General features: G+C 39.6%; 1 protein-coding gene and 1 pseudogene across 1 annotated transcript; one reads left to right on the top strand and one right to left on the bottom strand.

The window, feature by feature from the left end:
• LOC117425571 (uncharacterized) overlaps window positions 1-5,011 on the bottom strand; it is a 6,601-nt pseudogene extending 1,590 nt beyond the window's left edge.
• Window positions 5,012-31,412: 26,401 nt separating this feature from the next.
• On the top strand, window positions 31,413-184,468 carry LOC117432354 (ephrin type-A receptor 8). The gene is made up of 17 exons (XM_058993450.1): window positions 31,413-31,565; window positions 63,338-63,402; window positions 98,663-99,326; window positions 135,266-135,421; window positions 136,713-137,072; window positions 145,866-145,990; window positions 151,171-151,333; window positions 156,727-156,823; window positions 162,499-162,566; window positions 166,545-166,670; window positions 167,253-167,438; window positions 170,212-170,273; window positions 172,241-172,450; window positions 174,446-174,595; window positions 176,301-176,491; window positions 178,118-178,273; window positions 180,137-184,468. Exons 1-17 carry the CDS (start codon window positions 31,481-31,483, stop codon window positions 180,249-180,251), a joined length of 2,979 nt encoding a protein of 992 aa, XP_058849433.1. The 5' UTR covers window positions 31,413-31,480; the 3' UTR covers window positions 180,252-184,468.
• The last annotated feature ends 90,384 nt before the right edge of the window (window positions 184,469-274,852 follow it).

The following is a 274,852-nucleotide window of genomic DNA, read 5'->3' as shown; positions in this document are numbered from 1 at the left end:
ACAAGCTTTTCCAATCCCTTCAGAATCCACCTACTTCCTGGGACAGATGTTGTTGTCACGGTCAGGTCGTCCATGAAGGCTCTGATAGGAGGTTGTCGCACACCAGACTTGGTCAACGGGCCTCTGCATTCCACCTCAGCTGACTTCACCAGCATGTTCATGGCAAGGGCGAACAGGATCACTGAAATGGTGCAGCCAGTGATGATTCCCTTCTCAAGCATGTGCCATTCTGATGTTATGGACCCTGAGGTGACTCTCAAACTCAAACTGTTGTAGTAGTCCAGTATGAGATCCCTGATCTTACCTGGGACATGGTGCCGATCCAAAGCCACTCCAACCAGTTTGTGGGGTATGGAGCCATAGGCATTCGTGAGGTCCAACCACAGCACAACAAGGTCTCCTCTGTTCTCCCGGGCTTCCCTGATTAGCTGCGTGACCACGCCTGTGTGCTCCAGGCACCCTGGCACCTTCGGGATCCCTCCTTTCTGGACTGATGTGTCAATGTAGAAATTCTTCAGGAGGTAGTCTGTCAGATGCCTGGCCACAACGCTGAAGAATATCTTTCCTTCAACACTGAGCAGCAAGATGGTTCTGAACTGGTCGATGTCCTTCGAGTTCTCTTCCTTTGGAATCCATACACCTTCTGCACATCTCCACTGTTGAGCGACTTTGCCCCTCCTCCAGATCACCTTCAAGATTCTCCAGAGCCGATGTAGTAGCTTCGGGCAGCGTTTGTAGACCTTGTAGGGCACACCACTCGGTCCAGGGGCTGAGCTTGCTCTTGCCCTCTTGACAACCTCCTGTGCCTCCTTTCAACTGGGCTCCTTCTTGTCGAACTCCGTGGTTGGTACTGGTGGAACTATCAAGGCCTTGCAGTGCTCCAGCTCTTGCTCTCTGGCCGTGTCGCTATAAGTGCTACGGAGATGGTTGTCGATCTCATCTTTGGAGCAGGTAAGGTGGCCACTTCGCTTCGGCCCTAGCAGCTGTTTGGTGAATCCAAATGGATTTGGTAAAAAGGCAGCCCGCTTCCTGGCCCTCTCTTTCCTGCGCCTTCTATGCCACTCAGCTCTCCGCAAGGTTATGAGCTTCTTCCTGATGATGTTGCGTAGCTCTAACAGGGCTCCTCTCTCTTCCTCACTCGCCTCCTTAAACTGTCGTCTCACGGTCCTCAACTCCTGCCTTATCTGGTGGATCTTTGCCGCTCTCTTGCTCATATTGTATGGGGCCTTGTCACAAAGACGGCCAGAGTGGGTGGCGTCAGACCAGAAAAGGAACACAGAGACGGTGATGTGATGAGCTGAGTGCAATGGCTGCACTCAGCGTTTATTAACAAATAAAAGGTTTGAACAATGGAATACAAAACAGGACACGGCACTTGACGCCAAAAGAAACATATAAACAAAATGGACTAAACAGTGAACAGACAAACGGACAAACACGGTGAGCAGATAACACTAATTACTTTACTTTACTTTTCTCCTTCTCTCTCTCCCGTTCTCCACTCACCGAACACCAACCCCGACTGAGTGAAACTGTGCATCTATATATACTGTTGTGCTGGGATTCAATTACTAATTAATTACTCACTTGAATCCCAGCACGTGAATTCATTACGTGCAACCCCGTGCCACACATTATACACATTTTATCTGCACGTGAAGTGATGTGCCATCCTCGTGCCTAAATATAATTATACACTTTACACACACGTGAAACACAGACCCGTTTATATCCCGTGTACCAATCTATACACCAACATTAACACACACACGCACGCAACATACAACACAGATCACACAAATGCACACAGGGGCGGGGCACTTTGCCACATATACCCCCCCTTGTGCGCAGCACACATGGCCTCAACGGCCACCTCCCCCCTTAAAAACCCAGCAGTCCAGAACAAAGTCTCGGGCTGGGAAGGGAGGCTTCAGTGGGCCCTTGGCTGGCAATGCTGTCAGCACCCCTGCCGGTAGTGGCACGGCTGACCGCCTGTTGGTCCCATCCTGCAGCGAAAAAGCTGCGGGGGCAGGTGGTCCCCCGACCTCCCCCTTCTTCGTAGCCGGCAGCTCCCTCCTGTGGGGCTCCGGCCACAAGAACTCCTGCAGCGAAACTGCTGCTGGGGAAAGTGGTCTCCAGACCTCCTCCCCCTTCTTCGTGGCCGGCAGCTCCCCTTTCTGGGGCTCCGGCCACCGTACTCCCTGCGGAGGTACGGGCAGCAGAGGCAGCTCCTGCTCCTCTGCTCCGGGCGGTGGCGGAGGCAGAGGCAGCTCCAGCTCCTCTGCTCCTGGCGGTGGTGGAGGCAGAGGCAGCTTCAGCTCCTCTGCTCCTGGCGGTGGTGGAGGCAGAGGCAGCTCCTGCTCCTCTGCTCCTGGAGGTGGTGGAGGCAGAGGCAGCTCCTGCTCCTCTGCTCCTGGAGGTGGTGGAGGCAGAGGCAGCTCCTGCTCCTCTGCTCCTGGAAGTGGTGGAGGCAGAGGCAGCTCCTGCTCCTCTGCTCCTGGCGGTGGTGGAGGCAGAGGCAGCTCCTGCTCCTCTGCTCCTAGTGGAGGAAGCGGTGGAGGTGGCGGAGGCAGAGGCAGCTCCTGCTCCTCTGCTCCTGGTGGTGGTGGAGGCAGAGGCAGCTCTTGCTCCTCTGCTCCTAGTGGAGGAAGCGGTGGAGGTGGCGGAGGCAGAGGCAGCTCCTCTGCTCCTGGCGGCGCTGGCTCCCTCCGCTGTGGCGGCTGGGCTGGTGCGCGCCGTGCTGCCTTCAGCAGCATGAATAGAGGCTGCTGGGGGACACCAGCCTCCTGCCCCTCTCCCCCCCAAAAATTTCCAGGGGGTTGGGCCTGTAACTCCTCCCCTTCCGGCTCTTGGGACTGAACCAGCAGGCATTTTCCCTCTGCTGGTGGCTTGGGTCCCAGAGCTGTGGAAGCCCCGACTTGCCTCCCTTTGGGCTGTGGACGCACCGACTCCTCCCTTTTGGGCTGTGGACGCACCGACTCCTCCCTTTTGGGCTGTGGACGCACCGTCTCCTCCCTTTTGGGCTGTGGACGCACCGACTCCCCCCTCTTGGGCTGTGGACGTTCGGGCTCCCCCCACTCAGGCGTAGGACGTTCGGGCTCCTCCCACTCAGGCGTAGGACGTTCGGGCTCCTCCCACTCAGGCGTAGGACGTTCGAGCTCCTCCCACTCAGGCGTAGGACGTTCAGGCTCCTCCCACTCAGGCGTAGGACGTTCAGGCTCCTTCCGCTTGGGCACTGGCGAGCTGGCATAGGGGCATCCTGACCAGTCATGTCCCCCTTCCTCACATCGCCCGCACCAGCTCGGTGGCACCTCGGAGCAGTCCCTCCAGCGGTGATCCACCTCTCCGCACCAGGTGCACCAGGGGAACAGGTTCTCTGGCTCCTCTGGCCGCTGTTGCAGTTGTGGTTGGGGCGGTGGGAGCAGCAGTCTACCCTCCCCTGCTGGTCGTGGAGACTGAGGCGACCCCTGCTCCTCCCTCTCCTGATGGACAGGGCAGTGGGCCACGAAGTGCTCACCTCTGCAGATGGGGCATCGTTGGGGTAGCTGTCCGAGGGGGTACCAGGGGCAGTTGGTGCTGGAATGCCCAGGCTCAGCACAGCAGTAACACCCGGGCTGCTGTTCCTCCAGCTGGTGTTGTGGTTGCTGTTGCTGCTGCAGCTTTCCTTTCCCCCTTCTCTTCTTACTCCTCCTCCCCACCTTCCTCTCCTGGGCCGGTTCCTCCTCCTCCTCACCTTGGAAGGGGCAGATCGCCACCGTGTGTCCGTAGACTCCACAGGCCATGCACCAGCCTTGGTCCTCGAGGCCCCCGAGGAGGTCCTCCAGGTCCCGGCAGCCGTCTCTCCAGCCTTCCATTTTCACTTTTTTTTTTTTTTTTTGAAACCAGTCCTGTGGTTTTTTTTTTTTTTTTTTTTTTTTTTTTTTTTTTTTTTTTTTTTTTTTTTTTTTTTTTTTTTTTTTTTAACACAAAACCCCCTCTCCTGGTCTGACGCTTGGAGGCGCTGTTATCCCACTTCTGACACCACGTGTCACAAAGACGGCCAGAGTGGGTGGCGTCAGACCAGAAAAGGAACACAGAGACGGTGATGTGATGAGCTGAGTGCAATGGCTGCACTCAGCGTTTATTAACAAATAAAAGGTTTGAACAATGGAATACAAAACAGGACACGGCACTTGACGCCAAAAGAAACATATAAACAAAATGGACTAAACAGTGAACAGACAAACGGACAAACACGGTGAGCAGATAACACTAATTACTTTACTTTACTTTTCTCCTTCTCTCTCTCCCGTTCTCCACTCACCGAACACCAACCCCGACTGAGTGAAACTGTGCATCTATATATACTGTTGTGCTGGGATTCAATTACTAATTAATTACTCACTTGAATCCCAGCACGTGAATTCATTACGTGCAACCCCGTGCCACACATTATACACATTTTATCTGCACGTGAAGTGATGTGCCATCCTCGTGCCTAAATATAATTATACACTTTACACACACGTGAAACACAGACCCGTTTATATCCCGTGTACCAATCTATACACCAACATTAACACACACACGCACGCAACATACAACACAGATCACACAAATGCACACAGGGGCGGGGCACTTTGCCACAGGCCTTCACTGTTTTCTTCTCCTCTGTGCCAAACCTCTCTGCAGCCAGGCTAACAATGATTGTCGTCATTGTCTGGAGACGTCTGTCTGCTTCACCTTTGGCTGTTACTTCAAGGACTGTGTCAGCATCTTCATCGAACTGGAACCACTCTTTCTCCTTGTTGGCTAGAGGCCACTTGACCCACCGCTGTTCCGATGCTCTGCGTGAGGTTGGAGCTTGCTTCACTTGGAGGTTCCGGGCACTGTGGGGTGACTCCGGGCCTGGCTCCTCCTGCGTCTCACCAGGAATGATTCCTGTGCGCTGTGTCGCATGCACCACCTGCACGCATTTCATCCTGGCCTGGTGGATCTTCAGGCCACGCGGGTTCTTGCAGACCTTACCACAAACACATTCCGTACTCGTAGTCGTTATTCCATTGCAAAGTGTCAGTATCCTTTGGCAACCCTGCTTGCATCAGCCAGTGCCTAAAATTCGATGAGGTTTATAAGGTCCTGTACAATGTGTGTGTGTGTGTGTCTATATGTGAAGGACTTTTTGATTCTGTTTCTTCAGCTTTATTCTTTTAGTTATTAATCTGCTGGGATTTTATTTGAACAGTCTTGTGAATGTTAGACATGAGCTTGTGTTGGGCTGCCACCCTGCCCTGACGTGCAATACTGGCTCTGACATGTACAGAGCCAGGCAGCACAATCTAAGCAGACGCAGCAAGTCACAACTTGAGACGTGTTGAAGAGCTTTGCCAAGAAGATGCATGTCAGCAGCATGCTGTCTGAATTTGCCAGTGTTTGTGTTTTTAAAATTAAATGTTGCTGATTTGCGAATGTAGTGCTCTTTCAGGGAGAGGGACCATGGCACTATCTTTGCAAGTGCACTTCAATCCTTATTTGAAATCCCTGGCAATTCAACCTGGACCTGTCAAGCAGAGCCTGCCAGTAGTAGAGTTGTGTGGACCTTCATTTCATCTGTAACTTTCTGCTGGGCCAAACATATGATCTTATGCCATACCCCTTAGATCACCAGGAACCCATTCAGTTTCTCAACCTCTCAACCCTGGGATTAGTCCAATTGGTCTTTGCTGGCCACAAAGTCCTTTTCTATTTTAATATAACTCAATATGATTGTGGGACAGACATTGCAGTTTTAAGGCTTGGCTGGGATTCTCAAAGGCTGGAACTGCTCTACCATCAAGGGGCTAGCCAAACTACATTTTCAGAAGTAATCTCGTCTTCTGTATAGATTTCATAGAGATTTATAATGCTTTAGCCTTCCATATGATGGACACCCACAGTAACCTGAGAATATCCTTCAGATAGAAATCGTATTACCCTCTGATGGGATTGTATATGCATGGAGAGCGGAATACAGTTTTTTTTACCTCACATGTTGTTCTGTAGAATATAGGAAGGAACTTTATTTCACTTTGCATGTCACATTTTTACATAAGGTGGATAAAGATCACGGTGACATACCTTTTCATGATACTGAGACTTAATTTCTATAAAAGGCCTTACTAGAGGTTTCTAGATGCGAGACGACCACTCCTCTTCTTCCCTCATTGGACTATCACCGTTGCTTAAAAGCTGGCACTTAGCTCCTTCCGTCCGTGGTGACATTTCAGACACTCCTCCCCCTCCCTCTTTAGCAGCACCATCTCCTATCCAAGGCCTTGGTTGACATAATGACTATCATTCCCTAAATACATATGCTAACACGTTTTCATTCTGCCACCTTGCTTATTGAATGTACTGCTGTGGCAGGGGATGTATGTGAGGTGTAGAACAAATGAACCCACCACAGTCTTGTAAGGTCTCAGGGTTGTTTTATTTTGGATTCTTTTGTAAAAGTACCAAATAACAAAAACTGTGTGCAATTATTTTTTTGTTAGTAATGCACTGCATAAATAACAACAATTTCTTCTTCCAATTTGCCGTGTTTTCCATTCCAGAAAGGTTGTATTAACTGTAACAAGCCTCCTTGCTTCTTGAAACTTGAAAAAGGCTTGTAGAATCCAAACCGTTCTCTTTAATGTATGCCATCTCCAAGCTGTGATATTGGCATTATAGCAAAAACAAACTGCCATGCTGTAAATACACAATTAGAGATATCGGTATCAAAAAGTCAACCAACATGGACAGAGTCCTCCATGTATCCCCATATTCTGGACACGCAACAATTAATGGATTATTGATCAGCATGACTTTTAGTTTTTCGAGCCTCAAACATTGATTAATCACCCTGGTGCCCTGCCTGTAGCCAGCTACCCAGTAACACATGCTTTACTTGCACAGTGCTAGACTAAGGGCCTCATTCACTAAACAGTGGTAATGTGTTTTGCACGCAGTAAGCCCCTTTATTGCGTACTTTCTACACCTGCTGTATTCACTAACCAGTGACAGGCAACCAAGAGCGTAGAAAAAGTACCGCGTTCGAGTCATTTAAATATAATGAATAATGTTAATGTGTGGAAATGTATGCATATCATGTCACAAAATACTGCAAGGGAGGTATTTGATATGCAAACCATATTCACTTAAGGGTGCTAACTTTACTAAGTGCCTCAGCGTGTGTTAAAAGTAACACTTATTGTCACAGAACCAGCAGAAGAGCTGCACAGGAGAGATCATATAATCGTGCAGAGCAAATCCTCCGGTACTTTTTTCTATAGGCAGAACCTTGACTTAAGAATTAACTTTAAATAATTAAAGAATCTTTACCGATGTGTTATGAAAATGGTTAAATGGCACACAACCAGTGCGGCAAATGAAACCCAATAATGCCCCGCTCCCTTTGAATACGCAAGGAACTTCAATGCCTTTGCTTAGCAACGGGCTTAACAGCCACGAGTCTGTTCCCAGGGGAGACCAGATTTCGCTTGACACCGCACCGGCATGATCACCCCGCCCCCCCCCATTGTTCCCGTACTTCCAGATTCAGCACTACACCACTGCTCATGTGAAGTATAATTATGTACTGTTTTTGCCGCGCCCTTCAATTTGCTGCCCTAGACGTCCGCCTGTTCTGCCTATATCGTTACGCCGGCCCTGCGTTGCATGCAGATGGTGGGATTCTGTTTTGCTCAGCTTGTAATGTGTCTTTGGATGATCTAAGAAAAGGTACCATTGACAAGCATCTTGACAGCGCAGTACACAAAAACAAGAAAATCAAACTTGAAGTTCAGGCTAAACAATTACTGAATGAGCCGGTCACAATCACAGGATTGTTTAAAAAGAGCACGGAAAGTGAAGAAACATGTAACGTCAACACGTTTGAGTTAGTGAAAGCCTTTGTGCAGGGAGCATACCGATACAACAGCTGGTCAATGAAATATTATGAATTTTTTAAAATGAAAAATATCCCGAATTGTGGAGCCGTACCTAACAGTGACACAATCAGACGAAAGTATCTGTATGCAGCACACAAAGAATATTTAAATGTAAAAATGAACGATTCTGAGTCTGTTTGCATTGTATGCGACAAGGACACTGATGAGTTTAACATTTTGGGATTAAAAGATGCAAAATAGTCTATGGGAATTACACAGTCATTGTAATTAATGTGTCAGCATTCGTTTTAAAAGTTTACAAAACTTAAAAATGCTGCTGAATATGTCATTCAAGATTGTTTTTAAAAAATCGTTTTGTCTGCATGTTACTTTTTTTTGGAGCCAACAGAGTCCATTTTAAATGACTGTTGTTTCCAGCAAAAGTTTGTTTCATTTTTAAAGATGGTTTCAATAGCGACTTGAGTTCCAATGTTACAATGTACTCGTACATCCTCAGACAGCCTGGGATATATGAAGATTACGAGGCAGGTGTATATGCAACACTTTCAGCTATGTTTATATATTTATATAGTCACCAGTTACTTGTGATATTTAAGTAGGCTATGCTTAAAATAGCTTTAAAATATACAAAAGAAACTATAAATGTCCAATAAATGAATGTACACAGAGTGCGAGTTGAGGTGCAGTCATAAATACAAGCAATCAAATGGCACCTAATGTTTAAAAAGTGACGTTTCACTAAACACCCTTTGAAATGTAAATAGTGAACTTTTAATTGACTGAGTGCTGTGCTGACTTTTGATTAAAATTACAAAATAAATCAGAGGGAGATCAAGTTGAACAAACAGATATTTATTTGATTTGCAGTTAAACATAAATGTTCCATTAACAATTACTTTCTCTGCTTTGAGTGTCTCACGGGACGCTGTGATTTGGGACAAGACCCTCACCCTTCTCCTACGGAGTGCATTTATTTTGTTCTTAACGTTTCATTGTAGTTAATGTTCTCTGATTCAGCAACAAAAAGCCTTTCATAATTCCCCACCACTTCTTCTGCTAATACATTTAGCTCCTGGTCTGTAAACTTTAGATTCCTCACTCTGTCCTCCTTGGTCGCTGCCATTGTGACAAACTCAGAACCGTACTTACCTTTTCTTTCGAGCACCCTTATATATATATATATATATATATATATATATATATATATATATATATATATATACTATAATACAGTGTGTGTAAACCTCATGCATAATTCTGCGTGTTGAATTCTGCATGCTGAATTCTGTGCGTTGTGACAACTTGCAAATGAATCATTTAGCGTGCTTTATTTATGCATATAATTAGCTTAGTGAATAGAGCTACCGCTGGTTCATTTTTGCGCACGGTGTGGTTTCCCCTTGCCACGCGGTAATTCTGGTCATTTACCAACGTTTAGTGAATGAGGCCCTAAAGCTCTTGCGGTTGTATCAATAAGAAATGTAAGAATCTAAAGAAAACAATTGACATCTTGCTTTTTAATAATATAATTTATAGTTTTAATAGTTTTCTCAGTGCCTACATTTCACTATGCACATATTCACTTGTATGGCTTTTGTGAATATTATTTTTTTGCTTCTTGATTTTGAAAAACGGTTCCCAATGCTATGACTATTGTAGACTTACCTGTCTTGATTTTGACGAGGGGATTGGTTGCTGATTGCACCTGTACTATATTTTGATACTCCCATTAACTTGTACTGAAGAATGTAAAGTCATTGGTGCCTCCACCAGTTACAATGGGTATTGGCCATATTAAGGTATTTTCCATACGATATTGTCACAGACACTGGACGCCAGGACAGCTCGCAGACCTGTCAGCTCTCCCTTATTTACAGGACTCTCCTTTTTTTGGACACTTCTCCCAGACCACAACCGCTCTGCCACAGGCACATACATAGTGAAAAATAAGTGTTTCTATTACAATTTCAGCATCAACATGGCTTTAGAAATTCAGATTCATTGATAATATGTCTTTATATACAGCAATAGTTGATCCGCCACATGGTGCAGTGTAATGAATAACATTGCAATACCACGTTGTTGTGTATTTTGGCTTTTTACATTTTTTTATGATGGATTTATTGAATTTAGACAGGAGGGGGGGGGGGGGGCGGTGTTGTTATAAAGTAGGTGCAATAGCTCTTCCTTTGATGATGAGGCCAGTGTGTAGTGCCAAACTCAGCCTTCAGGTTTGTGGTGTAATGAAAGCATCTCATGGTTGTTTTTCTGTTTTGATATTTTTCCTTTTTATAAGCAATTAGAAGGAGCACCATATCACAGTCTATCATTCTACCCAATAATGAAGTGGAATAGTATGCCTTTGTCTTATGTAGGTATTCATTTAGGCTCCCTTATTTTGGCTTCTCTGCTGTATTTATAACCCCCTCCTACTACTGTTACTGACAGACACAATTTTAACCCAATCACTGCCCACCATCCCCTATGCTTGGCCCCACGTGCTCAGCCTAGTGGCAATAACACAACCCAATACCAGAAATAAACAATAACTTAGCAGGGGAAGCCTCACATTTATTAATGTGCCAGTGCGCTCACAGGATTGTTGATGTATTCCTACACCAACCAAGCCTGACAACTGTTTCCCCTGTCGAGATCTAGCTACAGCCACACTGCTCATACACACGACTGCAGTCACTACAGGAGATACCCTCCCCCACAAACGTTACATATTATTATTTCTCTAAAATGTACTGCTGACGTTGTGTGTCACTGTCCCAGGGGTGGCTGTGCCCTCCAAAGACCATAAACACAGGCTTTAGAATAATAACTTCTTTGTTGTTAAGACCTTCATGGTGACACCACAGGAAACTATCACCATTATCATAGATTGGGTGTAATTCTGGCAGGTCAAGGTGACCCTTCAGCAATGTGTGTATCTAGTCACTTAAATAACTTTTAAGATGTGTTTGTCTTATGGAAACAACGTGTAATAGCACCAGAGCTAGTGAAGTGTTTATTTTTCAAATGAAGTAAATCTAGACTGGACAGGTTATAGGTATTCTACAGATTGCACAGAAAAGTGGTATGCTTTACTTTACTTTTCTGATTCATGACCAAAATGTCACTTCTCTAGTTATTAAAAAACACATTTCCAAGATACATTGAGTCATTTAGTGATATCTGGATGCATCTGAAGGTGATTAACAATTGACTGTTTGACAAGGAAACAGCTTTTGCGATATCTTCACATGAATACATTTTTTGGATATCAATTCTTATTTTAAAAGTCCATCACCATCAGTACCCGATCTTCCAGCAGGTTCCTCTTTATTTGACCATTTTGAGAGTATTGCCAGTGAGCAGTAAAAAGAAAACACCAACTGATGCCTTCTTGCAGATTGGTATTTTCCTGTCTCCCACTGATACCACTATACATGTTGTATTTAATTGGCATCTTTGCCTATTGAATTGAATGGAAAGGTGAGGGCTGGATGCAAACTGCTAACCTCACGGTTCAAAGAAGACATTGCTGGTAGCGTCACGTGGGACATATGGCCAGCGTAATACAATGTACAAAAAAACTATCAAATAAAAGGTGCCATGACATCGGCTCACGCTACTCCGCTAACAAATGAAGGTCCCGTTTCCACGTCTGTCTGCTATACTTGGTGGGATCTTCATTTTCTGAACCCAGTCATTTAGCAGCGTAGACGGACTGATGGTGCAGCAGTAGCCCGCTGACCCCTATGGTTTACAGCAGCCCCGATCTGTATAATCGGGAGCCTTTTATTCCTGGCGCTCTGCTGCACCACACCCACCTGCTGATTAGGAGCTTGCAGCTGGTAAACACACACCTGCAACTAAACACAGCAGGCAGGCTGCTACACACAGAGCATCAGGTTCCCCATGAAAACCAATCTCACTATTATTTCTACAATCACAACTCTCGTATAATTATTATTATTTATTTCTTAGCAGACGCCCTTAGCCAGGGCGACTTACAATTGTTACAAGATTTTTACAAGTATTTACAATAAACAATCACAGAAGCCCCCTCCTTATGTGCATGGCCCCAGCCCTGCTACAGTGCCTAAGAACTGCTGTTTGGGACCGCATACCTACTTCACAACTTGATTATAGCGAGTTTGCTACAGTATTTCAGAGCAAAGCTCTGAAAAGTGAAGCAGCGCAAAAGTAGCTCACGAGCAAAACAACTTAAAATTGACCAGTAAGAGATTACTTATTATAATACCACATCGAATTACTCCTGTTAAATAAGTCTTGCTCTGTAAAAACTTGTGTGATTCTGTCATTGCCCATGCTCAAGGTGTGTAGTATTATGGATATTTCTCTCCACATATCATTGTGAAATAATGCAGGTTATCCAGCAGAATTATTTGGAATACGAGTGTAGTGATGGCTTTCTGCATGAGGTATTAATTATGTTATTAATTATAAGTTTTACATTTTGTGTATATATATCTTTTATAGTTAAGTTGTTTTAATATGCTTTTATATTAAGTTTCTATACAGTATTGTGTAAGTTTCGAGTTCTTTAATTTCCCATCGGCAAAACCAGCTACGTGCAGTTTTGCATAGCCTAACACGACTCAACGTCACAGACAGATGTCTGAGCTAAATGTCAAAAGGCAGGAGATTAGCAGAGATAGTGTGAGATGGGGGAGGGGAACTGAAAGACAAGATGGATGCGCCCTGCTAGGTACAATGTACTATGCAACCCCCCCCCCCCTTTTCCCCCGCAGCGAGAATGTGCAATAAGAATGGAAACCCCAATCATTGGACAGAAGTAAGACAAATGGGAGTGGAGTCAACAATTGCTTACAAAGGTATAAATATCAAACATTGTAAAGTTTTGTCAGTCTTTTCATCTCTTTCGAATTGACTCCATGGATATCCGTGCTTTCTAATACAAACATATGTACTGAACTGTACTGAGGCCTTGTCCAAAGTCAGTTTAAATCTCATGCTTATATGATTGTATTGGAGGTATACCTTTCTTGTATATAAAGTGTTTTTTAATCAAAAACCATTTGTCAGCTTGTTTTTTTCACTACACCAGTATGTCTTGCATGTGAACATACTGAGTGAGAATTAATAAAATTGAAATAATCAACGAATACAATAATACAAATTGAATAATATAATATATAAACTCGTTACGTCTGGGAAAGTTTGAAACTAATTTGAAACTGCACAGTTATTGTAGTGCAGGAATAATAACTCCTCTTAAAACAGCAGACTAGTAAATACAGTGTATACACATGCCCATTTTATTTATTTTCAGTATAATAAAATGAAAGTAGACAATCATTATAATTTTTGTAAAGCTACTGGGTGCTATAAAGAGTCAATGGCCCAGTTTATATCTAGTGTTAAATTCACGTGACGTGAAAATGCACATGTACGTTTTGGGGAAAAACATTTTTTAGGTGTCCTCGTGAGAACGTCTGATTCTCTTGGGTACATGTTTCTAAGCATGGAAACCGTACTTTCATGGACGTGTCTGTAAAACAGCACGACAATGTTTGTTTGGCCCCCGATATGGCTCATTTAAATATCAGCCTCGGCCTTTCACCTCATTTGCATGGTGAGAAAGGGGGGTGTTCCTGGGGAAATGAAAGGCTTTGCAAGGGAACACTGGCCGGGGCAGGGGCATCTTGATTTGCCCAACCTAGATGTCTTGAGTGAAAAAAACACAAGGAAATCGCTTTAATGATAAATAGAATGGCATCATCAACTCCTCATTTAGCTAAAAAGGGATTTCAGCCCAATTTAAAGGATAAGACCAGATCCTACAGGTGGCACCATTTATCTTTAGCTACAGAAGGATTTTAATATGCATACATTAGAATGAATTCTACTATCCTACTATGAGTGAAATGTTTGGGTGCTTTCTTTGTAATTATTTCTACAAGGCGTTATGCTAACATCTTGATTAACTGGAATGTGTTAATAAATGTATGCACTGGATTTAACAATGCTATATTGACCTCACTGTGACTGAAGCATAACAAATGGGTAGTGCGCTTGTTAATACGCTTCTTACTTTAAAAAAGAAAATAGGCACAAGGACATTTGACGCAAAGTCAAGGGCTCATAGAGTAGCACTTTTAAACAGTAGTATTAATGTGGTTCAAATGTTAATGAAAGCAGTACCAGCAGTAGCTGGAAATTAGGACACACGTTTAGCGGGTCTGGGCACAGCGTCTCGTGTTGAAAGGCAGCCGCTGACACACCTGAGCCAGGAAGCAAGGGCCCATGAGATGGCTTTCGGAAACAACTCTTTGTTATTAGAAAATAATCATCTATTTGACCACTGTGTGTAGAACCAGGGTCTTGGTTTTAAGAATCAAAGAATAGGCAATAGTTTTGGGGATTCTTTATCCTGATAAAGTATAATAGCTGAGCTGCTTGTTTGACAAACCTATGTTTTTTGTTTTGCATTTCAAAATACATTTTTCATACATTGCACTTGTGTACTTGCTCACATGTTACATTACCATTGTTGGGATCACCTTGTGCATGTGCATTAAAGGAACCCCTCACTAGGGCTACCAGTGCTGGTACCCTAGTGGTGGCCACCTGCAACTGCAATCTGTGTTGCATAAATCAAAAAATAAATAGTGATCTGGGCAGCTGCAAAATGAAAGGGTTACTGCAGACAAATATATGGAAGCTGCTTTGATAAAGAGTTGATAAAAAACCAAACCGTTCATAACTGACTTGCAATCCTAGTCCGTTTGTATGTCACTCTAAAGAACCGCTTATCCAATTGACATGAAACTTGGTATTAATATTATTTAGTGCAGTTACTGAGATATAGGGGGTGTCGTCTGTCTGTTCATCCATACGTATGTATGTCACACTTACACACTTACAGATATCTGGAGAGACGACTGACCTACTGACCTAGATAGTATTGAAAGACAAGAAAAAACACCAATCCTTAAAAAAACAGCTGGGTGAATGCCAAACCAAACCGTACTGTATTTAATTAATTAAAAAAGGTCTTAAAAAGAGGCTTTAAGTTAAAGTTTGGTGAATAGGTCCAAAACTATACTTCATCATTACATTTTGGACACAGTAAAAGCTTCAGGCCAGGAGGAGTCACACTTCTAACAGATAGCTTAGCATGCTGGTTTGTATTGAGTCCATTCATGTCATTAGGCAGCCGCTATACAAACAAACAAACCCTGGCATTCATTATTCATAAAATATTTCCTGCATTTGGAATCAGTTAAGCGAAGACTCTGCTCCTTTCAAACTGCTGCGTATTTACTATTTGTTATGATAAAATCCTCGTCCACTAGGCAGCATGAAAATATATTCATATAAAAAAATAACCAGGAAGCTGCACATTTTTTATTACAGATTTCATGTTGCCCTTTCTGGAGCCCCAGTTACGAATGGGAGGATGGAAATTGAAAATTAATTATGCTGTTCAAGATAATATAGACAAGAACTTTTGACCAGCACACTATCAGCCTATGAAACAGTTCCACGGTATCTCTTTTGAACCTGGTAATGCAACTCTACAGGTACTGGGTATAGCAGTATTGCACAGTTCTATGCACTATAAATTTGTGTGATCCGCATTGAGGTTCATATAAATTATGAGAGAGAATAGTCCAGTTACAATGAGTAACAGGGTTGGCAGGCAGCAGACTTGCCTGTTTGATACTCCTGGTGTTTTTTTGTTTGTTTGTTTTAAAAATGGGTTTGCAATACTATGCATAAACCAAACACATTACAGTGTGTTGACTAAAGTCAAACATAGTGTCCAAAAAATGCTTTAATGCTAATGTGTTTGTATCAATTAATTGGTTTTACACCAGTGCTAGCAGGGCATATACAGAGTTTTTAGAAAATATTTGTTGAACAATAGCATTTTAGATTGGATATGATTGAAAATGACAATAAACACATAACAAGTTACCTTTTCCTGATGATTTATTTAAAGTTTCAAACCTTGTGCAGGTGTGATAAACTGTTGCTAGGCAATAAGCATGTCTGCTTATTATTATTATTATTATTATTATTATTATTATTATTATTATTATTATTATTATTATTTATCCAGGGCGACTTACAGTCGTAAACAAAAATTATGGGATACTTGCTCTGGGAGCACATCAATTGTTGACAGTGAAATCACCATTAAAATGTAATTCAATTAAAAATATTGTCTTCTATTACTGAGGCATCAGAATTGCACATTTTTTTTCAAAACATTTGCGGTCTGTATTTGCACTCCCAATCTATGATATGAGGGCCGCATTCTAACCTATGGACCTCTTATTTGAATCACTCATTATGTACTATGTTGGTGTAACCCTCATACAATAAAACTATGGCAGTGTTTACATGCAAGTTTTAATCGCGCTACTATAGTGCATTCATGACGTGTCACACGCAAATGACACTTGATTGTGCTCGTTCCAAAAGTGCACGGCAAAAAAAGCATGTGACGGTAAAGTGTGCGCTAATTGGCCTAATTAGTCCCATAGCAACAAACTCCGCAGTCGTGCAAAATACTTAACGATAGACATTCATGAAATAACACGATACCTCCTCTTCCCCTATGTAAAAGAACGCTCTTCTCTGGGATACGGTCTTTCTGTCCTCCTCTGTAGCGTAAATAAGATTTTCCTTATCCCAGTCTTACTAATACAAATCAGTTAAATATCCATCCATCCATTATTATCAATCCGCTTCTCCTGATGAGGGTCGTGGCTAAACTATATATAAATTGCATATATAGATGTTGATTTATACCTTAATTTATTCATTTCAGTGTATTATGAATGATTGTGACAAGCAGGCTCTAGTGGTTACGTCAGACCAGAAAGGAGTAAGCAGACAGACGGTGGATGAAATGGTGAAGGCGCATGCTTGCGCCGGTTCTCTGCTGGATTCCTCCCTCTCCTTCACTCCTTCGACTTCTGTCTCTCTCCGTCCCCTCCTACCCACAAAGCTGGCCGTCAACTGGACCTCACCTTCTCCAGGGCCTGCTGCCCCTCCACCCTCTCTGTCACCCCCCTGGACCTCTCTGATCACTATTTCATCTCTTTTTCTCTGTCTCTCCCCCCTCTCCCTGCTCCTCCTACCCCCACTATCACCTCTCGCCGTAACCTCCGCTCTCTCTCCCCCTCTGTCCTTGCCTCCACTGCTCTCTCTCACCTCCCTCCTATCGACTCCTTTTCACAACTCTCCGTAGACTCTGCTGCCTCCACCCTCTTCTCCTCACTCACCTCCTCCCTCGACTCCCTCTGTCCCCTCACCTCCCGACCTGCTCACCCCTCCCCTCCCCATCCCTGGCTCTCCTCTGCGCTCCGCTCGGCAAGAATCACACTGCGATCTGCTGAAAAGAAATGGAAGAGAACCAAACTCCCTGCTGCCCTAAACATTTACCGCACTCTCCTCTCCTCCTTCTCCTCTACTCTCTCCTCTGCTAAATGTGCTTATTTCCAATCTGTAATCCAAGCCTCCACTAACAACCCACGTAAACTATTCTCTACCTTCTCCTCCCTCCTAAACCTTCCCCCCCTCCTCCTCCCTCCTCTATCTCCCCTGATGACTTTGCCTCCTTCTTCTCTTCTAAAATCTCAGATATCCGCAAACTCTTTAACACCTCTCCCTCCCCCGCACCCTCTCCTGCTCCAACCCCTACACCCACTACATCCCCTACTTACTCGCCCTCCTTCTCCACCTTCTTGCCCATCTCAGACTGACCTCTCCTCCCTGCTCCAGGGTCACAAACCCACCACGTGTGCCTTGGACCCCCTCCCCACTCACCTCTTTCAAGCTGCTGTTCCTGCTCTACTCCCCTTCATCTCCTCCCTCCTCAACACCTCTCTACTTTCTGGTATCTTTCCCTCTGCCTTCAAAAAAGCCTCTCACTCCCCTCCTCAAAAAACCTACCCTCGACCCCACCTCCCTCCAGAGCTACCGTACTGTCTCCCTCCTACCCTTCCTCTCCAAAACCCTCGAGCGGACTGTACACCGCCAGCTCTCTGCTTTCCTGTCCAACCACTCTCTGCTTGACCCTCTCCAATCTGGCTTCCGCTCTGCTCACTCCACTGAAACTGCCTTCCTGTCTGTCACCAACTCACTTAAGTGTGCCCGAGCTGCCTCTCTCTCCTCTGTCCTAATTCTCCTCGAGCTCTCTGCTGCCTTTGACACTGTTGATCACTCTATTCTACTATCATCTCTTGCTGACCTGGGGATCTCTGGCACTGCTCTGGCCTGGTTCTCCTCCTACCTCTCCAACCACACTTACCAGGTAACCTGGCGTGGAGCAACCTCCACACCTCACCCTCTCTTAACTGGAGTCCCCCAAGGGTCAGTCTTGGGTCCTCTCCTGTTCTCTCTCTACACCCGCTCCCTGGGCCCCCTCATCGCATCCTATGGTTTCTCATACCATTTCTATGCTGATGATGCTCAGATTTTCATCTCCTTCCCCACCTCTGACTCCACCATCTCCTCCCGTATCTCTACCTGTCTGTCTGCTATTTCCTCCTGGATGCACTCGCATCACCTCAAACTCAACCTCTCTAAATCTGACCTCCTTTTCTTTCCCTCCTCCTCCCCCTCCTCTGATCTCTCTATCTCTGTTCCTCTGGAATCTACCACACTCTCTCCCTCTTCCTCAGCTAAGAACCTTGGAGTCACCCTGGACCCCTGCCTCTCCTATTCCCAGCACATCTCCACTCTGGCACGCACTTGCCGATTCTTCCTGAGCAACATCCGAAGAATCCGACCCTTCCTCACCAACTATGCTACCCAGCTCCTGGTCCAGGCCCTGGTACTCTCCCGCCTAGACTACTGCAACTCCCTCCTGGCTGGCCTCCCTGCGTCCGCCACCCGTCCGCTCCAGCTCATCCAGAACTCTGCTGCCCGTCTGGTGTTCTCTCTGCCTCACTTCGCCCACGCTACTCCACTACTCTGCTCGCTCCACTGGCTCCCGATCACCACTCGCATCCAGTTCAAGACTCTTGTACTAGCCTACAGATGCCTTGACCAGACTGCACCCAGCTACCTCCACACCCTCATCTCTCCCTACACCCCCACTCGACCTCTCCGCTCCGCCTGCACTAGAAGACTAGCTCTACCTCCGCTACGCTCCCCTGCCTCCAGAGCCCGCTCCTTCTCCACCCTTGCTCCGCAGTGGTGGAATGACCTTCCTACAGATGTCAGGACTGCCCAGTCCCTGACCACATTCCGGCGCCTCCTTAAGACTCACCTCTTCAAACAGCACCTGTAGAACTCCTCTGTTTGTATCCTGGGCCACTATCACCCTTCATGTAAATGTGCTTTATTTTGCTCTTATCTGCCCCCTATTTTACTGCATTTATTCCTGTACTTCAGAATACTGTAATCTGCCAAGTGTTTAACCTGTAGTACTTTGTATTTAATCACATCCTGATGTAACTATCACTATTTAATCATATCCTGATGTAACTATCACTATTATCTGCTGTATTATTGAATTTTGGTTTGTCACACTTGTACTTTGCTTGAACAAAAGTTATTGTATTTCTTGCTCTTATTGTATTACTTGTATTGTAACACTTGAAATGTATTTGCTTACGATTGTAAGTCGCCCTGGATAAGGGCGTCTGCTAAGAAATAAATAATAATAATAATAATAATAATAATAATCATGAGCCGGTATTCAGACAACGACTCGTGCTGCTTCATACGGCCTTGGCTGGGCATTGCCTTCACAAGCACCGCTTGCAGTCTCAGGGTTGCGTAGCGGTCGTTCCTGCAGAGCGGACCCTCTCCTCCCAAGTATACGCCGCTCCCCTCTGGCATGGCATTGCAGTCGCCTCGAACCATCTCCCATGAATGCTTTTGAACTGACGGACACTCGATCAAGACCCGCCCCCCTGCTGATTGGGGTCCAGCACAGCCAATCACTTGCTGCCCTTCCCCTCAATCAAGCCTAGCAGGCAGCAAGTCTCAATCGAGCGCCCGTCTGTAAACAATAATTCAATTAAACAAATCAACTCCAAAATGACACACAATAAACCCATTTCCCCATACAAATTATACCAACACTAAATACACACGTGCAGGGCAATCGCCCTGACTACAGCATACAATAACATATCGCATATACACACCACCGTCCCAGTGTCAATTAAAAGTGCTTGATATCCCCAACCACAGCAGCTTGCATTTTCAAAACAACTTTAATTTAAAGAAGACCAGTTGTGAATTGTTTCACAGCTTCTGTTTTACATGTGAATCCTAATAATAATTTGTGAAAAAACAAATGGTTGGGGATATCAAGCCATTTTACGCATGTCAGGCTAAGTGTGTGCGCATATGCGATATGTTTTGTTTTTACATATTATTCTTAGGATTCACATGTAAAACAAAAGCTGTGAAGCAATTCACAACTGTTCTTCTTTAAATTAAAGTTGGTTTGAATGCTGTAGCTGCTGATCCAGGAGTATCGTCTGATGCACATGGAGTACAGAAGGATGTACCGTCTGATTGCACGCACCGCTGCCAGGCAGGATCGGCAATACAGCCACCTCTTGGAAAGGCTGGACCACGCTGATCAACAGCACAAAGAGGTGGTTGCTTTGCATGCCAAATTTCTGCGCATAATAACAAGAGAACTGCAGGTGCCTACCCCAGCTCCCGCTGAGGTGGGCACCCGTTCTGCTGTGCGCAGTCCTGCTGAATCAGCGGTCCGAGAACTTTGTACAGAACAATACCCACTCGCTTCTGCAGGGGCACAGGTGTATGGACATGTATTGGTGACTGCTCCATGTCCACCCGTACAAGTTCCACCAGTTGGTCAAACGTAGGTCGGATGGCCCGAAATGTTTCAATCCATTGTTCATCAGAGAAAGACTCGTGAAGCACAACCTCCTCCCACCAAACAGAGGGACGATGATGCGCCTGCATTCGTCTTTCCTGACGATGCACAAATAGAGGTCTGTACATAGGAACGAAGTGGATGAGGGTGTCTGCTGGAAAGAAAGCTCTAGATGCACGATTCCTTTCCTGCAAACCCATTGCATGGGACTGAAGGAGTTCTTCCCATACAAGACTTAATCTAGCCTGTGTTTGTCTGCGTCTTCTCCATCCATCCATTTTTGTCGCAACTACGTTGCAAGTAGGCCTATGATTTTATATACCCTTATAACTAACTAGCAAATACACACAAATTATGTATTTATTATATTAACAGCGTTTGTGTTTCCACATTTTCTGCATAATTAATTTTAATATTTCAACAAAGTACCTGTGTTTGAAACCAACACATCATGAGTTGTTTTTAATATATTTGTTTCACATTAATGCATATTTGTGATTATTGAACACATAAACCTTTTGTTTAGCACATTAACAGTTACGCAGTTGGCTAAGACTAATATATATGGGTGTGTGAAAGGACATCAGTAGCCTAAGAAGCATAAGAAAAGCAGTAATGGGAACTGGTGAGTGCTGTCGGTTTTTGTACACATGCTACTTCTACCATTTCTAGAACAACAAATTCTAAACAATAATAGTAATGAATATTATTATTTTCTTCTTCTTGGCAGCATGAACCGTTTTAACTGCAAGCCCTTTGCATTCTAGACAGATGGGGGGTAACCTTCTCTTCATCTCTGCCTAGCGCGTAAAGCCTCATGTAAACCCCTATGCATTAAATCAACCCTCCAATTATTCTATTATTAATGAGGTTGTTTGCATTTGGATGACTAAATTCTCTCTCTAAAATAAACTCTCATGTAAACGTGGAAGCAGAACTGTCATGACCATAAAAGCGCAAGAGATCTGCATTTCAGTTTTTGCTTGTAAACTGCACCTATGACTCTTGATAGAACATTATATCAGAACTCCCGAGTTCAGATCTGGAATCCTCTTATCTGTTGAGCTTTATATTAGCCTGGTTGTTACGTTTAACCCTCTTATTACCACACCCCCAGCAAAGCTGATGTATATACTGTAGTCTTAAGAGGAGGGCTATAGTGGAAAATTATTGCCACGAGGGAAGACTATTGTTACCGACAGGAGGCTATAATGTCCGAAACCACAGTGCTTGGAATCCTGTCCTGTGATTGGTTAAAACCTCATCATAGATTTAAATAGATTTAATTATTGCCCTCACATCCTTACACCACCGGGCAATAGTCTCAGTCTGTCATGTGATTGGTTCACAGCACTGTCAGTCCCGGCCCTTTTCAAAGGAACACCTCTCACCTCCACTCTTAAACAACAAGATAAAATGGCTGAATGAAAAAACTGCTGAACGGCGATTCTGTGACAGAAAATGAATTACAAAACATACTACAAAAGAAAGAAAAAAACTTGCAGTATGAACATCAAAAACATTTTCTGTTATTTATTTATGTTATTTACTTATTTACTTATGCCGCATCAGCTATATTTAAACAAAAAAAATATTTGGCGAATCACACACATACAACCTATTTTGCTCCAGAAATTTTAGCAACCTGTTGCACTGGTAGTAGTATATTACTTCATTATATATACGGCACTAAGATATTCGTGCCAAAAATGTTTATGTTTTTTTTTTTTCATACATGAAAAACACATAATAAAAGGCTTGCAAATATTTATGGCTTTACAGTATATAAAGTCATATTTACTATCCAACCTTGCCTCACTTATTATTTTGACTGACTCATATATGAAATATGTACTGCAGACTCAGCTAATAGTGGTAAATTAAATGCCCCTCGGGAAGACTATTGTTACCTCCTGCGGCTTCGGACATTATAGCCCCCTGTCGGTGACAACAGTCTTCCCTTGGGTCAATAATTTTCCACCACTATAGACCTCCTCTCCAGCTGCACTCACTCTGGTTTGTTTGCCCCTTTAAATGACAGACCCAACACAGAACTTGAAGTTAATAATACAAAACAAAATAAACAAACCAAAACCTAACTCCCTCTCAGAGTACTAACTGAACAATGATGCAGGTCCCTGACTAGCTCGCAGGATGTTTACCTGACATAAAAACAAAACAGTTTCACACAGCACTATAACAAAACAGGTTTACACAATACCTTTTTATAAGATTAATGACACACAGTCGGGCTCTCCACACAGCCACTATTATTTAATCCATTTAAGTACCAACTTAATTTATTTAAGTTTTGCGGTTATCAAAATTAGAGTAAGTAATCATACAATATAGTTAGAAACATTTTAATAACAGCTAGATGGCAGTTAAAAATGCTTTATGGTTTAAGGTCAATATTAGGCAGCAGTGCAGTGTAGTAAAAGGTCAAATGTATGCCATAAGTTTGCATACTATGTTTACTTGTTATTCGTTAGTTGTTGCACATCCTGTGTCTGTGTTGCTGTAATGGACCGCAGTGCTGTGGGTCATGTTCTTGTGACAACTTGTTTGAACACCATCTCAGTTGTGGTCCTGTTTACTTAGTGAATATCCTGTGGCACAGTTTACTAAATAAGATGCAAAGCTAACCACAGGCAAAGCAACACCTGAAGAATCTGCTTTTCTGTTTTACAACAGTGTCATAAACACTGGAATCCGATAACTTACAGTAGAGAAACCAGTCCTTGCAGAGCACAGGCTAGTGCAGGTTTGAAATCAATGTTGGAAACTGCATAGTGGTGAGTTATTGACAGCATTTTGTCTCATATGATACCAGTGTCCATATTGTTTGTTAAGTATAATAGTGTCTGAATGATCATATCCTTTCACTGTAGTTACAACCTAGCCTCGGTTTTCTACCCAGTGTGTTTTTGGCAATGACGTTCACTCAGACCACTCTTTCGTGGGGTATACTGGATCAAAGTCTTTAAAATCTTCAAAGTCATCAGCAAAGTTAACCCAAGCCAAGCCCTGAAGTGCAACATCGAAGCCAAGACCACAGTTGGAAATGAAGTGGAGACAGAATTAAGACTGTGGGTAGGGAATACCAGTTGATGCTGAATCATTAGGATCTTTTAAGACTCAACAAAACTTTGAGATCTACCAGCTACTTGGAAGTGGGTGAGCATTAACGTGCTTAATGGTCTCCTCTTGTTTTAAAATGTTCTTATTTTCGTATGTCCTTTCCATCTCACTGAATTGTAGCAGTGTATAAATCTAACACCTATGGCCCAATTGAAAATCTATTAGGCCAAAAACTCTGACATCACAAGGCTATGGCTAACAAGAAAAACATTTTCATTGGTCCTTATCTCCTATGTATTTAATAGATGTATTCCTAGTCATGCTGTTGAGGCAGCATCACTTCCTTTAAGATCCTTTAAGACTTGAGATCAATCAGTGTATAGGAAATGGACATGCTTGGCTGGGCCGAATGGCCTCCTCTCATTCATCATTTTTCTTATATTCTTCATATAATGTAATCCAAGCAAAGACCTCTTTTTTTCAATTTTCAAATCTGCTGTGGGTCAGTTTGATGCATCCACCCATGATCTGTTCCTAAACCAGAAGCAGGACTTGCTGGAAATCAAGCTGGGTTGACCATCTGATCAGGTGTGTATCCCAGGCGATGAGGTCACACTGTGTTCAGAATTGGACACGTCATCCTGCACTAAATACCCAGCCTCTTTAAATCCTATACATTTTCATCTGAAATAATCTGAATGTTTACAGATAGAAAGGCCACAGCATAACTAAAGTCTTAATGCCATTTCAACAGAATAATTAAACAAGAAAATGTTGATAATAACCATATGACCTTTCCTTCTTGTTACACACAGTAATTAACAGCCTTGTTAATTGTGTGTGTACAAGCAGAAGAGCACTGCGTCCTTTGTAGTAGGCAATTAAACCGTGTTTCTGAAACATATTTGTTTTGTGTGTTTACATAAAAAAGCTGAATACATTTTTAGACAATTCTCAATATCTCTTTTCTCCTCCAACTCCAACTAAAAAAAATAATTGTTTCAGTGACAACAGCTGCGTATAGCATAGCTGCTTCTAACTGCATGTTAACTTAGAAGTGGTCTCATGGGCTTTCTTCTGAGAATTTACTAAAGTATTTTCACAGTAGCAGCACAGGCAATTTAACATTATGATTGAATGTACTGTGGGTTGTGAATCATTGATCAAAAGTACACAGCTAATTCAATGTCAAGCATACCAGACACGATGCTCATTGCATTAAAGGAGTGATAATGAAGCCTTTAAGATCACATTCTGAGCAACACATGTGCCTCACACCTTTGGTCTGGCTGTATTTAATGGCACACAGGGGACATCAGTGTTATCATAATCCTCCTCAACGAGATAGTCGAAACATTTGCCATTGAAGTTATTTGACTTCTAGTCGAAATGTTTGTCATTAAATCTCATTAGCACAACAACAACCTCCTGTATCCTGCTGAAAACTCTTACCTCTCATTAGCACAACATCCTCATGTATCCTGCTGAAAAACTCTTACCTCTCAGTAGCACATCCTCATGTATCCTGCTGAAAATATTTTCCTAATGAGAGCAAAGTGTTTTTAAAACCCTGGTTGCTTAACCTTCAGTTGGATTAGACATTTCTATTTTTTGCATACAGCATTACAAGTTACTGATGTTAGATACTCTAATTATTTTTGATGTAGATGCTCTTTATTAATCAGTGTTGAAGCTCTCCAAGAAGGTGTTGGAACAGTAACAAATTGCCTAAAGTGCAGCTAAGTACCACAATGCATCTCAAAACTTATGTGGATCCGATGATCCATAAAACATAAAGATCTGTGCACAGTTCATGAATCGCTCACATGGGCTGGTGTACTGTTCAGAGGGAGTCTTCCCAGGCTTGGCCCTCCAGGGTCCAGTAGCTTTGTAAGCCACAAGACGATTGGCTTGACAATGGGAATTCGTCTGAGTTGAGTTTGAACTCTAGCTGGTTGCATCTCCAGTCTGTCTCCCGGTGGTTACAAGACGGGTGACATGAGTTAAATTAAGGGGGAAAAATGAGTTATAAAAAAATAAAATAATATATTCGCGCACAATAAAATAGCTCTCTCGTTGCATTTGGACTGGCAATGCATGTGTTTCTGTGATGATATTGAAGTGTGCAACCCCCTATGGTGCTTTAGCAATGACTCAGTCCAGGACCTGTTCAACCTCCCTGGGTGGCCCAGTTGAGGGATCTCCCTTGCTGGCATAGTGAGGCAGCAGTGCTGGCTGGGGTCATGCTTGGGTTGCCCCCAGCAGTAAGGATTGTTTCATTAGGCATGGTCCTGGGGATTGATTTGTCCCATGGGGTGCTCAAGGGGTTAAGTGTTTGGGGGCATGTTTAGATATAGGAGGATCTGAGTTAGGGGTTTGTGTCGCAAACAGCTTTATGGTTGACCACTGTATGTGTATAAGGATAATTAGAAAAAAAAGTTTTTCTTACCATACAGATTTTGTCCTGACCTAGGATTATGCTTCAGTAAATTTTGACCTATAATCTAGTATATACAGTAGTTTTGTTTAATAAATATTTAAAGTATAATATTGAAAAGCCTATATGATTACTTGTATACATATATGTATTTTGTCTATACATTATAACAGGCATGTCTGGGGTTGAATGTTCTTATAAAGCCAAGGTACCTATACTGCACATGGAACTGGTTTCATTAAAGCAGTCATTGACACAATTTCAGCATGAAATCAATTCTCTTTTATGTAAAGGAATAACATGTTACATAATACATCACTGTATCACAGTGGTTGACTTAAAGTTGGATTCAGTATTAATTAAAACTTCTGCAAAAAAAGTGACATCCTGCAAAACAACCGACCTTGGTTCATAAAATCAAGGGCCCTACTGTATGAAATTTGACTGGGTAATCATTGTGTACTTTGACATAAGGTCCAGATCTAAAGTACAGACTTTCACTGTAGATTACTTTGGGAAATAGCAGTGAGATTGTTATTGATTTTAAGTCATAACCATACGTTGTAAAAGGCACTGTGTTGCCTCAGATTACCTTTAGGAAAGAATGTTGTTCCAGGGAGCTGCACAACTCCTGCACGGCACATTATTATTCCAAAATGTGGGGTGCATGCAAGTTGCAGTGGATTTGTAGTTCGATTGTAGACCTTAAAATGTCCTTAAAAAGTGTGTTTGCTTTAAAGTGGTTGTAACTAACAACATAAATCCATCAATCTTACCTGTTTTACACTTCCAACAGCTACGCTGATCTCAATTTTTTGAAAGAAACACCTGTTATACCACACAGACATTTTAAAATATGATATCTGGTATCACATTAGGTTAAGGAAAAATGTCATGAAATCCGTTAAATTTGCACTTCCTGGGTCATTTCACCTCAGCAGTGTCTTCTGGGTCACCACTTAGCCTATGGTTCCTTGGCACATTTCTTGATGTCATGGTAAAAAGGGCAGGCCAATACATATCATTTCCTAAGGATACATGCATAACTGATGTTGGCTGAGGCTTTTCCAAACAGCTCTGTTTCATGCTGAGTGACCTCAGCCGTAAGGACTCTCAGCTCCTTCTCAGAAAACTCTTCTTTTCCGTGTGTCACGAGGACTTTGCTGCCCTTCCTCTGACATATTTTTTTTTGGTTTGTATTTTCGTGCTCCACAAATGTCATACAACGCCTACTGCTCTCTGTACTCCTAACTCTGTTACCTCTGGGCTGCAAGTGCAGCTAATAAATAGACAGATATGCTCATTGAGGCCCTCATTATCATAATTGTGCGTGTTGAGTAATTTGCATTGCTCTTAAGCTTACATAGGGCGCATTGCAAAATAATTGCCTGGCCACAATGCAATTTGAATTTTGCATCCACAATTATTTGCACTACACCTACACTTGCAATGAGCAGTGGGGTCTGGGAAGTGGTCATTTAACACAGTGTGTGTTTATGCAGGGCTGGCCCTAGACACAGGTTTTCACTGTGTTTGAAACAGAGCCCTGCAGTAAATGTCTTTAGGTCAGTCTAGTTGACATCTGATCCCCCCAAGGGAGTCCTAGCCCCGTGTAAATAATGCTTCAACAAAGTCAATAGACTGCTATGAATGAGATTACAGATAACCACAGGTAGAAGCAAAATGTTTTATAATAATATACTGGGTTGTACTGCTCATATTAATATGAAGAATATTATATAATACTTTTTGCTTTCCACAGTTACCTAAGAGGAGCAGCAGCCAAAGAGATTATAAATCCTACATCATGCAGAAAAGAAGCAGGCAGTGTAGCCTAGTGGCTAGAGCTGAGGAGAGAGAGACAGAGATGTGCTGAGCTTAGCTGTAGTTACTGATGGAGGAAAGGCATGTAACCTCCTCTCTTTGCTTGCATGCAACTTCACAACTGTGTACCGATTCTTAACCACACTAATGAAAAAATAAATAAAAACTGTTAAAAAATAAAAATTCTCAACCAAAAACTTTGTGGGTCATAGTTAATTCCTTGAGCTGTGGAAACTCTCTGTGTCTTCTTAGTGGCTAGGGATGTATGGAGGGTGTGGGAGAGGAGAGGCAGATTATGAGATGCACTACTCTGGGTAGTTCAGACAGTCATCTACCTAGGAGTCTCCTCAGACTGCCAATGCTTATTCTTTTAATGTTGTGTAATCCTTTCAACTCCATCTGCTCTGTGTTATAGAAATATATGGAGCCAGCAATGTTGAAAGGTTACAGAATCACATGGTATTTTGCAATTTAGAATTGTCTGGGCTATCACTTCAGCTCAAAAGCTTGTTACAGACAACCACAGGGAAGAATGAATGCATCTCAATGCGACAGCAACTGAACTCCGACACAGGTCAACCACCACTGTAAATTTCATAGGTTTCGTAACGTTTTCGCAACATTCATTATAACATAGAGCCAATTTCAAATTGCCCTTTATCTGGGGAAAAAGAACATTATGAAAATGCATGCAATTAAATTGCATTTCCGTGAGGGATTCCAGGGTTAGAGTGCAATTATTTCCTGTGTTCACATTCTATTTTATTCCCTTGTTCTTGGCTATTCCTTGCTGTTTTCTCCTACTTTTACTATCAAGCCATTGTTTGGAAACCACTGTCATTGATCCAAATAAAATTTAGTACAATGATGCAAAAAACACATTAAAGCTACCCATCCAAAAATATTCATTAAAAACCACTGAAAGCAAGACTATACCATGCACATAAATCAGCTTTTCTTGACTGTGTTTTTTGTTTTATTTTTTCAGCATATGTGCAGCAGTAGAGGACTGAAGGCTACAGCTGTAGTGCTTGATTGTGACTAGATCTGTGACCAATTACACTATCTAGAATGCAACAATATGACATATTGAAAGACATTCAGTAAACATATAGGCTCTTTAAAACCCCCAAATATTCCTATACATGATTATGTACAGTATATTATTATTATTATTATTATTATTATTATTATTATTATTATTATTATTATTATTATTATTATTATTTATTTCTTAGCAGACGCCCTTATCCAGGGCGACTTACAATTGTTACAAGATATTGCATTATTTTTTACATACAATTACCCATTTATACAGTTCGGTTTTTACTGGAATTACCCACACTCAGTGAATGGGGCTCGCATGTTTAAAAGAAAGCTACAGGTCAGTGATGGAGATGGATTTGTCCCTGTGCTGTAATATAATAAGACATCATAAAGCACTTCCAATCACTATACTATATCTCTTGAAATATATGTAAACTGATAATGTATTATACAAATAGCTTACTTTTCATGTGTGCTTATAGTTTTCCTTGACATTAAAGATGCACCCATAGACGTTTTCTAAGCATCATTGACTAGTGACATGTTGACATGTCAACATAACATGTCAAATCACTGAAAAATAGACACTGCCTTCTATGCCTTCAAAATGCTGTATATTACCTGAAGTTCGAGCTCACAGGCTCGCACTTCACTTAATATACAGCTTGCCTCAGTGTACTGATGCCCACCCCACCAGCCCCTCAGTCATCTATTCTTCATTCAATTCAGGACCAATCTTTACTGATTGACAGACCTGTATCCAAAAATGAAGCTGAACCCTGTTCTCTTGCTTCTTAGTGCACCACTAACTCCAGCAACTAATAGAACATGACTTGGTGTCTGTCCATACTGACTGGGCAGCAGTGTGGAGTAGTGGTTAGGGCTCTGAACTCTTAACCGGAGGGTCGTGGGTTCAATCCCCGGTAGGGGACACTGCTGCTGTACCCTTGAGCAAGGTACTTTACCTAGATTTCCAGTAAAAACCCAACTCTATAAATGGGTAATTGTATGTAAAAAAATAATGTGATATCTTGCAACAATTGTAAGTCGCCCTGGATAAGGGTGTCTGCTAAGAAATAAATAAATAATATAGCCAACAATACCGATACAAACAGTTTAATACTCAAGCTGTTTGATGGAAAACAAGAACAGCAGGAAAATAGCAGAACTTGTCACCACGTAGTTCATTTTTTCATTCTACAAATCCCCCTATATCTAGAATAAGCAAGGCATTTCCAAGCGTTCCTCTCTTATTACTCCCCCACCCTGCTCCAAAACTCCTACAATAGAGCCAGCTGTGCTCCCAGCAGGGTAATGATGTGCTTTCAGAGCAGCCGGCCCCAGTGAGGGGGCTGTTCTACCCTGCAGCGGGACACCTTGCCCCTGCAGGGAGAAGCAGACTGCACCCGGCTGCACACGGATGAGAACGCAGCGATCACACACAGTCATAAGATGCAAAATCCATTTCTCTAAAACATGCAGTATTCTATTTTTAATCAAAATTACATAACTCTGGATATCAGTATACATGCTTTCCTATTTCATATAAAATACTTGCCTGCTGTAATATAATGTAGCTATACATGTATATACACAATATGCACAGCTTTTGAACACTATTGCATAATATCTGGGTGGACCAAAAGCAGCCTGAACTGTTTCAATGCATATGCATTATAGTGTTACTGTACAGTATATTATATCAATTATATTTATGATGTGCACATATTCCACTGTGTTAAATTCCCACAGTAATTGTGTATTTACTGTTTAGTTTATTTTAATAGTATTTATAAGTATGATTTATTTATTGACCTTTATTTTTGTGCTCATTGATTTTAAACACTGCTTCAGGAAGCTTGTAAAAATGTTTTGTCAAATTGCTTTAGATCAAGCAAATCAATACATAATTATTTGTCTGTTGTGTTAGTGGTTTCTGCAGTACTGAGCGTGAGTTTTATTGCTTCAGATAGATGATCTACAGAATATGTTCTAAATCTTAGATCCTAACAAGAAATGTTCCTAAATGCAAACGCTAGTACCCTGGCAGGCTTTAGCAGCCTCTGGAATGAATAGTGTTAAAGGAATATTTGGTCGGAAACACTGTGTTTGGTTTGTGGAAGTGCAAAGTCTTTGTTCTAATTGGTGGTTACATTGTGACAGGCAGCCTGTCCACTCCCCTGTGCCGTGTGTGTGTGTGTGTGTGTTTGTGTGTGTCTAAGTGCAGTCAGTTTAAAGTCTATTGAATGTGCTTAGAGTTTGTCTTCCAGCAGGCTCTGTTTGTACACAGAGAGATAGCCCAGTGCACAGGGTGTCTTTTAAACAATGGCTTGGGGATTAGGGCTGTATGCTTTCTTCCTGTGGACTAGCACCTTTAAAGCTGCATGCACTGAAGCTACAAACAATGAAGGTAAGCCAATATATACAGCGTGGATTAGGACTAATGTGTCACTTTGTACAGGATTTCAGTAGAATTAGGTTAAAACTGAATGGCAAACTGCACAGCGTAGTGCTTGCTGCTTTTGAAACTGTCCGCATACTGTAGTGTATGTGTTTCAAATGCTGGACGTACTGTATAGTACTCAGTAAAGACTAGCAAAGTTCCCTGCAAATGTTAACTACACAGCTGTAGCTGAGCATATGGAAATACATGTTGGGGACAGCAGAATTTAAAGGGATTTAGCAGATCTTGTACCCTTCAAGGCTATGTATAGTGATTAAGAGATAACTTCTTGTTGTGCACACTTTATTTTTTGGAGCATTTTAGCCAGTGCTCTAAATTTTAGTTTGTTTAATAAACTGTTTTTGTATTTTGTATTTTGATCGCCTAGCGATTCAAATCCTGTCTACAGTTTTAGTGGAAGACAGTGCCAAAGTTTTGGTTTATTGCTCCTTTTTATGAGCAAAATACACATACCAGTAAATAATGAAGTAAGCTTGTAGCATAATGACTTTTCTCTTTTTGTATGTATCTGTCACAGGACATTTCAAATAGATTTTTTGTAGCACACCTGTCTAATACTGAATAATGTCACTTGGACTTGAGTGAGCAGCCAGGTATTTTCATTTCAAAGGGAGTCGTGATTTGTAGTAAAATAAGGCTGGGTACCTGGGTACATCTATTGGAGATGACAACAGTAAGTAAGGAGCCATTGCAAGTTTCTTCAGCTTTTATCATTATTAATACTGTTTATTAATACAATGATATGAATGCATAGGGACACAGTGTGCACACTCAAGAGTGTTGCATCCTTCATATCCCCATGTTGGGATTTTAAACAGAGCAAAGCCTAGACACTGGTGTGATTTGGTTAGCGCTGGCCAATCCATGGACAGGGTTAGCTAATCAAGAGAAAACAACTTTCCCTTTAATGTGGAATACCTTTTACTGCACATGCTGCTTCTGTGATTTTTTGATAATAATAAAATAAGCATTTATAATTTCCATGACAGTAAACATCCCACCGCTGCAATGTGGAATGTAACAAACGCGATCGTTGCTGTGAAAAAGCGAGATTTATGAAACAAAAACCTTTTTTAAAAAATAAATAAACTTCATAATTACTAGAAGTACTTTTTTTATTTTATTAAGCATTTTAATAGAATAGATTATAAATAGGGGTTCTTGTTTTAAAGTCGATTTTAAATACGGGTTCTTGTTTAGAGTCGATTGTAAATAGGGGCTCTTGTTTAGAGTAGATTGTAAATAGGGGTTCTTGTTTAGAGTAGATTGTAAATAGGGGTTCTTGTTTAGAGTAGATTGTAAATAGGGGTTCTTGTTTAGAGTAGATTGTAAATAGGGGTTCTTGTTTAGAGTCGATTGTAAATAGGGGTTCTTGTTTAGAGTCGATTGTAAATAGGGGTTCTTGTTTAGAGTAGATTGTAAATAGGGGCTCTTGTTTAGAGTCGATTGTAAATAGGGGCTCTTGTTTGGAGTAGGTTGTAAATAGGGTTCTTGTTTAGAGTAGATTGTAAATAGGGGTTCTTGTTTAGAGTAGATTGTAAATAGGGGTTCTTGTTTAGAGTCGATTGTAAATAGGGGTTCTTGTTTAGAGTCGATTGTAAATAGGGGTTCTTGTTTAGAGTAGATTGTAAATAGGGGTTCTTGTTTAGAGTTAAGCCCCATTTAAAGTCACATTTCTATCCCCTCAAATGGAAGTTTAAAAATGCTGTTCCAATTTAAATAAATCATGTGAATTTACCTGTCAGATTATTTTATTAATATGGTGTAGCTATTATAATTGGGAATACTTTCTTCATCAATTATCTTTTTTGTAATACGTGTATTAAATGGAGTACTTTAAGATGCTTCTGATGTTTTTCATTAAAGAGAATCCAATTTGTCCCCCCCCCCACTATTCTGACCAGAATTAAAGCCTATTAAACCCATTTCTAAAATTCAAAATCAAACCTTTTTTATTAAAAGTGAATCCAAAACTTAATACAACCAGAACATCCTAATGATCAATAAATGATATATGCATACATGGATATCAATATTTTTAAACTTGTGGTTGATATTTATTGAATAGAAGTTTTACTAACTAATTGGGGGAACTGCTAACCCTGTCTCTGTAGTTATACAAATAGCTTCTCATGGGCATTTCTGATGAGAGAACTGAAAAAGTATGAGAGTCCCCTGTACATATTAACATCCCAAACTACAAGATCACAGCACATACACATTTATATCAAATTACAGTCCCCAATGCTGTGAAAAATACTCAATCGTGGGTGAAAAAAATAATAATATCAATCATTGTCTGTACAGATACAAATGACATTTACCTTTTATATTAGGACCCCGCCCCAAAATAAAATTAAAACGAGTCTTTAACAATCATGTTATTTTAATTAAGTAATAGAAGTATTGAATGGTATTTCTGGCTGTCTGTTTAATTAAATATATTAATCTACCCATCTTTCCAAATACTGTATAGATTAAGTAATTAAATGTGTATGTCCCTTGAAGTGATTATTATTATTATTATTATTATTATTATTATTATTATTATTATTATTTATTTCTTAACACATATCGCAGTTAAACTAATGCAAGCACTTTTGAAATCTATTACTGCATTTGGCTTTGCTAATATTGTGACATAGCCTGACAGCCTACCTCTCTGATTTGTCAAAATAAAACATGAAAAAAATTCTAGCAAAGCGTTTTTCTCCCCTGGGAGATCAAAAATAATTAAAGTACATAATTGCATAATATTTCTGGAGTTTATATAGAGGTATCACCGCAGTGGCAAGAGAGTCTGGGTTCACGCGGTAATTAGGCTTGACCAAGCAGAGTTCAAGGAGGGTTACTAGCAATTTCCTTGGCACAGATGTTCAGTGTAAACCCAAGATGCTTCTATTTTAATATAAATTCAGCCTGTAGGGCATTGTGCTGAGAGTCAAGCAGTTTCTTTCTAAACGTGTGCCTGTAACAACTCACACAGAGAATATGCATATACAACACAGACCATTCATACAGTATGACCCTCACACAGAGAATATGCATATACAACACAGACCATTCATACAGTATGACCCTCACACAGAGAATATGCATATACAACACAGACCATTCATACAGTATGACCCTCACACAGAGAATATGCATATACAACACAGACCATTCATACAGTATGACCCTCACACAGAGAATATGCATATACAACACAGACCATTCATACAGTATGACCCTCACACAGAGAATATGCATATACAACACAGACCATTCATACAGTATGACCCTCACACAGAGAATATGCATACACAACACAGACCATTCATACAGTATGACCCTCACACAGAGAATATGCATATACAACACAGACCATTCATACAGTATGACCCTCACACAGAGAATATGCATATACAACACAGACCATTCATACAGTATGACCCTCACACAGAGAATATGCATACACAACACAGACCATTCATACAGTATGACCCTGTCACAAAGACGGCCGGAGTGGGTGGCGTCAGACCAGATGCAGGAAATAAAACAACAGAGAGGTGTGGTTTGGTGGAGCTGAGCGAATGGTTTCGCTCAGCATTTAATAAACAGAACAGAAAATAAAAGGTTTGAACACAAAACAGGACACGGCACTTACGCCAAAATAAACAGATAAACAAAACGGACTAAACAGTGAACAGACAAACGAACAAACACGGTGAGTGAAAACAACTATCAATTTACTTTACTTTACTTTATTTTACTTTCTCCTTCTCTCTCTCCCATTCTCCACTCACCGAACACCCAACCCTGAGTGAAAGAAACGTGCATCTATATATACTGTTGAGCTGGGATTCAATTACTAATTAATTATTCACTTGAATCCCAGCACGTGAATTAATTCTGTGCAACCCCGTGCTCACATATTACATTTAACCAGCACGTGAAGTGATTTGTGCCCTCCTCGTGCCTAAATATAAATCTACATTTTTAAATACACGTGAAACACAGACCTGTTTATATCCCGTGTACCAATGACTATACACCAACATTAACACACGCACGCAACATACAACACATAATATGCACACAGGGGCGGGGCACATTGCCACAGACCCTCACACAGAGAATATGCATATACAACACAGACCATTCATACAGTATGACCCTCACACAGAGAATATGCATATACAACACAGACCATTCATACAGTATGACCCTCACACAGAGAATATGCATATACAACACAGACCATTCATACAGTATGACCCTCACACAGAGAATATGCATATACAACACAGACCATTCATACAGTATGACCCTCACACAGAGAATATGCATATACAACACAGACCATTCATACAGTATGATCAAGATGTTCCGATAATGGAAATAAATTGCAATTTATATGCATCCTGATTTAAAAGTTGGAAAACCCATAGACTGCATATCAAGCTCTTAGATGTGTATTAAAAGGGGTAAGGGTGGAATGAAATTGCATTTATGGGTTTATTTAACACAGGTCTTTTGCTTAATCTTCATGAATTGAAACTAATGTCCACCCACTGATGCCAGGCACTAAGCACAATGTAACAAACATGATTTCTCTATAAATCAATGGCACAGTGAAATAATAAACTGAGAACACAAATATAAAACCACATGGAAGCTAAAATAATGCTTTTATAGGGCTAATAGGATTTTGCACATAAAGAAGACCTGGAGTATATATTAGTCTGCAATATGATAAAGATATCCTTCATGAACCTTGCATCAGAAATGACAGCTGGGAAGGAAATACAAAATAGTGCTTTCATGAAGCTCCATGTATTAATTGCTCAACCCAGCTCTTATTTTATGCACCACTAACCTAAATAAATATCTTGATTGTTAACTGTAATAGGGCTGAGCAGGGGTTGTCAAGTCCATTACCTGGTAAAGGCACAATCACATTGTGTGCAGGTTGAGATATACAAGGCATGATCACGTTGGGTGCAGGTTGAGATATACAAGGCATAATCACGTTTGGTGCAGGTTGAGATATACAAGGCATGATCACGTTGTGTGCAGGTTGAGATATACAAGGGATGATCACGTTGGGTGCAGGTTGAGATATACAAGGCATGATCACGTTGGGTGCAGGTTGAGATATACAAGGCATGATCACGTTGGGTGCAGGTTGAGATATACAAGGCATGATCACGTTGGGTGCAGGTTGAGATATACAAGGCATGATCACGTTGCGCGCAGGTTGAGATATACAAGGCATGATCACGTTGGGTGCAGGTTGAGATATACAAGGCATGATCACGTTGTGTGTAGGTTGAGATATACAAGGGATGATCACGTTGGGTGCAGGTTGAGATATACAAGGCTTGATCACGTTGTGTGCAGGTTGAGATATACAAGGGATGATCACGTTGGGTGCAGGTTGAGATATACAAGGCATGATCACGTTGTGTGCAGGTTGAGATATACAAGGCATGATCACGTTGGGTGCAGGTTGAGATATACAAGGCATGATCACGTTGGGTGCAGGTTGAGATATACAAGGCTTGATCACGTTGTGTGCAGGTTGAGATATACAACGCATGACCACGTTTTGCGCAGGTTGTTATACTGTCCAGTTGCCTGCTGAGCTCAAAGCCAGAATCTGCAGTGCACACTCAATAAAAAAAGGTTGGGCATTTAGTAGAAAAGGGAACCAATCTAAAGATCTTCTATATTTATACATTTTATCCGGTTCCTATACGCTGATTGATCTCAGAACCTAGTCAAGTTGGGTCTTAAAGGATCCCTCAATAACACTACTAAGTAACTGTGGCAGTGTGCCCCACCCATTTGTGTTATGTGTTATGTGTTGCATGTAGTGTTTTAATGTTGGTGTATAGGTATTGGTGCATGGGAAATAAATGGGTCTGTGTAGCACGAGTGATTTAAAATATATAGTTGTATTTAAGCACGGGCATGCATAATCACTTCACGTGCAGATAAAGTATGTGAGCACGGGATTGCACAAATTAGTTCACGAGCTGGTATTCAAGTGAATAATTAATTGGTAATTGAATCCTGGCACAACAGTATATATAGATGCAAGTTTTACTCACTTGGGGTTGGGTGTTCGGTGAATAGAGAACGGGAGAGAGAAGAAGAGTAAAATAAAGTAAAAGAATAATTAATAACAATTGCTATTTCGTGCTGGAAGGACCAGCACGATACTTGTTTGTTTTGACTCACCGTGTTTGTTTGTCTGTTAGCCCACTGTTTGTTTAAGTGTTAGTCCGTTTTGGCCTCAAGTGCCGTGTGTTGTTTTTGTTTAAATATTTTATTTGTTTATTTATTAAAAACACTGAGCGCCGCAGCGTCTCAGTTTCAACTGGCAGTACTGCGTGTCTGTGTGTTCCTTTCTGGCCTGACGTCACCCCTACAGCCAGCCTGTTCACAGTGCCCCATTTCATTCCTTCACCACTGTGTGAAGAAGTGTTGTCTTTCCTCTGTCCTAAGTCTGTCTCAACTTAATTTTCAACTGTGTCCACTGGTCCTGGTTTCTGTAAAATATTGGTTCAGGTTAACTATGTCAACAATGAAGACTTCAATCATGTCACTCCCCCCCCGTCCCGCCCCCCTGATTTTTCAACAGAGGAGTAAGGGAATTCAGAATGGACATCCTCATTCCGAGTTTTGGACGTTTTTTTTTTTTTATTTAATTTGCACCTTTAATTTGTAGATTTGTTTAAAAGACAAACAAAACAAATTTGGTGATCATAGCTAAGCCATAGCGAATATTAGTCCACATTACAAAATGACCAAATGACTAATTGCATGAGAGATTCCCAGGATTGAGTGGCTGAGTGTTTCAGGTGAGGACTGAGCTGTAAGGGGGAGCATGGCACCTGTTTGAACTGAGTGCTCTGCAGTCTATCAGCTTTTACGAATAATATATTTCTGAACACTTACCACCTACTCCCAGGAGTCAAAGTAAAAGAAATTATTATACATACCATGATGATCGGCAGTGCAGTTATATTGTGAAATGTCTGATACAATGGTCAGATCAACACCAATATAGAGAGATGTTGAAATAGACCCCAATACCCAAGATTTGGATGGTTAGGAACTTAAAAAATGTACAGCTTAAACACTACATCATTCATGGAAAACAGCAATCAAGTATTACTGTGGAAAGCAGGCAGGGGTGAAAAGGGCTTTGAAACAGTACTTTACACGTAACTGTTTTTTATGATGTTTGGAAATGTGTTTTTTTTCTTATTACAATGTTATGACATTTTAGTTTTAGACTTTTGATCGTTCTATTTCTACAAACTAGCTTTTTATCTTAGTGTTTATCAAATTCTGTAGTAGACTGTTTTTAATGTAATGGTTTAATTGTTAATTTTTTTGTGTATGTGAAGCGCTTTGGCATTCTTGTGATGAAAGGCGCTATAGAAATGTGAACTGTTATTATTATTTATTTATTTATTTATTTCTTAGCAGATGCCCTTATCTAGGGTGACTTACAATTGTTACAAAATATCATAGTACAAAGTATTACATTACAGAATATCATATTACAGATAAGAGCAGTTATGAAGTACAGTAAAATCAGTAGCAAATAAGATCAAATTCAAATAAGCAGAAATAAAGAATATAGTAAATAATTACATTTAAGTGCAAGTTCGACTAAGAGCAGTTAACTTAGAGTAAAAATATTTGCTTATACGAGTAAAGTCCAGTAAGAGCACGTAGTAAGTATGATTAATGGATGAGAATGATTTCAAATAAGAGCAATAACCAGAAAATAATGTGACTATGGATACCTGTAAGAGTAGAATCAAATACAAGATACAGGAAGTAGTTATAGTTAAGAGCAGTAGCAGAATACGACAAGGTATGGAGCAGTTCAGTGCAAGTACAAGCTGATGCAAGTACTGGTACAATTGGGTGCCATATAGTCCAGCATAGTCGAGAGTTGTGAGGTTTACAGATGCTGTCTGAACAGGTTTGTCTTGAGGACGCTGTCAGGGACTGAGCAGTCCTGATATCCGTGGGTCCCACCATTGAGGGGCAAGTGTGGAGGAGGAGCGGGCTCTGGAAGCGGGAGAGCGGAGGGAGGGTACAGCTAATCTGCCACTGGTGGAGGAGCGGAGGGGGTGAGAGGGGGTGTAGAGAGAAATTATACTCTGGAGATTAGCAGGAGCAGAAAGATCAAGACAGCAATAGGCCAGTACAAGAGTTTTGGATGCGAGCAGCGATAGGGAACCAGTGAAGAGAGCAGAGCAGCGCTGTAGCGTGGGAGAAACGAGGAAGGGAAAACACAAGGCGAGCAGCAGAGTTTTGGATAGCAGAGGCAGGGAGGCTGGCCAGGAGGGAGTTGCAGTAGTCAAGGCGGGACAGTACCAGGGCCTGAACTAGGAGCTGTGTACAGTAGTTGGAGAGGAAGGGGCGAATTCCTCGTATGTTGCTGAGGAAGAAGCAACAGGAGCGTACCAGCGTAGAGATATGCTGAGAGTAGGAGAGGGAGGGGTCAAGGGTGACACCAAGGTTCTTGGTGGATGAGGAGGGAGAGAGGGTTGTGGATTCAAGAAGAATAGGGGGAAGAAAAAGAAGTCTGATTTGGAGAGGTTGAGTTTGAGATGATGCGAGTGCAAAATAAACAAAGGTCTTGAATGAAGAGGCTTGAGGTTATATTTTGTTCTGGATCACTTACATGTACGCTGCTTGAAATGGATGCTGCTGTTTAAAGAGAGTTTCAAGATGCTAAAGTCCTATTAGCTTTTAGAGGGCATGTACCTGTGGGATAATAACTGCTGGGAGTTTCACAATGTGAGGGTTCGAATTTCAAAGACCTAATGATCCACAGCCCCTAAAACCAACGTTTTCATTCTGAAAAGAATACCGGTGAGCACTGGTTAGTGTACAGTGTCTGTGACGTGGTCTCAAGTTCTGCTTTCATGGTCTAATCTGAAAGACACAGAACAGACAATACTTCAAGCAAAGTGGTAATGGAACAGACATCTACATGTACACTACTTCACATCTACACTAATACAGGGCAGCAGCGGCCTTGAGTGAGGGTTACAGTACTGGATGTCTGAATGTTTTAACTGGGAGTGATAACATTTTAAATATATTAAATACGTACATGTGTAATGGAGTTTTAAAATAAATGATTACCCAGAATATTAAAATAACAGACTGTCCAATGGTGGCTCTTTTGATTCAGAAGTGGAGTTTCCCATTAAAAGACTACAAGGACAATCGGCAGTCTGTGGCAGAAGCAAGTACAGACAATGAGTGCAATCATACTGAAGCTGTGTCTTTGTGTAGGCTGGTTAAACCTTATCTATTTTTAAAAGGTCTTTGCTGCATTTCAGTCATCTACAGTATTTCATTTTAGTAAACTAAAATTATTGCATGTTAAGTCTTTCTTTTTTCTCCCATGTTAGTAATGTATATATACTGTGTATGTATATATATATATATATATATATATATATATATATATATATAGTACGGATCTTTAAGAACTTCCTGGTCATTGGTATATCTCTTTAACCCTTTCATACATGGCAGCTTCATATGGGGACATATACAGAAACTCTCTTCTAGACTTTATATGGGAATGTATGGAAGATGCAAATGCATGATAATCTCATATGACGATGCCATTTTTTCCCCATATAAAGTATTGAAAAAAAAGTGAAACGTGCATGAAGGATCAGACAGCGCTGTATTAAATTGATTTTAATTTGGAATATTTTTATAATGTCATGTATCTGGGTTTTTTTTTTTTTTTTTTGTCAGCTGCTACATGCCCAAGTGAGCGAGGTGACTGGTGAAAAGGTCTTTTAATAAATCAAAACATGGCTTGAGAGCAGCAGCAGACACTTGGAGATTCAGAGTGTCTCCAGTGTCCCCAGTGGCCCTTCCCCTGTCTTCTACAGGAGACAGCGGGCTCTGAACTCGGATTAGCTGAAGGGAAGTCATTAACCTCATCAGCAGGAAAGGTGGCCTTTCTTTCACTGTGTGTGTGTGTGTGTGTGTGCGTGATTGAGATCGGGGAACTTACTGAATAAGTCTGTAGCTCCTGAGTTAAGAGCCCATCCCAGCTGATATATCTATGAATTTTAAATGAGCATGTTTTGAGCAACTGGTTCCTAAAAGCAGTAAGAGCCAGCTGATTCTTAAATGCATCGTTTCACCTACTTAATCTCCAGCTATACCTTTAACCCAAACTAAAATAAAAAGCCATGCGGGGCAAACAACTCCACTACCTACACCACATACTGTGCATATACAGAAATGCAGACGCACACACATGCACACGCATACAAGGAACCATTTTAAAATACTAAACCTGTATACCATTTGCAAATGCTTTCTGATGACAGGCTGTGACAGGATTTGCTAGTACATGGATGGCATTGTTAAGCCACAATGTAAAGGTGATGTATTCCAGTAATCTGAGGATTGAGGATTCAAACATGGGAGCTCTGGTAATGCAACCCCTAAAGTCCCTTGGTAGTTTTGAAGAAATAATGTTTTTTTATTTGGCAGCACGGTTACAATGATCGACTCGACAAAAACATTGTATTTATAAACATAGTGTGTAAATAAATCATTCTTGTAATTAAACAGTATTAACATCAGACATATGCTGCTGAACATTCTAGGCTTGATTAATGAGTTAATGAAACATGAATTATTCCGAACCATCAGCCAATCAGCTTGCAGACAGTGGAAGCCCGCTGTGATGTCAGCGCATCGGCTGTGATTCAAACCCACTTTTTTTTTTTTAACTTTCAGCTTTGTGAACCTGTCAGTTTCCATCTCTTGTTGAAGTGCACCATAAAAAAGCAAAAAAAAAAAAAAGCAACTGTTCTAATAGCGATAGTTCCACCTCGATGAAGGTGAATGATCTTGGCTTCCGCGAGCACCCTCTCTACCAGCTTGAAACAGATTGTTTCTTAAAAAAAGCTAAATGTTTAAGAAAGCAAAACAGTGAAATGGGAAAAAATTCTGGAGATTTCAATGATAAAATAACAATACAGGCAACAGGTTTTAATTGGTTGTAATTCTGGGTATTGCCTTGGTCGTTGAGTTGTTGACCTTGTTGACCTTCTAACAGATGGTAATCCCATTTGAACAGAGTTCTAATGCTTAATGAGATTGGTTCTTAAAATAACAGATGTTTACATCAGTCAGAATAATCTTTCTTCTCATGGTTTTTATTAGTTGCCTTTTTGACGTGGTCTGTCTGTCTTGTCTTTTCAGCCACTGCTATCTCTTTGTTGTTTTTTTTTTACTGTATTTCTTGCCTTTCAATAAATCTCTTGAGTCACCAGTACCCTATTCTTTCACTGTGTATGAGTTCATCTATTTATACCACAACCATTTTAATTAAATGTTCAGCTTTTTGAATTTATACAGCTTCCTCTTACTCTCTCTTGTGGCTTTGGAAACCGACAGCAAATCTAAGTTTGTTTGTTGTTTATGTAAATTTTTCACAGTGCCAAGTCCATAAAAGGGGTTTATTTTAGAAACTTAATACACTCTTGATACAAAAATCTACAACATGATTCATTTAAAGCTTGACAATCATGGGGTTTCCATGCAAGTTTTTTTTTTTTTTTTTAACTCAAGACATTTACAAGAGAAATGTCTCGTGTAAAATGCTTTTTGGGGTTTCTGTTCGCTCAGTTTATTTTACTCGAGTAAACCGGGCTTTTCATCCAACGTCATGCAAATGAATTAGAAAGGTGGGGATTGATATGTAAATTAGCTATGCATAAAGTACTTGTGCTGTTTTTGAAGATTACTAGTGAAATTTTGTGAAAATGTGGTTTCCATGCGCAGAGAACTGGTACACGAGTCAATCTAAACTGCGGTTGGTTAATAATGTGTTTTACTGCTCTTGCCCAAATTGTTTTTCAAATGTCATTAATGGGGTGTCATGTCGTTAGTAGTGACTACTGTTTCAACTCATTTATCTTACGACTCATTAATTAAAAATAAACTCGGAGGTATAAAATGAAACTAACCAACAGGTATTGCAGATCACCATGGCTGAAAACCGGCGGAGGCCATGTGTAAAAAAAAAGCGTTAATATTTTAACATTTCTTTATTTCCAGATTTGACTTAAATCTTGTATTAAAATATTTAGCAACTTTTCAACATTTAAATGCTAAATCTTTATTTTAAAAATAAACATTTAGCTCAATATTTAACTAAATCTTAAATCTCTTAACAAGATTTAACATTAAGCTAAATATTTAATTAAATCTTAAATCTCTTAACTAGATTTAACATTTAGCTAAATATTTTACTGGCCAGCTAAATCTCTAAAAAAATTTTAACATTTAGCTAAATATTTAACTAAATCTTAAGTGAGTTTGTATGCAAATGAGATCCACCCACTTTGTGCTTTCATGCGATTTGATTGGCTATTGTAATGCTAATCAAGAAATATGCAAATTTCAGCATTAGAAGAGTCAATCAAATAACGTCTACCTTACATAATTATTGTCGCTGTGTACTTACAATATCTTTATTATTTATTATTATTTATTATTAATTTCTTAGCGGACGCCCTTATCCAGAGCGACTTACAATTGTTACAAGATATCACATTATTTTTACATACAATTACCCATTTATACAGTTGGGTTTTTACTGGAGCAATCTAGGTAAAGTACCTTGCTCAAGGGTACAGCAGCAGTGTCCTTCACTGGGATTGAACCCACGACCCTCCAGTCAAGAGTCCAGAGCCCTAACCACTACTCCACACTGCTGCCCTAATATCTTATTTTTATGTCTACAGTAATATATTGCTGATCTATGACACATTGTTTGTACTATAACATGGTGTATACAGAGGATAAACAATGAAGTTCCATTGAATACAGATAATATACAACAAAGTTTTTTAATGTAAGCGCCATCTTTAAGCAATATCACCTGTTAATACGTTTCACTGAACACTTAAATTATTTAAAGAGGGCACAGTAACAAATGGATGAAAATGCAAAGTTACCTTCAAATGAAAAATGTCACAAGTGGGCCTAAATAAGATTCGATAAACATGGAAATAAGAATGTGGGGATAAACACATTATTGGCAGATCCAATAACTTTAAAAACAACTTCCAAAGTAAATATTTCATTTTTGATCAAAATGCTCATAGACCCTTTCACTTCTATTCACTACACAGATCTCATAGGTGCCGTTTTAAAAAAAACACATTTTAGCAAACATGTCATTTAATTTCAAGATACATGTCTAAAAATGGGGGGAGGAGGGCGTAAGTAGTGCACTATCCTTTCACTCTCCTTTCACCTTTAAAAACCTTGCTTAGATCAAAAGTGAAATGATGATGTTTCTTCACCACAAGGTACTCCATCCAGGACAGTCTTGAGACATGCTTCGGGGGCACAGTGCAGAAGCTTCCATTATCACTGCTTTCACTATGCCCCTCTGTGGAGGCTCAGGCCTCAGTGCTGCCCACCAATCTGGCTCCTTCGAAGAATATACTACAATACCCTTTGATCTACAGTGATATATAGCACTGTCAGTCAAGGCCTTGCCACTGAAAACAAATAACTCACAGAGTGTGTTCCAGCATCAAATATTTAAAACATTGAAATGGCCTATGGTACCTTATGAATGTTTCCCTTTCGTGCCTTCATACAATTCGTTACTGTAAGTGTAAACCACAGGGAACTGTGTGCAACCCCTGCCTCTCCACTTTTACTCAACACTCATAAATCATATAAATGTAATATACCCCTAACATCAAAATGTGTAAAATAAACAGTATAAGACTTCCCTTTTGAAAAATAAATACATTTATAATGTATAGCAATAAAAATGTGTAAAACCTACTGTAAAAAATATGTATAAATATATATATATATATCTATATATATATATATATATATATATATATATATATATATATATATATATATATATATATATATATTTAGCTCAAAGAGACACCCATGTATAATGTATTGCAGAACAACACAACATTTGCTTTGTTTCAAAAAGCTTTAAATATATATTTTGAAGATATTTTCTCTCAGTACTTTTATTTAGAACATATGATAGTATTATGTGCAGGAACAGCAGACAGAGTTGTAGAGACCTCTTTTACCAGCCTTTCAGGGGAGAACTGCCACATCATTGGCGGAGAATGCTGAGTGTAGATTGAACAAATTAGGAAACAATGGGACAATACATGTATAGAGAGTACGTGAGGCTAGCAGAGTTGAAAGCACATGCTCATGTGATTTGAATTAGGAATGGAATGAGTCCATTCAGATTCTGAGTTAGGATTCTCAGACAAGCTCAAAGTAAGGCCAAAGCCAGGTAAAGACAGATACAATTTATCACCTGGTAAAAGCACGGCTGTGTGATATGCAGGGTAAGTCGTACAGTCAGGGGAGCGCAGGTTCATGTCCTGGCTGGGGATTCCGGAAGGAGTGTCGCTATGGCTCTGGCGTTCCCGCGGGATGAGGCAAGACCAGCAGGGGCTGTTTCTCATCACGCCCTACAGTGAGCCCTACCAGCCAGGCTCCCAGTAAGCTTAGACGGACACCTGCAGGGCTGGCTTTTGTCCTCCAGAAGCCAGTAGCTCACAGAAATCTACTCTCGAGTTCCTGGATGTAAAATATAAAATTGTCTTGGTCGTGGGTCGGAGGACGCCCACTGAAACTTCAGTTGTCCTGAGCTGTGTGGGGAATAGCTGCACTGGAGAGAAAACATTACTGGACATTCTAAAATGGGACTCTGAATTAAATAAATAAATACAAATTATAATAACTCTGCTCAACAGAACCAATAATGATTCAGAACAACATAACCCAGAACCACTCAGAGAATAACTGCAAACATCATTAAACATGTAAATACACAAATGAAAATGTTATTTGAAGCTCTTTAATCAAGGTGCTGCCTCTGTATTTTTGGCTTAGACTACAACAGAAACAATGTCTGCTGTTACGCTGATCATGGAATGAACACCAAATCCGATGTTGGAAACCCGGGTGTCAAATTAGACTCTGATGTTACCAGGAAGCTCATGTTCAAAATATAGCTCAGGTTTCCTTCTCTCAGTTACAAAGCACACTTGGGATTCCTTGTTCACGCTTTATCCACCTCATTAACTGACCACTGCTGGTTTGCTAGATTGCCTGGTAATTTCCTGTCATCATGAAATCTCAGAATATCTCACAATCTCTGGTTTGCCTCCACTGGTTGTGTGCAAGAATTTGACTGTATAATTCTCCACGCTCTCCTCTTTTTTCAAGTTTGCCTTTTCTCCTTGCCTACTTGACCTCCTGTAGCTAGAGCCATTCACATCTTTGCAAGGTAATGTCTAATACGTGCAGAATAAGGCGGCACACATTTCTCTTTATGGGACCATTAAGAGACTTTACCAATTGAGGGTGGAGTCCATGTCACCCAGTGTTTTAAGTGAATCAACACTCATTGCAACAATTAAGACATTGATCATGTCAAATATTTGTCATTGGATTATTATATTACTTTTAGTGTTTCTTAGGTCATAAATATCAGCCAGATATACCTTTTAGGGCAAAATTATTGTTTTAATTCCGATTTCCCCAGTTGCTAAACTGGCGTTAGCAACAGTGAGGCCAATAGGTGCATCCAATAATACCACCAGTTTTCTATGTCAATGGACCTGAGTCATGTAACTGTGTCTCTGGTAAAACAAGCTAACTAGCTGCATGGAGTTTCTTGACAGAGCTCAGCAGCTACGCAGACTAAAACAATTCCTTAATGGACTGTGTAATACCTGATCTCTGTTTCCAAGAGCAGTTCATCATAGCTCTTCAGATCTTTTATTCAGTTAAAGAACAGATGTTTTGTTGCAGTGTTAGAGAGCCAGAATGACTCATGTAAGCAGGGGTGTTTTTGTGTGGGATTGTGAGACCAGAAACCCCCACTGGAACATGGTAAAGCCCACTATGAAGGACAAAGGTCTACAAGATGAGAGTTTTGCCTCAAAATGATGACCAAAAATGAACTATTTACTATGGATGATGATTTGCCTTTATTGGAACTACCATAAGGTTAATTTGCAGAAATGTTGTCTATTGACAGGGCAGCAGTGTGGAGTAGTGGTTAGGGCTCTGGACTCTTGAGTTCATGGGTTCAGTCCCCAGTGGGGGACACTGCTGTTGTACAATTGAGCAAGGTACTTTACCTAGATTGCTCCAGTAAAAACCCAAATGTATAAATGGGTAATTGTATGTGAAATAATGTATACTGTGATATCTTGTAACAATTGGAAGTTGCTCTGGATAAAGGTGTCCGCTAAGAAATAAATAATAATAATATTGACACATAATTTTTCCCATGTGTATTGAGTCCCACAATATTTAACAATTTTGCTCATTTAAAGTATTTTTTTTCCTACAGTGCCTTCTTTAAACAATATCATCTCTTAATATGTATCACATCTCATAATAAATACAGAAGAATAAAGTTGGCAATCATTATTACAAAGGACTGATGCAAAGTAGGAAAAATTACCTTAAATTAGATTGCAGAAATGGACCTCCATGAGATTCAATACACATGGATAAATGTTTGTGGCAATAGACCAGTTCATTTCTGCAAATATACTATATGGTTAGGTACATTTTTTTAAATTTTTGGCCGTAACTTGAAGCAATATTTTCCATCTTCTAGATGCTTATTCTTTAGCAACACTTGTATCTGGCAGTACCAAACCCAGCCTTAGGTGAGGCAGCCCAGAATGCGTGCTAATCAGGGTCTTTGAAAACAAAAGATGATCTTTCAGTATTAAGTAGTTTATAACTTAATAGTACTTTAATGATACATTTGTCATAATATATTTAAAAAGAAATCTTTTTAATACCATAAGATTGAGAGGAATGGAGCTGTGGGGTTTTGTGAATCCCAGCAACTGAATCTGAGCAACAGCAGTACATCCATCAGCACAGACTTCATGACTTCTTACACTGCCCTCAAGTAGCAGCATAAACACCTTAAACATATAAACACAACACATGCAGGTCATGGGCCTTTTCTGATGATTTGAGGACTTTAAACCCCTGTGCTAATTGGGTCTGATTTTGTCATGTGATTTAGGTCATCAGATCACTGCCTCTGATGTCCTCAGTGTGTATTATTGCATGGCTAATAATAACTTCAGATGCCTTCCGTCTCCCTCACACCACGTGAAAACCTCCCGAGGATTCAGACTCTTCCACGCTCTGCCCAGATCAGCTTTATTCCTCCTGGGCACAATTTGTCTTCCTGCAAAGTTGATTTGTTTCGGCTTTAGTTTGTCATTTGATTAGAAGTTGCTGACGTTTTTATTTGTTAATTTTATACTTATTTTTGGACATTCTAAATTGGGGAGAAAAATCTGAGGTAAAATAACTGTTTATCTGCATAATGTTTGACCACATTTTCAGAAATTAATATGCATTTCCAAATGTAATCAGCATTTCAGATATGAACAAAAATCAATTTTATCTTTAAAAAACATTGTGAAATTCAGAAGGCTGTGTACATGTCTATTCCTACTAAGGGAGATCTTTGAGCGTGTATTCTCTGGCTAGAACACTTTGTTTTTACTACTGTAATTAATTGTCAATTATGGACCTTATTCACAAAACTCAGAAGAGCGTTTATAAATTCTCTCTAAAGTTCAACAGTGCTTTGAAAAATGAGAATAAACAACTGTAAACGCCGTTTAAAACGGTTGACAGATGTTTTGTGAACAGCAAGCTTGATTGAATTAATCAAAATTAAAAACCATCTTTGACAAATCGTTCTAAAAACATGTAGCAGAGCATTTGTTTTTACAACTGACAGCTTATGACATCTGTGTTACAGTTTTTAAATGTAAACAGAAGGCCAGATTTTTGTCCCTGAAACAAACAAACATCAATGTGATACAACGGAATAGCAGCAATTTAACAGATCCGATAACCAATTAAAGTTAGCCTACAGCTAATTCTGTAGTATGTTTTGCTTAAGTGCATTTCTAAACCATCTGAAGCCTTGGTTATGTAGAAAGGAATGCTTCTATTGCCTGTTGGGGGTTTCTTTTATTTTGATGAATTATGTGGGCATTCCTGAAGGTTAAAAGTGTCCCTCGTTATTTCCCTCTCCTATTCCAATGGATGATATTGTGTCTGTGCCACCAGAGAAATAAAGCTTCCCCTTTTAACTCAGTGGCAGTAGCTCTGATATTGCAGTGTTTAGCTGTGCAGCACACAGTGTCCCGGGTCAAATAATGATTAGATCAATCTGCACCACAGTGGACTGTATGAGTGGGCAGGGCTGGCATTATACAAGGTAATGCTGCACATTGGGAAGGTCCTGGGAAATCTGTTTGATTCACACTCACTAAAACCAGTCCAAAGATGAATCATTCTGGGAGGTGGTGTATAGCTCTAGGACAGGGGTGCACAATTATATTTTGTGAGGGGCCAGATACAGAGAAAGCCAGCTTGCCAAGAGGTAAAGAATATTACCAAGACATTGTAAATGATTCCCATGTATTGCTGTGCAAAGTGGTTTGCAGTGAACTGGTGTAGAGGTGATGTGATTACAAAACAAAGACAGACAACAAAGTTCACGATCCAAACATGTTTATTTTTATAATCCTGGTCTGGCGACCGCAAAGAATAATCCCAGGCAATACACAGCAATGTGTATTGCACTGTTCCAAAGGAAGGGTTTACAGTCCCGAAATAATAATAATCACAAGTCCAGAGTGAGTGCTAACGTGCAAGTGGTGAAATACAATTTATTTGTGTACAGTTGTGAAGTGTTGTCTGGGTTGGTGCTGGCCTTAAGCGACAGCTTCCGGTATGTAACAGCTTTAACTTAATTTCAAAAACACAAACCGCCTCAAACAAATCAGAAATAAGATGTTGACTACCTTGTACCTTCAGGCTTAAGTCATTAAGATAACCTGTAATAGCAGTTAAAAATGCAAGATCAGCAATCCAGTCACTGTCTTCCATAACGGAGGTGTCCTGTCCCTTCTTTGGCAGAAATGTTTTTATTTCATTTCTCAGCGCAAAGAACCGCTTAAGACGTTGCCATGGCTAAGCCATCTGATGTCACGGTAAATGGCACTTATATTTTCCAAAAATGACTGAAATGCACAATGATTTAAAGCACGTGCACGAATGAAGTTAACTGTCGACACACCAAAGTCTTTAAATGTCAAATATTTTGCACATAAGGCCTCCTGGTGTGTTATGTAATGGTACTGCTTTAACAGCTCAGCTCTTTCACCCTGTACTCGCACCTGTCATAGCCGGTGCACCATCAGCAGTCACCCCCACCAGCTTACACCAGGGCAAACATAATTGTTCTACTGCTATTTTAAAAGCATTATAAACATCAGAGCCAGTGGTTCTGCCGTGCAGTGATGCAAGGGATGCCAGCTGCTGGCGGACTTCAAATGTTCTCGTTACTCCATGAAGGAAAATTAAAAGGTGCTTTCATCAACAGCAGCTGAGAAGTACACAAAATCATTACATTCGCATTCTAGCTGATCATAGCTATTGTCAGACATGTCTACTGTACATCGTTGCATAGTCATTCTAGAAAGGCATCTTTTTTTATCTTTGCAAACGGCAGCACATATTTCCATCAGACATTCTTTTACAAAATCTCCATCTGTGAAGGGGTGTCCTGATTTTGCAGTGAGCTGAGAAACCTTGAAACTTGCTATCGTAGCAGATTCAGATTCCTTGTGTTTATGTTCAAAAACACCTTGCTGGGCTAATAACTGCATTCTGAGATTTTCAATTTTTTTTAGCTCTCAATTCTCCCAGCAAGTCTTTGTATTTTCCACGTTTTGTCTCATAATGACAACAGAAATTGTATTCTTTAGGGACGGCAATACATTCAAGGCAGACAAGGCAAGTGTAGACACCCAGCCTTGATTCAACAAAAAATATTTTTCTGTCCAGTCTGGATTAAAATGTCGGTGCACATGACCATTCTTTCTCAGTATCTGGCTTTGACAGAGTCATATTTGTGAATTCACTCACAAATTATATATTGTCCAAAACAAATCCTTTCTTCTTTCAGATCAGCTCAGTTTTTTTTTTTTTTTACTTGTGTTTTGCTTTTTGTTTTTGTCTGGAAGAAAACAATTGCCACCACTGAACCCATAAACACCTCACATTCACTTCCCGGTTCTGAGACTCTCGCTGTGACGTACCCAAAGAACGTCAGTATGAACGAGGCGCACATTTTGGTACATAGAATCGATGTAGATGTTTGAACACTAGAGGGCATTGTATCTCGTGTTTTGTATTATGAGAGAGAACCTGGCTGCGCTGAGCAGTTACAGACAAGTGTAATGTATGCTGCAGGGTGGTTTTAATACATTATTTTAAAATGATTACGGGCCGGATTAAAGGAGGCAGCACGCTGTATCTGGCCCGCGGGCTGTATGTTTTGCACCCCTACCCTAGGATATGAGTACAGCTATGGGAACTGGCTTTCCACACTGCTCAGACTGACAGGCACTTACTACAGACTGGCCAATGGTTTTTAACAGTGGGTGTGTCATGGGGTGTTCTCCCCTACAAATGTTTAGTTATTAACATTCTAATTAAACCTGTTCACATTACCAGAAAACCTGTTAAAATGAAAAGCATTTCTGGACAGCTTTATACATGAAGTAACGAAATATATAACACAGAATAAATTATGGAATATGTATTTGCATTGGTATATGGGTTATAAATATTTTAAAACCTGAAAGTTACAACCAAATAATGTAATAAACTTTTTTTATATTGCTATGGTGCAGCAAATTTAATTAAAGGCCTGCCTCTTTCTAGAGATGAGTTGACAGCCCCTCTCCTTCCCTCATTGGTTTGTTCTAATTGTTTCAAAGCTTGCATTTACCTCCATCCTTCTGTCGTCAAGTCCTTTGGAGGTCAAGGGCTCCCCAGCCTTGGTTTACCTGTGGCAGCTGTTGGAGGTCCTTTCAGGTTGAAAAGCGAGATCCTGGGCCAGGCGTCCCTTAATAAATATCCTTATGGTTAATCATGCTGTCGTTTGGCTTAAGTAGCATCATTTGCAATACTAGACAGTTTAATTCAGAGGGCTTCTAATACAATGGGAGGGGCTGGCTGTGAGTTTCAAACAACAATGATAACAAAAAAATACAAATCTGTTGCTAATTATATATGAAGCATAGCCAGCTTGGGACAGGTGCAGAGCTGTTGGCTGGCATGCCCGTATTGCCTCACTTATATGGTTCATATGCATCCTGACATGGCTCTCATATCTTAACCAGACCATGGAAAATCGTTGTTGGTCATTACGATATGAAAATGACCACCGACCATGATGATGGTGAATAATTTGGTATGAACGTAGCAACTGGATGAAAGTGAGATTTATTTGGAAATAAATGGAATTTAAGATATAGGTTTTTTTTTCTATTATACTGTTATTGGATATTAATGCGTCTTGAAATTGGGAACTTGATCAAAATCAGACCTTGTTCTTTGTTGATTTGTGATAATAGCCTAATACATAAAATAGTCGATATATTGAAACATGAAGCAGCCTTCCTGTCTGTCTGATATGTCCAGCGTCATGTAGCTCAGTAGAATGTAGTATCATAAGGAATAACGTTGTGTGGCAAAGTGGGTGGTGAGGGGTAGCTGTGTAGCAGTGATGCGGTGCAGGAGTAATGGGCAGACAACGGTAGTCCAGTGGAAAATAGGCTTTTTATTGCCAGCACTGGTCTAGTGCTCAAAAAGAATAAGCCCGGCAATACACAACGATGTGTAAAGCTCGGGCTGACAAACACAGGATACAGTCCTGAACAAGAAACAAAAACAACACGGTCACCCGTCTCGGGTGCGTGCAGTCGTGATTGTGGTGGGTGAATACACGGGATGTTGTGACAGTACGTGCTGAGGTGATCCGGCTTGTGCTCGCGCCGTGTGACAGCTCCGGATAGGTTTTTTAGCTGTCTGGTGATTCGGACAAAAGAAACAGACAGTTAGTTTTCAGAAAAATACAGCACACAAACCCACACACACAACTCTTTTAGAGTAGTACAGCTCTTTTACGTCCTTCTCGGACCTTGGTTTAACCCAAACGAAGGAAAAGAACAGCGTTACCCTGGCCCCTATATGTAATCCCGCATGATATCTAGGTAAACGGTTGCAGCTGCCTTTTTACTTGCAGCTGCCCCTCGTTTACCTGTCAAATCAATACGGTCTTACAACAGAGTCTCGCTTCCTTCCAGGCTGACCCACTTTCCGGTCCCGGAAACGAACTGTCAGGCCAGCCCTTCCAGATACTTCTCCTCCCGTTCTTTAGCGCCCTCACAGGTCGGGAGGAAGATTTATCACCAGAACTCATTGTATTTCTGTCACACGTTGTCACAGGAAATTCATAGACCATGAAAAACATAGATAACTCCTATACTGCGCATGTACGGATTTTTAAAATTACAGGGAGGGTTTGTTTGAAATTCAGTGAAGATTACAGGACCGGAATGCGCTTTTTGTTTGAAAATGTGACAGTTGTCACCTTATCTATCTACAGTAGGTGTAAAGTAAATTCCTGTTTACTTTATTTGTATCTTCAGGAGATCAATCAAATATGTATATATTTTTAAATTCTTTAACAAATGGCTGTAAATGTGTTTTTAACAAAAAATAAGTATACATAATTTAAAACACTACATTTTTTGTTAGAATTTATAATAACTTTTTGCTTCAAAAATGTTGTTCCCGGTGTACTTTATGTAGGCTCCCTTAGACTAAGTTACCACAGTAAATGTGCAGTTTTCCAATAGTTATCCTGGGCGTTTACAGTGTTTTAATACGCCGTACCATACCTCACCACTTCAATATGCAGCATTAAGTCTGCAATGCATTTCTCGATGGTAATCGTTTGTAAGAGCTGTACTAACTGTGATTAGGGTTCAGGTAATAATAATTCAGCAGGGGTGAGTAGCCCTGCAGATGAAACGAGATTTTATTTATTTTGCATCCATGTTTAAAAAATACAGGTCTATTATACTAATTAATTTAACAGTATGTCAAATTAAAATGTGCTATTATAAAAACTGTAGCATTCATTAGCTAAATATTTTTCAAGCAGAATGTAGCTTTTAATAAAGATTCGGACAACATTTTAAAAATGTAAAACAGTTAGCTATATTTTACAACTTTATGGTAACAAATTTAAAATAGACGGCGATCACAGATTATGATTAAAGTTCACAGACAGAAAATGCCAACCCTCCCTTTAATTCCAGAAATTCGCGCATGCGCACTAAATGTGGTATCTGCTTTTTTCACAGTCTACCGGTTTCCTGTCACAACATTCCCTTTCAATTCAAAGACGACCACCAGACATTAAGTATGGGATATGCCTGCCTATTGGTAGGTATTTACTGAGCTTTTTATATCAGAGCTGCCGATAGGCTCCTTCCTGGGGTGACATCCTTGGTTCCGCCTACCGACGGGTTAAACCCATCAGCCAAGGAAGCCATTTCTCTTTTTGCCTCTCAAGACGGTATGGTAAGACCTCTGTGTTTAGCAACTGAGCATAAAATAAAAAGCTTTTCTGACTTGACTGCAGTTCCCCTGCATTCATGCTGAAAACTGAAAGCTGGCTTGCCGCTTTGCCTTTGTTGTGCTGTGTAAATTAGCTGCAGTGCAGTTTAAAAAAACTAAAACAAAACAAACACTGGGGCTGCGTTCTAACCTGCCCCACTGTAGAGTAGACCTCATCGGCTACCTCGGCCCGCCCACCCCCCCCCCCCCCAAAAAAAAGTGTGTTCTCTCCCTGTTATTTGCCAACTCGCCCCCCGCGGCTTTAGCCTGTGTGTCTCCCTGGTATATGCTACGCGCTGACCAGGTGTGTGAGTACACGTGGTCAGGGTAGGCACCACTGCTTGAGCTGCCCCCCAGTGCTTCAATACCTCGGTGCACGCTCAGCCCTTGGTACTTCGGTGCCTCGGTGTGCATAGTGCTCTGTGCACACAGTGCCTGGTGCTCACGGTGCTCAGTGCACTCAGTGCGTGTAGCGCCCGCCATGCTCAGTGTTTATATCGTTCAGGGCGGTACACACAGTGCACATAGCGATGAAAAGTAGGTCCTGGTTCCATGCTTGCACATGCTGTAGGGCGAACATACCTCAGGAGGACAGGCATACCCTGTGTGCGCATTGCTTGGGTGTCCAGCACGCCACCTTGCCCTCGGGGATGAGACTCCGTCCTCTGTGGCTGAGCCGTCGGCGGCCCTTGGAGCTCCAAATCCCCCGCTCCTCTGGTTATCCCAGAACCCTTTACAGGGCATTCCCTCGTAGCCGCTCTCCATCTCCGCAAGTGAGACGGGTTCAGCTTTCAAAGCAAGTGAGGGACATAATGGGCCTCAGCATCACATTCTTCGGTCCACATGAACCAGTCTGTGGAACTGGAGTCTTTCCATCCAACTCCGTTTTCTTCGGAGGAGTATAGGAGATTTAACTTCCTCTGCCCTGTGCGGGCATTGAGGTGTTATGTGGATAGGACAAGAGCTCTGCGTCATACTGACCAGCTCTTTGGTATACAGACCCTAGGACAGCCCCTCTCGAAGCAGCGACTGTCGCACTGGATTGTGGATACAGTCTCCACTGAGTATGATAGTGCCGGCTCGCCCCCACCTGGGAGGGTAGCCGCGCATTCTACCAGCGTGTTGGCTACATCTTGGGCCCTCTTCAGAGGGGCCTCGCTGTCCGATATCTGTACTGCGGCTAGCTGGGCTACGCCGAATACTTTCTCCAGGTTCTATCGCCTTAACGCGATAGATCCTTCCTTGCCTTCATTAGACACGAGGGTCCTTGAGGTTGCACGCTCGCCACCGCTAACCTTGGGTTATGCGGTTCTGATGCATCCCTCAGTTGCTGGCGTTCCTTCTCCCTCACGACTGCTCTGGTATACTATTCCATACTTAATGTCTAGTGGTGGTCTTCGAATTGAAAGGGAACGTTAGGTTACTTACTGTAACCCTGGTTCCCTGAAAGAGAAGACGACCACCAGCCAGCGAGGTCGCATCCGTCGCCCTCACGGGTTCGATGCAAAAAAGAGAAATAGCTTCCGTGGGCGGACAGGTTTAATATAAAGAGCTCAGTAAATACCTACCAATAGGCAGGCATATCCCATACTTAATGTCTGGTGGTCGTCTTCTCTTTCAGGGAACCAGGGTTATGGTAAGTAAACTAAATTTTTATTATATAAAACTACAAAGTGTTCCTGGAGTATTTTAGACTGTTGTGTCAATGTATTAGCAGTCTTTATATGTGTGTGGCCAGCTGCAGATGGTTTAGTTAGCCTTTTACCCAAACTACTCTGCCTCGAGGAAAGAACATAATACCTGACCCATTGTCCTTCCCTGTTTAATGGGACTAAATTATTGAACTGATTGTTATCTAACATTTTACAGTTGGTTTATTATCCCCACAGGGGATTAAATCAAATATGTTATATTTAAATTAGAAGCACTTTTTATAAATGCTTAACCTAACTAATTGGGTGTTCAGATGTTCTGTAAAAACCTCAAAATCTAAAAGAAATCCAGGCTCTACCACTGCTCTCAGTGTGCCCCTTTCCACAAGTAAACAGGGACCCCTCCCTGTGTATTGAAACAGACAACACTGGAACACACGTGTGCAAAGCACATCAAACCAGAAGCAGGTATTATTGCTCATTTAAATGAAGGATCTGCTGTGTGAAGACAAACACTCACACTAACACCTGCTCAATCTGTCACAGCATCTGTAGATAATTGAGATGTGAGGGCACAGGTTTTCCAGGATAATGTTCCATAATTTGTTCTTCTGAATAATACCTGCATTACCTAATAAAATAAATACAAATAAAAAATCCATCCATCCATCCATTATCATTAACCGCTTACTCCTTTACAGGGTCCCGGTGACAAATAAAAAATACTCAAGATATTTTTTAGAATAATAAATCAATGATCCTTCTTTATAAAAATTAAGTTGGGACCAACGGTTAAGAGGCACTGCTTGTAACGAAAATACAGTGGGACTAAAAAGTGTTTCATGCATAATCTACTTACGAAAAGGAGTATTCATATTATTAGTGAGGTGAATGTGCCTGCCTCTCACTGCCAAATGCGTCTATCCTTGGTGTAAACATTGCGAGCAAACTCAGAGATCATTTTCCACTTCCAGCTGAGATCTGTACTTTACGATACGATACGATATGATACAGATTTACTCTGGGCATGCCAGGGCACTTCACAATTTAACTTTTAAAAGATATATAATGATCTTGTGATTATAATCAGTTCTACACTCAATCTTCAAGATTTGGTTGCGCTGGCTTCTCAGATATCTATTGTGATTGGATTCCTTAGGCAAAATAACCAAAATGAAAATTAAAAACTAAAACTAAAATTATATATAAATCGACACCACATAGCTCAAACAGACAAGCAGAGGCAGCTATACTGCCGCTAACAATGTGTCTGTAGACCGCTAACTGTGTCTTCATAGCAGCCATAGCAGAGAATATGTCTCACAAATATATGTGGATTGTCTTCACAAAGACAATCTAGCACTGTAGCTCTTTGTGCAGCTCAAAAACTCTTTCCAAGACTCTGCCACATGAATTCATGGACCTAGACTTATTACTACTTCATATAAAACAGCATGCAGTTTGAGTTACATTTTCGGCCTGAAGCCGCGGGATATATTCCAAAGTGTTTGTCGTGTTTTGTTTAAACCTTTTGTTTTGGCCACCATGCCTTGTTTGTTTGTTCTTTGTGTTTTATAATTAAATGTGCGCTAGTGCGTTAAACTTGCAGTTTCTGACATTATTATTATTTTTTTTGTTGAGTTTTGCAGGTATCTGATCTGTTTGATAACATTTTGCAAACAACAGATTCAATAAAACCAAACTTTATATAACATTGTCTTCTCTTTCTTATTAGTGGAGTCCGCACTGTACCCTGTATGTGGACATTCAGCCAAACAATGGCAAGAACATGTTTCATTGCTTGCAGTGACAATTCCGGAATGTGGTCAGATATTTAGGGAACATTGCTCAACCTATAAAAACATATTAAATATATATATATATATAGTGGCAAAGAGGGGTATTCTTTGCCACATTTCAGGATCTTTTCCATCTTTTCTTCTTGTGTAAATGATCTCAAAGAACAGATGTATTCAAAACGGGCCTGTATATTTATTAGTTTACAAAATAAACAAACAAAATCCTAACTCCACCCAGGAATACTGACTAAACTTTTCTCCAAGTTCTAAACTTATACAACCAGATGGCTCAGCCATTTTAAAGGTAACATGAAAGTATTATCATACCGTTCAGGGTCTGCACACAGGTCTCTCCCAAAGCCTTAACCTTAACCTTAACACAGACAGAAACCAAACATTTCAGCGCTGCTTATCTACTCCTGCCTTAATTAGAAGCAGGTACCGCTAATTAAATTAATAAAACAATTAACACACCATTAAAACTCCACAAAACACACATTCCCCAGTGTGCAGGGCCGCTGCCCTGTCAAAAAACAAACAAACAAAAAAAAAACCTATATATAAATAAAACTACTAATATGTTATCACTCATGTATGTCATTGGTTTTGGACTGCTAACCAATCTGGCATTCAGCATATTATAACATGATAATGTATTCTAACCAGTGGATTATTATGGTGATTAGCTGGTGTCAGCAGTACTCTGGAATGAGGAATGTCTTATTGGTTACTGTGCTGGATTATAGATTTAAATAGTTTTGGTCTTTTGCAAAATGCTGAAAGTCTATCGAAGAACAATCACATAAAGTCTCTGTTAAACAAAGTCTACTGTCTAATAACACTGAGTGAGCAATTCCAAAGTATAATGGATGCTGTACATCATGCCCAGGCCTGCGGAGTGCATTGCTGTTTGATAGGTTGGCTAGCCTGAAATCGCTGTGAAGCTTTTTGAAGCTGAAATCAGAGGCAATTAAACCTCAATGGGTAGAGCTCCTCTCCCTGACCCCGTCTCTGCACACTTTATTAAAAAATGGACACGGCTTCATATTGTAAATTACACAGATTGCCTGGCTATTGCAATGAATTTACATCAAATTACAATCCATTCATATTTTGACATGCAATATATAATGTGTAAGAGCTTGGCTGTGAGGAAACAGTTGTATACATCCTGTATTAGACCTACAAACAAGCACATGGCTTTTCTTCGCTATATTATTACCCTCACTTTTTTTGGCAATGTATCATTTTAAACAAACTATTTAGAGAAAAGGTCAAATTACAACCTGCTATATTCAATCACTTTTCTTTTAGAATTATTTAAATCTGGTTTAAAATAAATAATAATAGTAATGGATAATAGGGAGTACAATACAAATCAAAGATTTACAAGAAAAACAAGCAAGCATTACAGAAATGGAATTTGAATGCAGGATAATAACTAGTTCAATATGTATTTTATTTCAGACTGAATGAAGCTCTATGTTGTTTCTAAACTCCTCATTATTCAACTGTGTTTGTGGAGTTGCTTACCCTTTTATGAGAAGTTGTACATGTGTTGGATTGAACACAAATGCATGACCATACTGCCTTATAACAAGAACACAAGTGCACGACCACACTGCCTTATAACAAGAACACAAGTGCACGACCATACTGCCTTATAACAAGAACACAAGTGCATGACCATACTGCCTTATAACAAGAACACAAGTGCATGACCATACTGCCTTATAACAAGAACACAAGTGCATGACCATACTGCATTTAACAAGAACACAAGTGCATGACCATACAGCCTTATAACAAGAACACAAGTGCATGACCATACTGCCTTATAACAAGAACACAAGTGCATGACCATACAGCCTTATAACAAGAACACAAGTGCATGACCATACTGCCTTATAACAAGAACACAAGTGCATGACCATACTGCCTTATAACAAGAACACAAGTGCACGACCATACTGCCTTATAACAAGAACACAAGTGCATGACCATACTGCCTTATAACAAGAACACAAGTGCACGACCATACTGCCTTATAACAAGAACACAAGTGCATGACCATACTGCCTTATAACAAGAACACAAGTGCACGACCATACTGCCTTATAACAAGAACACAAGTGCATGACCATACTGCATTTAACAAGAACACAAGTGCATGACCATACAGCCTTATAACAAGAACACAAGTGCATGACCATACTGCCTTATAACAAGAACACAAGTGCATGACCATACTGCCTTATAACAAGAACACAAGTGCATGACCATACTGCCTTATAACAAGAACACAAGTGCATGACCATACTGCATTTAACAAGAACACAAGTGCACGACCACACTGCCTTTAACAAGAACACAAGCCCACGACCATACTGCCTTATGACAAGAACACAAGTGCACGACCATACTGCCTTATAACAAGAACACAAGTGCACGACCATACTGCCTTTAACAAGAACACAAGCCCACGACCATACTGCCTTATAACAAGAACACAAGTGCACGACCATACTGCCTTATAACAAGAACACAAGTGCATGACCATACTGCATTTAACAAGAACACAAGTGCACGACCACACTGCCTTTAACAAGAACACAAGCCCACGACCATACTGCCTTATGACAAGAACACAAGTGCACGACCATACTGCCTTATAACAAGAACACAAGTGCACGACCATACTGCCTTTAACAAGAACACAAGCCCACGACCATACTGCCTTATGACAAGAACACAAGTGCACGACCATACTGCCTTATAACAAGAACACAAGTGCACGACCACACTGCCTTATAACAAGAACACAAGTGCACGACCACACTGCCTTTAACAAGAACACAAGCGCACGACCATACTGCCTTATAACAAGAACACAAGCGCACGACCATACTGCCTTATAACAAGAACACAAGCACACAACCATACTGCCTTAAAACAAGAACACAAGCACACAACCATACTGCCTTTAACAAGAACACAAGTGCACGACCACACTGCTTTATAACAAGAACACAAGTGCACAACCATACTGCCTTATAACAAGAACACAAGTGCAAACTGCCTTATAACATGGGAGCACTGTATATGGCATTGCCCTGCACTCTCAAGTATGATTTATATTTTCAAAAATAAGCTGTCATAATCAGTTTCTCTGTAAATGATCTTATTGCTTTGATAGAAAGATGATTGCTCTTGCCGGCTCTTATTAGTACTGGAGGATTTTCTTTGCATCAACAGCAGTTTTGAGGTTTTTGATTCAGTCCGCAACTTTATTTTAATGACTTATTTCCCAGGTGCAGATAATAGTCTTTATGATATTAATATACTGTAAGTCAATTTTCTCCCTTTAACATTATTACCAAATTAAATCAATATCTTTTTATTATTAGGTTAAGTATATTATTTTCCAAAACAACACAAGAATTACATTTTAATCGTGGCCTTGCTATCTTTATAGCAGCTTATAAAAAGTACCTAATAACAAAAACTATAAGAACTAAGTGCAATTATTTAATGCCAACACGAACATGTAAAACCTTCCTGACAGGTCAGGTTTATTGTGTGATTTGTTACTGTTGCTGTAAGGATGGATAGTGGTGTTATAATTCAAATGTTATCCAAGTGCTGGTCTTTACAGTCATGTGTTTATAAAGTTACATTATTTTATTTTCTGTTTAGCACATAGAGTACCGGTTAACACATATAAATTAGCTATTTTACAGGGTTCAAAAATTGTTTTTTTCAACGAAGGACAAGGGTCCTATAAGATGATAATTTTGCCTTCAAGTAATGACCAAAAATGAAATATTTACTATGAAAGTTGTTCCCCTTTAATTGAACTGCCATAGGGTATATTTGCAGAAATGAACTTGTCTGTTGCAACATTCATATCTTCCCCATGTGTATCGAATCCTATGTTTATGGCCTACTTGTGCAATTCTGCTCATTGTAACGTGCTTTCCCTACTCCACGTCCATTTTAAGTGTCAGCTCCTCTTTGAAACAATATTGTCTTTTAACATTTATCACAAAGTAGGAACAATGGCCTTGAAATGGGCAAAGTCTCACTAGATTCGATACACATGGAAAGAAATAGTGTGAGTGGCACTTGTAGGCAAAATCCCCATCTTATAGACCAGGGCTGGACAACCCTGCTCCTGGAGAGCCGCAGGGTCTTCTGGTTTCCATTCCACCTGAGTTCTCCATTACTTCATTGAGCTGATTTTCTTAATTGGTCAGCACTAACATGTGTCCAGGTCTTTAGCCTTTGATGATTTAAAGATACCCAGAAAACCTGCAGGATTGTGGCTCTCCAGGACCAGTTCTTGCCACCCCTGCTCTAGACCCTTGTACTTGTACGCAAGCACACACAGTAACTGCAGTCCCTGCAGTGTTTTAGAGGCTTGGAATTCCCTGTGACGCATCCATGACTTCATTCCCAAGAAGTGCTCTTTGTGGAGCGTGTCTGCTTGGTTTTTCATATTTCTTACGCTCACATGGTTCAGATCCTTTGCATGCTGTTATTTTAAGTGACCACACCATGTGCAATGTACTATAAGTTAAAATGTATTTACATACAGTGTAGCTCTGGGATGTACGATTTTGTATGTTCAACGTGTGTTTCTGTTTTGCAGTGAATCTCTTAGATACATCGTCGATCCAGGGGGAGTGGGGCTGGCTGTCATATCCTGCACATGGGGTAAGTACTGGACACCTGTTCAAGGTTTAGAGATTCTGAAAAGCAGCTGTGTCTTAACACTTTGGAACAGGCCTGCTGGTCCATACTAAAGCAACATGGAGGAGAGGTTGACAATCTTTTTGTTTAATAGTTTACCAAAACTTACACGAAGTGCCAATACCTCCTTTCCATTCATCAAGACAGGGTCTGATATTGGAAATACCTATTAAACATTTAGATTGTTACAATTCAATGCATTAACCTGCAGGATTAACCTGTCGTGCAGCACTTTGTTGAAGCAGTTTCAAAATCAAGAAAATGTTTTAAACAGATAGCTTTTAAACTGATATTTTTATACACCACTGATGCTTCAGTTAGTTAGTGGGTCCCCCCCCATGGCACTTTCTGTCTTTCTACCTGTCTGTCTGGTATTGAGGCAATATGAGATTGGTTATCCTCTCTAGTTCATGATAATATATTCATATCAGCATCTCCATGTTGAAAATACGCTCAAAGAAAAAAAAAGATGAAAAGCGACACAGATGGGTGTGGTGCTCAACAGAGGGACCTAAGTCCTGTATGTGCGGAGACTGTAGGAGCTACAGGTATGCAGCAATGCCATCCACTTCAATCAGGGAGACTGCTGGATGGCCAAGTCATGGCGCTTGATCAATATGTGGTAAAACACTGGAGTAGTTGCAGCACTTATTTTGCTTTGGCTTTGGTTTCTGGATCACAGAGATAAAGACTTTAGAAATGCAGCTAGTTTATAAATGTACCTAAGGTTTGCAGTTTACCAAGCTTTTGGAGTGTAGTGTACAAAGAGACTAACATTCCGAGTTCTAATACATAGTATTGCTTATTTTAGGAACTGGAATGTTTAGCTCCGAGTTATCTGCAGTTCAGAACTAATTAATCATTGCTATTATATTCCAAGACTTTAGAAAATGACCTTGAAGTGTGTTCTGTTGGGAGAAACACTGCGCCCCCCCCCCCCCCCCCCCCATGTAGCCCAATACTGGTGCAGTTTAATCTGATTAAAACTTCAAATAGATTCACAGTGATTTCCAACTAGCCACTCCATCAAAAGGCAGGTCAGTGTACAAACCCATTTACACTGCGTGACATTAATTACACTGTCATTACAGAAGTGCTTTCATTTCTAAAATGCTATGCATGACCATTGTTCTGATGTCCAGTTTTAATTTGTGTCTGGAGATAATGTTGGTAGTGGTAATGACATTAAGTGTACTTTTTCATCGTTAAAATAGACCGGTCCTATCAGGCATTTAATCTTCTACAAGTGATAGTTAATTTAGTCTGCTGAGCAATTAAAAAGGCTTATTGGGTAATAAGAAGCCTAGGCTCCTCAGTGATTCCCATGTATTGTGGCAGGAATTTAAGCATGTGAAAGGTAAAGAGCTAAAGGCCCTCACATACGCACAGGCACACACAGAAAAATACCAGTGAGGGACAGAGGGCCATCCCCAACTAGTTTTTCAAACATTGATATACATATTTAGTTATAAATGGCAACCGCAGACGTGTGGTATACAACACTACGCACCTTGAGGAGGGCAGAGGCTTCGTTTGTAGATATTCCAGTGCTTTCAGTGCATTGTGATCCATGCTACAATCTTACTGTATACCATGCATGTGGATAAGTAACTCAGAGAGTTCCCGATCCGGACTACACTGACATAAAATACAGTGCAATTGTTCAAGCACCCCTGAAACAAAATACCTTATGTAATGTGTAGACATCAGCATGCTGGAAAGTCTTGGGTCGTTTTTCAGTGCTGATGATAGCTGGTCTATAAGGCACAAAGTACTGTATTTTCAAGCAGGCTTCTGTGTTCTCAAAATACCTGTTACATACAGTGTATAGTATACAGTCTAATATGTACATGATTAACAAAGCACTCACACACACACACAAGTATTATAACATACTGGCACAATTTCACATAGAAATCCACAACCTATTACAATTTCCACTCATTACACAGCAATTACATGACAAATTGCACAGCATGACTGATTTTAAAAAGCAAGAAATAATCATCATTTCTCATTAGGAGGAAGAGAATCCCAGGGCTGCTGCTGGAATAACATGCCATATTTATCAAAGCTCTTTACCAAGCAACCTTTGCCATTTAGAGAAAGGAAAAATACACAAGTAATGTTCAGAACAATATCTTTAAAATAGCCTCTCTGTTGCCATTGTTACTGGTGCTCATTATACCAATAGCCTATGGAATGCATCTTGTTTTGTTTCTCTGGTGTTCCCAGTTTTAGATCAGGATCCACCCGCTTTGTCTAGTGGCAAATGAAATCTCAAATTCTCTTGCAGTTGCAATATAGTTGCTAGGCTCTGTTTTACTCCTCAGATCTAATAAACGCAGATCTGCTAAAGGCTTCTAAACTCATACATACTTTCTTATTCTGCTCTAACTATCCGGAGATCCCATCCAGTGACTGTGAAATGCACACAATCAATGTGCATCTTACAGTAATTGTAGCTGCAAAATAATTCCATCAATCTTGCCCATTGTGTACTTCCATTAGCTACATAGGTCTCAATTGTGCAATTAACACATGTTATAGCAAATATATGTTTTCATTATAAAACAGACATCTAAAATGCGTTCTCAGTTTGCTTGCCTTGCCTCCTTTAAAGTTTGTTACTGCTTTACCTCCTGGACCATTTCACACCAGCAGTGTCGTTATTGGTTGAAAGCATGTCAGTCAATAGGGGAAGCAACTGATTGGTTGTTGACAGGAAAGAAGTCAGACAAGGGTTGGAGGCATGTTTACCCTCCAGGTGAAATGACCAGGGAGTGCAATATTCTGTTTCAAAACTGCACATTTAAGATCTAAATAACAAAATGTACTGAACTTTTTTTAGCTACAGTTACTTTAATATACTGTACCACACTGTAGGAGCTAAACTTGGAACACTCTGTGACACTCCATTTGGCCAACAGATGACAGACTGATGTAGAATTGAAAACAATGCAAAAAAACAATGTTGCGTGAATTATGAATCGACATAGTGTATATGGTATACGTTTTCTTTTTGTGAAAAAATACAAATAAAACAAAAATAACAAGAAGCAAAATGCAAAGGGGCGCCCGGAGTGCAGGATGCGCCCTATAGCTTGGAGATCGCCGGTTCGAATCTAAGCTATGCCACTGCCGACCGTGGACAGGAGTTCCCAGGGGGCGGTGCACAATTGGCCAAGCGCTACCCGGGCAGTGTAGGGGTTAGGTTGGCTGGGGAGTCCTTGGCTCACTGCACACCAACGACCCCTGTGGCTGACTGGGTGCCTGCAGTCCAGCCTGTACGCAATTCAGAACTGCGTGGTCCTCCGACGTGTAAGTTCTGAAGATGGCTGCACGGCGGGCTTACAGAGCAAAAAAAAAAGTGGACGGCTGACGGAGCACGCGAGTGCAAGTGCAAGTGCGAGTCTCTCTCCTGAGTTAGTGCGGGGGTTGCACCGGTGAGCCAGGTTATATAATAATTGGACATTCCAAAATTGGGGAAAAAATTGGAAACTAAATACAAATAATTGTTAAAAAAAAAAAAGAAGCAACATGCAAGTTGACGCAGCTGTTTGCCATAGCTACTGTGGTCTTAATGTGGCATAGTGATTTATAGCAACTAAAAAAAAAAAAATCTGATATTTAAAAATAAATCAACATCTGCTGACTACTAACCTGCAGGATATAACGCATTCAGTTAATATATATGGGATGACATGGAATTTAAAGGTCAGTAATTACAGAGTGCATGCTTTCATGCAAAGCACAACGCTTTTCCACATTTTCTAGGTTAATGCTTATTCTTTCCTTCCTAAAATAGATTATAATTGATAGTAAACGTTATGTCTGTAAACTCCAGGAGTTTATAGCCTTATTATTTCTAGATGTGGCACGACCCCTATAAGATAATAAGACTGCACGCTGTGCCGTGTGTAAATTACAAACACAAAAGGCTCACGACTACACCTCAGAACAGCTGTACAAACCAACCAGCAAAAAATCAGAAGATCAAAATGAAGGGCACATTCCAAATGACTTAGATTTATGAGGAGGAAGAAAAATGATTCAAATTTAAGATCTGATGCAACAATGCAGAAATTCATAACATTGTTTAAATCGAATTATTACAAATGAAGTACAGACTTGTATGCATATAAAGCTGCATAGAGTGGACCTTGATGCTACAGATATATTTTGTCTGTCTCCTTCATCCAGTTAGCAAGTAGCTACAATATATTTTTATTTAAGTTATATGTTAAATAGCCTTCACTATCCTGTGGTCCATGGTTTCATTTCTCCATTTAGTAGCTTATTTATATATTTGTGGAGGTGGGCATGCAAGTTCGGGGGTGCCAGTGCTACCGATGTGTGTTGAGCTTTGATTCTGCATTCCATGTGCAGGTTACATTTGAGTGTAGACTCATCTGAGGAGTATTCCAATTCTGCGCATTCACGCTTAGCTCTTGTGCATTTCTGCTATATTGGTAATGAATGCGCAGGTGGTTTTGCGAGGCACAAACACATATGCGAATTGAGCAAAAAACTGCTATTTTCCAACTTCTCACAACTGTTTTGTGCTGTGTTGGAAAATATACATTTTTGTGCAAAAGCACTATTTTTTGCGAGGCTCAAATTTTGCACATCGCTTCGAATATCTGGGCCTATATTTTGAAGTTCTACAAGGACAGGAAAATCTGGAGTTTCACTTATAAAATGTAATAAAGCACAGTGAAAGCATGATAAAGCATAGGTAAGCACGGTGAAGCCCAGAGAGGTACGGTAAAGCATATTAAAAAGCACGGGAAAACTGGAAATATATTGTGTTAAACCTTTAATAAAGGGAGGGCCATTGCTTGTATGTGTGTGTAACAGGGGGGATGTTACCTGCGTGGGATGTCACCGAATAATAATGAGTAAGACACAGAGCAGTGGGTGTTTACATGGCACAAAGGCGTGCAGATTTAATAACAACACAGGCCCGACACTAGGGTAATCCTAGCGCCGGGTTTAATAAAGAAAAGAAAACAAACCTAAAAAATAAAAGTTTACCACACACGCTAAGCGCTAGCCCCACTAAAAGAGACATCTCGCTCCAGGAGCCTACTACACTACGAAACCCTATCTATACTGGTTGGGATCTACATCCCCAACTAACCTACTGCTGTTGTTCCCAAAGTCCTGGCCTCCCCATGACTCCGGGGGTCGGTTGTACTAACGAGATCAAAAAACAGGATTCGATCCGCGCTCACTGGAGCCGGATCTTGAAAAGGCGTTGTACTAAAAGGATCAGGATCAGGCTCCACTGATCCGATTTTTTGATCCGATTTTTAAGCAGCGCTTGTGGTAACTAAGGAGGTAACTATACAGTGACGGTGTTTTTTGCGTGTGAGCAGACTAAACAAAATCTCGAGAAGGTGGACTTCCCATGAGGAGGAGGCGTTAGCTGTAGCATATAGGGAAAAAGAAGAAATTATAACTGGTAGAATTAATCAAAATATAACCACTTACGTAAAACACAAAACATGGGGGGAAATATTGACAGCTGTCGATAGGTAAATGTCTAATTTTATATTTATTTATTTATTTCTTATTTCTTAGCAGACGCCCTTATCCAGGGCGACTTACAATTGTTACAAGATATCACATTATACATTATTTCATATTATATAGATATCACATTATTTTTACATACAATTACCCATTTATACAATTGGGTTTTTACTGGAGCAATCTAGGTAAAGTACCTTGCTCAAGGGTACAACAGCAGTGTCCCCCACTGGGGATTGAACCCACAACCCTCTGGTCAAGAGTCCAGAGCCCTAACCACTACTCCACACTGCTGCCCATATATGGAGTATATATGCAGTATATATGGAGTATATAAATGTATTGGGTAACGTTATTATATAAAATTAGTATATAAATACTGGGATATATAAAAAATGAACGAATTAACCAAAGCATAAATAGCGAATTTCACTCATATTTTATTTCACGATTTTATATACCAGATAGAAAGGGAGACAAAACCGAACCAGGTAACTACAGACCAATAAGCCTGACTTCTATTATATGTAAACTTATGGAAACTATAATAAGATCTAAAATGGAAAATTACCTATATGGTAACAATATCCTGGGAGACAGTCAGCATGGTTTTAGGAAAAGGGAGATCGTGTCTAACTAACCTGCTTGACTTTTTTGAGGATGCAACATTGACAATGGATAATTGGAAAGCATACGACATGGTTTATTTAGATTTCCAGAAAGCTTTTGACAAAGTCCCGCATAAAAGATTAATTCTCAAACTGAACGCAAAAGGGATTCAAGGAAGTGCATGCACATGGATTAGGGAGTGGTTAACAGGTAGAAAACAGAAAGTACTGATTAGAGGAGAAACCTCAAAATGGAGCGAGGTAACCAGTGGTGTACCACAGGGATCAGTATTAAGTCCCCTGCTATTCCTAATCTACATTAATGATTTAGATTCTCGTATATTAAGCAAACTTGTTAAATTTGCAGACGACACAAAAATAGGAGGAGTGGCAAACACTGTTGCAGCAGCAAAGGTCATTCAAAATGATCTAGACAGCATTCAGAACTGGGCAGGCACATGGAAAATGACATTTAATAGAGAAAAGTGTAAAGTATTGCATGCAGGCAATAAAAATGTGCTTTATAAATATCATATGGGAGATACTGAAATTGAAGAAGGGAACTATGAAAAAGACCTAGGAGTTTATGTTGACTCAGAAATGTCTTCATCTAGACAATGTGGAGAAGCTATAAAAAAGGCCAACAAGATGCTCGGATATATCAAAGTGTTGAATTTAAATCAAGGGACGTAATGTTAAAACTTTACAATGCATTAGTAAGACCTCACCTAGAATATTGTGTTCAGTTCTGGTCACCTCGTTACAAAAAGGATATTGCTGCTCTAGAAAGAGTGCAAAGAAGAGCAACCAGAATTATCCCGGGTTTAAAAAGCATGTCGTATGCAGACAGGCTAAAAGAATTGAATCTATTCAGTCTTGAACAAAGAAGACTACGCGGCGATCTGATTCAAACTTTCAAAATCCTAAAAGGTATTGACAATGTCGACCTAGGGGACTTTTTTGACCTGAAAAAAGAAACAAGGACCAGGGGTCACAAATGGAGATTAGATAAAGGGGCATTCAGAACAGAAGATAGGAGGCACTTTTTTACACAGAGAATTGTGAGGGTCTGGAACCAACTCCCCAGTAATGTTGTTGAAGCTGACACCCTGGGATCCTTCAAGAAACTGCTTGATGAGATTCTTGGATCAATAAGCTACTAACAACCAAACGAGCAAGATGGGCTGAATGGCCTCCTCTCGTTTGTAAACTTTCTTATGTTCTTAAAACATTATTCTTTATTTTTTCAATTTAATAGCCTCGGACAAAACAGGACTCTTGGGGAAATCAAAACTAAATTAAAAAAATCTTAAAACAGCGATGTAAGTATTATTTTTTACTCAATAATATATTGTTTGTTGTTTAGCATTTTAGAGTAATTATAATAGACTAAATACTTTTTTGTAGCAAAAGAGAAATTAGCTTCAGCTCGCCAGACAGGGGGAGGTCCTCCTCAGCCAGAAAGCCATGGGAATACAGTACTTAAAGTAATTCACCATCGTTAATAATCACTTAATTTAATGTGGATGTATTTTTTAAATTATTGTGCTTTTTTTTTTTTTTAGCACAGGACTACGTCTTCATTGTCACTGATGGTAAAGCTAACTATTTTGAATGTGTTTGTAATGAGATAATAGTATATAACAATGTATTGAACAACCTTTTTTTCCCATAAGAACCAAATATATTACATGACAACCGTACTGTTAATATATAAATATATTTTATTTCATAGATACACAACAGACTGAACAAATTACTCTGAAAGAGAGGATAATAAAGAAGAAGACAATAGAGGATGACATTTTAATATTAACAAAAAGGAAATTAGAACTTGAAATTGAAAAATTAGAACTATAAATAAAAAGCTGAAAGAAAATTAATTATGTGCATATAATACAATGTAATTATTGAAATAAATAAATAAATACGAATGTTATTGAATTCTGCAATGCAGATGTTGTTAATAAATAAATACATTTGGAAAGATAACTGTTAATTCACCAGTGAACTTCACCAATAAGAATTTAACTGTTTATTCTGTTTTTAAGAAAAATAATTCTCCACAATATAATTCCTCATAATTTGTCCTGCTTGTAAATGATCATTTATTTCATTGATTTCTTCATTTGCATGTGCATTATCTTCCGGAGGAATTAGTTCGTTGGCCTCGATACATATATTGTGCAGCACCGCACACACTAACTAGCACCACATTCGCAGTTCTGTCTGGGGCCAGCCTAATCTCCCCATGCAGACAACCAAAATACCAATTGTTTGTTCAATTTTCACCCTGCTTCTGCTGTAGGCTTTGTTGTACCTATTAAAAAGCACATAAGTCCTTTACACTGTATTCCGCCAAACATACAGACGTGCTCAAATTTGTTGGTACCCCTCCACAAAAAACAAAGAATGCACAATTTTCTCTGAAATAACTTGAAACTGACAAAAGTAATTGGCATCCACCATTGTTTATTCCATATTTAATAGAAATCAGACTTTGCTTTTCATTTTTTATTCAACATAATATTGTAAATAATAAAACAAATGAAAATGGCATGGACAAAAATGATGGGACCGCTAACCTAATATTTTGTTGCACAACCTTTAGAGGCAATCACTGCAATCAAACGTTTTCTGTAGCTCTCAATGACACTTCTGCACCTGTTAACAGGTAGTTTGGCCCACTCTTCCTGAGCAAACTGCTCCAGCTGTCTCAGGTTTGATGGCTGCCTTCTCCAGACTGCAAGTTTCAGCTCTTTCCATAGATGTTCGATAGGATTCAGATCAGGACTCATAGAAGGCCACTTCAGAATAGTCCAATGTTTTGTTCTTATCCATTCTTGGGTGCTTTTAGCTGTGTGTTTTGGGTCATTATCCTGTTGGAGGACCCATGACCTGCGACTGAGACAGAGCTTTCTGACACTGGGCAGTACGTTTCGCTCCAGAATGCCTTGATAGTCTTGAGATTTCATTGTGCCCTGCACAGATTCAAGGCACCCTGTGCCAGGCGCAGCAAAGCAGCCCCAAAACATAACCGAGCCTCCTCCATGTTTCACTGTAGGTATGGTGTTCTTTTCTTTGAAAGCTTCATTTTTTCGTCTGTGAACATAGAGCTGATGTGACTTGCCAAAAAGCTCCAGTTTTGACTCATCTGTCCAAAGGACATTCTCCCAGAAGGATTGTGGCTTGTCAATATGCATTTTAGCAAATTCCAGTCTGGCTTTTTAATGTTTTTCTTTCAAAAGTGGAGTCCTCCTGGGTCTTCTTCCATGGAGCCCACTTTCGCTCAAAATGCGACGGATGGTGCGATCAGAAACTGACGTACTTTCACCTTGGAGTTCAGCTTGTATCTCTTTGGCAGTTATCCTTGGTTCTTTTTCTACCATTCGCACTATCCTTCTGTTCAATCTGGGGTCGATTTTCCTCTTGCGGCCGCGCCCAGGGAGGTTGGCTACAGTTCCATGGACCTTAAACTTCTTAATAATATTTGCAACTGTTGTCACAGGAACATCAAGCTGCTTGGAGATGGTCTTGTAGCCTTTACCTTTACCATGCTTGTCTATTATTTTCTTTCTGATCTCCTCAGACAACTCTCTCCTTTGCTTTCTCTGGTCCATGTTCAGTGTGGTGCACACAATGATACCAAACAGCACAGTGACTACTTTTCTCCATTTAAATAGGCTGAATGACTGATTACAAGATTGGAGACATGTGTGATACTAATTAAAGAAACTAATTAGTTTGAAATATCACTATAATCCAATTATTTATGATCTTTTCTAAGGGGTACCAACAAATGTGTCCAGGCCATTTTAGAATATCTTTGTAGAATAAGCAATAATTCATCTCTTTTCACAGCTTCTTTGCTTTATTCTATGACATACCAAAGGCATGCAAGTATACATGATAAAATAGCTTTTAATTTCATCACTTTTCAGGAGGAATGAAGCATTGTTTCAATGAGCTGTAAGGGTACCAACAAATCTGAGCACGTCTGTATATGAGGGTCACTTTTTATTGTTTTAATGTAATGTATGTATCTTTTAAAACCTACACTTTTACTATACGATATGTAGGTTAATTGAATTAAACTACAGTGTTAAACTACAGTTTTAAATGTAAGGTGTTGACCCACCTCTCCTGTGCAGGTGTTTGGGGGTGAAGGTAAGGGGTTAACAGGTCTCGCCTTAAGCCATACCCACCGTCACCCAAAAGAGGTCTAATGTTCCCTTCTAAGTAAGTAAAATCAAAGAGATTTAATAATCACATTTATTTAACGGCGTCACTGTTTTATATACTATACTATATACCGTATATGTTTTATATATTATACTACTTAATTAATATGTTTTCCTATTATGAACAACGTAAGATGTAGTCATGAAAAGATGTTCACGTAAACTGGCTCATCCCTTACAGGTTAATAATACGGATATGGGTGCCGTCAACAGCTCCGATGACACCCGGAAAGCCTAATGAAAGAGAAATCTGATGAAATCTGTACTGTCCTGTATTGCTTACGAGTTTATTATTTAAACAATCTTTTGTGCACTCCATTTCTCAATTGCATACTTTATTATTATTATTATTATTATTATTATTATTATTATCATTATTAAAACCACAAATATACAGATAACATACTAAGGGCTGGTTTCACAGACCCCCGGTAGTACTACTCCTAGACTAGCCTATGTAATTTAACATTAGATAGTCCAAGATTAGTGCTAATCAGGGTCTGTGAAACCAGTGGTTAATGTTTAAGTGTTAATTGCTGCACAGTCTACACTCGTATTTGTCTGTCATGACTGTTCATTCTGCTCTGGTTTTAAAGTTATCCTGCCTGCATGCTATCACCATGGTTACCGGACAGGTCCAACCCAGGGCCAAATAGGCTCTGGTCCAACCCAACGCCCCCGGTTACAACCTATCACCAGCCCTCATCCTAAATGAGAGGCCTACAATAGCCCAATGAGAAGTTAGCATAAGCAGACGAAAAAGAGCTGGGAAGTACTGTACTTATACCAATACACAGTATTATGTAGCATGTGTATGAGTGTTCACATTATATTATATTGAGTGGTCAAGTTATTAAATGGCTATATTATTTATTTGATCATTTATTTAAATAAAGTTTCTCATACGAGCTTTTTTGAAAAAATCCTCTTTTGTATGGTTCAAGTTTGCTGAAGGAAAGTGGATGAATTGATTCATCTTTGATATAATGGCAGTGGAGACGGAGTGTATCGCTCGACTGGCGGTTGATTTATCAACCCCAATTATGTCTCCGACTATTTGTTGATAGCTGCCCGTTGCGAAAAACATCAACGTTAAACAGACTTTTAACAGTGTTGGTAAGGCATGGCTGTGCTCCGTCGTCGGCCCAACTATCGGATCAACCATGGTTGTTAATTTAATTATGGTACCCGGTGTTAATCTGTACCATCTTCTTACCTCTTTCTCGTCAAAAACCTCAAGATGGTTTTGCCTATCTTTAAAAATCCGACCTATACGTGTCTGATGGTTTCGAATAAAACAAATTACATTTAGTTCCTCCATTTTGCAAAAGTGGGATCAAGTTCTGATCCTGCTCAAAAGCAAGTTCAGGTTTGAGCTCAGATTTGAGCTCAGATTGAGAACTGATCCGTTAAGTGCAACACAACTAGGATCAAGATCAAGATCTGAGCCCGGATCCCTTTAGTACAACCGGCCCCGGGTCTTTCCGACGGTACTGGCTGGGCAGCGCATTAATAGGCATCGTCTTGCAGTTGAAGGGTTGCGCAGTAGTTATCCTGCGGCGTGGAAGCGCTCCTCCTCAATGTAAACTCAGTGCCTGTCTGTGTAGCCATGGCTGTGCAGTAGCCTTGAGCTGTGGCGCAGATGCTTTTTGAGCTGTGTGCAGGATCCCTGAGCACGCCCCCTAGCCAATCAGGACTTCCAAAGCAGCGCAGCACTGGATGAGTCTCCCGGCTCAATTGATTGCCTAGCAACTCGTTCCCTGTTGCACGTCGCAGCTGCTTCCATAAAGGCATCCGCGCAAGAACCAGCGACAGGGTCCTCTCTGTCACAGTGTGTTATCAGGTAATACTCTAATAATAATACCCTATCCGGCTGCTAGGGAGGTGACTGTTCTCATTGTCCTGACTCAGTTCACTTCTGAGGAGTTTAAGATTAGTTAATTACATTCATTTTTTTTATTTTGTATTAATATTTAATACATATATTTTTTTTAAATCACATTCTCTTGTCCTTTTTGTTTGAGCAACTCTTTCTTTTCCATCGAGAGCTATATTTCTATATTGTCTATTCAATCTTTCCTTTAATAAAGCCGCAGACCTTCTATGTTATTTTTTTTTTGCTTTGACAGCACTTCCCAGGCTGCTGATCCTATCTAAATTTAACCAGTCTCTAATTATGATGTGTACATATATACTGCCACTTGGGGCCTTATCTTGAAAGCGTGACATCATTTTGGTTTTGCTTTATTAAGACACATCAAAAACTAAATAAAGATACTGGGCTTTAGATGCTGCAAATATCTTTCCTATCTTCTGCTGGCTCAATCATTAATATGAAAGAAATGGATATAGTTTTTTCTCCTTGGGCGTAAACTGCTGACAATATACTTAATAAATTGCTGAAATAATGACATGTGGCAGGAGGTGCTGCTGGTGTTGATTGACTTTAGTTTGTAATGAGGAGACAGGAACAGGTATTTAAAATAAGTGTTTTTTAATGACACGCTTCAAAAGCTCTCAAATTCTGCCCTGGGTCATGTTGCCTGATCTAACTGCACTTCAGAATTGACTTCAGAAAGGACAGGGTGAGCTGGTGGCAACAGGGCATCGCCATTCCTGTACTTGCATCTCAGTAGAGACTAATTAGAATTACGTTTTTGATACTGGGGTTATTTTTGCTCATTAAGGAGCTGATTTCAACAACAATGTGCTGGCAATGCACTCTTCGTAAGGCCAGGTTCAATGCCAGCAATGTCAACCAAGGAGGATGCAGGCTTAGACTTTCTTTCTTTCCACAGTCCAAAACCAAAGCCACCTTTGAACAGTGTTTTCCATCTCTAGTCCTACACCAGCGCTAACAGTTTAGGTTTTGTGTAGTATGATAAAAGTTCTGAGGGCTCTTATGCTGTTATGTTCTACAACAAGGATACACTGAATAGCTGAATGAAAAAGTAGCCTGCTGTTCTGAGAAAAGCAGACTTTTCTTATCCCCGCAGGGGATGAAATCCCTGTCAACAGGCGTATAGTAGAGCCCACTTATCCAGTTATTAAATTTGGTGTTAACATTTAGCGAAGTTATAGGGAGTGTATGGTTGTGGGGATAACTGTCTGTACATCCATCCCTCTGTGTGCCACTGTTATGTAGAACACTACACACTTTGCTTGAACAAAGTCTTTTAATTAAATCACTGCTCGATAGAACACTACAGCAAACGCGCTGTCTCGGACAACATCATTCAGAAACACACACTGACTGACTGTCGCGTAAACCTGTCGTGAAGTAACGTAAAGCATGTGCAGCTAGTCCATACAAACACAACAGTCACGATTGCATTTTTAGGTGTGTCTTGAGAACACATTCAATTTTTCCACGTACTGTAAATCAATCATTTTAATATATTTTACCATGAGCTCTTAAATACCACTTATCCAACTGTTATTGAACTATTTGTTGACATTCCTTATTCTATACTGTTCTGTAAATACGGTTGATGTTTGTTATGGTCATCATTTTTCTTCAATGTAGAATATCCGAATATGTTCCCTGACCACAGTAATCCCCAAAACAGGAGAACAGAAGGTCAGTGGTTGTCCTCCGAACCCACGACCAAGCCAATAGCCTCTTTACACCCGGGAACCCTACAGCGGATGTCAGCAAGCGATTGGGCCCTAGAAGACAAAGGCCTGCTTTGAGCTCATGGAGTGCCAGACCAGTAGGGGCTGCTGTAGCACAGTGAGGAGAAACAGACCCTGACCATTGTACCTCCATAACACTTCCAGCAACCCTGCACTCCCCTGGCATTACAACTGGCCTTGCACACCACACGTCTCTTTGCTGCACTTTGTTATTTTCTGTTATAATTGTATTTTTTACTAATGGTTTTATTCTGAGGGCGTAATTAATAAAGCTTCAAAAACAGATGCACATTGTGACACATGTTACAGAGAATGAATGATTTTTGGAACCACAAAAAAACTCTTGAGTTGTGCAGGTGCTTTTTCGCTTTTTCACTTGCCCTTTGTGTGTCGCCTTGATTGATACAAAAACTCACAGGGATCATGCTGAAAAACTGTTCTGACAAACTGATGACACACACTGGCTCCCCTGCACTGGCGGTTTGCCAGAAAGAGCTGGCTCTTGATATAGCAGCAATTAAATGGAACAGCAAGACAATCTAAACACTGAACAAGCCTTGATGTGATACTGGATGGATTCTAATCCACTCAAACCACACACTCTATATAATAAAATCAACTTATATTAAAGTATACCTATGAAAAAAATAACTACATCATATCTATGGTGCTCTTCCATCAGCTAGATCTCAGATGTGCAATTTCAACAGATGTTATAGCACACATGTATTTCCATTTTAAAACATGAGATCTGACACTGAATCAAGTTCTCAGTTACCATGCCTTATTCACAGAAAATCTGCTACACTTGCACTTCCTAGATCACCTCAGCAGTGTCTTCTGGGTCAAATACTGTCTTTAACCCAGTGTAGTAGCAGATATCATTTTTTAATAAAAATTAATGATTCTTTCAAAACTGCACATTTGATATGTACTGGTATAAGAATGCACAGCATGTCATTATTGGAATGAGCTACACTCACTTTGTAATTAGAGTTTAAACATCCAAATGAGTAGAGAAGCTGCCCTACCTGACAGGAGTTTGTAGCCTTGGCATTAGCACTGGGCTGATACTCATCCCTGTTCGAACCAACCATTACCTGGTGTTCGTCCAAGGCAGGCTTGGGTTCCTTTAACAATGATGTGTCCTTGAGTCAGCATTGACACAGTAGGTGAGTTCCGGTATGCCTGTGATTGCAGAGATACAATGAGCTGTGCCTATAGCAGCAGTGCACTGATAGATGTGATTTATCTGGCTGACAATCACGAGTCCTGATTTAAAACATGTGAGATCACAAGTCCTGGTTTAAAACATGCCAGATCACTGAGTCCTGGTTTAAAACATGCCAGATCTTTTAAAACATGCCAGATCACTGAGTCCTGGTTTAAAACATGCCAGATCTTTTAAAACATGCCAGATCACTGAGTCCTGATTTAAAACATGCCAGATGACAGAGTCCTGATTTAAAACATGCCAGATCACTGAGTCCTGATTTAAAACATGTCAGATCTTTTAAAACATACCCGATCACTGAGTCCTGATTTAAAACATGCCAGATCACTGAGTCCTGATTTAAAACATGCCAGATCACAGAGACCTGAATTTTGATTTTGATAGGATTTTTGGCCATGCTTTATTTTACGGAGAACTTTTTTAGTTTATTAATAATTAACTACCTGCTTACAAACACATTAATACATGTTGGTGTTTTTTTTGGTAATGGTTAGTAATATATTACAAGCTTGTTTTAAAACTAATAAAAAAGCAAGCTGAAAAAGTCAAATATCAGCATGCCACTCAGGTATCCAATTGAGCTTCAGAAAGGGTCCACAAAATAAAGCTTAAAATAAAGCATGACATTTATATATATTCATACAGGATTTGTAAGGGTATGGCTCTGAATAATTGTGAACATATCAACAGTTCTCTTATTACAGGTATGAACGGACAAGCTCATCTTGTGTGAAGCCCACTAAGCTTTGAAACGATCCACTATGAATACTGAACCTGCAGAAATCTTATTTAATTAAAGAAGGGCTTTAGCAAAGCACACCTCATGTAGAGGGACACTAAAACCCATTTCAATGATTTTCTAACTGTTTGATGTGAAATACTGAACATGCTAATTGCACTGTTTGTCTCCAAAATCATTTTACAATTTTACACCAGAGGAGTCATTAGCATAGAGTGTGAAATCTTTAACCCCACAATACATTCAAATGTGGCTCCATAAACAATGAATCTAAAACACACTTGTAAACGCCTGCCTTATTGTAAAATCTTTCCATGAATCATACACGTTTCGCGCTTCCATTAACTACAAATGTGCAGTTTTGAGAGAAAAACGTGTTACACAAACGTGCATTTTCATTTTAAAGCATGATATCTGGTACTACCTTATGTTAAAGAAATTCAAAGTTGCCATGCTCAGAAGATCTGATGCACTTGCATTTCCTAGGTCATGTCACCCCAGCAGTGTCTTTTGGATGAAAGCATGTTACTGGCTGCAAAGCATGTCAGTCAGCTGGTTGCTTAACAGGAAAGAAGCCTTTGAAGGGGTGTGAAGAGTTTTTACCTTTCAACTGAAATGACCAAGGAAGTGCAACACTCTCTGAAAGCATGTTCTGCAAACAGATGTATTAAAATACATGTTTACTATCACATGTGTCTCTATCTAAACCTGTTATTCCTGTAATACAGTGTTGTTCATGATGAATAGAGAGCACTGCGAGCCCATCAAATATGATTATCCCTAAAAAGATACTTAGCTGCAGTAAGTTAACAAGACATGAACTGGCTTTGCATCTTCATCTCAAGCCCCGCGCGGTACATCTCAGGAGAGGCGATTGCAAGGCCACTAATACTGTTCAATACACCGTCCTAATTCTCTTTAATGGAGAATTCACAAAGGACAGACTTTTGAAGTTTTCCTTCATTCGTCTCCTTATCGGTCTTGTGAAGTAGCTCCTGTATTGTATTCTTCATTATTGAGCCCATAGGAGTAACTATGGAGGAATCAAACAGAAAATAGCGATGTTTTAAATGCAGTGAAGATGCATAAAAACAGCTGTGATTGATTCCTTTGACAAGGTGATGAATGGGTGTGGTCTGGAATATTTTAATAATAAGGACGCGACTGTGTGATCTGTGTTCAGGGAGTAATTGCATTTAGCAATCATTGCACAAGCAATGATACAGTATATAGGGGGTGTATGGAGTCCACAAGCAATGATACAGTATTTATAGGGTTGCATGGGATCATTCCCTCAGCAATGATACAGTATATAGGGGGTGTATGGAGTCCACAAGCAATGATACAGTATATAGCGGGTGTATGGGATCATTCCTCTAGTATTACTCCTCTATTCCTTCAGGGAGGCTGGGGTGGGAATCCTCAGTATATTCTTTTGAATGGGATGATCATTCTGCTGCCTTGCGCATTGTGTCTGAAACTGACTTGCAGCAGGGAGATGCAGCTTGTATATGTCACAGAAAATATGCTGGAAACCATTTGTATTACATTATTTTCTATTTTCAACAGACTATGCTTTGACATGGATTATTTTAGAACCCTGTTTATGGCCTCTTCACAAGTGTCTTTTTAGATAGAACCTTGAACTCAGTTTGCAGCCTGTCTGTTGTTTCCTATCATTACCAGTGATAATGGAAGGGCTACGGACTGTCCGGATAAGCCAGACACAGGCAGATCAGTAACTGGCATGTCTTGACTGAATTAGATTGGAAATTACAGTCCAAATCAAAACAACAATAGAAATCTGAGATTATTTCAGCCACTTTGAAGTTGTTTAAAATGTATTTTTTTGTTGTTGTTGGCTTATTTTTAAACCACTTGAACTTTCCAGCGTATACAGGAAACACTAGTGCAGTATATCTATGTGGTGGAAAACATCAGTGTCTTATGGACTCGTGTCTGTAACCTGCATCCAAGCCATAGAGCTTACCCACAGAGCCGTAAATAATAAAAAAAAATGCTAACAGTTGCTGGATATGCCATATTGCTTGACACAACACTTATTGCCTCTGTATGGAGAAGCCGTTTTGCGCGTCATTTCTGCCTGCCAGATATGATTAATTTCTTTGTGTTTTTTGCAAGTAAACAGTCAGGAAACAGATGTTGAGTAATTATGTGGTCAATTAATTTCGCAAATGACTTGAACCCTTTGCAGAGCTTGCTTTGCTTTGCAGACGCGTGGCAGGTAAAGCTGGTGAGTGGTTTTATTTTTCTCTGTTGAGCTGGTGAATTGTGACAGCTTGTTTATTGATTTGCCACGAGGTCGGCATTAGAGACAACTCCAGCTTCAGGCTGAGAAATCACTCAGAATCTTTCCAAGTGTCCTGCCAGGGCAGCTCAGTTCAATTTGTCACATCGCGTCAGATCGTGCCAATGAAACATTTGCATGCTTTGGAAATCTTGTGCCCCACGGAGACCTGTGAAACTCTTTTATAGCCTTTTCATTCACAGTGATAGCAGAGTGACACCCAAGTGTCAGGGATGTGAACAGAATGCAATGGACAGAGGGTGCACACAAAGGAAGAGGTATAGTGTGAAACTCCCTTCAAATCCAGTCTTGGAAGAACCTGTGTCCATCTGAGATTCCAGAAAACTCTAGTGTGTGGGGTAGAAAATCAATACAGTACTTGTAATATAAAAATCCAATTGAAAGTTAGTATTTAAAAACATGATCACGGTTTTGCCTTCATTACCATTGGGAGTGCCAGAGTGAATGCAACACCCCCTTTGGAATCCCCAGTAAACAAGGGTGACTTTGCACAGCCAGAACGCAAACCTGACTGCATGACCCTGCACACCTCGCAGAGATGCTTTTACTAGGTGTGCCACTGGGTGATCCCCTAATTTTACAATGAATCTTAAAATTGGACTTTCCGTTCAATACTTTTTTCACTAGGTGTGTACTGATGGAAGCCAGTAAAGGAGAAACATGTTTGATCTTAGGTGTCATATCATTTTATATACAGACGTGCTCAAATTTGTTGGTACCCCTCCACAAAAAACGAAGAATGCACAATTTTCTCTGAAATAACTTGAAACTGACAAAAGTAATTGGCATCCACCATTGTTTATTCCATATTTAATAGAAATCAGACTTTGCTTTTGATTTTTTATTCAACATAATATTGTAAATAATAAAACAAATGAAAATGGCATGGACAAAAATGATGGGACCGCTAACCTAATATTTTGTTGCACAACCTTTAGAGGCAATCACTGCAATCAAACGTTTTCTGTAGCTCTCAATGAGACTTCTGCATCTGTTAACAGGTAGGTTGGCCCACTCTTCCTGAGCAAACTGCTCCAGCTGTCTCAGGTTTGATGGGTGCCTTCTCCAGACTGCAAGTTTCAGCTCTTTCCATAGATGTTCGATAGGATTCAGATCAGGACTCATGGAAGGCCACTTCAGAATAGTCCAATGTTTTGTTCTTATCCATTCTTGGGTGCTTTTAGCTGTGTGTTTTGGGTCATTATCCTGTTGGAGGACCCATGACCTGCGACTGAGACAGAGCTTTCTGACACTGGGCAGTACGTTTCGCTCCAGAATGCCTTGATAGTCTTGAGATTTCATTGTGCCCTGCACAGATTCAAGGCACCCTGTGCCAGGCGCAGCAAAGCAGCCCCAAAACATAACCGAGCCTCCTCCATGTTTCTCTGTAGGTATGGTGTTCTTTTCTTTGAAAGCTTAATTTTTTCGTCTGTGAACATAGAGCTGATGTGACTTGCCAAAAAGCTCCAGTTTTGACTCATCTGTCCAAAGGACATTCTCCCAGAAGGATTATGGCTTGTCAATATGCATTTTAGCAAATTCCAGTCTGGCTTTTTTATGTTTTTCTGTCAAAAGTGGAGTCCTCCTGGGTCTTCTTCCATGGAGCCCACTTTCGCTCAAAAAGCGACAGATGGTGCGATCAGAAACTGACGTACCTTCACCTTGGAGTTCAGCTTGTATCTCTTTGGCAGTTATCCTTGGTTCTTTTTCTACCATTCGCGCTATCCTTCTGTTCAATCTGGGGTCGATTTTCCTCTTGCGGCCGCGCCCAAGGAGGTTGGCTACAGTTCCATGGACCTTAAACTTCTTAATAATATTTGCAACTGTTGTCACAGCAACATCAAGCTGCTTGGAGATGGTCTTGTAGCCTTTACCTTTACCATGCTTGTCTATTATTTTCTTTCTGATCTCCTCAGACAACTCTCTCCTTTGCTTTCTCTGGTCCATGTTCAGTGTGGTGCACACAATGATACCAAACAGCACAGTGACTACTTTTCTCCATTTAAATAGGCTGAATGACTGATTACAAGATTGGAGACATGTGTGATACTAATTAAAGAAACTAATTAGTTTGAAATATCACTATAATCCAATTATTTATTATCTTTTCTAAGAGGTACCAACAAATGTGTCCAGGCCATTTTAGAATATCTTTGTAGAATAAGCAATAATTCATCTCTTTTCACAGCTTCTTTGCTTTATTCTATGACATACCAAAGGCATGCAAGTATACATGACAAAATAGCTTTTAATTTAATCACTTTTCAGGAGGAATGAAGCATTATTTCAATGAGCTGTAAGGGTACCAACAAATTTGAGCACGTCTGTATGTTAAAAAACATTCCCAGTCTGATAGCTTTAGGTTTTGCGTGTGCTTAATATCTTTTAAGCAGTTTTATTTTATGGTCAAACCCCAAATCACAAACCTCCATGACCAATTCTTCACTTATTTAATGGTCTTTCCAAACGCATTTCTCACTTTCTAAATGTTTCTGGCACAGGGAGTATAATTCCAAACCCAGGCATTAAGCAACACAGCGATAGAACAAATATGGAACATAATAATATTGCAACGTAGAGGGGTGGAAATTGGAAAACTGCGCTAAGCTCTGAAAACAGTGATATGAAGCTTGTTTTAGCCATCAAAGATATTGAGTTGATTTGGTTTCTGTGTGTCTAATGGAAAGTACAGTTTATTCTCTCCATGTAAGGTTTTTACTCAATAATAGAGAGCATAAGTATTGTATAAATGAACTACTGCACAATTTATGGGGGGGGGGGGGGGGGGCGCTGACACTTAATAAAAACCCAGGGAAAGATTAATATTACCAAATTAACCCTTGAACCCAATTTGACCTGCCCTTAGCAGGACAAGCCAGTAGCCACTGGGAGGGGGCCAGACCAAGAATATTATTTATAAATTTGAACTTCACCCCAACATGTTTGATGCCAGGATCTTTGAAATAGAGGATGGTGGCTTGTTTGGTCAACAAAATGGAGAAGAGACAAGAATACAATTGCAAGATATTTTATTACACAGCCAGTTAGTCACATACAAACAGTTATTAATCATTAATATAACTTACAATCAGATTAACTGCAGTTATAAAAATCTAAATGCAAAAGTTTGGGGCTTCCAACAGGCAAGACATACACGGCAGCACACAGCCAATACCAGCATTGAAAGAAATAATCACATTAGTCAAAGCTCATGGGGGGACCAAGTTCACAGGCACAAAAATAATAATAATAATTCTCACTGCATATAATTAGTAACTACCTTAGTAAATACACCAATAAATAATCTTACATATTGTATACTAATACATATATGTAAGGCTTTTAATTTTTGTATAATTAACAGCACTGAAATAATCTAATCTATACAATTGGAAAGACTTAATAAATAACCTATACTGCATTGTTTGTTTTCTCAATGTAAAACACGGTGTATTATAATATCCTCCAAAGTGACTGGCCTAAATGACAGCTAGCATGCTGTGGCATAGATTCCACAAGATGCCACAAGCCATCCTGGGGTCTGTTCAAATAATCTAACAGTTGCAGATCTACATTCTGTTGCTGTAAAATCCTTGGTGTAGTTTTGTCTTTAATAGTAATTAAGAGGGTCAGGTTTGATCAGTAAATATGCAGGCGGTTCAGTTTGTAGATCTGCCAGTGATAATTGAACAGACCCCTCTGGGATAGTGGGTGCTCTTCACAATATGTTGTACACTTGAAGGGTTGATCAGTCATGACTAGTCTTTCCTGGTGGTTTTCTCTGTGGCCGTTGTAGGAATACCCGGGAAACTGCCTTGATAAAGCAGTGACTGCATCAGGGAGCACGATCGTGACTCTTGTGAAGTCATGGAGATCCTTCGGCTAACCCCATTATTGTTGCTGAATAGTTGACACATGATCACAGACATTTGCGTGCAGGGAATTTTCAAATTTGACTTACATTGTCTATTTTTTTGGCCAGTCAGTATAGCCCATGCTTACCTACACAAACACACACCTATACACGTGTTGCTAGGTACAGAACACACCGTGCACAATGATGAGATAAGCCTGGCAAAGCCTGGTAAAAGTTGGGCAAAGGATGAGACACATCCGACATAGCCTAGGAGAGGCCCAGCATAGCTTGCAACACATCTTACTCGGGTCAGATATATGTAAATCATACATCATCTGATACTCTCAATAACCTGTGCTGCATGTTTTGTATTGTTGGATTATTTTACCTTCCATACTAATGGGTTGTAGCCCTCTTTATAGTCCACAGTTGGTACTAGTGCTATGACATCATCATTTTAAACAGTTAGAGTGTGCACTCTAACTGATAGAGTAGCTGTATAAGGTGATCTCATGAAAGACCTTATTAAACAGACACCAAGAAAGTATACTGTATATTGGTGTAAAACTGAAAGTGACTGTGGAATATTACAGCTTAAAGTACAATCTTATCCAGCCCTTAGCTTCACTCATTAAAGCTGAATCTTGAAGTTGTTTAAATTACAGTTTTTATACACCTTTAAATCATCCTCACAACATTAATAGGCTGCTTTATTGAGTGCAAAACATTGAAGATGTTATAGAACTGAAAAAAGTGCATCTAGCAATGTAGGGAATGTAATAAATCATCTGGGAGCGCAGCAACTTCTCCACTAATTTACTGTTTTTGTTATTATAACAGGCCCTTCTCAGGAAAGCAGAATGGCAAAGACATTTGCATTTATTGGTTATTTGTGATCTAACATTCATATTAAAGGGGCCTTTGTTGGCCTCCTAAACCATGTTTTTCTCCCTTTGTAAGAACTTTTCATTGTACTGCATCTTAATCTTGGATTTATTTTATTTGTAGACATTTCATAGTTTGTGTGTCTTTTTCCTCAATCCCTGAACCACACTGGGCTCAGGCTGTCCTCAGCATGACTATAAATAGCTGGGAGTCAAACTAGCTAGCGTATACACGGATGACCCATTCTGGCTAACAAGAAGTAATTAGAACATGCACGGTTTAATTATCTTGATAGCTCACAAACCATTCTAAAGAGCATGTAGGTATTTATCTAGCGGAGGAACTACTACATTTAATTTCATTTTAATTAATTACATTCACCATCATTTTCTAGGTCTTTATAAATCCAGAAACGTGCAGCTATTTTGCTTCCCATTTGCAGGACAGTACAGCACGTAATTACTGTATTAATACATAAGAAGATTTATGAACGATTTATGAACGAGAGGAGATGCATTCCAAACCCTCAGCACTCTCTAAGTGTGTTTACACTCACAGCCTGAGCCGCCTTGGATTTAAAGATTCTTATCATTTGGGGCCCCTGTTTACACTTGTGCCGGGCTCTAAGCTGTTTCTGGACCGGTATGCTTGCACATAGGCTATGTGGATTTTAAAATATATATATAAATATTTTAACTAAAGAAAATGTTGATATTTAAAAAAACAGCCATATCCATTCAGCACTTGCCGACGTTTACCATTAGCCCACAGCGGTGAAACACTGTTGTTCAGTAAATGGCAGAGATGGGCAGTTCTTTACATTTTGTAATTGAGAGGTATCTTTACAAGCTTGTTATAATCAAGCTTTCCATTTGCTTCCCCACCATCTAGTTGCTGACAGCGATGATTTGCCATGTTTCCACCCTGTTCTTTATGTTGGATAAATGCTTATGTATTTCCTGGGATGCTAGAAACATGTTGCTCACTCCTCTAAGCTTTACTGTATGTCATCTGCAGATTTTCCAAGCTTGCTAATTATCCCCTGATCTAAGTCATCAATGTAAATAAGAAACACCAGGGGTCCAAGTACTGATCCGGGCAGCACCACACTGTGTAATGATTATTTTGGCATACGTGTATATAATCCAAGCAATGATTACAATAGAATTAAACAGTATTTCACATGTCATAACGAGTCCATATGTTTCCTGTAATTTTGAAAAGCATTCCCCACACCCAGTATATGAATTCTGTCAGTAGATACAGAATATTCTCCTTTCTTTCAAATAAACCTCCTCCCACCCTCTTTGTTCCCTTCCTGGAGTGAGCAGATTCCAGATGGAAAGGGAGCCATGCTGGTAGGAGAACTGGCACATTATCATTCACTAAATCAAATCATTCCATAAATAGAATGGAAATTAATACATGTGATTGGAGATTACGAAAACTCTGCACAATTTAAATGAAGAACATTTTATTTATTGATACATTTCTGATTTCTGGCCATGCCAATATGGCAATTGGACACCTGGTTAATTATGTATGTGAGATAAGGTAAAACTGAAAGAAACAAAGTTAAGTCTACGAACGTGTTGGCTTGTGCATTCTGCAGTGTGCTGATTAAACTGTATGTGGGGTATTATTATAGCAGTGAAGCATGACAGAACCCCTCTGTGAGAGCTATGTGTGAACAGAACCCTTCATTGTGATCAGTGTGATTATAGTGAGGGAGCAGGAGTGGGGTAGAGGTGTGAAAGAAAAAGAAACAAAATAGATGGACATGGAAGGACATTAGATTAGGTAAGGAAGATCTTTTGCTAAAGTCTTGTGATTTTGTAAATTCCTTAAGGATGATCTGCCAATTTACAAAACTTAATTTAAAATAAGAACTGTCCTATATTCTGAACCAGATTCCCTGAAGAAATGCATGCTGTGCGAGTTTCAGCAATACAGTACACAGAATGGCACTTTTCATAGTTCATGCTCTGTAAATATAGTACCAGTACAATAAAGGCTCCAGTGTTGTGTTAGAATTTTTCTACAGAAAACAACAGAGCCCATTATAAGTTACAATCATATTTACATTTCTTTGTTGTTTTTTCTTCTCCAAAGATAAATGTTTGTATTCCTTATTCCAGATCATAAACAATAAAAAATCATAACCTGAGTAAGCATGTAAGAATATCGTGCAAATTGGTTTGCATTAACTCGAGTCTACTGTGCTTTTATTTTCCAGGTGACAATTATTATTATTATTATTATTATTATTATTATTATTATTATTATTATTATTATTATTATTATTATTTCTTTCTTTCTTTCTTTCTTTCTTTCTTTCTTTCTTTCTTTCTTTCTTTCTTTCTTTCTTAGCAGACGCCCTTACCTAGGGCGACTTACAGTTGTATACAAAAAATACATATCAAGAATTACAGTACAATTAAGAGCAAGATACAAAATACAATGACTTGAGTCCTAATAAAAGCAAAAAACAAAACACAGTACAATTTGATATAGGGGCAGTTCAAGCGCAGGTAACAGTGTTGATAGTTACATCAGGGTTAGATATGAGTGCAAGTGAAATACAAACTACTACAGATTGGGTAAAGTGCAGGATTAAATACAGTAAAATAGAGAGTAGATAAGTGCAAGTTAAAGTGCATTAAGGGCAGAGTGCTATATTGTCCAGAGGAATGGAGATAGAGAGATCAGAGGAGGGGGAAGATGAGGAGGGAAAGAAAAGGAGGTCAGATTTAGAGAGGTTGAGTTTGAGGTGATGCGAGTGCATCCAGGAGGAAATAGCAGACAGACAGGTAGAGATACGGGAGGGGATGGTGAGGTCAGAGGGGGGGAAGGAGAGGAAGATCTGAGCATCATCAGCATAGAAATGGTATGAGAAACCATAGGATGCGATGAGGGGGCCCAGGGAGCGGGTGTAGAGAGAGAACAGGAGAGAGAGGGTGAGGTCTAGAGGTTGAGCCGCGCCAGGTTACCTGGTAGGTGCAGTCGGAGAGGTAGGAGGAGAACCAGGCCAGAGCAGTGCCAGAGATTCCCAGGTCAGCGAGATAGGATAGGAGAATAGAGTGATCGACAGTGTCAAAGGCAGCAGAGAGAACAAGGAGAATTAGGACAGAGGAGAGAGAGGCAGCACAGAGTTTAGCGAGTTAGTGACAGACAGGAGAGCAGTTTCAGTGGCGTGAGCAGAGGGGAAACCAGATTGGAGAGGGTCAAGCAGAGAGTGGTTAGACAGGAAAGCAGAGAGCTGGCGGTGTACTGCCCGCTCGAGGGTTTTAGAGAGGAAGGGTAAGAGGGAGACAAGATGGTAGTTCTGGAGGGAGGTGGGGTCGAGGGTAGGTTTTTTGAGGAGGGAGGTGACAGAAGCTTTGTGTCTTGAATTGAAACCTGCTGGTAAGAAGCAGGTCAAGCAAGGGGCAGCACAAACATCATTTCTAAAAGAAGTGACGCACTTTGGAATACAAATAAAAACAGCATCTTTCTTGAATTAGTAACACCAAGAAACTGCTTCAACACAACAAGTGTATGAAGACATGTTATTGCCAGGAGCTAGATTCCTTGCTTTTTCTGGAATTAAATAATCTTAAAAATACATCGTTTGATAGCAGGGAGACAGAGTTCTGTATTTTAGCACAGTGCTGGAAAGAAGCCTAGATTTGATAGAAGAATAAAGAACACACACTCCCCATTTCTAAACTATGGAAATACCCAATACATCCTCATTAGTACACTTTCATTGTTCAAGGACATATTTAATTTGCCTGATAAAGATTTAAGGTAGAGGTCATGTCTTGTAATAGTCTCTGAGATCACAATTATTAAAATCTGCTTTAAAAAACGTCCCTGGGGTCTTCATCCTAGCTGGAGACCTCAGTGCTGGGAGAGAAGTCAGGGCAATACAGTGGAGGGAAGGCCTTGAGATCTAAACACTTTCTCTTTCAATTAGGGGAGTTTTAACTAATTAATTCAGAAGAGGCAGACTCTTTGGAGCATGTATAGCGTTTTTAAACAAACAGACAGAAGCATTTTAATGAAATCATTAAAGATATGTGAAGATTAACTAAGAAATTGATTGCGAGTGCTTGTCAGTATTGATTGCAGACTGCTAGATGTTCACTGAAAGTTGTTTGTTTTTTTCCTCTCGTGAGTGTTAAAAATAAAGCAAATATTAAATCAGTAACATGACTGGTGAATGTCAGCAGCCTGATACCCACAAATGGAAATTCCTTAAAGAACAAGGGTGATACAATTAGAATTGCTGACCTCATTTGCACAGCGCTGAAACCAGAATCCAGAATCCTAGTGTTGGAGGTCTAGTCTTGCATCTCTCTGCAGACCTCTGTAGATCTGTACTGAAAAGTGCTCTTGACCTCTGCCTGCAGGACATTAGCAGAGGGATCATGCACATAAAACAATTGTATTTATATGTAAACCTGCTACTGCCACTGAGGTAGTGGAGGAGAATGACACAAGCACTCTGTTGTCTGAAATGATGTATGTTTTCGTTGCGTAAAACACAACGCAGTCGTGTTTTCTAACTTGATATTTATCCTACTATGCTGGTGAAATTCTGTTAAAAATTTGATTCATCTATGTTTGAAAATTGTCATTTATGTAGGAATTTATCAAATAAGCAGCAATGTAATTGGGCAATAAAGAATAACCCCTAGTATAAAGCTACTTTTACAGTCATGACAGTTTATCTTAATTAAATATACTGATGCACATATTTTCTCCATGTTACATATCTTTTTTTTTTTGTACAACATAAAAACACCACAACAAAAAAGGGAGGGGGTATGTTGAGTGGTACACAGCCATATTTAAACAATTGTCCTCAAGCACAAAAATCCAAAAGATGCTGGAGATGTTTCTGCAGATCCACACAGGCAGTGCCTCCACCAAAGGAGAAGCAGAAAGGCAGAACAACCCTTTAAAATGTGCAGTTGGTGATTGGTGGTACAGTTGAGAATATTCACACACCTCATACAGCCTATTGGTCAGTAATGTGACCTAGTGAGAGGCTGAGGAATGCATTTCTGATTCTCATTGGCTCACTGTGCTGTCAATCAGCCAAGCAGCAACAGCTCCCTGTAGTGTTCAACCTTCCATATACTTTTCAACTCAAGGGGGCGTCAGTTTTCCTGAATTTCTTACCCTAAACCTGAAACTAAAGTTGAACCTGATTCCAAATTCTACAAATGCTCACATCTCCAGACATCGTTTGTCTACAGAAAAGAGCTTACAAATCAGCAAACACTGTTTCAAATGGCATCCAAATATCATTTTCAAAGTACCATTACTAGATGCAAATTTCAAACTGGTATCATTTTTGTACACTGGTGAAAAGCATTTGGTTTGAAATACTGCTGCAATGTTGTGCTCATGTGCACAGTTAGGCACCTCATTGACACTTATTCTAGGCAGCCCGCTGTGTTGTAATCTGTTTCAGACAAGCGCCTTACACCTGAAATTTGCATTGAGAAACTGGGACTTGTCAAAGTGAAAAGAGCTGGCAGATGGAAGATTGACCCACCACAACATATGGTTAATGAATCCAGGGGCTCCCAGCCCAATGCCATGTGTGCTCAAGTCACAGTGCCACCACTACATAATGGAGTAGTAGTGAGGATTGCACATGACTGAGCTAAATAAATAAGGCTAAGTAGGTTAGCCTCTTACCACAGTATTATACATGACTGTAGAGACACCAAGCCTAAGCTTAGTTAAAATTCCTAATTTTACAAGCCTTTGAATATGTCAGTTCAACAGCAAAGGTGAGTGATTATTATCCCCTCTCTAAATTCACAGTTTTCAGTTGTGGCAACTCTCGTGATAAATACAGTGTATATTGGTGAGATCTGGCTTGAATCTGGATAAATCTCTGGGCTAGTTATATGGCAGCACGTTTAAGAACTGCTGTGTGTAATGGCTTAGCATCTCAGTTCATTTTATTGAATGGAAAGACAAGGGCTGGACACAATGCTAACTTCATGGTTCTTAGATGAATGTCTTACCATTCAACTAAAAAACGAGCACTGTAGTCGAGAGGCATGTATGTGTCTTAAGCTGATGCTAACAATATAATGTGATCTTTTGAATTTGATATAGCTGATCTAAGCTGAAAGTTACCTGTTTAGTTTAGTCTCTTTCTATTTTCTGAGTTTTACATTTATATGAAAGGCAGAGGCAGTGACTTGAGTTTGCACAGATGATCCTGTTATTCTCTTTTTGTGGCTGAATATGTTTATTTTAAATCTAGTTATTTTTACCTTTAGCGTTGTTACGGCCCATATGGTTTGTTGTCCTGTTGTTTTTTCATGCCTGTTCTTGACAGATGCTTGTTTTTGCTGTCAGTCGATTCTGCAAGGATTGAAAATAGAATTTAGACCTGCTGAGATGCTAATAGCATCATATAGAAAAAATGGAGGATATGTTCAGTGTTTACTACATTCTTTTACTCAACAATAACAACATTAGAATCAGACAACGTTGGGGTTTCCTGAGCACACTGAAGATTTTTCTTCCTTAGGGGGAAATAGGGACCATATTTTCAAAGTGTTTCCTCCATTCTCTAATTAATTCCTATTTTTTAAAGGAGAAAAAATCATCTTAAAGTTATAATATGAGAAACAAACATTGCTTCAGAGATCTTGGATTATTTTTAGTTCTAGTTTTGTAAAATTAACAGGCGGTTTACCTCCTTAAAATAAAATATAGCCCTATGAGTTGAAGACAGGTTGAAACTTTTTAAAAATGTGTTCCAGTCTCTTGTAACCTGCTTGTATTTGTTATGGGTACACCACAGTAAATCTGCTTTGTTTTAGCAGTTTGTAAAGAGTGACAGTGCTAAGCCTTATTGGCCCCTGGAATGGGACAGTCACTATATGATCCCCATACTTCCAAGGGTATGCTTTTCAGCAGTTAAAGAAAAACCCCATTTACTAGACTTACTAGTTACGTGAACAGTAGATCAAGGGTTCATAGGTACAATAAAGGGTGGATTAGTACATTGGGGGGTGAAGTCAGCTCACATGTTTACCTTTTATTTTGTAACTTGTTTACCTTATTTTGTACCAGATCTTTGTATCGTTTTTTTATGCTTTTATTTTACAACAAATCACATTTATAAGTAAAGAGGCAGCACAGTTCTCATTATAATGAATATGAACATTATTTCATTTTTAACAGAAATATTGACAGTAAAATAAACTAAAGGGAATAATACATTTAAGGATTTTCAACAACAAAAGAAACAACCTAAGTACTGTATTATGTCCATCATGCTTTCTGATTAGTTCTAATGTTATACAATGAAGAATAAAAAGCCTTCAAATCTAAATAAAAACCAGTCAATGTTAGGCTTAAATTTAAGGAATTTTGCTCTCATTTTCTAGTAAACAGAACAGATCAACAATCCATTTAATTATTTTTTCTAATTGGCTGTTTTTGCACATGCAGATGTTTTGCTCAGATATATTTAATGTTCCACAACAATTAATATTTAACACTAAATGAATTCTAATGAACAGGCACCGTTTTTGACTGAATCAGTTATAAGGTTTATTTTACTAGGTTTAACTAAATTCAATAATAAGAAACTACACATGTCATTAATACATCATCATACTGTGTGGTTAATCATGAAAGCTTCATGCAAAAACGTTTAAGAATATTGAGAGAATCAAACCACATTGCATATAGATATTTGGTAACAGAAGCAGGTTAGTGTGGTGACTAATAAACAGGTAATTATTCCTGTCGTATGTTATTGTGGTGCTAGCTGTCACTTCATCATCGCAGTGTGTGTTGGCATTATCTGTTGGCACTTTTCTCCCACTTGTGAAAGGAAAGACATCTCAATTAATCATTAAGTCTTTTTATCTAACATCATTTTAATTACACAGCAGCACTAAAACTCATTTTGCGAGCCGCTGTTTTACCAGTGTGTCTGGGGCAGACTGAATCCAGCTTACTGAGATGAAAGGCAGGCTGCAGGGAAGCTCGTGGAGAATCATCCCACAGGGATCAGCAGATGAAGCAGAATGAGGTCTTACAAAGTGCAACTCGCCTCAAACAAGTTTGTATTAATTGAAGAAAGAATTCACAGAGTTAATTGCTCAGCACTCAGTGCTGGGTTTCAGCACTCTCTTATCAAACCTCTTTAATGAGAACAAAAGCAGGGCAGCTGTTTTGGTCTATCTAAGACTGCTCAGCCTGTACATCAACAATCACTGTATTAAAGAGTATTATTATTATTATTTGTTTATTTAGCAGACGCCTTTATCCAGCTTTATCCAAGGTGACTGGGGTGTGTGAACTATGCATCAGCTGCAGAGTCACTTACAACAGCACCTCACCCAAAAGACGGAGCACAAGGAGGTTAAGTGACTTGCTCAAGGTCACACAGTGAGTGAGTCAGTGAGTGAGCTGGGATTTGAACCGGGGACCTCCTGGTTACAAGCCCTTTTCTTTAACTGCCGTTTTCAGGATGTCACTTTCACCCCTTTATCAGTTTTGAGGATGTCATTAATTACTGCATTCTGAACTGTGCTTTATTTGCCGTTCCATTATTGAGTAATAACATACAGTAATGGCTAACCTCCATAGAAAACAATGGGTTGTATAATATTCTATATAGTATACTATGGTGTTATTGATAGGGTAGTGCTTGTTATACAAGAGAATTTTAAAGTACATTTTCTTACTTGTTTATAATATTTGGAAATTGTGTGCCTGCTGAACCCCTGATAATTTACTTGCTGTTTGGGCCGCATGGCATTTCAATCACAGGTATTCTAAATACAGTTTCCCTGATAAAGTAACAACTGAAACTCAAAGCCCAGTGTCTGCTGTGCCCAAAGAGCTGACTTCCATTCACAGAGCACACATACTTTTTATGTTATACAACTTAGTCAATTCCCTGAGACGGCTGTTTACTCAGAATAAGTAGCAGCGCTTGGTTACCGAGGAGATATTAACACCTGATCAGCATTAGTAAACAAGATCTGGTCAAGTGGAATCATTCCAGGTGAGGCTGCTCAATTCCTTCAATTCTTCATTATGGATATTAAAGTTTACAGCTCCTTTAGTCTGTGGGCTTGTTAGAAAGGTGTTGTGAATTCAGTGGCGGCTGGCCCAGCATAGTACAAAGGTGGTGGGTCTGAAACTTTAGTAACAAAACTGACATGTGCTGTGATCGATCTGAACCAGGGCACATGAGCTGTTTCTAATTAAATTGTGATACGTGTTTCATCCAGGGCTGCAGTATAACTACATGGCTATAATTACACGCTTAGCAATACAATTGCATGGCTGAGGGTAGAGGTCGGCACGGGTACCCAGAAACCCGGGTACCCGTCAGGTTTTAAATTACCCAACCCTACCCGGGTCTCTTTTTACTACCCGGGTATCGATTTATTAATTAGAGAACTTAAAGAAAATGTAGAAAATATGACAATGCAGTTGTAAGCGCGAGTCTCTGGCCGGCATAATAAAGACAATGTTGAAATAAGCTTTGCATTCAGCCTTTTCTTAACTGACAGGATATCAGTGTTTTACAGAAAAGATCAATGTTTTACAGTTATTGCGCAGATATAGAGGAGGCTGTGTGGTCCAGCGGTTAAAGAAAAGGGCTTGTAACCAGGAGGTCCCTGGTTCAAATCCCACCTCAGTCACTGACTCATTGTGTGACCCTGAGCAAGTCACTTAACCTCCTTGTGCTCCGTCTTTCAGGTGAGACGTAATTGTAAGTGACTCTGCAGCTGATGCACAGTTCACACACCCTAGTCTCTGTAAGTCGCCTTGGTTAAAGACGTCTGCTAAATAAACAATTAATAATATAGTTTCTTACCAAAAAGATCAAATAAGTAGCCTTTATATAAAAATAAATAAGCAAATAAATAACATAAAAATAAAATAATGTGGACCACATTAAGTAAGTGTGCTTCCTCCTTTCAAACAAATATTTCCTTGGCAGAGTTTGCAAATTCCGTTTTCTCCTGCTTGGTAAAGAAATTCCACCCAATGCTTTGCTTGGATGCCATTGTTATGAATTCATAAGACAGAATTTAGTGATCAGGAACGGCACTTTACTCTCAATACCAAACAGACGCACATGTCCCACTAACTCTTTTGCGACTGCCGTCAAAACCCAGCTGGCTCAATTTACAGTAGCTATTGCGACAGTCCATAACGTAATAGCAGTGCTGTACTACTGCATTAGTTTAAAACTGAACATAACAGCCATGTTAACAACAAACAACAGCTGAATATAGCCAATATATGTCGCAAAGAATTAATAACTGTATTTAAACGGATATGTTTATTATTATTATTATTATTATTATTATTATTATTATTATTATTATTATTATTATTATTATTTCGATGTTTCCAGTACTGAAACAGGTTACAAAAGTCTACAGATCTGAAGGGCCTAAATGTATGTGTACTATATAGTATTTAAATATGTATTATGCACTTAAAACAATAATATATGTTATTTTATTTTTTTATCATTACCCGTATAAGATGGTTCCAGATTTTCTACCCGTGCCGACCTCTAGTTGAGGGTATTTATACATGGTTTATGTTGGGTTTGTGTTGTTGCTGTGCCCCAATGGGAAGAAATGATCTTGTATAAATTGTAAGACAACACAACGTCCCCATTGAGATCAGTGATACAGGACTGGAGACCGTTTCCAAAGAAGCAATGCATGTTGGCACTTCAGTGTAGCAATCCTCAAAAACCCTCACTGAATACCTGTATTGAATACCTGGTTGACATGTACATGAGAATACATATTCCTTTTTGTGTCTCTGTTTGAATACAAGAGAACAGCGCATGTGGAACTGGAGGACTATCCCAACACACCCCATGTGCACCTTGTTCATGGAGTTGAGATACAGTAATTGGGAGTCAGATACATTCTGGTTGTATTAACTCATTTCAAGTGCTGCTGAGTCTTTTATCCAGCTGTTGAAGTGCCAAAGGGTACACACTGTGCGATCTGATGGGGGGGGTGTATCATGTTCCATTTATTGTGGTTACACTCTGTGTAGTTATCAATGAGGTTATGTGCAACAATGCAAATACTTGTCATGAGTGCATTTTAACATTATTTTAGCTGTAAGCGTAGGTAGTTTTTGTTATTGCCTTTTTACACCATATCCATAAAAATAATAATAACTGCATTTATCCTGCATGATGGCAGATTTGGCAAATGTGTGATTCCTAAAGATTTTTTAGCAGTTGATTCGGTTTAAATAAATAACTTAGTGAGTATCTTAACAGTTAAAATTGTGTACTACAGATGTATCAAGCCTTGCAATGATGTTTTGTTGTTTGTCTATTTTATCCCCCCCACTGGAAATCTGGCAAATCGCACCCTGGGTACAGATGACAAAGGCAGTTCATACATCATGCACAGATCCAGACTGTACATTACACATGTTGTCAAGTGAAACTGAACTTTTTCAGCCACCCTGAGATGCCATTACCTCATATTATATCATTTGTTTTAGATAACAACACAAAAAGAAAAAAAAAAACAATTCTAGTTCAGTTCATATGTAATTCCACTCAGAACATTGAAGTTCTTGTTGCTGCCCGTGCATGTTGTGATGGATCTCCTCCTAGCGGCTGATAAGTGAATAATACTGACATCAGCATAAGACACCTACAGTGCTTACCTCTCGATTTACAGAGCTTGCACTTTGAACTATAGGGTTTGCAGATCCACCCCTTTCCTTTCCATTCAATCAATGGGACGTGTAAAATGCTTAAAATGGTCAGTGGAACTTAGAAAGATACTCCAAATCTAATTATCTGTATACTGGGGTACCATGTAGAATAACGGTATGCAAAAGGCATTGGTATAGCAAGCTACATGAAACACATTCCAAACTATCAACAGAAACAAAATGTGTGCATTACTTTTGAGAAGTGTACAAAGTGGGTCTCCATTTTTGCTGTTACACAACTTATCCAACAGAGAACACGACTGCAGTCATTTCTATTAGAAGACATAGAGCCTATATGTAGAGCAGATTGTTTTAAAATGTCTATTTATTATAATAAGACGTAAATCCCTGAATCTGGAGTTTCAATAGATTGTGATACGGTTTGTTTTCTCTTCTGTCTCCAGTGGGATGCAATTAATGAAATGGACGAGTACTTCAGCCCCATCCACACTTACCAAGTGTGCAACGTCATGACTCCCAACCAGAACAACTGGCTCCGAACCAACTGGATCCAGCGAGATGGAGCCCGACGCATTTACATTGAGATCAGATTCACCCTGCGAGACTGCAATAGCATGCCAGGAGTCCTGGGCACCTGCAAGGAGACTTTCAACCTCTACTATTATGAAACTGACCGGGACATCGGCACCAACATTTGGGACAATCAGTTCATTAAAATAGACACTATTGCGGCAGATGAAAGCTTCACTAGCGTGGATCTGGGGGTGCGGCGGTTGAGGTTAAACACAGAAGTCCGGGGCGTGGGTCCGTTGGGCAAGCGGGGTTTTTACTTAGCATTCCAGGATATCGGGGCCTGCATTGCCATCGTGTCGGTGAGGGTTTATTACAAGAGGTGCTCGGCCATGGTGCGGAACCTGGCCATGTTCACCGACGTGGTGACGGGAGCCGACTCCTCCTCCTTGGTGGAGGTGAGGGGGCAGTGTGTGGATCATGCTGAGGAGAGAGACACTCCCAAGATGTACTGCAGCGCCGAGGGGGAGTGGCTGGTCCCGATCGGGAGGTGCAGCTGCAGTGCAGGCTTTGAGGAGCACAGAGATTCCTGCGTGGGTAAGGTGCAAAGAGTTTATATATTGCAAGAAGGGGGGATTTAGTGGCTGTATGTTCTATAAGATTTAGTGGAATCATTTGGGATCCTTCAAGACCCAACTTGACAAGATTGAGAACTAGGTTCCAATCATGCACTGATCGACTGAATGGCCTCCTCTCCTACGTACATTTTCTTGTCTTCTGTTCTTTTTTATGCAATCATCAAACTGCTTTGCATCAGTGTTAAAATGGCAGAAGTACAGAAAATACACACTCCTCTGCACTCTTGAAGCATTAACAAAAGCAGCAGGAATAGGACTCTAAGAATAGAGTGAGAACCATTCAGTTTCAGAGTTTTTACTGCACTGTATCCCTCGTCAAACTAAAACCAAAGACAGAAAGTAAAAACAACAGGTTTTATACAAACATGGAAAGATCTCCTAAATCCACTCAGCGTTTTAAGCTTTTCAAAATTGCGGAAGTGTGCAGTACCCACGTGACAAGCAGATTGCCTGATTTACCCATTATAATTACATTCGAGTCAAATCAGTAGTAGATTGTTGCTGTGGCTACAACCGTGTTTTAATCCTACAAACCTGTTTTTTCCAATACTAGCAATAGCTGTATTATAAGTATAAACCATGAATTATTAACCTGAATGAGGGTGTTCTGGTTGCAGGAAATAAGGTAAGTGATTTAGTTCTGAATGTTTGCAAGGTTTTCCCTTGTCAGTGGAATATTAAATGATTATACCCACTGGCTATTAAAAGCCTCATCAGATTGACATTGTGATTTAATACTTAGTCTCCGTACCCTGTAGAGTGCATCAGATAAGCCAGTCTGTCAAATTCTGACAAATCATTAATCTGGCAGATTTGATAGTTGTCAATCAGGACAACTGACAGCTGGAGGTGGAAATAACACATTCAAATCAGATGGAAAAAATACACATATTAAACATATGGCTGTAAATATACTGTATGTGGAAAGCACCTGACATGGCATGGAGACATGGCAGAAGGTGCTAAACTATCTGGGTTTGCCTTGACTTATAGGGCTCCCTGTGTGTCTCATAGCACAGGCCAGAGTGCACACATACAGTCTGTTTTAATGGCACTATTAAATAATGAACTGATTAATGCCTGCTTTGAGATTAAACTAATGAATTGGAATTCAGGATACAGGTGGAACAAAACCAGGAGGGCTCCAGACCTCAAGCACAGGACCACTGGACCAGTGCTCTGATCACTGTGCTGCAGTAACCTGCATAATAAAGTGGCGTCTTTGATTCCTGACAACATAGAAATATTGTAGGGAAAAGCACTTCCCTTAGAACTGTTGAAGCAACCTACATATGCAGACTAAAAGTAAAGTAACATTTATTTATTATGACTGCTTGACGCAAACTCACCGGCTATACTTGTATTTTCCGAGTAGAATTTGTGGAAAAAAAGTGATTCTGCAATGGTGACAACCAAAACTAGTGTCACATAAAATAGCCTTCCAGTTTTGGGGTAAAATGAAGAGCTAACACTCCACCCAGTCGTTCTGCATTGACACTAGTTGGGTCATTTTTTGGGACACCACTGCCCTTTAGTTTGTCGTTATCTACTCAGGGGTGGAATACCTTACATTTCGGGTTAGGGGTAAAATGGTCAATAAATGCCCCGTCAGTAGTCAATCATTATTCTTAGAAAATATACAGTACTGTATCAATTTACCAATATATTTAGCAACTAAACACTTTGGGGTGGAATGGGCAGCAAATGCACCACCTCCCAGCACCAGAAACCAGAATATGTTTTTATTTTTGGCAGTACAGACCATATTTTCCTTTGATGGTCAAATACCACATGTCATATAATGCAAATTCAGAGTTTAACATTACTTCCACTGATGGTAAGTTTCCTCGCTGTCTACAGGAAAAGCCAGATGAAAGAATGTCTCTGCTTGTGACTATGTTGGTGTGACTGTTTAATTGTTTTTCAATGCAATGTCTCACATCAGATGTTTCAGTGATAAACAGATTGATTAAACAGCGTTTCAGATTAATGCATTGGTAGGCTAGTCTGAAACAACACATTTTGGGGTTCTGGATTGGTTTAACCTGGGGAAGATTTCACACTCCCTGCATAGAGACAGGCCTGTGCTCAGTTCAGCTTGTTACATGAAGCAAGTTTGATTATTCCAGGGAGACTGGGGAAAATATAAGGTAAAGTCCACAGTAGTCTTTGTACAACATAAACTTGTATAAGTACATCCATTTGTGGTAGATTTCTACTGTAGATCTGGTGACAGAGTGAATAGGTGACATCATAGACTTAATTAACAGAGATGTAAGAACACTCCAAGATGCAAGACGGGGAATAAACAACTCAAGTTCTTAGAGACCTTTAATAATAGGGAAGCAGGGTGGAGTAGTGGTTAGGGCTCTGGACTCTTGACCGGAGGGTCGTGGGTTCTATCCCAGGTGGGGGACACTGCTCCTGTACCCTTGAGCAAGGTACTTTACCTAGATTGCTCCAGTAAAAACCCAGCTGTATAAATGGGTAATTGTATGTAAAAAATAATGTAATTGCATGTAAGAATAATGTATCTTGTAACCATTTTAAGTCGCCATGGATAAGGGTGTCTGTTAAGAAATAAATAATAAGAAGAATAGCAAGAGTCAAGAACTTCAGTTGTCTGATTGTAGGTTATCTCCTTTCAGAAAATAGGAGTTCACTAAAGACTGCTTTTAAAACACAGTCCTGATATTACAATCAAAGGTCTTATCTGAGAAAAGAAACCACTTTCAAAAAGAGACTGCTTCAAAATGCTCATACAGTCTCTCTTAAAATCAAATTATCTCGACATGAGCAAGCTCTGGGTGCTTTAATTCAATTCAAAGAGGCACAGCTTTGATATGTGTTGCAGATTCACGCTTTATTAAAAGGGTTAGACAGTTTGGCACATAATCTAACCTCCCAGTCAATTGAGAGGGCACAATCGCTATTAAAAATGACATTTGAAACCTGCATTTACCTTGGGTACCTCTCAGCTGAAAAATATAAATCGTCCTGACAAGTTTAATAAAAAAATGATATTACAAGAAATAAAAGTAACTTTTTTTTCAAATGTATTTTTCACTGGTAGTGGTTGCTTTTAGGTTATGTGGACAACGTCAATGAATCAGTCAAGCAAGTAGTCCGTGAAGCTCTGTTGCTTTGTTGTTCAAACAAGTTGTGAAGGCTTTCTCAGTGATAAACCATAATGTATATGTTTTTGAAGAAATCGTTCATGCAAAAAAAAAAAAAAACTTTAATAATTTTTTATTTTTATTTTTATTTATTTTTTACCAAAAGTGGATAGGTATTTGGAGTGTAGATCTGCATAGCTCTCTGTTACAATGATGTCACAAAGTGGGTGAAGATGCAACACTATTATAAACAAAACATGGCCAAAAGATGTTTTCTAGTTATGGATTTATTATTAAGAAAGCACTAATGATGTAAAAAATCTAGTATTCTATTAATGCTTAATTATCTTTGTAAATGCAGATGATTTGTGCAGTTTAGAGCTATTGATATTAAGTAAACATGTATACAGTTTGATTTGTAATCCATATACTGTTACCAGGGAAAAAAGTTTGCCTACATTCTCTATTATTATTATTATTTGTTTATTTAGCAGACGCCTTTATCCAAGGTGACTTACAGAGACTAAGGTGTGTGAACTATGCATCAGCTGCAGAGTCACTTACAATTACGTCTCACCCGAAAGACGGAGCACAAGGAGGTTAAGTGACTTGCTCAGGATCACACAATGAGTCAGTGGCTGAGGTGGGATTTAAACCGGGGACCTCCTGGTTACAAGCCCTTTTCTTTAACCACTGGACCACACAGAATTCTCTGATTCAATACAGGTAAAAGCGAGGTAACCACCTTTTCATTCCATGTAGTCAACACGGTATCAATGCTGAGATGGAATTGGTAATAGAACTTGATCACTTTGCTTTTACTGTGTTTGAGTTTGCGTGTGATGAGATACTGGAAGGAAAGCATCAACAGCATTGTGTGTGGATTTACACATCCTCATTCCTCACCCATCAGGAGAGATTTATTACCATAGCTGTGGTGTCAGAATGGAAAATTAGCCGCTTTAATTGTCACCCCGACACTAGCAGGGTTTCAGCTGTGGGCATGGGCGTCATTTTTCATTTTCCACCTTCAGACGGGAGATATAAATCACTCAATAGAAAATGTGTTTTTTATATATAGAAAAAAAGTCTCTTAAATCTAATCTGTAGTTTATTCTATAAATTAATGTCCTTTTGTGTGTCCTTCATTTTTATGTGCAAGCAACACAATAGTATACTGCTGTTAACATATGATAGAGAATGCATCTCCTGTGAACAAGATGCTAATCTGAAATATATGTAAAATGGCTTTTCATTGTATTAGAATAAAATGGCTTTTTTTCTCTTGGAGTTATGTTTTCTGAGAGAAAATGTTATATTTGAAATCCAAGCCAGGTGCAGACAGTCCCTCAAATTAATAAATGATTAGTTTTGTGCGTAATCCTAAAGAGAAAAGATTATCTAAAGGATTATGAACCATATTTTTAAAGCATTTACTCCAGTGTAATTAATTCCTATTTTTTGAAAGATAAAAATTCAACACCAGTGTACAAAACTGAGAAACAAACAACTTGAGAGTGTCATGTTAATGCATGATAAACATGAACATCTCAGGTTGAACACAATTACTATAATGAATCATCTCCCTCTCAATTAAGATCTTAGAATGTTCATTCTTGGCTTTGCATATAGAAGCATTTTGCTGGGTCTTACAAGTGTTTATAATGCACAACCGAGCTTAGAAATGTTCTTATTGGTGATGCAAAATGCAGATCACTAAATATAATACACACTATAAATTTCCTTGCATAATATGAATGAGGAGTCCAGTCCGGGTGGCAGGAATTAACAAGTCCAGATGCCCTAATGTCTGCATAAGAAACGCATAAGAAACACCAACCTTCCTTTAAGATTTTCTTTGACATACATTAGTTGCTTAAATGATTTCCACTATCTTAATAGAAATGTACTGTTTATATTATATTACTGTTTGCAAAACTAACCTGAAACTTGCTAACCCTTGGGTGCTCGTAGAAGGTGGGTACCCTAGCGGGTATAAGAAGTACTGAGCGCACAAGGTCATGCTAGGTTCAAACCCAGCTCATCCACTGCTTCTCTGTTTAACTGTAAACTGGTCATTTTACCTCCTTTTAAACTCTAAAGTAAATATTACAGTGCGACCCCGTTGATCATTGATTAGTTAAACGGTACTGTAGGTCTGGGCCTCCGAAGGCTTTACTCACAGGCATGGCAGCCTGGTCTCCTAGCTAAGTTTCATAAGCCCCCAAGAAATCTAGTAGCCTCACAAGATCTCAGCTCTGCAGATGCAGAAGGGGGATTTGACATGCTTCACATGTTTCCTTTAATAATGCTTCCCAATAATAAGTATAGATACCCCAGACTAAGCTCTGTAAAGAGTTTCTGTTGCAGTGAGATCAAATGAATCGGACAATAGGTGGCTTAGTGAAGAATGGGATTTAGCGCTTTTCACCTCCAGTTTGCCAACTGGTATAAACTGCTAGTGACAAAAAAGTCGTTCCAAACTAATTTCAAATAGGGGTGTGGGTGGAAATGTGAAAGGACGGGGACCAAGGAGGACCACTATAGGCTGCCTGGTTTCATTTTTTTTGGCTTTGGAAATCTGTCTTTTCATTATCTAGGGATTGTAGTGTGCTAATTAAAGTATGTACTCCTAGATAAAATACTTCACCTATGTATCGTTTCAATCGTTTCCTAAAGTTAACTTCCTAGTCTATCGTGTACCCACACTACCCATATGAGAGATGGATTTTTTTAAAGCATTTACTGATTCCAGGTATAGAAAACATCTTCAGCAGAATAGTGGTGACATTGGGATTTACATGTTCCACATAATTAGATGTACCTGTAAAGCCAGTATGTCATTTTAAGTCCAGATATGTCAAAGTCTTATGCATTGAGCGTGAGACTCACTCATTAGCATACTATCTCATGCTCACACGCATTTCTAAGATTATTTCACACATTTTGAGTAAATGTTAGCGGTGTTAATTAATTGCAGTTAAATCCGTGATTAACAACAAAGTTGAATAAGACGTTAATGTTTGTAACTCGGGTCAATGTCAGATCCGGTTTGCCTGTATAAGGTACCCGTAGCCCTTTTTGAGTAAATATATAAAGATTTAAAATATTTTTTCTCAGGGGCTGCAAGAGACAACAGTAATCTGGGGCCTCAGGCACGGGACTTACAGCATGGAAAGCCTCTTTCCAAGCCTGTGTACTGTGGTAACCATGGAGACTACAGGCATTCTATACATGCGCAAGAGGAGAGAGGAGGCTACGCAGGTTTTTTTTGTGTGTGTGTGTGTGAACACTTGACCCTCAAAAAAAAGTAGGAGCTTGCCCAACTTGATCTTAAGTTAGCGGGTAATATGAGCATAATATACAAACTAAATAATATTTGTACTGTAAAGTGTTTTTCAAAACAATGATCACTATGACAAAGTGATATGCAAAATAAACATATTGCTGTATTGATAAAAACAGTTTTCATTTTTGTTAGGTTTATATAAAAACTGTTTATTTTTGAATATTTCTCTTGTTCTTCCCACTGACCATGTGCCTAAACCAGGGGTTATTAACTGTGGTCCTCAGGGATCTCCAATCATCCAGGTTTTTGTTCCAACCAGCAAATAATTGTTTTTATTAAAATCCACTGCTTTGCATTGCATATATAATTCTCACATGCCCTAGACATTAGTATGAATTAGGACATTTAAGTGTTTCATATGCAATATTAAGCAGTGTACATTTTAAAATAAACTATTAAGTGCTGGTTGGATTAAAAACCTGGACTACTGGATGTCTCCAAGGAACAAAGATGAGAGTCCCTGTCTTAAGCAATGATCTAACACCACACCTGGAAGGTCTCACTCTTTGACCTTGAATCTCACTCTTTGGGGCTGTAAATCTCACTTTTAAGGAAAGCCAACCCTTGGCATCGCTGATGTTCAAACAGTGCTTATTTACATACTGTACAGGTCACAAAAAGTTTCACAATACAGAATAGGTGCTGTTTCAACGTAGACAACTGCCTGTGCCCCCTCCTAAACACAGCACATTGAGGCCTGTACCACCCCTTAAACACAGTACATTGAGGCCTGTACCACCCCCTAAACACAGCACACTGAGGCCTATACCACCCTCTAAACACAGCACACTGAGGCCTGTACCACCCCCTAAACACAGCACACTGAGGCCTATACCACCCCTAAACACAGCACACTGAGGCCTGTACCACCCCCTAAACACAGCACACTGAGGCCTGTACCACCCCCTAAACACAGCACACTGAGGCCTGTACCACCCCCTAAACACAGCACACTGAGGCCTGTACCACCCCCTAAACACAGCACACTGAGGCCTGTACCACCCCCTAAACACAGCACACTGAGGCCTGTACCCTCTAAACACAGCACACTGAGGCCTGTACCACCCCCTAAACACAGCACATTGAGGCCTGTACCCCCTAAACACAGCACACTGAGGCCTGTACCACCCCCTAAACACAGCACATTGAGGCCTGTACCCCCTAAACTCAGCACACTGAGGCCTGTACCACCCCCTAAACACAGCACATTGAGGTCTGTGCTACCTAAACTCAGCACACTGAGGCCTGTACCACCCCCTAAACAGCACATTGAGGTCTGTACTACCTAAACTCAGCACACTGAGGCCTGTACCACCCCCTAAACACAGCACATTGAGGCCTATACCCCCTAAACACAGCACATTGAGGCATGTACCCCCTAAACTCAGCACACTGAGGCCTGTACCACCTAAACTCAGCACACTGAGGCCTGTACCACCCTGGCGTGGAGTCCCACAGCAGGAACACTACTCTCTCTAGCGTGGAGTCCCACAGCAGGAACACTGCTCTCCCTAGCGTGGCATCCCACAGCAGGAACACTGCTCTCCCTAGAGTGGAGTCCTGCAGCAGGCACTGCTCTCCCTGGCTTGGTCCTGCAGCAGGCACTGCACTCCCTAGCATGGAGTCCTACAGCAGGAACACTGCTCTCCCTAGCGTGGAGTCCCACAGCAGGAACACTGCTCTCCCTACCGTGGAGTCCTGCAGCAGGCACTGCTCTCCCTGGCTTGGTCCTGCAGCAGGCACTGCTCTCCCTAGCATGGAGTCCTGCAGCAGGAACACTGCTCTCCCTAGCGTGGAGTCCTACAGCAGGAACACTGCTCTCCCTAGCGTGGAGTCCTGCAGCAGGAACACTGCTCTCCCTAGCATGGAGTCCCGCAGCAGGAACACTGCTCTCCCTAGCGTGGAGTCCCACAGCAGGAACACTGCTCTCCCTAGCGTGGAGTCCCACAGCAGGAACACTGCTCTCCCTACCGTGGAGTCCTGCAGCAGGCACTGCTCTCCCTGGCTTGGTCCTGCAGCAGGCACTGCTCTCCCTAGCATGGAGTCCTGCAGCGGGAACACTGCTCTCCCTACCGTGGAATCCTGCAGCAGGAACACTGCTCTCCCTACCGTGGAATCCTGCAGCAGGAACACTGCTCTCCCTAGCATGGAGTCCTGCAGCAGGCACTGCTCTCCCTAGCGTGGAGTCCTGCAGCAGGCACTGCTCTCCCTAGCGTGGAGTCCTGCAGCAGGAACACTGCTCTCCCTAGCTGTCTTCCTCACATGAAGGCAGATTGCAAATCCAGTTGTTTTTATCTAAATCTTATCTCTTTGTATCATAGTGTCACTTCCTGTTGCTTTCAAGGGACCTTCAGCCGATTGGTTTCTCCAAACCTACTCATCCTCCCCCTTTTAGTGTCTCAAGAACAAAACTGTCTTCACCCACTTTCTTTCCTCAAGCGTCACTGTCAGCAGATAGGAAAATGATCTCTGCCGATCCGCAGGCGCAATTTCCCACAAACACACACAGCTTGTTCCACGCAGCATCTGACTCAAACACATATGAGAATCAGTCTTGAGTCCCCCCCTGTCATACATATATAAATCACTTTTGGCATCAGTAGGCACACAAACACAAACTTACCTGGCAACTTGTCTGCAAACTAAATACACATATTTCAGGACCACACAGCCAGTGTGCAGGTAGAAAAGGACCATGCTGTAAAATCAAGTAATACCATTCTGGCAGCAGTAGATATAAGGGTATGGGATCCCTGTGGTCAGTTCCCTCTGTATCAGATTAAAGCTCAGTTGCTGTAGAGCACAGATACAGTAATGGTTAGAGCCCGGCACGCTATTCAGCATGTAATCTGTCTCCATTTTTTCTGACAGATTGCCACTGAGGTACACTAAAGTTGACTCTTTTCTTAATTAATAATTTAGTGCCATTTTATTGTCAAGGGTACAATATAAAGATGACAGGCCCTGTTAAGAGAATAAGACAGAATACCAGTTGTGTTCAAAACAAAGCGTTCTGCATTCAGAGAAGGGACGTCCCTGTGACACTAAGAATTGGCAGCTGTGGTTTGTGTCTGACAAACATTGACAGCTAGTTTGCATAATATGAGCTACATTCTATTGGCAGACTGTACACTGGGAGAATACAGAGTTTAGGTAAAGCAAATATCTTTACTGTGAGTTGTGAAAAGCAGCATAAGATAATAAAAAAGAAGAAAGGTATTAAATGTTGACATTTTGGTCCATCAACCTTTTATAGATCCTCAGAACATTCTTAGCCAACAGATTGCTCCTTAAATTGAATGTAGAAGAGTTGTGTGCCTCGTTCTTGTGCTGGACCCCACAGATCAAACTCAACTAATGCCATAACTTCTTCGTTAAAAAGTCTGTATATAAAATGTACACGCTAATCTCTCTTTAATAAAATATCTCTGTACACTCTTTGTGGGCTGCTCCTGATGTGCTGGATTCCTACACAGATCCCCACAAACTGCAACAACAAGTATTGTCAGGGTAATGACTAACCTCTAATAGAATGGTTTATAAACATTAAGTAGAATGGTCTGTTTCATGGGCACAATGAGGCAGTGAAACGGTTCATTTTTACTGGAACTTTATTGAGAGAATCCTAGAATACAGCTATATCTCAAAGTGTGTGATCCGTAGCAGTGCTATGGCCCTTGTTAAATCAGCAAGACAGTGAAATGTTAATATTTACTGGACAACAACCGGTAATGGAACTTAACTGAGGAAACCGTGGTATACAGTGCGGACTAAATATTAAGACAAGAACTCAGTGTACTGACTCTATAAAACAGCATCACGTGACCTCAATATGGCAGCCAGATTAGGTCAAAGGTCAATGATAATGTCGCCAACCAATTTAGAATGCATCCTAAATAAAAGTTATGGTAGTGTGTATCTGAAAGATAGAGCCTTAAGGCAAGCCTTAGATCTTTCGCAGTTACAAAAATAAACCTTTAATCAAATTTCTAGCTTGTTTTTATTTGAGGCATCACAGGCATTGCATACAAAAACAATACAGGTGAAAACCTTTTTCTAAATTATTATTTGTGATAATAAACTAAACAGAGGCATTAAGATTTAATAATTATTCTTAATTATTTAACTGTGCAGACACACCTTTTAAAGTGCTGTACAAATCACCCTTTACTCCTAGATACTGTAGCTCTCTCTAGTTAAAAGTATAAGAAGCTTCATTTGTCTTCAAAAAATGTATCCTCATTTGTTGCAGTGTAAAGCTGTTCTCTTGAAGCAGCAGGTAAGGTAGTTAAAAAGATTAACAGTGGAATTGTCATGTGTTGCTAATCTCGGTTGCTGTTGCTTGTTTACTGTTTTCCACAGTAACACATACTGTTATAGGTTTTCATGGTTGCCTCTGCACAGCCGGGCAGGGCCTGTGGTTGCTTTTGTAGAGTAACATGTACTTCAAAGATTATTCAGTTGTGGCTTTGAAGTTTGAAAAGATGCAAATACCTGCAGATAATGAAATTATTTAGAATTACATTTGGGGCCAAGTGAAAAGAAGATTTAAAGTGATAGGCACTTCTGTTTCTTAAGATAGGCTAGTTGGAACCGGATCATTTGAGTAAAGCTCTGATTTCCGTGAATAAAGAATAGAATATGTTAATCACTGCAGTCTATACCAGTCATCCCCTTTTTAAACCGTGGGCTTTGGTTGAATAAAGAACAATACGTCTGAGCTCACAGAAGGAATCTCAACGTCCAGATTGCTCATCTATTTCTGTAGCTATGTCTCTTTCCTGGAAAGGGTGCTCGTATTAATGTCATTAGGATTCTGAGGTTACAAAGGGTTGTATCAGATGTTCCCAGAAGCGCAATCACAGAGCTTCACTACACAAATGCACCCATTGCTGCAGTCAGGCTACAGTCAGGCACGAAGAGCTTCTCTCACAGCTTTAGCAATCCCTGACCGGAACACCCCCTGCTATTCAGCCCTGAGCCTCTCTCAGGCAGACAGTATTTAGCATTCATTTTGAAAGTTAACATTAATGCTTTGCATTATAAAATCTCTTTTCCCATATGTGTTGCCTGGAGAGGTAAAGCTTAGAGTTTCTGTCAGAGTAAGCTGATAAAAAGGGACCATTAGAGAGTTGCTGGAAATGGCCTCAGCACGAGCTCCGGTAACTGATGAAATTATAATTATCTATTTTTTTTTTATCTTTTGTTTTTTTACATGACACACCATCTGGATTCATAGCATCACCAGGTGTCGGCTTTGTTCATGAAATCCTTGTTCTACAACCAGTTCCACAGGACTTCACACAAACCAAAGGGGGATAGCTTGGGCTTCATGCACAGGGGCCTGCTGATTCAAAATCATCAGGGAGATAATGCACAAGTTCATATTCAATAGGGCTGGGTGGCTCATACCAAATTTTTGTCAACTAATTTGTGGGGCGGATTAACGTACTATGTTACACCTGAATGCATTCAGCAGCTCACATATTCAGTTTGATTCAGATGCGCTGATGAGGTAATTGCTGTGTTTGTAATCAATTTTCATGAATGTTATATTTGAATGAATATATATATTTTTGTCTAAAATTATTAGTTCAGTAGCTAAGAGAACACCCCTTGGGAAGCAAGCGATGCGTTCTCTTAGCCGGAGGCTACCTGACTGTCTGACTTGTGTGATTCAGATTTTTTTCAGGAGCTCGAACTATACAATGTTTTGTTCCTCCTCTTTGAACACCAACCCCAAACACAAAAACAGGCACGCTTACATACACATGGCCATCTCCAAATTAACAATAAATTAATCAATTCGGAGACGCCCACATTCTGTGTTTACAGGGATGGGGCTTTAACCCCACCCACGCTGCCAAACAATAACAAAACATTGTATTGGTTTTTTTAAATAAACCCTAATACATTTATTTTCAAATCATAGAACTACAACAATACAATTCCCTTTTTAAATAAACCCACAAACCATTCTTTTAAATCCATAATACATTTCAAACCACAATACATCCCAAAATAACACTTTAATCAGCAGGCTTTGCCCAGCCCCACTGATTCCCTGCAGGGCTCTTCTGCCCTGACACACGCCGTCATATCATTGTCTCGTTTTGTATTTCCACGAGGGCACCTCATCACTACTGCAAACTGAGAAATGCGCCGCTGTTTCTCTTGCTACAAAAAGTTGGAAATTGTTCGAGCTCCTGAAAAAAACGTGTGTGAGAGAGACGGGAGAAAAACGAAAACAAAAGTTACAGTAAGACGAAAACAGAAAGAAAGCAATTGCTACACGTGCTGGGCAGACCAGCACGGTATTTGATTGGGTGTCAGAATATTTTGTGTTCCAGACTTTGTTTTGTTCAACCTTTTTATTTTGCTCTGTGAGTGTTGTTTTTGTTGAATTGTTTTATTTTTTAATAGAAACGCGCCCCAGCACTTTAACCCCCAGGTACCTGCCTGTGTGCCTCTGTGTCAGCTTCCTGGTCTGGGGACGTCATCACTACTCAGCCGTCCTGTCACACGGCGGTTCTGGAAAGATTTAATGAACCAATCAGTGTGCCTCAAGACCCTCGCGATGACATGTCACATTTAAAAAGATTGTATAAACCATTTGAATTTAAGATTGATGATGATGATTTATCAGGTTACAAAACCGTAATGTATCAGCTGTGAATTAATCGCTAACAGTGCTAAAAAGTTGTTCCTTTAGGCACAGCATTTACAATGGGAAACATCAGTTTCACCACAAGGTGTTCTCATAGATGAAGTGTTCTCTTAGGAGGTGTTCCTACGTGGGGACTACTGTAGTGGTTTTGGATTCTCTTCCAATATAAATAAATGCTAAATAATAAAAACAATATTGCCAATCTAGTAGCCTGCCCTCAACTCCACCCACAATGAAGCTAAAATGTATCCCAGAACTCAATGGAACTGTGGGCAACAACCCCTCTCAGGAAGCCATTGGTCCAAGTGCCCTATACAGTAATGTTGGGAATGCACATACACTCCATCACAGAAGGGAATGTGTTTTTCCAATTCTCTGGCTTTAGCTGTTGCAGCTGGAAATGAGAAAGCAGTGACTGAGTGCCTTGAAGAGCCCCACTGGCAATCCTTTCAGCCGGAACGCAGCATTCACTATGCTGGTATTTCAAAACGAATGCTTTGCTTCCCGCATTGTGTTTGTTGATGATGCTGTAATAGGAATTTAATTGAAAAAAGGCAGCAATAATAAAGTGAATTGAGTAGCTTTATTGAAGTTCCACTGATCCTGCCGCTGATTTCAAAATGCGTCAGGTTTCAGGGTGTGTGCCTCACCTACCACAGAAATAGCATTACTGGGTCCTTGTGGACTGTCTCAGATTCGTTCACACAGAGCAATGCACACAAACTAGATACAGTGTACCGTACATTTGAAAATAGTAGTTAGTTATTAGTATTTACATGCCATGTCCATTTCTTATATAAGCTCTCTTTCTTTATGTTTTATTGGAATTTAAATTTTAGAGGACTCCCATCTCCTGTGCTCACTACTGGCACAGAATGAAAGGGTTCTAACTATGAAGTAATCCCATAAAGTATCTGGTACCATACAAGGTATCTGGTACCATACAAGGTATCTGGTACCATACAAGGTATCTGGTACCATGCAACTCTTTGTTTGCAGGACTTACTTTCAGGTCGTCACACTTAAACTTTCTTTGTTATTTCATGTCAGCAGTGTCTTCAAGTAAAAACACGTCACTGGCTGCAAGCCATGACTCCAGTTAGGGGAAGCGGTTGGTTAATGACAGTAAAGACAGATCGCTGATAGTGAGGCATGAAGACATAGTAATCTAGTATGCTACCAGATATCATTTTTTATGATGGAAATTCATTGTAATGAATAACATGTGATCCTTTCAAAATTGCACTTGTAAAACTTGATTAGAGAATGGAAGATTTGTGGAATGTATCATTTTTCTACAGTATAACCCCTTTAAATCTCCAAATAAAAAAGCAATACATTTCATAAAAGAGGATGATTAGCTGTAGGGAATGAAGAAAGCCCACCTCAAAGCCTTTATCTAGCAGGCATTAGAAGATTCTGTCTGTGAAGTGTGCTGCAGGGGGAACTTTTTATTAGCTATTAAAAACTAGATTACAAAAAATCAGTTATTTAATAACTAGGCTCCACCTTTCGGTATTATTTAGCCCAGAAAGTTAAAAACTCTGCTTACTGCTTGTTTGCTTAAATTGCAGTACTTTAAATGTACAGCTATGGCCAAAAATTTTACATCACCCTATAGAACGAACTCATTTTGCTTCAGAAAGTCAAATGAAACCTGCTGAATAATGTTACGTTAACATATTGAATAACAGCTGTAGGTCTCACTTGTGGTGAGTTCACTTTGTATTGCTTTTAGTTTCCTTGTGTTCCTTTTTTAATGTAAACTGCAGCTTGGATACCATACTGTCCAGCTCTCTTCTTCTTCAAACCAAGAGAGAGGCTTATTGAATCCTTTACAAATAAGAGATAGTCATAGTTCTCAGCCCAGAGCCAAGCATTGTTTGGTTGTTTTTACCACTAAGGGTCTATTTTAGTCATCTAACCAGCTCTCTAAACTTCATATTAATCCTGCTGGTGACCACACATCACTGCACACAAACAATGAGGGAAGAAAACAATGGAATGGAATCAAAAGGAAAAGTGTTTTTTTTTTCAGATTTGGGGAGTAAACAAAATAGATTTTTTAGATATTTTAACCCACATTATTAAACCCAGAGTTATACACGTTTTGACACCCTGTAATGTGGAGATTGCCGCAAAAAAGGTTTTCTATTGCATATGAATTTCTTCAGTCAAAAAAAAAAAAAGGTTTTGTATAACATGTCATGTGATGCCAGGACTGACAGTGCAAGTGGCCAGCAAGGGCTCTGTTCTGTTTTCAAGCTTTGCTTTAAGCAGGGCCGGCCTGCTTGCCTTGCAGTTAGTCTGCCTCTGCCACTGCCCCTGCCCTTTCCCTGTCACTTGCTATCCTTCCGCACTCAAATAATCAGAGGGGAGTTGAGAAGCTCCAGCGAATTCAGAAGCACCTTGTCATAGTTATCAGACAGATCTAGAAGTGCAGAAAATAAATAGAAATCATAGAATCACCCCCTGCATTCTATATGAGCAGATTAGTGAATGCTCTACATGAAACCCTATAGAAATAAAGCATTTGGCTTCAGAAACAGGTATTGTAAGCATTTGAATATCTTCTCGAGTCACACATATCATAGGCAGCTAACTCCCCTGTAACTGCACTTTCCCTCCCATGCTTTTCCCATGGTTATACTATGCATTTATCATAGTCTACCTCGGTTTGACACATTTTTCAATATGCTTTACTATGCTTCCCAGGGCTTTACAATGCACTCCAATGGTTTACCATGCTTTTACTATGCTTTATTACACTTTGCTATACTTTTAGTATAGGAAACTTTTTTTATAAGGGCTCATTATTGTCTGTCAATCAAAATAAAGGAGTGAACCACGTCAAGTCTGCCTCCGTCTCCATACACATTTTCATGATGGATTGGCACAGTTACACAGCTTAAAAGCAGGCTTTTTCAGGGGCTTCACAGAATACCATAATAAATCACCAACCTTTTAGAGTACGTATTTAATGAATTTAACCTTGGTTTCATTAAAATGTGTTCATACAGGCTTAAAATAACTCCATATCTTTTTGACTAGCAGTTCATATAAAGATTAAAGTACAGGTAAAGCTCAAGTCTGTTTAGGCAGTATTAATCTGATATCCACCAGGGCAATACACTAAACCTTTTAAATCTGGAAGCACGCAGTGGAGACCACCAGTGACTGGGGATATGATAAAGGAATGCATTTTATCTGCCTGACGAGAACGCTCCTGTCTGTTCTGATCATCTTATCGGTCATGCTTATCTTCAGCTCTTTACCAGGTGCAGCAGAGTTGTATAATGCTAGTCAATGCAGGGCGCTGATAAGCCCAAGGTTTGAAATGGGATTCATTGCAATACATTCTCAAAGAAAACACTGACACACAGTGCAGAAACCAAACAACTAGCTCCCACCTTGGAAAAGGCAATGTTTTAAAATATCATGCTATTCTACTTAGCCCCTATACTAATTTAAATAGATGCTGTTTTTTTTTGGTGCTGGGACATAGATTGTGTGTTGCTTCCACTTGATATAAACACATGTTCTAGCAAACATGTATTACAAGAGGCTAAAGAACGTTCTCATGCCTTTAGTGTCTTCAGATCAAAGCATGGCTTGCAACAGAGATTTATTTAACCACGTTTAGTACCTATGTTACAAATGGAAATCAACATCAGGCAAGATTTCTGAAATGATTTTCTGCATTCTGGATCCCAGCACCACATGATTTACAATGAGGAGAAAGTTGTAGAGCAGAGTTTTGGGTGTCGTTGATTTACTTTTCCTGTAGAACAATCATGTTGTGGTTGCTTGTTCCCAGTGTTTCCACAATTTCTATTTTATTCACTTTAGTTATATACGACTACTAAGTCAAGACAAACTAGTTGGGGCATTTACAAATCGTGTTAAAAAAAGCAATAATTTCCCACCATTTCCTGCTCTGTCGCTCCAGTTCAGTTCCAGTTCATACCTGAGAAGTTAAAACCCCTCATAATAATGGCATCCCCATACTTGCATGCATCTCTAATGTTATTGTAATAAAAAAAGTGTCACTGATATCCAGTTGTGGAGGTCTAAAGCAAGTGTCAGTCCTTTTTTTATCTGTTACCTTGACCCAGATTGACTTGCATTGGCTGGAGATGCCAATGCAAGTCAATTCAGCTTCAGGCAGGTTTCAGGTATTGCAGACTAGCTTTAGCCAAAGACTTCTGGTCATTGAGATATGAAATAAGAACTTTACACTTTAAGGTTGACTGGCAGAGCTTTTAAATAAGACACACATATAGAAACTATTGGTAAGCGCTCAGCAATGACTTTGTAGTGGTCTATATTAATAGCACCTTGCTCTTCTAGAAATACTTCTTTTATTAAATTCAGTAAAACTTCCATTTTCAAAATGCAGAAGCTCAGGGCTAATGTAGTTATTAAGAATAAAACTTTGATATTCTGTGTTGCATAATACATGTCGTGTGCTGCATTATACATTTCACGGATTGCAAGCACTGAATGGGAAATCATTACTTTATTGCATTCCTGTGATTTCTACTTCTCTGGCTATAAACTGAAGAACCTTTTTTTATTTAAATGAACAAATCTTCCTGCGTTACAAACGGTGAGGAATCGTTACTGTTTGAATGCAGATGACGGAGGACAGGACACACCCAAGCACGCCCCCAAGACATCACTGCAATAGGGTTCATGTGAATCTCCTGTGCTAACACACAATACAGGTAGAATAAATGGGATGTACACAATTAAATAATTCTCTCACTCATGTTTCATTCATGGTATTTGATTTCCCATTCTTACATTCAGAGATGGCAAGGCTGGATAATCACACAAAGTGATTCTTTTTTTTTTTGGAGGGTTTATCAATGCTGAGTGTGCACAGTGTGTGACAAAACCAGGACAGGGACGGAAATAAGACTTCTTATTGCATAGCAGTTTCACCTATTCCAGGTCATCTTAAATTCATAGTGAAACCAGGAGTGGATCAAACTGGTATGTAATGAGAGTCTTGTTTCCATCCCTGCAGGAGGGCAGTTATAAACTGAGCTGCTTAGTACCATTAACCCATAAACAGATACTGTATCAGTATTCAATAGTATTAAACTGTCTATTGACGGATCTTACAATACCCCTCCCTTCTCAAGACTTTATTCCAAATATACTGTCTGCTTCCTTAAACTACAACAGCATATTATAACTTTTGAAGTTCAGTGGCTGTTTCACTTTTCCTGCACGTACGATAAGGAACATAAAATATAATTTTTATAGTATTTGAGAGAGTGAGATAACATGCAAATAAGTAAGTTTCACGCAGAGTGCATGAGACTTGACATGTCTATACCGTGCTTTGTTTTTCATCACATCCTTGACACTTACTATTAACAGTTTGAAAAGGGCATACAATAACATCTTCATTTATTTAGATATTTACCTCGCGCTGTTTTAACCTTTCATTTTAATTAGACCGCTTAATTTTAGGCAAAGAATACATGTTTTTGCATTTGGAAGCAGTGGCGCGGAACGTTTTTAGTGGGGGTGCTGAAAGCTTTATTACAAGCTAGCTTCTTTGACGTGCTGATCTAGGCTTGCACACACTGTACTTCATTTAAGAAATAATATCAATGTTCAATTCTGTGAAAACATGGGAGGGAATCTAATGGAGAGTGGTATTGCTTATTTATTTGTTTGCATTAATAAATAAAAATGACTTGATCCCTAAGTAGAGATTGTGGTAAGCAATACAAATGTTAACTATGAAGGCTAATCACATCTTTAAATTAAAGCAGCACAACGCTCAATTGTATACAAAACAATGTTGCCCTTCCAGTTTGGGTACACTTCCAATAAATTAAACTGCAGATATATACAAACAATTCTCTCTAGTTAAATGAATCATAACTATCAACAAACGTAAGCCTTTTCCACATATCCCACTGTATCATATGATTTGAAGCATGCAGCTCAACCTTCAGTGAATGTACAAAAGCGGGACAGCAACAAAGTCGGCTTTCTAATAAACTGGAATAATGTATCTATAAACAAAACTATGTAGCCCATACAAGAAAAATGCTACCACTTGAAATCGGTAAGTGTTTCAGACAGAGGCAGAGAGAGACAGGAATTAATAGAAATAATTTTAATATGCATGTTTTTTTTTTTTGGCCTATAGTTTCGGAACAGTGCGCACATATAAATAAATGTTTCGGATGCTTGTAGCCTATGTGAAATGTATATAGGAGGCTGTGTGGTCCAATGGTTAAAGAAAAGGGCTTGTAACTAGGAGGTCCCCAGTTCATATCCCACCTCAGCCACTGATTCATTGTGTGACCCTGAGCAAGTCACTTAACCTCCTTGTGCTCCGTCTTTTAGGTGAGATGTAATTGTAAGTGACTCTGCAGCTGATGCATAGTTCACACACCCTAGTCTCTGTAAGTCGCCTTGAATAAAGGTGTCTGCTAAATAAACAAATAATGATAAGCTTTCTACATATATATGTTTTTATTTTTGTATTTAGTAGATAAGGTAAAACTTTTTGGTTTTTGGTGCATCTAAATAACTAACCATTACTTGAACCAGATGTAATTTTGATAGGAATGAGTGAAAGCAGCAGCTCTACGATCACACTTTTAATTTTAAATATTGCACAGTTAACGACCTGAATCTTCTTTACGTATTGCTTCCTGGTGTATTTGTAATTGTTAATGTGGAAAGCGATATTGCTTCTGTCTGCCAGAGTAATAAACAGTAATGATCATTTGTATATGCACACACACATTTTTACTGGTAAATGTCAGTACATTTCCCAGTACAGTCGACTCTGCATAATTGCATAGGATAGGGACCGTTGTGATGCTATGCACATAACTGGAGTATGCAGATAACAGAAGTAAGGGAATACAATCGGATACAATGACAATAGGTCTATACGTACGTGTACCGTACATTAAATACATTTAATGATAATTTACATTTACTACAAACAATCTGTTAGATTACACTGTTGTACTGTCCTACAATTTTACAGATTTTCTTTACAGTGCACATACAAAAATAATAAGAAACAGAATAATAAAAAAATAAAATATACAGTATATGTTTGCATTTGCGTTTTGACTCGTTTTTTTCCCAGCTGTTTTGGGACTGGTTTCAATTCTGCTTTGAACCGGAACCATATTCTTGGCGGATTATACCACTTAAATGCTCATTACTTATTTATTTTGAACTGCAGAAAATAATACATGAAATGTGATCTGCCAGCGGGTGAAACAGAGGATCACTTTAGAAAATAGGATATTTTATAACGGATTAACAAGTGGATTAATTCCGCAGATTTTGCCTTTTCCACCGAAAATGAAACCCAGGCCCTTTCCAAAATCGGGCCCTATGTCTTTTTGTCCTGCTAAATAAACATCATGCAAATACCGCTGAAGGAAACATTTTCTTAATTAATTAATGAGGAAAAGTTACATAATCTTGTTTTAAAAAATAACAAAACACGATGAATGACTTTGATTTTAAGGAAACATTTGAAACACTTTTTTGACAGCAGATGTACACATGTGTGTTCCCTTACAAACAACACACCTTAATTATTTTAATATGTGCTGTGCTTATCCACAGAAAGCAGCAGTATATTTAACCTATGACATTTATTTGCTATTGTAGCAATTTGTAGTAATTTCCGTTTCATTTGTTTTTGAGTCTGTTGTCTTCATGGTTAGGCTAAACAAATTATTTTAAATAAAATAATAGCAGCAGCCTAAATAAAGCTGCTGCTGCTGTTAGCTTTTTATGATAATATTATTAAAATGTTATTAAAAATGTATTAAGGTCACAGAATTGTAGAACGTTATTATTGATGTATTTATTTATTGTTTCAGATACAGTCGCTAACAGTACAGCACAAGGGTACATGCTTTTATAGAGTATAATTCAACAGCAACCAAACAGGGCCATGCAGATACCACTGTACATGCAGATACCACTGTACATGCAGATACCACTGGACATGCAGATACCACTGGACATGCAGATACCACTGGACATGCAGATACCACTGGACATGCAGATACCACTGTATTAGTTTAAAATGTTTGATAATGTAATTAAAAATGCCCACAAGGATTTTTTTCAGGTACATTACATTTCTTGATTAGTTTATCAGCAAGAGGGCAACAAAATGACAAGATTAAATGCAGTGCACCCAATTAGAACTCATTGTCTGCACTTCCCTCTTAATAATCTTCACAAAAGTATAGGGCCTTTCATCTGTGAAGAGCTGGTGTCTCACAAGGACGGCATCCTCGACACAGCTATAAAAGGACATCTTTGCTTAGAGGGTAACTTTTGGTTGGCTTCTTCTTTTACATAGTGTAACATATACGAGCCCAGAGCTGCCTGTTGATGTACTTCAGAGTTTAAAAAGGTGAACATAAGAACATTGAAATTGACGAATGAGAGGAGGCCATTCGACCCAACTAAGCTTGCCCAGTGCCTAGTAGCTAATTGTTCTCAGAACTCTGTCAAGTTGGGTCAAAGGATCCAAGTGATTTTGCCTCAACAGCCTGGCTGGGTAGCCCATTCCATACTCTCACCACTCTGTGTGAAGAAGAGTCTCCTAAAAATGACCCCAGAATCAAGGAAGCCGAAAGGTATTCACATTCCTGCCACATTATTGATTGTCAGCACATTGACTGGAGCAGAGGCCCGGTACCCTATTCTTCCCTAGCAATCCTCATGATGGTGCTCTAAAAAACACCCTCACCAGCCTGGTACCGGTAAAAATCCTTTCCTGGCGTCCTTTTGACTGACATCACAGAGCGACCCCCACAAGAAACCAAATAAAATGAAACAAACCACAGGGATTCAGTTTAGCAGGTACCCCCTACCCTGATTCTCTGTCCAACACCCTAAGCTGCTTGCAGATTATTCTGGAAACTAGAGCCCCTTTCACACTGGCACTCCTACCCAGGTCCGGACCCGGGTCCTGGCTACCCGGGTCACAATCCTGCGTAGTGTGAAACCATGTACCTGGGTCGTACCCGGGTTAACCCAGGTCCCAGCAACCCACCTCAGAATGTGGGTTGACACGCTTTGACCCGGGTTGAGCGAGACAAAATGCTTGACGGCCATTCGTGAGCCGATGCAATAACAAACAGCCATGCCTGCGTGAAGGTTTCGATTTTTCTGTTTGGCCATATTGTTGTTGATTGAGACACAGCATGAGCCAGATTGCAGCAGGGATGTAGAAACATTTTCTCAAATCAGCATTTGGGCAGATGGTTCAATCCAGAGATGCTTGGATGAAAGCATCAGTAACAAGCTGCTTCCGGGGCATTGATACGCGTTTTGTTTACTTGCGTCTGTCACCAGGTCAACCCTGCTTTATCAAAAGCAGTGTGAAATCGCATACCCAACCCACATGACACCAGATCCTGACCCGGGTAGGCTCTGACCTGGGTAGAGCATGCCAGTGAGAAAGGGGCTTAGTTCCCATTCACTGGGTGTGGCTAACCACCCCTCAACTTCACCATGGTGTTCTATCTACCCCCATACAATCATTACAATATTCCAGTGGAGTGGCACATGTTCTTTTGTTTGAATGATATGTTGTAGTTTTATAACTGCATCTAAGTTTTGTAATTCCCAAAAAAGCAGCAAAAATGACATGATTAAATTGAAATTGGTGAAGTGCTCTGGTGATAAAGTAGAGAATTAGCCGAAGGCTCAAAGAAGTTAAAGAGGCGCTGTGCGTGCAGAAAGCTGGTGGAAGTAATGTTTTGCCAGTCATGGTTTATTAAACATAATCAGAGCAATTCAGCTAGCTGGAGCTTTGTCAGTGAAGCAAAAAAATAACCCTTGTGCCATCGAAATTGTTAACAGTGTTACCAGCGCTCAGGAAAACTGGTGCTGTTTCTAAATGGAGCCGTCACTGAAATTATTTCAGTTTATACAGTATTACGGATTTAGATTTTAAACCAGAACATGAGATTTCACAAAACACTTGATCCCTTACTAAGGCCAGACAGTGGTATGTTGGTACTTTATGCATTCCTGTGCGTCTCTGGGCAGTATCTGTTTGTGCATGTGCATAATGAAAAGGGTGTTTGAATACCAGATCCTGGAGAAATATCCAAGGTGGTAGTTTCACTCTTTGCACAGTGATGCAAAACTGCTAATTTGAGCTATAATCTGACAGTTGTTTATTACAGCTTTAAAGACTAATATCGTAGCGACCCGGTCAGTTCAGGCGGGCAGGATTTTTGTTTTGTCTCATTTGTTTGTCTTGTTTTGTCTGGTCCTGTGCCTTCACGTTATGTGTATTGTTCCGGGGAGGGACCATAGCACTAGTTTCAGTAGTGTGGATGTGTGTGTGTGAGCACCCCAAACCCCCCCCCCTCTGGGGAGGCTGGAAGGAGGGCTCTGGTTGGCTGGTTCTTACAAGGAAGCGGGTGCAGCGAGGGATATTTAGGGGGTGGTTCGCGCTGTGTGAGGTGTGACAAGGAGACAGCTGGAGCCTGTGTGTGTGTGTGGGTGTGTTAGAGCGAGCGAAAGAGAGCGCAAATTTGTTTTAGACTATGTGCATATTGACAAAAATGCATTATCTAAAGTAACGGGTTTAACACAATTATTATTATATATATATTTTTGTACAGCAGTTTTGCACTTTCTGTAGGCCTACAAAAAAAAAACTAAAGAAACATGTTCTCAGTGTTTACCGTTTTGGAACTAGTCATCCCAAAAATGCATAGTGCTTCAGCATTGCCAACTACTGCCTCCTGAAAGCTGTCCCTACAGGCTTATCCAAAATAGCAATGCGTCCTTTCTCTGTTTGAAACGCTGCCTGTCAGGCTGAGAGTTAAATGAGCGTGGTGACATGGTAAAGGCATGACCGCGTGGGGTGCAGAGTGAGTCATACAGTCGGGAGCGCAGGTTCGCATCCTGGCTCTGCGCAGTCGCCAGTCTTTGCTGGGGATTCCACAGGGAGCATCGAATTGGCTCTGGGGTTAGGGAAACAAAATGGACTGTTTCTCCTCATTGCGCTACAGCGGACAATACTGGCCAGGGGAGCTCAAGCTGACACCTGCAGGGCAGGATTGGTCCTTGTGGCAATGTGCCCCGCCCCTGTGTGCATTTGTGTGTTATATGTTGTATGTTGCTTGTGTTAATGTTGGTGTATTGTAGTTGGTACACAAGATATAATGTGGGTAATGAGCACGAGTGTTTAAAATGTATAATTGTATTTAGGCACAGGGATTGCACTTCACTTCACGTGCATTTAAAGTATGTAATAAGTGAGCACGGGGTTGCACAGAATTAGTTCACGTGCTGGGATTCAAGTGAATAATTAATTAGTAATTGAATCCCGACACAACAGTATATATAGATGCACGTTTTACTCACTCGTGGGTTGTGTGTTCGGTGAGTGGAGAACGGGTGTGGAGAGAAAGGAGAATAATATAAAATAACAATTGCTATTGCGTGCTGGTAGGACCAGCACGATACTTGTTTGTTTATTTTTACTCACCGTGTTTGTTTGTCTGTTCATCCACAGTTTCAGTGTCTATTCGTTTTGTTTGTCTGTTTATTTTGGCCGCAAGTGCCGTATTCTGTTTTTGTTCAGCATTTTATTTTCTGTGTTATTAAAACACTGAGCGCAACAGCGTCTAAGTTTCAACTCCAGTACTGTCTGTCTGTGTGATTCTTTCTGGTCTGACGTCATTCCTGCATGTAGCCTGTCACAGTCCTATAGCAGCCAGGAGCTTCCCGACATCCACTCTGGAGTTCCTGGGTCTATAGAGACAACTGGCTTGGTTGCGGGATCAGGGGACGCCCACTGACCATCAATTATCCTGTGCTGTTGTGGGGAATTGCTACGGTGAGGTAGGGTAATTGGACATTCTAAATTGGGAGGGAAATATCTGTGGTAAAATAATTGGGCACACTAACTGTAAAAATAAAGTGGCTCCCCAGTGTCTGAAATCCAGCACCTTCATGAGCATGACAATTCTCAAAAAATAAAATGGAATAAAGAGAGAGGGCAGAAGGGGATAGTTCATTCATATACCATACTTCAGCATGCAGCCAAATGAGCTGTCATGTAAATGCTGTCATTCGATGAATTAAAGTAATAATCATCATAATAATTAACTGGGTTTCCAGTTTTTCTGTGGCACTTGGGGAATAGCCATAAATATCTGTATGGATTTCTAACACCGTTTGTTTTTATGCAAATTGAAAAGATGCCTTCATTTTACCAGAGCAAACCTGTCATTCATTCTCAGCTATTTTAAGTGTTCTCTAACAGCCTCCAGCTGTACTTCTTCAGCAGCCTCTGTGCATTGTCTATTACAGAGTCACCTACAGTAAGAATAACGCCCAGGCAGTGCGGAAACTTAGAATATGTAAAGTAACTTAAAATGGGTGAAGACTGCCAGATAGGCTATATATATATATATATATATATATATATATATATATATATATGGCAGTGTAACAGGGGTAGTGTTACCTGCCTGGGTCGTCAATGAGTCAATGAGTAAGACACAGAGCATTGGTGTTGACACACCGCACAGGCACGTAGAGTTAATAAATAAAAGTGGACGCTCTCCTCCTCGATGAAACACGGAGGCATCAGCACAGCACACGTCTGTGGCCTAACAGCAGCTGGAGCTGTGGCGCAGCTGCTTTTTGAACGTGGTGCGGCTCCCAGCCAACCAGGGACTCCCGATCAGCCAAGCCCTGGCTCAAGCCTCACTGCTCAATTGGTTGCCTGGCAATGCGTCTCCCGACAGGGGGGTGAGAGCCTCGGCGTTAGGGCTGTGACATCTGGTTCATCAGCGGGAGCGTAACAGGAGTCTGGGCGAATAACTGTGCCTGGCGATGCTGCGACCTGGGACCCAGGCCCAGCGATGGGAGGTCCGGACACCAAGGTCAGGTGTCTGGGAGCACGGGTCGAGGGCTCTCACCTACAGGACGCCTTGGGATGGTGGTTAGGACTGTGGTGGAGGCAGTCTTCTCCTCACTGGCTGTCGGGATGGTAGCTCCTCTTTTAACCCATGGGACGGCAACTCCTCCTACTCTAGGACGCAGTTCCTCCTCTGGTTCTCCGGACGGCAGCTACTCTTGCTATGGTCTTTGGGGATGGCAGCTCCTGCCTCTCTGGATACCAGTGCAGGCTCCACACACGCGGTCTAGCCAAGGCAAGACTGGGGCTGCAGATACGCGCGCGTCCTTCACAACAAATATATATATATAAACACAATATATACAATTTATTTACAAAAAACCCCAAAACACAACACTAAATTATTATAATAATTATAAATAATTATTAACAGGAAAGACGGAGACCACGAGACAACGTGATGCCGAAGCAAAGCGTGAAGGAATATATAATGTAATATAAATTATATACACAATTATATAAACCGAATACAAAATAATAATGAATACAACTGAAATAAACTCGGAGAAGGGGCAAAAAAACAGCTTCTCAAGCCTAAGCTTAGTGAGTACAATCAGTCGACAAGATCTAATACCTACCGCTACCAATGCTGAAGACAAAAAAGGAAGAGATTCTCCGTGCGCTGCGTGTAGTAAGCTCCCAGGGGGGCAGGCTTACACGGCAGCTTGCGCGGAGGCCTATCGGCAGCTTTGCTATAAAGCTCAGCCAATCGCTATTGCCTGACGGCAATATCCCATACCTTGATGGTTATTTTCGACTTGAAAGGGAACATGCTGCTTTTATGCAGTTGTACCGAGACTCGATTGCTAGTCAATCATTCAATTGGAATCTCGGTACAACTGCACGTGAATTAATTAAAGTGCACTTTCCCGTGTTCACATACTAATACTTTAAATGCACGTGATGTGATGTGCCATCCTCGTGCCTAAATACAATTATACATTTTAAATACTCGTGCTGCACACACCCATTTATATCCCGTATACCAACTACTATACACCAACATTTAACACACCACACGCAACATATAACAGAAAATACACACAGGGGCGGGCACTTCGTCACAGGAGTGTATACAGGCTATTGTATACTTGCATGATATTGTTTCACTTTCTAGTGTCACTTTCTTGAGCATTACATAAAGCCTGCTTATCTGAATGTTTCACTCATAAAATGTATTAAGCAACCGATCTCTCATCTTTAACATGATTGCATTTTGACAATATAAATGCAGAAGAAGGGCATTGTGCAGCAGTAAGGTTCGTAGTAGCTGGTTACAGAAGGGCATTGTGCAGCAGTAAGGTTCGTAGTAGCTGGTTACAGAAGAAGGGCATTATGCAGCAGTAAGGTTCGTAGTAGCTGGTTACAGAAGAAGGGCATTGTGCAGCAGTAAGGTTCGTAGTAGCTGGTTACAGAAGAAGGGCATTGTGCAGCAGTAAGGTTCGTAGTAGCTGGTTACAGAAGGGCATTGTGCAGCAGTAAGGTTCGTAGTAGAGGGTTACAGAAGAAGGGCATTGTGCAGCAGTAAGGTTCGTAGTAGCTGGTTACAGAAGAAGGGCATTGTGCAGCAGTAAGGTTCGTAGTAGCTGGTTACAGAAGAAGGGCATTGTGCAGCAGTAAGGTTCGTAGTAGCTGGTTACAGAAGAAGGGCATTGTGCAGCAGTAAGGTTCGTAGTAGCTGGTTACAGAAGAAGGGCATTGTGCAGCAGTAAGGTTCGTAGTAGCTGGTTACAGAAGAAGGGCATTGTGCAGCAGTAAGGTTCGTAGTGGCTGGTTACAGAAGGGCATTGTGCAGTAGTAAGGTTCGTAGTAGAGGGTTACAGAAAAAGGGCATTGTGCAGCAGTAAGGTTCGTAGTAGCTGGTTACAGAAGAAGGGCATTGTGCAACAGTAAGGTTCGTAGTAGCTGGTTACAGAAGAAGGGCATTGTGCAGCAGTAAGGTTCGTAGTAGCTGGTTACAGAAGAAGGGCATTGTGCAGCAGTAAGGTTCGTAGTAGCTGGTTACAGAAGAAGGGCATTGTGCAGCAGTAAGGTTCGTAGTAGAGGGTTACAGAAGAAGGGCATTGTGCAGCAGTAAGGTTCGTAGTAGCGGGTTACAGAAGAAGGGCATTGTGCAGCAGTAAGGTTCGTAGTAGCTGGTTACAGAAGAAGGGCATTGTGCAACAGTAAGGTTCGTAGTAGCTGGTTACAGAAGAAGGGCATTGTGCAACAGTAAGGTTCGTAGTAGCTGGTTACAGAAGAAGGGCATTGTGCAGCAGTAAGGTTCATAGTAGCTGGTTACAGAAGAAGGGCATTGTGCAGCAGTAAGGTTCGTAGTAGCTGGTTACAGAAGAAGGGCATTGTGCAGCAGTAAGGTTCGTAGTAGCTGGTTACAGAAGAAGGGCATTGTGCAGCAGTAAGGTTCGTAGTAGCTGGTTACAGAAGAAGGGCATTGTGCAGCAGTAAGGTTCGTAGTAGCTGGTTACAGAAGAAGGGCATTGTGCAGCAGTAAGGTTCGTAGTAGAGGGTTACAGAAGAAGGGCATTGTGCAGCAGTAAGGTTCGTAGTAGCTGGTTACAGAAGGGCATTGTGCAGCAGTAAGGTTCGTAGTAGAGGGTTACAGAAGAAGGGCATTGTTCAAGAATGCACCTGCTATCACGTATCCGGACCTTCCTTCATTGATCGCCCCGGGGCCACACTGCCATGAGTTCCCCGTACCCACTCCTCCGGAGAGAGAGCAGCCGTCTTTAGAAGAGAGCAGCAAGTCAGAGAGCGAGGAAGACGTTGTAGATCCAGATGACAATTTCAGAGGTGGAGCTGAGGAGAGAAACCCATACTACCCCAACCAAAAAGACCTCAACGACTTGATTAGAGATCTTGGTCTCACCAAGTCCAATGCCGAGCTTTTGACGTCTAGGCTCAAGCAGTGGAACTTGTTGGATGAAAGTGTGCAAGTCGCAGATCAGAGGAAGCGTCACCAACCTTTTTCCAGCTTCTTCATCCGTCAAGATGGGCTCTGCTTCTGCCACAATGTGACCAGTCTGTTCGAGGCAATCGGAATCGCCTGTAACCAGAATGAGTGGCGCCTCTTCATTGACAGCTCATCCAAGAGCCTCAAAGCCGTGCTGCTCCATAATGGTAACAAGTACCCGTCTCTTCCCCTGGCTCACTCGGTGCACCTCAAAGAGGATTACAACAGCATCAAGACCTTGCTGGACGCCTTGAAGTATGATGAGTACGGCTGGGAGGTCATAGGAGACTTCAAAATGGTGGCATTCCTGATGGGTCTCCAAATGTAGTCTCCCATCAGAACATGATGGGAGACTACATTTGGGGGCTGATTCGTGAAAGTGATTTACAGTATAATCATAAATCTCGAAAAACTACTCACTTCTAAATCTTTTGTAGTCATTTTTGTATTACTTTAGTATAAATACATGTTAATTTGGATTCATATGTTGTTTTTTGCTGACTTTATGTGAATGAAAAGACACAAATTTTCTCATTGGAAATAGGTAAATTTCAAAATATCACTGTCCTGGTCACAAAAGCAAAGTTTGTGGGGAATAATAGCCATTTTCTATACTTTTGAGGCATAAGCAATTAGGAAATAACACTTACTACCCAGGAACAAAAATTGTGTTACATAGTGTTATCAAATTCCATTTAAAAATCACTTGCTACTAAAGCTGTCATTACTATACCGAGTTTGATGCAATGACGCTGATGTGTGGTGATCACTGTACTCCTAAAACAGCACACAATGATGACGCACTTCAGATCAAGCAGCTTCATGCCTGTTTGGAAAATATTTGCTCTGCAAACAGCAGGGTGTCTTTAAACTGCCTTTTAAAGTGTTCATTAACGGCAGTTTAGCAGCAGGTCAATACCTTCATTTTAAAATCACTGTACCATTCAGCTGCATTCTAGACCTATCATCAGAGTCTACCTGACTGTTAAAAATATTGAAGAAAAGTAAACGTACTAGTGAACCATACAAGATGTTTTCAAATAAATTTATAAGAGAAAGAAAACATAATTTGCATGGCTATAATATAAGATCACTTACATTTTTTTATTAAACGTTACTGTTGTATCACCAAAACAGAAGAGTTGAGAGGAGTTTGCATAATAACGAGTTTTATTTGGAATAAAATATACTTAACACATTTTGAACAGCTTTACCGCATTTCAATTCTCAGCATAAAATGTCTCCCATTCCTTTTCTACATGCAACATTCTGAGGGTTCCAGAACATTCTGACTAATATAGTTGCAGCATGTGGTACCCTTACAGTATTACAAAAAGGAGTAATAACCTCAGCTTCTTTAACATTAGCAGAATTTAGTAATATATACCACAGTTACAAATGGGCTGCAGTTCAAATGTAAGCCTAAAGAGCAGGGTTTGGTGCACTTAGAGGTAGGCTAGAAATAGGAACATTAATTTAAACACACAGCAGTTAAGCATGGTGAATTGGGGAGCCATACATTAACAATACAGGCATGTGGATAGGGATGCGAACCCTCTCTGATTTTTAAATGAATCTAACTAAATGCAAGCATGTCTGCCTTTTGTTCAATCAGTGGGAAAGAAAGATAAGATACAATAGAATTAGGAGGAATAACTCTCCATCTGTCCCACAGACGTGGAGTGCTGTAAAAGCTGTAGGACTACATGTACAATAACTGGCTGATTTGATGAAAATAGTATAAAATATTAGAACATGAAAACAACTTTATTGCTAGCATTCAACACAACAGAGAGCAGGGTAAAGGAAAGCATATCTTTAGTGAAAAGCGTATTCATTCTTTGTGTGTAAGGGGATTCTATGACAATGTTATTATTATTATTATTATTATTATTATTATTATTATTATTTATTTATTATCAGATGCCCTTATCCGGGGCGACTTACAATTGTTACAAGGTATCACTTTATTTTTTACATACAATTACCCATTTATACAGTTGTTGTTTTTTATTATTTTTTTTTACTAGAGCAATTCAGGTAAAGTACCTTGCCCAAGGGTACAGCAGCAGTGTCCCCCACCTGGGATTGAACCCACAACCCTCTGGTCAAAAGTCCAGAGCCCTAACCACTACTCCACAATGCTGCCCCGCAGTACAGCAGCCTGTCTTGCTTGACTGAGGCATTATTTAGAAAAATAGATTTGTCCCAGAATGTGGTTAACCTTAGCACACACTGACATGATATTTAAATTATCTAACCTGTTTTGAATGTGTTACATAGCAAAGTGGTTTCATATGCAGTGCAAGTGATTACAGGGACACACTGAGTGGTCACCATACACTGATGGTCTTTAATACAGGCGTACTGATTGTAGATTGATGTGATCACTACAAGAGTGAATGTCACTACAGACCAATCTCTTAAAATCCCAGGGCACTAGTACCGGAGCTTAGACGAGAAGAGTTTCTGTCATTAGAACACCCCCTTGTACACTTGCTCCACATACCCAGAGGGACGATAAGAAGGAGGAATAGCAGTTAACCCTGACCCTGACCCTGACCCTAACTCTATCCAAGATCCAGCCGGGGCTATAAAACTGAGCAGAGAGAACATAGTAAAGCGGCCTCTCGGATTTCTGCCACCAAATAACTTGACCTCATTTTTGATCCAGTATGAAAACGAGTAACTTAAAACTCTGTGGCACGTGATTAAGTGGCCCATTTCTAGCTATGATTTCTGTGACAGACAGATCCATCATTTCCACAATCCTCCTTGCTTATTAACAGATGTAGCTTTGTCCCGTGGGGGTGTTGGGTCAAAGATGAATGAATGAAGGTGCAGGTGGTCTGCCAATAGGACCCCTGTCTTGATTTCTACTTTCTCAAGTTCTCATTGATGAGAGGAACAAGAGTGTAATGTGAAGCAATAAAAGAGTCTAGTATGTTTGTGGCAGAGACAGTACTTAGACCTCTGTGTAGCAGATCCAGTTGCTGTATGAGAAAGCATGCATACAAATGCAGTGAAATGCACACCTGCTACAGCTGTTAATGCAAAGTTAGAGCCATCAGTAACACCAATAAACTAGATCACTCCTTAGCAAGTTTCATCACAACTGGACAAGCAGTTCTCTAGATAGCTTTGAAAATGTAAGGGAGAGATACAGACATACAGCCTTCTGGGGGAGAATAATTGCTCAGAACATTTTCCTTCGCTATAGTGTAACGGTGGATTAACATTTCTCTGAAGGACCGTTTAGTGTATTTTTGTTGCTAAAAAAAGAAATAAAGGTTAGGGTCCTGCCCTGTGAAATGTTTTTTGTTTGGTTTAAAAATAACATTTGGTGGGGTTTGTAAGTAAAATGTGTTTAATTGGTATAATTTAAAAGGATTTGCAACAACAAAGTGCGTGCTAGATATGGCAGGGCAGGGAGGTTAGACTTCCTCCCTGCCTAATTGAAATATAATGTGCAGCAAGTAGCCGGGTGTCAATTGTAACTGATTATCAATTGACCCTGGCCACATGCCTTTAAAGGGGCTGGAAAGTCAGTCCTTTGTTCTGTGCTGTTCTGAGCTGTGTTTACAAGCTGAAAGCCTTATTACTGTGAGGTAACCACGGTGAGTGAACCAAGACCGAGGACTACCAGGAACCTTGGCATACTTTAGAAAGGGATTCATTTAGGGGATTTTAATCCCACAAAAGTATATTTAGTTTGTGCAGGGAGAAGTTTCCTGGAGCAGGACCTCCCTTTTAGTGGGAGCAGCGCTCGACCACTGTTAGGTCAACTTTTGTTTCTTAGTTGTTTTTGTACAGTGTTTTGTTTTGCCTTTTTGTATTCTATATTTATGTACATCTGTGTATATATATATATATCCTTACACACAAGGTCTACCATTGCTGGTACACTAGTGGAGGTCACCAACCACTGCAACTGCCTGTTTGTAAATAAAACCTGGACGCCTGAGCTGCGTTTCAACATCAAACCCTCTCTCGTCTCTCAGCAGATACCCACGCAGTAACAGGACACCCCTGTTACAGGTCCTCATTCCAGTAACTGAGATGCTTACACGCTGATCGTGCCAGTCCTTCCAGCTGTCTGTCTATCTGCCTGTCACATTCTACATTCTAATCAATCAATCCCTTATTAACCAGGTATTCACTCCTAGCCTGCTATAGACGTTTCAGATTGAATTTGGCTATAATCTGATCAAATTGATTTGATATAAATATCACCCTGTGTATGTGTGGGCACTGGTTCTAGTGTTTAATGCCAGGAGAGTAATTGACAGTAGAAATTAAGTTCTGCTCATTTCTACCCCCCTGTCATAATCAAAGTTAACTGTGGCAGGCTCTCACGTAAGGCCAGTTGCGTAAGGCCAGGAGCAAGCATGATCTGGATGCATCTGGATGCTGATGAAATTATCTTTCTCCTGGCAAATGCTCCTGATTAAAAGTTGAGAAATCTCTTCCCTACATGATATATGATACAGTGTAAATACAAATATCGAGACAATCAGCAAAGGTAAAATAATGTGTTTTCTTTTTTTGTTAAATCACAATTCAGTTCATTCATGCTTAGCCCATGACGACATAACATTGTACTATGCTTAACGTATAATGGCATTGCTTTTTAAAGTTGTACATTTCCCTTTGTTTGCCTGAAATAATCATTGACGTCCACTAAACAAACCTACAGAGGTCAGCCGTGTAGTCCACGGCTGACCTCTATAGAAAACAATGGGAGAGCAGGGCCATCACTAATTCACAGTTAAGTATGCCACTATTTTTTGTCGTGTAACTAGGGAAGACTTTAAACTGTTTGTTGTCTGAAACTTCTTTTGGAGTTTGCATTAATTTTGCAGTCGACATATTAGGTACTGCTAATATTAGAACATAGAAAGGTAGCACCTCCTGTTCGGAACTGACAGCCTGATGTGTGCAGTTCCATTGCCTGTCTCTCTCAAGGGGGTCACTGAACCTGAATCTGACAGGTACACCAATTCAGCTTTTTCTGTTCTATAACTGGCACTTTTGCATGCAAACAGAATTTGCATTGCTCAACAGCTTTTTTTTTTTTTCTCCTCTGTGATATTTTCATTTATTTATTTATTTTCCGGTGCAGCTCAGACATGGAGATGCCTGAACTAAAGGTCAAGAGAGTTTGGGATGCAAATGAGAAATAAAATTCAATGTAATGCAGATTTCTGTTGAACACAAGAGCAGTGTGCTGACAGGGCATTGTCAGTCTACACAGTGTATGCATGGCGATACATCACTTTTTTAAAAACAACATGTTCAAGTATGAAAAGTAACAAGTATGTCAGTAACAGCCCTGCCACGACTGTCAATTCAAAATTAGAGCCATCAGTATGATGAAACATGTGATGACCATGGTGTGTTTTAACAGTATGTACAGGATAACAGTTGTTTACTGAATAATTTACTGAAACATTGTGGTATTTAAGACTGGGATGGCATTAGGTGAGGAAATTAGGTGTTTAGTATCAAAGTATACTGAAATGTTTTAGTGTGTGGAATAACTTCTTGTGTTTCCAAGATGCAGTGCATGTAAACATGTGAGTGTGCCATGCAGACGGACGGACTTAAAGGTAGAAAGACACCTAAATACAGTATACTTTATCCCCACAGTCTATTCCCAATAACTAAATAATGAATGTGGCAGGGCTGCAGCTCTGCATATGTAACTAGTGTGTTTTTGTATTGTGTTTGTTTTTCTTTCACTGTTTCGTAAATAGTTTAAAAACATTTAAAAAGGAGCCATACACTGCTCAGAAACACAGGACCCCAGCAGTGCGTCTCAGTGCTGGGGGTGCTGCTCAAAGACACAGGGCTCCAGCGTCTCAGCATCTCTGGATGCTGCTCAGAGATACAGGGCTCCAGTGTCTCAGTACTGGGGATGCTGCTCAGAGACACAGGGCTCCATCGTCTCAGGATGCTGCTCAGAGATACAGGGCTCCAGTGTCTCAGTGCTGGAGATGCTGCTCAGAGGTACAGGGCTCCAGTGTCTCAGTGCTGGGGATGCTGCTCAGAGACACAGGGCTTCAGTGTCTCAGTGCTGGGGATGCTGCTCAGAGACACAGGGCTCCAGTGTCTCAGTGCTGGAGATGCTGCTCAGAGACACAGGGCTCCAGTGTCTCAGTGCTGGAGATGCTGCTCAGAGATACAGGGCTCTAGTGTCTCAGTGCTGGAGATGCTGCTCAAAGACACAGGGCTCCAGCATCTTAGCATCTCTGGATGCTGCTCACACCTGCCATATTCAGCAAGGTCAAACTAGGCTAAATCTGTTCTCCAAGTTAGGCAGTGGTCACCATATTCTCTTTCATATATTGCTTTAAACATTTATCATCTAATAAAACCATGAAAATATCAGTTTTATGTACAATAACAGCCACCGTCGTACCATTTGTTATTTTCTATTTTTTTTAAAAGACAAAACAGCTCTAAATTTCATTTAATAACCACTCACATAAATTGTGTTCAGACATGTGATGTATGATACTGCTGTGCCATTAAATGTATATATTTAAACAGGGAATGCACAAGTTATTTATCAAGGGAACGATGACAAAGTGTTATAGCTTAGACAAAACACTAAATGGCCTAGTCCCTGAGGTGAAAGTCAAGTAGCAAAGGTTTTGTGCCTTCATCAGTGTAGAGCATTGTAAACACAGGCACGCTTCTCTTATGTGCCCACCACAATGTTGCTACTAAACTCATGTATGATGTTAAAAGGCAAGCCCGTCCAAATGCTAATCTGTCAAGCACAATGGTATCTTGTATCTACTGTACTAACCTTTATTTTATTTGGCTTTCTAATTTCAGCATGTGAGCCTGGCTTTTACAAGCCCTCTGCCAGAGACCAGCTCTGTGGTAAATGTCCCCTTCACAGCCACTCTGAAATGAGGGCAGCGTTTTTTTGTCAGTGTGACACCAACTACTACCGTGCAGCACCAGACCCACCGGCCGCACCGTGCACCAGTGAGTATGAAGGAGGTTTCGACAGGAATGGAGGGAGGGATGCGAGGATATCACAAGCAGCTAACAGGGTTTCTGAAAGCAAGATCAAAAGAAACATACTGGGCACCTAGACAGGTTTTCTCTTCAGCTTGTTTGTTCTCTGGTATTATACAGTATCTGTACTCTAAAATTAAACATGCTCATTAGCGATAGGAGCCAGTTCGGTTAAAGTGTGTAGTTATGTAGTGGTAAACTGGTGAGTCAGACACAAATGAATGACTCAGATACCTCTGGCAGTAGAACCGTGTTAGCATTCTACAGTACAAAACAGGTTTAAACATTATGAGGAGATCTGTTTCTTGAAGCATCGGATTCTGCCCCCTTATGGTGGTACAACACACACAGAGTTGCTGAAGAGTATTTATTTCCCGCCTGTTTTCTTCCAGCCTGCTGCACTGTGTGAAAGGGTAGTCCAGCACAACAAGCTGTAGCCATTAATCTAAGTCTTTAAGTATTTAAATGACCTTATAGTTTCACTGTTATTAATTGCGTTCATGATAGTATTTTGTTCCAGTTGAATTATTTCATAGTTTTTGCTGAAAAACAAACATGTCCAGCCATTGCTGTGAATTCAAAATCAGGGCTATCAGTAGGACAAAAAACAGGGTGACCCTGACATATATCAACAGCATGTACAGAAAGAATTGGGAATGAATACTTTAATGAGAATTGGGTAAGTGGTACTTAACAGCCTCATGTTCCTATCGTGGTAAAGTATTTTTAAATGATTGACTGATTTACAGAATGTGGAATAACCTCTTGCATTCTACAAGTGTGACATACAGTGTTAAATCAATGTCCTATTGTAAGTGACTCTGCATATAATGCACAGTTCACAGCCTACCTCTGGAAAGCGTTTTGTGATGGTGGTCCACTATGAAAGGCGCTATATAAAAATAAAGATATTATTATATTATATTATAGACAGACGGATGCACAGACAAAGAGACACCACCACATTTTCCCTCAATCGGATACCCTCAATAACTTATCCTAAAGAGTGTTAATACCAACTTGCATTACAATTTAATAAGTTGTCTTCAAGATATACTGTATGGAAAAATGTAAGTGTGACCAACGCCACCAAGGATTTCAGGGTGGTGAGTGACACAAACATGTAGCAGCTATAATTGAATAGGAGAAAGCCACCTTTACAAACCAGGCTAGACATTTGATAAGGGACAATTTGCATGCCGTCCAAAGTGTACCCTGCCTGTGAGTGGTTACTGACACTGTATCATATCCCATTTAGGACCTCCTTCGGCACCACTCAATGTGATTTCTGCAGTAAACGGAACGTCAGTCAGCTTGGAGTGGAGCAAGCCTTTGGACACGGGTGGGCGCACTGATATCCACTACAATGTGATCTGCCAGAAGTGCGCTTGGGATTCGGGGCAGTGCGAGGCCTGTGGCAGCAGCGGCAGGCCGGGGGGCGGCCAGGCTGTCCGCTTTGTTCCCCAGGCAATGGGCCTGAGCCAGCCCTGGGTGACGGTGCTGAACTTGGTAGCGCATATGAACTACACCTTCCGCATTGAGGCAGTGAATGCAGTGTCTCACCTCAGCCTACAGCCACGGCAGTCCACTGCCGTAAACGTCACCACAAACCAGGCAGGTAGGGGAACAAAACCAACTCGATTCAAATGGGTAACCCTTTTAAATAATGTGTACAATCATGATGATGCTTCCTTTAAAAGGCATGAGCTATGAAGACAGGTTAAAATAATTAAATCTCTTCAGTAAAAAGAAGGGAAAGAGGGAACTTAATGACTAATTTAGCACAGGGACTAGAACAAGAGGGAATAAATTACGGTTTCAGCGATACGCTGGCTATACCGTCACAGCGATGCAGTTCATTTGTATCATTTGTCAAATCGATTACCGCGATATTACAGGTCAGTGGCATGGATAATGTTACTAAGTCCAAGATAAGTAGCATCATATCCACACTTGGAAACCTTTCTTTACTTGTCAGTTAAGGCTTGTGGTTGAGTCTAGTTCCCATCAGAGGAAAGGACCTTTGTGTGTCATGTGATATGTAGGTCATGCCCCAGGGGAGTGACGACCATGTGGTCCCAACCGAGGGACTCACTGCTCTGATACATGCCAGCGATTTATGTTTATGCCGACATCAAGTGGACTAAAATGCGGAATAGAAAATCCTACAAATCTGCACTAACTTAATCCTGATTGCAGCGTACCAAACGGATAAATATATAAAGGGATCCCTGTACAAAATGAAAAACACATTTTTATTACATCAGTGGGATTCATGCAAACATATTGAAGTAAAAAATAAATTGAATTTCATTTTCAATATGGGTGATTCTAGTCCATGTCTTTTCGTTCACATTTCAAACTGGCAGATCATACTTGCATTTTAAGCTGCCGACATTGCTGCATAGGCACAGAAAGTTTAATTTTGTGATAATGGACAATTAGTGGTTTATAGTTAAAGCATATTAACTGAAATGTAATTACGGTAAAATGAAAACGGTATCAAAGGTACATGCATAAAAAAATATTTTTAAATGTAAGGCCTACATGGGGGGTGAGGAAAGGATATCAGGAGTGTGGGGTTCCTGATCAAATGTCCTCAGATAATGAATACCTTACACAGAACAATAGAAGAAACTACAACTCCCATAAGCCACTTAGAACCAGCAAAGTAGAGGAGCCAATTAACCTGCAGGTAGTATAAAAAGGGAGCAGCACAGAAAGACAAGTTGGGTGTAGAGGCTTGGAGGAAGTTTGATGTACCGACCGACCGAAATGATACCAAAGGAACATGTTTCATCTCAAATACATTGCGTTGGAGCAATTCTGGAATGCAGAGAACAACACAGAGCTAGTGTGAGTACAACAATCTTTTATCATTTTAGTTATTTAAAAAATATATTGTGTATAAACAAAAGGTGCACTTACCGTGTCTTCTTCTTCGTGGAACAAAGACTGTTTAATTTATGGACTGTGTTACTCGGACTTGGCAGCATTGGACTTGCTGCATATGAAAAAAATCGGTGCCTAGTGTTTGTTTTATGCTGCATGGAGCAGCACATTCCCTAGTTTGTGTTTGCAAAAGGCCTTGTTAGTTGTATTTAATTTAAAAGATACATTGTACTCTGCTTACATTAAGAGAAGCATTCTACTTTTATATCATGTTGAAAGGCTGACTGTAAGGACAGTGATATTTTATCTGCAATAAAATGGACGAGGCAGACAGAAATAATAGCACCAACTCTCAAGAATAAAACCACTGTTTGTTTAAGCAGAAACGTGTTGTGCTAACAATTGCATTGGTAGCAGGCCCAGTGTGTTCACGACTGTACGAGGGATATCAGCGACATATCAACGTCTGTCTGGGGACAAAGAAACAGATAGTGAGGAAACATATTAAAGTGAAATATTGCCTGAGACCACAACCTTTAAAACTTACCCAGTCTTGTGAAGCGCTTCCTCTGCAGGGCTCCTGAAGAACTGAATCCACCCTGCGAACTTACCATGACAGCACCAGACGATCTACCTGTGGAAGGAAAAGCAAAGCAACAGCTACCAGGACATCAAGAAGAATACAAAAAATCTGAACTCACTAAAGCTTGCTGTGTACAGCCCTGTATTCAAAGGCAAGCTTCAGCAGAATTAGCTAGGGACAAAAGAAAAAGTGAAGTTAGAGCTCAGAGGGCAGGTTTTCTTTTGTTATTTTGTTTATTTTTTCTTTCAAATAAAAAAGTACCTTTTTGGTTCAATAATTCTGCTGTTTGGTCTCCTCTCTGCAAAGACAAATCTTGGCTACCACAACAATTAAAGAACTCATAGTTCACAATAGATAGAGATATTCCCTAATTGTGCAATAATTTATTATCATGGATCTGACTGCCTGAATGTGTCTGACTGCACCCAGCTACCTCCAGACCCTCATCTCTCCCTACACCCCCACTCGACCTCTCCGCTCCGCCTGCACTAGAAGACTACCTCTACCTCCGCTACGCTCCCCTGCCTCCAGAGCCCGCTCCTTCTCCACCCTTGCTCTGCAGCGGTGGAATGACCTTCCTACAGATGTCAGGACTGCCCAGTCCCTGACCACATTCCAGCGCCTCCTTAAGACTCACCTCTTCAAACAGCACCTGTAGAACTCCTCTGTTGTATCCTGGGACACTATCACCCTTCATGTAAATGTGCTTTATTTTGCTCTTATCTGCCCCCTATTTCACTGCATTTAATCCTGTACTTCAGAATACTGTAATCTGCCAAGTGTTTAACCTGTAGTACTTTGTATTTAATCATATCCTGATGTAACTATCACGATTTAATCATATCCTGATGTAACTATCACTATTATCTGCTGTATTATTGAATTGTGGTTTGTCACACTTGTACTTTGCTTGAACAAAAGTTATTGTATTTCTTGCTCTTATTGTATTACTTGTATTGTAACACTTGAAATGTATTTGCTTACGATTTTAAGTCGCCCTGGATAAGGGCGTCTGCTAAGAAATAAATAATAATAATAATAATATAAGGAATGTATGGAATAAAGTTTTCAGATGTACAGGAGAAATGCAGCTGTCTTATCCTTCACAGCACTGAGTTAATCCACTTCAACAGGATCATCACAAATCTGATTTGGTATGCTGCAATCAGGATCTTGTTTAGTCGGATTTAGCAGATGATCCACCTGCGATGATTAACTACTGGTACACTGCAATCGGGATTTGAAGGTGTACTAACTTTAGTCCAATCAAGTGGACTAAACCTGCTTAATCCACTAGTTAGACACATCAAGTGGACTAAATCTGGTACACTGCAATTGACCCTATACTATCTAACCAACTCTGAGACAACATTGACTTTATGTCATTCAGAAAGGAGACAACCACCAATAGAATGAAATGAATGGTTTATTGAACTGACATTTAAACATGCCTGTAAATGATTCCTTTTTTAATTTGGCCCAAGGCCTTGCCCATTGGAGCATGTTAGCCTCCCCTATGCTGGCAAAACTATGAAAAATTAAAAATGTGAATTAGATAAAAACTAATGCCAGTGGGCAAGATAAGTGGCACTTGAGGCCACATTCCCCCAAAAAAGGACAAAGCCTCCTAAGTCTCCGCCACCTTAAATAATGCTTTAAAAACATAAGGAATACATGACCTGACACTGAAGTTTGAGATGTCCGATGCAGAGGTCCGAGGATGGATTAAGGCACTGGTTCAGGAGGATTTTCATACACACCGGAGGAACCCACGATAGCAGAGACGAACGTTGCTTCCAGAAGGACATCCTTGAATGGGAAGATGCCTCCAGAGTGCAGAGTGTTGACGAGGACTCCAGCACTCCTGTGTGATAGGCGGATTGAAAGATGTGTGTGTGTGAATGACTGGATACGCTCCAGTTTATTACAATCAGAAGGGACAGTTGACATTTAGAAATAGCAGGGCCCTGGAGAGAGAATGAGCGTCACTGCACTAGCTGAATGTGTGATGAAAACAGCAATGTTTGTTTGCGGGATGGTATTGTCTGACATTATCTCTGCTGTTTCGAATAATATTACGGCTGATCTGAGGAGAGGGAGAGTGTCAGTGACCCCTTGAAGCGAGGTGGTTTGGTAAAACATATCAAAACAACCATGTCAGTGTAATACACTTGTAGTGTTAAGAACGACAGCAACCTCCAGCAGCAATATATCACTCAATGCAAGCAGAGCGCAGCATGGCACAACGCGGCACAGCGCCACACAGCACAGCACGGCACAGCGGAGTCGCATAAAAACATTAACCTCAAGATAAACTATAATAACTAACCTTTATTAAAGCCACTTATAATGATCCAAAGGGATTTGGCTTTGCACTTCATCTTGTGTTCCTTTGTTTTCTTTTGCAAGTAAAAAAAAATGTATAAACTTTTGACTCTAGAAACAATACACAGGATAATCTGGATGTACTCTATCAAACATCAAAACCAAATTCAACCAGCCGCTATTTTCCGTTACTAAAATACAGTCGCGCCTAATAAATAATACAAAGCGTCAAAGTATGACTTTATGGCACAAGAAGGAGCACCCATCATCGCAAAAGATACACATACCTCAAAATAATTTTATCTGCTATACACCATCCCAAACATTTAGCATGTTTGTGTGGTTCCACGTCCAGCAGAGCTCCAAGCATAGGATGGAAGTAAATGAGACCGCGTGATAAGTTTGATACAGACGGAGCTGAAACAAAGTACTATGTATGAAGATTGCGACATGAGAGTACAAATGCAGCGTTTGGAAAGACTGACTTGTAGAGTATGAATGTTATGTGTGATCCTGTTATACGTGTGATCGCTCTCGAATTTGGTGACCCCATAACACACTGATGCATTCCTGACAGCTCATTGGATATGTGTCACAGAGCTGTATCTATGAACTAGAGCTGAAACAATTCCGGGAGTGACTTTTTTTGAACAAGCGAGGTGTCACAGACTATTCCTGTCGGGATGTTTTCCTGCGAGTCATGGAACTGGGTCTACGATTGGAGAAGTTGAATCCATAATACAAAGGCAAGAGACAAGCAACGACACGACCCTATAATGTGGGAAATGCAACAAAACAAATGAATGAACAAAAAGGGCGTAGATGAAAGTGGCTAGATATATGGTTTGATTACGTATTTGATTAAGAGGCAGATTCTCCTTTCAGAAATACAGCCAATTTTCCAATTAATGGCATAACGTGTCTGGCTCTTCAATATTAACGCTATACAGTATATGCATGTGCAACACAAATTTTAACCTCGTTACAAGGTAGGCCTGAGTTACATAAAAATAAAACAAACTACACGCATCTTTTAAAAAAAAGAAAATATTTTTTAAAAAGTCCAGACGCCAGAGTAGAGGTTCAGACAAATTTTATGTAACAGTACTACATAAGATGGGTGCAGGGCTAATGCTATTGTCTAACCCTGCTTTAGTGAGTTCAAATTTTAGTGAAAACAAATCTTTTAGCGTTTATATGTCATGAACATTAGTACAAATGTTCTTTGCTTTAAAAATATCCAAATGGTGACCATTCAATTAAATATTATTTATCTACTGTCAGTAAAGCTGAGTTTGACTCCTGATTGTAGGCCATTTTCTATTCTTTGTATTTCTTAATTCAACATCAGTCACTGAAATTAAAGTCTATTTAGTATTTTAATCCATTTACTGTCTGGATATGTACTTTTTGGAGTTTACAAGAATAACATTCAGTAAAAAATAAAAAAATAAAATATATATAATATATTGTGCTTTTATTCTATACTGTTATTGTTGACGTAAAAATCAATTCAAGATCCAGATGATCATTTATCGGGATAATATCAGGGTGTGGTCATTTTCTTTTCAGCCTGTATCGTGATGTGAAAAATCTTGTATCGCTGCAACCCTAGCATAAATGGAAGCCGAGTAAAACTTTAGAACAGAAGGTAGGAGGCATATTTTTAAAACTGCATGGAATAGCCTACCAGGTGAATTACTGCAGTAGGATCTAAAACACAAAAATAATAATAATACAGATCAAAAAATGTGATTCTGTCCTATTACATTAGGGGCAAATGGTGTGCTAGGAGGCCAATAGTGGGCAATAGTGTTTAGCTGTTGACTACGAGAGTAACGATTGGTTGGTTTGTGGACAACCGCACAAACTGCGACACTGTATTAGCCAATGGGCTACTGGCTAGAGATGCAGAGTATTTCCACTATAGTCTGAATCCCTTTTGTGCCTTTTGCTTCATTGCACTGTTACACTACATTAAAGGGGTACTTTTATACCAACATTTCGGAATGTTTAATATCCTATTCTGTGTGTTTTGTATGTTTCTCTATTTCTGTTCTTGCCTAGATCTTTATTTGACATACTTACTAACATTCAAAAACCGACATTATATAGTAGTAATTGGTACCAAGGAAGCAATACTTTTCCAAAAACATTTTGTTCTATAGTATTATTCCATAGGACATTACAGAGAAATCATGCTGGTACACACATTTATTATCCCGGCTCAGCCACTGACTCATTGTGTGACCCTGAGCAAGTCACTTAACCTCCTTGTGCTCCGTCTTTCGGGTGAGACGTAGTTGTAAGTGACTCTGCAGCTGATGCATAGTTCACACACCCTAGTCTCTGTAAGTCGCCTTGGATAAAGGCGTCTGCTAAATAAACAAATAATAATAATAATATTATTAATTTCCTATTACAGTCAATAAAGGATTCATAGCTTTACTGGTACTGTATAAGTCATATTGCAAAATAATACAAAATCCAATAAAATAATATATCCAGTCTGTAAAAAGGATGCATAGATAAGCTTAACACCATAGCATATTACTATTTTTGCGTAGCAGCAGGGTCTGTGTTTTCTTAACAAGTTTAGAGTTCATGCTTAAAGGATTTTACATTCATCAAAAGATCAATGTCAAATTTTTTTGGCAGCTGATACAGGTGCCAGATATCGCAGTAACATTGCAAATGCATCTGTGCTATTTTCAGGTCTCGGGCTCCCCTACTGTCTGAAAGGGTCGATGAGGAACCCAGGCAGTGACTGTGTGTGCAGAGCAGGGTCTTCATGTGCTATACAGCAGAGGGTTATGTTGTATTTAGCATTTTTGAACTCTAAGGAAAGAGACTGCACTTGCAATAAAATAGCAGTTCCATCCAGTGTCTGTGATTCAAATATAATTCCATATGAACACGCATCTCTTTTACTATAACATTAAAAAAGTAAACTGTATTAATTAGAAACCTTTGATCCATCAATCAGGAAGCTTTATTATAGGTCAGTGCCACACAGTAGCTACCCCAGAACATTCTCATAGAATGTGTAGCTTTAAAAAAAATTATAAAAATGAGGGAAGACAAAACACTGAAAACAATAAAATCACAGTTTGCCAGTTTGAAATCTTAATAAAACCTTATTATTATTATTATTATTTGTTTATTTAGCAGACGTCTTTATCCAAGGCAACTTACAGAGACTAGGGTGTGTGAACTATGCATCAGCTGCAGAGTCACTTACAACTACGTCTCACCCAAAAGATGGAGCACAAGTGACTTGTTCGGGGTCACAGAATGAGTCAGTGGGACCTCCTGGTTACAAGCCCTTTTCTTTAACCACTGGACCACACAGCCTCCTTATCAGGCATTATCTTGGTATTGACCTTGTTTCATACTTTCTAGATGTTGTAAACCAGATGCTATTCAGGGTTCTATATTGTGAATGACTTCATATTAATTCTATAGTGAATATGTCATTTCATATTTCATTCTAGTTGAATTACTAACACTTTGTATACAGTGTAACCAGATATGTAATCTTAATGTAGTCTTCTCAACTATCTGCACACTATTGTACGTCATTTTGAAATTACAGTTACACAAAAGAATACGTCGTGTAATACTGTCATGTTGGTAATGCTGAATCATTTGGATTCTTGACGGAGTTTTGAGATTAATGAGCATTGATGGGTCGAATGGCCTCCTATTGTTCGTACATCGCGATCTCATGTTCTTAAGTGACGTGTGTTGGGGTTTTACCTCATAACGAAATTTGGTTAAAAACCACAAAAATATGTTGCATAAAAAAGGGAAAGCATTATATTTTAACAAGGCAGGCTGGTTGGTTGTATTCAACAGCACAGCAGCACTCCCCACAGACAAGAACAGCACAGCAGCACTCCCCACAGACAAGAACAGCACAGCAGCACTCCCCACAGACAAGAACAGCACAGCAGCAGTCCCCACAGACGAGAACAGCACAGCAGCAGTCCCCACAGACGAGAACAGCACAGCAGCAGTCCCCACTCAGACAAGAAGTCAAGGAAAATGTGCCAGCGGAAGTACATTGCTAACTTAGTTAAATGTAATGCTTGTGGCTGGGCCACACTGTTTGGGTGCGTTTCCCTTCTTCAGAATGAGTAAACAACAACTGGCCTTTCAAACAAAATTGCTCCTGCAGAAATCAATGTGTCTGCAGTACTGTGTTTGTAGAAGAAATGTCTTATGGAATCAGACTTGGAGCCCTAGCAATCCAGTATTAAAAGAGTTAAAATACTGCATGTTATGAATAAAACAGCCCAGCTGAGGCGCAAGCAAATCAAAGGTCACTCCACAGCAGGACCTTGGGATGCTCAGCTCAACACAATGCATTGATTTGGCTCATGTTTTGTCATGATATTCATGACCTATTGCTTCTTTTGGAAATTCTCAAACAGTTATCTAATGAAGGCAAGAAGAGCTTAAAATAAGAACCAAGTTGCTATGGTCAGCATTTCACCACCGAAGCCAGGCAGAGACAGCAGACTCCACATTATACAGCATGAAGTAGCAGTAATTCTGAGTTGAGTTGGGGAGGGCCTGCAATAAATCTGCTAACTCTTTGTTTTGCAGCTCCCTCCCAGGTTATTGTGATACGGCAGGAGAACACAAGCCAGAATAGCGTCACCTTACTGTGGCACGAACCAGACCAGCCTAACGGAGTTATCCTGGAGTATGAGGTCAAATATTTTGAAAAGGTAGGTTTGTTCTGCAATTATTAGTTATTCAAGTGATCAGAAAAACATCCCACCACTTAATAATGGAAGTGATTTCATTGATTTGCACATGTTATTATACAATCATTTTGCTTTGAATCCGCTTGGCAGAGGAGCGAGTGCTTAGCCATGTGGACGAGGCAATCAGAAACCCCCTATAAGAATAAGTAAGCCAAGGGTGGAAAACTACAATAAAAAGCGCTGTGTAAAATAAAGGAAATATATTTTAACAAGACATCTGGCTGGTTGGCACAACAACACCCCACTCACACTAAACAATTCTGTTGTGCTTGCGGTAATACATTTTCAAAATGGCTGCTCTAGTGCACTGGGGTTTGACATCTGCCCTCTAAATCACCGCAGGAAGAGTGATTTAAAAAAAAAAAAAAAAAAAAAAAAAAACAGCGCTCTGGCTTTTCTGTTCCGTACCACATCATGGATCGTTATTGCTGTGTTACCTGTTTGACAATGTGGGCAGTGATCCTTACACTGTCAGTGCACTACAGAGGCCATTTTGAAAAGAGCTTTGAAACACACTTTAAAGTTATAAGTGTAAAAAGTTGTCAGGATGTTAACAATGAAAAGAAACATTACAGGTACGTTATTTAAACAGTTGTAGCAACACGTGGGGATGTGTAACATTATATTTTTTGGAACCCCGCTACTTACTCTTTAATTTTTCAATCTTTTTGCATGATTGTGACAGAGACAGAATGATTCTTGGTGCTGTGTAAAGGGAACAAAGTGCCCTGGACTGGATGGCCAGACAATTAATCACTAGGGTTAGGTGAAAGTCAGCAATTTAGAAAGGGGGCGGGGCTATGGTACACCAAGTCATTGACCCGGAAGGGAAGCGATGTGGCAGCCGCGGATTGGAGGAGCGGTTGCAATCGTTTACCAAGGGGTCGTGATTGACGGTACATAAGGGGGCGTAGCGAGGTGATCTGTTCCTTTTTTATGGTTGTGAAAGAACCGCTGAAGGACCGTGAATTTGTGTTGTGAGTGTTTCTTGTTTGGTTTGTTTACCGTATTAATTGCACTGTTTGTATATTATAGACGGCTAACAATCCGGGAGCTGTCGCTTAAGACCAGCAATCAACCCCGATTTCACTGCACTTGTATTCACTGATAACGTGTACCGCACCACTAAAATTCACTGCACTCACTCTGGACTTGTGATCGTCTTTGTGTTTGGAGTCGTGTTTGTATCGTGTGTATCATTGCAAAAAGATTTACACATTAAGTACATTGTAACTATGCACATTGTAACGACATTTAGGAGGCTGTGTGGTCAAGTGGTTAAAGAAAAGGGCTTGTAACCATGAGGTCCCCGGTTCAAATCCCACCTCAGCCACTGACTTGTTGTGTGACCCTGAGCAAGTCACTTAACCTCCTTGTGCTCCGTCTTTTGGGTGAGACGTAATTGTAAGTGACTCTGCAGCTGATGCACAGTTCACACACCCTAGTCTCGGTAAGTTGTCTTGGATAAAGGCGTCTGCTAAATAAACAAATAATAATAATAATAATAATTATGTGTATGCACACATGCATTTACTAAGTAACTACTTTGCAAATACACAGTAATTAGAGTCTTGACTAATTCACCGTGAGGACACGTGGAAAGTAACATGTTTTCCTGTATAAGGACTCTTCACTGATTCACCGTGAGGCCACGTGGACAGTAACATGTTTTCCTGTATAAGGACTCTTCACTGATTCACCGTGAGGCCACGTGGACAGTAACATGTTTCCCTGTATAAGGACTCTTCACTAATTGCAGAACACTCTTCACAAGATGTGTAAGTCTGATAATAGAGAGGCATCACTGGATTGTAATTGCATTCGGCACACCCCTACTCACCAAGTTTTCCATTATCTCTCTCTTTGACGTCATTGATGTATTTGTGGTAGTAAAATAAACAGTTTTAAGCAACCAATAAAAACTATTAGGTAATCTAAACTATGTTAAATGGCTATGACTGTTGTTGGTGGTTGTTGGGTAAAAAATGCTCCTCTTGCTGGAGAGTGACATGCAGTGCTATGGAGGGCTTTTGCTTCGATATGGTTGTACACCATTGTTTTTAATAAAAGCTGCAGTGTAAATAAGGTTACATTGGCATCTGCAGTACAGTGGCAGGTTTTATAGGGTTCCCTATGGAAGATTTAACACTATCGCCTTAAAGTATGAGAGGGAGAGCAGTGATTGAAGATGACCCAACTCATAGGGAGCAGGTCATTGACATGCAGCTTTGTTTTCTTAAGCAGTGTCTCCAGCATCATTACCTAGTGCAGCTACTCTATATACTCTTCCTGAATACCTGCTGTAACACAGAAATATGGAATAATCAAGCTGCAGCACATGGTTACCATGGAAATATTAGTAAGCACGAGCTGAACGTTAGTACTTTTTAAACGTGAGACATTTTTTTTGTATTTCATTTCATAGAAATGACATTGATCACGATCACACTAATTAAATCTGAAACACAAATTGCATTTAATTGCTTTTAAAACACAACAAAAAGACAGCAAGTCATACTGGTATGTTTATTTGTAAAACAACGCAATGGTCTGTAAATTTGAATGGGGAACGCACCTTTGGGTATGGTCTGGGGCATCAATATCTGTAATATAAACACACAAAAATCTGTGTGAGCTACAGAGAGCACATAACTAAATATTTAATTCATGTAAATAATTAATCTTTGGTTTCCTGTAAACTCTCTGCAATTCTGGCTTACAGACCACTTTGGTTGACAAAGCATGACAAAGTGTGGCCTCCTTGATTCCTTTCTTTAACAAGGACACAGTGCAAGCCGAAGACAAAGTACATTCGTTTGCATTGTGAGGAACTCTTTCTGACACATGTACTGTGAATGTCAGTAGAAAGAAGCCAGATAGATAAGTATTGTGAAAGCTCAGTAACAGCCACTGTGTGTGTGTATGCCCCATATCAATGTGACCAAATGCAATTTGAAGCTACAGAGCTATGGAGAGCAACAGACTTCCAGCACTGCACGTATTTGCAGGTCACGACATTGCAACAGGATAACGCCACATTATAGTTGTGTTTTACAACATGAAATGGAAATTCTTTCTGTAGCGCTGTTTAAAAAAAAAAAAAAAAAGTGTTTTGTTTCTCTTGTTTCATTTACATTTTTTTTTCTCAATTACCCTTTAATTTAAGGATTTTACTCATACCATGAACCACACAAATCGGGTACGTGCTCGAGTTACCAACCACCCCCCACCCCGTTTCCATATTTTTAAATGACTCGAGTTGGCTCCCAATTCGGTGGGAGCCCAAATTGTCTGGTCTGATTTCACACCTAGGGCTGACCAGAATTCTAAATTCTGCATTTGGGCACATACCGTATAACGGGACATTTTGGCTGGTATTAAATTCGGTGGATTTGCTACCTTGGGGGATTTTGACAGTTTTTGAATTGCCATTTTTCACTAACCACGTTCACAAAGAAAAATGCAACACAGTTTTCCATTTACATTTTTAATTCCAAAAACATTCAGATAAATGTTTACTGACTGAAATCTGTCTGCTGAAACAGTATCTCACTTACAGTAACTTGTTATAGCATCTACAATGTCACAGAAGCAACTTGTAGAACAACAAAGAAGGCCTTCTAATCAGTTACAGTATTTATCGTTCTTATATGGCCCTTAATTTTAAGGTATCGGTAAACTTTTACGGTAAGCATTTGCTATCTCTCAGTTTTAAAACTTAGCTAAGGTTCACAACATAACACAGTGGAATGATCACAGTATCATTTAATTGTAGGGCAGTATTGCCACGTGTGAAAACTTTAACAATATAAAGCCGAAACGAAAATCGTTTAATTTGCTTCAAAATAATTTCAAACTTGTTAATAGACTAGCAATCCCTGGTAAAATCAGCTCAGTTTTATACGGTGCATTTATTTATTTATTCATGAGATACCTGCACGATGGGTGACTTCAGTAACACAGTATCTACAATGCATCTACAACAACAATCAACCATTTTGTTACAGATTTGGAACAGTCCTACAGTAGGACTGCCTCTGGGTTTTTGACCACATCAGATTAATTCCAGAGTTTTTAAATCCTTTGATGGAAATGTCCAGTCTACTTTTAATGTTCTCAAGCAAATTGGCTTCATCACTGCCATTCTCATATCCACTCTGAGATCTGACACACTATTTCCCTTGTCCAGCGCTTCTTTAATCTGTTCTGTTTCTTTATATATAGATATTATGTAATGATATACAGCCATGTATATGTACTGCGTGAAACAAACGCGAAAGAATATCTAGATGGATTTATCTTTTAAATCGTTGACAATTTGACTATAATACCATCTGTAGTAAATTATTTCTGGAGAAAATCAGTTGTATTTCTTGCCCAACTCACCTGATCTCGGGTAACTTGGAAAAGCGTGAAAATGCCACCTTTTCACCAACTCGAGTTGTCCATCAACTTGAGTTCTGGGAGAATTCAGTCCAATTCGAGCGCACTCGAGTCAGCTTGAGTTGGCTGTGCATGGAAACGAGGTATCAGTGTAATCCAGACCTTTTGTTATTTTGTATTTAATCCATGTCAAGTTTCGAGTCCTTGCAATCTCCCTGCTGCTCCGCCTTGCAAGCAGATGGACTGAATCCCACCTTTCAGTTCCATTAGATAACGTCATTGCAATTAGCTTACATCATTGCAACTTAAACAAATGGTACTAGCGGATTCAAGAGTAGTTATTTTTGACTAAAGGCATTCTGTGCAAATATATTGGTTCGTTTTTTTAAACCACTGGAGCCATATTTTAATATGTTAGATGATTGTGTAAATTATGTAAGGAGTGCGTGGTTGCAAACCAGGACTTGTTTAACGTTTTGGGAAATGTTGGGGCCCCGGGACAGTTGATGGGAAATGGGGACAGTACCGGTCAAACAGGACATCTGGTCACCCTAGTCAAACTGAATGCTTTTTTTAATTTAGAGTGGCATTCAGGATTACACTAATTGCCACAATAGCATAGATGTGCATTTTACAGTAAACAGAGATTGGTTACCCGTGATGAGGAAATGGTAGAGGTACTTTTCTGTAATGATAAAATCTCAGATTACTCTTCACTTGACATGACAATGAATCTGCAATGTTTTTCCCCCTGCCAGGATAAAGAACAACAGAGCTATTCCACATTGAAGTCAAAAAGCAGAAGTGCGCGGGTGTCAGGCCTGAAGCCTGGGACTCACTATGTCTTCCAGGTCCGAGCACGCACGTCCGCTGGCTGCGGCCGGTTCAGCCAGACCATGGAGGTGGAGACTGGGAAAGCAGGTTAGTAAAAAAACAAACAAAACAACAGCAACACCAGTAGTTGTGTATTATTGTGTAAAGATCATGTGTACATGACAGCAGAACATTTGGGGTATTTGGTTCTTGAGGGGATTTTTCACAAATGCAACATGGTGTTTTTTTTTTTTTAATTCTTATTTTTTTTGGTCTTTTTTGTATTTCTTTTAAAGATTCTCCACAGTAACTGGCCGGTACTCCCCACTGGAGTTCCATGGGAATATTCAATAGGACCCACAGTACTGTTAAACAAAATCTGTGTCACTTCTGAGGCTGACACCTTTAGATGTATACGCCTCTCTTTGTAGATTATACACTAACAGCAACAGCTGACAAGGCTGCTTTTTAAGTCTGTGAAGGTTTAAGGGTTTAATCTGTAAATTGATATAACAATCCTAAAAGGCATTGTATTTTAATAAACGTTAAACACAAGATGTCATATAAAGGGTCATGCACTGATTTTCATTTATTCTCATTTATTATGTATTGATTTTTATTGTATCTTGGTGCAATTTTAACCACTGTTAATAAATACGGTACAGAAATAGATACAAAAGTATAAATATTAAATCAAGTACATTTTTTCATTACAACATGTATGACATTTTAAATGGTAAACCTCTGTATACACAAAAGTTTTTAACTTTAAATCTATTAAACATGGATTTACAGCCTTGATTTTTAAATTGCATTGCAGTGGAATCCAGGCCAATTAGAAGCCTACAACCACCCACTCTGTATTAAGATTCTCTACGTACACACACAGGATAAATGCGGTTGTGAGTTCACCTTTTGCTCTTAATACTGTTTGTATACACACACAATTCGGTTACAAAGGGCAGCGACAACTGCACTAGTTAATCCTTTTCAAAGCAAATATCGAGTGCGGTTATTAATTCAGTTCGGTTAGTTAATGCGCACTAACTGTGTGTGTGTATTGCAACCGCAGGTGCTCAGTGGATTTCTGCACAACTAATGATGTCATTATCTATCAGACATGTCCGTGTGATAAACGGCTGATGAACCAAGTTGATTTTGTAATATTGATGAATATAAATTCATAACACTGGTAAATAGTGCATAGATATAATATACATTTTTTTATTTAATCAAAGTACAGTTGTATAATATTTTGTTGTAAAAAAATTGTGGTTTTGGTTTTGCAACTTAAATAAAACAATTCGTATCCCCAAACGCCACAGTGCGACCGCAGCTCGTTTTTACACCGATACCGAACGGCTCATCTGTGTTTTGTCACTCCAGGAAATGTCTCATTAAATGACAAAGACGCATACTCGACTCCTTAGACAGGAGTACATTTTCAATCTAGTCACTTGGAAACCACTCAAGTCGTTCCCACCGGGCTTCTGGTCAGAAGGTCATCCAAATGTTTCGATCTACCATCATGGTACTGCAGATCGTCACCACTGTATTTAGCTGTGCAGAAAAAGCAAAATGGCATCTCTGCTGGTTTTGCAGAAAAAAGCATAGCTGTGCTTGACGAGCTCTTGATCGATTACGTACAGTACTTTCTTCCAAAAGCATAAACAAAAACACAGCCTCCATGTCACACAAAACCTCCCAATCGGCATGTAATGATGGCGCGAGTTCAGTGGTTTGTTTAAACAGGGAGTCACTCACTTCAGTAATGAAAGGGGTGTGTGTACAACACACAACCGCAGCGAGTGCCGTTTGTAAAAATTAAAAAGAACTTTAAGGGCCAAACTCAATATACCCCGTTCAGATGGGCGTTTCCTTGTTTTCTGAGCTAAAATCATTTGTGCATGCCCGGGCAAGCACAGTACATTGCGTACCACGTTTTAACGTGTAACGCAAAATAACACCACACCGGTAAAAGGTATTTAATAGAAGTAGTACAATTTCTTGGGTTTGAAAACATTTTCAGCATCATAAATTGTATTATAAAAACACAAAAATGTATATATTGTTCTACTTAATGACTGAGAAAATATAAAATTAGGTCTTTTTCCAAAACACTTGCATTTTGCTTGATCTATAGAAATATACTCCCAAACTCCACTTACCTTTTACATCAAATTATTGGCAGATTTCAGTTGAAATCACAGCAACAGAAACATATTTTTCTAATATAAAACAGCGAAAATGATCACATTGATTTGGTACATTTTGACCTTTTGAAATATTGCTACCTAATCTAATATTGCAGACCTGCTATAATATAAAATGCGACAGTGTGGGATCCTGGATGTGTAAATGTGCTAAATATAGGAATTGACCACCTGTTTCTAAGCAACGAAGGTTGGCAAACTATCCTTGATTCCAAAATTGTCAGAGAGCCTGTTGCTACTTGCTTTGATGTAAATGTGGTAATATTAAGAGGACATTGGGCCTGCATTTAGGGAAAGTGGATGTAGATTCTAACACCACTAATATATCCATGACTTGTGCACTATATTTATGACTGACCAAATCCAGGTTTTAAAAACGCACTGCCTAAACAGCTCTTTCATACGCACAGCAGGTACAGTGGAACCGTTGCTGATGCCTTGATGATGCTCCTGCTGGGGATAATAAAATGTACAGTCTCATCTGTGTCTAATAGAATTAGAGCATTTAACCATATGTTACATTGAGTGCTGCACAAATGACTAGCACACTCCAACTGGAGTTAAATGGTATCTTTGATATTATACTGGCAAAGCATCACACAATATTTCACTTGCGAATTCACTGTAATGTCTGCTTTCTGTGTTTGTTTTTTTGTAGTTATTATGGAATCCTTACAGATTGGTGTACCTATTTACTGATACTAGTTAGAAATCTCTGACCAGAAATAGGGTATCTACATCCCTTGTTTTTCTTTTTAAAGTAACAACTCAATTGCTTTGTTTCTAACTTGTAACACAAGCTTAATGAAAGACACAATTACATTTTATTTTACCAATAAAGAGTAAAAACGCTGACAGTGCTTATGAGGCTCTGTTATACTCTGTCACCAGCATTACACGAACAGTATCCCAGTTTCTCTGTGTCTTCAAGGTGGTATCCTTGTTAGACAATCCATTTAGTCCATTAGATAAAAATGATGTTCTGTACTCAGTGTTCTGGATGCTGTGCTTAAGAAACCCTTTCAGGCATGGCTTCTCCTGAATTCAGATAGTAGTGAAAACATATCCCTTGCAGTGAGCCTTGACAGCCTTTCAATCCTGGCCTGAGACAGGTTGGGTATTTCAGTGTTCAATAAAACAAAAGTGGACACACAGTGATTGACATGTTATTCAGCCGTGTGTATGTATTCCAGGGATTGTTGTAATGAAGATATTGCATGGAGTAATGCTTTAGCTGCCAAGTGTTCCCTGGTTATATCCATGCTTGTTCTGTTTCAGCATTTATTTTTCAGGGGCTCACAAAATGCTATAATAAATCACTCACTTTTTGAGCTGATTTCAGCTCGATACGGCCATGGCACAGATTTCCAAGCTAAGGAAAATCACAGAAATTGTTGATTTTGGATATCTCTGCCCCATGGCAGTACTCTAGCAGCCTCTTCTGTACAACACAGGGCTTATATTGTATATAAAAGATGCATTCGTGTATCTGAGATTTTGAAAATGACATAAGCGCTGCTTGTAGTGCCTGCCAGCTTTTTCTGGATTGATACAAAAAAACAAAAGTTCAACTAAAAATAATTTGGCAGTTTGCATATGAGGACCATTCATTTTTGGTCTGCATTGAGATCAATGAAATAATAATGAGATAGATCAACCAGTGAGCATCGGGAAACAGCAGACTTGCACAGATGTCGTTCTTTAATGTTTTTATTTTTATTTTGTTCTGTACATAAACCAATCACATTTGTTCCAGTGACAGATAGCACCAATAACACAAGTAACTGTTTATTTATTTTAAAAGCATCATAGTTCCAATACAATTTGAATGTTTGTTATTATTTAATCATTTGTTTTGCACAGCTCTGGAAGGCATATGCAGAATTTCTTAATTAGCATTTCGTAAGGGATGTGATAATAGTGAGCACATGATAAAGACGTTGAACTAATGACAATAAATAACGAGTTACATTTTTGGTGAAGTAATTTAAAGTTTTTCTCGAACAACTAGGGTGGCCAGACTTCCCGGTTTAGCCAGGACAGTCCCGGTTTTCCATCAAAGGTCTCGGTGTCCCGACATTTTGCTCAAAATCTTTAAAAAGTCCCGGTTTTCAGCCACTTCATGTAGCGCGACACATTCGAAATACCTTTTGTCAAAATAACGTAAATATACGCTTTTAGTTTATGGCACTTGCAGTGAAAACAAGAACATTATTTTTTCTAAAGTGATTAACACAGGCGTACGTGCTTATTCCTCAGTGCGCCGTGTGTTTTTATTTATATTAATCTACAATTGTGTGTAATATGGTCATTTTGGTCAGTTTTGGGGGGATTTAGCCCAGATAGAGCAGCGAGAGCTTACAAGCATCTGAAACTACCAGGTTAAACCACACCAACGTCAATAAATAGAGCCTGATGCAGTGAGTAAAGAAAGAGAAATTCTAAAATCTAAATTTATTTTTTAATGATTTAATGGATTATTATTATTATTATTATTATTATTATTATTATTATTATTATTGAACTCAATATAAAAGTACTCAATACGTATAACACAGTATGGCTAATTAAACTAATTAGCCACAAATTATACACCCAGGAATGCACTGAAATTAGCTAGCTGCTCAAAAAAAAAAAAAAAAAAAAAAATGAAGATAATACTAAGAGTGAGTGGATGGTTATTTTAAATAACCATTAAATAACCTATATTTAAATGGTTTAGTTAGTCTTATCAGTTATTTAACAATGTGTCCTGGTTTTGAGCTTTGAAAATCTAGTCACCCTATATACAACTCTGTGTAAACTGTCTGCATCTCCCAAGTGAAAAAAAGCATTCCCTGTGCTGTGGTTTCTTGGATATTAAGAGAATGCACACTGGTAGTATTATGGGATGCCATGCCTGCTTGCTTTAGGATCACAAAGTCCATTAAAATATCATTTAAGTCTAAAGTTCCTGTTGTTTTTTTGTTTATGATATTGAATTGCTTGCAGCTAAACAATAAAGGTGTTAATTGAATCAGTGCAAGCTCTTCACAGGCTTACAATGGGCTGATTGAATCATAGTTGGTACAGCTTCTGTTTACCAGCATGCGTTCTGTGCACCCTGAGAATACAATAATAATAAAGCAAAAGCTAATGGCACATCCCATATCTAGATACAGTATATAGCAGCAGTAATAGCTTCACAATGAGAATGACCAGCCATGCATTGAGTGGTGTCCTTATGGCCGTAGCATATTTGATCAAAAAAAGATGTGTCCCTTTGTAAATGTTTTTTATTGATTTTAGTTCCTCTTAGATATGACACCATGACGATTATCTGGATTTGCCTGACACTGGTTACAGGGCTGGTGATGTTTCTAGCGATTGTTATCTGCCGGAAAAGGTAAGCAAATATATTAGACTGTTGGTATTGTAAGTTTGTACTGTTGGTGACGCCTTTACAATACACCATGGTTGCTGATACTCTACAGTATGGAGGGCAGTGGTTAAGTCTTCAAATACCCCAAATCAACCAGGCTTTAATTCCAACCAGGAACTGAATGTTTGTTTTAAACCTGCATTGTTGTCCACTTCACTAAGACAACACATATGGTCTGCTTTCTTGTGGGCTTTTTACATTTCTGAATAATAATAATAATAATAATAATAATAATAATAATAATAATAATAATAATAATAATAATAAACAAAGATTTGGAGGTGTGGCATTGGCTCCCTGTCATCCACTAATAAGTATTCTTATTTAAACACCAGGGTATACTTTATAAACATTTCACATAGTAGAAGCATAACAAAGTGTATTAAAGCACAGTGAAGCAAAGTAGAGGTATAAAAAAAAAAAAAAGTAAATGTATAGTATAACTATGGGAAAACTGCGAAATGAAACTGATCTTCAGCATCAGTAAAGAACCATGCATTTGAATCAGTGAGACCTACCTAAGGTAAGTTATTGTCGTCACTCATAACTCGTTATCTGACACTGATCATGCTCTGCAGGATAGTATGCATGGAAGGTCGTTTGTATCCAATGCATGTGGTATCATAGTTAGAAGAGCTTCAGATCAAGTGGTGTAAACATGAAGTTACAATGAGCATGAGTGTAAGTTAGACCAGTGGTGCGCAAAGTGGGGGTGCCGAGAGTCAGTAAGGGAGGTGCGACTATAACTAGAGGTAGTTCTGTAAAATCATTATTGTTTTTTAAAGGATAGAACATTTTAAATAAATACCTAAATGTAACAGGGCGAGCAGCCCTGTACATTGTTTATTTATTTTTAGATCGGGGTCTCTCCCTCCGCCCCTGTGCAGATTGTTTTGTAGTGTTTATTTATTTTTAGTGTATTGTATTTATGTCGGCGAGCGCCGTATGTTTTATTGTTTTGATTAAATGACGGCGTAGCGCCGTGTTATTGTTTTGTTTATTTTTTAAAACGTGTCCTGGCAGAGGCGAGATCAGTGCTCGTCCTCTGCCAGGAGTAATTAATTAAAACTCGTGCAGAAGGTGGCCATCTCCCGAATGAATTAAGTGGTTTAATTTGTTGCTAATCGGGAGATGGTCACCTGTTAATAAAAGCCTGCAGCTCTCGAAACTCGGGGTGGGTGTCAGAAGGAGAGAGTGTGTGAGAGGAGACGGAGTTACTTAAAACGAAACTAAATCATAGCATACAGGAACAGTGACAGCGACTGCCCAGCCTGACCTGTATGGTTTATGGTTTATTTATTTTGGATTTTGTGTTCGTGATTTGTTTTTGTTTAACCTTTTATTTTGCTCTGTGAGCGAGTGTTTTCTGTTTGAAATATTTATTTTATTTTTGGATTCTTTGAATAAAACGGCGCCCGCGCCACTGCACAATACTTTTTTGTTGTTGTGTTCCCTTCTTCTGCCGTGACGTCACCACTCAGCCATTCCTGCCACACTAAATGACAGGTAATTAGTTATTACCTTTCAAATGAGTCATTGACAATCACTCTAGGACTTGCAGAACCGGAGAAAGGATGTTTGAAGTGACAGTGTCAGTGAAACTATATTTAATTATTTCATGTACATCATGTATTTCTTCCCAGATTTAACCAACTGATTTAGCTTCATACATAAATGTTAACAAACACATTGTTAAAAGTTTTGAAATGTGTACTTCTTTTGGCATTGTGGTATGCAGAGGAGGAAGCGGGGAAGCATTGGCTCTCAGAGTGTAACAGCAGCTCTGCAGCATACAATGCCAAATCAAGTGCTTCAGTGTTTCACAGCTTCCTTATTAGAAATGCTAGCTAAATGTTCACTCGCCAAGTGTAAAAAAAGGATTTAATTTCACAGATTTATCTGTTGGAAACACAGATTTAACATGTCAGCCAACTGTTGACAACTGTTGACGAAGTTTAAAAAAAGATTTATAGACTGGTTTTAAAAGTTCCATTTACGACACACGTTTTCAACATTTATACATTGTAGCTGAAAGTACAATTTTGAAAACTTGTAAGAATGTGTTTGTTGCTATATATGTGATTTATATTAATCAGGAAAACAAACACCTGTTAAAATATAGTGTTAAAGTATAGAGGCGAAACAAAATGTATGCTAAGTAAGGGGGGTGGGGCGGCATATAAACAGTTTGCGCACCACTGAGTTAGATAACACTTTGGTAAATTCCAGTTGGCACCAATTCTTATTCAATAAGGCTATTACAGATTTCTGTACCAGTTTATTTACAAAGTGAATCCATTGGATGCTTGTATTGTTAATTGTTTTTATTAGTACATAAACACTTTAACAACTAGTTTTTATATACCTCATGTTCCAGTTTCCTCTTATGAATGCTAATCAATGCTGACAGAACTCCAAATCACAAGGGTATACATATTCATCAGTCAACCTGTCTCTCAAAATGTGTTGTGAATGCTTCTGGATAATTACTAAAATTGTGGTAGGTTTTATGAAGAAGAGCTATCTAATTAGTAATTACATCCTTTTCAAGATGTAGAATTTAGAATTTAGAATTGTATTACTTACCACAGTATTACATAGTCAAAAGAGTTTTTTTTTTTAATGCACTTCTGTTTGGTAAAATATACAGGGTATTCATTTTCCATCTAGTTCAATTGTTTTAATATTTTCCTGCACATCCTTTATGCAGGTTTCATACACAGCCCTGTATTAAAATCTGAATTGTGGTAGTATTCACCATAATTTTATTCACAAGTTGCACTCCTGTTTTTTTTTTCAAATCTCACTCCTGTCCCTGTACTTAGCCTGTGCCTGGTGTGGCTGGTGTTCCAGGAAGGTCTCTAATCTCTGTACTGAGCCTGTGCCTGGTGTGGCTGGTGTTCCAGGAAGGTCTCTAATCTCTGTACTGAGCCTGTGCCTGGTGTGGCTGGTGTTCCAGGAAGGTCTCTAATCTCTGTACTTAGCCTGTGCCTGGTGTGGCTGGTGTTCCAGGAAGGTCTCTAATCCCTGTACTGAGCCTGTGCCTGGTGTGGCTGGTGTTCCAGGAAGGTCTCTAATCCCTGTACTGAGTCTATGGCTGGTGTGGCTGGTGTTCCAGGAAGGTCTCTAATCTCTGTACTGAGCCTGTGGCTGGTGTTCCAGGAAGGTCTCTAATCTCTGTACTGAGCCTGTGCCTGGTGTGGCTGGTGTTCCAGGAAGGTCTCTAATCCCTGTACTGAGCATGTGCCTGGTGTGGCTGGTGTTCCAGGAAGGTCTCTAATCTCTGTACTGAGCCTGTGCCTGGTGTGGCTGGTGTTCCAGGAAGGTCTCTAATCTCTGTACTGAGCATGTGCCTGGTGTGGCTGGTGTTCCAGGAAGGTCTCTAATCTCTGTACTGAGCCTGTGCCTGGTGTGGCTGGTGTTCCAGGAAGGTCTCTAATCCCTGTACTGAGCCTATGGCTGGTGTTCCAGGAAGGTCTCTAATCCCTGTACTGAGCCTGTGCTTGATGTGGCTGGTGTTCCAGGAAGGTCTCTAATCCCTGTACTGAGCCTGTGCCTGGTGTGGCTGGTGTTCCAGGAAGGTCTCTAATCCCTGTACTGAGCCTGTGCCTGGTGTGGCTGGTGTTCCAGGAAGGTCTCTAATCCCTGTACTGAGCCTGTGCCTGGTGTGGCTGGTGTTCAAGGAAGGTCTCTAATCTCTGTACTGAGCCTGTGCTCAGTGTTGCTGGTGTTCCAGGAAGGTCTGTAATCCCTGTACTGAGCCTATGGCTGGTGTTCCAGGAAGGTCTCTAATCGCTGTACTGAGCCTGTGCTTGATGTGGCTGGTGTTCCAGGAAGGTCTCTAATCCCTGTACTGAGCCTGTGCCTGGTGTGGCTGGTGTTCCAGGAAGGTCTCTAATCCCTGTACTGAGCCTGTGCCTGGTGTGGCTGGTGTTCCAGGAAGGTCTCTAATCCCTGTACTGAGTCTATGGCTGGTGTTCCAAGAAGGTCTCTAATCCCTGTACTGAGCCTGTAGCTGGTGTGGCTGGTGTTCCAGGAAGGTCTCTAATCCCTGTACTGAGCCTATGGCTGGTGTTCCAGGAAGGTCTCTAATCCCTGTACTGAGCCTATGGCTGGTGTTCCAGGAAGGTCTCTAATCGCTGTACTGAGCCTGTGTTTGATGTGGCTGGTGTTCCAGGAAGGTCTCTAATCCCTGTACTGAGCCTGTGGCTGGTGTGGCTGGTGTTCCAGGAAGGTCTCTAATCCCTGTACTGAGCCTGTGCCTGGTGTGGCTTGTGTTCCAGGAAGGTCTCTAATCCCTGTACTGAGCCTGTGCCTGGTGTGGCTGGTGTTCCAGGAAGGTCTCTAATCTCTGTACTGAGCCTGTGCCTGGTGTGGCTGGTGTTCCAGGAAGGTCTCTAATCCCTGTACTGAGCCTGTGCCTGGTGTGGCTGGTGTTCCAGGAAGGTCTCTAATCCCTGTACTGAGCCTGTGTCTGGCGTGGCTAGTGTTCCAGGAAGGTCTCTAATCCCTGTACTGAGTCTATGGCTGGTGTTCCAAGAAGGTCTCTAATCCCTGTACTGAGCCTGTGCTCAATGTTGCTGGTGTTCCAGGAAGGTCTCTAATCCCTGTACTGAGCCTATGGCTGGTGTTCCAGGAAGGTCTCTAATCCCTGTACTGAGCCTGTGCTTGATGTGGCTGGTGTTCCAGGAAGGTCTCTAATCGCTGTACTGAGCCTGTGCTTGATGTGGCTGGTGTTCCAGGAAGGTCTCTAATCCCTGTACTGAGCCTGTGGCTGGTGTGGCTGGTGTTCCAGGAAGGTCTCTAATCCCTGTACTGAGCCTGTGCCTGGTGTGGCTGGTGTTCCAGGAAGGTCTCTAATCTCTGTACTGAGCCTGTGCCTGGTGTGGCTGGTGTTCCAGGAAGGTCTCTAATCCCTGTACTGAGCCTGTGCCTGGTGTGGCTGGTGTTCCAGGAAGGTCTCTAATCCCTGTACTGAGCCTGTGCCTGGTGTGGCTGGTGTTCCAGGAAGGTCTCTAATCCCTGTACTGAGCCTGTGCCTGGTGTGGCTGGTGTTCCAGGAAGGTCTCTAATCCCTGTACTGAGCCTGTGGCTGGTGTTCCAGGAAGGTCTGTAATCCCTGTACTGAGCCTGTGCTCGGTGTGGCTGGTGTTCCAGGAAGGTCTCTAATCCCTGTACTGAGACTCTATTTAAAACCCACATGAACGATTGAATCAACCCAATACATATCTATAGAGCATTTAAAAGTTATGAAAACTAAAATAAAATGTGGAATAATAATTCCAATGCTAGCCTGTAGATCTATGACTGGAAATCTGTTTTTGTATTTTATTAAACTGTCATGCAGGGTGATCATCTGAAGTCACTTGGCCACTTTCAACTGCTGTGGCAAAAACAAGCTGAATTGATGTATGTATTGTGCAGGTTTCAATGTTATCTCAATGATAAGACCCCTATTCAAGACAAATGGCAAGCCTACTAAGCAATGCAGAAACACCACTCTCTATGTAACCCGTGATAGTACTGTAATCACGTTGCCCTCTTTGGTGCCTACACGTTGCATTGCTCGGTGTTGAATGCTTTTTCCACCTTAAAGGGACTGAAAGATCAATTGGAAACATGTCCTTTCTCTTTCCCAGTCACTGTGGATACAGCAAAGCTTTCCAGGACCCTGAAGAGGAGAAGATGCAGTGTCAGAATGGACACAGTGGGTACTACATTTATCACAGCCACCTTACCTTTGTATGCAGGTTTACAAATGAAACGCGTACACTCCCCATTGGATATATATTGCTATAATTTAGTTTGTCTCAGATTTTCCTATATAACAAAAGCACGAATTTGAATAAAGGATAATTTGATTTTTTTAATGGAGGATTATTTGAAGTTGATGGAGAAGAATATTTATTGAATGCTCCTGCAGATACTTCAATATTGTACTTCCGGTCAACTTCATAAAGTAGCATTAAGGAATGAAGTCAAGATTGAAAACACGTCAGTCCAACAAAAAGCAGTGATTTGTATTCAAATGCAAGCCAATGTGTCTAGCTTCTGGGAGTTTAAAGAAAATAAATGGCAAACATGGACTCCCAGAAGCAACTTGCGTGTTGGATGCGTTTCTTCAACAGGAAGTACAGCATACAAAAGAGTGCAAGAAACATTCACCAGCCTGATTGTTTATAAATGCCATTGAAAGGAAATCCCATGAAGTCAAACACACGTTTGACATAATGTGTGCCTCTTTCATGTAGGAAAATATGAGATCCATGATGTGATGGTAAAACATATTAGATAAGATTCACTGGGATTATTTTGTTAGGTATATGTACTTTAAAAATGATACCTTTAAGGTACAGTATGTTATTGTTTTTTTATTTATACAGTTGTAGTCAAAAGTTTATATACCCCAAAGGAAATTTCTTGATCAGAGAATTTTAGGAAAAAATCTTTTGTACCAAAAGTTTTGCTTTTGTGCATGAGGAAAATAAGTTACAAGAAATAGATGTCTACAAATATATATTTTTTTTTTGCAAAACTCCAAAAATGCTAATTAAAAAATATTCATACCCTTTGATGGAATGATAGTATTGTCTACAAGGTACTAGAAATTCCAATATGATAATGCAGAACCTAATTCTAGAAAAGTCTAGAAAATGCTGGATTGTAGGTGAACATTCTTAGAGTATAAAAGGGTTAGGCATTGGATGATTGTTGTCTTTACCAATATCAATAGGGAAAAAGTAAAGAGCTCTCTGAAGACCTTAGGCAGAAAATGATTTATTGTCATAAAGCTGGAGAAGGAAAGATAATTTCCAAGCATTTGTGTATCCCAATTTCAAATATTGTTTCTATTATCAAGAAGTACAAACTCATGGTACTGTCATGGTGCTCCCTCGGTCAGGAAGAAAGAAGGTTCTTTCACCAAGAACAAGTAGAAGAATTATGAAGAAGGTTAATAACAATCCGAGATTAACTGCCAAAGATATTCAAAGTGAATTGGCTGTAAGTGGGACTGGGGTTTCCATTTCAACCATAGGTCAAGTATTGCATGGTGAAGGTCTCAATGGTTGCAGGCCAAGGAAAAAGCCACTCTTAAGAAAACGTCACACGTACAATCGCTTAAAGTTTGCAAAACGGCATTTTAATGACGGATATGAGTTCTGGTCAAAGGTTTTGTGGAGTGATGAAACAAAAATCGAGCTATTTGGTCACACTGACAGTCATTACGTTTGGAGAAAGTCTGGTGAGGCGTACAAAGAAAAGAACACCATACCTACTATCAAGCATGGAGGTGGTAATAATGGCACAGGGAATGGTCAAAAATCACTAAAGAATCATGCCAAAAGCTCATTGACAAATATCCTAATCACTTAAAAGAGGTTATTATTGCTAACGGTGTTAATTTTGTTTTTCCTTGTCAGGGTATAAATACTTTGGAATTGGCATTTTTGGAGTTTTGCAAAAAAAAATGCTGAAATAAATCATTGTAGACATCTATTTCTTACAACTTTTTTCCTTCATCCACAAAAGCAAAACTTTTGCTACAAAAGATTTTTCCTATAATTATTTTTTTCGAGACATTTCCAGGAATTATAAATTTCCATTGGGGTATGTAAACTTTTGACTTCAACTGTATATATTTGTGTATTTGGGTAGGAGCAGGTTTGCCTATTTAGAAAACACCCTAGACACCTAGTATGGATATAACTAGGAGAATTTACTTAAACAATACCAGGAGAATGCCAATGCATGGTTATCGCTGTCTTCTGTTATAACAGGTCTGCTTAGGAAATACGTCAATCAAATAACAGTGTTTGCAATAAACTTGTCTTGTTTTGTTAGCTTTACTCAAAAAAATAATTGTACAGATTTATAGGGTGCCTATGACAAGAATGCGAGTAGTGCTGTATACAAAAGGCCAAATAGTAATCTCTGAAAAACGTCTGTATTTAATAAAGTGATACAAATAATGAATCAGTCACCCCTATACCAGCAATGGTATAGGGGAAACGATACAGCGGGTTTGCAGTCCCAAACAAAAACGAAACTCCTAAACCACAATCATCCGTGCACGAAACTGTGCTCCTTTAATCCCGGGGAAGTGGCGCTGGTGTCCATGTCATGCTGTGCAGTGGGGTAGTGATCTGGGGTAAGTGCTGGCTCTGTGGCTGCAGCACCCAGTCTCCTTATTCCTCCCCTGTAATAGACAAACACAAAACAAAACACGCTCCGGCTGTGCAATCACGTTTCAGCGTAAGGGGCCGGATTGACGTAGCTGCTTCCCTTTGTACCACCAAACTCCTCCCTGCAATCAGCCCAGCGCCAAGGTTTCTCCAATCGTTGTCTGCCCCGTAGCTGAGTGCAACGGAGTCCTTCAGTGCATGTGCAGGTACGCGCTTCCCCTAATATGGTCACCTTCCGGTTTCCTCCTACCGTCGAGTCTGCCCATCTAGGTGGAAGCATCCCACCAACCTTACACAGCGCCCTTTCTGGTCGGGAGGGAGATTTACAGCTTCAATTCCTTCTCTTTCTGTCACAGTGCCTAACAATACAATACTGTATTGTGTCATTTAATGCTGCAACTGTACATCCGCTAGCATTTCCCATGACAAATTTGCCCAGATAAATGCATCATAATAATAAATAGCATAATGAACTCTACTGCTTCTCTTTATCTTTTCAATGTTAGACCAATTATGGATGAGGATGGAATACCACTCTGAGTGATAAAACATATAGTACAGTCCCTACATGACGTATTAACAGAAATGTCACAACTAGCTGTTACAAAGAAATATATATTTACCCTACAAATCAGTTTCACTGGAAAATAATAGCTTTGGCTGTCATATAATAGTGCTTTTTGTAATGTGTGTAGCTGTGGTGATGGAACCTGAAACAAGCAATGTGATTGGTTGAGCAAGGTTCCAGCTGTACATATATATGATGTATACAGACAGTTGGGACATTACCACGTATTAGAAAACATTGTCCTTCATAGAATGTTCAGTAGCCATTTCTTTCAACAATGTACATTCAATGGCAATGTACAATTCAACACATATCAACAATAAATTTGACTATTTAAATTATTTACTCATTCATGTTTAAATTAAATTCATGTACTTAGCTTAGTTAAACATTCTAATTGGGACTACCTTTTAGTTCCTTTATTGGTATGATGGTATTTAATAAAATAAAATAAAAATGTTGGCCTTAAAAATCCACTGTTTGACCTTGATTATAAATGCAATAAGGCCCCTCAGGGTGTTCTTGGTGGTTGGCGGCCCTTGGCTTTGCCTCGGTAGTAGTCCGTATATTGGACGTATGCGGACACGCTATCAAGCCTTATTGCATGCATATATATATATATATATATATATATAATCACACACAGTAATTAAGAACATGACGCACAGCAACATATTGTGCTCATTTCCGTTCTCTAGGTGAACATCAGGGATCACACTTTGATAGCTTGATCGCAGACCCTGCAGTTTCCATTTAAATCATACTGTATTGACAAACTGACAGTTAAGCATGAAGGCACTCCATGGAAACACCAGTGGGAAATAATACTAAATTATTAAAGAAAATAAGCACACAGCACATCTGAAAAAATGGCTGCGTGCTTCTTTTGATTGTGAAAATAGTTTTTATAACGTGTGTGTTGTTGTTTTCACAGTTACGTTTCCAGAATCCAGGTTCTATATTGACCCCCATACATATGAGGACCCTTGTCAAGCTATTCGTCAGTTTGCCCGAGAAATAGAGGCATCAAGGATAAAAATTGAAAAAATCATCGGTTCAGGCATGTTATCATTTTTCATTTCTTTGAATTCTGAAGACCCCAGTGCACAGGTCCCAAGTTCCAGAAAGTGAAATGCTGGTTCAGACACGGAAAAGCCTAGAGAATGTTTTGGACAATAATAAATATGACCTAAATTATTAAAATGACATACAATCATTGTTTTTTTACATCACCCAAACAGTGCTAAGTTTTATTTTGCGGGTGGTACAATGACATGGGTCTGCAGGTTTTAATGTTGATTTGCGGGTCTGACCCGGGAAATGCGGGTCACTTGGGTGGTTTGCCAGTGCTTATAGAGGGTGTGTCTTTTTTGTTTTTATGTGCTGCTCAGACTGTATATCTTATAACTGAGGGGAAACAAATTCTAAACAAAATAGTAGTCTAAGAAATAGACCCGCAGACTTCTACATTTTTTATTAATAAATTAACCTCTGGTATATTTATTCTAAATTATAATTTGGAGTTTCATGTGTGCCCCTAAAATATCTGCCTTGGACAAAGGTCCCAATCAGCGAACATCTTCCTACATTGTAACTCCTGAGTGTGGCCTCTGTTTGAACTGCGTTGGGTCTGGTCCTGTAGGAGAGTTTGGAGAGGTTTGCTACGGCCGGATGAAGCTGCCAGGAAAGCGTGAGATTCCAGTGGCCCTAAAGACCCTCAAATCTGGTTACACTGAAAAACAGAGACGCGACTTCCTTAGCGAGGCAAGCATCATGGCACAATTCGACCATCCAAACATCATTCGACTGGAAGGAGTTGTCACGAGAAGTAAGAGTGTGTTATATGTATCACTTTTCAGCTCAGTTTCTTCCCTTACAATCTATATATATATATATATATATATATATATATATATATATATATATATATATATATATATATATATATACAGTACTGTGCAAAAGTTTTAGGCAGGTGTGAAAAAATGCTGTAAAGTAAGAATGCTTTCAAAAATAGACATGTTAATAGATTATATTTATCAATGAACTAAATGCAAAGTGAGTGAACAGAAGAAAAATCTAAATCAAATCCATATTTGGTGGGACCACCCTTTGCCTTCAAAACAGCATCAATTCTTCTAGGTACACTTGCACAAAGTCAGGGATTTTGTAGGCATATAGTCAGGTGTATGATTAAACAATTATACCAAACAGGTGCTAATGATCATCAATTCAATATGTAGGTTGAAACACAATCATTAACTGAAACAGAAACAGCTGTGTAGGAGGAATAAAACTGGGTGAGCAACAGCCAAACTCAGCTAACAAGGTGAGGTTGCTGAAGACAGTTTACTGTCAAAAGTCATACACCATGGCAAGACTGAGCACAGCAACAAGACACAAGGTAGTTATACTGCATCAGCAAAGTCTCTTCCAGGCAGAAATTTCAAGGCAGACAGGGGTTTCCAGATGTGCTGTCCAAGCTTTTTTGAAGAAGCACAAAGAAACAGGCAACGTTGAGGACCGTAGACGCAGTGGTCGGCCAAGGAAACTTACTGCAGCAGATGAAAGACACATCATGCTTAGTTCCCTTCGCAATCAGAAGATGTCCAGCAGTGCCATCAGCTCAGAATTGGCAGAAAACAGTGGGACCCTGGTACACCCATCTACTGTCCGGAGAAGTCTGCTCAGAAGTGGCCTTCATGGAAGACTTGCGGCCAAAAAGCCATACCTCCGACGTGGAAACAAGGCCAAGCGACTCAACTATGCACGAAAACACAGGAACTGAGGTGCAGAAAAATGGCAGCAGGTGCTCTGGACTGATGAGTCAAAATTTGAAATATTTGGCTGTAGCAGAAGGCAGTTTGTTCGCCGAAGGGCTGGAGAGCGGTACACGAATGAGTGTCTGCAGGCAACAGTGAAGCATGGTGGAGGTTCCTTACAAGTTTGGGGCTGCATTTCTGCAAATGGAGTTGGGGATTTGGTCAGAATTAATGGTCTCCTCAATGCTGAGAAGTAAAGGCAGATACTTATCCATCATGCAATACCATCAGGGAGGCATCTGATTGGCTCCAAATTTATTCTGCAGCATGACAACGACCCCAAACATACAGCGAAAGTCATTAAGAACTATCTTCAGCGTAAAGAAGAACAAGGAGTCCTGGAAGTGATGGTATGGCCCCCACAGAGCCCTGATCTCAACATCATCGAGTCAGTCTACATGAAGAGAGAGAAGCAACTGAGGCTGCCTAAATCCACAGAAGAACTGTGGTTAGTTCTCCAAGATGTTTGGGCCAACCTACCTGCCGAGTTCCTTCAAAAACTGTGTGCAAGTGTACCTAGAAGAATTGATGCTGTTTTGAAGGCAAAGGGTGGTCACACCAAATATTGATTTGATGTAGATTTTTCTTCTGTTCACTCACTTTGCATTTTGTTAATTGATAAATATAAACTATTAACATGTCTATTTTTGAAAGCATTCTTACTTTACAGCATTTTTTCACACCTGCCTAAAACTTTTGCACAGTACTGTATATACTGTAATGCAGTGGTAGACTGCATTACAGTACCACGATGCATTACAGTAGTACAGTATCACAGTTTGGGAACAAGGTTAAGGTCCTTTCTAGTGCTTTCCCTGATCAATACTTGATTGATGATGCTTGAGTGATGTCATTTGCAGAATTTTTTTTTTTTTAAATCACTAGCCCACAGTAATCAACAGGGAAGATGAATAGCCGGTTTTAAAAACTGTGAATACTCACAGTCAACCATTTTGTTTTTTTGTACCATGAGCAATTAAAAAGGCAATTTTGTTTTGGTCCTCCCTGTGGAAGAAGGTCCAATTTAGGCTTTGGACGACCTTTATTGTTATATTTTTATTCTTACTATTTCCTCAATTGAACGTGAGGAAAATGGCGTATGAATTAAAGAAATATACAACTTACTGTATGTAAATCGAAACGTAAGCGAGTAGCCACATGTGACCCATAACCTGCCTGGCAACAGACACATCAAGATTAAGTCAATTATGAGTGGTAGAGGCTAGCCGCAAGCTTGCATTGTGTAGCCAACACAAATACATTAAAACTTGACAGACAGAGGGTGATTGCAGGTGGAACCACACAGAATCCCACCCATTTTGTGGCTACATTAGCCAATAGCAATGCAGTAGACCTTGGAAAGCATGACATAAGGTAAGCTTTTTTAATTTTACAAAATTACACATAGGCTTAGCTTCCGTAGGCTCTGGTGCACACTTTAGTGCTGAGTGTGAGTGCACACTATAGTGTGCTTTCATAATATGAGCAAGCACTGACACTTAAGTGAGCCCCAACTCTCAGGGGTTTCTTCTGAATAGGGGTGTACTATTTCCCTACTTCACTTGGTATGTTATACTTCACCCCATAAACTATTCGAAGCTCAAGCAGGAGGAAACAGAAACAGAGGCATTGACTGGATTATCTCTTTCTCAAATATTCTTGATCTACCTTAATCCGATTATTCACAGCATAGACTATTTTTGATAAACCATGCGTAATCTGACCTGAAGATGCAAAAGTGTGAGGCCATGAATGCTCAGTGTGATGCTTTCTTTCCAGGTAAACCAGTGATGATCATAACAGAGTACATGGAAAACGGTTCCTTGGATTCGTTCCTCCGGGTAAGGGCAGGCTTTGCATGTGCTCTTCACACTCCCACGTGGAAACTGTTAAATCATGCAGGTGCATAAAGTGCCGTTTGTTTGGGCCTCTTCAGATATCCACTGATGAACATATTTTAATCACACAGAGGTTTTGGATAGCTAGCCCCAAAGCTGAAACGGCATGTATTAAATATGTATGGGTCTTGACTGGGTGACTCATGGAATCAATATCATATTTGAATGCATACACATTTATAATTCAACACAAAGCATGCAAGGCATATAAAACAGATCAAAAAGCAGCATCCTTCTCATTATTATGGCGGTACATCTTCTTTTGAAATCCCTATGTTAAAGACACTTTGGAAGCCAGCATCGTTAGCTATGCCGAATCTTGAAATGGCAACGTGGCAGTTTTGAACACTAAACTTTTTTTTTTTTTTTAAATGTTCTGATCAGGATACAACCTTCTTGCTGTGAAAGGTTATGAATCCATGCACATAATACTAAGAAATAAAAAGTGTTATTGTTTATATTCGAATGATGGGCAGAGAGGTTTGAACAATGTAGGTTATCTCCTCCTGGTGTTATCTCAATCGCAATAGCCTTCTATCTATTACATTGGCAGTATGAAGTGGCACATTAAATAAATACAGCAGCAACTAGTGTAGAAGACAGTTCCCTCTAATGGGGAACATTATCATATGGAAACCAAAATAAATACTGAAGCAGCAAATCCATCAAACACTTTATTTATTTGTTTAAGTTCAAGTATTTTAAGAACATGTGTGTCAAGTTTAGTGAATGAGTGAAAGGGCATTCATTTTGCCCAGTGGAATGAACTGTTTTCCCATCCCCAAAGGTGATCATTATATAATGCTTCACTGTTAGCTAAATGTTTTTCCATTTCTGGAAACTCATTGCAGTATAGGTGTTGTAGCCTGACGATATAGTGCAAGTTATCTTTGTGGTTTACATACTGCAACTGAAAGTTTAATATTTTGTACTTTTTTGTTCATTAAAAAAATGAGGTGCTCAGTTGATATGATGCGGTGTAACAAGATGGCAGCTCTGTATTGTCTGTCCATTGTAACAGGGTGGATGCCCACAATACAAAAGAACCATAACACAAGGGCTTGTTACTGTAATTATAAAGTGAGGATGGATCAATTAACTGTGTTCTGTACAGCCATCCTCAAAACCAGCCACCCCTGTATTCAGTATTAAGACCACCTGCTGTCCGAAATGAATAAAAAATAACGCACGTTTTAAATATATTTTACAAACAAAAAACAAATACTTGAATTAAATCTTAACTATACTTACCTATTTAATGATACATGCTGAGGTCCCCAGGTGGCACACAGTATGCAGTATGAGGCATACAGTCAGGAGGGCAATAGGCTTGGTTGTGGGATCGGAGGACACCCACTGACCTTCAGAACTGTTATGGGGAATTTCTGAGGGAATACTAAATTGGGAGGAAAATCAGGGGTTAAATAATTGGGCACTTTTTAATTTAAATAAATAATCCTATTATCTTCTCTCGACTTGGGATAATTAGCAGTGCAAACTACTGTAAAAACACGGTCTTTAATCCAGGATCTTAAACCAGAATGATAAATTAGTCCAATTAGCAGCAATTACACTCAAGATGTAATTTTGCTGTGGTGATATGATTTGTACATTATCCAAATAATTCAGCAATCCCAATAAACTATATAAGACTCCAAAAATATGATTATTGGTTACGCATCACTACAAACTCACTGCTATGTTTACTGTACATGTGAGCTGTGTGTTAGGGGAAATTATTTTGGGATGTGTATGGCAAGATGATTGTTAATGATGGTTCTAATTCTAAATTTAACACTGTGACGAGGGGTGAATCTCCCCGATATGCATGTTAAAATAGCTCCACTTAATATATCCCATTTTCTGCATGACAATCTAACAGAGATCTCCATTCCCTAACTTCCCCACAGAGACATGATGGCCAGTTCACTATCATCCAGCTAGTTGGGCTCCTTCGGGGGATCGCTGCAGGCATGAACTATCTCTCAGACCTGGGGTACATTCACCGGGACCTGGCTGCACGGAACATCCTGGTCAACAGCAACCTGGTCTGTAAAGTCTCTGATTTTGGCCTGTCTCGAGTCTTAGAAGACGATCCTGATGCTGCATACACCACCAGTGTAAGTTTGATAGTTTCACTCACATTCAAATGTATTGTAGCTGAACACAAAAATGAGTATACGTCCATGGAGATTGTATTGAAGATCTCCGTCTGAAACAGGTGCAATGCTCCCGTTTTAAAATGCCATAGGTAAGAGGCCTTGCAATTCCATCTTTTTAAAAAGAACACAAGTACTACTGTAATGGCATTATGGGGCAAACGGGAGCCACGCCCACATGGTCTTACGCGGTGCAGAAGGCAGCCTTATAACAAGGGAGCACAGTTCTGTGTTAGTTCAACTGCTAGGTGTGATGGATAACCTAACCCTTGAGTGAGCCTAGCTTAATCGGATAAGCACTATTAACTACTAAGCAAATTGTTTTAAAGGCCAAGGGTCTATAAGATAGGAATTTTTCCTACAATCAGCATTCAAAAATGTAATTTTATCATAGGAAGTTGTTTCACCTTTAGCGGGTAATTTATAGAAATTAACTAGTATATTGCCACTAGGGGTGAGTCGGTATACCAGTTCTGTGGTTTACCTCGATTTAAGTAAATTACAGTACTGATATCATTCCTGTTATGCTGCATGTCAAATATCATAATCACGGTATACAGTGGATAACACTATGTTTGTGTTCCTATGAACAAAGTGAAGGAAAAGATCATGTTCATATGAACACCTTTTTATTCAATGTCCTGTACAAAACAAGTGTCAGTCCACTCAGCCTTCTCACCCAGCCTCATAGCGGAATGTTCCATCCACATCTACCTTACTGTCAATCACCATCATCACCGCCACTTTGCCTTTGCATTGTTCTACTGCAAACATGCTTCTAAACCAAGCGATGATACTTTTTTTAAGAGAGCAATATCTTTAAGCAACTTCAGTCTTCTATATTTTGTTTATAATTATGAGATGTGATACATATTATAAGATGATATTGCATAACAGACTTTTCATTTATGGAAATATAACCATCAAATAACAGCAACAGTTGTTTTGTGCCTTGCACCAGTTACATTACTGTGGTGACTCTGCAGTGTTTGGGGGAGGGGGATGGGAGCGTCTCAAAGTTATGCTGTGTTAGGGGATGCCCTGTTTTAAAATGCTCAATGCTAACTGTAATAGATATCGCTGATACTGTAGAAACTCCAGAAGAGAAGGGTTTAGGATACTTGCTGTGGCATTATGAGGTACTCGCTACATGCCCTGCCTTTGCCATTTATTAAAGCCCCTTTCACACTGGCGCTGGCTACACGAATCACAGTCCTGCTTAGTGTGAAATGAATGACAGTCCTGTGTAGGTTGGCAGCGACCCACAGGTGGGTCGACACGCTTTGATCCGGGTCGAGCGAGACAAAATGCATGATGGCCGCTTGTAAGCAGACGAAGTAACAAACAACCACCCCTGTGTGAAGGTTTCACTTCCGTAAGCAAAATTTCTGTTGATTGAGACACACCATGAGCCTGATTGCAGCAAAGATGAAAAAACATTTGCTCTAAACAACATTTGTGCTGACGGTTCAATCCAGAGAAGCTTGGATGGTAGCGTCTGTAACAAGCTGCTTCCAGGGCATTTATACGCGCATTTTGTATTTGCTTCTGTCACCCTGGTCGACCGGGCTTCTTCAAAAAGCAGTGTAAAATTATGTAGCTGACCCGCATGACACCGGGTTGCGCCCCAGGTAGAGCATGCCAGTGTGAAAGGGTCTTGAGATTGCTTTAAAATCAATTCCTTTAGTGGTTGTTATAACAGGTATTCATCTCATAAAACATAATTGATAAAGTAGTTAATCAAGATGCAGTTGGTAACATTAAAAATAGAATTTGTTAGAAATAGAAGTAGCCTGGTATCTTCAATGACTGCTGTTTGAAACTCAGTTTAAGGAGGGCTTATTCTGCAATGCAGGTGAGTTTCCACATGGTGTTACTGAAGATTTAAGGTATTCGGGTGTAAAGTGTTTAACCTATGTTGCATCTCAGAGTAGCACCATTTGGTTTCCTTTGCAGGGTGGAAAGATCCCAATCCGCTGGACAGCACCGGAGGCCATCGCTTACCGCAAATTCTCCTCAGCCAGTGACGTGTGGAGCTATGGGGTGGTCATGTGGGAGGTGACATCCTATGGCGAGCGACCATACTGGAATCTAACAAATCGAGATGTAAGTCTCAAATGGGCCGTTCAAAGAGGAGTCAGGTTTAAGTGCAAAGAAGGCTTAGATCTGAAGTGAAACACTCAAAGAGGTTGAGCCTGCCCATGGGATTCTCTCCCTTCAGGATTTGTGAGAGAAGAGTTTTTGGAATGAGAAGCATATTACCTGAGCCATCATGTAAAACCAAGTCTTAAAGCGTTACAAAACAAACTGCAGTATTTACAAGATAGGTATTACTTTACCTTTGCTGTATCCCAGTAATGTATTTTTACACATAATCCCAATGGACCACAAATCACCTATGAAGTACATTTTCAACTTTTGCTGCGGAGCATTTGTCAGAAGAAAGATAATTTCTCTCAATGTATCCAGATTGCTGATCCTCCCTGCTCTTTTTCTGTCCCCACAATACAGCGCTGGTTTCAGTCAGAGCACCAGCATTGTTGCAGGAGGAGCATGACCTGGATAAAATATGATGAGAACAGAGAGACCAGGACCAGAGGGCACAATTGTAAATTGAGTGAAGATAGATTTAGGACTTTTGTACACAGAGAATTTATGGAATGAGTTACCAAGCCATTTTGTCGACGCTGAATCAATGGGATCCTTTAAGATCTGAATTCACATTCTATTTTGGGATCAATCAGCCACTAGGAACCGGACGAGCATTGATGGGCCAAAGGGCCTTCTCACGTTCGTAAAACTTCCTTGACGTGGTCTTCAGTGAAGTAAACCCAGGAAACCATAGTGAATTCTAATTCATCACCATGGCATTTCAGTTTGGAATAGGTTTAAAGAAATGAAGGGAAGCAGGGAATCAACCTGGAATCTAGCGAATCTGAATCAAGTTGGGCCCTTATTGTAGTTTGTACCAAACTAAAGTGCCTAGTCCAGTCTCTTTATACTTTTACATCTGTCTCACTTGTGAAACCGTGAGTACTACAAGACACCTCTCTCTCAGTACTGCTGAAATTAATACAATTGGAGCCAATAAAGAAGAGCGGAATACTAAAAAAGTAACCGCTTGGGGTGTCAGTTTTTAATGATTGGTCAGCACAAACAAAAAATAATATGGACTGGAAAACTGCATCTAAGACTGAAATAAACACAGTTTTAAGAAGTTTCTTTGCTGAAGTAAAAACATCAGCTGGCACACAGTATTCAGTTAGCAGCTACACAAGCTTGCGAGCTGGCCTGAATCATTTTTTAAATTCTCCCACAGTGGGACGATCTATAAACCTAATTTCAGATACCCACTTTAAAACAGCAAATGGCGTCTTCATTTCTGTCCTGAAAACTTACACATGACAACAAAATGACAATTCACAACATCATCCTGCTGTATCCCAAACAGACTTAAACAAACTTAAGTCATCGGTACTCAGGACGCAGACATCTCCCAACCGATTTGATAAGCTAGTTTAAGAAGCTATTGGGCACCAACTGAGAAAGACAGGAAGTCCTGGAGTTACATCCTCTCTGGAGTACCATCGTCAACTCGTAAACAAAAGGCAGAAACAAACTCCCCTACTCACCAAACAGTGCCACCTACTGCACAATCTGTCCAACTGTGTAACTTGGCCTACGGCACACTCAACACCCTGTCGTGTCTTATTGCTTACATATATATGTGTTTGTAATTGAGTGGAACTGGGACCAACGCAGTTCCACTTCTATATCAAATCTTCCCAACTAATGTGAGTGTTTTCTTTAGGTAATAAAGTCCGTCGATGAAGGGTATCGACTGCCTGCCCCAATGGGCTGTCCAATAGCCCTACATCAGCTCATGCTGGACTGCTGGCAGAAAGACCGGAATGAAAGGCCAAAGTTCTGCCAGATCGTCACCATGCTGGACAAACTGATCCGGAACCCAGAGAACCTTAAAATCCTGGATTCCTTGTGCAGGTGAGACATCAGGGGCAGCAGTGTGGAGTAGTGGTTAGGGCTCTGGACTCTTGACCAGAGGGTTGTGGGTTCAATCCCAGGCGGGGGACTCTGCTCCTGTACCCTTGAGCAAGGTACTTTACCTAGATTGCTCCAGTAAAAACCCAACTGTATGAATGGGTAATTGTATGTAAAAAATAATGTGATATCTGTATTATGTGAAATAATGTGATATCTTGTAACAATTGGATAAGGGCGTCTGCTAAGAAATAGTCAGGGACAGCTATGGCTGATCTCACATTCACACACATTAGTGAGCAAGAGGTCTGAGTGGGATAAAACTGGTAACTGTTGAGAGGATATTTCAGCCTCAGCCTTCTAAGAAATAAACAAATGTGGCTGTGGCCAAAAACTTTGAGCAACACTGGTGTAGAAGAAGAGATTTCAATTGACAAGACAGTATGGTCGAACAAATGCATCCTCAAGGGGTTTTACAAATATGGCCTAAAAGGAGTTTTCTTTAAACTCATATATTAAATGTGTGTAAGTATTTATTAACGTGTCTCTTGATTTTCGAGCTGGTCAGGTTCTAATTGGTGAATTTGATAGTTAGAGGTTCTAGTTGATTAAATAATTCCATAAATCTCATCTGCAGTCTGCTTTGCTATAGTGGTCTCACATGTACATTTAAAATCAGCACATGTTATAGCAATAGTGCGGTATCATTTGAGAAATGAGATCTGGTGCCATACTACAGTGGGTTAAAGAAAAATCTCAGTTTACCTGCCCTACTTTCCGTTAATCTGTTACCATATAACTTCCCAGGTGAATCTCACCTCTGGTCAGTGCATGTCAGTTAGCTAATAGGTTATTGAAGGCATTGAAGAGGTGGGACAATGTCATTCTTCATGTGTCCTAGGAAGTGCAAGAATACCTTAAAGAGCACTTATTTTACAATATATCATTTTCTTGAATGTAAAGACATGTTCACTAGTGAATATACTTTTATCTAAAACTGCACCTGTGAGGCCTGCATCGTGAATGGGAGTGCAGAACAGGTAGCATTTACAGAATGGTTTAATTAGCTAGAGCCCCTTCAGTTCTGCAAAGGAGGTTTTACACAAAACACAGTACATTTGCATCGTTATTTTGCAGTCTCCCCATGCTTTTCCCATAGTTATACTTATTCATGTTTTCTAATATGCTTTACCATACCTCTCTGGACTTTACACTGCTTACCTATGCTTTGCAATGCTCTGAGTATGCTTTAACACTGTTATGCGTGTACTTGTATAAGGTGGCATTTAATAATTAACAAGATGGTTACACCCAATAAGCTCCCAGTTGTACTTTGTTCAAATATCTCCACAGTGTAACTAGATACATTTTTACTAGAAGTCATTGATCGAAAGGTAAGCTGCAGTATTAGTTATTGGAGTTGTATAAATTGATTAGGTAACTTTTGAGTGCTGTGGTGTCGCTGATGTTGAACTCAGGCCCTTGGGTAATTGGTGTTTATTTCTCATATTAATCTGCTATTTTCATTCATTACAATCAGCTCTGCCTCTCTTCTATATCTTTTTACGTATAATCATTTTCTGCCTAGATCAGACTTGAATTAAAGCATGTCTTTACCTTCTCTTTTAGGCTGACCAATCCTTTAATGATCAAAAGCATCCCAGATTTCACCCACTGCAGCACAGTAGATGAGTGGCTAGACGTCATTAAAATGGGCCGCTACAGAGAGAGCTTTGCTGCCGCTGGGTATCTATCGCTGGGTCATGTAATGAGGATGAATCTGCAGTAAGTAGCTGTGCAGCGTGGATATGATTTATATAAGTGCTTTAATGCACTGCTGAGGAAGGGATTTCCAGGTCTCACGCTGAAGATCCTGACGCATTACTCTGATGAGGTGGCTATGTGGAAAAGTGACCTGCCATCTATCAAGGTGTATGGCTAGCAAAAATAAAACTACCTGAAAATCCATGCTGAGAAAAAAGTGTTATTATTAAAGGGTTTGAATGTAAAAGGACTTGATAATTTACAGCCAGCAATATAATTTTAACTCAAGAAAAGATGTAGCAATAGAGTAGTTTATTTTGGAAATGTCGTTTTTTTAAACTTAGTGTTTCAGTGCTGTGCAGACGTTCTATGTTAGTGTTTCAGTGCTGTACAGACGTTCTATGTCGTTAGCCATTAGTCCTTCAGTTTTGTTTGGACAGTTGCCTTTACCTTGTTTCTTTAAATATTTCTGTTTGGCAACCATTGTTTTCTTGGTTTGAGCAAAATTAATGTCATTTCCACGATATATACTGTATAATGTGGGTAATCATTTTGCCTCAGGTATCTGTCTACACTGCCTAAAAAACACAAATTGTTCCAGGTTCATACTCACTGTAAAAAACTGAAGTTTGCCAGTTGTCGGTCCAAGTCATTGACAGGAATGTCTTTCATTTCTCATGCCTCTCCAGGAGATATGAATGTACCAGCGCAATATCAAATTTAGTTTTTTTTTTTCAAGGTATTCTCATTTTGTTGTTCAAAATGAACAATTCTCTGCTATTGTGGGTGTTGTCGAGTGATTGAAAACAAAGACATTTTGTGTTTGAAAGTGGTCTCGGGGTGCACAGATTGGGTCAAATGTCAAGTATAATCTTCTAGACAAATATGGGCATTTGGTCTTTTTAAAAGCACTTTTATTATGATTTTTATTTTAGTAAATATAACACATTTTCACAGAACAACCGTTCTTTCGGGCCACTGTCAGTTACATACCTGAAAACATTGTGGCTATTGACAAGTGATAATTTAACAAACATTTTGTCGTAGTCAGAAATCAGAGAAAGTAATTCCACATAAACTGAATGTTGGAAGTGCCGAGTATATCCCTTCCCTTCCTGTGTCAGTTTTCTTCTTGAAAATTGATTCGTAACCAAATTACTACGATGTCTCTGTTGTCTGATTACAATTTTGTAATTTTGTGAAAAGCAATTTAAATATTACTTTGAAGTTCTCAATATAATTCTCAATATTGTGCGAAATTCAGCTGTTCTTACACTGTTTACCCTAGAATATTTATGTCCCGCCTCTGTTCACTCATGATTGGACACCTGCATAACAAGGGGCAGATCTTTTACTCTCCCATTGGTTAAACCTACTCAAGACCTTTAACCGAGGCAGAGAATATTTTTTATATAAAAAATACAATTCTGCACGATTAAATTGGCTTGTAGGCATTGTAAATCATTTCAGGAACAAAAATGCCAATATTCGTTATAAGGCGAAACACAAATAACATGGTCTCCTAATCATGGACCCCTGTGTGTATACAATAAACCGTAATAATAAAACAATTTCAGTATTCCAGATATTTGGAAAAAATGTAATTGTGACTTACAGACATACAAATACCTTGTATATACCCTGATATATACCTAAGATGTAATACACTCAGTCATGCTAAATAATGTTAATACTACATTTCCTCACAATTGGATAGGCGGTTTTCCAGACAATTGGAAAATTGTGAGGTGTAAAATGGATGCCTCCACTATGTGCCCTATATGCAGAGCATTTCAATAATTGGCCACATTAAGGAAGTGTATAATAAAGGTTAGGAAGTTGGTACTAATTATCTCTGATAAATGCTCTCCTTTCTGATCACAGGGATATACAGAGGCTTGGAATCACACTAATGGGCCATCAGAAGAAGATCATGACCAGCGTGCAGTTACTGAGGGTGCAGCTGCTGAACATGAACAGGCCTCCAGTGCAGCTATAATCAAAGGCAAGGCTCTGGTAACTTTAAACTAAATCCTTCAGGAAAGCAGCTCGGAAATATTGCTGGCCACATGAGGAACAGGACGTTTGAATGAATGGAGTTTTAATAACAACACACTGGAAGCTCCATGGTTTTTAAAACATATTTAGTACCGTGTTTTGTAAATATACTAAAAACTGCCTTAACTATCTCCTGAGATATTGGGGGAAAAAAATAAGAATGAAATTAAACTAAATTAAACAGGTGCCTGTTGAAATACTCACCAGCAAATTATCTGTGTTGGGAGATGACAAGAATTCCTTGGAAAGACAATAAAAGACAAACAAATAATGAACGCCCATTTCACTCTGTTGCTGTATCATATGGCGACGTTGTCACGCACAGCGGTGGTTTAGGTTTAAATCGTTCTTCTACTCTGTGACTATTTTTACATTGTGCCTCCACAACATAAGGGAGCAATACTATGAGTGAAGACGACAAGTGAGTCACTGGCCTTGCACTCATGGATTCATGTGTGGGTTCTGCTTCTAACCTGGGCTGTTTGATATCTTGTTCAAAGTTAATTAGTGCACAAATACTCTTCGAAAAACTGTTTTGACTTCCTCAAGAAAGTAATTAACAATCTGTGTTGTATTACTTCTGTGACATGTCACATTTTAGCCTTTAGCCTTTCTTGTGATATCAATAAAAATGTTGTTCTGTGTGAGGTATTTTATCTTGGTCATCTTCTAAGTGGTTACTGGGACACTGATACAGACTCTGTGACGGAACCAGAGGGTCAACAATATCAACATTTAAGTAGATTTGAAAAAAAGGAAATGCATTATAAATCACGCATTATAAATTTATACAACACATGCAATGTACGAAGAAGTATTTTAAACCTACATCAAACAGCTGCATTGGAGAATTACTTTTCTTAAATCAAGCAAAGCAATGCGGTGTTATTTTGAAACAACAGTATGATTTGCCCAGTCATGCTATTGTAGGATTTGAATGAATGCAAGTTAGATTCCACAATGAGATCCGGTAAAAACAAATATATATGGCACATGTAGGTACAACTGCACAGGTCAACAGGCTGCTTGTGTGTGCTGATGCTTGTTTGGTTTCTGAATTCCGCTGCCCTTTAACCTCCCAGAGTCTGGTTAGCTGATCTTGTAATATTGTTGTGTTTGTGATGTTCCGAGTCCATCTTAGTTTTGGTGATGACAGACATCACATGACGTGTCTCCCACAGAACCAGTGTTAAGTCTATTTTTAAGTACAGTGGTACGGTACAAGAGCTGTAGTCAATCTAATGATTATTATCTATGAAGGCCATATTGCCAACTTTGACCTCATTGACTTGATTCAAATTAGGAATGGTGCCAGTAAAGTCCTTGTTGAGGACCTTGATATTTTAACGTGGTCTCTACCAGATAACACTGTTTGGGTTTCAAGGATCAGAATTATATTTCATTTTTTTTTATAAAAAGCACAATTTTAAAATATAAAGATGCACTACAGTATCTGCACCGACAAGAAGCGCTGCTAGCCTTTCTCAACGCAAGACAATAGCAAAATCAGATCACTTGCAATGGGAGACATTTTTATATTTGATTTCAGCAGTTTGGAAATGGGAAAACAACACACCTCCTGCCTCCCTTTTCCTGCTTGTTTATACAGCAGTGTACAGGTATTTCAAAGATTGATTGTGACCCCAAATGTTAAAGACCAACACATCATAACCTGCACACAGTTAAGCTGACAGTACAGGTAGGCTTGCATCTCTACTGGGATGCATCCCTACCACAGTGTGCTGCAGACTGGCATGCGTCTCTACCACAGTGTGCTGCAGACTGGCATGCGTCTCTACCACAGTGTGCTGCAGACTGGCATGCGTCTCTACCACAGTGTGCTGCAGACTGGGATGCATCCCTACCACAGTGTGCTGCAGACTGGGATGCTTCAAACTTCACTGTACAGCAGCTCTTGTATTTCACACCTACTGCATGTTCAGTGGGTTTAACTACCTTTATATACAATGCCAAAGCACAAAAACAGAACACCTATAGATTGCAGATCCTGATAATATGAACAAGTCTGTTTGAAATAAACATTGCAATGATTTTCAACAGCACAGTATACATTGTTCCATCCTCTATGTACTTACCTCCAACAAACTCTGAACAACACCAACCCACTATGAATTAAAATGCTAAATATACATGTGAGTTAAAAAAAAATCACTATTCAACCCTCAAGTTGTGTAAAAGCACACAATACTTCACCAAGAATCCATACCAGATTGAGTTTCTACCAAGCTCTAGTCTTAATATCTGATGTCACCTGCTGAAAAAGTCACACATGAACCACCTCTCAGAAATTCCATTCAACTGCAAAGTCAATTCAGCCACTTGGCCACTCTACAGCAAATCTGTTTCTTCTTTTCAGTAAAAATAACAATAGACTAAATAAAGGCTGGTCATAAATAGAAAACCAATACAGCTGAAGTTAACTTGTATATAAAAAATAAGGCAGAATAAAATTGGTTAACAGAATACGTCAGTCTGTGTATGTGTTTGTACACTCGTAGCGAGTAAACAGACCTTGGTTTTCAGCCTCAGTTCATTCACTTCCACCCTCATACACAGATTTGCCCTGTATCTCAGGATAACTATGAATATTGGCCTTGGTGTAGTTTAAATATGGAAACCCATTATTCAGCAGGCACTAATACCATGGTCCTTGAAGTAGTACAGCAACATTTTTCAATAGAAGATACCCAGGAGAGCAGTTTGCTATGGGTTCAGGTAGTTAGTTCCATATCTGCTACTGACCCATTTGGTGCTTCTTCAATAAATGTGCACATGTTTCCTTCATCAGAGCTATTTTCACCATAAGGGCTTCAGAAGAAAATGTATTTGTCTTACACCTTGAAGTACACAAAATACAGGGGAAAGACTGAATGTCTTGAACAAAATTACTAGGCTGAGATTCCATTACTGGTGGAAAAATATACAATTCAATTCTGAAGTAATATAGATTGCACAAGTAATTTTAAACAAACGTCTTCTAGCTCTTTCAGAAAAATAGAAATGAATTAGCAACATGTGTAGATATGTTGCTAATTCATTATAGACGTTCTTGTACTGTATAGACGTTATTGTAATGTGAATGTTGTAAAAGTGTGTTTGTTTAAAACATACACCTATTGTTTACCTGCATACTTTCTCATTTATATTCATTTTCAAAAATAACGTTTGAAGGAATGCTGCTCAATTTCAAACATCAAGTTTCTTCCACAGGTAGGTGTGTTGCAAAGGTTTAATGGAGAAAAGCTGGAATAAAGGAGTACACCCAGATCACCGGGGATGGTTTGATACAATTATACTGTAAAAATGGCTTAGGTGTCACACCTTCTAAAAAATATGAAAAATGCTTTCACTCATTTTATATATATAAATAAAATGTTGTACATGAGCTATTGTATTGAAGGTAACCTGTAACTGTTTGCACAATTTTAAAGTATGCCATGTAAGGGAAGATGCTTTTACTTTGTAGTGTATCTTTGTATTTATACCTAGCAATATGTTATTTGTATATCTGTATTTAACGAATGTGTATAAAAGCAGAATTAATGTGAATGTTTTCATGTGTAACAGATATAGCTGTTCCTCCTATTGACTGACATGCTTTCAACCAGTAACATGCTTTGATACAGAAGACATTGCCAAGGAAGTAAAGCAGTATTAGACTTCCTGAAAGACAATGCAAGCTGCCTGCTTTTTGTACGCTGCTGTAGTATCAGATGTCTGTTTGAAAATGAAGATCCACATTTGCAATGGCATGCGTCTCTTTACAAGCTGCACATTTAAATCTATGCAGCTGGAAGATGTATATCATTATTGTGTTAGCTGCAATTACCTTTACTAATGGCTACCTCTGATGTTGTGTAGTTCAGTCAGAAAATGGAATCTGTATCAAGTCATTTGAAACTGGCTCTGAAACAAGCGCTAGGGGGTTTTAGTAGGTTTGTAAATACATTATTTTCTACAATTCAGTATTCTACAGTGTATAGTATTTTACAAATGTATGTACATACAGTGATTTAATGTTCAAAAACCCTATACAATATACAAATGTATTATATATTTTAAGTCAAAGTTATGGTGAACTGTTCATATAAAATAACCAATGGAAAATGATGATGAGCCTCTACTGAAAAAAATAAACAATGTTCTGTTGGTTTGTTGGCTAATTGTGTGCTTGTGTGAAGCTCCCATAAAGAGTGTGGTGTTAATAATGTGCTTGTCTGTGCCATTGTTATTCAAAGCACTTACATGTGTTGTGTGCCCCATTACCACCGAAACCACCCTTAAAGCTGGGTTCGCCCTTTTCATCGGTGGATTAATTAAACTTTTTAATTATCCCTTGAAATAGGCAATGACTCACAATGTGGAATAATGTTGTAATTGCATTGCTATATCTGCTTCAGTAATGCATGGGAACAGAATGCACCTGCAACAGCAAGTTTGTTTTATCTACTTACAAGAGTAATGCTGAAACCAAACAGTAACTAACTAGAGTTACCAGATTCCTTGTAAGTGAAAGTGTAACCAATTCTTTATTACACAGTGTATGTGGGAAGCCCTGCCTTTTCTTACTTTTCATTCACTTACAGCAGTGGCAAGATAAGAGATCCTTTTATATTACAATGTGCAGGTTTTTATTTTTCATATTTCAGTGGCCAAAATAAATGACTTCATTAAAACAATCATAAATAAACAGTTAGTTAGGCATAGTATAGTATAGTATAAACTGAACACACAATGGTTCTTCAAGGGTATTCCAGTCATGAGTGAGGACATAAGCAACTCGGGTCTTCCCTCACTGATTCATTATTCTTGTGTTACCTACCCTGAACCATTGTGCATTCTTTCTATACATACAGACTGCTACACATCCAAAGCACATTACAAGTTAATCAATCGGACTGCAATATTGGCAGTGATGGGATGCATGTCAAATGATCAGAACCCAAGGAAAAACTGCATATGGGATTTGCTTTATACACATGGCTAATTATTAATAATATTGTAATCATTAGTTGCCATTTACAGCCCTATAGATTCTATTAGAACTTCTGGGGTCAATTGCAGCGTACTAAATGTAGTCCACTTGATGTGTCTGACTCATGGATTAAGCAGGTTTAGTCCACTTGATTGGACTAAAGGTGGAAAATCTTTCTAATCCCGCAGCGTACCAGAAGTTAATCATCACAGATGGATACTCTGGTGCTAAATCAGACTAAACAAGATCCTGATTGCAGCAGCATACCAAAACAGATTTGTGATGATCCTGTTGAAGTGGATTAACTTAGTACGGTGAAGGATAAGACTAGCTTAGTTTGCTTGCTCGTTCAAGCATTCACTGCTTACATTTTTTTGCAGAGACAGATGCATTTTTCCTCTGAAATGACAAGTACATCTGAAAACTTTATTCGGTACATTTCTTATGTTCATCACATTCGGGCAGTCAAATCCATGAGAATAAAGCCTCACAAAATATATATAGGCCTTACTTTTAAACGTTTTAATCATGTACCTTTGATACCGTTTTCAGTTTAACGCAATACAATTTCAGTTAATATGTTTTAACTATAAACAACTAATGGTCCATGATCACACAATTAAACTTTTCTGTGTGTAGCAGTGTCGACAGCTTAAATGCATGTATGATCTGCCAGTTTGAAATGTGCACAAAAAATACATGACATTTATTCTTACTTCAATTTGTTTGATGTAATAAAAATGGGTCTTTCTTTTTGTACAGTATCTATTTATATATTTATCTGACACTGAATTCCACATATCAGATTAGTAAAGAATTATACAGCTATGGCCAAATGTTTTGCATCACCTAGAATTTTAGGATTGAGAGATAATAATGAACATAATTTTCATATTTTATTTAACATCTGTAATCAAAGAAACTGTAGTGAAGAAATTAAGCTGACAAATAGTTTTTGATTCAAAAACACTTTATGTACAAGAAAGGTATACTTCCAATACAGTCATATAAGCACGAGATTTAAACTGACTTTGGACAAGGCCTCAGTACAGCTCAGTGCATGTGTTTGTATCAGAAGCATGGATATCCATGGACTCAATTCGAAAGAGATGAAAAGACTTTACAATGTTTGGCATTTATACCTTTGTAAGCAATTGTTGACTCCACTCCCATTTGTCTTACTTCTGTCCAATGATAGGGGTTTCCACTCTATCATTGCACATTCCCGCTGCAGTGGAAAAGGGGGGTTGAATGCCACGTTGTACCTAGCAGGGCACATCCATCTTGTCTTTCAGTTCCCCTCCCCCATCTCACACTATCTCTGCTAATATCCTGCCTTTTGTCGTTCAGCTCAGACACTTATCTGTGACTTTCAGTCGTGTTAGGCTATGCAAAACTGCACATAGCTAGTTTTGCCGATGGGAAATGAAATAACTCGAAACTTACACAATACTGTATAGAAACTTAATATAAAAGCATATTAAAACAACTGAATTAATAAAACTTATAATTAATAACATAATTAATACCTCATGCATAAAGCCATCACTACAAAACTACAAAATGATATCACAAAAGTCTAGGAAGCCATGATAGTAGTACAGTGTTTCATGTTAGATTTTAGAAATGTCACATTTCAATTTGTCCATTTTTTGTTAAGTATATGGAAAACTACAAAGCGTTATATCATTTAATATATTAACGTAACATTATTTAGAAGGTTTCATTTGACTTGAAGCAAAATGTGTTAATTCTATAGGATGATGCAAAACCTTTAGCCATAGCTGTAGGTTAGTCCCCATTATCGGTCTAACTTGTTCCACTTGTTCCGATCAGTTAAACTAATTACAGGCATCATTTGTTTGGTACACTGCAATCAGGATTAAGTTAATACAGGTTAAAACTGGATTTTCTAGTCTGCATTTTAAGCCCTGTCCACATTACATAACCGATCTTGAGAACCGTACTCAAAAAAGTTTTAATTAGCTCAAGCTCTAACTCAAAGCGTCCACACTAAAGTACCATTTCATTTTTAGTCTGGTTTAATTTGTACACACACTATTAAAAGTTACAGTTCCTAGCAGCGCAATGAACAATGGAAATTAATACGATAGTTTCCCACCATGCACTGTATTTTATTTGAAAAGGTCCGTATTGCTAAAAATAAATAAAAAAAAATGTATTTTGGAAAAAGTAAATGCGAGTAGGGCTTGTTGTCAGGTTTTATTTTTAATCAGATGACGTTCCTTTAAACAAATTCATAATTAATCTCAGAAAAAGCTGTTCATTACAAAACAATCTTTGCTTTTACCTTCATATCTTGCCTGAGCCTAATTGTGGTCCCCTTAATTTTATTTTAAACAGAGCTGACAAATGACGGAATTGTACATCCCCGATCCTACTTTTAACTCGCATTTCATTTTTGCAGTCGCCTAATTTAACGTTGTGCTTTTGTTATTTTCCCCACTAGTTTAACAAATATGTCTGGACAGTGCATTTTGGGATATTGGAGGATACACAAAAAAATGTAGTTTGGTATTACAGTGTCCACACTTCTGACAAACCACATTACCTGATGTGATCTAATTTGAAACCGGACTTGAGACTACCCCCTGAGGTGGTCTCGGGTCCGGTTCTTGAGTCTGGTATTAAATGCTGCGTAGTGTAGATGCTAACCGTATTTAGAACTTTTAAGCCGGTTTAAAGGCAACTAATACGGTTTAAAGGCATAGTGTGGACAGGGCCTTAGTCCAGTTGATGTGGACTAAATCACTGGTACACTGCAATTAGGGTTGCCACCTTTTCCACAGACCAAGCCCAGACATTTTTCTCAGTCAGCCTAGCTCTATCAAAACTACAGTATAATGTAATACAGTTTAACACAATGCCACCAGATCTCGATACAAATAATCATGGTATGTTAGAGGCTTACTTGAGACAAGCAGATGTGGTGATGAGTAACGGCATGGTAAATCAATGCAATTTCTGAAGCAACAATGCTTTTTTTTCACAAAGAATTTTTCCAGACTGAAAACCTATTTGTGACGGTCTGAATTATTTTTTACAGCAGTTATGTCATAACAAACCCCCCCCCCCCAATAATGAATACTAACAAACGTTGTCTTCGGTTAAATATGTAAAGAATATTATACATACACACACGCATATACAGTATATGGTTTAATGACCATTATATCTCATAAGTACATTTTACTGTAAAGGTTATGTATTTAATCACACGCAGGTCAATGTAATGTAAATCATTATTCAAATGCTGGGGGCAGTATCATGTACAGATCAGTGCTAAACAGTACCTTTCTAATAAAATAGTGGAAATCCTTTAAGCAACTAATGCACCGTAGAACAGGAGATTTTGGCTGGTATTAAATTCAGTGGATTTTGAAGGTTTTTGAATTGCTGTTTTTCTTACCACGTTCACAAAGAAAAATGCCAATTTTGTATTTCTAGTTTTAATTTCTAAAACATTCAAATACATGTTTACTTCATGAAATCTGCCGGCTAAAACGGTATCTAGTTTACAGTAACTCGTTATAGCACCTCACTGTAGAACAATGAAGAAGGCCTTCTTAAAAATAAAAAAATGAGTTACAATATTTATCGTTCTTATGGCCCTTCAATTTTAGGATACCAGTAATTGGAAAGGATATACTAACTGCAGTACACTTTAACAATAGGCATTTTCCAGCTCTCAGTTTTAAAACTTAGCTATGGTTCAGTAACATAACACAGTGGAATGATCACAGTATCATTTAGTAATTGTAGGACAGTATTGCCACATGGGAAAACTTTAACAATAAAGCTGGTTAATAGACTAGCAAGCACTGGCCTTTGTTAACTTTAGGGCTGCTCTGACAAATATAGATTTATATGGAAAAAAATGAATTCATATATATATTACTGGAAGTAATTTATTCCAAATTTGAATATAAACAGAATCAGCTTTGTAGCGTCTTTTGGCATTTACGAATGTTTCAAAATCCTCTAAAATTCTCTTAATACATAATCTGGAGCACAATATTTCACTCAGGTATAAAGTAGGGGCTTTATGCAGGCCTGACTTTATGTTATGTAAGGAAACAGCTTTAGTTTGTCAGAATTTTTCACTGGAACTACCGCATACCTAGAACTACCATGAGCGGTCAATGTGACCGGTCATATGTTCTCTACTAAAGGGCTTTTGCATCATCAGTGTGAGACTAATAGATTGAGACTTGTTAGAATATTAGTCTCACCTACATTGTGTGCTTCCCTGCTGACTGTGTTGTGATGGGGTAGTTGAGTTCATTATTGCTGCTGACGAGATGCAAGGAGTCTGATGTTTTGGTTTTTCATTGCCGGAAAGCTTACACAGGTGTTGAAGGGGAGAGTGATTATCAAATTACCATCACATCTTATCTTTAGTCTCACCAGGTTGATGGCTACACCCCACTTCTGCCTTGACTTACAGAATGCATGGAATTAGGACTGATTCACTGTACTTATTAAAGGATTTGGGTTTCTTCTACCAGTTTTAATAGAGATATCTTGTTTTGATTAAGAGGGCCTACTTCATTTGTGTGACCTTATTAATTATGGCTTCTGGAAGTCATGCCTTGCCTGTAGTAGTAAATGTTTCAGCTGGTTTGATGCATTTGAAAGAATTCTGTTGGAGACATGGCTAGTATTAGTAAGTCATCTATTGTATGTGTAGTAAAAGCATAGCAAAAAGCAGTCATATGTGGCAAACTATGGTAAACGCATAGTATAACCAAGGAAAAACACAGACAAACTGTAAAATTACACTGGGGTAAACTTTTATAAGGGTAGTAAAGGAAGTGACCCAGCCAGTAAGGCCATTACGTTTATAAAACCCCCTGCTTCAAAGCATCAGCAGAGGGAAGTCAAGCAGGTTCTAGGATCCATCGACTGCACATTGATGGAGGCAGCTATCACGCACTTACCCTTCCACTGTTTCAGAAATACTTCCTTATAACATTCAACTCAATGTACTGCATTACAAGAGCGTTCCAGATCGTGGTTGACTGCATGCTTCATTATATTGTCTTTTCTAGAATTGTGGATGGGGTTACATTGGCTCTTGAATTAGGCTCTTTGGTTTGGCATTTCAAAGTCATGCCCACTGTAGTGCTATTTACTTTATGGATAAGTTACAGTATAAGCAACAGCAGCTTTGAAGAAGAATGTAGTATACTAGTTCATTTATGGGATCCACTTTACATCTTTTAAAGCGAGTAATTCTGGTTTATTTATTAATAATTAAAAATGTAATATTGGAAATAGGTCCTCATTTCCATATATGCAAATTTCTAGTGCTATGGGATGTAGCCTTTCACCCTGTGTCCCTGTGACTCCACATAGCCAGCAAGTTTGGATCATTTCTCTTTGAAGTTATTAAGCAAAGTCTGTTACTGTTGAACCTCTCTTGCATTTGTTTCGTGGTTATCCCTAATTAACATAATTAACATAATGATTAAACCCTGAAGGTATGAGGAAGACAGAACTGTTTTTGATTTATTTATAAACAGTGAAATAGCATGCGCTGAAGCTGATGCAGAGGGAAAAGGAGTTCCTAAGAACACACCAGAGAGAGATGGCCTCTGTTTCAACTGTATCTTTCCTGTATGTTTACCTTTTATGAGCCTTAGAAGAGCAAAGTGTAATACAGCATAGTGGAAGCATGTTAAAGCATAGGTACTGTAAGCATTTTAAAGGCCAGAGGGGTATGGTAAAGCATATTAAAAACATGGGAAACCACAGTAAGCTAAAGTACATGCATAGCATAACCAAAATGACCGTGCATATTTACATTCCAGGTAAATAATATAAAGGCCCATTTACACGGATCAGCCACATAAAACACCCAATAATTCAATTTTATAATCTAACAGAATGAGTCATTGCTTGACTAAGTTTGGCGAATACTGCTAATTTAAGTGAGTTTCATTTATTAAAGTATTTAAACAGAGTAAGCCAATTAAGTTTCAAAGAAGTTCACAACAAAGCCTTAGCACACAAGAACTCATAACATGAGATTCAAGGTCTGTGCATACCCTAGGGGTGAGGAGATACAAAGCCAATGTATCCTATTACTGGATATACCGACTGAGTACAGAATCAGTATATCCTGCAATAATCCTGACGTTATAAAGGCATTGCTTTCTAAACCTCAGCATAGCTCAAACTGCAGCCTCCACGGATGAAACTGACAATAAAAAATAGCTGTTTAAATAACTTCAACTGACTTAAGCAACAGCTTTAGGGCTGGTTAAGTGTACAAGGAAATAAAATGACTCCCGAGGTCACAAACACATGACTCACGTAGGCGCCTCCCAACCAAAGAGTCTCTGGCTGAGCTGGTACTAAAACACTGTGGGTTTTGAGTTTTAAAAAATGGGGCCGGAGATCAGTGAAGTAAAAATAAAACAAAGTCTACTTCAACACAATAGATATTCTTTGGACGGTTTAAAATATTTAAAAGAAAGATAAGGTTACTTTTAATAACAAGCTGAGATGAATGTAAAATAAAAGTATCGGTATGGAAACACCTGCAAAAAAAATAGAACAGACTTTTGTGTACGTTTCACAACAAAACCTGAAATCCATGCACCTACTGTATCTCACCAGGGGTGCCTGAGCTGGGGGGGCAGTGGGGCCATGCCCCCCCCCCCCCAACTTTAAACACAGTGGCTTTGATAAGCATACACAAAGACAGCACTAACTGGAATGCTGGATGCCGGAAAAAATATGGACATGTTTATAGCAAAGAATGAGTGTAGAGAAGCCAACTTTGTATGTTTAACAGCAAATGTTTCTACATTTGTCATTTTGTAACACTATAGAAGACTGTTCAACAACTTAAAAAATAGCTAGCCTTTTGTAGGGTATTAAAGCTAAACAAATACTTTGTAGACAACGGTTTAATATTCTTTATCAATAAATTATGCGTCAATATGGATGCTGTACATGGTCATTTTCTTTTTTGTTTGTTTTACAAAAAAAACATTTAATTTGTTTTGAAGTAAATTAAACGATGTTTGTGGGATACGACCCAGCACTCAGATAACAAGCTCATTATTATTATTAGTCGTAGTAGCATTGTTGTTGTGTTTGCAAACTATAAATAACCAGTAGGAGATAAACATATAACCTGCTTCATATTATAAATAGTTAAGCATTCATTTATCAGAAAAAGTACTGCATTCAAACTACTTTTTTATTAAATGAAAATAGTAGTTTTTACATGATAGTAATGTTATCTATTGTATAGTGAAAAAAGGGTTTGGCAACAAGACTATGGCTATTTTTTTCTGTTGTAAAAGCAGCCACTAAGTGAACTTTATGCAAGTACAAGATATGTCTCTTGCATCAAATAGCCTATTACATCTTACACCTGTTAAACCATCTTTCTGTTCCATATTTTTTTTACAATAGGCGTGCTTAAAATGCAATTAGTCCAGCAAAGCTATAATTTCATTTCAATTTATGAAAATTAGTTGGGGGGGGGGGGGGGGGGGGTATTCTGCCAATCCAACCCCCACCGCTACACTCTCGCTCTCACATTCAGCCCTTTCATTATTATTACTTCTTAGTATTCCAGACAACATTCCTCCACATTGTAAGTCAATTATTTATTTGAAAGAAAAAAAATCCTACCCGAGGAGTGGGAAAGGGTCTCTTTCAAGATCTGTTTTCATTGGTCCAAGTGCATTGTTAAGGTTGGCATTTTCTCAATTCTCATTTAGCAGTGTGTTTTAATTTACATTTTCCAGTGTGAAGATCGAGTAGTATGAATAAAATATGAATATGCTGAAGAACAATACTTTATGGCTTTTGATTTAGGTTTTTTAAAGAATGAAAAGACCATCATGTGTAATAAATGCTGAAATAAATCAACTGGTGGGGAGAAAATGGAACAATGATTTGGACTCGGATAATCAGCAGGAAAAATGTGCAGTTAAGGAAAAGCACTTTGTTTTTTAATTGAGGTCAGAACTCATCACTTGTGAATTCAACAACACTGACATCTTCCTGCCTGCTCTTCAATATGCATCACAGCACATGCTCCTTTCTTTTTAATTTATTTACAGTATTTGTCCAAAAGAAAAGCTGCACATACAGACGTGCTCAAATTTGTTGGTACCCCTCCACAAAAAACGAAGAATGCACAATTTTCTCTGAAATAACTTGAAACTGACAAAAGTAATTGGCATCCACCATTGTTTATTCCATATTTAATAGAAATCAGACTTTGCTTTTGATTTTTTATTCAACATAATATTGTAAATAATAAAACAAATGAAAATGGCATGGACAAAAATGATGGGACCGCTAACCTAATATTTTGTTGCACAACCTTTAGAGGCAATCACTGCAATCAAACGTTTTCTGTAGCTCTCAATGAGACTTCTGCACCTGTTAACAGGTAGTTTGGCCCACTCTTCCTGAGCAAACTGCTCCAGCTGTCTCAGGTTTGATGGGTGCCTTCTCCAGACTGCAAGTTTCAGCTCTTTCCATAGATGTTCGATAGGATTCAGATCAGGACTCATAGAAGGCCACTTCAGAATAGTCCAATGTTTTGTTCTTATCCATTCTTGGGTGCTTTTAGCTGTGTGTTTTGGGTCATTATCCTGTTGGAGGACCCATGACCTGCGACTGAGACAGAGCCTTCTGACACTGGGCAGTACGTTTCGCTCCAGAATGCCTTGATAGTCTTGAGATTTCATTGTGCCCTGCACAGATTCAAGGCACCCTGTGCCAGGCGCAGCAAAGCAGCCCCAAAACATAACCGAGCCTCCTCCATGTTTCACTGTAGGTATGGTGTTCTTTTCTTTGAAAGCTTCATTTTTTCGTCTGTGAACATAGAGCTGATGTGACTTGCCAAAGCTCCAGTTTTGACTCATCTGTCCAAAGGACATTCTCCCAGAAGGATTGTGGCTTGTCAATGTGCATTTTAGCAAATTCCAGTCTGGCTTTATGTTTTTCTGTCAAAAGTGGAGTCCTCCTGGGTCTTCTTCCATGGAGCCCACTTTCGCTCAAAAAGCGACGGATGGTGCGATCAGAAACTGACGTACCTTCACCTTGGAGTTCAGCTTGTTTGTCTTTGGCAGTTATCCTTGGTTCTTTTTCTACCATTCACACTATCCTTCTGTTCAATCTGGGGTCGATTTTCCTCTTGTGGCCACGCCCAGGGAGGTTGGCTACAGTTCCATGGACCTTAAACTTCTTAATAATATTTGTAACTGTTGTCACAGGAACATCAATCTGCTTGGAGATGGTCTTGTAGCCTTTACCTTTACCATGCTTGTCTATTATTTTCTTTCTGATCTCCTCAGACAACCTTCTCCTTCGCTTTCTCTGGTCTATGTTCAGTGTGTGCACACAATGATACCAAACAGCACAGTGACTACTTTTCTCCATTTAAATAGGCTGAATGACTGATTACAAGATTGGAGACATGTGTGATACTAATTAAAGAAACTAATTAGTTTGAAATATCACTATAATCCAGTTATTTATTATCTTTTCTAAGGGGTACCAACAAATGTGTCCAGGCCATTTTAGAATATCTTTGTAGAATAAGCAATAATTCATCTCTTTTCACAGCTTCTTTGCTTTATTCTATGACATACCAAAGGCATGCAAGTATACATGATAAAATAGCTTTTAATTTTATCACTTTTCAGGAGGAATGAAGCATTATTTCAATGAGCTGTAAGGGTACCAACAAATTTGAGCACGTCTATAGATCTGAAGTTGCAGTTAACCTTTGCAGAAAGTAAAAGTTCATGAGTTCAACCTTTAACGGCTGGTTCCCCAGACCCCAATTAGCTCTAATCTTAGACTACATCCTTATGTTACCTCAGGTAAAGTAATCCAAAGCCCCTTTCACACTGGCATGCTGTACACGGGTCGGACCCAACCTGGGAAACGACCCAGTGTCATGCGCGTCAGCTACGTGATTTCACACTGCTTTTGAAGAAGCAGGGTCGACCCGGAAGCAGATTGTTACGGACGCTTCTCCGGATTGAACCATCGGCCCAAATGTTGATTAGAGCAAATGTTTCTTCATCCTCGCTGCGATCTGGCTCATGGTGTGTCTCAATCAACAACAATATGGCTAAACAGAATAAACAGAAATGTTCCTTGAGGAAGTGAAACCTTCACGCAGGCGTGGCTGTTTCTTATTTTTCGTCGGATGCCGTCATGCATTTTGTCTCGCTCCAGGTACGTGGTTTCACACTACGCGAGACTGTGACCTGGCTAGGAGTGCCAATGTGAGAAGGGCTCAAGACTAGGGATAATCAAGGACTGTGAAACCAGCTATAAGAAACTAAGTCAAGCAGACAGATGTTATGGCTAGTGTCTTCTTCAGTTCATATGAATAAAGGCACAATTCAGATTTCTATAGCGCTTTTCATCACAAGGATCCCAAAGCGCTTCACACACAAAATGAACAATCAAACTATTAGATTACGAACAGTCTAATACAGAATTTGATCAAACAGAGATACAAATTTGGTTTTAATTGTAAAATGAGAAAAACTAAGATAAAAAGATCTAGTCTGTAGAAACAGAACAAAGAGTCCAACCCTAAAATGTAGTAAAATTGGAATAAAAAATTCAGTTAAATTGTAAAATTAGAAAAACTAAGCTAAAAAGAGATTTTTGTAAAAATAAAACAATTAAAGTCTATAAAGTCTAAAAAAAATGGACTGAAATGGCTCTGATTTAGAATTTACAGCCAGACAGGATGAATGACACTGAAATGCCTGCATATCATTCATTGACATGACAGGATTTTAAGATTTTGCAGTTAACGTACAAGGCCCTGAATGGGAGGTAGGGCTTTTTCTTGTAGAATTATGAAATGCTCTGCCTTCGTTTGTCAGGGAAGCTGGGACCGTTACAGTTTTCAAGTCAAAACTAAAAACACACTTTTATAAAATGGGTTTCTTATCTTAGTGGGTTTTAATGTAACTTTAAAATTGCTGCTTTTGTATTATTATATGTATACTGTTAAATGGTCTGACTGTGGCAGTTGTATGTGTGACATGCAATACAAATGTATTGTGTTTTTTTTCTGCTATGTACTTTACAGTGCTTTGCGATACTTTTGTATAAAAAGCGCTATATAAATGCAATAAATAAATAAAATAATAAAATAAAGAAAGAAAGATATTTAACCTGTTTGACACACAGTGGTCTGTCATTTACAATATTAGCCCCTGAAGTATCTCTTTACTTCCATTTTATTGCAGTCTTAAAAAAAGTTGCAGGCATATTTCAATCTAACCACTTATTAGCTCTTGTAAAATGCATGACACCTTCAAGAACAAATACTGTACTCTAAGTTCCAAACAATAAAAAAAAAAAGTCTATCTTTAAGAAGATCAAAAACGAATACATGATTTGCAGGGGCAAAAAGTCACATGCTGTTTTCGTCAGAACTGAAGCTTGGGGGAGTTATCAAAATTCAGAACGACACTTTGGGGGTGGTAGAAATTCACTTTCCTCTTTAGTCTCAGGAGTGCAAACATTACAGCGCCAAGGGGAGGATGGGAAGATCTGACAGACAGTTTACAAAAAAACCTCAAAAATCAATTCCTCTTCCAGGCTGTCCAAGAAATATGTGAAATGAATGTATAAGCATCCCTATTCACGCTGGCCTAGTTTAGATCTACAATGTGTGAGCTCTGACTGGAGCTCCCAGTCTGGCATGAACACCCCCTCATAAACACTGCTGGGTGGGTCACATTATCACCCCTCATAAACATTGATGGATGGGTCACATGATCACCCCTCATAAACACTATTAGGTGGGTCACATGAGAACCCCTCATAAACACTGCTGGGTGGGTCACAAGATCAACCCTCATAAACACTGCTGGGTGGGTCACATGATCAGCCCTCATAAACACTGCTGGGTGGGTCACAAGATCAACCCTCATAAACACTGCTGGGTGGGTCACATGATCAGCCCTCATAAACACTGCTGGGTGGTTCACATTATCACCCCTCATAAACATTGATGGATGGGTCACATGATCACCCCTCATAAACACTATTGGGTGGGTCACATGAGAACCCCTCATAAACACTATTGGGTGGGTCACATGAGAACCCCTCATAAACATTGATGGATGGGTCACATGATCACCCCTCATAAACACTATTGGGTGGGTCACATGATCAGCCCTCATAAACACTATTGGGTGGGTCACATGAGAACCCCTCATAAACTAGGCCCCACAGAAATCCATGGTATAATTTCCTAAAATCTGCAACGAGAAAAGATGACTTCAAGTTACTTATCAAATGTTACAGCTAACTTGAAATATGCAACTGTTTAAGAGCTGAAAACAAGTAAAAAGGTCTAATTAAGCAAGTTATTAGTTCAATTAAGAGTCTAGTTAAGTAATTGAGAGCTCGGTTGGAATAAAAACCAGCAGACACAGGGGTCCCGAGGAATGAGTTTGAGAAGCCCTGCAATAAAGCAAAGAGAGTTCACTTTTTGTATACTCTTACAGCACTGACTATTGGATGCCATTTTTTAAATATACATAAAACATAACAATTCTTAAAAAAATTAATTAAATACAGTTATGGCCAAAACATATGACTATATTTAATCACATTAGTAATAATAACATTTGCCTAGCAGAATAAGATTGTAGTGGTGCACTGGGATTCAAATTAGCATTGGTACATTTTACAAATGCACTGTTTTACAAATGTGCATACGGCTTGGAGCATTTGTGTACAAATGTAATAGGGTATTTTTGGAAACATTTGTTTTTCACCAAAATGTTGTCACTTTAAAACGTATCCACATCAAGACAACAGATAGAAATAGTTTGGTCTCTGACCTTTCACTCACTGAGTAACAGAACAACGCTTCGCTTTGAACTTGCGACTAAACTATGAAATAATTTTGTAAAATAATAATAATAATAATAATAATCAATCAATCTTTATTTTATATAGCGCCTTTCATAGTGGACCACCATCACAAAGCGCTTTACAAGATACAATAACAAAAAAAACAATGCATAATACATGAAATACAGTGAAAAATGCATAATACTCTGTCAGACTTTGCACATGCTCTTTTCATTTGTATATATATATATATATATGCTATGACCACACTCTTAAACCCAGTGGAGATGTTTAAGGAGGACAGAGATGTTCAAAACTCCTGTAAGTGGTTTGTTTGTGCACTGGGTGTTCTATATGTGCAGACAACTTTTTAATATTCAAGAAAATCACACAGACTCATTTAAATTGAAGTTTTAACGAATCAGGGCAGTAGTAGTGCCCCTTCAGTTTATTAAGTGCTTATGTTAAAAATTGGATTGGTTGGTTGTGCAGACCATCGTAAATCCCAAGTAATAAGCAGTCCGGGCGATCCAGTGCCTTTACAGGTTTAACAGCATTAATACTTCAATATAGTAATACAGATATGGTTAATTATATGCTTAGCCCTTAGGCTAGCCATGCAACAAGCTAAAACACCGACAGCTACGTTCTAAAACATTCAATATATCACTCTCTATAGCTAAAATATAAATCCTATACCTTATAGCAATGCATCCAATATAAAAGAGATATTAAATTCAAATATATGCATACCTTCCAGTATATGGAAGAGTAGTATAGGATATATGAAAAATAAGAACTGTCTTCAAAAGGCAGAGACCCCTGAACAGCAGTCAGTTTTTCAGAGACCCTCAGAGCATGGACCACGTCAGCTTGCAAGTTCAAGATCAATGGTATCGAATGGGGTCTTGCTCTGGAGTTATATAGGATTTTCCCTCTATTTTGAATAAGCATACAGTGGTTAGTTCAGTTATTTCCATTTAAATTTAAGCTATATAAAAACCTGTTAAATATAATAGCCTTATATTAACTTGTACCATGCTTGGACCAAGCCTGACCTCTCTCTCTGTTTCTAAAGTTGCCTGCACAAGCAGGTTTCCACACACCTTGTTTACTTGCCAAGCATAGTGTTTTAATTAATATGAAACTCCATTGTAAGCACTTTTCCAAATTCCCCATGTGAAGTCATTTTTGGCTCGCAAACATTATCCCAATTCAAACCACTACCTATCTGATAAGGACTGATACTGTAGATGACTTTTCTATTTTAATCAAATGCTCAATTGGCTGCCAAGTGTTTATTAATTTCTATGATATCATGAAGAGTTAATTTTGAAAGACCTTGGATTCAAAACTGCTGACGACCAGTGAATCTCGCTTTTAAGAGCCAACACCGAATCCTGCTTTGAGGTGCCAAAGGCCAAGCCTTATCTTTTGAAGGTCTAATGCCCTTCCAGAATTATACTGTGTTTCTGAGACAAACATGTATTTATTTTACTTTTAAACTCTACAGTTTCCCCTAAATAAATACCTTTATTTCTGCAGTAAATCTTTATATAAACTAAACATGTATATTCTTTAGTTTAATTGATATTGTAATCAGGGCCCTGCGTTTTACGCGACCAGCTTTCTTAGACTGCACTTCATTCCTCCCACCGCAAGGTGGTCATGTAGTCTGCTTAATTAAACCACTTATTGATTAATAATCTGCCGATTCCTTTAATCATCTCAATTAGTCAATCTATTAACACGCATTGGCGCGTTGATTAGGTGGCAGCAGCAGCTACGGACATTTATTTAGTCATGCATCCCTGTATTACTAATACATCTTATTAAATATTATTTCTTAGAATGTGTAAATAAATAATTTAAATGTTTCTGTTTACTAGTAGGAACACATAATTTGTCAACAAAATATTTTTTTAAAAATCCCACTGATTCCTGGAACAATTTATATAAAAGTCTGAAATCATAACATCAATGCTGTATATTACAAATATAATAATAATAATAATAATAATAATAATAATAATAATAATAATAATAATAATAATAATGTAAGGTTGTTCACAAGCAGCACATTAAGTGTCACTTACAGTTTCATGAAAGAAAATGTCCCATGCATTAAATGTTGCTATTAAACTTAAGCATTGTCAGTTGGTTAACCCTGCCTTCTTTCATAGATTGATGTTGTTCTGGAAAAACTTAGCCGTAAGAAGAAACACTTCTTTCAGCATCTACAGAATTGGTAACAACTGACAAATATATTTTAGCCTTTTGTGTTAAATTGGGAAATAATTCTTCAGCTTTAATCCAAAATTAATTCAAAGTCATTCTACTGCCATTTCCTTTTGCATATGGTAGGTATTTGTCCATTTCTGATTTACAGTCATCATCAAACCCTGGAATAGAATATAATGGGAGGGCTTCCAGATCCAAACTACACACTTGTTGTGGGCTGAATATCCTTACTGCCATCAGAAAGTTATGAGCTGGTTGAAAAAAAGGGGTTTGATCTGGGTTGTAGTAATTAGTCAGTTTTTCAGAAACGTCATGGAAGGTTTTTGCACGTAGTTTGTTTATTGCGATGTCTGTGCTGTGTACCTCTTGTGTCATTGCTCGGTATGTATTTATTAATTCTGCAACTTTATTTTATGTTTGACGGACTCTCACTTCACGGCTTTCAAACCACTGAATCAGATCCACCAGTCCCTTGGCATGCATCGCAATTAGGGAGAGTTGAGATTTTAAACTTTGCACATCTTTAAGCAATTTCTGGAGGTCCTTTAACTCTACAGTGTTTGGTGAAATGTGCATTTCCTTTTCCATGAAGCCTGCGTAAAAAGGGATGTATTTGGAATGATATTAAGCAGCAGAATACCAAGTGCCCCATCGTGTTATGTATGGCTCTGGTGGCAACTTTGTGGGTAAAATACAGCCTTCTTGTTGGATTGCTTCTGTCAGGTGGTCTTTAAAATGTAGTTTTTTGCTTGGGCAATGTTTAAACAATTTTTTAACGGTTGCAACCAGCTTGTCTGCTTTCGGAAAATTATTTGCCCAGATATTGCTGGCAAGGGCTATTATGTGGGCTAAATCTTTTAAGCTTTTAATGAAAGGTCCAGTTATTTATATCTAAATACAGGCTAGCATTAATATATTAGAATGCCATAGTGTTATAGTGACTGAACTAAGTCTAACCTACTTCATTGTTCATACAAAATCCAGTTAAATCAGGTTTAAAGACAACCTCTGCTTTTTGCCAATTTTAGGGTTGATTAATATGAAATACTAGAATAAGCATTTTTCAATACTCATTATTTTAAACCAATATCTAACTTAACAAATTAACACGTCCTACACTTTCCATTCCCATCTCTTCCTGCCAGGTTCTAATTAATTTCTGTTATATATAGAAAATGATTATTGTAAGATCAAATCTTCTGTTATCCAAAAGGTACTTCTGTTCATTCATATTAATGAGATCGCTCATTATAGAGAGGATCTTGGCAGTTAAATCGCTGATCATCAGAAAAAATCCCCGCTTCATCGGCCAACACCAGTGAGTCCTCTTCAACACTGCCTGTACCACAAGCAGGTGTGAACGAGATTACAACATTAGTTGTATTCCTTCAGCAAGTTTACTGTTAAAGTTACAGTTTATACTATTTTTATTGTATTGTCTTGCTTCTTTTAAATACAACATTCTAATGTTGTATTATTGTAATCTAAATAGAAGATTTACTTCTAACGCAAGGGTTCCTTTTAGATCAAGTCTAAATGCTTATTTCAACTAAGATGCATGACTGCCAAGCCATTTAAACTATACATTTGTTTAGCTCCCAGAAATATAGCAGCAGTTTTAAGACTTTAAATTGTTGATTCAAGTATACTGTTTTCATAACTTTAGAATACTTGCATTTAAATCAGAGCCCATCTTTAAATTGGACTCACTCCTTTCTTTAAATATAATTTCAAAGTATGTTATTCCTTTTTTTACTCAGCTCAGCAGCTTTCTCCAGAAAGTTGGCTACCGAGGTCTGGCATCTAAATCAGAGTTGCTTAACTCTGGTCAGGTTGACCTTTCTCTGCATGCTTTTTCACAGACTGTACATAACAGCTACCTAATATGTTCTACGTAGTATACGGGTCTATTTGAAACAGAGTACAGTATTACTATGATTATTGACTAAGAGTATATCATATTATTTCAATCAACACATGTTCGTTTAGACCATCCAATTCATGTCTAACAAATCAGCCCGTTCCCAACAAGATTCGAGGGGCCAGGCTCAGCTCGGACTTGTTCTGCAAACACAACAGGCCGTTTCATCCAATTCTTCACATCGCAGGTGTGGGCCACCAGGGTTTTCACTTGATACCTGCAAGACACTTGTACACGTCTGGCAGGAACAACCTCTTCACATTCTAGCTTACTCTATGTGCCATGTCACTGGGTGACCACTTTCACAACCCACACATTCAATTATCTTTACATCCTGTGGGTCTACATTCAAGTGTGAAAATTACATCCCTTCAGGACTGTTACATTCAAACAGAATGTGGCAGTGTCTGACTAAGTGACTATAGACTAGGCAGGGTTTGGACCTGGTCAGGGGTAATTCACCTCGGCCCTTATCACATCCACACTTTAAAAAAGGACTGCGTTCAACTGCTCTGTTCAGAGTCAGTTCTGCACCATGAACAATGGTCCTGGTTTGATAACTGTTCTCTTGATACATTTCATGTTGCTCACAGAGGGTAATTTTAGGAGGCACTCCCTCCATCCAAAATACAGGAGTAGGCCAGAATTCACTATTTTTCATATCATTTGGTTTCCAACCTAGTTTCTCTTGCATATCATCAGTGGGCAGACTCACTGTAACTGAATCTGGGTCCATTAAAGAACCGTTTACCTTGGCAACCGAGGCCTGCCATGCAAAGGGTCCCAGTGATTTAAAGCACAAAAGATCTATGACAAAGCTGTGACAACGTGAAATACAGTGAAAAACAATGCATAATACATTAAATACAGTGAAATCTTACCTTATTTCGTTCTTCAGTAGCCACTGTTTGTCTATCCATGGTCATTGTTACTGTCTTCTGCCATTTAAACATAAGCTATGATGGTGAGTTATTGGAAATACTGGACTTGCATTTTGCATTTGTGCATTTTAGATTTGTTTCCGGAGCTCACAGATGGCCTTAGGAATCTCTCCATGGCTAAACTAAAGCTCGCACTGAAACCCTGCCACACTTCCCACTATACAAACAGCATGTATGCGCTCAAGTGACATGTACAGTGATAGTAGGGAGCAAATGTTTGAGTTTTTGTTCTTTTACAAAAAATTGAAAATTCTGTGAGAGAGAGCAAATTCCGTGGAATCGCAGAATCACTGAATCCTGGAGAGACCAATAAACACTGCTGGGTGGGTCACATGATCACCCCTCATAAACACTGGGTGACATGTAAAAGCCAGCATCCTCTGGGGTAATTAGATACAACTGCCACCCTGAAGCCCGCTGTACAAAAATAATAGAAAGACCCAAATAATTAAGCTTATGAATAGCTGGTGAGAGACAAATAAATGTCACTTTTTGCTTTCATAGGATTTTTACATTATAATAATCTATGACTTAAAAGCGATTCTCTTAATTGCTCAATTCCAAACCAGGACCCAAGGCAGCCGTGTATCAGAGATAATGGTGTGACTGCGGATATTATTAATTAGGTGGCATGCACTTTTAAACAGGCAGGGTCCCTGCTTGACAACTACAGGACTTGGCCTTTTAAGTTGAAAAATAGAAGTTCATTTATCTTGTTCACCACACACTGCAGCCTTATATAAAGACTCTGGATTCTTGCCTCGTTTCCACTTTTATCTTTTCTGGCCTCCAACAAGGGACATTTAAACTAATCAGGGAGACATTCGTGACACAAGGCCCGTGAGTCCTGTATCTTGACTTTAGCTAATTGTTCCCTGATTTATTTCCAGGGTCACCAAACAAACTGGAAGAAGTAACAGAGATGTTCTAAATATGCCTAGGCATCTGCTGTAAAAACAGTTTGATTTGAGAGGATGATGTGAAGAAGGTTTGAATCCAAAGCGTGAAAATGACAAGGGCCTAAAATATGGGAACTCTGCCTACAAGTAACGGACAAAAATTAAATACTGTGGAAGTTGTTTCACTTTTAATCGAACTCACATAGGGTATATTTGCAATAATGAACTTGCTTATTATCTATTGTCTACATTCTTTTTTTCTACGTCTATCGAATCTTTTGTAGGCCCAAATCATGTCAACTGGCATTACTACTTTAACGTCCTTATATGTTGAAAGACAGATGGCACTTTTAAAATGCACAGATGTCTTGAAGATGGAACTAACACATCAAGGATACCTGCACAAAAAGTCGTCGAGTGTCCCCACTCCTTCATCACTGCTTTTACCATTGTTTTCCCTGTTGCTTCAGCGCCCTGTGAGTGAGCTCCCAAACCCACTCAACAGTAGCAGCACCTGTCTGTCTGCACTGCCCTGTGACTGAGCTCCCAAATCTACTCCACAAAAGCAGCACCTGTCTGTCTGCACTCCCCGCCGGTCAGGGCTGTGCTTTGGCTGAACTGTGAGGAGCTACAGTATCTCACTTTGCAGTGTGTCACCCCCAAAGGCAACTGACCATCCCAATCATCAAGAAAGCCAATACTGGAAGCTAAATGGATGAAAAAGTAATTTAAATAAACAAATTGGACAGACTGAGATAAAGAAGAGAACTGTTTATAATTAGGCACATACTCCTCGTTACCATAAGAACAAAATTGTGCCCTTTAGCATCATAACTGTATAGATTCAACTGGGTCCCAGATGTACTTTGAAATGTCTGCATTGTTTACAATGCATTTTTAACTCATCTGCTCCATTTTAAATCACTAGCTGTGACATGGATAAAGTAGTTCAAGATCAAACTACTTTTCATCTACTGTTAAGTGGCAGACCCAAATATTAAAATCATAAAGACCATTAAAATAGGGCGCATTCTGTACCAAGGTCTCACGTGAGTCTCTCTGGTGTATTTCTTACTCAATTTGAATTTTAAACAGGAACTGTATTTATTTCCACCAGTGTTAACAATGTACAGACCTCAGGGTCCACTCAGAGTCTCCCCTGGTAAAGACGTGGCCATGTGGAGTGGAAGGTGACTCATAAAGTCAGGAGCGCAAGTTCATGTCCTAAAGTTGCTGGTATTGACTTGGGATTCCACAGGGGGTGTCATATTGTCTCTGGTGCTACCACGGGTTACGGAGGCAAAACCAACGGGGACTGTTTCTCCTCACCTGCTGGCCAAACGCCCGATGGGCCTTTGCCCTCCAGAGGCTGGCAGCTCGTCGACATCTGGTCTTGGGTTCCAGTGTAAAGAGGCAATTGGTTTGGTCGTGGGATTGGAGGACGCCTACTGACCTCCTGTTTTCCTGAGCTGTTGTGGGGATTGATAGTGTAACATTATATTACTGTGATATGCAGTGCAGACTAGTGGTCAGATCTGAAAACAGGAGACAGATTGAGATGAATTTTGGGGTCAGAGAATGACAACAGGGAAGTGGTGAGTTTCCTGTACAGCTAACGCTACCTATGGGGAATGTAAACAAAGTGTCAGCAAGGCCTGCTTTCTGATAAAGTGCAATGTACAGAAGGCTTGAATATGGAAGGATGAAGCACAATACAAATATCCAAGAAAAAAATCAATGTGCAAGACTGTGGCAAGGCTGAGGACTGCCCCTGTAAATAATGTATATTTGGTCAGGTTTGTAAAGAAAATATTGTTGTGTTTGATGTTTAAATAAAAATGGTTAATTTTGTAAAGCAAAGTGTGTGCTAGATATGTCAGGGCTGGGAGAGATGCCTTATTGAAACTTAATCATAAAACATGCCAAGTCAAGTGTTCAATTCAACATTATTTTATTCTCAGAATGTTACCATGTATGAAACAGTAGACTACCCTACTTGAATTGCATTTTGCGTGCATCTTTACTTCCAATACTACACTTGTTTTAATCACAAGCTAACAAGTTTAATCACCAGTCCCTCCAGGATTATGGAGAAATTCACAGAAATGTTCTCGTACAGAAAATCGTTTATTGTTAATTTGCTTGTGTTTATTTTGGTACCCAGCAGCACCCATTAACAGCTTCCACCTAAACTACAGGATGAATCGTGCGCACAGAATATAACTGCAAAGGGGCTCCCGAGTGGCACATCCGGTAAAAGCGCCCTATAGCCTAGGTCAGGGGTAGGCAACCCTGGTCCTGGAATGCCAGACACTTCTGGTTTTTGTTTTACCCAAGCCCTAATTGATTCAATGATTGGCTTAATTGGTCAGAATTACCATGTGTTCCAGTTATTTAGCAACTGATGATACCTACAAAACCTGCAGGATTGTGGCACTCCAGGACCAGGGTTGCCTACCCCTGGCCTAGAGGTCGCTGGTTCGTGTCCAGGCTATTCCACTGCCAGCCGTGGACCGGAGTTCCCAGGGGGTGGCGCACAATTGGCCGAGCGCCGCCCGGAGTGATGAGGGCTTGGGTCGGCCAGGGTGTCCCCGGCTCACTATGCACCAGCGACCCCTGTAGACTGGCCGGGTGCCTGCAGGCCTGCCTGCAAGCAGCCCAGAGCTGCGTGGTCCTCCGATGCTGTAGTTCTGAGGCAGCTGCATGGCGGGGCTTCAGAGTGAAAAGGAGCTGACGGCTGATGGCACACGTTTCGGAGGACGCGTGTGTTCGTCTTCGTCTCTTCCGAGTCAGCGCGGGGGCTGCAGCAGTGCCAGGCTTACGTATTGGGCATTTCAAACTGGAGAGAAAAATGCAGCTGGCAATTCCAAATATATATATATATATATATATATATATATATATATATATATATATATATATATATGCAAACTGCAAAAGACTGCTGAACAGTGTAGCATTAGCTACACCCCTGCAGCATGTGAAGTTTGCTGCCTGCTACACTTACCTTGATGGCAGAAAATCTGGCCAGGTTATCAAAGTTTAATTGAAAGCTTATCAAGCATTTTAAAGCATTTTAAAGCATTTTACAAATGTAACTTTATCAGAGGTTTCGCAGTAAATGCTGGAAGTTATTAAAATCTTCATCTATTCTGTTTACCATACACAATACATTAGTAATTATCCCTGCAATTCTCCTATGTATCTAGTTAAGTGCTTTAAACTGTCCTTATAGCAATGGCCTGGTTCTATCTAGTTGTCTCATTAAGCCATTTGGTAATTTCTCTGTTACAGGCACCTGACTAATTTTTAAGGGGAGAGTCAGTTTAGTGTAGAGTAGAGAAGGGTGTGGTTGCTGTGTGTGAGTTTGTCAGAAAAAGTATTTTCTAATCCAGTGTTTCCCAACCGGGGGTACGCGTACCCCTAGGGGTACGTGGGCAGTCCCCAGGGGGTACGTGGGAAGATTTTCAAAAATGTGCAAAAAAAAAAAAAAAATTGGGAAAAATATTTCCAAACAATTCATATGTTCAAGTTATTTCAATCTCAATAGGCAGGAAAACATTTACTGAGGTCACTGGTGTGAAATCTCTAGTTTATTTTGTATTTATAGGACCATTTTTTACTTTAGTTTCGGTGTGTATTTTTTATTCACCCTGGCCACTTCCCGCCAGTTGACCCTCGCTCGCTCCTCCGCGGCCACGCGCCAGAGTCACTCACGATTTCAGGTAACAGGCAGCTAGCTTTGAGTAGAAGAAAGACACTAGCTATGGATAAATGGCTGAAAAAACGCACTGTTCCAAGCAGCAGCAACGCTAGCGGCAGGTCAAGTGAACACGTGGAGAAAAGAAAGAAAGTTGACAAGTCAAAGTACCGTCAATTTCATGAACAGTATTGTCCTCTTCGGTTTCACATCCACACCTACAGAGCCGCCTCAGCCACTGTGTTTCCTCTGCGGCGATGTGCTCTCAAATAATAGCATAAAACCAGCCCATTTACAACAGCACCTCAGTACCAAACATCTTTCCTGTGTGGGTAAGACAGCAGAGTTTTTCCATAGAAAGCTGTCGGAATTTAAGGGAAGTCAAGAGAAATTAAAGAAAGCAACTGCAGTATCAACCAAAGCATTGGAAGCCTCATATGCTGTGTCGCTACTTGTGGCTAAGTCCAAAAAGCGGATTACTATAGCTGAGGAGCTAATTTTGCCTGCTGCTTTTATTCTCGCAGAAACAATGATTGATAAGAAAGCAGCTGATGCACTGAAGACTGTACCATTGTCAAATAACACGGTGTGCCGCAGGATCGATGACATGGGTGTTGATATTGTTGATCAAGTGGTGGAAAAGTTAAAACATTCCGGTTCATTTGCTCTGCAGTTGGATGAATCGACTGATGTCAACGGGGAAGCCCAGTTGATTGCGTTTGTGCGATACAGAGACATTTCGGAAATTAATGAGCACATTCTGTTCTGCAAGAAGCTAACAGGGAGCACTATGGGTGAGGATGTGTTTCACATTATTGACAGCTTTTTCTCAGAGCACAATCTGGATTGGAAAACCTATGGTGCAACTAGTGAGCACACATTTATCCAAACTTAACAGTGAGTTCAACTCCTACTTCCCTGACATTGAAAACAAGTCTGCCAAACTTGACTGGGTGCGTAATCCTTTCATGACTGAAAGTACGAACAACAACATTCCTACCAGACTGCAGGAAAATCTGCTGGATGTGTCCTCAGACCGTGGCTTGAAGATGAGGTACTCAGAGACAACACTGTCACAGTTCTGGTGTGATGTGGAGAAGGAATATCCTGATTTGGGGAAACATGCACTGAATGAACTGCTGCCATTTGGATCTACATATTTATGTGAAGTGACATTTTCATCTATGACCATAATCAAGACCAAGCACAGGAACAGACTCAACTTGGAGAAAAGCCTGATAACTTCTGTTGCCACACCGTCCCCGAGACTGACAAAGCTTATGAGTGAGAGACAGGGTCAAGTTTCTCATTGATTGGTGAGTCCTCATGTGTCATACGCAAGTCTATACATATGGGTGATATTGAGAGTAGGCTGCTACTATGTGTATAAAATTTGATCTTTGTTTTTGTATAACTGGTCTGGACTCTTGAAGATGTGAAAAAGTCATACAAATATTAAACTGATAAAAGTATGAGTATTATTATAGTAATACATTATCATTATTCACAGGTAAATGACAGACAGACAAATAATATTGATATTAAACCTAATTTAGTCAAATTTACACCTAATCTAGGAATCACACCGGTCACACACGCATAAGGGGGTACTTCAGGCAGGTGAAAGTGTTTTGGGGGTACAATACCCAAAAAAGGTTGGGAACCACTGTTCTAATCTACTGTTCTTAAAAAAAAAAACTCAGGAAAGAAATCTACATAAAAAAATCAGAATCAATTTACAATCAGCTTCTTCAGCTGAGTTTGAAATTCACCTTAGTGAATTAATAGAGATTTATTTAAGTCTTTATATCCAGGCTGTGGATTACTGGTCATTGTCTCACAAAGCTGTTCCTGTTTTACCCTGGGATTTAAAAGGATACTTTGTCTGAACTTTCCATTGGGAAATCATTTTGTTGTTTTTTTTTCCAAACCCGGGTGATTTTTGCTGCTGTACTGCTTCCTGAGCACTGGGGGAGATCAAGCCAATTTACTCATTTCCTTGTGCTGGATTAATTTTTTTCAACTAAATATTTTTCAGTGTTTTTTACTTAATCACCTGGACTTTGTATATACACTTGTTCTGGACAAATTATTATTTTTTGTTTGTTTGTTTTGTTTTATTGGGGTTCAACGAGCGCCTCAAGACAGAAGCCTCCGTTTATTTTCTTTATTATGCCCTGTGCATGGACAGTTTAGTGTAGGGGACACTTCTTGGACATTTTAGTTTCTGTTTCTGTTTTTGTTTTTTTTGGACTCTGCCTTTGAATCAAGGACTCAAATTGGCCTGTTTCTTATAGATCAATTGATCAGATTTATTGATCTGTAAATATTGGATGTGCGTTATATTTGAAGGGAATTGTGAATGTGATTCTCATTATTCTAATTGTTTATTCTTTCCACTTCTCTATCTTATTGCTCTACAATTATTGTTTTCCAGTATTTTTGATTACCTCAATGCATATTTATTGTAATGAATACTGACTTACCCAGTGTTTATTCTTTGGATCTGGCACTCCGCTCACCTATCTTTTTAATATATGGCTTATTGCGGGTGGGAATATAATTCTGATCAGGTAATTGAAATTGTTTCATTTTCCTCGAGTTGAGATTGTTACAACAGTACCCCCAAAACCTTCCAAGAAGACAGCAGGAAACTGTTTTGCAACATTGAGAGACCACTAGGCTAAAGTACAAGTGGTCGTGGAGTTCGAAAAAGAGACGCCAACAAAACATACAACAGCACCTCATTCCAGCCTCCATGCAAAGACTAACTTTAATTCAACCATTTTTTGTAGAAACATAATTAAGAGAATAGCAATACCTGATGAAACAAGGGAGAATAAAAATGTAATTACTGGCACTGGTAGCTACAACGATATGACGATAATATCTGCAAATATAAATGTGACGGATATTATCACTGTTAAGTGGTGTTTTTTGTTTTATTCCCCCCCCCCCCCCCCCAAACTTTCGGACCCCTCTAGGGCCCCCTGTGCAGTTGCCCCGGCTGCACCGACTATTCCTCCACCACTGGTGTATACCAGGATACCTGCAACCAAAAATAACGACTGTGTGTATACCGGGGTTCTCTGTTGAAGGTTAGCACCGCGTGTATACCGGGGTTCTCTGTTGAAGGTTAGCACCGCGTGTATACCGGGGTTCTCTGTTGAAGGTTAGCACCGCGTGTATACCGGGGTTCTCTGTTGAAGGTTAGCACCGTGTGTATAATGGGACAACTGCAACGTCATGGTAGTGATTTAATTTAGGTGAATTTTAATCCCACCCAAGTATATTTAATCTGTTGGGAAGAAGGTTCCAGGTGCGGGATCTACCTTTTAGTGGGAGGAATGCACGGCCCCAGCTTGGCCTTTTTGATTTTGTAGCTGTTTTTACCCACTGTGCTTTGTTTTGACTTTCTGATGTACATGTCTGGCTATGTCCTTCTGCACTAGGGCTATTCTTGCTAGGACCCTAGTGGCGCCACCAACCATTGCAACCGCCTGTGATTTGTAATAAAACCTGGATGTCTGAGCGGCATTTCAACGTCAAACCCTCTGTGTGTGTCTCGTTCTCTCAGCGGATACCTACACAGTGACAGAGCACCCCTGTTACAAAGATTGAATGTATTCCCCTTGGTTTTGTTTAGATTGTGTAAAAAGGCACTTGACGTGCAACCGTGACAAACAACCTCAGTGTCTTGAGGGATCCCAATGGACTGCCCTAAGTATCCATGACTACATGAGTTTAATACAGCAGAAATGCTGGCATTTGGCAGCCGTTAAGCAAAGCCCTTTTGCTGAGTCACGAATATATGGCATGTAAATCTCACGGGCTGTCAAAACTGCTTTAGATACAACATGCAAATCCAGACACAACAGCTCTTGCACGGAAACATAACCCAGGCAACTCCTGTTTCTTCTACTCTCCATAAAAAATAAAAAATAAATCAATTGAATATAAAAAATAGATGTGTGTTGCGTGTGTGGATTGCTCTTTAATAAGAAAGGTGTGCTTTTTTTTTTCTTCAATGTGCAAGACAGGATATAGTCACGCAATGAAACAAGAAAGAAAAAACACTTATGTGTTTCACTTAAAAGCATCCAAGTGTACTGGGTCAGGGCAGAGGAAGAAGACAAATAGTGTGTTAATCAAACACTGCAAGATTTTATAAAATAAAATGCATAAAGCATGTATTATAACTACTTAGCTCTGACCTGCAGCTCTATCCTCTATTGACACAACTGATTATTTTTCAGGTTATTTAACCTTTTTCTCTTAGATTCTGCTGAATCGGCAACTGAAGCACACATTGTGATACAGGGTGATAAAGCAGGTTAAGAACAGCCAAACATAGGAAGCTCAGAGAAGTGTGGTGAAACATTGTAAATCAATTTGAAACAGTCAAATCAAGCTCAACATACCCCCAGATTATGATGCACTCAATAATAATTTGTGCCTAAGAAGGTCCATAACAAGTTTCATTAAAATTGAAAGAGTGGTTCTGTAGATACATTTCAAAATCTGAGTGCAACTGGACAGGCATACATACGAACTCCATATACCCAGAGATAATGTGTTCAGTAAGTTGTGCTAAAGAAGGTCCATAGAAAGTTTCATGATAACTGGACAATCAGTAGATATTTACAAAACTGTTAAGTGTGACATATGTGCAGCCTTAATTACTCCGCCTCTACTATTTGAAAAAAGCAGTAATAAGCATTTAACTAATAGTAGCACTGCTCGGATTATAATATACCATAGACAGATACAAAGCAAGTTCTAAGGGGTAAGAGGTATATTATATGTAAAGACTTGCTCATGACTTTTTAAAATGATTATTATTATTATTATTATTATTATTATTTGTTTATTTAGCAGACGCCTTTATCCAAGGCGACTTACAGAGACTCGGGTGTGTGAACTATGCATCAGCTGCAGAGTCACTTACAATTACGTCTCACCCGAAAGACGGAGCACAAGGAGGTTAAGTGACTTGCTCAGGGTCACACAATGAGTCAGTGGCTGAGCGGGGATTTGAACCGGGGACCTTCTGGTTACAAGCCCTTTTCTTTAACCACTGGACCACACAGCCTCCTTGATTGCAGCACATGATTGCAGCACATGGCTGGTTTGGCTGCTAAGGATAAATGAGATGGCAAATCAGTTTCTCTCCCTGATGTTTTTAAAATGCTGTGCTGCAGCCCTTCCAGTAAACCTGATCCTGCAACAGAAACTCAAAGACTTCAAAGCTCAAACTTCTCGTGAGACCAGAGATTGTCAGAAAGCTCTGGGGAGAGTGGATTGTGTGTGAATAGTTAGGGATGAAGTCAGGAGAGTACCTGACACGCAATATCTCCAACTCCATCTGCCCTCGCACACCATGGCGTGAGAAGATATAAAGAAATGCAGTCAGCAGGATGATAACATACTATCACTTAAACAGCCAATGTCACTACACATCCAACAAGTGCCACAGGTGCAAGACAAAACACCACCAACAAACTGTCAGGACAGGAACAACTAAACAGATTCTAGAATTAACAGCTTAAGTATCTTTCAAAGTGTATGCACGTATCTGAAGATTGTTTCATAGTTCTAGGCGACTGCTTGAATTTACTTCATTTTATTTAATACAGAATAGCTACCACTATTTGGTTGCTCCATTTAAACATTACCCTCCTGTAGTACAGTGTGCACTAAATAATAAGAGTTTCACTGTTTCTATTGTTATATGAATAAATAATGCATTCACTTTATTATCTCTAGTGAGCATCCTTGATCACGGTATGTGCTCAAGACACAGTGTGGTGTACAAACATGCTGTGCTATAGAGTCGTATATTCTGAGTATTATAGCCACTCTGCCTTTTGCATGCTAACCTTGGATGTATAGATAATGATTAAATTATAAATAAATATAAAATGAAATAATTTACTGTATAGTGAATACATTTTATTTTGTATTTTTTAATTTTGGTACAATGTTTGAGCTTCGACATTTATGATTTTCATAACGTCAATCGCGCTGGCATGGCGGGACAATGCACATGCTTACAGAAATGCAGTATCTTTTTACTGCATGGCTTCCCGTAAGTCTAATTCTGCAACAGATACATGTGCTTTTAAATCTGAAGGTGCTGACTTTATATGATACCCTTTCTTGGGATATAACGTTTTTAGAGTCATAGTAAGTTTGGTATCAATTTGCTAAACTGAGGTACTCCAGGTTAAAATAAAATACCCCATTCAAATTCTGAGAAACTTGTAACAATGGTTTACAAAAAAAATGTAGAGGCGACTTTTAAATTAATACCGTTAACATTTTTGACAGTTTTCACTTTTAACCGCCAGAGCCGTCACTTTGACTGCCTTTTACAATACATGTTTTTATTTTGAATACAACCTACAATATTCTTTTTTTTTTTTTTTTTTAATATACAAGCCTGTTATCTCTACTGGACCTGGCAGCCACCAATTCCCTCATTTTGTACAAGGAATGCACCAGGGAAAATATCAGTAGGAGAGATTTAATCTTGAAGCTAGCCACAGTGCTTTGGCAGAAACATTTCGATCAGAAAACTGCAAAGCAGCAGGCTGCAGCAGCTCAACCTTGATTCAGTGCTACACATGCAGGGAAAACATGTGTTACCTTCATTTTAAATTAAAAAATACATTCGTTTTTACAGGTCTGTATGTACATATACCTGTTTATACACTAGTTTCTTTTGACAAGGGGGGCGAGGGCTCCAGCTGAAAGAAAAGCTACTTGCCGAAAAAAAGCAACTTGCCAGGCATAACATCCGCCATGACAGCAGCGTCTGTTACTCCCCTGCTCCCCTGCAGTCCAGCAGAAAGAAAAGCTACTTATCAAGCGTAAACAGAAATGGCTCCTTCAGAAGCTATTTGCTGAGGGTAATCAGAAACTCTTTGGTTTTGGAAGTGAGAAAATTTGATATTGGTTGTGAAAAACTTTTACAGAAGCGTCCACCCTGCTGTGTGTGCGCCCTGTTCTGTGTTCTGTCAGCAGTACTCTGTTTACATTGTCGACACGATTGTGTACATTAATTGTGACAGCATGTTTTCACGACATCTCGTTCTGGCTTCCAGTGATTCCCTGTGCAATTTGGTAGTGGGTTTTGTCTTTCAAGATTAGAATTTGAACCGTTTCAGAACCAAGCATTTTTCAGTTGGAGCTCCCCCAGGACCAGATGTTTTTTGGCTGTATTTGGCTGTCTTCCTATAAAAGTTCACTAAAAATCAATTTTTTACAGTAGCATCTTGGAAATGGTGTCCTTTTTTCAGAACACTCTGGGGAACATCATAAACTACTTCAGAAACCATACAAACTTTTAGCTTTTTTTCCCCCCAACGCTATTTTTAAAAAAATGTTTTTTAATGTTAAGTATTTATTATGATGTATTCTGCTTAGAGATACATGTATAGAAATGTGTTATTCTATGAGCCGAGGGACCTTTTAATACTTCCTGAAAGTTCTGTTGAAAAATATTGATGTTTGGGCAAGACATTGTTTCACCTGAGTGATTGCAATGACATAACACACATTTATTCTCTTTTATAAGCAATAATGGACACTACTCAATTTATTTTCTCAAAATAAATATTCATAAATAAAATAATTATTCACAACAGTAGAGAAGCTGGAAGCTTTAATCAGTTCATACATCAGGAAATGGCTGGGAGTTCCATGCTGCCTCAGCAGAGTGGGACTTTATGGTAAAGGAATACTGCAGTTACCAGTCTCCACTCTAACCGAGGAGTTTAAGTGCGCCAAGGTCCGACTGGAAATGACATTAGTAGAGTCACGCGACAAATGCGTAAGGGAGGCAGCACCTGTGTTGGGGAAAAAACTGGAAAAAAGTGGACGGCAAAGAAAGCTGTGGAAAATGCAAAGGCTGCCCTTCGAATTGGTGATATCATGGGGCAAGTTCAGCATGGAAGAGGGGGTCTTGGTCTCAGTTCAGCTCCTCCTCCATGGCACAAGGCAGCCCCAGCTCAACGGAGGAAGCTGGTAGTCAACGAGGTGCAAAAGCAGGAGGAGAGGATGAGGTGTGTAAAGGCTGTTTCCCAGGCCAAGCAGGGAGAATGGATGAGATGGGAGAGTGTGGAACAACGCAAGATTGGCTGGCAAGACCTATGGTCAATCGAACAGAGCAGGATCAATGGAACAGAGCAGGATCAGTTTCCTCATCAGGTCAACATATGATGTTCTCCCATCACCACAGAACCTAAACCTCTGGGTCTTTTGTGTTCGTCACCTGCAACATTAAGGCATGTTTTGACAGGATGTAAGGTGGCTCTTAGCCAAGGACGATGACCAGGTGCTGCAATGTTTGGCCTTAGCATTGGAAAACAAGCGTAACATGACCAATAAGTTGCCACCAGTTCCATCAAAACATTACACACAAAAGACAACATTCCTCCGCCCAAGAGTGCAACCACCAAGAAAAGGTGTTAAAACCAAGCCTCGCCCAGGACAACTGGAAGCTGCTAGAGACTGGAAAATGATGGCAGTTGTTGGTCAATGGCTTATTTTTCCACCTGAGATTGCCACCACTAACCTTCGACCAGATATTGTCTTGTGGTCTGGATCAGCACGCCTTGTTCACCTGGTAAAGTTAACAGTGCTATGGGAGGATGCTGTAGATGAGGCGTGTGAGAGGAAGAAACTGCGGTATGCTCAACTAGCCACTGAAGCGGAGCAGCAAGGCTGGAGAGTCCGGGTTTACCTAGTGGAGGTGGGTTGTCAAAGATTTGTGGGACACTCTCAACCTGGTTTCTCAGAGACGTCGGATTCAGTGGCCAAGAGTTGCGTCACACAGTGAAGAACTTATCTGAAGCAGCAGATAGGAGCAGCAACTGGCTGTGGTTGAGACGGAAAAATTCTGGTTGGGGATCTCAAGCAGAATACAAAGAAAGAAATGCTGATGTACAGGTAAGTAAGCTGGGCTGAGTTGAGTGGGGGATGGAAGGGGGTGATGCTGGGACGCCAGACTCACAGTCGAGCCCTCTTGAGGTGTCGTGGGCTAGTCGACGAAACACAGAGGATGGAAGGTGCCCACTTGAAGACCCCAGAGATGTACCCTACTTAGTTCAATCCAGACGGTTGTCATGCTGATGCACTGGGGAGGCCGCACTGTGGTTGATCCCCGGAGCCAGCATTGCAGCCGTTGTGTGTGCTGATGCGCTAGGGAGGCAAATAAGATGATCCCGGGAGCCAGCATTACACTTCAGCCATCAACACCAGGCACAAGGATATCTACATCATCATATGGAAGGAAATGCAAACGGATAACGACAGAACGTGTGTACAACATTACGTTTAAAAAATATATATGGCACGGTGGCGACCATCGCAACATAAACCTAACAGCTCCTGTCTCGTGCATCCACAAACACAAAAAACAAATACATATTTATCAGAATATAGGTCCTTGTGCCTTAGATGTCACCATTTCTCTTATTTTGTAAAGATTATGGCTCAGTCCTGGGACCCCTCCAGTTTTAACCAGCATTTAATCAAGTGATATAAACTTATAGTTGTATGTGGTTTCACGGGGCTCATTCACAGCATTTCACAGACTTAAAATATCTAACTGAAGATTTCATGATTAAAATGTATTTTTTTTTAAATTAAAATATATTTGTTCAATTTGTCATTGTGTTGCACTGGTAGCACAGTTGTGGGATGCCGGGGATCCTCTTTTGGGGGTAAGTGAAGCTCACTTCCCAACCTTAGAAGCCCAGCCGCCGCTGGCTTCGTCCTGGATTGCTTTCCAAGACTCTCTTGGATATGAGATGGAGATATTAATGGGTTCTCATCCTGGCATAAGAAAATAATAATTATAAATAATGGAATAAACTGTATGAACAGCTTTGGGTGCCAACTTGAACCTCTTTATTGATTGATAGACAATTTTGTAATTGCTCTTATTTGAAATCATTCTTGTCCATTTATTGAATTTACTACTTGCTCAATGGAATTTACTCTTATAAACAAATATGTTTAAGTTGAACTGCTCTTTGTCGTAATCACTCTCAAATGCAATTATTTACTTTTATTTTTTATTTCTCTACATTACTACAGATTTTATTGTATTCTATAACTGCTATTATTTGTAATATGATACTTTGTAATAGCTAAGTCACCCTGGATAAGGGTGTCTGCTAATAAATAAATAATAATATATAAATACACATACTGTAGATAGATATATAAATACACATACTGTAAACCAGCAGTTCTCAACTTTCGTGGCATTGAGTCCCCCGTCTACCAATACAAATCATTTTGCACCCTCACTGCCCTGTATTACTGCAGAATAGTTAATATTGATAAGTAAAACATGCATTACAAGGCAATAGCAACAAAACTAAAATATAGCCAAGACAAACGAAACAGTTACTGCATAAACCAACCACACATGAGTAGAAGCCACTGTACTAGTACAACACAAACTCCATTTGAAATTGCATATCAAGTTGTGAAAAAGTTTCAAGATTAAGTAAAATATCATTTAAATTTAAGATGAGGACTGATGCTTTAGCCTTGTTGACTTCAAGCTTTTTGAGAACAAATCCAACATGTTGTTGCAGGTTTGTTTGAATGTTCATAATGCACTTTGACAGCTGAAGGGAGAATATGCTGAAGTAAGAACAAATCACTCCTTTACCAAGCTACTGTCTTTTTAATGCAACGAAATAATGAGCACATATAAATACAAAGGCGTTAACAGCTGAAAACCTATTTTTACATTAATTGAGAAAGGAAAATCCACAAGTGATCTCATAGCTGCCCCATATGCTGGCTGAACTGTGATGCTATGATCATTGATTGGTGGCAGCTATAGCCAGCGGGCAGGACAAGTGGCACTCTGGGCCACCTTCCCCCTGGACCAAGCGCGCTGCAAGGTGGAGGCAGCAGAGAAGCAGGACCAAACAAAGAAACAGCAAGGAGGCGTAGACGAGAGGGCTATTTATAGGAACAGTTTGATTACGAGAAATATTGGAACGTTTTACTGAATCCTTTAATTTATATAATACACATTGAAACAGAGTGCACAAAAGACTGAAGATTGTGTGGACATGTAATAAATACCCAATACATATAGATTATTTTAGTGTGAGTGTTTGCAGTTTATTGCTATTTTGCTTATGTAGATTTGCAGAATGTCAGATGAGTAGAAACAGCAGTAATTGTGTTCGATGTGGTGTTCTATGCAAACTAGCCATGTGTTTATCTGATTGCTCTGCACCTTGATTACAAGAGTGAAACAATACTAAATATCTCTTTTTTATTATAAATATACTAGAATTTTTTTTTCTTGATACCATCATTAAAACACCAGGTACAAGGCCTTGGTAGAAACAGCCTCTAAGTAATTATGTTTTTGGCAAAGCTATACATGACTGTGGGACACCACAGTGTACAAACCCACAGGCTAGGCTCCAGTGTGAGTTCAGTTTTTTTGAGATAATGTTGGTATCATACATTAGGGATTCTATTTAAGGGATAGACATAGAGTTTGGCGAGTGAATGGGGGTATAACCAACTCCTGAAGATAAACTGTGAGACAATCAGCTTATCAGGGTTCACATAATTGTCAACCATTAAAACTCCAGCCATCTTCACAGTCATTATTGATATTCAGCAGTCAACAATGGTTGACGGCTGGGTCGGTGTGCTAGAATCATTAATGTATTATCAATATTACAGATTGATGTCATTAAATTATTATAACAGTGATCAATCTGAATCTCTATCAGAAAGGCTAATTAAATGCTGCTTAGTGGCCAGAGAATTTGATCAAAGATTCTGCAAGGTATTGCGCCTCAGGGATGCGTATATTTAGAATTCTTGAACAGCTGTGGAGATTTATCTTGAAACTACAGTAAGATACCAACAATAAGAAAAAGGACACTAATTAGCACATGGAAATTAGCACTGTTCTGGTTAATTTCTATATGATAAATCAGTTTATATAAGCAAACCCAAGCTACTAAAGAAGACAAAAGTTGGCAAGATGATTTAAAAAGCTAGGCTTGGGGGTCCCCGAGTGGCTCACCTGGTAGACGCGCAGACACGGGGTGTGCAGGGTGAGTCATACACCGCAGGGGACCGTCCTGGCTGGGGATTCAGAAAGGAGCATTGCATTTGCTCTGCAACACCCATGGGTTTGGGAGGCAAAACTGGCAAGGACTATTTCTCCTCATCGCGCTGTAGTGAACCCTGCTGGACAGGTGCCCAGTGAGCTCAAAAGCAGACACCTGCAGGGCTGGCCTTTGTCCTCCAGAGGTCGGTAGCTCTCAGACATCCGCTCTTGATTTTCTGGTTGTAACAGAGGAAGCTGGCTTGGTCATGGGATCAGAGGATGCCCACTAAACCTTCAGTTCTCCTGAGCTGTGTGGGGAATTGCTGTGGTGAGGGGAAAAACGGATGACAAAAGCACACGGGACTGCACTAGTTTTCTTAAACAATCAGATTGCTATTCCCCTGCATTGTGTTGGGAGGGTGTGTGGCTGTTCACTGGGATCACATTTTCATGTAAACTCCCTTACCGTTAAAGCCTTTTACTTTTGAAATAGTTATTTGTTTCTAAATGTGTTCATTTGTGCCATTGCTCGAATATGGAGTTTCATTGGTTTACCTGTTTTGAAAAGCCCAGCTCCTTTCGCGTATGTCTCTTGAACTCTCTCATTCCAGTAATGCTGTCTCCATGGCTACCTGTACCTTCCTTTTACCCCTCAGTGACATTGCTGCACAAATAAAATGCAATCCATGATTCCTGTGTTTGTGTCGGGTTGCAGTTGTTATTCTGCATCTCCCATAGTCTCTCTCTCATCCTCGCCCATAAAGTCATAACGCTCTGTAATCTGTCAACATCATTTAGTTTTATTGTTTAGAAATGGTTCAATTAATTTTTATCGAGACAATGTTTTCATGTTTTCAAGGCAACAACCAGCATCTATGGCTATAGTTGCAAGGATATAACCTACAGTATGAAATATTATCTCCAGAATAATACACTACCAGTGCTGTTCTCTAGTATATTACCACCTATGGCATAATGTTACAAGTGTAGCACATACATTATAAATTAATATCTCCACTATTGGTGCTGTCCTCTAGTATATTAAATTACATGCCATGTAGATAAAATGCTACCACAAAATGTAAGTTTCAAATGTATGCATTTTTCTACTTTAAACTGCCATTTGGAATACAAAATAATACTGTCTGGTCACAAGCAATTCTGTGCACTGACTGCCAGCATTAAAAAAAAAAAGTAACAGACTTCAGCTAGTACATTTTTCAATTTATCTGATATTTTCTTGGAACATTTTAGACTGGGGTTATCTTGTCTGGAGCCAACTGCAGGACTTATGCTTCTTAAGAAAGCGTTGTAACTGTAGTCATTCATCTCATCTTATAAAAAAAAAAAAATCCCAGTTTTATGATTTTACAACACTATGGTCCTGGAAGAGAAGGCACCAAGAAATAATATAAAATCAGTGGCAAAAGCAGACAAATCATTCAAACAGGACAACAACACTCCAAACAATCATAAAACAGTACTACTAAATAAAAGCATAAAAATGGTCATAGTCAGTATTAGCAGGATTTGCACACACTAAAGGCTGTGTGTGTGATCATCCTAGTGTTTAACAAGGAGTTCTGAAAGAGAGGGTCAAACTTTACTTTTCCGGTGATCTCCAATATCTGTATTTTAAGGGGGTCAGGTACGTTCCTATTTGGATTATTTTATTAATGACACTGTTGCCGAAATTCTGTTTATCATGTTGTGTTGTTTTTGTTTGACTTTAGTAATATCTACGTATCCATAAATATTTCAGTCCATTATTTCACTTGTGAAGTCCTTTTTAACATATTTATGAGCATACTCCAAAGACAGCACGTGCAGGGTAAAGCACGCTATACACTGTATGGGTAACTGGGGACAGTTCAAATGTAGACTCCACGTACAAACACATTTAGAAACATTGAGCTTCATTAACACCAATTGTGTGTGCCCAGGCTCTGTGTGAGAGTGATAAATCAGGTTCAGTTTGTGTGACAATAATTATACAAAATCAAGTACTTGATAATTGCACATTGGATAAATATGGGCTCTGATATCTTGCTTATATCTGTGTGTCAAGCCAATCAGAATACATTCTATTAGCTTTATCATTTTGAATGCCTGTTACCATTTAAAACACACCAACTTTGCACTGTCGGGTTGGAAGAAGTATAAATGCAAGCTTTTTGAAATGATCGCTCCTTCTGTGTTTCAGACCAGAGAATACTTTGCAAAATGACAGACAGCATCCCGTGGACTCTGTGAGCAGTAGGAGGGATTGTTTATCCAATGCAAGATCATGCAAGAGCATCCTAAAGTGTCTTTTTAATGAATACAATGTATGCAGGGCATGCTGACGTTCTGGCTAGTTGGTGTTGTCAGCATGCTATAAATATGCTGCAGATTTTGGCACAAGCCCTGTTTGAGCTTTCAAACACTGTGATGAAAAATGACCTGTTTATGTGAAATGGTAAATTATATTGAGAGCTTGTTCACACATTGTTCCAGGGGGTTTCAGGTAATACTAGAATTATTTTTCAGATGGTAGGATGAGCTTTCTCGAAAACAAGAACAGGTGTACAGCATATCTCTTCTCGTGTGGATGTCTTACACTGAACAATGGTGCCCACAAATGGGTACATTTTCTCATTAACTACAGAAACAAGCAGGGATTTGTATAATTTCTCCTGACTGAATGCTCGATAAAAATGTGAGCTTAGTGCAAACTCGGAGATAAAAGAACTAATATGAATACCTTTGTTGTGGTGGATCCTTCTTACAATGTAATCTCTGATCCAGCTTTTTCTCCAGGATCTTTCTCCAGGCTTAATCAAAGACTTGTTTTATAGTGTTTATGAGAATCTGTGTTGTCTGTATCGCAGCAATGTGTTTTTCAACATAATCCTAATTGTTTTCATATTTTTGTTCACGCATCAGTTAATGAGTCGTTTATCACCAGCTGAGCTGACAGCACGCTATCATACCCGTATCCAAAGTCAACCATAGGAGAGTGTCAGGTATGATTGATACCCGTTTCATTTGCTGTGATTTTTCTTAGATTGGAAACCTCTGCCCTGGTGGCCTTTGGTCAGCTGTTGGTCAGAAACAAATTATACATTGAAAATTAATGATTGCATTAGGCAGCAAATCCCCTGCAATCTGTTGCAAAATTAACAGGTTTCATGATGTTTCAATAAAGAACTCAAGTCTGCTCAAAAATAAATACTTTACTCCAGAAGGTAACTGATTTATTACAGTACTTTGAGAGACCCTGAAATGTTTGCAGGAGAGAGCATACACTGTGATGCTCAGAAGATAAATCCTCTTTCTCTCTTTTCTCCTGTGACAGGCTCTGTGAATGCAGTACCAGTCCTGTGACAGGCTCTCTGAATGCAGTGCCAGTCCTGTGACAGGCTCTGTGAATTCAGTACCAGTCCTGTGACAGGCTCTGTGAATTCAGTGCCAGTCCTGTGACAGGCTCTGTGAATGCAGTACCAGTCCTGTGACAGGCTCTCTGAATGCAGTGCCAGTCCTGTGACAGGCTCTCTGAATGCAGTGCCAGTCCTGTGACAGGCTCTGTATGCATGGGAGACACCTCCGCAGTGAAGTCAACTCTTTTGTCTTAATAAAACGCGCGCGCTGTGAAACCGAAATGAAAATAATTTTATGTTGCAACAAAGCTGGAAACTATATTGATCATTTGAAAAAAAAAATAGTAACGTAACAGTAATATCTCTGTCATGAATAGAGGTTGTCAAAAAGCATTCTGTTTTTTGGCTTGTTCAGCAACCATGCGGCAAAACAAAACTGATTAAAAAAAAAAAAAACAACAACAAAAAAAAAACTTGAGGATCTGATGAACTTTTCATGTCAAACTTTTCATGTCGGGTTGATTTGGAATAAAAGATCAGTTTGGGATTCTTGCATGTTGGATTAAGATTTGGTGCTCTTTGAAACGATTCATGTCAGATTGATTTTGAATAAAAGTTCAGCTTCAAGTCAGGATTTTTCCTTTTTGTACTGCATTACAGAATACTGCAGTTTTGCTGGTTAACAGTAAAAAGAAATCAACAGTGGCATGATTTATTTTAAAGTGTCTTCAATGAAAAAGACACCAGGTCAGAAACATTTCTACTAAATATCGTTGTGTCTAGTTCAACATGGAGGCATTTCACATGGTGTAGTTTTTACATTTATTTCTGTTTTTATGTTGTTTGATACACTGATGTTGAATCTTTACAAGGTGGACATAAAAACAAAATATTCTACAATTTAGCATTTACTGTTTTTCTGGTAAGCATTTAAATATTAAGGAACATTTGTGTAATAAATAGAGAAAATGTGACTGCTATTTTTTGTACTTTAACAAATATTATGTTTAATTGTGAAATATCCTCAAATACCTGTTTTTAGACCGCGAGATGCCTGAAATTATCCAAACATATATATTTGCCATTAACTTATACAGCCCTATGTGATTTACATATTTAAATGTGTTGCTATAAAGCCTATACGTATGTCGACAACGTCATCAAGAAAAAAAAAATATGTCGATCACGAAAGAATTTGTCGTATAACTTTATATTTTGGGGAAATGTGCTTTTGTTAGAGATTTCTTCGATCAGTAGTTTCACTGGGCGTGAGCTGGGGGGGAAAGATAAGGCAGAAGAAGCAGCAAGGAGCAGTTAGTAGGACAGAATGTGGTCACCCACTGGGGCCGACGCTGTCGACATCCCAGGGGCGGAGGACCCGGCAACCGGAAAGGATAGAAAAGAGGTCGTCGACTGGGGCCGACGCTGTCGACATCCCAGGGGCGGAGGACCCGGCAACCGGAAACGGGATAGAAAAGAGGTCGTCGACTGGGGCCGACGCTGTCGACATCCCAGGGGCGGAGGACCCGGCGACCTGAAACGGGATAGAAAAGAGGTCGTCGACTGGGGCCGACGCTGTCGACATCCCAGGGGCGGAGGACCCGGCAACCTGAAAACACATATGAGGGTTAGACTTGAAAAGCCACCCCTCGGGAGGAGATGAGAGAGGTACCCAGCATTTGAGGCTTATGTAAGGGGCGCTCGTAAAACCCCTGATTGGCCGAGACATCACGCTGCCTGGGACCTGAAAATAAGGACAGAGCATTGAGGTTAGTATAGGACTCGGCACGAGTGACCACGTCCTGAAGAGAGGCAGAATAGAAGAGAGCCTCGAGTGAGATGAGCGCAGGAGCTGCGACAGGACAGAGTTTGGCCGGGGGTCCGCTCTGACTCACGCGGTGAGAACCCCTGAAGGTAAGGGAGGCGGCTGCCTAGCCCTGAGGTCGGGGAAGTGAGCCTCACTTGCCCCCCAAAGGATGGACCCCCGGCACCTACGAAAATTCCCACACCGTGAGACAAACAAGACAGAACATGCCAACGCATAACATAAACAAACAAACAAAAGACCAGAAGGACGAACAAAGGGGGATTAGTAAATTTGTTAATGGGATGTGACTGTGTATACCTGACTATGTGTATACTTGCCGCTCAGTGGAGAGGAAAAAACCCCTCGAAGCGAATTTAGGGGAAAACCTCAGGTGGCCCCGGCGAACAGGTAGCCCCCACTCCGGGCATGCTAGCAATTTTAAAATGGGCTGCTGCTATATCGAAGGGAGATGAATGGACGTAATAGTCTACTGCGGAAGAGGACCAGCGGCCCATAGTCTTGATCAGACTGTGATTGATGCTGGCTCTTGCAGCGGAGGTAGCTGCACCTATACGAAATGAATGGGGAGAATACAGCTGAGGAGGGAGGCCTGTTCTAGAAAGGAGGGAGGAGAGCTGGGCTGATTAGGAGATTTTCGTCGCTGCAGGGAAGCTTGAAGCTGAAGAAACTGTGTATTCTGAGCTTCCGAGGAAGCCGAAGAAGGCTGTGAGTGATGTTGGCCCTCGCAGCAGAGGGGGCTGTGCCTACGGAATGATTGGGGGGGAGGCCCGCTCTGGAGGCAAGGTAGGTTGGAATCCAGTGACGAGTGATCCTAGGAGTGAGAGAAATCAATGAGGGGGTGAAGTAGAGGAGGGAGGCTTGCTCTGGAGGGTGGAAGGAGGGGCGATGAGTGATGATAGGAGCGAGAGGAATCAGAACCGAGGGTCCTGGGGGGGGGGGGGGGGGGGGGTTCTTGCTGGGGAGATACCTTGATGATGAAAAGGGGCAGATAGGGGACTCTACTTGACAGCTGAATGGACTAACCACGTTGAAATTGATCCCTCTTGGGGGTACGACCGAATGGTGAAGTAAATCAGAAGCAGAAGAAACTGCGAGTTCTGAACGTAATAATCTACTGCGGAAGAGGACCAGCGGCCCATGGTCTTGATCAGACTGTGGTTGATGTTGGCTCTCGCAGCGGAGGTAGCTGCACCTATACGAAATGAATGGGGAGAATACAGCTGAGGAAGGAGGCCTGCTCTAGAAAGGAGGGTGGAGAGGTTGGCTGATTAGGAGATCTTCGTCGCTGCAGGGAAGCTTGAAGCTGAGGGAACTGTGAAGTCTGAGCTTCTGAGGAAGCTGAAGGCGGCCGAGAAGCAGATGAGATACCTTGACGTTGAAAATAAGGGGCAGATAGGGGAATCTGCTTGACAGCTGAATTAACTGACGGCGCTGAAATGGATCCGTCTGGAGGTACACAACTGAATGATGGCGTAAATTAGAACTGTGAATTCTGAGCTCCTAAGGAGACCGAAGAGGGCTCAGATGCAGATGATCTCCATAGGTAGATCCTTGTATGGGGAGAAGCGGCGTTTCAGAAGAGTAGAATGAGCAAACTGAGAATGGTCATTGATGCGGACAGCGGGAAGGTGAGGCAGAAGGGAAGGCTCTTAAGAATCAGCTGTTAGGCAGATGGTCTCCATGAGGAGATCTTCGTAAGGGGACAAGCAAACTTTCCAAAGAGTAGAGATAAGTGAATGGAGAATGTCTGTTGATATAGGCAGGCTGGAAGGTGCAGCGGGGGGGGGGGGGGGGACTTTGAAGATTCCGGAAAGAGTCAGACAAACTACTGGTATGGAGAGAATGGTGGGAAGAAAAAATCCCTAGCTGGACGATGAAAGCCATGATCTGGTTTGATTTGAAGGAATAGGATGAATCAGATTCTGGCACAGAATGTTTAAAACACTGACCAGGCTGTACAATATGAAGCTGTCGAAGGAGGGAGAGAGCTGCAGATACGAAATGCTGAGCAGATTGAAGGAGGTTACTGAGAGGATGATTCAGTCAAATGACAGCTGGTGAATCGGGGGGGGGGGGGGGCACGCAGCAGACGGGACCAGTCGATGGAACTTGAACACTAAAAGTGGAGGCCGAAGGGGAGCTGGAACTGACAGTTGAGGTAGCAGCTGGAACCGACGAACGTGTGTAAATCGACTGCTGGGGAAGCTCAGCACGCTTTGTGCTCCATTTACTGGAATGGAGGGCAGAGATGAGATGTTGACTATCCTATGTGTCAGTGAATACGGGATCGATCTGTGGTCTGCTACTATCATGTCTGCTTGAAATGGAAAAGGTGAACTCACATTGAGAGACTGGGTTTCACAACTCCAGTTATTCTCCTAGAGTGGAACTCCTTAACTCATAAACAAGACAGATTTCCAGTCTCACCGCGTCTCTCACCATGTATTAATGCTGTAATATTTGAGAGGATGTGTGGACATATAAATAGATTGCTGAGAAAGACAAGCACCTCGTATTTTTGATCAGATGGGGATTAGCATTAGCCTTGACTGTGGAATGCTTCCACGATCTGCGTATTGGAGGAAAGCGGAAGCGTTGGAAGATCTGGAGTAGTGCAGGTCCAGATTTAGACTGAACTAAAGCAACTTGCATGCTAGAACAGTGAGTAGATCTGAAAAGGGAGCAGAGATCTGCTGCAGGGAGGAGCAATTAACAGTAGAGGATGGGATCTGCTGGACGGTGCAGAGATCTGAGGAAGTAAACAAGGAAGTGCTGTCAATAATGAGCGGTGGTCTGCTGTAGAGAGAGATCTGCCGAAGCAGTGATCTGTTATTGTGAATGGTAGACTGCCATTGGTAGAGCGTGGTGGTCTGCTGCAGAACACCGATATCTGCTGAAGCAGGGATCTGTAATAGTGAATGGTGGATTGCCATCGGTAGTGTGATGATCTGCTGTAGAGCACAGACATCTGCTGAAAGCGGTGGATATTGGACTGTGAGTTAAACTGATTTAGATGAAGCCAGAGATGGAGAATACATAGAGCTGAGGCTGCTGTAGAACCTAAAAGGATGAAGAATCCGCTGCTCTGAGGCTGTTGAAATAATCTATAGATTTGGTCAGGAGCAGTCCGCCTCAAAGGGGCGGGGGGAGGGGGGTAAGAGTTGAAATTGAAGAATGTCATTTGATATAGATAGACAGGGGATGAGGCAGGAGGGGGAACTCCCGAGAATCCATCCGAGTGAGAACTGCGGGAATAGATAGAAAAGCTGTAGTGTCCGAGCTTTGCAGCGAAACCAAACTGGTTTAATGTATAGAGAGAGAGCTTGTGGTATTATACTGCCATCCAGAGTTTATGATTGGAATTACATCATTGACCTGAGTGAATCAGGGTAGAATCTAAGAAGTTATTACGATTAAAATCCTCGTCTATGTAGAACAACATTTGCTTATTCCTTTAGATTTAAATAATAAATATTCTAGACATGTTTAGGACAGATAGTCATGAATAGAAATAAGTTAACGCAATATTTAGATGTTATGGTTCGGCGCGTTGAATTCGTCTCTGCCAGTTGTGAAAGTGCAGCAACAGGAAGCCGGAAGATTGCAGTGCTGAGGCGCAGAGCACGCAGAGCCTGATGAAGCCGCCTGGTCACCATGACAACTTACCACTCCCCGCAGTCACTCAATAAGGGCGTTGCCGTGGTAACCATAGTCTGTGAGACGCCGGTGGAAAAGTTACAGTACAATAGTGTCGTTGGAGAATGTTGTGACCAGTCGAGTCACGAGCCGCCACTAGTTAAAAAATTGAGCTTAGAATGGGCTGGATACGTCTTTAAAATGTTGAACGTAGCTGATGGAGGTCCAGGGCAGGATGTTCTGATGAAACGGTAATTGTGCTGGCTCAGTGGGAGCGAGGGGAGGGGCGTCTGATTACAAGCGAGGAGTAAAGAAGGATTAAGCCGACAAAACTTCGTGGTAGAATTAAATAGAGCTAAGGTAAGGCAATCGCAGACAACAGGAATGAGGATGTCATGTTGAAGGAGCTTGGAAGTTTAACGGAGGACCAGACTTTCTGATAAAGTTGCAGACAAGTTGAGTATTGAAGCTGCGCTTTGGACGGCTATGATGCCGAGGTGGAGACCGGATGGAACAGGAAAGAGTAACGTTGCTCTTGGAGCCGAAAAGAGAAGCTGATTGAAAAGAAAGATCACCTGAGCAGGTAAGAAAATGATTGATAATATCTTGGCAGCGATGTGCAGAGAAACGACCTGCGTGAGCGAGGCAACGAAGTTTAGATATTAGAGGTGAAGCACGAAACGACAGCGTCTGCGCGTTTGCTAAAAAATGAAACACTAGACAGAAAAGGTGCAGGTGATCAGGTCTTAAATAGTAAAATAGAACTAATTAAACTGGAGATTAGAAAATTGAAAGATTAGAGATTAGCAGCCCCCCCAGCTTCACGCCCCCCGAACCTCGCAAGCTAACATTTAAAATCGTTATTATTTTTAGTATTGTAGATTGCAGGGTTGGGGGTAAACAGGAAATTAGAATAGATTTACAGAATGAAAGTCTTAACCCTTTGCAGTCCATTTATTAAGTGCGTGTCAGGCGCGTCCGGTCCAATTTATTTTCACACGCGCAGTTAATTTTAGACGCGCTGTTTAAAAGTATTTTTTTCCACAGTAAAACGGGTTTTAAAGGCCCTGCATATCAACAAAGCACTCACTAGGCATCTCCAGCCCCGCCCCACCCTTTCGCTCGCTATCGCTTTCACATATGCTAAGAAATAAATAATAATAATAATAATAATAGCAATAATAATAATAATAATAATAATAGTCTTACATACCGATCAATCATCTCCTGATCACTTGTTTTATCACCAAACTCCTCAATAATGCAATCCAAGTCATTATTTTATTACTATAACATCTCAAAAAAGCTCTGCAAATGTCCATGATATTCTCTGTGTGCTGATGCAGTATCAGCCAGCTTGTTTCCTTATGGCTGCCCCTATCTGATGCCAGGGGCAAGTATGACTAATCATGAGATACGCCCTTTTTTTTTTTTCAGCTTGTCTCGGTTCCTGTCGCTCCCACTCGGCCATTGAATGGTTTTCTCGGCTTTTTCTGGAGAAAAAACAACTAGAAACACGTTTTTTGCGTTTTTTTTATGATGTCGGACAGGGTCTGACATTGGACCGGATAGGAATAATTGCAATGTCAGACCAGGTCCGACATAGGACCGCAAAGGGTTGATAATAATAATATCTTTATTTTTATAGAGCACATAATGGACCACCATCACAAAGCACTTTACAGAGGCAGGCTGTGAAAATGTGCATTATATGCAGTCACTTACAATAGGACATTGATTTAACATCTCATTCACAGGATGGAGCACAAAGAGGTTAAGTGACTTGCCCAGGGTCACAGAGTGACTCAGTCAGTGGCGGAGGTGGGATTTGAACCGGTGACCTTCTGGTTACAAATCCTGGACTTTAACCACTGGACCACACTGCCTCAATGTTATTTTCAATACTGGTGAATAAGAATTTTAGCAAAAATGCCTGCATGCGTAGGTGTAATTTACTCTGGGCACACATCCCCTCGCTTTTTCAACGACATTGCAGAAGTCCTCAAATCTTTCTTTCTCAGTAATGTATTTGTATGACCACTAGTCAGTAGTCATCTCCACTAGGACCCAGCAGAAACACCAATCAACCAAGCCAGTGCCACCCGACACCAGCAATAAAGAACAACCTTTTTTGTTTCCATTTCCAATGTCTGTGGTCTCAATACTATAAAAGATATGTTCTATTTGAACGTGGGGATCTTATTATCATAGAGAGGCTGTGAAATACCCCCTTCTGTAGTATTCAAATGGGTCTCATCTGATTATATAGCTCCCAATGCATCAAACAATCGATTCACTTTAAAAGCACACATTTCCACCCTCCGAACTTCAAAATATGATTTGAAGTTTAATAGCCTACTGTCAAAACCTCAAACACTGTTTCTTTAGAACCCTTTCAAATAATATAGTAGTTTGTTCTGCTTACTGAGCAAACTCTGAAGCTGACAACCTGTGGCATATCTTTCAATAAAACAAATACATACCCTTTCTCGTATCTCTGTGTTGTGTTTTACATTTCCTCCAATGTCTACAGTAGTTTTTAGCAACTTACAATGAAAATAACTTTTCCCCGATTTATTTTTAGATTTAGAAATAACGTTAAAATCAAAACCCGTATTCACAACCTTCTGCAGTGTGTTACCTAATGTTATTGTTGATGGGAGGGGGTCAGATCTTTAACAGACGGTTAATTTCAGCACACAAGTAAGACGAACAGTAGCACTTTGCTATTATGGAAACAGCGCGCTTGAATGAATTTGCACTTCTAAAAATACAGATATATACAGACGTGCTCAGATTTATTGGTACCCCTCCACAAAAAACGAAGAATGCACAATTTTCTCTGAAATAACTTGAAACTGACAAAAGTAATTGGCATCCGCCATTGTTTATTCCATATTTAATAGAAATCAGACTTTGCTTTTGATTTTTTATTCAACATAATATTGTAAATAATAAAACTAATGAAAATGGCATGGACAAAAATGATGGGACCGCTAACCTAATATTTTGTTGCACAACCTTTAGAGGCAATCACTGCAATCAAACGTTTTCTGTAGCTCTCAATGAGACTTCTGCACACTTCAGAATAGTCCAATGTTTTGTTCTTATCCATTCTTGGGTGCTTTTAGCTGTGTGTTTTGGGTCATTATCCTGTTGGAGGACCCATGACCTGCGACTGAGACAGAGCTTTCTGACACTGGGCAGTACGTTTCGCTCCAGAATGCCTTGATAGTCTTGAGATTTCATTGTGCCCTGCACAGATTCAAGGCACCCTGTGCCAGGCTCAGCAAAGCAGCCCCAAAACATAACCGAGCCTCCTCCATGTTTCACTGTAGGTATGGTGTTCTTTTCTTTGAAAGCTTCATTTTTTCGTCTGTGAACATAGAGCTGATGTGACTTGCCAAAAAGCTCCAGTTTTGACTCATCTGTCCAAAGGACATTCTCCCAGAAGGATTGTGGCTTGTCAATATGCATTTTAGCAAATTCCAGTCTGGCTTTTTTATGTTTTTCTTTCAAAACTGGAATCCTCCTGGGTCTTCTTCCATGGAGCCCACTTTCGCTCAAAATGCGACGGATGGTGCGATCAGAAACTGACGTACCTTCACCTTGGAGTTCAGCTTGTATCTCTTTGGCAGTTATCCTTGGTTCTTTTTCTACCATTCGCGCTATCCTTCTGTTCACTCTGGGGTCGATTTTCCTCTTGTGGCTGCGCCCAAGGAGGTTGGCTACAGTTCCATGGACCTTAAACTTCTTAATAATATTTGCAACTGTTGTCACAGGAACATCAAGCTGCTTGGAGATGGTCTTGTAGCCTTTACCTGTACCATGCTCGTCTATTATTTTCTTTCTGATCTCCTCAGACAACTCTCTCCTTTGCTTTCTCTGGTCCATGTTCAGTGTGGTGCACACAATGGTACCAAACAGCACAGTGACTACTTTTCTCCATTTAAATAGGCTGAATGACTGATTACAAGATTGGAGACATGTGTGATACTAATTAAAGAAACTAATTAGTTTGAAATATCTCTATAATCCAATTATTTATTATCTTTTCTAAGGGGTACCAACAAATGTGTCCAGGCCATTTTAGAATATCTTTCAAGAATAAGCAATAATTAATCTCTTTTCACAGCTTCTTTGCTTTATTCTATGACATACCAAAGGCATGCAAGTATACATGATAAAATAGCTTTTAATTTCATCACTTTTCAGGAGGAATGAAGCATTATTTCAATGAGCTGTAAGGGTACCAACAAATTTGTGTACATCTGTATATAAACGTAACATTAAATCATATGTTATTGGTTCTGAAACTCTGTAAGTTATATTTACTGTCCCTTAATATTAATTTTATAAGTAAATATGTAATTAATGTTGTTGTTGTTGTTGTTATTATTTATTTCTTAGCACACGCCCTTATCCAGGGCAACTTACAGTCGTAAACAAAAATACATTTCAAGAATCACAGTACAAGTAATAATACAATTAAGAGCAAGATAAAAATACAATGACTTTGTTTCTAGCAAGTACAAGTATATCACTAACTATAGTTACAACCCGGGCATACATCCTGACAAAAGACCTGGTTGTGCTGTGCAAATGTTTTACAGTCAGAAATACACATTCACTTTCAACCCATGTATCTAAGTCACCCTGTTACACAGTCGAATACAGAATTTGTTGAAAAAAAGAGATAAACAATGTGGTTTTAATTGTAAAAAAGCTAGTCTGTAGCAATAGTACAATTAAACAAGTTTAAAACAAAAATGTAATAATTTAGTAATTTAAAAAAAATTACAAAAAGAAGATGAAGTTTAGATTGTAAAATAGGGAAGCTAAGATAGAAAAGCTATTTGTAGTACTCAGTATTATTTTCAGTGTGGTTTGAACATTCTCTATTGCGGGAGTATATAGAATCATCCCTCGGTCTGTAACTCATAAGTGTCTACCATACAGTCGTGGTACCCTACCTTTTCCTGTTTTTTGGAATGTCATTGTCATGAAGGTGAATCATTTTTTATTAAAAATAAAAAAAAATTTGCAAGTGAAACACAATGGTAGCATTAGTGGTGCTGAATCAGCTAGCATGCTATTTCCAGTTGCAATTAAACTGGATGAAACAGAGCATTTAGTTCACCACCTAGCCATTCAAGTTCATTTTTCTTAAGGGGTTTCAGAACCAACCTATAGCTTCTCAGATGAAACAGGTTTGATAAATGTGGCCCTATAAAAGTATATTTTATGATGCCAGGGGAGACATTCTGCATCATTAGTTCTGAGAGAGAAAGGATTTGTTACAGATGTAGACCTACTAAAATAGCAAAGGAATTGGTGACAAATGAAGCTGTTTGAAACCATGATAGGATCTATGGCGTGTTGGGAAGCAGGAGGGTCTTGGCTGTGGTTAGCTCAGACCTGAATGTGTAGCTATACTAGACATCCTTGTGTATAAGTTCAACATAATCACCACAATTTACAGAGCTATTGCTCCCATCAAGGCCAGCTCCTGTGTCTAATTAGGTAACATGTAGCATCTTCCTATCTTTTCAAAACCTCTCAATGATCTCTAACTTAGTATGCTCCCTATTGGAAATGTGCATGTTTTAATTGTGATATAAATTTAATAATTGCTATAATAACATGGTTCAATGTGTTTTAATGCATTTATGTATTTGAAATAAACAGTTAGAATTGTGCTTAAAATACATACAAACTAACAGTCACATTTAACGCTAGAACCGCCATGCGGGTCAATTTGACCCATTTTGGATTTAAAATGTTATAATTACTCTTATGTTGTAAATGTGTATGTCAGTTTTTTACTTTTCCTAAATATATTAATTAAATATCATAATGGCGTTTAATAGCCAGAATTGCAAAAATTATAGATAAACAGTTCTACCTAGAACCGCCACGTGGGTCAATTTGACCCATGTATAACAATACATTTTTTTTATACAACGTAAGATTCTATTTTTTTGTAGCTGCAGCAAACAAGACACACACCCTCCTCCTCTAGCACACATTTTTTTTTATTTCAAGCCTTTCTTTGTTTATAGACTAACTACGAGGCAGAGATTGCTATGATTGTGGATTTGTACAATTCACCAAGATGCCAACTCAGTGAAAGCCTATACTTTATTTCTCAATGTACCTTGGAGATAGCAATCCTTCGTTTTGTTCCAGAAATGCAACGGGAATATATCAGAAGGAAAAATATTTAATCTTGAAAGTAGTAATTTTGATTGGAATACGGCAAGCTGCACTCAGATGCACACAGCAAACCGATATGACAGGTAGGATAACTTATGTGCTCGATATGAAACGTATGTTACATATTCTTTTTTTATATTACTTTTAGAAAAAAAATATTTCTGTTTTACAGGTTTCTATGTACCAGTTTACACATGTTTACACAATAGTGTTCAGTGGAACTGCGTCTGTGTTTACAACACAGCCCCTGGATGCAGGTACAGTCAGCTGGCAGATGCGTACGCTCCTCCATAGAGTACAATGCAGCCGTCATACCGGAAGTAGTGTTATATTTTCTTTTTATGTAGTATTAGAAACAATGATTTTGGTTTTATAGTTTTGTGTCTACATATACCCGTTTACACCTGTACATACCTGTTTCTTTTGAAATATGTATTTTATTATATTGCTTCTCTGTTTGTAGTCGTGCTGTATATGCTCTCATTTTAAAAATAAAGCCTTTTATGTTTAATGTTCCATTTAAATACAGTGTTTCTGCGATGCAAATGTTAGATATGATGTTCATGAATAAAACTTTTCAGTTGTATCCGACAGTATGTCTTTTATTTTCATAACGAAGCAGTTTAAAAATGTATGGGTCAAAGTGACCCATGTGGCGGTTCTAGTATTAAAAATATATTTAGAAGACAATGAAGCATGTTAAACATGTGTTAAACATATGCATAATTCACTCACGTTACATTAAATCAAATTCACTCTGAAAGTATATTTGAATTTCATGCAGGAGCTTACCTGTATTTTCATAAACACACTAAATACATTGCAGTGCACAAATACTAAATACATTGAAACATCCAAACATAAACCCAAAAACTACTTAACAGGTTTTCAATATTTGATTTGTTTGTTTATTTATTTTTTTTCACAGATACATACAATAACAGAAGCATTCAAAATTCTAAAAGGTATTGACAATGTCGACCCAGGGGACTTTTACGACCTGAAAAAAGAAACAAAGGACCAGGGGTCACAAATGGAGATTAGATAAAGGGGTATTCAGAACAGAAAATAGGGGGCACTTTTACACAGATAATTGGAGTCTGGAACCAACTCCCCAATAATGTTGTTGAAGATGACACCCTGGGATCCTTCAAGAAGCTGCTTGATGAGATTCTGGGATCAATAAGCTACTAACAACCAAACCAGCAAGATGGGCCGAATGGCCTCCTCTCATTTGTAACCTTTCTTATGTTCTTATAAGTGCCATACACTGTGATAAGTTGCATTTTACATTTGATTTAGCCAACTGGCTAATATCCATTGACAGGCCTCACGGAGACATTGATGACATCCACATCTCAGCATTTCTAACACCATATACAGTATCTTCCAATGAAAGTTCACAATTAATAAAAGCTTACACACAAATGTTAATATATAAGTAACAAAACTAAAGTGCAAAACAGAAAGCAGCTTTAATATAATACTAGTATCAGACATTCAAATATACAGTGAATGAGTGCATATTTATTTTGTGATCCAAATCTTAAGTTTTCAGTAAAAGATAACTTAATATTTTAATTTCCACTGGAAGTGTATTACAAATGTAAGTGTCTTTTACAAGACAGCTGCAAATCATTCTACATCTTTCCACTTTAACCCTTTGCGGTCCATTTATTCAGCGCCTGTCAGGTGCGTCAGGTCCAATTTATTTTCACACAAGCTGTTTATTTTACAAGCGTTGTTTAAACGTAATTTTATTCATAGTAAAACAGGTTTAAAAGGCACTGCATATCAACATGACACTCAGTACTGCATCTCCAGCCCTGCCCCACCCCTTGTTCGCTGTATTTATCACATATCTCTTCATAGTAGTGCATACTGATAAATCATCTCCTGATCACTTGTTTTATCACCAAACTCCTCAATAATGCTATCCAAGTCATGATTTTATTACTATAACATCTCAAAAAGCTTGGCAAATGTCCGCGATTTTCTTTGAGGGTCCGACATCGGATCAGAAAGGAAAAATTGTAATGGTCCGACATAGGACTGCAAAGGGTTAATTCCCACATGTAACCTCCCAACAAAACATATACTGAGAGACAGTAAAAATGCAATTCCGTGTGCAACAGGTTACACAATAAGATAAATGAGGAAGAATCATAATGCAAAAATAATTTGGCGGAACCAACACCGTAAAACTTGAATTAACTTGAACCATTTTCCTAATTGTTCTAATGCGTTCAAATTTAATACAGTTGGTTCCGAAGCTGTAAATGAGATGAAAATTGTGTACATAATACAAGTTGCCGAGAAAACATAATATGACTGAAAAAAAAAAAAAAACACACCACACCAGAGTTGTATTAATAAAACTGCCTGGGACACTCGGTTCCAAAGTTACATACAGAATAAAACTTATATGTCTAACACAACTCTCCCCCACCTGTCTCTGTCACAATATAAATTATCATAACTTTCATCCTCTCATTTTTTGATCATTGCCAGGTAACGAATGTGTATAGAAAATCCTTGTACATCTTAAGAGAAAATGTACCTCAGTCAACAAATATTGCTTTTAGAAACATAAAACATCACATCCCAAAATACAAGCATCAGTATTCTACTTTTTATGGAGTCCCTAGTCACTTTCTAAAGCATTTGGCAGCGCACAAATATACATTGTGTACTTCATCAAAATTAGCACACATTTTCTACCACATATCAGTATCTTCCACTTCACAAAGAAAAGTTTTATGGAAAATGTTGCCATTTCACACTAAATTTCCGAACAACCTGTATTAGCTTCAGGATAACATCACTATCCGTTCTTTCTGGAAAGTGCACTTGAGCAAGAGCAGTAATGAAAGCAAATCTGTCATGAAAACATACTGCATAATTTGGTTTCCTACCCTGTCTTGTGTACCCGATTGATGAAAAAAGTACATTATGTACAGCATTACATCAACCAAGACATTTGATTGTTGTGCAGTCTGCCAAAATGCTCCTTGGAATTAAACACTTTAATAGTTGATGCAACATAAGCTGACACTTCTGGCTAGCATTCTGAATATAAAAGTTACTATTATACTGTAAATCTCTCAACATGCACATGTTTTTAAATATTTGCATTGGTACACCCCTGGAACCATGACAGAAACTGAGTATGTGATGATTGTAAAACTCAAAAGGAAAAGTTGACCAAGCCCAAAGAGGTCCCCAGTTCTGAAGCAATTCTACAAAGGAGTTTAGATTTTCTTGCACTGCATCTAGGTCTGTAAGTGGAACTTTGAAAAAGTATATCAACTGAATTAACCAGCAATGAAAATAATACTTCCATTCCAAATTTCCTTGCAAAGAAGGCAGGGAATAAAACAATAAGACATTTCTCCATTCATTAGCCTTCCAGTATTTCCAGACCTCTAGAGTCCATGGGTACCTTGACAGTTCTTCTGGAGGTGTAAAGCCATCAACTACATCAAAACAGGGAATAAGGATCAAAGAAGAGGGACCTTTAATTCCCTTAACTGGCCAATCGCAACATGAAGCGTCTAAGGAACACTGAACAACAGAATCATGAATTTGCACTACATTAGAAAACACATCAGGATAGGCACGACAAAACCCCCGCCCTTTGGATACATTTTCCCCTCTTTGCTCACACCAGCTACATCCATATTGTCCATTAAACTGGCTCATATTCTGTAAAATAGGCCGTGCAACAGTGACACATGTACAAATTACAGGGAAAACTAAACTATTGCGAGTATAAGGGTTTTCCCACATAAACCTGAAGGGTTGAAATAAATATTAGTTAAAAAAGTAGTATGAAAATGCTTGAGTATGTCTGTGTAGGCTGTGTTGAAATAGGGATAGGTGAGTCAGCGCTTTACAAGGACATCGCACTTTGGCTGTGTGCCGAGAACATCTTGTGTGGGCTGAGAACATCTTGTGATACTTTGTTTCCTTTTAAGATTAATATACGTTCTGCTGCAAAGACACACTATTTTGTCTTGTTTGTGCATTATTATAAAAAGCTGTACCTTGTAACTACATGCCAGAGAAGCATCAACAATTGCTTGTGAGGTGTTGTCTCTCCAGATAAAACTGAATAAAACTACCTTCGTGATCATCGACTCTTTCACTGTTTGTAGTCATGCTGTATATGCGCTCATTTATTTATTTTTCATCCCTACAAACCCCTCATTCCCTAATTTGTTAGTTTCTTCCACAGATGGTTTTAGGAAAGTATCTATGCATGGCTTAGAAGTGCCAAACCACAAACATGGTAAAAAAGTATGTTTCCTGCGCAACAAGGGAATATTTCATTTACATGAAACCGAAGAGGCCAAATAGAATACAATGAAGATTTAAACTGGTACTGCATCAGAATTCCATGTCAGTGAGAAGTCACTCTTGTTAATCTGAAATCTGTTAACCAACTTTTCAAAACATAATCCATCGTAAACATCACAGATAGCATTAGTTCGAGTACATTTTTCCCAGTCGATGATGTGTACAGCTGCATCAGTAAATTGTGAGAAATCTTGAAGTTGTCTTTCAATTGGTAAATACATGCAAAAACGTTCCATATTGTCATGAAGTTGTAAGTCTTCATTACAATCTGGGCAGCTGGTACAAGATGAATCTGTTCCACAGTATTCAAGACAGATTTTGCAATATAAGTGCATTTCACTAATGTCGTTATAATTAGTAAAATGTTTTGATAACTGGAAAACACTCGGAGGAAATACACCTGGGGATATGACATCAAATAACTTTAATAGATCAGTTGTTGCTTCTTTAGTTAAACTATGTTGCAATATGAAAGAATATACCAACATAAGAGATTATACCAACATAAGAGATTGGGCCATAAGAGATTGATGGTGGGGCTTTGGAAAAGTGGAACATCTCTGTTTTCAAAATGAAAATAATGTGGGACAACAAACCCCCTTCACTTTCATGAATACTTAAATCTAGAACACCTTGTCCTCGGCTGCAATTAGAATCACTGGCATTAGAAATGCCAGATGCTGATTCGTCGCTTACAACCATGTTTGTGTCCCACACAGCATTCAGAAACGCTGACTCATTCTCATTCTGACTCATCCTCAGAACTATGAGCAATTTCCAGGAGAGAAAAAGGAAAGTTGTAAGAATATCAGACATACTCCAATGTTTACCTGTAGACCTCTATGTGTTTTAATAACTGATATTATTATTATTATTATTATTATTATTATTATTATTATTATTATTATTATTATTATTATTATTATTAATTATTTGGCCAAATAAAGCCAGCTGGCATTGTCATTACTAATAACCTCACAAAATAAAATAAGTTAAATAACTGCAAGGTCTACCCCATCCATTGTGGTACATTTTGGTTACTTCTAGTGAGAAACACAGACCATATTAAAATGTGCTGGACAAGGAACTATGACTCTACAACATGTCTTCAGTACATCACATGATTACAGAATCTACATCCTCTACATAAAGGATGATCACTGTACTGTATTATTAAAAGATGATCACTGTATTGTATTATTAAAGGATGATCGTTGAATTGTATTATTAAAGGACAATCATTGTACTGTATTATTAAAGGATGATCTCTGTACTGTATTATTAAAGGATGATCGTTGTACTGTATTATTAAAGGATGATCACTGTACTGCATTATTAAAGGATGATCACTGTACTGCATTATTAAAGGATGATCGTTGTATTGTATTATTAAAGGATGATCGTTGTACTGTATTATTAAAGGATGATCACTGTACTGTATTATTAAAGGATGATCACTGTACTGTATTATTAAAGGATGATCGTTGTACTGTATTATTAACGGATGATCACTGTATTGTATTATTAAAGGATGATCACTGTACTGTATTATTAAAGGATGATCATTGTACTGTATTATTAAAGGATGATCATTGTACTGTATTATTAAAGGATGATCATTGTACTGTATTATTAAAGGATGATCACTGTACTGTATTATTAAAGGTTGATCACTATTGTATTATTAAAGGATGATCATTGTACTGTATTATTAAAGGATGATCGTTGTACTGTATTATTAAAGGATGATCGTTGTACTGTATTATTAAAGGATGATCACTGTACTGTATTATTAAAGGATGATCACTGTACTGTATTATTAAAGGATGATCATTGTACTGTATTATTAAAGGATGATCATTGTACTGTATTATTAAAGGATGATCACTGTACTGTATTATTAAAGGTTGATCACTATTGTATTATTAAAGGATGATCACTGTACTGTATTATTAAAGGATGATCGTTGTACTGTATTATTAAAGGATGATCGTTGTACTGTATTATTAAAGGATGATCATTGTACTGTATTATTAAAGGATGATCGTTGTACTGTATTATTAAAGGATGATCACTGTACTGTATTATTAAAGGATGATCACTGTACTGTATTATTAAACGATGATCGTTGTACTGTATTATTAACGGATGATCACTGTATTGTATTATTAAAAGATGATCACTGTATTGTATTATTAAAGGATGATCGTTGAATTGTATTATTAAAGGACGATCATTGTACTGTATTATTAAAGGATGATCTCTGTACTGTATTATTAAAGGATGATCGTTGTACTGTATTATTAAAGGATGATCACTGTACTGCATTATTAAAGGATGATCACTGTACTGCATTATTAAAGGATGATCGTTGTACTGTATTATTAAAGGATGATCACTGTACTGTATTATTAAAGGATGATCACTGTATTGTATTATTAAAGGATGATCGTTGTACTGTATTATTAAAGGATGATCACTGTACTGCATTATTAAAGGATGATCGTTGTACTGTATTATTAAAGGATGATCACTGTACTGTATTATTAAAGGATGATCACTGTATTGTATTATTAAAGGATGATCGTTGTACTGTATTATTAAAGGATGATCACTGTACTGTATTATTAAAGGATGATCACTGTATTGTATTATTAAAGGATGATCGTTGTACTGTATTATTAAAGGATGATCATTGTACTGTATTATTAAAGGATGATCGTTGTACTGTATTATTAAAGGATGATCACTGTACTGTATTATTAAAGGATGATCACTGTACTGTATTATTAAACGATGATCGTTGTACTGTATTATTAACGGATGATCACTGTATTGTATTATTAAAAGATGATCACTGTATTGTATTATTAAAGGATGATCGTTGAATTGTATTATTAAAGGACGATCATTGTACTGTATTATTAAAGGATGATCTCTGTACTGTATTATTAAAGGATGATCGTTGTACTGTATTATTAAAGGATGATCACTGTACTGCATTATTAAAGGATGATCACTGTACTGCATTATTAAAGGATGATCGTTGTACTGTATTATTAAAGGATGATCACTGTACTGTATTATTAAAGGATGATCACTGTATTGTATTATTAAAGGATGATCGTTGTACTGTATTATTAAAGGATGATCACTGTACTGCATTATTAAAGGATGATCGTTGTACTGTATTATTAAAGGATGATCACTGTACTGTATTATTAAAGGATGATCACTGTATTGTATTATTAAAGGATGATCGTTGTACTGTATTATTAAAGGATGATCACTGTACTGTATTATTAAAGGATGATCACTGTATTGTATTATTAAAGGATGATCGTTGTACTGTATTATTAAAGGATGATCACTGTACTGTATTATTAAAGGATGATCACTGTATTGTATTATTAAAGGATGATCGTTGTACTGTATTATTAAAGGATGATCGTTGTACTGTATTATTAAAGGATGATCATTGTACTGCATTATTAAAGGATGATCACTGTACTGTATTATTAAAGGATGATCACTGTATTGTATTATTAAAGGATGATCGTTGTACTGTATTATTAAAGGATGATCACTGTATTGTATTATTAAAGGATGATCGTTGTACTGTATTATTAAAGGATGATCGTTGTACTGTATTATTAAAGGATGATCACTGTACTGTATTATTAAAGGATGATCACTGTACTGTATTATTAAAGGATGATCGTTGTACTGTATTATTAACGGATGATCACTGTACTGTATTATTAAAGGATGATCACTGTATTGTATTATTAAAGGATGATCACTGTACTGTATTATTAAAGGATGATCATTGTACTGTATTATTAAAGGATGATCATTGTACTGTATTATTAAAGGATGATCATTGTACTGTATTATTAAAGGATGATCACTGTACTGTATTATTAAAGGTTGATCACTATTGTATTATTAAAGGATGATCACTGTACTGTATTATTAAAGGATGATCGTTGTACTGTATTATTAAAGGATGATCGTTGTACTGTATTATTAAAGGATGATCTCTGTACTGTATTATTAAAGGATGATCGTTGTACTGTATTATTAAAGGATGATCACTGTATTGTATTATTAAAGGATGATCACTGTACTGTATTATTAAAGGATGATCATTGTACTGTATTATTAAAGGATGATCATTGTACTGTATTATTAAAGGATGATCACTGTACTGTATTATTAAAGGTTGATCACTATTGTATTATTAAAGGATGATCACTGTACTGTATTATTAAAGGATGATCATTGTACTGTATTATTAAAGGATGATCTCTGTATTGTATTATTAAAGGATGATCGTTGTACTGTATTATTAAAGGATGATCGTTGTACTGTATTATTAAAGGATGATCTCTGTACTCTATTATTAAAGGATGATCACTGTACTGTATTATTAAAGGATGATCACTGTATTGTATTATTAAAGGATGATCACTGTACTGTATTATTAAAGGATGATCACTGTACTGTATTATTAAAGGATGATCACTGTACTGTATTATTAAAGGATGATCATTGTACTGTATTATTTTTTCTGATGTGGGCTCTAAAAGTAAAACACCAACATTTAGGGCTGATTTCACAGACCAAAATTAGCAATAATCCTAGATTAGTTTACCTAAATTAACATTAGGCAGTCCAAGTGATAATCTGGATGAAACCACTGGATAGAGTAACATACGAAAGGCACACTAAAATAACAAATCACCTGTATATTGGGATTACAACTGGCTTCCTAATTCCAGGACACTGGCAAAAATCGACAATGGATAATTGCAAAGCATATGACATGGTTTATTTAGATTTCCAGAAAGTCCTGCATAAAAGATTAATTCTCATACTGAACGCAGTAGGGATTCAAGGAAATGCATGCACATAGATTAGGGAGTGGTTGACATGTAGAAAACAGAAAGTGGTGGTTAGAGGAGAAACCTCAAAATGGAGTGAGGTAACCAGTGGTGTACTACAGGGATCAGTATTAGGCCGTCTGCTATTCCTAATCTACATTAATGACTTAGATTCTGGTATAGTAAGCTAACTTGTTAAATTTGCAGACGACACACAAATAGGAGGAGTGGCAAACACCGTTGCAGCAGCAAAGGTCATTCAAAATGATCTAGACATCATTCAGAACTGGGCAGGCACATGGAAAATGACATTTAATAGAGAAAAGTTAGGTACTGCATGCAAGCAATAAAATTGTCCATTATAAATACCATATTTGAATACTGAACTTTAAGAAGGAATCTATGAAAAAGACCTAGGAGTTTATGTTGACTCAGAAATGTCTTCATCTAGACAATGTGGGGAAGCTATAAAAAAGGCCAACAAGATGCTCAGATATATAGTGAAAAGTGTTGAATTTAAATCAAGGGAAGTAATGTTAAAACTTTACAATGCATTAGTAAGACCTCATCTAGAATATTGTGTTCAGTTCTGGTCACCTCGCTACAAAAAGGATATTGCTGCTCTAGAAAGAGTGCAAAGAAGAACGACCAGAATTATTCCTGGTTTGAAAGGCAAGTCATAGGCAGACAGGCTAAAAGTAATGTTGTTGAAGCTGCTTGATGAGATTCTGGGATCAAAAAGCTACTAACAACCAAACGAGCAAGATGGGCCGAATGGCTTCCTCTCTTTTGTAACCTGTATGCTCTTTTATGTTATAATTTGTTGTTTTATAGAATCCAACTGCTGTGCCTGCTGTTAGTTCTGAGGCTGAGCGACCTACCCTATCAGAAGATGTGGTATGTGAAAAGGGGGTAGTTAGATAAACTCAGAGTACTAACATGGTGTGCATTTATTTTAGGCAGCAGTGTGGCGCAGTGTTCAATCCCTGGTAGGGGACACTGCTGCTGTACCCTTGAGCAAGGTACTTTACCTAAATTGCTCCAGTAAAAGCCCAACTGTATAAATGGGTAATTGTATGTAAATATAATGTGATATCTTGTAACAATTGTAAGTCGCCCTGGATAAGGGCGTCTGCTAAGAAATAAATAATAATAATATTATTTTAGGTGATTCTGGATGCAGAAACTAAAATCTTCATTTCTAAAAACCGATTGAGACTGTACACTCACGCAGACTACAGGAAACTGACAAATGATTTATTGGATGCTTTCTTTACAGAGGAGAGCAGCATGCATCCCATTCACTGACTGGATCTCAGGCTGGAGTTGGGAAAACTCCTAAACCTGCACTAAATCAGGATGTCCTCAAAGCCATTATCTGGAGATAATTTCTGTTTTGTTTACAGTACTGTAGATATGGATTCACTACAATTTTTTTTATTATTATTTTATATATACAGGTTATGTTCGTCAAAAGTTCCCTATGATCCCAGTGGAATAATGCAATATTCCTACAGGCTCATAGGGATCATGCAATAATGAGAAACAAAGTGAAAGAAAAAGATGAGTTTTTTTTATAGCTGTATGATTTATGTTAAAGTGTCTTTGAGTTGCTTTGAACTAACAAAAGAAAAAATAAATGAATAATTGAATTGACTTGTGTGCGGTCTGCTTTTTCAAAATAGAGAATCTAAGTAAATCACACGCACATCCATGACTTGTTAAGGTGCAAGGTACTAAAAGAATCCAACAAGGGCAAAAAATGTGTAATACCCGCACACTTAATCCATCTGCTCCAAAAATAATGTTATTAAAACGCCATCCAAACAGTTCAATGTTTCAATCGAAATGGTGTTTTAATGATATTATTTTTGGAGCTGATGGATTAAGTGTGCGGGTATTACACATTCTTTTGACTTTATATGATTTGTTAATATAGTGGACATACGTTGTTTAAAATGAAGATTCCAGAATAGGAGCATTGGTTGTATTATAGTATAGTGTACTCTCTGCATAACCTTGCCCTTTTTTGAGTACGATTTCATAATTGTAGTCTATCGAAGTGAAGCATTTGGTTTTCATGTATGTATACCGTACATTGGTGGTTAAAACTATTAAACTAATTTCATATAGTTTAATAAGTGTTTCAGTATCATTCATCTTAATCGTTATCCTTTCCCTCAGAAATCTCAGCATTTTTTTATTTTTTTACTATTTCCAAACACATTTTTCCCCCATTACCATTTCTCCTTTCCCATTACAAGCACATTGAGCATTTTTTTTAAATTCAAATATGTGTTTTTATATATATATATATATATATATATATATATATATATATATATATATATATATATATTGTAATAAAGCCGCCTCTTCAGGTTCGTTTGCCCCTTTAAAAACTTGACCCAACACAGGAAATTTGGTTTTTAGCACAGTTGCGCACTTTTTATTCCATCACAAAATAAGCAAAATAAACATCTAGCTCCTTTGGAGCGCTAATTAAACTTCCAGAACACCCTGACTACAAAGTGGGACGGCTAAACCGTTTCCCCACAAAACAAAACAAAACAAAACAAACAGTTTAACAAAATACCCAGGAGTACACCCAGTACCTGTCTTGTGCCTGCTCGGCAACAGGGCACCCACCTTCCTGCTTCCTTCTACTCAGCAGTCAAGAACAGACTGGCTGCTCTTTTTAAATACCCTGCATCTGGCTCTAATTAACAATGATATCCGGGTGCAGGGGATAATTACTAATTACTAACAATTAAACATAAATACAGCTTTTCAGCCTGTGTTCTTCTGGGAGGTGTAGTCCTTTGCTTCCCAGGACTACACTTTCTCTCTCTCTCTCTCTCTCTCTCTCTCTCTCTCTCTATATATATATATATATATATATATATATATATATATATAGTGTGAGGGATTGGTTAAAGGAAACGAACAAAAATGTGAAAAGACAACATAAACCAACTGGATGGTAAACAAAGAAAATTAATGTAAAGTGTTTGGGATCAAAAATGAATGGGTTAAAGAATACACTTTGTAAATAATAACTGTGTGTTAAATAAGGGAAAGTACAAATAAAGAAAAAAGTATGGTTTAAAATAAATATTTATTATTGTGCAGAGACAATCCATGGGGACACTAGGACCAGGTGGAAGCTACTGGAGTCAAGGCTGACTCCAGTTCAAATTAATTATTCAATTTAATGATATGTCAATTGTTTAACGGTGTAACTGGTTACCATTTAAGATGTCTGTGTTTGTGAGTGTTTGAATGAGGGTGATGGTAGGAGCTGGGTTGGAGAGTGGGAGAGTAAGCGAGGAAAAGAGTATTCTTATTGTGAGAACTGGTCAACGACATTTTGGAAAAGGTATTTGGATTACGATTTGGTTTTGGAGACGAGGTAACAGGCTTAGCCTGTCCCGTCATTAGTTAGAGAACCATCTGTTTAGTTAGGACCCGAGACTGGGTTAGGTTTTGTTTTCTTTATTTTCTTTTTCAGTGTTTAAAAATAATAAACAGACGCTACGGCGTTTCCTTGCATCTGGTTGTCAAGTGTCTGTTTGAAGGAAAACCTGTGATAAGATCATCGCGCTATATATATATATATATATATATATATATATATATATATTATATATGTGTGTGTGTGTGTGTTTGTCGATGATAAATGTAGATGTTTAGAATGTATTGATTGTTATGCAAGTGATCCAGTGTCAAAAGATCGCCTCATTCGAGAACACAAGCCTATATTAAACATAGACCACAGAAAAGCAATACTGACGAGGGCCGCTTCCTTTCAGAGTTCCTGGTATGTACTGCATGTGAAATATTGGGTAGGCTTGGTAGTTATACATACAGAATATGAATCTAAATTTGTGTAAGATCTGAAACTCTATTTCAATACAGTGCACTCCGTTTATAAGAATCAATGATGTAAGAATCAACCACATATAGTGATCAAAAGCACTGGGACAAATTCATTCCTATACTAACCATGCTAAAATACTCAGCTTGTAAGAGTCAAGCAATCCATAATTTCGGGGCAAACTGACTACATGTAATACTGTACTTGATCAAGTGCAATGACGTGTACAGCCATTAAAGCTGTTTTTGAATTTGAATTTGATCACATCTCGTGTGATTAGGCACGTACACAGCATGGATCATGCAGTGATGCAAGAAACACTGCATTGTTTGTAATCAAACGTGACTGGGTCACTGCATTGTGCAGGTATGTTTTTTTATGTTCTCTGTTAGTGAAAATGTGTTTCAATAAAGTGAATACACATACATTGGATACATACAGAGTACAGCAGTGTTATTGTGTGATATGCATGTAGAGGGAGTGGGATTGCAGCGCGGTGCGGTGAGGAGGAGGAGGAGGAGGAGGAGGATTGCAGAGCTTTGCATCTCTGCTTAATGAAAAACTGCGAGATTTGCATCGCAACAGAAAATAAGCAAGCCACAGATGCTTAAATGCCGTGGTAGTCCTGACAGTAAAATACTGTACTGTAATGCCATTTTAAGGCCATTACACGTAACACCGCACAGCAGTTAAACTAGGCACCCTCACGAAACGATCTCTTCTCAAGTATACTGTAGTAAAATAGGATTCTGCAGCCTTGAGTAAACATAATTGTGATCATATAACAAGCTGCTTACCCACGAGGACTTGTTTTGATGTATTGTCCTCGGGTATTGAGCACCATTGACATCTGTATACTGTATTTTAACTGCTGATGGCACGCTTTTGCTAATTGTAATGTGACAGAGTGGCCGAGGACAGTGTAAATGATCAGGCTGGAGTCTTGATTTACAGTTTTAAACCGGTGTTGGTTTTATTTTTCTTACACTGCGGTGGCGAAACAACTGCTAATAAAACAAACAAAATAAACCTCTCTCTCAGCTGGAGAACTAAGTAAACAGTACTTCATGTGGAACAAACACTAGATCTGTTACTCGAGTTTTGGTTTCTTTTTGTTACTTCTGCTTCCTTACGCCTCTATACCCCCCCATCACAAAGCTATCAGCTAAGCCATTTCTATCGAGGCAATTGGAAAATATTGAAGAAATTGTATTGACAGGTCTAGTAGACTGAGATTGCATCCAGAATGTTCAATAATGTGTATTTTCTGCTTCCATCTTCATTTCTTGACTTGTTAACTCTGTGAAACTGAAAACCATAGATACCACCTTCTCGGTGTGTGTCAACAAACAAATCAAAGTTTTCTACCTTTGTCTTCAACTTTATAAGAAAACAGGCATACCATTTATTTATTTATGCAGCATTGCATTTGTCCTCTTGCTTGGTAATTTAAGCAGTGAACTGTTTAATTAAATTTGCTCTGAACATTGCTGACTTCAATTATAATGTAGCTGGTTATTTATTCACTAAGAGTTTTGAAATTCTTTCCTAAGGCAGCTGGCGAATGCATCTGTAGAACTCGGAGGCCATCACCCTTTTCTTTGTAGTTGCATAACAAACAGAATCATTACAATGTATCATGCTTAACAATTAACATAATTCAAACACATTCAAACATGAACTAGAAAGGGGTGAGCTTGCTGAATCTGAGTTCATTAGAGTTTCACATTTCATCAGAAACCTTTCGCATCATGATAATGCTTACATTTTAATGCAGATCTTGTCTCCCTGTCTTATTTTTTTCAACAAACTTCAATTATGTACCGTACTTTAAAGCCTTGTCCACTCCTAACCATTGCTCTACAAAGGTCTTTAGCAAAGGGAATTTTCACAATGGAAGTTGCAGCAGGTGCAGTGATGAACATCATTTTTTATTACCTTGTTCTTGAGACCCATTTTGTTACCTCCTATTCACGTCTCAAGAACTGAACTGACTCAAACACTGAAAATTACCCTACCTGATAAGAATATACAAAATAATGTCAGAAATATTCCGTGCAATACACATCCATTCACTATATAGGGTCAAATCAGAGAGATGTACGTATTTGTAATATGTTATTACTTGACACGCCTCGACAGAACTCATTTTGCCCTGGTTTCTCCCCTAATGTAGAATGTCCCTGTCACAGGGTTCTTCCCTCCGAGCCGCTCCAACACACAGATTTCCAGAAAACTTTCAGCCAAGACGGTTTTTCTTTCATTCTAAAACTTTACATCTTTATTGTCATTGTCACAAAAACTCCAGTTCAGGCAGTCAGATAAACAGCACAGAGCAAAAAAAAACTTACGTAAATTGAACCATTTAGTTGTTTTTCCCAACTTAGATCACTCTGACCTACTTGTTGGCATTATCTCGCTCTGACAACCCCTCAGGTAGTTTTAACTCTATATCCCCTCCCTCAACAGGTAAACCCCTCTATTAAAGACACCAATGACCTACTACCCACACAACAATGCATAAAGCAGATCACAAAACAATACAAATCAACAAATACATACAACAGTTACATTTATATACCGGTATATAGACATGGCCATTTTATAATATGTCCCGCTCCCTGCATTACCTTTGGAGACCGCGACAATCACCGCTGCTCCTGAACACTACTACATGTAAGAATAATAAGGGATATTTTAGGCGCACCAAACAAAATAATAAATAAATACATTACCGAAATAATAAACAGACATTTACAGCGTTTGTGGCGGCAATAATGATGACGATTGCAATGACAAATCAGGTAAGTGTCCTTTATTACTTTATTTATTAATCCCCTTTCTTATCAGGGATAAGACACAGAAGCTAAAAGAAAACGAGGACAGGACTGGTATTTTAGCCGGGCGATAAAACAGTCTGTGTGTTTGCTCCCTCCTCACCAAGCTTGGAATTCAGAGTTTGAGACAAAGTCAGCAACATTGTTACTGACTCCAGAATGTCTGTAAGGACAGATACCACAAAGTAATTCTGTGGTTGGTGTCGCTCATCTGCAAATGCCATTTTAGAGCCTTATGGTCAGTGTCCAATGTGAATTTTCTCCCTAACAGATAGTATTTGAGACTCTCTAGTGCCCATTTATTCACCAGACATTCATATTCGATAACTGAGTATCCGGTCTCTCTTGAATGTAACTTTTGGTTCAGGAAAAAAAACTGTGCTCAGCTTCGTTCGGGTTCTCCCTGTGTGAGGACAGCTCTAATCCCCACATCTGAGGGGTCAGTCAGAACCAAGAATGGTTTACTGAAATCGGGACTTAGTAACACTGTTTTTGAACAGGAACAGATTATATTTTTAATAGATTGATCTTTTTTTAGATACAAGGACAAAGGGGTTGCTCCAAGCGCTGGAGGAAGGTTCAATGACTTTTAGCAAAGCATGACATTCAGTACTTCTTTCAATACGGGTAGCAGGTTTTATGGGATCTGATACATGCATTGGCAAATCATCTGCTTGTCAATCAATATAATATTGTGTTGTATGATATCTGTGTATCCAGGCTGTTCAGTGAACAAATCTGGAAATGTCGATAACAGGGTTGCCAGCTCTTCCTGCTGCTCGTTTGGTAGATGGCTAATTTCAGGTATGCTGGCCACTTCACTGGCAATCTCGTAATTGACTTGTCCAATAGGACGTAGCAGTTTGTACGAGTAGCTTGTGGGTTGAAGTTGGCAACAGCAAAAGTAAGTTTTGTCCCGGTACATAGTTGCGCTCCCTGTCGTCTCTGTCGTACCATTGCTTTTGCATTTTGTGGGCTTGTGTCAGGTTCTGTTTGACAAGCATGGTATACTCCTCCAGCTGACAATGCTGGTTTCCGGAGGGTTAGAATTTGCCTCCCAGGTCTCCTTCAGTATGTCTAGCTGACCTCTCACTTGTCTCCCATATAACAACTCAAAGGGGGAAAAGGCAGTAAAAGACTGCAGAACCTCATGGTAAGCAAATAGGAGATACGGGAGCCATAAATCCCTGCCTTTGCCTGTTTCTTGGACAAACCAGCGGAGCATTATTTTGAGAGTTTGATTAAATCTCTCTACCAACCCGACAGCCTGCGGGAGATATGGATTGGATTGCATGCCTACATTTGCTGTATGAATGATGACATAAAATTCAAACCTTGGTCTGATAATCTCGGAGGGAATTCCTACTCTTGTTATTAGCAGTCCTAACGCCTTTGCCACTGGTTTAGCTCTTATGCTGCGTAGAGGAAAAGCTCCAGGGTAACATGTAGCATATTCACTAAACGCTATAATAAATATGTTCCCTCAGGTCCTTTTTTCTAATGGTCCTACTATATCCAGTAATTGGTTACACTCAGACTGCCGCACATTCGCAGTATATTGACATTCCGGACAACTCTGACAATACAATATAAGTCTGGCCAATAAAATGGGCGGGCGATCCTCGCTAGTGTTTTCTGCCTCCCCATGTGTCTGGCCATAGGGATGGAATGTCCCAACTCTAAAACGTTGTTCTGTAAATCCTTAGGTAGGACTAGCTGATTACCTTCTATATTCTGTTTATACAACAGGCCGCCACCTCATCAACTCCACACAACTCAGGGAAACTGAATGATATGCGGGTGTCCTCCAATCCCACTGCCAAGCTGATTGCCTTAACACACTTAACAGCTGAAGTCAACGAGGACAAACAGTCCCTGCACAATTTTTACTTTCCAACCTGTGGATGCCAGATCCAATGCAATGCTCCCTGTCGGATCCCCGCTAAGGATGAGAAGATGGCAATCCCCTGACCGTATGACTCACCCTGCACGTCTCACCAACATGCGCTCATTTGTCTTAATAGGACCATAAAGAGCTTTCACACTTAATAAGATCATTTTAACATTGAAAACATTGAGAGACTTCTACTCCAAAAAACATTTGTCATAGAATTCCATTAGTTGATTTGACTATTATGGCTTCTGTTGTTGACACATGCCAATGATAGTCTGACTTTTGGCTCCTTAACACTTTATTAATCCATTTGGTGTTTTTCCTGAGGGGTGAATAATTGACCCACCATTCATTAGATCATTAAAATAGACCCCTGTGAGTTTGGATTTGTTACATGGTTCATAGTACTGAAAACCCCATAGCATTTTGTGAAAGTCTATTAGTTGATTTGGCTTCAGCAAGTATCATATATTGTATAGCTCAGAGTGATTCATCCTTCGATAAGTGGAAGAGTGGATTTTTTTTTAATATATATATATATATATACAAAATTATTTTTGTTGAGATGTTGGGGTTTCTCTATAGTGGAGCCTGAGGTAAGGGATTTATTAATGTGTTGTATCCTTGTGTCCTTGAGCACACAGATTAAGAGCATGGTGAGAAATATGGGATTTGTGGGTCAGCTTTCTTTAAAAGCAGGTCAGACAGATTGTAGCGGGTGCAACAAGGCTGACCTGAGAAACCTCAAGCCACTGCAGGGCTTTTAGAAATATCCTCCAAGAGGTTTACTTTCCACACTTTAAATACGACACAAGAAGACTAAAACCCAGTTTACTTACAGCCATTTTTAATATTTTGACTGATTACTTAATATAGAAGTATTCAATCTCAGCCTTAGTAAACCGCTAAAAATAGTGAAGATATTTTACCAAATGACATCCACTGAGGACTTGTTTAGACTGGAGTCTGTTCCTATAGCTCTCCCCTCAGTTTCAGAGGCTATTTTGATTGAATATTACATTGAGGTTCAATATTGGGAGTAGGATCTCTGGTCCTGCTTCATTTCAACGTGTTACAGCACGGCGCACTTTGTATTTAGAGCGGTTTTTTGGGGTGGTCTAGTCAGTTATTTTATTTTCTTGTTGCCTGTGTCATATTTCAGATGGAATTTTGATGGCTGGAGGCATCACAACCCTTTTGTTGATCTCAGTGTGGACTGGTTCCATTCATTTTTGTATTTTTAAAAACTGCAACAAAACATTTCTAATAAAAAAAGTTTAAAAAAAAATGTATTTAAAAAAATTATATCTACACATGAAATGTTTTTTGGTCCTTGTAACAGGGGGTCTTAGTACCTGCTACTTTAATTGTGGGTGTCCACTGAATGATGAGAGAGAGACAGAGGGATGCAGCTGACAATGCCACTCAGGCGTCAAGATTTTATTAAAGTAAACAAAATGTTGTGACAGGTGGCTGCCACTAGGGTACCAGCAATGATAGCCCTAGTGCAGGAGGACATACACAGACAGAGCGTAATCAAAATAAGAGCTCAAAAAAATGCAAAACAAAACACAGTGAGAAACAGCTAAAAACAAAAGTTTGCCAAACACTGGCTTAGCGCTGCTCCCACTAAAAGGGAGGTCCTGCTCCGGAACCTGCTCTGACACACTAAAATAAACTGGGGTGGGATCAAAATCCCCTAAATTAATCCCTATACAACTCACTCACACTGGCTCTCCACACAGTAGTGAGGCTGCATGCTTGCTGAAACAAAAACCCACCCAAACTGGCTTTCCCGCTCCTTTTTTATACCATGTGGCTGGGCTTAATTGATCATCAATTAGTCAGTTAAGCCCCAGCCACATTCTGCACATGGATTTGGCAGAGTTGGATTTAACCCCATCCCTGCCAAACTTAAATTCAAAACTTCACAACTTTATTTATAACTGCAAAAACCTGCCATATCTGGTGCACACTTATTCTCTATATATTTTTAAACTATACATACACACAATACATTATTTACACGTGCAGGGCTTTTGCCCTGCCACATACCCTCCCACTCAGAATGGAACCCCTAGGGTCCATTCGACAACTAACCCGCTCCCCGCAATAAACACATGGGTGGGAGGGAGGGAACATTGGGGCTCAGCCGGCCTCTATCAAATAAAAGACGGACAGGGTTGCCCTCTACCACTTGCACACCCTGCCGTCTGATACCAGCTGGCCCCAACATTAGCTCCCTGATATTAACTGGGTTTCTATACAGTTTAACCCCCACAGTGGCCCCTGGACTTCTATAAAGGGGTGCCCGTTTAACCCCCGGCCTACCCCTTAATGCCAGTGTCCAATCTGTCCATTTGTGGGTCCCCGCTGGCAGCAACGCAGGACCCTCCGGCGAGGCGGTCAGTGGAACAGGATCCTCCGGAGACGGCAAGCAGGTGACCCAAGGCGACGGTGAGCAGCCGACTCCAAACGACGGCGGCAGCAGCGGACCCTCGGGAGGCGACGGCAGGAGGGGAGCCCCTGGACAAGAAGGTGGCAGCAGGAGCTTCACTTATCCCTCTAGCGGTGATGGTGTCTGTGAAGGCAGAAGTGTCTCCTCCCCTTCCGGCAGCGAAGGTGGCAGGGGCTCCTCCCCTTCCGGCCACGAAGGCGGCAGGGGCTCCTCCCCCTCTCTCAGCAGCACTACCGGTGGCTGCTGAAGGTAATCCACTACTTGCCCTCGTCCCCTCCAAAAAATTTCAGGGGGGTGAGGCCTTAGCTCTTCCATCAGGGGATCGTCCCCCCCTGTAAATTGTCGTGGCAAAGGTTCTGGGCACTGCCATGGCTCTTCCTCCTGGGACAGCAGCTCTTCTGCCTTGCTCTGGACCTCAAGCTCCTCCCACTCTAGGTCCGTGTCTGTGTCCTCTTCCCGGTCATGGCAGTTGGCCTCCACATGCCCATACTCCATGCAAATAGAGCACATGGGTGCACCGGCCCGGGCCAACTGGGACTGTTCCGCCTCCCACTGCTCTCTGTGGATCTGGTCCACCACCCTGCCCATGGCATCCAAAGCCCCTTTTAGTGCTGGATAGTGCCCACGGATCCCTTTGAGCTGGGCTTCTGAGGTAAGATGGATGAAATCCACAAGCATCTCCACATGGATGGCCCCCAGGTATTTCCTTCCCTCCGTTTCTAGCCACAGGGGAGTCCTGGGGTCCAGAATCCAGGCCAAGGAGATGTCCATGTCTCTCTCTAGTGGGTTGTCTTGCCTTGCCTCGGCAGGACTCTGCGGATCCCACTTCTAAAACCAAGTGTAACAGGGGGTCTTAGTACCTGCTACTTTAATTGTGGGTGCCTGCTGAATGATGAGAGAGAGACAGAGGGATGCAGCTGACAATGCCACTCAGGCATCAAAATTTTATTAAAGTAAACAAAATGTTGTGACAGGTGGCTGCCACTAGGGTACCAGCAATGATAGCCCTAGTGCAGGAGGACATACACAGACACAGCGTAATCAAAATAAGAGCTAAAAAAAAATGCAAAACAAAACACAGTGAGAAACAGCTAAAAACAAAAGTTTGCCAAACACTGGCTTAGCGCTGCTCCCACTAAAAGGGAGGTCCCGCTCCGGAACCTGCTCTGACACACTAAAATAAACTGGGGTGGGATCAAAATCCCCTAAATTAATCCCTATACAACTCACTCACACTGGCTCTCCACACAGTAGTGAGGCTGCATGCTTGCTGAAACAAAAACCCACCCAAACTGGCTTTCCCGCTCCTTTTTTATACCATGTGGCTGGGCTTAATTGATCATCAATTAGTCAGTTAAGCCCCAGCCACATTCTGCACATGGATTTGGCAGCGTTGGATTTAACCCCATCCCTGCCAAACTTAAATTCAAAACTTCACAACTTTATTTATAACTGCAAAAACCTGCCATATCTGGTGCACACTTATTCTATATATATTTTTAAACTATACATACGGGACTGAGGCAGATAGGCAAGTTCCTGCTTCAAGTAATTTTTAATTAACTACATTTGGTAACTTTGTAAGGTGGTGTTTTGAATTAGCTGAGTTGGTGTGTGATTAGTACCAGGTGAGTGGTTTAATTGAATAGAAGTTGATTTGCTGTGTGATTGGTTTCCACGCAGTTTAGTTGGTTCTTTTGCCACGCAGTTGTTTTTTATATATTAAGCAGCCTATTTCTGCGCCAGCCAACCGAAGAGCCTCAACAAAAGAGCCGGGAGTCTAGCTGTGGGAGTCTACAGGTAACCAGTGTCTGAGGCAAGATAGGTAATTGGTCCTGCTCCTACTAATTTTTTAATTAACTATTTAAGTATCATTATTAGTTGGTGTTTCAATTTAGGGAGGAGTGTGTGTATGTGATTTTAAACCAGGTAGTGTGGTTATTTGAATAATAGGGTGATTTGCAATTTGTAATTGTATCAGGGAGGGTGGTTTATTAACTTGAAGAGAGTTGTTTGCATTTGGATTGGTCTCCACACAGCCTCCTGTAGTGGTGTGATCCCCTTTTGAAGTGTGTATAAGTATTGTCAATAGAGCAGTTAGCAGTTGTGCCAGTCTCCTTGCAAAGTGAGGTGGAACCCATTTAAGGGTGGGCATATAATAGTGGTCAGTCTACAGGAACCAGGGACTGAGGCAGATAGGCAAGTTCCTGCTTCAAGTAATTTTTAATTAACTACATTTGGTAACTTTGTAAGGTGGTGTTTTGAATTAGCTGAGTTGGTGTGTGATTAGTACCAGGTGAGTGGTTTAATTGAATAGAAGTTGATTTGCTATCTGATTGGTTTCCACGCAGTTTAGTTGGTTCTTTTGCCACGCAGTTGTTTTTTATATATTAAGCAGCCTATTTCTGCGCCAGCAAACAGAAGAGCCTCAACAAAAGAGCCGGGAGTCTTGCTGTGGGAGTCCAGCGAGGGGAGGCCTGCGCTGAGACGCTGTTCCGATAGATCCAAACCTAACGGGGCTCTAGAAGAAGCTATCTACTAGTCAGGTCTGTACCCTCCACCCTACTGCTCCTACTGTGCCTTTTGTCCTACTTGTCCTGCTATGACTGTCTCTCACATCCCTGTTCTGTCCTCCCGTCCTCGTCCTCTGCCCTCCCTCCGCTGCTGCTCCTCCAACCCCTCTAACCTCATTTCTCTGCCTCTCCCCCTCTCCCGCACACTCTCTGGTGCACTCTGGAACTGTCACTCTTCTGCTAACAAAGCTGATTTCATCTCTGCCTTTGCCTCCCACCTCTCGCTCGATTTCCTTGCTCTCACTGAAACCTGGCTGTCCCCTGATAACACTGTTACTCCTGCTGCCCTGTCCTCTCTCTACGTCCTACGACCCCCTCCCCACTCACCTCTTTCAAGCTGCTGTTCCTGCTCTACTCCCCTTCATCTCCTCCCTCCTCAACACCTCTCTACTTTCTGGTATCTTTCCCTCTGCCTTCAAAAAAGCCTCTCACTCCCCTCCTCAAAAAACCTACCCTCGACCCCACCTCCCTCCAGAGCTACCGTACTGTCTCCCTCCTACCCTTCCTCTCCAAAACCCTCGAGCGGACTGTACACCGCCAGCTCTCTGCTTTCCTGTCCAACCACTCTCTGCTTGACCCTCTCCAATCTGGCTTCCGCTCTGCTCACTCCACTGAAACCGCCCTCCTGTCTGTCACCAACTCACTTAAGTGTGCCCGAGCTGCCTCTCTCTCCTCTGTCCTAATTCTCCTCGAGCTCTCTGCTGCCTTTGACACTGTTGATCACTCTATTCTACTATCATCTCTTGCTGACCTGGGGATCTCTGGCACTGCTCTGGCCTGGTTCTCCTCCTACCTCTCCAACTGCACTTACCAGGTAACCTGGCGTGGAGCAACCTCCACACCTCACCCTCTCTTAACTGGAGTCCCCCAAGGGTCAGTCTTGGGTCCTCTCCTGTTCTCTCTCTACACCCGCTCCCTGGGCCCCCTCATCGCATCCTATGGTTTCTCATACCATTTCTATGCTGATGATGCTCAGATTTTCCTCTCCTTCCCCACCTCTGACTCCACCATCTCCTCCCGTATCTCTACCTGTCTGTCTGCTATTTCCTCCTGGATGCACTCGCATCACCTCAAACTCAACCTCTCTAAATCTGACCTCCTTTTCTTTCCCTCCTCCTCCCCCTCCTCTGATCTCTCTATCTCTGTTCCTCTGGAATCTACCACACTCTCTCCCTCTTCCTCAGCTAAGAACCTTGGAGTCACCCTGGACCCCTGCCTCTCTTATTCCCAGCACATCTCCACTCTGGCACGCACTTGCCGATTCTTCCTGAGCAACATCCGAAGAATCCGACCCTTCCTCACCAACTATGCTACCCAGCTCCTGGTCCAGGCCCTGGTACTTTCCCGCCTAGACTACTGCAACTCCCTCCTGGCTGGCCTCCCTGCGTCCGCCTCCCGTCCGCTCCAGCTCATCCAGAACTCTGCTGCCCGCCTGGTGTTCTCTCTGCCTCACTTCGCCCACGCTACTCCACTACTCCGCTCGCTCCACTGGCTCCCGATCACCGCTCGCATCCAGTTCAAGACTCTTGTACTAGCCTACAGATGCCTTGACCAGACTGCACCCAGCTACCTCCAGACCCTCATCTCTCCCTACACCCCCACTCGACCTCTCCGCTCCGCCTGCACTAGAAGACTAGCTCCACCTCCGCTACGCTCCCCTGCCTCCAGAGCTCGCTCCTTCTCCACCCTTGCTCCGCAGTGGTGGAATGATCTTCCTACAGATGTCAGGACTGCCCAGTCCCTGACCACATTCCGGCGCCTCCTTAAGACTCACCTCTTCAAACAGCACCTGTAGAACTCCTCTGTTTGTATCCTGGGACACTATCACCCTTCATTTAAATGTGCTTTATTTTGCTCTTATCTGCCCCCTATTTTACTGCATTTAATCCTGTACTTCAGAATACTGTAATCTGCCAAGTGTTTAACCTGTAGTACTTTGTATTTAATCACATCCTGGTGTAACTATCACTATTATCTGCTGTATTATTGAATTGTGGTTTGTCACAAATTGTACTTTGTTTGAACAAAAGTTATTGTATTTCTTGCTCTTATTGTATTACTTGTATTGTAACACTTGAAATGTATAAGGGCGTCTGCTAAGAAATTAATAATAACATACATACAATACAATACATTATTTACACGTGCAGGGCTTTTGCCCTGCCACAGTCCTGTATATTAAAAATGGCCAATACACGTGATCCATTATAATTTGTAAAACTGTTTACTGTACTAGAACAGATCATTTGCTAGTTCTGCCAGTATCAATAACGTTATGGCATGCTAAAGTATAATAATATTATACAAGATTGGGATTCAGAATGTATATAAAAAAATAAATGTATTTTAAATATTACAGTGTTTCCATGTACCATTATCATTCTACTATTTTCCAGTAAAATATAGACATATGGTTATTGTCAGTAAAATTCTCAACTAAAAAATCGGGAGATTGTAAATTACACTTACACCTTCATGCAGGAGCTCAGTGACAAGCACTAGTGCAGGCTGCTTGGTGAGGGGACTGACCTTGATGGAAACTGCAGCTTCTCCAGGACCACGGCTCCCCACAGGTGCAACAAGGGGACAGGGTTCAATTGAAAATAAATTGACTGTAAGTGTCAACTCCTTTGGTGCAATGACATGTTTCAGATGGCTATAACAGGTCAGCAAAAAATGACCTCACAAGAATACAATATGAACAGGTCTTGTCCCCTTGAGATTACTACCTTGGGGACGTCTTGGATATGAGGCAGAGCTACACGGAGGCATTGTCTGAAAGGTTAGAATCTCCATGTAACCTTGAAAAAAAATGTGATTGAAAGAGGAATAATAATAATGTCGTATGTGAATAAGCAGAAAAGCAAGGGCCGAGACTGCAGGAAGAGGCCATTTGTAGCAAAGAAGGCAAGGCTGAGCAATTTGGACCTAGTAAATGAACTTCTATGTCTGCACTGCTCTGAGATTTATTTTAAAGTGCTTTGCTGGGATATTTATATTTGAAATGAAGCATGTCATTTTCAGATGTGTCCTGGAGGTTACAAACCTTAATAGACATACATTAAGCAGACCACTATCATACCAACATACAAGGGGTGCCAGAAGAAAGTTTAAACTCAAGCTCAGATTTTGGAATACTTAGAAATGTATTAAAGTCATTACATTATATATAAATATATATATATATATATATATATATATATATATATATATATATATATATATATATATATATATACATACAGACGTGCTCAAATTTGTTGGTACCCCTCCACAAAAAACAAAGAATGCACAATTTTCTCTGAAATAACTTGAAACTGACAAAAGTAATTGGCATCCACCATTGTTTATTCCATATTTAATAGAAATCAGACTTTGCTTTTGATTTTTTATTCAACATAATATTGTAAATAATAAAACAAATGAAAATGGCATGGACAAAAATGATGGGACCACTAACCTAATATTTTGTTGCACAACCTTTAGAGGCAATCACTGCAATCAAACGTTTTCTGTAGCTCTCAATGAGACTTCTGCACCTGTTAACAGGTAGTTTGGCCCACTCTTCCTGAGCAAACTGCTCCAGCTGTCTCAGGTTTGATGGGTGCCTTCTCCAGACTGCAAGTTTCAGCTCTTTCCATGGATGTTCGATAGGATTCAGATCAGGACTCATAGAAGGCCACTTCAGAATAGTCCAATGTTTTGTTCTTATCCATTCTTGGGTGCTTTTAGCTGTGTGTTTTGGGTCATTATCCTGTTGGAGGACCCATGACCTGCGACTGAGACAGAGCTTTCTGACACTGGGCAGTACGTTTCGCTCCAGAATGCCTTGATAGTCTTGAGATTTCATTGTGCCCTGCACAGATTCAAGGCACCCTGTGCCAGGCGCAGCAAAGCAGCCCCAAAACATAACCGAGCCTCCTCCATGTTTCACTGTAGGTATGGTGTTCTTTTCTTTGAAAGCTTCATTTTTTCGTCTGTGAACATAGAGCTGATGTGACTTGCCAAAAAGCTCCAGTTTTGACTCATCTGTCCAAAGGACATTCTCCCAGAAGGATTGTGGCTTGTCAGTATGCATTTTAGCAAATTCCAGTCTGGCTTTTTTATGTTTTTCTTTCAAAAGTGGAGTCCTCCTGGGTCTTCTTCCATGGAGCCCACTTTCGCTCAAAAAGCGACGGATGGTGCGATCAGAAACTGACGTACCTTCACCTTGGAGTTCAGCTTGTATCTCTTTGGCAGTTATCCTTGGTTCTTTTCTACCATTCACACTATCCTTCTGTTCAATCTGGGGTCGATTTTCCTCTTGCGGCCGCGCCCAGGGAGGTTGGCTACAGTTCCATGGACCTTAAACTTCTTAATAATATTTGCAACTGTTGTCACAGGAACATCAAGCTGCTTGGAGATGGTCTTGTAGCCTTTACCGTTACCATGCTTGTCTATTATTTTCTTTCTGATCTCCTCAGACAACTCTCTCCTTTGCTTTCTCTGGTCCATGTTCAGTGTGGTGCACACAATGATACCAAACAGCACAGTGATTACTTTTCTCCATTTAAATAGGCTGAATGACTGATTACAAGATTGGAGACATGTGTGATACTAATTAAAGAAACTAATTAGTTTGAAATATCACTATAATCCAATTATTTATTATCTTTTCTAAGGGATACCAACAAATGTGTCCAGACCATTTTAGAATATCTTTGTAGAATAAGCAATAATTCATCTCTTTTCACAGCTTCTTTGCTTTATTCTATGACAACTATGATAAAATAGCTTTTAATTTCATCACTTTTCAGGAGGAATGAAGCATTATTTCAATGAGCTGTAAGGGTACCAACAAATTTGAGCACGTCTGTATATATATATATACACGTATATATATATTAGTAAATATGGACTGGAAAGGAGGGCCATAGTGGAGAATTATTGCCCAGAGGGGAGATTATTGTTACCGACAGGGGGCTATAATTAGGGGTCTTCCTAATTTGCGATTTTCGCGGAAATTGGGAAATTGAGGGGTCACCGCGAAATTCACCTCTTTAGAGGCCAATGCGTACCGGACTAGTACAAAAAAAAAAAAAAAAGTGTATTTTAGCTGAGGATTGTGTCAAGACATTTCCCAAAGAAACTACATGCTGATGGAGGCAAATTGTTTTGCACATCTTGCAATGTGACTGGAGAAAATCCGATCGATCTCTATTTAGCTTCATATTATTATTATTATTATTATTATTATTATTATTATTATTATTATTTATTTCTCAGCAGACACCCTTATCCAGGGCGACTAGCAATTGTTACAAGATATCACATTATTTTTACATACAATTACATTATTTTTTTACACATTATTTTTATATACACTTACCCATTTATACAGTTGGGTTTTTACTGGAGCAATCTAGGTAAAGTACCTTGCTCAAGGGCACTGCCAATGACACATTCAACTAAAGAATACTATAGAGGCTGCTTAACAGAACGTAAAACAAACGAAAGTCAGCGCAGGCAAAAAGTATTCCTGTCAGTTGTAGCCAAGTTAAATCAGTACTACAGGTACTATCTAGCACAGCCACCTCGCTTCAAACAGCCTGCTGCTTACTTTTTAAACCCAGAATTTTAGACCCGAATAGTCACGTTTTATTTCTTTTGACTTGGTGCTAATAAAATACATTCCTTGATGAGACAAATAACATGACAATGAACATGCTGCATATATGGCCTTTATTAAAGAATGCCAGATGCCCTTGGGTAACCAAGTTTTGGGACTGTTTCTAATCGATTTCTACATTTGAAAAACTTGGCAAAGCTTTGCCTTACAGTACACTTCCAACCAATTCAGTGGATGCAGAACATGCAGTCTCAATGTATGAGCAAGTCTTCACAACACAGACAGAGAATGTCAGCAGCTGGGGGATGTTGCATGCTTGCCTTTAACAAATGACAGCAGTCCGTTTTAGTAAGCAAGTACCACTATTTTTAGACTATTCTTAAGGAAATATTACCTACTTAGGTTTATTTAATGGTTCAACATGTCTGCAAAATCTTAATTTTATTCCATGACCTACCTGCGAAAAATATGTAAATTCTCTGCGATTTAAGTAGACCCCTAGCTGTAATGCCCAAGGCTGAGGGCATTGCACCCTGGAGGTCACAATAGTGAGCTGTCTGCAGTACATATTTAATATAGGAATCAGTTAAGAAAATAAGTGAGGCAAGGCTGGATAAAAAATAGAGGAGGCTGGGTGGTCCAGTGCTTAAAGAAAAGGGCTTGTAACCAGGAGGTCCCCAGTTCAAATCCCATCTCAGCCACTGACTCATTGTATGACTCTGAGCAAGTCACTTAACCTCCTTGTGCTCCGTCTTTCGGGTGAGACGTAATTGTAAGTGACCTCTGCAGCTAATGTATAGTTCACACACACTAGTCTCTGTAAGTCACCTTGGATAAAGGCGTCTGCTAAATAAACAAATAATAATAATAAGTAAAACATACATAAATAAATAACAGAAAAAGTTTTTTTTTGCCATACAGTTTAGATCCTGGCTGTCATATTTGTTTACATCGTCGAGTTGAATTTGTTTGAATTACAGACAGTCAGAAAACAGTGACAGTGATGTTTTAATCACCATTTTAGTGCTTGGAGCATCTTTCTTTTGTAGTATGTTTTGTAATTCATTTTTTTTAACCCTTAAAGGACCGGGATCGTGTTAACACAATCATACTGAAGTGGGCTTCTATGGTCGTGATCGTGTAAACACGATAAAAAAAGCACTTTGTTTTGATGACTTGCAGGGCCACCATACTTTGCATTACAGGCTTGAAACACATATCATTGCATAGGGGAGGGACTGATTTTCACTTCCTGATAGTTTTTTTTCCCCTGTGATGTCACTGAGAGGGACATTTAGTGTCTAAAGAGTGAAGACGGTTTACAGTATATATGTACAGCTATGGCCAAAAGTTTAGCATTACCAAGAATGTTAGGAAAAAAATATATGAACATAACTTAGGTCTTTTATTTAACATCATGTAATCAAAGAAACTACAAAATGATATTGCAAAAGTCTACCAGAAGCCATACAGTAGTACAGTATTTCATGTTACATTTTGACATTTTTCAATTTGTCAGTTTTCTGTTAAGTTTATGGAAAACTACAAAGCGGTGTGTAATTTAATATGTTAAGATAACATTATTCAGCAGGTTTCTTTCGACGTTATGAAGCACAATTAGTTAATTCTATAGGGTGCTGCAAAACTTTTCACCATAGCTGTTTATTGGACAAACACTTATAAACATACAGTAAGTAATTAAAAATGCAAATTTAAATATATACAAAAAGCTTGTAATATACTGTTTTACTATAACTGGAATGCAAACGCACCACTTGTACTGAAATGGTTGAGTCAGGTCAAGCTGTGGTGCAAGTGCTCTGGAAGGTAATTTGTCCATTTAAACTTGTTAGTGTCCAGCATCAGGACTAATCTATGTACACAGTTCAGTTTTGATAATACAATACTATGTTTGGATCCTTCTGAAATTACCATATAAGTTCACTGTATTATAATTATTTGGTTCCTGGTGAAAGGATGTTAAAAGTGCAGCTGGGGGGAGTCTCACCTGGTAAAAGCACGGCCACATGGTGTGGTCAGGTCTGTGCAGGTGTGTGTCATGGCTGGGGGTCCCTGGTAAAAGCACACCTGCATGGTGTGGTCAGGGCTGTGCAGGTTTGTGTCGTGGCTGGGGGTCCCTGGTAAAAGCATGTCTGCATGGTGTGGAGTCAGGGCTGTGTCAGGCTGGGGGTGCCTGCGTGGCTCACCTGGTAAAAGCATGGCCTCATGTTGTGGTCAAGGATGTGCAGGTTTGCAGACTGCCCAAGTGATCCACAACAAAATAAAACGTATATGTAAGATCACTGTTTGGGTGATGTAAAAAAACGGAAGTTTGTCATTATCAACATAAAAAGCTGTAAGTGCATTCTACTTATTTAAACTACTAAAATGTATGGGATATGGCTTCCAGATATATCAGTGATGCACTTGCACCTGATCCCTCACACGCTGGCTCTGCTCGCAGCTTTGAATTATCATTTGTAGTTTGAAAACAAATTCAAACACACTTGCCATATTGTGTTTGCTTTGTATATAGAAAAGATCACAGTAGTGTTAAATAAAAACAAATCAAACAGATGGAAATGAAACTCTGGCTCTAGTGTACAGAGAACAGTCCAGAGCAGATTAGGAGGAAAATATGTAAAAAAAAAACATGGTAACAGATATTTGAGATCTTTTAGATTTATAAAATAATATGCAACACTCTTACTTTGTTGACTGCATATGTATTTGACAGCTAACCCTTTGCAGCACGCATCTCTCTTCCCTATATAGCACACGCTGCTCAAGGATTGGATGAAACGTCTGCTCTGTCAATTCTGCCAGCCCAGGTTAAGGCAGTAAGGCAGACTACTGCTGCATCCTTCCTCCTCAGTGCAGATAAACAGCACAGTTCTGCTGACTTATTTACCAATGGTTGGCACTTAAACTGTGTTCTCAGACGTGTTACCAGGGCAGGTGCCTGACCATCCTCAAAATATATTTCACAGCACCCTGCAAATACCACTATACAAATATCAATACATGCCTTGAGCATAGAGTATACTTGGCATTGGTCCATACAGGTTTAAATAACAACAATGTTCAAGAAAATGTCAAATATTAGATTTTATTATAAGATTAGAATCTTACCCATAAAAACATCTTGCTTTTTGGATGTCTGTTTTTTTGTTCAAAACTGTGTTTAAAAACTCTCCATCCAGTATTTATGCTTGAGGACATGGCTACTTTAGAAACAAGCTGTATGAAAATCTTCAAATAAAACTAGACTTATAAATACCATAGCCAAACTATTCACCAAGTCCCAGAAAACATACGACAAGCCTGGGGTCAGCCTGACACAACACAACGTAACGTATCTGCAAATAAACTAAGCCACTGTGGTATGTTGGGATTAATGAGACCATGGGTGTTTCTTAGGGTCCCACTGGGAATAAATATGAAAGGAAAGCTGTATCCAATATTGGGGGTGGAGGTTCAGAGTTCACGCTTTTGAAGTGAAAATCAATGGAAAATCCCAAATGGAAACAGACGGAAAAAAGGAAAAGATTTAACAAATAAATAGAAACTTTTCAAGGTGCCCTTTCTGCTTCATAGCATATGTATTCATTGATCTTTGTCTTTAACCCAAAGGAGATTGAGGGGGCCGATTTTCAAATAAAAGCAGAATCTCTTTACCTTGCTACAGGTCCACTCCAAATGCTTTATCAGCAACATTCATGAAAGTTAGGAGTCTTGTTAATGGAGTGGGTTGCTAGAGGATGCTGATTAGTTGATAACTGTATTGTTAAATTAAAAACTGCAGCAGTTATATAGAGTATACGTATTTTTGCAGACAGGAAAGCATGGCGTGAATTCAGCTGAAATTGTTCCCCAACTCTGTCCCCTACTTCGATCCAGATGACAAGTGTTAGAGGTTTATTCTTAAAATATATACACGTCACAGAATGGGGTTTCCCATATAAATGTTTACCACTGTAGAATTAGCACTTCTTCCATGGTTATACTATGCATTTACCATGGTTTACCATGGTATGCCATGTTTTGTAATATGCTTTACCAATCCTATCTATTTATTTATTTCTTAGTAGACGCCCTTATCCAGGGCGACTTACAACTGTTAACAGATATCACATTATTTTTACATACAATTCCCCATTTATACAGTTGGGTTTTTACTGGAGCAATGTAGGTAAAGTACCTTGCTCAAGGGTACAGCAGCAGTGTCCTCACGAGGTATTGAACCCACAACCCTCCGGTCAAGAGTCCAAAGCCCTAACCACTACTCCACACTGCTATCTAGTCTCTACTGTGCTTAGCTATGCTTCATGATGCTCTCGCTATGCTTTGTTACAAAGTGTTTCAGCAGCCTATACACAGGAAAGTGTAAAATAAAGCTCTCTGGAGTTGAGAGTACAGTTCAGCTCTTTGAGACTTCGACCCTCCTCACAGTTCCTGTTCATAGTGGGTGAAGAGCTATGTCTCTTTTCCCCACATCAATGTTCAGTTCAATAGACAGGACAGAATCCATGGTGGTTTGCTCCCTGTGCACCAACTTATATAGACTACCCTTAATTACCTTGTAGAGGACACAGAACATGATAGGTTGAAACAGATAATAAAGCATGTGGATCTCAGGAATGGTAACTGTTTGCCTTTCACAGTCAGCCTAATCTGCCCCCAGCCAAGATAATAGCAACGCTGAAAACTCTTTCCACAATGCACTGACTCTGAGAGAACCAGGGTGCAAAGCACTCGGCCCTAAAGCCTGTAGATTATGGTTATGCACATATACTCTCTCAAAAGATATTCTGACTGGTGCACATGTAACAGTTTTCTTGTCTTGGAAAGAGGGTGTGGTACTGTGGAGTAGCCTGTGGAAATCCACCGTCTTTATCAAATTATTTATATTTGTCAATTGGCCCAAATACGTATAGCAAAGCCATTAAAAAATATTGTTTAAGGGAAAGACATATGTTACAGGATTTACATCATCAATTTGCAGGCTTGCAATGTTGTGAGATGGCAAATTAATGTTTATTATAAATCTAGAGTTTGTACCCCTTTTTTTTTAATAAATAGTCTACCCCACTGTAGTCTCTTGTTTGTGCTAATTGGGACATTGAAATGTGTATTCTGTGTCGCTGACATTTCCCCCCATCCTGTTATCAAAATAAACTCACTGTATTACATTTAGTAGTTATTTAACTGAACCCCCTCTCTATCAGACTGTGATCGCTCCTCACTCTCTCTGTACAGACATCCTTCTCTGACAAGTAAATCAATCATTTCAGGCTAATTATCTTCTAGTTCCTCACTTTTGTAGTTTGTTAGGTGTTGGCTACCTATGAAAAAAGAAACCCAGTATGGGTGTTTGGGAACCCCAAAATCAATGCTACATACCCATTTGTTGATTAACACTGGAGTTTCTCTCAAAATACAAAAAGCGGATAATGAGTAATGACCCCAAATCAGCGAACTATTTATACCAAATCACACAACTATTTAATTTGGTGTATGACGTACTGGTCTTTTGGTTGTTTTTTTCCTGAGCTACATGTCAGGAATATAAATAGATAGTGCTCTTCAGACACAACTCTCATGAAGACATCTCACTTTTTTTGAGAATGACTTGAACTGTGGCACATATCCTTAATTCCACTGCCCTCAGGACATTGTGATGTCATTATGCATATGTGTGTGTAAAAATGTATTAACATTGTCAGCTTTTTGTAACTTTTGTCCATAAATGAAGATTTTTTCTTTGGTGTCTATTGAAGAACTTGCCAGAAAATGACACCTTCCCATCCAATTACATTTCTGTCTTTATTATTTCAGAAATCTGACTTTCTAATTTAAGAACACCACATGCCATCATCATAATGAGGCTGGTCTATGTACCTGATTATAGCAAGGTTCCAGGTTTTAATAAGGTTTGCATTATATTGGGTATTGCATCAACCTCAGTGCTGAAGGGCAATTCAAAGCATGGAGACAGCTTTATAATGAGCCCCTTAAATATGGTCTGTATTATAACCTTCAAAGGATATTTGACATAATCTGTGTTTTTCTAATATTTACCTGTTCAATCCTATTATATGAGTTCTGTATGATTCTATATTGTTGTTTCAGGTTATGGATCATTTGCCTTGCTTACTACCTATTTCAGTAAAACTCCTCAAGACTGATTGTGAGGAAGTGAGGTGGGGAAGCATATTAGCGTCGCACTGGATTCTGCTATGGGCTTCACTGCACAGAGCGACACTAGTAATCCAGATGTCATGCATAAGAATATATGTATATTAATTATGGTTTTATTGAGGATTTGTTGATGAGCACAAATCGTTTGTATACACACCTTTATATTTTTTAAAATATCTTGGAATATTTTAGTTTGTGTTGCTTTGAAATGATTTTTAAAGCATTTTGTCTTGGCATTTGATGATGAGGTACTTTTTGTAGACAGAAATTCAACAGAGCTTGGGATAGTTCAACGCTCTTGAGTATAAACTACAAAACGTTGCTTATAAATGCTGATATCTCAAAATTATGATTCTTGCTTTAAGTCCTACATAATTATAAACTCATGGGGAATCAATTTGTTTTACTCTACCCCTATTTATTTATTTTTTCATTATGTTATATAAATCCTTCTGTAATTAAACTAATAGCTCTCACTGTCCCCCGCAGGGGGATATCATGTAGATGGGTGTTTTGCACATACCTAGAGAACCACCTGTCCCTATACAGTATTACAAACCTTGCTGTATAAGGTATTTAATGCATCATAATGTTGTTGGTAAATGGTGGCTGTTTGTCTGTCCCTACATATACATGTGATGAAGCTTGCTGAAATTTCTTTAGAACAAAATATTGAATATGTGATATTCTCTTGGTACATGGAGGCTGTTTGTCTGTCTGACTGTCTTTCTGTATTTTATGTTAGTTTTGCATTTACAATATCAGAGAACTACATGTCCAGTTGTGATGAAACTTGCTTACAAATTATTGAGTATATATGGTGCCTGTATCATAATTACATTCTTACGCATATCAATAGTCATGTAAGTGTTGGGTAGCTTCAGAGAGAGCACTCATTATTAATTATTATCATACCCAGAGAACAGTATTTAAATTCACTGTACTACGCATCATATGCACCATTGCATCATATGAACACAGGCATGGGGATTGCAGTTTAGAATCCTTCTCTGCATGCCTCTGCTTTCATGCTGGAGTCTTACCCTCCCCAGGCCTGGTTATTGAGACCCAGTTCATTTACGAAAGTGAGAAACATTTCTGACAGACATTGGCTCTCTGATAGATACCTCTCCAGTACTGACTGCATTGTGAAAGTCATCTGTTCCTTGTGTCAAATGTCAGGTGTGCAGTCATGTTCTACAATTTTAGCTTTCAGTCAGTTGGACCAATTCATTCTGAATCGTCCTGGACAAACAGTGGTCATGAATTTCATCAATACAGATTTGCCGCTCATGTTCCTGCATCACTGGATTAAATTTTGCTAAAAGCTTGCGGCTTTAAACAGCTAAAATGATGAACGGCAAAACTAAGGAAGCTGGTGTTTGTTTACTCTTGTTACTGCAATGAGTTGACAGTATGTTTACAGGCTATATTCAAAGATATGTTTCAGTAAATGTGAATGATGATTATATACATGTCTGTATTCAGAAATGTAATATATTAGGCTATAAAACAAATACCAACTACAACAAGTATGAGCCACTGGTAGAATGGTACTAGAATTGTATCATTTTCATATGTAACATAATTCATTTTCTCTGAGTTATAATGTACAGAACATGGAAATGTAATTTATAACCTACTATTGCTGCAAGTTGTAGCAAGAGCATGCTATTTTGCTTACAGAGTGATATGTTGCTCAGCAGGTTTCAGGGAAGCTTGTGTCCCTACAGATAAAACTACCTTTAGAAAATGTTAACACAGTCTGCTTTGTGATAAGAGAGAGAGCATAGAATGCTTAACTATGGGTGAATGTCATAAACAGACACCAATGAATGGGATTTTAGTGTACAACCACATATAGCAGCTTCAGAAAGCCATCAACATTGCATTTCTATATTCTTTGCTCATACTGCTTATTAAAATATTGTGTACAATTATATTTAAACAATAGCGGAAATAAACCGTTATCATTTAAACACATTTGCATACAATGCTGCATCAACGCAGAGGCTGGCAGGACCAGCACATTACTTTGTTAGCTAATTTACTTTTAAACCTAGAAAAAAGCTATTGAAGATCTATTTGTAATATATTGCTATTTAGAAATAGGAAAATAAACTAAATAAATCCAATGACAAGCATTTCAAAGTCTTTCTAAACATTGAAGACATTGACATTTGTCACTGAATCTATTTAGTTTATTTTAGTATTTTTAAATTTAGCATTATTGAGTGCTTAATAGTTATGGGAAAATGTACAAATTAAGATGAAATATTGTGACACCTGACCTGTCTATCTATTCCTTGCCAACATGCCATGTATCCCTCCCTCCCACTGTGCTCAAACAACCAGACTGGCACCTTTATGAACATTTTTGTTGCTTGCCAATGCAGGATGCCAGTCCAGCAAGACTACATTTCACCCTCACCAAACATGTCTACTGTCTACCAAATAAACTCTTTGTTATTTGTAGGAACAGTGCATCTAACTAGGAATTAACCTTTTGCTTACCTGGTTTCAAACAATCTGCATCGGAAAAACAGGTCTCTGATCAAACATTTATAAACAACTGCAAATGAAATGAAAATAATTATTTTTTTTATATATGAATAGGATAAATGAAAGATAGCTCCAAGATCCAAAGCTTTGCTACTGATTTGAACTTGGAGTAAAGTAAAGAAACGTCAATGTATAGATTTATACAGTCAGTTTTAGTTATATATAATGTACAGGTCTGCGGATTTAAAAATTGCTTTTTTTAACAGGAAACTAGATTATATTACAGCTAATCAGAGAACAACACCTGTTATTTATTCTTCTGACCTGACACTCCCCCTTTTGTTGTCTCGTTTGGTTTCTCCCGCCCCCTCCCCTTTCTCCACCTGCCAGCAGGGCTCGTCTCTCAATGGGGTTGCTTATCGTAGCTCTCTGTCTGCCTCATTTGAGTGACAGGTGGCTGTGCTGAAGACTCTGACTTATTGTGTAAATTAAATGAATGCATTGTAACAAACAAACAGTAGTTGCACCCCCAATACATTTCCATATCTACAGTCAGTATGGGGCACACCCACCCTATAAACTTAGCTGGGCCCGGCAACCTGTCTGATAAATGACATTCTAAAACTACAGATTAAGATGCACACGATTATTATTGTTACAGTAGTCATTATAAAGTTAAAACAGATTGTCTCTTCTGTGTTTTCCCTTCTTTTGTGTCAGTCTCTTCCAGTCCTTTTCTTATCATTTACCTTCCGAAACCCAGGCAAGAAATGCCAGATGGGAGCTACATGGGTGCCATGGCAACCAGGCGTTGAGTAAGCTTATTGAGGCTACCCTGCCTGCTGCCTGTCCTTGTATCAGAGCTGCACAAATAGCATGGCCTCCTGCATTAATGCCACACTCGGTGTCCCGTTCCAGTGATAACATTTCTTTTTTCCCATGGTATACAACATTTTAAAGATGCAGTACTTGTGTTCTATGCCAGTGTTTTCTGGGGCACACTACAGTACAATTCTCTAATCTATGTCATTCCATTTCGTATTTGAAAAATAGATATGCCAGTTTGATTATTTATAAATATGCTGTGAAAACTGAACAAAGACACAAAATGGAGTGCAAACAAATGTGTTTTATGAGATCATAAAAAATACTGCATACCATAATTTTTTATACAGCAAGTACAGCATGCAGTATCCGCATAACTGAGCATTGTCATTCAACAGCCCTGTATAACACACACCCTTTACAAAACGAACTGCACACAATGTACCTTGCGCATCCTGTGACCAGCATGCCACAATGCTGCTAAAATGTATAAAAGTGTGCACGTAACATTCAGAACACTATGGTACTCTGAATAAGAACAAAATACAGAAACAACCAACATGTTTGAGCCTATTTAATTGATCTGAAGAGAGGTGGCTCTACATACTGCCATCATTTAAATAATTACAATATGAATCTTGAGGTTTTTTTCATATTTTCACAGACAGAAATATACTAAAGAGACTAACGTGCTGTTGGATGTCTGGTTTTAACCACGGGTACACCTGAAACAGCAATGGTTTTGTACTGAGGGGTAGCACACGGGCAACTTCAACAAGTACAAGGTACTAGAATCGTATAATTTTCATATTAACATACTCCAAACCAAATGTTGTTGCTGTTGTCTTTTTTTCTGAGTTAAAATAGAACATGGAAATGTCATTGTGGAAGGGTGGTGGGTAATTCACTGACACACAGGACACAGAGAAGTAATTTAGGAACACCGCACAGGTGCCCAGTTTTATTATGGGAGCTTAATTTCTTTTCAGCCCGCAGAGGGCGCTGTTGTCTGTGGTCTGCCATACCAACTATGGTAGCGACAGAGCCACAACTATACCGGGGGCGATACAGAATACAGAGTTTCAAACAAAACAATAATCAAAAGGCGAAAGGAACAGGGAAAATAAAACACAGTAAACAAAACTACAAATAAAAGGTGCTGCGCTCGGCAGCTTCACCCCAACCGTCGCTACCTGCATGGCCCGGGTCTCCGTCCTACACTAGTGGCTCCCTCAGCCTGTTATACACTGTTTACCGGGGCCGCCCAAGTTTTTTCCCAGCTACCGCTAATTCTTTTATTTATTTATTTATTTATTTATTTTTCTTGTTGGGATTTCTGTCCCCGCAGCTTTTTCTCCAGCGCTTCCACACACCTTTTACGTCTCAGAGGGCAGACCTGAGGGAACAGCAGAATGTTAACTTATAGGGCCAGCAATTCCCCCAAGACCCGCCTCTCAGCCACTCAGAGAGAAGGAAAGCCCGCACACCCACTCTCCAACCTCTCCGTGTCACTGCCATGACTGACAGGCGGATATTGACGGGCTGCTGCCCTCTCCCTGCAGCACTATGAACACATCAGAAGAGTCAGCACAGGTCTCCCCCTGTTACAGTCATTTATAACCTACTATTGCTGGAAGTTGTTGCAAGAGCATGCTGCTTTGCTTACAAATTGATGTGTTGCAGGGAAGCTTACGGATAAAACTACCTGTAGAAAATGTTAACACAGTCTGCTTTCTGATAAGAGAGAGAGCACAGAATGAAGTATGGGTGAATGTC

This window comes from Acipenser ruthenus, chromosome 20 (assembly GCF_902713425.1).
Source record: "Acipenser ruthenus chromosome 20, fAciRut3.2 maternal haplotype, whole genome shotgun sequence".
NCBI lineage: Eukaryota > Metazoa > Chordata > Actinopteri > Acipenseriformes > Acipenseridae > Acipenser > Acipenser ruthenus.
Note: the sequence above shows the minus strand (reverse complement) of the source record. Positions and strands in the feature narration are given on the sequence as shown.

What these genes read in the sequence shown, in the direction of transcription:
- LOC117432354 (XM_058993450.1), top strand. Translation starts at nt 31,481, where the DNA reads ATGGCTTGGGGATTAGGGCTGTATGCTTTCTTCCTGTGGACTAGCACC. An exon ending in GCAGTGTCAGAATGGACACA is followed by an intron (nt 162,567 to 166,544) that starts GTGGGTACTACA and finishes TTGTTTTCACAG; the next exon opens with TTACGTTTCCAGAATCCAGG. An exon ending in GGAATCTAACAAATCGAGAT is followed by an intron (nt 174,596 to 176,300) that starts GTAAGTCTCAAA and finishes TGTTTTCTTTAG; the next exon opens with GTAATAAAGTCCGTCGATGA.